Genomic DNA, 259,656 nt, shown 5'->3' with positions numbered 1-259,656 from the left:
AAAGCATGGTTTACTGTAAACAATTGTAGGAGAACATAGACGGTGGTGAAAGTGAAGACGACTATTAGGGCTTCCAAAATCGATTTTCACAGAGGCTGCAATCTTATATGCCTGGCTGTTACGCAATTTTAACTTTTTGGTGAGGGTAAATTGTCATTTTACATTCACTTTAATTGGGGATGCCAGATGAGATTATTTGAACCCACCACAACTACCAAGATGGCGAATCACGTGAATGAATGATATACACCCGAGCGGATGATCAATTCCGGGTTTATTACCTACGACCCAAACACGAGTACATAATTGATTATGAGACCAATCAGCAGTAATCATACGAACCAAACCAAACAGGGCCTAAATATATGAGAATGATTGGGAATAAGGGTTAAAAGCTCCGGACCATAATTCGTGGGAGAAAAATATAACTCTGTGATAACATGAAGGATGCGAACGCAATAAATAAAATAATCTGCTATCCGTTGGGAAAAGCCTTGTTCCTTGTTTGGGAATATTATTAGAAATAGAAAAAAGGAAACCCAACTCTGTTCTTCATGAATCAAATTGTTGGTGGAAATTTCCACAGAGGAATTCCCTTCTTCACAAATTCGAACCCTAATATTAACTCTCTCAAAATCCCATCCCAAAAATCATGTTTTTTTCGCCCAAATCGCACTGTATATAAAATAAAGAGACGCAGCAGGTCAATTTTGTTTTCACCTCCAGGTAATACTGTAATTTATGCCTTCTTCATCAATGGATATTACTGAAATCATATCTTGATTTTTGCTATTAGTTGATATTGATTATTTTGTACAGCTAATAATACGCCGGTTGGTCAATCTGAGCATTCACTTGTTGAAAAGGTAAATAAGTATGCATAGGTTTGGTTTTTGAGCGCGTTTTACATATCAAATTCAGTGTTATCTGATTTAAGGAGCTTATTTAATGCTAATTTTGAATGAATTGTATAATTAAATAAATAATAGTATATTGGCGTTTTACATATTTTTCGTCCAGGATCCTGTTTGTGATGGTGGGCAATTTACTGCATTTCCGCACATACAATCTCTTAGGAACTTCCCAAAGGAGGAGCTGTTCGGAAAAGTCGTCTTGGTCAGATTCGATGCGGTGATTTTGCTTCACGGAAATCTATCACCACCTGCAAATGCTTTTTCCACCATTAAGTATCTATACGAAGCAGGCGCAAAAGTAATTCTCGTGGGTAGTTGGAACGAGAATACCGGTTCGAATGAATCTGTTGCAGGTCGTACATTTTGTTCTACTAGTTAGAGATCATGTTCGTTTTTTCGCAATGCAATATTCTGCAGTTAGTTACATAGGATGTTTTTGTCCGTGTTTGTTTCAGGTTTTCTGTCATCGAATCTTGGAATACAAGTTGTTCCGGTGCATTCAGATGTTGAAAATCGCAAAAAGGCTAGTAGCATTCTTCTACTCGAGAATCTTTTCGGCTTTAAGGAGGAAAGGGCTAATTGTTCGAAATTTGCCAAAGAACTTGCGTATGGGGTTGATATAATTGTCAATGATGCATTTTCTGAATCTCATAAAGTTCTTGCTTCAACAGTTGGTATTGCTCGATTTTCGTATGCCTACATCGCCGGATTTTACTTCGAGGAGTGTCTGTATAAGCTCAAGAAAATCACGGGCACCACTGAAAAACCCTATTTTGCTATTGTAACTCATATATACCCCCCTACTCTAGATTTAAAAAAATATTTAAAAAAAATTACATTATTACTCATATGGCTTCAATTGTACATGCAGATAGGTGGAGGCAACTTTGCGGACAAAGCCGATGCCTTGCGGTTTTTAGTATCTAAATGTGATGGTGTAATCTTTGTTGGAAAAATGGCTTTTCAAATAATTCATGCACTTGGAGTACGTGTTCCGATGAAGTTATTGGAACTTGGAGCATTAAAAGAAGCTGTCAGTATAGTGGAATATGCAAAGTCGAGAAACATTCCACTTGTGTTTCCAAAAGATGTCTGGTGCATCGAAGATCACGTACCGAAGAAGATGGAGGTATTCTCTGTTAATTCTATTCTCGAAGGTAAATTCACGACTTACCAGTTATTATAATAGAATCCGAGAATTCCAATCACATTTTTTTTACCGGCTTCGAGTTTCTTTGATTAGTGCATATTTATATGTTTATTAATTTTTTTTTAATTTTTTTTTCTCATTTACCAAAATTTATCCTTCAGGTTGGCAACCTGTTGATATTGGACCAAGATCGTTAGAAGAAATGATCCTTTTGATTTCAGGATGCAAGGTACGTAACAAAAGTTTAACATTTCAGTTATTATTGATTCTTCTGTTTCATACAATGTACAAATTTTGTGAGCCAATCCATCGGAAAAGAGTATGCTTCTCCGAAATTTTTATCTAATTGTTTCTTAGTGAATCTGTAATTTTTTTTTTATTTTTTTTTTTAATGGCTCATCTTCCACTTTGAAGTTATGTTGTTTGAACTTCTACAAAACTCTTCGGGTTTTTCTTTTTTTTCTTGACTGAAGTTTTTTCAAGTTATCCAGAAAATAATGTGGATTGGGCCATTGAGATTCAGCTCCTCGAAACAGGATAAAGGTGCAACGTTTAAATTGGCAGAAGCGGTTGGTACACTAAGCAGTTGCACCACAACTTATGTTGGAAAAATGGAGTTTGAAAAATTACAGGGGAAGTCGACATTTTTTTCGAATGATAATGTTTTGACAAGTGCCTCAGTTGTTTGGGAGGTTCTTAAAGGAAGAAATCTTCCCGGACTCGTGGCATTAGATAGAGTATGTATCCATATCTTCATCTTCGAGTATATATATATATATATATACATAAATGATAATTCTGTTATTGCAAAAATACGAGTACCTTATAATTTCTTGAACTTTGCAGGCATATCCTTTTACGGTAGACTGGGGTGTCTCTTACAGTGATCCAATGAGACCTCTGGTTGTTGATATTGGAAGTGGTAATATCTCACGGCCATATATATATATATATATATATATATATATATATATATATATACACACACATATATTCATTGCTCAGAAAAAAGGATGTAAATGTGCTGAATATTTGGTTGGAAATGACAGGTAATGGCTTGTTCTTGTTTGGAATGGCAAGAACGCGAAAAGATATGAATTTTCTTGGCCTCGAAATGAATGCTAAGGTTTTCTTTTTATTTCTAGGCAATAAAATTGTTGTTTGAATTATGAATTTCTGAACCTAATTAATGATGATCCTATACATCTTCAGCTGGTGGATCGTTGTCTAGATGATGTTCGTCAACTCGGTATCTGCAATGTGTACGTATTTACCTTTTTGCCCCCCCCCCCCCCCCCCCCCCCCCCAAGGAGGAGGTGTTGAATTAGTCATTTAGCAACAAAGAAGTTTTGACATTTACGCTTATTCTAGTTTATTTTTCGTGTAGGCACTTTATAACGACAAATGCTACATCAACTTTTCGGTCTATAGTTTCCAGTTACCCGGGGGAGTTGGTTCTTGTATCCATACAGGTAAAACAGATATTGGCATCATAGTTGCATCAATTACATACTATATTATTATTATTAAAAAAAAATCACACGTCATTAAAATGAATGGCTCTCGATCTTTCTCACTTGCAATTTTATTTCCGATATCAGTGTCCGAATCCCGATTTCAACAAACCTGAAAATCGGTGGAGAATGCTGCAAAGGTCATTGGTTGAAGCTATCACTAATATGCTAATATTTGGTGGACAGGTACACTAATATTTGTTACCTATTTGATATTTTATATATATATGATACTATATTTGGTGATAATTTGTATTGCTAGATATAAATAATGTATATGTCTAATTATATATGTTCTCTTTTTTTTGGCAGGTGTTTCTCCAATCTGATATAAAAGCTGTTGCAGTGAGGATGAAAAACGAATTCATCGAATACGGCAAGGGTAAACTCGTAATTTCGGAACATTCGCATGATGTGGAAAATAATAATAATTATACAGAATGGCTGAATGAAAATCCCTTTGGAGTGCCATCGGATTGGGAAAATCACGTGTTAGACCGTGGTAACCCTATGTACAGACTCTTGCTTACTAAAGTGGAAAGCTGAAGCCATAAATTGGATTTTAATTTAAGCAAATACAAATGAAATATGTCACTAGTCACTGACAAATAATTTGTTCCTCAAATGCTTCGTAAATTGATCGAAATTTCGCTCCGAAGATCCAACGGCACCCAAATCATTCTCCAATATCCTGTTTACTTTCTTCACCTCATGCTTCAAATCTCCACTCATCAACTTCTTAATCTTCTTAGCAACTTCTTTTCGATCAACACTTATTCTATAATCACCAAAGACTAATCCCAATTTTCCAATCATCGATCACTAATTTCCGATTAGTCGGTTGATCGTACTCTTAACGGATAACAAATCATCGGTACCCCACACCACACACTCTTCGGTATCGAATTCCACCCACAGTGTGTGAAAAATCCCCCAATAGCCGGATCCGAAAGAACCCTAATTTGATCGCACCACGGAATTATAAGCCCCTTTTCTTTACTTTCAACCCTAAAATTATCCATAAAAGAATCGAAACTATCTCCTTGAACCACCCAAATAAAATCTATTTCACTAAGTAGAAGCCCATAAGCTATTTCTTCTACAAGCTGCTTACTGATTTCGACTAGGCTGCCGAACGAGATGTACAGAACCGAGCCGGGCGGCTTGTGTTCAAGCCAGTGGGTGCAGTCATGTTCGGACCATAAGCTGTTGCCGATTGCGTAATTTGGTTGATGTTTGTTGAGAGCTGAGAGTGTACTGGATTCGAATTCTTGAACTGTGTTGTGTAAGATAAAATCTGCTATCTTCACTTGTTGAAATGCTGTGGTTACAATCTTGTGAACTCTTGTTCCCATGGCAGATTCCTTCAGGTATGGCATTAAATCCTTTGTGCTTATTTAGTCAACTCCAGGCAGGTAGTTTATTTCCTCCTCCACATGTTCTGGTAATAATAATCATAATAGAACAAAAATCAATAAATTAAAAAAAGAATAGGGTAAATTACAACCACCCCTCAGTTATGGTTAAATTATAAAAAACCCCCTCCTGTTTAAGTAATTACAAAAACCCCCTATCAACTATAAATCTTCTTACACGTCCACCCTTGCGGTTTCAAATTTAGTGGAATCTTCGAGATTATATTGAATATTATCACTTTTGTACCCGTTTTATCCAATTCAAACTACACATTTTGAAGCAAGATGATCGTAATATGTGTTTTTTGGTTTGTATATATCAGATTGTGGTGCAGCAGAAACTGTATTTTTACACTAACGAGTACAAACTAGAGCACATTTCACGAAATCTAGATGATTATGTTGAATTTAACATCATAAGGGTGGAGATGTAAGAAAAAATCATAGTTGAGGGGTAGATGTAATTATCCAAACAAGAGGGGTTTTTTCGTAAATTAACTATACCTCAGGGGTGGTTGTAATTTACCCAAGAAAAATGTAATTTTTTTTTTCAAAAAGGAAGGGTAAATCACAGACACCCTCTTGAGGTAAGATCAAATTACGAAAAAACCCCTCATGTTTGAGTTATTACAACCACCCCTAAATTATGAATTTTCGTACATGTCCACTCTTATGTGTCAAATTCAACAAAATCTTTTACATTAAGTGAAATGTTCTCTTGTTTGTACTCGTTTTGTGCAAAAAAAAAGTAGTTGATGCACCACAATCTTATGATCATCTTGTTTCAAAATGTGGAGGGGAAATGAGGCAAAACAGGTACAAATTGTAGAATATTACAAAGAATCTAGAAGATTCCATTAATTTGGCACCATGACCCCATATCGATAAACGTGTAAGAAGATTCATAATTAAGGGGTGGTTTGCAATTACCCAAATATAAGGAGTTTTTTGTAATTTAATCTTACCTTAGGGGTAACCGTAATTTAAAAAAAAAAGAATATTAGTTACCTTTACATGGAAAATGTCCATTTTCTGTTAGAAGGCCAAAGTGGTAGCCAAGAAATGAGCCAAACTTGGATTAGCCTGGATTATTTTCTCACTCAGCATGAATTCCCAAAACTCATCCGTATGAAGAGCTCGATCGAATTCCAACGGAAATCCGCCGGAAATCGTTTTGTAACGTATATCGAGACCGGATTCTCGCACTCCGGAAAATAAACCGAAAAATTAACAATCATAATCCATTATCCCCCAGCTTTTGAACATCTAACATAACAAAATTATACTCAAAACCGAAAAATACATTGGATCGAAAAAAAGTTAAAAAAAACAAGACCATCAACATAACACCGAAAATATATTAGATCGACAAAAAGTTAAAAAAACAAGACCCACTCCGAACTCGATACAATTTTAGTTGCCAATCGTATTCGATAAACCAAGCTTAATTTCAACATCAACAACAACAAAGATTATACTCCGGGATCGGGATCGGAAAAAAGATAACCCTAGTCCTCCCTCCTCGTACGTAGCCTTATTATCAAATAGATCACAGACCCGCTAAGAACTCGATAAAAATTGAAATCCCTATGATCTGCGAGCACGTAGTCTTCGTAAATCAGAACCTGTTGTTCTCTCGGAAAATTCATCGCCACTTGAATACGAGACTTTAAATCACCGACTAACATCTCTCCGTTGAGTATCAATTCAACCCTCTCATTTGTCAGGGTTTTCAATGTGATAGACAGCATCGAGATATCAAGTACGAGCCATATATATTCGTTGATTGGGTATCTGTATAAGCAATACCTGTCCTCCATAACTACTCCATCGCATTGCAATATTTGAAGTTCTCGCCTAATATGTCGATTATTCTCTATCTTTTCCTTTACGCTCCTCACGGTTTCTGCCGTTTCAACTTGAAGATTTGTCATATGAATATCGCGGTTCTCTATGTGTACGTTGATTAGTAATCCGCTTCTGTAAAGAACGAGTACGGAACCCGCATCAATGCCGGAGTCTGCCAATGTTCCTTCTGCCACCACTTTACGGCCTTTATACGCGAAGCTTTGGGCGAAGGGCTGGATATGGAACTCGGGTTGCAAGCGCAACTTCAGATCGTCGAATGTCTCGTCACCGTCGACGTTGAGTGTGAGGTATATGCCGTACAAGTTTCTGACGATGATCTGCATGCCGCCGCGTAGACGGAGAACTAAGTGCAACGTTGACTCGTTACAGACTTCGGAATGGGAGAGCGTCCGTGCATCGTCGAGCTGCTTGCCGCCGAAGATGAGCCTCTGTTGGTCCGGGGCGATTCCTTCCTTGAGGTGGATTTTGGCCTTAATTAATCTCGCCGACGGTATCGAATATGCCGGCGTGGATGGTAATCGTCTTCCCGGTGAGGGTTTTAACGAAAATCTCCATCGATCGAGGGTTTACGCAAAGATTTGGAAATTAGCTGAGAAGGGCGGTTAATGAAAGATTTGCTGGTTATTTAAAATTGAAATAGATTAGTCTCTTTCTGGTTAATTAACGACGTCGTGTATTTATAACTTGCGGGGGAATTTGTTATAACCCACTTTAACGGTTGGGGAATTTGTTCCAAATTCCAAGATATTCCGTTGTTTTCATAAAATTTTCTTGTAGCTCAACTGGTTGAGTAATTCCTTCATTCCTTAATAGTGCATGGTTCGATTCCTAACTTAGAAGAAGATGCTTAGATTTATTTTTTGTTATATATATATATATATTATGACTTTCAAAATGCAAGGTTTTGTATTGAAAATTCAAAATTGCAAATTTCTACTACTCATTTAACACTTTCACTATTTTTTTTCTAAATATTTCCATAATTCTCTTTTTTTTTTTTTTTTACTAAGGGTAAATTACAATCACCTCAAACGTATGGTAAAATTATAAAAATCTCCCTTTTGTTTGGGTAATTACAACAATGCCTCTCTACTATTATTTTTCTTATACGTCTACCTTTGCGGTTCCAAATTTAGTAAAATCTTCTTAATTATATGGAATATTGTCATTTTTGTACCCGTTTTATTCTATTCGAGCTCCATATTTTGAAGCAAGATGATCATAAGATGTGTTTTTTAACTTTTATATATCAGATTGTGGTGCATCACAAACTGTATTTTTACACAAAACGAGTACAAACTAGAGCACATTCCACGGAATCTAGATGATTATGTTGAATTTCGACACCATAAGGATGAACGTGTAAGAAAGTTCATAATGAGGATAGATATAATTATTCGAACAAGAACGATTTTTTCGTAATTTGACCATACCTACTTCAGGGTGGTTGTAATTTATCCTTGGACTAAAATTTGCAAATACATATTTGTATTGCGCATGTGAAATGACAGAAAAGGGCACTCACGAAGAAAGATAAATTAGATAAGGGAAGACACGGCGAGGGCTGAAGAGAAGAGTGAAGAAGTAACAGAGAGAAGAAAATCGCGCAGAAATGGAGAAGTACTTTGGAAATGCATACCGGGGCGACCCGGGAGTACCTCACGCCGACCCGGACCGGTTCGTGAACATATGGGTCGGGTCGGCCGCCTTCTCCGCCCTCACCTGGATCAACCCTTACATGTGGACGCTCTCCAACCAATTCAAGTAATTCCCCTTCCTTATCTCTCATTCACACACACACAAAAGTGTGTAATCTGTGTTTTATTCTTATTTTCGAAGCGATTTCCTTGGACTCCAGATGCATTTATTGGCTAATTTATTCATTTCAATTTGTACTGTGCGTTGTAAACCCTAAGTGTTTTTTTGTTCTTGTGATATTGCCTGATTTGGTAATGTGATTAGCAAACATAATATTTTAGACTACAATTAGTGTTCAGTATTAGTGAATCAAAACCTCGTATTCAGCATCGGACTACAATTAGTTTCGATACCATTTTATTATCAGTATTGAGAATTTCCACCGGCACATTCTGCAGATTTTAGTAATAGACGCATTTATGGAACAATGTGAGTTATGTACAATCTTTTGTTATGCAGCAGAGATATCAAACATTTAATATCGAGCATCTAAAATATGTTATTACTGTAAAATAGCAATGTATTTCTGAAATCATGTAGACAGTACAAACTTGCACCAACACAGTTTGAGCGCTGTTAAAATTCGAACTATTGATCGATACGTTTTTCTTGTTGGCACAAGTAGTTTATCCGACATATAAAAGAAAAAAAAAAGTCTACGTGGACCTTTATCCATTTAGGACAGTATTTGGCTAGCTTTACATCCTATACTCGATACCAGGACACATAGTTATATATACCTATTGATTCGTGTTGTGACTCGTGATCAAATCCCACAAGCTGTTTCCATGAATATGCAACGATTAATATCTGAAATTTCGAATTTGTCCTCGCCATCGAACGATATCAGATGTCACTGCTTGTTGACTAATATTTGCTTGGAAATAATGCACTCGCGTAACGAACTAGAAATTTATTCAGTTCTGCCAAAATTAGCACTAATATTACTTATTTCCTTTATATCTTCGAGAAGATGTTTGCTTTGAGTTGGATTGAGGACTATTTGACAGTTTCACGTATCTCCCTTTTTGGCCGTCGTTTTATGCATGTTCGGTTTTATGATGCAGTTGGCACGACAAAGCAATGCTGTTTGAACAGTATCACTGGAAGAAAGCACAGGAGAAGAAGCAACCATATGAATTTCAGGTATTTTACTTATTTTGAGATTCATGTTATTATGTACTCGAATTATTTTTTATTTATTTTTTCGGCAAATCGTTTCGGAATTTGATTTTAACGCTCGTGTTTTATTTTCATTTTGTGACAGTGGAATAAGATGCCCAAAAAAGTTCGAGACTCGTACTACTTCAACTGGCCAGTCTACTTCCCTTAAGTTTTCTTCCTTCATATGTGTTCTTATGTTCTAGACTTCTCGTATTATGATTCCATAGCATGTTAATCTGCATTTTTCGTATTTTGTCTATTGAAAAATGATTGCTTTCGATTCGATAAATATATGCAAGATATTCCAGAAACGAAGATAAAATCGCAAGAAGCAAGAGTAGGTGTACACATGTCAATATCTGTCTATTTCAGGCCACAGTTTCTTGAATCTATCCTCTATACATATAAATTATCTCAAAAAAAAAAAAAAAAAGAATCGACGATTTTTGTTATTTCAGCAAGCCAAGATCTTGGCCTGCAAAATCATTTCCAACTCTTCCGGCTGACATGGCACGGCAAGGGCACCCGTCTGTTGAAACCCGTATTCCTCTTCAGCCATTTTCAACAACCTCAAAAATCCGGGATGTTTCAATACACAAAGCTCCAGCACAAACCTAATCGGCTTGTCTTCATCGTTCTTTGTCACTATAGCAAAATGCCCTTCCTTAACATCAAACGGCACCGCTTCTTCTTCTTCCTGTTCTTCGCATTCGAACCCTCTAAGCAGTATATCTAGCTTTCTCGAGAGATGAAGGTGATTTTGCAGTTTCTTGATTAACTGTTTGAGCACCGTGAAGCCCTTTCTCCTTTCTACCGCCATTTCTTTTTGTTTTTTCCTTTGTGTTTGTTTGTTTGTGTTTTGTGTGTAATAAAGAAAATGGTCCTAAATTGTTTTATTTATACTAGATTGAGGAGGGGGAGACAGAAGTTTCGTGGATGGTAAGTATATTATGAGTTAATTGGAGACTTGGCATAAGGATGAAACTGCTTAGTGCAGCATTAAATGGGGTATTCTCCGTTTTGTTTATTGGTCTGCTGTCACAGTTGAACGCGTATTATCTTAGAACATATCTTAAAATTAGTAACATATTTCAATAAATAAAAAAATAAAATTAAAAATCATCATACTAAAATTAAGTATTGTTTGAAGACAGTTGAGTATTTTATTTATTATTGTCTTAATCCACGTATTTGAATACTGTGTGATTTTGTGGAATTGTGCAGTTTTGCTTGACTTGTAGTAGTGCAGAAATAGTCTAGAATAAAATATTTAGGACCACAAGAGGTGGACTTATTACGTAGTCACTACTCACTATTCACTAGGATCTTTTCTTCTTTGTACTTAGTCTCCCCTAAAAAAATTCTTCTTGTTCGAGAATTTCAATTTTCTTCGATATACACGAGATATAGACGGTACACTGGGTGAATTTTACGACCAATGTAAATAATCAGGTGTAGCATCTAATTTCCCGAATTTAAATCCAAAACAGAGAACGGACATTGCAAAACCGTCGACACGTAGGCATGGCAATCCTAGCCACTTATAGATCTCAATTGGGCCGGAAAGTACGGAAGAAGAGTGAGGACTATTCAGACACCGACACGGTTGATACTGAGTGGTCAGTACTCAAATGGCCCGGAAAGTTGTGTATTTAGGTGACAAATAACTACTACTGTTTAATGTTAGCTAGGGACCATCCTCTTTTTTTTTTTTGAATGTTTTAATATAAATAAAAAGCCATAAAGACAATTTTTTTTTTAATCTATTTGAATGTTCATCACCGACGTGTATCAAGGTTGTAAAAAGCGGGGATCGGTCGAAGGTGGTTAGACACCACATCACAATTAATCGGCGTTAAATCGGGTTTTCTGATCACAAAAGTTTTGTAATAATATATTTAAATATGGTTTTATCCTCATCATTTAAACACGGTTCTATCCTTGTCGATTCATAGAGCACCGCAGCCGGTTTTGGTTTTTTTGGGTTAGCGGGGCCTTGCTCTCTTTCATACGGGAAGAATGGAGTCGAGAGAGGGAAGAATAGAGCCGCCCGACGGTTTGAGCTAAAAGCCCTGATTTCTTCTTGATTATAAAGAAAATGGCAAATTACGACTACCCCTGAGGTATGACCAAATTACGAAACAAAATCCCTCTTATTTGGGTAATTACAACTACCCTCTCCTTTTAAATATTTTTACATAAAATTTATGTAATTTTGTTATTTCCCAAACAAAATCGTATATTCAATTCAGTAAATGGTATGAAATGTTGGCGTACCGACATTTCGGTTCAGTTTTACTGATTTAACATCCCTAAATTCACCTCTATAGGGGTATTTTCGTAAGATAATACATAGTGAAGGGGTGACTGTAATCACCCAAACATGAGGGGGGTTTTCGTAATTTGACCATAACTCAGGGGTGGCCGTAATTTTTCCTAAAAAAATGGATTTTTTACTGATTTTTATCTCAACGGTTTGACCTGCCTCCAAAGTTTGACCGCTTCGCAGGTAAAAAACACCGGTTTTTCAAACCCTCGTTAAGGTTTAGGTCCTCGGCGATCGATTAATCGGCCACCTCAACCGATTTTTAGAACATTAACATTTATACACTGTATATAAATTAATAAAAATAAAAGAAAAGGAAAAATAACTATTAGCAGTAGTCGATGTGATTGTCAAACGGCCCAATTGGACTCAATACTTACTTAAATGGGCTAGATTAGCCCTCAAACCTATCTAGCGGGCCGTGCTGGATTTGATTAATATTTTAAATTGATATTTATTTATAGTTATAATTCATTTTACAAAAATACAGTACAGTTAGTTTGAATTTGTTTATGTGTTAATGTATAATATAGTAAGTCAGAAGTTTATTCAAATTTAACCGACGAAATGCCCCCACTCCACATCTTCTACAAGGGTATTTTCGTCATTTTAGATCTCGTGATACTTCACCGACGATGAGAGGAGTTTCCTAAGCAATTTATTTTTTCACACAAAAAAACACCAACTCATATGGGTGCGTATAGATCAACCGTAAAAATTCACCTAGTGTAAACTTCACCGTGTGTAGCATAGAAATAAGTCAATAACCATGTACATCATACTAACACATTATGTGCAATGAATTCGACCTAGTAAATGTCAACAAAAGAATATATACATTCAGGGCGTGTAATTATAAACCAACTACAAATTTACAATATTCCACCGTGCGAAAAGGGTTGAACCAATACCAAACCCTAGTATGGCCGTGTCCAGTGGCGTATCTAGTGTAGTCCAAGGGTGTGCTACTGCACACCCTTGATTTTAAAAAAAAATTATTTCCTATATATTTTGTAATATATAACTAAAAATGTAAAACCTGGCAAATGCGATGCTCTAGCTGAACTGGTTAAGTGCTTTGTAGAATTTTGCAGAGGTGCAGGGTTCGAGACCATTGAGAGTCTGAACCTCTGTATTATTTTTTCTTTTTTATTCCTAATTTTCTATTTTGCTATTTGCAACTTATAATTTATTTTACTCAATTTTTTTTATTTTTAAATTTATATTATATTAAATATAATATAAATTATTCCAAAATTCTAAATATTGTATATATATATATGTATAATTTCAATTTTTTTTCTAAATTAACAACTACGTGAGTTTTTTTTTTTCTTTTTGAGAATTCAAAATGTGTTAATGAAATGTACATTTTGTCACTTGCAACTTCAATATGTTTACCACTTCTTTAATATTTTCACCAATTTTATGTCTAAATATTTCCTAAATTTGCCCAAAAATGGTAAAATAATCCCTTTAAATTTAAAATTTTTAAAGATTTTTTATTATTTAATGTGTACAATATTCAAAAAAAAAAAAAAAAATCCGGGGGCGCTGCCCCCGAACCCCCGTAAACTATTAGCCAACCATTATACTTTTTACTATATTTAATTTCGAACACCCTTGGCAAAAATCCTGGATTCGCCACTGGCCGTGTCAAATATTCCAACGCCGCCGCCGCCAAAACTCAATGTCACCAAACCCTAGATCGAAACTGGGAACAAGCTTAACAACAACAATAATAAAGAAAACCATGTGGATTCCTATACTCAATTCCAAGAGGCCTAGATATATATATACCTATTGTTTGTTGTTGTGACAAAATCAATAAGTTGTTTCTATATATGGAATTTGCCTGTATATATGAATATGCAACAACAATTAACATCTGAAATTATTCCTTACCCTAGCTAGGAGTTTGACTTACAACTGACAAACCCTATATGCAGATTTCACTGCTTGTTGCACTAATATTTTTTTTTTCTTTTTTACTTAATTGTTTTTTTAGACTTTTTAATTAAAAGATGCTTAATTGCTTTGAGTTAATCGATTGAGGACAGTTCACAGATCTCCCTTTGGATTAAATTTCATACATGTTTGCTTTTATTATGTAGTTGGCATGACAAATCAATGCTTTTCGAACAATATCACTCGCAGAAATCGATATATATATATATATATATATATATATATATATATATATATATATGTATAGACAAGCACTAGTACTTTTTCTAATGTTGAATCTTAACGAGATCGATGTTTTCGAAATTATGACTGCTTTTTCTATGCGATCAAAATACGCAAGATATTCCAGAAAACAAAGACGAGAATCGAAGTACACACGTACATTGTTCTTGAATCTATAATATCGCGCCTCCACGCATATAATTTTTCATTAGAGAAATATAATTTCCCTAAATGAAAAAGAAGAAAAAAAAATTCGAAGATTTTTGCAATTTTAGCCTACAAAGATCTTGACCTGCAAAATCCTCAGCAACTCCTCGGGCAGACATGGCACGGCAAGAGCACCGCCTTGTTGGAACCCGTATTCTTCTTCGGCCATTTTCAACAACCTCAAAAACCCGGGATTTTTCAACACGCAAAGCTCCAGAACAAACCTAATCGGCTCGTCTTTATCGTTCTTCGTCACTATAGCAAAATGCCCTTCCTTCAGATTAAACGGCACCGTTCCTTCTACTTCTTCGCATTCGAACCCCATGTGCAGTATATCCATCTTTCTCGATAGATGAAGATGATTTTGCATCTTCTTGATTAGTTTTTTCAGCACCGTGAATCCGTTTCTCCTCTCTACTGCCATTCTTTTCTTCTTCTTTTTTTTTTTTTAATAATAAAAAAAAAATTTATTTTTGTGTTTTGTAAATGAGGGTTTGAATTTTTGTTTGTAGTGAAGAAAATGGTTCTGAGTTGTTCTATTTATAGTAGATGATTGGGGGTATAAGAGAGAAGTTTGGTGGAATGGTGAGTATATTTTGAGTTCTTGGAGAGTTGGCATAATCATTAAACAGCTTATAATTCCAGCATTAAATGGGCTTATTTTTTTCCATTTTGTTTCTTCATCCGTCGCATTTGAACGCGTATTATTATTGTCATTTTAGGGCTCGTTCGGTTACTTATATCAGATTATTTAGTTACTATGAGAGGTACTCGATCTTGTATTACATATGTTAAATTCCCGTATTGTATCATTGTATGTCATTTGTTTCTATTTAATAAAATTAACATGTAGTTTCAATGATAAAATAGTATTTTTTTTTTAGTTACCCTCTATTAAATTCATCTATGGGGAAGGGGTGCTACTAGTTTAATAAATAGTAGTATTTAATAGCAAACTTTGATTTTAGTAGTAAATTTGAAAAAATGTGAATTTTGCCAACCGAACATGTTACTAATCCATAATATTTAGTCAGTAAAAAAATGCCATGAAGTTGAATAAAATGTTGAAGTTAATTAGTTGTGTTAGTAAAAGTTACTGCTGGACATTGATTGTTAATGTTTTTTTTTCTTTTTGGTTCATGATCATTTTTTTTACAATGTTAACTTTTGTTTCTACTTTATTAAAATTTAAAAATAAGTAATTATAAGTCGTAATTATCGAAAAAATAACATTTCAAAATATTAATCCAATTTACAAGAATATCTATATATAGGCTAAATGAAAAAAATGCATTTAGTTTTCACCCTTATTATCTTTATAACAACTTTTACTTATCAAGACAATTTAGATATTTTATCAAAATGACCTAAAAATTTGGTTTGTTGAATAATTCGTTGTTTGGAAATATCTTAGACAATAACAGCTTTAATGTCGGCTTTCTATGTATGTTGTTTGGAAATATATATCTTTCAACTTATAGAAGTATTTCCTAATAACTTTCACTTCTACACGTTAACGAATAAACAAACATCCAATCATATAGATTTATCGAGTAAACATTTACTATCGCGCAATATCTCGAAAACATACAAGATAAGAGATTTAACACATTAAACACAAGTCATGCATTACAAAGTCGAGCTAAAAAAGCGGCAACAGGTTTTCGAACTTTGGTTATTCAAGCGTTTTCTCTTACTCCATCAATTAGTCGTGCAAATACTTATATGTTTTCTTACTAAATCAAAAAAAAAAACATACTAAAACTAAGCATTGTTAGATGACAGTTAAGGTATTTGTTTTCAATTTAATTTATCCACGTGTTTTTTAATGCTGTTTGAATATTTTTGTGAATAATAGAATATTAAGGTCCACAAGAGACTGACTTGACTTGGGCTGTCTATTATGTAGTCACTATTCACTACGATCTGTTTTTTTTCTGTCTTATGATATTTTTCTATTAAAATATCTTTCTTTCTTTTTTAATTTTTTTTTTTCTAATTAAAAAAGTTGTAAAATTGATGGGTTTTTTGTTTTTTTTAATATTCAATATATAAGTTAAAAATTGTCGGGTTCCCTTTTGAGAATGAAAAAGTTGATAAATATATATTGCATATATTTATACTAGCTTTTCTTATATTATATATATATAAGTTGATTTAGAAAAAAACAAAATAGAAAATAGATGCTATCTTGAACTTATTACAACGTTAGAAACATACTATACTCGGAGGTTTGCCAACCAATTGAACCTCTGTCGGCAACACAACTCCAGTGAATTATGTTTATGAATCCAATAAATTTAAAAAAAAAAAAAAAAAAAAAAAAAGTTACTGCTATTTATACTCATGTTTATATAATCCAATAAATGTATAAATATTTTATACATTTGATTATTTGAGAATTGGAATAGTGATCACAGCTTCATTCGTTGGATAAAAAATGTTTATATTTGGTCCAGATAACAATACAAAATTGTTTCCTAATATATTTTGACATATCAATATAATTTTCGTTAATACTGAAAATTCTGATAGAGCATTATATCGTTAACAATGTATTTAGTCTGTACCGAAAACGAAAACTTTGGTAACTATTTTATTTGCGACCAAAACTATACACCGGTTATTAGATGTTACACCCAGTAGTTATTTATATTTGATGAACTTCAATTGTAAACACATAATCTCACACACAACCATGTGTAGCGTCTAACTGCCAAACAATAATAATAATAATAAACTTGTCCCAAAACGAGGGTTTTTGTCCGGGACGTAGCATTTCATAGACCACACGAGAACGAATATCGTAAAAGCGGCCACGTATGCATGGGTATCCCAAAACCACTTAAATGCCTAAGTTGGCCCGGAAAGTACGGAAAAAACAGTACGGGACTGTTCAAACACCGACCCGGTTCATTCTGAGTGGTCGCTACTCCAGTTGGCCCCTCAAAGTGCCTACTCAGGTGACATCAACAAATATGTGAATTAATAACTACTAAATCTTTTAAATTTATATTTTATTATTTGATGAATACTATTTGCTAAATTGTCAAACGGCCCAATTCGACAAAACCATCTTTATAGAGGGCCCGTTCTGTATTGGGCTAATATGTTTAATCCCGGCCCAATGGCATTCATGTAAATAATTGGTATTTTAATTTTTTACTTTTAATTTCTAGGTTAAATTACAACCACCCCTGAGGTATGGTCAAATTACGAAAATTCCCCTCTTCTTACACCTCCGTCCTTATAGTGTCAAATTCAACATAATCATCTAGATTTCGTGGAATGTCTATAGTTTGTACTCGTTTTGTGTAAAAATACAGTTTCTAATGCACCACAATCTGATACATACAAATGATCATCTTGCTTCAAATTGTGGAGCTTGAATGAGATAAAACGGGTACAAATTAAAAGTGATAATATTTCATAAAATCTAGAAGTTTCCACTAAATTTGAAACCGCAAGGGTGAACGTCTAAGAAAATTTATAGTAGAGGGGTGGTCGTAATTACCCAAACATGAGCAGAATTTTCGTAGTTTGACTATCTACGTTAAGTCAATATGCACTACATTTATCACTCTACTCCACCCGCCTTGTGATACTCCAAATGTCTAGTGAGATTCTACGCGCTGGGCGAGCTTTCATGTGTCTGAGTGAGTTTCCATGCATCTTGTGGCCAGTAATCCTTGTGTCTAGTAAGAATCCACATGCCACCTACAAGAAAATGCAGAGACTAGGTCACTCATCAGGGCTTTGGGCCGACGATTGCCCTCTAATGCTCAAGTCAGCGACCGTCAATGGATAGTGAAAAACTCTCACAATGCACAAGAATCACTTGCCTCAAAATGAGAAATGAGCTCCATACTTTTAGGATTTTGTAGAACTATGGAGCAGGATCATCACCCGATGTTTTTCATCGGGTACAATATCTCTACGTACGGTAATTTTAGTGTTTGAAAAACCATGTGCATTCCTATATATACTCAATTCCAAGCTATATATATATATATATATATATATATATATATATATATATATATATATATATATATATATATATATATATGTGTGTGTGTGTGTATGTCTTGGAATATGCCTTACCCTAGCTATGAGTTTGACTTAGAGCTTAAAAACCCTAATTGCTTAAGAAATCCAAGGATCCATTCTAATTAGAACTACAAGCTCGATATCAGATTTCACTGCTTCTTGCACTAATATTTTTTTTTTACTTATTTCTTCTTTCAAACTTTTTAATTAGAAGATGCTTAATTGCTTTGAGTTAATGGATTGAGGTCACTAGTTTTCGGACACAGTTCTCCCTTTGGATTAATTTCACTGATGTTTGCTTTTCGAACAACATCACCCGAAGAAATCAACACACACACACACACACACACACATATATATATATATATATATATATATATATATATATATATATATATATATATAGACAAGCACTAGTACTTTTTTAATGTTGAATCTTAATGAGATCAATTATTTTGAAAGACGACGACTGCTTTTCTTGAATCTCTATATATATATATCCTCTAAGCATATAATCTTCATTAGAGAAATATAATTTCCTCAAATGAAAAAAAAAAGTCAAAAAAATTAATGTTATCTTAGCCTACAAAGATCTTGACCTGCAAAATCCTCAGCAACTCCTCGGGCAGACACGGCACGGCAAGAGCGCCGCCCTGTTGGAACCCGTATTCTTCTTCGGCCATTTTCAACAACCTCAAAAACCCGGGATTTTTCAACACGCAAAGCTCCAGAACAAACCTAATCGGCTCGTCTTTATCGTTCTTCGTCACTATAGCAAAATGCCCTTCCTTCAGATTAAACGGCATGATTCCTTCTACTTCTTCGCATTCGAGCCCCATGTGCAGTATATCCATCTTTCTCGATAGATGAAGATGATTTTGCATCTTCTTGATTAGTTGTTTCAGCATTGTGAAGCCATATCTCCTCTCTACTGCCATTCTTTTCTTTTTCTTTTTTTTTAATGGAAAAATAAAAGTTTCCTTTTGTGTTTTGTAAATGAGGGTTTGAATTTTTGTTTGTAGTTAAGAAAATGGATCTAAGTTGTTCTATTTATAGTAGATGGTTGGGGGTATAGAAGAGAGAAGTTTGGTGGAATGGTGAGTATATTTTGAGTTTTTGGAGAGTTGGCATAATCATGAAACAGCTTATAATTCCAGCATTAAATGGGGTTATTTTTTCCATTTTGTTTCTTGATCTGTCGTATAATATACTCTAACATGCCCCCACAGTCGAAACGTGACGAATGTGAAGACTGGACAATCACTTGCTAACACGCTCCTGCAGTCGGAACGAATAGACATCAGACGTGAAGACTGGACAATGACCTGCGAAATCCAGCAGTGGTGAAATCTTTGGTGAAAATATCTGCCAAATCAATAGAAAGAAGAAAATAACATGGACAGAAAATAATATTTTTTTTTTCTTTTTTCTATCTTTTCCATGAACACCACCCAATTTTCTCCCTCCCCGGTGGTGCATCTTCTACATCTTTTTTTTTTCTTCTTCTTCCTCTTTTCTTCTCCATGGCCTAAAACCTAGCCATATTTTCTTCTCCATGGCCTAAAACCTAGCCACCGCCTCTCTTCTTCTCCATGGCCGGCGAAACCCCCGTTATGTTATGGGTTGATTACATGGAATATGTATAGAGAAATAATACGAGGTAATAGAGTTTGACTAGATAACTAAATCATAACTAATCTAGGTAATCAAATCATAATAGAATCCTAATATTCTATAATAACTAATAATATAATATACTCTAACACGCCTCCGCAGTCGAAACGTGACGAACGTGAAGACTGGACTGGACAATCACTTGCTAACATGTCGTATTTGAACACGTATTTTATTATCATCTTAGGGCTCGTTCGGTTACTTATATCGGATTATTCAGTTACTAAAGGTTCGGTTCACTAGACTCGATCTTGTATTACATATGTTAAATTCCGGTATTGTATGTCATTTGTTTCTATTTAATGAAATTAACATGTAGTTTGAATGATAAAGTAGTTTTTTTTTTAGTTACCCTCTATTAAATTAAACTTTGAGGGGAAGGGTGCTACTAGCTAATTTAATGAAGTAATATTTAATAGCTGACTTCGATTTTAGTAACAAGTTTGAAAATGTAAATCTTAACTGAACGTATTACTAACCATAATATTTAGTGAATAGAACCTTATATCGGTAACTGAACGAAATTAGTAAAGTATGTACCCATCGGCTACAAAAACAAATTATATGGATTAATAAAAAAAATGCCATGAAGTTGAATAAAATGTTGAAGCTACTTAGCTGTGATAGTAAAAGTTTTTGGACATTGATTGTTAATGTATTTGTTTTTGGTTCATGATCATGTATATATATATATATATATGCAATGGTAACTTTTGTTTCCACTTCATTAAAATTTAAAAATAAGTAATTTTAAGTCGTAATTATCGAAAAAATAATATTTCGAAATATTAAAACAATTTACAAAAATATCTATAATTAAATAAAAAAATATGCATTTAATGTTTTCACCCTTATTTATGTCTTTATTAGAACTTCAATTTATCAAGACAATTTAGATATTTTATCAAAATGAGCTACAAAATTAAGTTTGTTGAATAATTCGTTGTTTGGAAGTATCTTAGATGTTAGACAATAACAGCTTTAATGTCTGTTTTCTATATATGTTGTTTGGAAATATCTTTCAACAACTTTTAGAAGTATTTCAAGTTTTACTCATAATCACTAATAACTTTCACTTCTATACGCGTAGTTAATAACGAATAAACGACAAACATCCAATCATATAGATTTATGTTTACCATCGTGCAATAGATTTATCGTTTACTATCGCGCAATAGCTTGAAACCACACAAGATCAGGTATATAACATATTAAACACAAGTGTTGCGCGACAAAATCGAGCTAAAAGATATCGCCAAACGATTCAAACTTTGGTTATTCAACTTTCCGATGATAAGATTAAGTCATGTAGATGCTTATATGTTTTCTTGTTAAATATAAAAAAAATAACATTTTTCAATGACAGTTAGGTATTTGTTTTTTATCCACGTGTTTTTAAAACTGTTTGAATATTTTTGTGAATAATAGAATATTAAGGTCCACAAGGAGACGGACTTGACTTGGGGTTGCCCATTATGTAGTCAGTTAGTCACTATTTCCTACGATCTGTTTTTCTTGTGTCTTTTTCTATTAAAATATCTTTCTTTCTTTTTTTCTAATTAAAAACGTTGTAAAATTGATGGGTTTTTTGTTTGTTCAATATTCAATAAATAAGTTAAAACATTGTCGGGTTCCTTTTGAGAATGAAAAAGTTGAATGAGAATGAAAAAGTTGATAAATTACAACCAACCCTGAAGTATAGGGTAAATTACAATCACCCCTGAAGTATAATCAAATTACGAAAAATTTCCTATTGTTTGGGTAATTACAACCACCCCTCAACTATAAAATTTAGTGGAATCTTCTAGATTATATGGAATATTATCACTTTTTTACCTGTTTTATCCCATTCGAACTCCACATTTTGAAGCACGATGATCATAATATGTATTTTTTGGCTTGTATATATCAGATTGTGATGCATCAGAAATTGTATTTTTACACAAAATGAATACAAACTAGAGCAAATTCCACGAAATCTAGATGATTGTGTTGAATTTGACACACCATAAGGGTGGAGGTGTAAGAAAAACTCATAGTTGAGAGGTAGATGTAATAATCCAAACAAGAGGGGGTTTTTCGTAAATTGACCATACCTCAAGGGTGGTTGTAATTTACCCTAAATATATATTACATATATATTATATAAGTTGATTTAGAAAAAAACTAAATAGAAAATAGTACGCAAATTAAATCAAAGATGCAATCTCCAACTATATTACCACGATAGAAACATACTATACCCGGAGGTTTGCCAACCAACTGAAATTATGTCGGCAAAACAATTGTAGCTGTGTCACGCTCGTCACACATGGTTAGCATGGTTAGCATAGTGTGTTTTACGTCTCACGTATAGTTTCAAGTTAGTATACGAGATTATATGTTTACCCAATGCACTTATATAGTTGGCTGCGAGTTTCATCATTAGAAAAAAAATACAACTCGAGTGAATTATGTTTAAATCTAACAAACATCAAAAAGTCACTAATCAATTGTCGTTTTTTCAACTTTGCACAAATATTAAGATTTTCAATAAACGAGTCTTGACTTTAAAAAAGAAGGCATATAATAACACGTAGATATGTGTATGTCTGCTGAATAGGTAGTAATTTGTATAAATTAAAAGCGCAGAATCACTCGACATTTTTTTTTACCGGACGTAGCATTTCATAGACCACACGAGAACGAATATTGCAAAAGAGGCCACGTAGACAAGGGTAACCTAAAACCACTTATATCCGTCAGTTGGCCCGGAAAGTACTGGAAAAAACAGTACGGGACTGTTCAAACACCGACCCGGTTCATTCTGGGTGGTCGTTACTCCAGTTGGCCCCTCAAAGTGCGTATTCAGGTGGCATCAACAAATATGTGAATTAACTACTAAATCTTTTAAATTTATATTTTATTATTTTTTATTATTTGATGAATACTATTTGCTAAATTGTCAAACGGCCCAATTCGACAAAACCATCTTTCTTAAGGGCCCGTTCTGTATTGGGCTACTATGTTAAATCCCGGCCCAATGGCATTCATGTAAATAATTGGTATTTATTTTTGGTTATAATTTCTATTCTCTTTATATAGTGTGTGTATTGTGTGTGAGCTGGCAGCTACAAGTCTACAACTAACTATCAACGTTAAGTAAATATGCACAACTTTTACCACTTTCTGTTAGAGCTCAACAAACAACGTGCATGTGATCATGTACGTGTTCGCTCGCCTTGCGATATTTTCACCCGCCTTTTGATACTCTAGATGTCAAGTGAGATTCTACGCGTCGAGAGAGTTTTTTCATGTGTCGAGTAAGTGTCCATGCATGTTGTGGTAATTCTCGTATCTAGTTATAAGAATCCACGCGCCGACCTACAATTAATGCAAGACAATGTTGCAGAGATCGACTAGATGACTCGTCAGGGTTTGCCCCGAGGATTATATTGCCCTCTAACGCTCAAGTCAACGATCGGCAGTGAATAGTGAAAAACTCTCACAAGGTAGAAGAATTACTTGAAAATCACTTACCATAAAACAAGGAATGAGCATTGAGCTCCATGCTTTTAGTGTTTTGTAGATGCTATATCGTATAAAATAATATGTTTGGAAGAATGAATTGTATTATATTTTCTACTATTACAAACCTCTATATATATGCAGAGGAGTTGACCAACTGTTACAACTAAAATAGGAAATTACAAGATTTAAGCCATAGACTTAATGGAGAATAATACACATTAATTACAAGATGATTTGTGGCCTTGCTGCTGATTCTTGGAGAGATTATCGGCTGATTGCAGCCTCATTTGGTGTAGATGTAACTGTAGGTTTATCATGCCCCCGCAAGATTGACTGTCCATTATGGACACCAATCTTGTTTCGATGATTGAGAAAGTGCGTATGAGCAAGAGGTTTTGTAAGAGAATCCGCAAGTTGATCAGATGTGTGTATATGAAAGACTCGAAGTCGGTTAGCAACAACTTGCTCTCTTACGAAATGGAAATCGATAGCAATGTGCTTCATGCGAGAATGGAAGATAGGATTCGTGCAAACATAAGTAGCACTCACATTGTCACAATAGATAACAGGTACATTAGGCACCGAAACTCTTAATTCTTGAAGCAAATTCATGATCCAATTTAGTTCGGCTGCAGAAGATGCAATGGCTCGATATTCAGCCTCCGTTGATGATCTAGCCACCGTTTTTTGCTTTTTAGAGCTCCAAGAAATGGGATTGGCACCAAGAAAAAGAACATATGCTGAAGTGGAAGTCCGGTCAGTCGGATCCCCTGCCCAATCTGCATCTGCATAAGCGTGAAGTGTTAGAGGCGAAATTTTCCGTAGGAGGAGCCCATGATCTATAGTGCCAGCAAGATAGCGAAGCAATCGTTTAACGGCCGCCCAATGAAGCAAGGAGGGACAATGCATCAACTGAGAGAGTTTATTGATTGCAAATGATAGGTCTGGACAAGTGAGAGTCAAGTATTGAAGAGACCCAAGAGTTTGCCGGTACAATGTTGCACCGGCAGATGCAGACCCATCATGAAGTTGAAGAGTATCCGTTGTAGCAAGAGGCGTGGCAACGGGTTTGGCTTGAGTCATATTGACACGTTGTAGAAGGTCGTTGATATATTTCCGTTGAGATAAGAATAATCCAGCAGGGACTTTTATGGCTTCTATGCCAAGAAAATAAGAGATTTGACCGAGATCTTTGAGAGAAAATCGTTGAGAAATCACTTGGATGAAAGCATTAACAGCGTCTAAGGAAGAGCCGGTGATAATGATATCATCCACATAAATCAAAAAATATAGATTATAGGTAGAGCCAAAAAACATGTAAAGACGTATCTGAGTGTGAGTTAGTGAAACCAGTGCTGAGCAAGAATGAACGCAACTCTTGATACCAAGCTCGTGGAGCTTGGCGAAGACCATATATCGCTTTCTTAAGCTTACAGACATGATGGGGAAATTCCGTGTTGACAAATCCCGGCGGTTGGTCCATGAATACCTCATCTGATAAAAATCCCTGTAAGAAAGCGTTATTTACATCGAGTTGGCGGAGAGGCCAACCATTGGTAACAGCAATTGTAAGCATTAACCGAACAGTAACATGCTTAATAACTGGACTATAAGTTTCAGAAAAATCAATTCCGGGACGTTGATTGAAACCCTTTGCAACAAGGCGTGCTTTGTGACGGGCTATTGAACCATCGGGATGCCTCTTAATCATATAAACCCACTTACAACCAATAATATTTTGTGTGGAAGTTCTAGGGACAAGATACCAAGTTTTATTTGAATGTAAGGCATTATATATTTGATATACCTAAATAGGCCGGCCCAATGGGCCCTCAAATTTATCAAGTGGGCCCATCACGCGAAAGCCCAAGCTCCTTCAAAATAAGGCTTGGGCCCAACAAAGTAAGCCCAACCCATTTAACGATATATAAATAGATGGTTTATTCATTGGAAAAGGTAGGTTCTCATTATTGATAATTCACCACGAGTTTATTCTCTCTACTCCCTTTACGATCCGTACATCTGACTTGAGCGTCGGAGGGGTTTCCGCCGGATCAACCCCCGGCTTAGTTCACGTGTGCTTATTTTGTAGGGACCTCAGGAGCATCGAATTGACTAGCTACTGATCAGCTTTGCTCTCCCAGCTCGTTTTCTACACTATCCTAGGTGAGCTAAATCTTAGCATCATCATTTTGGCGCCGTCTGTGGGAACGATGCAAACCAGATCACGTAGCCAACAAGATCCTCCTGAGGCGTCAGCTCGGAGAGAAAATGACACAGCAAATAACCTCCCAGCCCGTGGAGGATCTGGCATCCCACCTCCTCCACGCGCCGCGGAGCAACTTCCTCCACGTGCCACGGAGCCAGCTCCTCCACGTACGGCAGATCCACCTCGCGAGGTTCAGGTGATCCCCCCTCGGGACCCACCACTCGCCGATCCACCACTCCCTGCTCCTCGAACGGTTCAAATAACCGAGGACGCACTCCAGCGTATGATAGCGGACGCTTCTACTCGCGCCGCCACGGAGGCCGTAACTCAATATATCGCCACGATGGGAGCAAACGCTCCCAATGCGATACCGGCACAAGCTCCACCTATAGTACCACCTGTGGCTCCACCGCCAATCCAGAATCAAATAAGCGTCTCCTCCTCTACGTCGGACCCACGGTCCCGAGTGCAGTTATCTACTAATCACAGAGGAGCACAGCCCAGACAACAACGTCGGCGCTCACCCCTTCGGGGGAACGCATCACCACCGAGAGTCCCTCTCTTTAACGAGGGAGAAGGCGAGGTAAACAGTCGAATGTCTCGCCAAAACCCTTTCTCCCAACCAAATAATCAAATGGGTGAAAGAATGCCTCTCCCAACAAGACGCAGTCCCTTCACTGTAGACATTCTCAACGAGGTATTACCTCAAGGAGTAAAGATCTCGGGGTTACCTCAATTTGAAGGGACCACCGACCCACAGGAACATATAGAGAAATTTAGTGCCATGGCGGATTTATATGGCCCGACGGATGCTGCGATGTGCAAAATGTTCCGCACCACTCTCTCCAAGAGGGCAATGAATTGGTTCAACTCCCTACCCATAGGGTCCATTGACACCTTCTCTCGGTTGTCGACCCGATTCACCAACCAATTCGCCATCAACAAACAATATGCCAAGACCCCCGCTCATCTTTTCTCTGTAGTACAGAGAGATAACGAAACGCTCCGCAACTACATTAAGCGTTTCGTAGAGGCCGTCCATGAAGTCCCCAGTGTGGGGCAAGACATGCTTTCCGGGATTATGCAGCAGAACTTGAAACCTGGTAGATTCAAAGAATCTATCGCCGGAAGACCCCCAGGCAACTTAGAAGAGTTGCTGAATCGAGCCGAAAAATACGTCCGGATAGAAGAAGCCTCTACCCATGCTCCTCCTAAAAGAAAAAGGGAAGATGACCGTCAGGACAATAGGAGGCGCGATGATCGACGTCCGCCACTACCACCTCAAAGCCAACCCTCTTCCTCCTACAATAGGTTCACTCCGCTAAACGCTCGCCTCACGGAAATCCTTCACGTGATAGAGCTGAAAGGTTTAGCAGAACCTCCACGTCCTATGCAGCCAAACGCAAAGCGAGAAAAATCGGATCGTTATTGTCGATTCCATAAGGACAAAGGGCATACTACGGAAGAGTGTGCACAACTCAAAATAGCGATTGAGAGGCTAATCAAACAGGGCCATTTAGGCGAATACGTCGATAAGCCGCGAAATAAACGCCGTGATGATCCTCCACGTCGAGATAACAATCGAGATCAACAACAAAGACGAGAAGACGGGGGTCACCGACGTGACCTAGATAACAACGATAACCAGCCTACCCGGGGAATCATCTCCTTCATCTCCGGAGGACCGGCGGGGGGCGATTCACAAAATGCAAGACGCACACTCGCCAGATCAGCGCGCATGAATCAAGAACGCGCTTCTCCATCCGAACGCATATATCAAATACGAAGACCTGATCACAGCATAGTCTTCAACTCCTCCGACCTCGAGGGTCCAGATGAAGACCATGTCGATGCATTGGTAGTAACAACAACAGTGGCCAACTTCTTGGTCAAGAAGATATTAGTGGACGGTGGAAGCTCAGCTGACATCATGTACCTCCACGCTTTTAAGCAGCTAGGCATAGATAATGCCCGGTTTAAGTCCGTCTCCACACCCTTGAAAGGATTCACAGGAGAAGGCATTTTATCCATGGGAGAAGTGGAGCTACCAGTTTCTTTAGGGGAAGACCCCTGTCGAATCACTAAACTAATCAAGTTCCTTGTCGTCGACAAGCCATCGCCCTACAACATCATCCTAGGGAGGCCAGCGATCCATACCTTCAAATCAGTACCTTCCTCCTACCATCAGAAGTGGAAATTCCCCACTCCCTATGTTGGTCGAAAACCTACACGCAAGTGCACGTATCGTACAAGTAATATAGTGGACAATTAAGTCCGGATATCGAACCCACAGGGAATATTTAATTACTTAATCCTAGACGCTAAATTCTAGCAATTATTATCAAGCCCACCCTACACAGTCGAATTTAGAGATAATTAATTAAAATAAATTAAAAAGCAAATTAAAAAGACAAGAACACGAAAGCAATTTAAAAACGAAGATTAATCAAAGTAGACAAGCCTAGGATTTTATTCTTCCCCCTATGTGATTATTATTTCCCCAATTCCTTCAATTATACAAGCAATTAACCCGGATTATTAACCTGAGATGCTAAAATAATCATAACCCGCTTCCGCGTGTATTACAATTCTAATACTCTAGATTCAATTACTATATTCCTATGCAATTAATTCTAGAACACAGCATTAAGCACAAATCTCAATAATGGCTACCTAAGAGATTAACTATATTCCTATGTTAATACCACAAAGGCTCTTCTACCACAGTTCTAATTATTAACCCGATCTTCCGATTCATGCGATTAACAATAACATAAAAGCACATAAGTTGATCAAGTTCATGCACTTAATAAAACAAGTAGAAGAAATAATCCGGAATTAAAACTTGCATAAAATCATAGAAAAGGGTTCATAAATCCCACATAGGGTTCCAAATAAAATCCTAGAAATAAGTAGTTTAGCTACTCATAATTAAATCAAAAACGCAAGGAAAATAAATCATAGACGATAAATCTATGCTTGGAGTCTTCGTTATTGCTTTGTTGCTCTTGAAATTGCGTAAAAAGATGGATCCCTAATTGTGTGCTTGGCTTGGTCTTATATAGGGTGAAAAACTTGGGGAAGAAGGCAGTTTCCTTGTACAATTAAGATTCCCTCACTGCGCCAACTCGCCCATCCGGACGGCCGTGTGAGATTTATGCCTAAAATCCGCACGGCCGCGCGGTCTATTCTCCAGAATTCTGCTTTTTTCACTTTTGGCCCATATTTTCTCCAAAATTGCAGTTTTGACCCCATACTTTTCCAATTCTTCAATTTGTACCTAAAATACAATAAATCAACTTTTTAAGCACCAATTATCGTTAAAACACACCAAAAGCTCAAATAAAAAGATACGATAAAGTGTAAAAATATACACTTAACACACCCCCAAACTTGAACTTTTGCTTGTCCTCAAGCAAAAATCTACCAATAAGCAAATAACTCAACGATAACATCTCATCACATAGATCAATGATCAACTTCACGTTTTCAGAACTTGTAATTATAATGACAATTCCTTAGACATTCGCAAGCTCAAAATTCAACAACACTTAGTCACTCACCATTACAAAAAACCACAAATCATACAATTGCTTCAAGTATCCCATATTTGCAAGTTAAAAATAGAGAAAATTTATACTTACATGCATATGCTTGACTCCAAATACTCACCAAATTATTCTACTCTACTAATATCGAACATTAAGCTATTGGGATCATTGGGGCTTTGTGGCTTTCAATTGTTAGGCTCTTTGGTTCGAGGTAGGAAATATGGGTATGTGTGGCTATTCTTCTTGAATTTAGGTGATTACGCCAAAATTTGAAAGACAGGCGTTTGAAACAATGAATTCACCTATACGGACTTTAATAAACTCGAGTCTCAAAAGTTCAAAAGTCTCCACTTTTGCTTTTGAGGCAATGGATCGAGTTTTCAAAAATAATTCAACAACTAGTCCTTATTTCTCCCTTCTAGTCTCTTCTTCTTCTTCTTCTTTTTTTTTTTTTTTTTTTTTTTTTTATATATATATATATAGAAGCATAGATATTTGTCTTCTTTTTTTTTTTTTTTTTTTTAATTTTTTTTTTTCTTTTTTTTTTTTTTTTTTATTTTATTTTATTTTTTTTTTTCGAAGAAGAAGAAGGACCTTAAGAAAAATTTCGACTGAACTTCCAAGGGGTAATTTTCAAGAATCTCCACCTATTCTACCTTACACATTGGCTAAAAGAAAGAACACCTTTTCTCCGAGGCTCAAATCAAGGTTCTAAGGATAATTTCGATAAAAAGGTCGGCTTGAAAGGCTCAAACGGTTCAAAGAAGGCCCAAATCATATCCCAAATCACTCACTACTCAATACTTCGTATCATAAATTTCCTAGGGTGAGTTCTAAAACCGAACATAGCATGATATAGCACAAATTAATTCCAAATTTAAAATACAAAACATTCAACCAAAGCAATGCACAAAATGTGATTCCTAGCAATCATTCGCTTCTAAGTCCCATTGAATCGAAAGCTAAACAAACATCAAATCCTTATCACACAAAACAAGCAATCTCATCATCAAACATTGATCATCTCTCATCATCATAAATCATCGATGCATTCGACTCAAGCAATTTTTTTTTTTTTTTTTTTTTTTATATTCCGGAAAAACGAGAAAAACAATAAAAACGAATAAAACCTAATGCATGCAAACTAAAACAATTAAGCACAAAAATAACATGTTTTTCACCCCCAAACTTATAATTTTCGTTGCCCTCAACGAAATTAGCACAAAGTTTAAGGATAGAAAACACCTGATTTAGTCGGGGTCGATGTGATCGGGGTGCTCCTCCCTCGCTCTCTCACGCTCATCTTCATCGGCGGCTCGGACACGGGCTCAAGAATGGGTGCCGGCGGATGCCGGCTCGATGCACTCGGGCGTGCCTTGAAAGATGAGATTTTGAAGAAGTTGGCTCGATGCTCTAGCCTCCATTCGAAAATTGTGTGTGGGAGGTTGTGAGGATGAAAGAGAAGGGTTTAGGAAGAAATGGGGGCAAAATCGAATTTTTAGAATTTAAAACGACCAGTAATAGCCTCGGACGGCCGTCCCGCGTTTTGCCCTCTTTCTCGGACGGCCGTCCGAGCGTTCTGCTTCACTGCTGCCCATGGGACGGCCGTCCCGTGTTTTGGCCTAGTTCTGGGACGGCCGCACCGTTTCTCGAAATTGGGCAGATGCTGCTCCAAAATTCGGACGGCCGTGTGAAATTCCAGGTCTTTTTCGCACGGCCGTGCCATTTCACGATTTTATACAGTAGCTTCCCGAAATCTCACACGGCCGTGTGAGTTTTACGCCCTTTTTTTTGCACGGCCGTGTGAATAATTGCAATTGGGCCCCTGAAAATTACAAACTTCTGATTAGTGCCCCTGAAACTTCTTATTTATCACTTTTTCGACCCTGAAAAATAAAATTCAAATAATAAATTAGAATGCATGCTTATGATATTAAAAACGAAACGAAAAATTAAATAAAAATACGAAAAACAATAAAGCTCGGGTTGCCTCCCGAGAAGCGCTAAGTTTAAAGTCTTCAGCCGGACGTAGCTTCTTTCTCGTTAAGCAAAGGTGATCAAGGCCACTTGACGTTCGCCACCATCTCCCCAATAGTGTTTGAGTCGATTTCCATTTACTTTGAATACTCGTTCCGATTCACGGTCCTTGATTTCTATAGCTCCATGTGGAAAGACTTGTTGAACGATGAACGGCCCCGACCATCTTGATTTAAGCTTTCCCGGGAATAACCGGAGCCGTGAATTGAACAAGAGAACTTCTTGCCCTTTTTGAAATTGGCGGTGCAAGATGTTGTTGTCGTGCCACCTTTTGACTTTTCCTTTGTATAACCAATTGCTCTCGTACGCTTGCTCTCGTAATTCGTCCAACTCGTTGAGTTGCAATAACCTTCTTTCCTTGCATTCTTTGTAATCGAAATTCATCTTTTTTAGCGCCCAATAAGAACAATGCTCCAACTCCAACGGTAAGTGGCATGCTTTACCGAACACCGCACGGTAAGGGGTCATTCCCAATGGCGTTTTAAAAGCTGTACGATATGCCCATAGTGCATCATCGAGTTTTTTCGACCAATCCTTTCTTGTTGGGCCTACCACTTTTTCCAAGATATTCTTGATTTCACGGTTCGTAACTTCGGCTTGCCCATTCGTTTGTGGATGATACGCGAGTGCAACCTTGTGCTTTACACCATATATGCCCATCAAGTTGTCAAATTGCTTATTCACGAAATGCGATCCACCATCACTGATAATTGCCCGTGGTGCCCCAAACCTAGTGAAAATCTGTTTCTTCAAGAAAGCACACAGTGCTGTTCTTTCGCCTCCATAATGTCCTCCATAATCCGAACCATGGCAGTGAAAGAGTATGTCTTGCTGCTCATGTTCCGGGACACATCTTCGCACCAACAAATCACTGCATTGTCTAAAAAGAAAAGGCTTTTCCCAAAAATAAAATTTAACATCATGCAAAAATTTCCTCTTTTGATGATAATTGAGATTCGGTGGAAGCACTTGACTAACCAAATAATTTACATAATCAGCAAACCAAGGAACCTTATTATCAAAAGCAAGCAACTGTTCATCAGGAAAATTTTCATTAATGCAAATTCTATCGCTTTCGTCTACATCTATCTCAAGTCGAGATAGATGATCGGCGATTTGATTTTCACTACCCTTTCGATCACGAATTTCAATATCAAATTCTTGCAACATTAAAACCCACCTAATGAGTCTAGGTTTTGCATCCTTTTTAGTAAACAAATATTTGAGGGCAGCGTGATCAGTAAAAACAACAACTTTGGGTCCTAACAAGTAAGATCGAAATTTTTCAAAAGCAAAAACAACAGCTAATAACTCTTTTTCCGTAGTGGTGTAATTTAATTGTGCATCATTAAGAGTTTTACTAGCATAATAGATTGATCGAAAAATTTTCTCTTTCCTTTGACCTAAAACGGCGCCAACCGCAAAATCACTAGCATCGCACATAAGCTCAAACGGTTCATCCCAATTTGGTACACAAATAATAGGAGCGGATACTAACCTTTGCTTAAGCTCGTTGAAAGCTTGAAGACACTCACCATCAAAATTGAATTTTGTCTCCTTCTCGAGTAGGTTACAAAGGGGCTTGGCAACTTTTGAAAAATCTTTGATAAAACGCCGATAAAAACCCGCATGTCCAAGAAAACTCCTAATGCCTTTGACCGAAATAGGTGGCGGAAGATTTTCAATTGTGGAGATTTTTGCTTTGTCCACTTCCAAGCCTTCTCGCGAGATTTTATGCCCAAGCACAATTCCTTCGTGCACCATGAAGTGGCACTTCTCCCAATTTAGCACCAAGTTGGTTTCTTCACACCTGCGCAAAACCTTAGCCAACATGCAAAGACAAGTGTCAAAGGTATCACCGAAAATAGAGAAGTCATCCATAAATACTTCTAAACCGTTCTCTACCATATCGGTGAAAATAGCCATCATGCACCGCTGAAAAGTAGCGGGTGCATTACATAAACCAAAAGGCATGCGTCTAAATGCAAAAGTACCATAAGGGCATGTAAATGTGGTTTTGTGTTGATCATCCGGTGCAATGGCTATTTGATTATATCCCGAATATCCATCTAAAAAACAATAAAATTCTTTACCTGCCAATCTATCAAGCATTTGATCAATAAAAGGTAAAGGAAAGTGATCCTTTTTAGTGGCTTTATTTAATTTCCTATAGTCCATGCAAATTCGCCAACCCGTTGTGGTTCTAGATGGAATTAATTCATTATTTGCATTACGGATAACTGTCATACCTCCTTTCTTAGGAACACATTGAACGGGGCTTACCCATGCGCTATAAGAAATCGGATAAATAATACCTGCGTCGAGCCACTTGAGAATTTCCTTCTTGACTACCTCTTTCATGATGGGGTTGAGACGCCTTTGGTGTTCGACTGACGGATGTTGTTGATCATCTAAGATGATTTTGTGCATACATAATGAAGGGCTAATTCCCTTGATATCCGCAATTTTCCATCCAAGCGCCGTCTTGTGTTCCCGCAGTACTTCCAATAACCTTTGTTCCTGCAAAGTAGATAGAGATTGTGAGATAATTACCGGCAAAGTGTCATTCTTACCGAGGTAGGCATATTTGAGGTGTCCGGGTAATTCTTTCATCTCAAGCTGCGGTGGTTCCTCCAATGATGTTTTGAATGCCTTGGGGGTGGTAAGGGTGGCCAAATCCAAACTTTCAAACTTTTGCCGGGTGAGAAAATCACCGGAATCTAACCAAAAAATTTGCTCCTCCACTCTTTCATCTCCACAGTCGTTACCTACAACCAAAGATGCCTCCAAAGAATCCAAGTGTAACGAATCAAAATTTTCAAAAGAACAAGACTCCACTAAATCGATAGAGAAACACTCATTAGAATTGTGCGGCCGCTTAATTGCATTAAAAACATTAAATTTAATAGTTTGGTCATGCACCGTCATGGTGAGATCCCCACTAGCACAATCAATAACAGTACGTGAAGTAGCTAAAAACGGCCTTCCCAAAATAATTGGAATTTCTCTATCTTCATCCATATCAAGAATCACAAAATCAGCAGGAAGAATAAATTCGTCAACCTTCACTAAGACATCTTCTAAAACCCCCTTTGGGTAGACTAGAGACCTATCGGCTAATTGGAGTGTTATAGCCGTTGGTTCAATTTCACCCAACCCAAGACTCTTATATGTAGAAAAAGGCATAAGGTTGATGCTAGCCCCTAAATCAATGAGTGATCGAAAAAATTTATCTCCTATTGTACAAGGGATAGTAAACTTACCTGGGTCGCCTAGTTTTTGAGGGAGAGGTCTCGTAAGGATTGCACTACACTGTTCGGTGAGTTGAATCATCTCGTTTCCTTGCAATTTTCGTCCCTTTGTTACGAGTTCTTTGACAAACTTCACCCACTTTGGCATTTGTTGGAGTGCTTCGATGAGAGGGATGTTGATACGGATTTCCTTCATCTTGTCAACAAAGCTTTGGTATTCGGCATTCAACTTTGGCGGTTGGAACCTTTGCGGGTATGGAATGGGTGGAGCCGGTGTGACCGTTGCCTTCAAAGTTTCGCTCGGAACGTTTGTGCCCTCTTCCGCTGCGTCGGTTGCCTTTGTTTTTCCACTATTTGTCTCTTTTCTAGGGGCTTCTTCCAATTGTCGTCCGTTACGTAAACTCACCGCTTGTACTTGCTCGTTTTGTCTTTTTCTTGGGTCCTCCGTGTTTGATGGCAATGCTCCTTGCGGGCGGTTCTCTCGATTCAAAGCTAATTGAGCGACTTGGTTCTCCAAATTTCGCAACGAGGCTTGGGTAGCGGTCATGAATTGGGCCAATATCTCATCCGTGCTTGATTTTTGGGCCGGTGGATTGTTGCCTTGATAGCTTTGTTGAGGAGGGGCTTGATTTTGGAATTGGCCTTGAGGTCTTTGATATCCTTGGCCTTGTTGATTTCCTCCATATTGCCCTTGTGATCTCCACCCTTGATTTTGGAATTGGCGAGGTGCGTTGTTGACGTAGTTGAGCGACTCCACATCTTGTTGGCATTGGAGTGTGTAATGATTTCCCCCGCAAATTTCGCAACATGGAGACTCAACGGCTTGGACTTGTTGTGGTGGATTTGCTTTGATGTGTTGTAGAAGGAGTTGATTTTGTTGAGCAATTTGGGTCACTTGAGCTTGAAGGGCCGTAATTGCATCTAACTCCAACACTCCGGGAACTTTCTTGGCTCCACTCACCGTTCTTTCGCTTGACTTGGCAAACCGATTTTGAGCTATTTGATCCAACATGATAAACGCATCGGGTATTGATTGACTCATAAAATTACCTCCGGTTGATGCATCTAAGACGGTTCGTGCATTCTCGTTAATCCCTTGGTAAAAGATGTGGATTTGCCGCCATTGTTCGACTCCATGTGTTGGACACTGCCGCAAAAGAGTTTTAAATCTCTCCCATGCCTCGTATAATTGCTCGCCTTGCTCTTGGACAAAATTGTGAATTTCTCGCCGGATTCTCTCGTCCTTCTCGGGTGAGCTATAGACTTTCATGAAAAGGTTGAGGAGTTGAGGCCACGACGAGATAGAGTGGGGTGCTTGGGACATCAACCACTGGCGAGCTCTTCCTTGTAACGAGTGCTTGAAGAGAATTAATTGAAGCGCCTCTTGGGAAACGCCGTTTTGACGGTGAGAGTTACAGGTATCTAGAAAATTAACAATGTGAAGATGGGGATCTTCACCTGCCAATCCACTAAATAACCCGTTATTTTGGAGCATCGTCAAGAGGCCTTGCTTGATCTCAAAATTGTGCGCCTCAATGGGTGGATATTGGATGCTCGGGCGGAATCCGTCATGAGTCGGGATTATGTAGTCTTGAAGTGCCCGTGGCCTATCTGCTGGCTGTAATGGAAGTTGAAGGGGTGGGTCGTGGACTTGGTTTCCGTTGGCATTGAGTAAATTACCCTTTGCGCGTCTGCGTTCTTCGTCCTCCATTCTATTATTTTCGCGTTGAAGTCTCCTAGCGGCTCGAAAAGTGCGTTCGATTTCGGGATCAAACGGTTCTCTAGCAAGATCGAGTCTCCTAGGCATACACCGTACCTAAAACAAAAATAAAATAAAATAAAAATTAAATGGGTGAATCGTGAAAATTGTTCAAATCTAGAGCTAGAATAAAATAAATAATTAAAATATTCCCCGGCAACGGCGCCAAAAACTTGTTGGTCGAAAACCTACACGCAAGTGCACGTATCGTACAAGTAATATAGTGGACAATTAAGTCCGGATATCGAACCCACAGGGAATATTTAATTACTTAATCCTAGACGCTAAATTCTAGCAATTATTATCAAGCCCACCCTACACAGTCGAATTTAGAGATAATTAATTAAAATAAATTAAAAAGCAAATTAAAAAGACAAGAACACGAAAGCAATTTAAAAACGAAGATTAATCAAAGTAGACAAGCCTAGGATTTTATTCTTCCCCCTATGTGATTATTATTTCCCCAATTCCTTCAATTATACAAGCAATTAACCCGGATTATTAACCTGAGATGCTAAAATAATCATAACCCGCTTCCGCGTGTATTACAATTCTAATACTCTAGATTCAATTACTATATTCCTATGCAATTAATTCTAGAACACAGCATTAAGCACAAATCTCAATAATGGCTACCTAAGAGATTAACTATATTCCTATGTTAATACCACAAAGGCTCTTCTACCACAGTTCTAATTATTAACCCGATCTTCCGATTCATGCGATTAACAATAACATAAAAGCACATAAGTTGATCAAGTTCATGCACTTAATAAAACAAGTAGAAGAAATAATCCGGAATTAAAACTTGCATAAAATCATAGAAAAGGGTTCATAAATCCCACATAGGGTTCCAAATAAAATCCTAGAAATAAGTAGTTTAGCTACTCATAATTAAATCAAAAACGCAAGGAAAATAAATCATAGACGATAAATCTATGCTTGGAGTCTTCGTTATTGCTTTGTTGCTCTTGAAATTGCGTAAAAAGATGGATCCCTAATTGTGTGCTTGGCTTGGTCTTATATAGGGTGAAAAACTTGGGGAAGAAGGCAGTTTCCTTGTACAATTAAGATTCCCTCACTGCGCCAACTCGCCCATCCGGACGGCCGTGTGAGATTTATGCCTAAAATCCGCACGGCCGCGCGGTCTATTCTCCAGAATTCTGCTTTTTTCACTTTTGGCCCATATTTTCTCCAAAATTGCAGTTTTGACCCCATACTTTTCCAATTCTTCAATTTGTACCTAAAATACAATAAATCAACTTTTTAAGCACCAATTATCGTTAAAACACACCAAAAGCTCAAATAAAAAGATACGATAAAGTGTAAAAATATACACTTAACACCCTACGGAATGGGGGAAGTACTTGGAGATAGACGTCTCGCTCGAGAGTGCTATGCGAGGGCCCTACGAGAACCCTCCAAGAAGCCTAAACCACCTGGAAGGGGAGACGATACCCAAAAATCCGACAAACGGAAATGGGTCAATGCGATCATTGAGGACAATAAGGAAATCCTCATCAGTGTACCAGACGATAGCATCAAGCTGGCAGCTGTCGAAGAGCTTAAGTCCATAGAGATCACCCCTGGAGATGGCTCCAAACTCCTACGCATCAGGTCCGATTTAGATCCTGAAATGGAGAAGCAATTAATCAAATTCTTGCGACACAATGGAGATGTGTTCGCCAGGAAAGCTCAAGATTTGTCGGGCATCCCCCCTCATGTAGCTCTACATCGGCTTAACGTCGTCAAAAGGTTAAAGCCGATCAAACAAAGAAAACGAACATTTGGACCCGAACGCAACAAGCACATCAAGGCAGAAGTGGCGAAACTTCTAGATGCGGGTCGACCAGTTCAGTACCCTGAATGGTTGTCAAACGTGGTACTCGTTCCTAAGCCAGGCGGTAAGTGGAGACTATGCGTAGACTTCACCGACCTCAACAAAGCTTGTCCTAAGGACCCTTTTCCTCTACCTAGAATCGATCAACTCATCGATTCGACCTCGGGATGCGAGCTCCTCAGCTTCCTCGACGCATACCAAGGGTACAACCAGATCTTACTTGCGCCAGAAGATCAAGAGAGGGCTAGTTTCATCACTGATCAAGGCATCTACTGCTATCAAGTCATGCCCTTCGGGTTAAAAAACGCAGGAGCCACCTACCAGCGTCTAGTGAACAAAATGTTCGCAGATCAGATTGGTAAAAGTATGGAAGTATACATCGACGACATGCTCGTCAAAAGCGTTAAGGTCTCGGACCACCTAACTGATCTGGATCAGTGTTTTGCCACCTTGCGAAAATATAAGATGAAGCTGAACCCCCTCAAATGTTCATTCGGAGTTCGGGGAGGCAAATTTTTGGGTTATATGATTTCGCAGCGGGGAATTGAAGCTAATCCCGCAAAAATCGAAGCAATCACCTCCATGGCTCCACCAACCTCGATCAAGAAAGTTCAACAGCTCAACGGCTGCTTGGCATCCATGAACAGATTCATTTCAAGATCAGCGGACAAGGCGCTCCCCTTTTTCAAGATTTTAAGGGAAGGAAAAAAGTTCGAATGGGATGAGACATGTCAAAAGGCGTTCGTTGAGCTGAAGTCATACTTAGCATCCCCACCCCTGCTCACAAAACCTCGGCCCGGAGACACCCTCCTACTATACTTAGCTACGTCAGCTAATGCCGTCAGCGCAGTCCTCATCCGAGATGGAGAAAAGGGTCACCAACCCATATACTACATAAGTCGCGCCCTCCAAGGAGCCGAACAACGTTACACCAACATGGAGAAACTCGCTCTCGCCCTCATCAACGCAGCTCGGAAGCTCCGACCTTACTTCCAGTCACATCAGGTGGTGGTTCTCACCAATTACCCTCTGAAGCAAATACTAAGAAGTCCTGAAACATCCGGACGATTAGCAAAATGGGCAATAGAGTTAAGTGAATATGGAGTGGAATTTAAACCCCGCCCAGCTATCAAGGCACAAGTGTTGGCAGATTTTCTAGTCGAAATGACTTCCATAGAAGGGAGCACTTCTCTACCTACCTGGTCTATCAACGTCGACGGATCTTCCACTACCACAGGAGGGGGAGCAGGTATCGTACTAACGAATCCTGATGGAGATGAGTTTGAATACGCTCAACGTTTCGAATTCACTGCCTCAAACAACGTCGCTGAATACGAAGCACTGATAGCGGGAATCCGCCTCGCCTTAGCAGCAGGAGCGCGCAAGCTCCTAATCCAAAGCGACTCTCAACTCGTCGTTAACCAAGTACTCGGAGTGTACGAGGCCAAGGAAGACACCATGGCCAAATATTTAGCTCTCGCCCATACTCTCTTGTCTAAATTCGAGAGCTATGAGATAAGACAAGTACCTCGCGCCAATAACGTCCATGCAGACAAATTAGCTAGGCTTGGAAGTTCCATGGCTAGCATCGGAAGTCGGAAGGTGACACTCCTCACCTCACCTCAACCAGAGATAACTTCACCCACCGAAGTACAGTACAACGAGGAGGATGAATCATGCTGGTTCACTCCAATCCTGAAGTACCTCAAGAAGGGAGAACTTCCAACGAATCCCACCGAAGCACGAAAATTAAAGACAAGAGCCGCTCGCTTCGTCATAGTGGGAGAAGAACTGTACAAACGAGGGTTCTCATTCCCCTATCTCAAATGCCTCGACCCGACCACAGCGGATTATGTACTTAGAGAAGTACACGAAGGCATCTGCGGCAATCACTTGAGCGGGAGAACCTTAGCTCTAAAGCTACTGAGGCAAGGCTATTATTGGCCAATGATGCATGAAGATGCGAAAAGACTAGTCCGGAGGTGTAAGCCCTGCCAAGAACATGCTAATATCAATCACATGCCAGCGGCGTTAATGCAACCAATTGACAGCCCCATCCCTTTCGCCCAATGGGGGATGGATCTGGTTGGACCATTCCCGCCCGCCACAGGAGGACGCAAATATCTAATTGTAGCAGTGGACTGTTTCACCAAATGGGTGGAAGCTGAACCCTTAGCACGCATCCGCGAAGAAGAAGTTATCCAATTTCTGTGGAAAAACATCGTGTGCCGCTTCGGAATCCCACGTTCCATCATCTCGGATAATGGGACCCAATTCTGCGGTGATAAAGTAAAAAATTGGTGCCTCGGTTTAGACATCAAGCAGTTCTTCACATCCATAGCAAATCCACAAGCTAATGGCCAGACGGAGGTCACGAATCGCACCATACTCCAACACCTTAAGACAAGGCTTGGAAGTGCCAAAGGGAAGTGGGTGGACGAATTGCCTAACGCGCTATGGGCATATCGTACAACCCCACGAGCAGCAACTGGGGAGTCGCCCTTCAATCTAGCTTTCGGAACAGAGGCAATCGCACCCGTCGAAATCGGAGAAACATCTTGGCGAGTCACCAACTACGACCCAACAGCTAATGAAGAGGCTATGCGGGGAAGCCTAGACCTCGTAGATGAGTTACGTGAGATCGCATACATCCGACAACAGATGTATAAATCACGCATGGCCAAGGCATATAACTCCAAGGTTCGCCCTCGCTCCTTTCAAGTCGGAGATCTAGTCCTCCGAAAAGCTGAAGCCTCCCACCCCATTGGTAAGCTTGACCCAAAGTGGGAAGGACCATACAAAATCACAAAAGTGGTCAACACTGGAGCATATCGCCTCGAGAACATTGACGGACACCCTATACCCAGAACATGGAATATAGGGAACCTCAAACGGTTCTACGCCTAAGGTATACATATACCTTACCTCAGATCAGTTGAGATCATCATCCATATTTCTTCTATACGAAAGTTACTTACGAATTGTCACCCATGCAGGCTCCACGACCTTCCACGTCACTCGTCTTGTAAAGCTACTTCTACATGGTTGGAAATTTGACACCACATAAAAAGGTGCGTTAACGTCCCACCTAAGCTGGGGGGCTAGTAATTGTTACTTACATCATAAATTTATAATCACATCCCATCATCTCCTTACAGGTCGAGAACCTACTACGTGAAGATGTATATGAATCAATCAATGCGCTGCTTGATCGAAAACACTCCATACCACATCACCAAGGGTAACTATACTTCTACTAGAATTCAACACACAGATAATCTTATTTACGATTACTAACGTGACAAATAATCCCACCAGCAGGCAGGATTGCATAGCAACTCGCAGTAACTCACGAATTCATTTCATATCCGGGAGCGCGAGAAAGAAATATCAATCCCCGTAGTAGGGTACGTGAAAGAACAATACACATCACCATAGCTTCAATTACTACATCATCAATACAAGTGATTAAATAGATTCTCTTTTTCTCAATTGTACTTGACAGGCACAGAGACACCAAAAGAAGTCAATCTACCATCCGCACAGTGAAATGACCAAGTACAAGGAAGACGTGGAAGAAGAACAAGTGTAGCACAATCACTCAGAATTTTTTATCAAGACAATTTATCGCTTTAGCAGTAGTTAGTTACCTCCGCCTCATGTAGGCCCATCGCATTAGCGATTTATTTAAATTCGCCTCACATAGGCTTGTAACAATTCTCCTTTGCTATCATCGAATATATCACAATTTTCGTTTTACTACCTGTCCCTTTACATCGATATAAACTACTTCTCATCGTGAGTCTAATTCAATACCACCCTATAAACACTTAGAGAGATTTAGATAATCCATATAGCCTGGCCAGCTGGATTATCTAAGTCCCCTCACTTGTTTAACGAGGTGTTCATTTTAAAACGTGGCCACGGACAAATATATTTAAGACCCAAGCGGTCCGAACAAAGGGCACGACCCTTAACAAAAACCTTGGGAGACTGATCCCCTCCTCAAGTACATCGCGTACAATGCTAAGTGTAAATACATATAAGCAACGCAATAATTCTTGACAATGTCAAAATAAATAAATCGAAATATTAAATTTCAAAGTGAAACAAGGCAGAAGTCAAATGAAAGAGTAGTGGACATACCCATCTACATCAGCGATAAAAACAAACTAAGAAATCCAAAAAAAAAAAAAAAAAAAAAAAAAAAAACATAATAGGGATAAAAATAAAAGGGAAAAGTTAGCTATCCTAACAGATAAGTCTAAGCTCCCCTACCACGAGCGGAAGACGTACCCGCAGTAGAGTCACCCGCAACCATGTCATTCACGAGCTCTGTGCCCGTCCCATTGACATCTACCTCATCCTCCTCTTCATCAGATATGCCAGCTTCCATCCCACGAATCACTTCCTCGCTGATCCCACCCGCATCGCGCAGATATTTGCGACAAGCACGCACTAATGGCTTATAAACCACAGCCAAGGCATGCTCCTCAATCATAGCAGCACACTCATCACTACCTCGGAAACTAGCTTTAGTTTCCTCCACAATGGACTCCTTATAAGCAGCACCACCAGATGACGTGAGGAACCTCTTCCCCGTCGCCTTCTCAGCTTCATATTTCTCTTTGAGCTGATCGTAGCATTCGTTCAACTTATGAACATCGTCCTTATACGCCTTCGCATCACCCCGGATAAACTCGAGCTCCTCTGTCCTCCCAGCAAGCTCCTCTGTCCTCCAAGCAAGCTCTTCAGAGCGTAGAGCGAGATCGGACCGCGCTTCCTCCAACTGACTTAGAAGCTCATCCTCACGTGCTTGACTTCGAGCACGATCCTCTTCCTTACTAGCTTCCACATTCCTACCGTGCTCCATGAGATATCTCCAAGTCGCTACCAACTAAAAAAAAAAAAAAAATTAATTAAAAAAAAAAAAATAAATAAAAAAAAATAAATAAAATAATTTTACACAAGGAAGAGAGGGAGTAACATCTAATCTTGTTTTAAGTAAACAAGGACTCACCCGACATATATCTCCACCAGCTAACTCTAGCATATGAGAAGGACCCTTACCAGACATCCGAGCACGATCATACTCTCGAACGAAACCCTCGGTACTCAACATCGGCAAATCATAGTCCGACACATCCCAGTACGACTCCTTACCATCGCGGTTCACACCATAGGTAAACAATTGTTTCCCTCCCCCACCATGGAAAGCATAAGCCTCCTCTGTGTCTACCCGTGGACGCTTAGGCACAGCCACATACTCAGTATCCACCCTCTTTCCCTTGCCATGATCCCTCTTCGCTGGACGCTCTTCCACTACGCCAGCACTGCTACGATCATCTGCGACTACTCGAGGGCTTTCTACATGAACCTCCTCGCGAATCAAACCATTCGAAGAACCGCCCAACTTAGAGGGAACCTTCTTCGACGTCCCATTCGCCTTCGCTCGAAGTGCCGCAAAGGTGATACCACCATCTACAAAAGATAACAAACACATAAGAGACATGAGGTATACATTACCAAAGAACTACCAAAAAAAAAAAAAAAAAAAAAAAAAACAAACAAACACAAGTCAAAACAACAAAAGGATATACGATGCTGACCCTCCACCGTCGGTATCAAACTCCTCGGATCAAATTCCACATCACACAACCCAGATTCCTCAATCCTCTTCGCCATATTTGCAGTTATCACGAAACTCTCACACGTAGGATTCCAAACTACGGGAACGTCAAAAGTGGGAGCCCTCACGTAAAAAAAATAGGTCTTCCATTTTCCCAAAGATAGCTTCACACTCTTCACGAATCGGTAATGAACGCGAGGATGAAAGCAAAAGAAAGGCCCCTTGGTGGGCCGATGTAACGTAAATAACGCCTTGAATAAAGTCACATTCGCAGGCAAACCCACTAGAGACACTCTGTGATGAAACGCCTCGAACATAAGAAGTGCAGTCGGAGTTAACTGACTGTACCCTATCTTGAATTCCTCGCAAACCTTCAACAACGTCGGATGCGGGGTAATATGAGAAGTACATGTCAAGTACCCCAAAAATACCGTATGAAACCCATCGGGTGGCGAATACAAGCGATCTCCCTTTCGAGGCAGCAGCAACTCCACATTACTCGGCGCTCCGGATAAACGACGAATAGCACGTAAATGCTCTTCCGTCAATACACTATCAAAATTAACCAAGTCCAAATTAATTGGCTTATTTTTCTTTTGCCTCCTCTTATCGACCTCAACATCACCCGGCGGAATATCATCTTCCTCTTCCTCTTCATCCGTCGACTCAACTTCACTACTAAGCACAGTACGATCACTCGCCATAGGGGCTTGATTAGAATTGTCACTATCGCTCCCAAAATCCACGAGTTGGCGTCGAGAATAACGCCTACTAGCCACAACTCCATCTACTTGCTCACTAACATGAACACTCGCTTCTACATCGTCACTCCAAGATTCAATGATTTCTCGCCTTACGGAACCTCTAACGTTCACATCATCAACTACGTCTAAAACCCCATCCGCTCGACCATCACTACCGCGCGACGAACGCTGAAAAACAGCACCGGACGCGCCGCCACGCGCCGAAAAAAGGACGCCCGACGCGCCCCCACGCGCGGACTGGAGCACTTCAGACGCGCTCACACGCGGCCCAACCCTGCCACCCACGGACGCGCGCGCGTCGCCAATAGGAAGCGCGCTTGACGCGCGCGCGCGTCCACCAGATCCCCCCCCGCCTCCATCAGCGCTTGCACCACACCGCCCAATCGCGCGCGCGCGTCCCACCACGCCCGACGCGCGCGCGCGTTCTTCACCCTCTCTCACAGACGCGCGCGCGCGTACCTCGGCCACCGTGCCCCACGCGCGCGCGTCTCCATCACCCATTGGGCCACGTACGCCGCTGCAACTCTCTCTCCTCTCCTCGATTCCGACGCAAGCCAACGGCTCCATGGCTTCAACCGGCTCCAAGCCGCCTACGTGGAACTCACCACCACTGGAAATTTGGCGGCTCGCTGTGTGGCTCGAGCCTACGCCCGCAGCCGAGCTTTCTAAACTGTTTTTTTTTTTCTTCTTCTCAATTCGTACTACCTTCTCGCGTTCCATACCAACGGTACCAAAAGAATTCTCCCTACCTTCAACCGGATCTCGAAGTTTAATACGCAAAGATTTCGACTTACCCGGGTTCGACATGAAAAATGATTTTCCCCGACGAAGCAATCAAGAAACAAAAAATTTCTACTCTACCGCAAAAAAGTTTTCAAGAAAAACAGAGCACAGAAAAATATCTAGAGTTAAAAATACATACCCATATTTATTACGAAGGAGATGAAGTTTAATTTTTTCCACCGCAAAAGGAGACTATTTATCTGGCCCTGGTATAATATTTAAAACCCTTAAATATATACCGCGCTGCCAAATAAATACAATTATTCCTTACTTAAAATTAAGGAATTAATTCACCGGCAACGAAAACAATTCAATCAACGCCGCAATTAACTCTCGACACGACCCGGATCCCTCTACACACTTCCCCGTCTCATATCGAGAGTTGGGGGGCTTAATGATATACCTAAATAGGCCGGCCCAATGGGCCCTCAAATTTATCTACCAAGTGGGCCCATCACGCGAAAGCCCAAGCTCCTTCAAAATAAGGCTTGGGCCCAACAAAGTAAGCCCAACCCATTTAACGATATATAAATAGATGGTTTATTCATTGGAAAAGGTAGGTTCTCATTATTGATAATTCACCACGAGTTTATTCTCTCTACTCCCTTTACGATCCGTACATCTGACTTGAGCGTCGGAGGGGTTTCCGCCGGATCAACCCCCGGCTTAGTTCACGTGTGCTTATTTTGTAGGGACCTCAGGAGCATCGAATTGACTAGCTACTGATCAGCTTTGCTCTCCCAGCTCGTTTTCTACACTATCCTAGGTGAGCTAAATCTTAGCATCATCAATATTCATCACACATGGCTTGACGCCATTTAGGTTTTTGTTGGGCTTGTTTGGAAGTTGAGGGTTCACGGTCCGTGTTTATGGTAGTATGGAGATTAAGAATTTCTCTAGGTTTAGTAATGTTGTGTTTGATTCTGGTATTGTAATGGTGAGAAATAGAGGTTGAAGGTTTCGTTACCTGTGAAGAAGTAGTAGCACCCTGGGATTGAAGCTGAGTTGCGAGCATATTGGTTTGCAGAGTGGCCGTCCTCAAAGCACTTGATTCATTAAAAATAGTTTGTGGAGTAGATGCACATGTATGTGTTGGAAGAAACAGAGTATGAGAGAGTGGTAAATCTGAAGGCACATGAGGAATAATTGATTGTGGTTTTTATTTTCGTGAGAAAGCCAGGAGGTAAGAGTGTAGTTTGTGTCGGTCGATTTTTGTAGAGTGGAGAATGGGAATTTTGTTTCAATAAATATGACGTGACGAGAGATAAAGATTTTGTTAGACGTAGGATCAAGACACATATAAGCATGGTGTTGGATAGAATAACCGATAAAGACACAAGGTCGAGAGCGTGGTGCAAGTTTGTGACTATTATATGGGCGTAACCAGGGGTAGCAAAGGCAACCAAATACCTTTAGTGTGAGGTAATTTGGTGATTTTTGAAAAAGATGATAAAATGGAGATTTTTTTTTTGTGACAACAGAAGGCATCCGATTTATTAAATATGTAGCTGCTTGAAATGCTACTGGCCAATATTTTAGAGGAAGTGAAGAATGAAAAAGAAGAGTTAGAGCCGTTTCGACAATATATCGATGTTTACGTTCAGTTGTGCCAACATGCTCGGGAGTGTGAGGTGGGGATTTTAGATGTTGGATGCCTTGTTTTGAAAGTAGATGACCGAGATTTATGGCTTCTCCACTGCCATCAGTGTATACGGTTAGAATTTTTTGAGAAAAGTATCTTTCAACTAAAGTTTTAAAACGAATAAAAGCTGAAGTGACATCCGATTTGTGTTTGAGAGGGTAAAGCCAAGTATACTTTGTGAAATAGTCGACAAAGATCACATAATAGCGAAAATTATCAAAAGAAGTAATTGGTGAAGGGCCCCAAACATCCATAAATAGAGTTTCTAAAGGACGTGAGCATTGTAATGTAGAAGAGCCAAACGGAAGTTTGTGACTTATATTGCATAAGCAAGCATTACAAGAAGATGAAATATTATTCTTAGACATAGGCAAGGCATTAGAAGAAATAATTTGGTGGAGAACCTTGGAAGATGGGTGACCGAGACGATTATGCCAAAGGTAGATTGATGGTGAAAGGGAGTTAGATTTTTGTGCTATGCATGCTAATGATGAGGATGGTCGAGAGAAATCAGTGGTAGAGGTAGGCCACTCGTAAACATTGCCCTTACTCCGGCCTCGCACCAAGGATGCCCTCGTAGCTAGATCCTTCACAAGAAAAAAATGAGGAAAAAATTCAATGGATGTTTTATTTTGAGAACCAAAATTGGGAAACGGAAAGTAAGTTTTTCTTGATACGGGGTGCACACAAAACATTATTAAGTTTGAAAGTGTTATTATGAGAATTAAGGGCAGTAGAGCCAATGTGAGTGATAGGAATGTTATTACCATCACCGACAATTATATCTTCATTACCACCATAATCGGAGTGAATAGCAAGATTTTGTAAATCGGAGGTAATATGATGAGAGGCTCCAGAGTCGACTAGCCAACCAGAATTGTTGCTCGTGGAATTGCGGGCTGCAAGATTTGCTTGTGGCCAATTGGATGGTGGAGGTCGTGACCGGCAATATTTTGCGACATGGCCTACTTTGTCACATAATTGACAAACAGGTCGAGATTGCATTTGAATGCCAGAGTTGCGCCACGGCTGAATAGTGCGATTATAGAAATTACGAGTTCCATTTTGAGAAACTGAGTTGCCTGGAGTACCACGATAGTCATTGTTGTTACCTGCATAGGAGGATTGCCTAGAAGAAAATTGGTTAAATTTGCCCCTTCTCAACGGCTGTTTTTGAGAAAATTGAGCAGTAATTGAGAGCTCTTCTTTAGTGGCATTTGAGTGTTTGAGAGTTGTCTCATAGTCGACCAATTTTTCCGTCAATTCGTCGAAAGAAATAGCCGTCTCTCGAGCCCTTAACGCAACCTTGATTTCTTTGAAGGAATTGGGAAGTCCGTTGAGTGTGTGAACAACGACTTCTCCATCACTCATTTTGTGTCCGATGGCATTGAGATCATCAATAATTGTTTTGACAGATTGTAAGTATTCAGACATACTTTTCCCTTCTTGATTGAGTTTAGTGAGAGCTTCAATGAGACTTACAATTCGAGTGTTCCACGTGTTCGCATAAGTCGTTGCTAGTGTCTTCCATGCTTCTTGAGCAGTTGCACATCGAGTGATTAGAGGTCCTGCTGGTCCTTGAACAGCGCGCGGTTTGAATAGCAAGAAGTAGTAAGCGATCTTGGCGCACCCAAACTTTGAATTCTGGGGCAGTCTCTTGTGGACACGGAAAAGAGCCATCTATATAACCCATGAGATCGTAGCCAAGGAGGAGATTTGTCATTTGAGAGCTCCACAAGGAATAATTTTGTCCGTTCAGTTTTTGGGGTATGAGTGTGGCTGTGTTGAGCGAGATAACTTGGGGAAGAGAAGACAAGGAAGGGTCAGAAGCATTTGTCGTAACCGTGACCGGTGTAGCCATGATTGGACTAGAAGAGAGTGGTAGAAGGAAACAAGAAAGAGGGAGAAAAAAATTCTAGTTTTGCTTAAAGGCTCTGTACCATATAAAATAATATGTTTGGAAGAATGAATTGTATTATATTTTCTACTATTACAAACCTCTATATATATGCAGAGGAGTTGACCAACCGTTACAACTAAAATAGGAAATTACAAGATTTAAGCCATTAGACTTAATGGAGAATAATACACATTAATTACAAGATGATTTGTGGCCTTGCTGCTGATTCTTGGAGAGATTATCGGCTGATTGCAGCCTCATTTGGTGTAGATGTAACTGTAAGTTTATCATATCGGGCTGGTGAAATACATCAGGTGATCCTACACCATATGTATATGTGCTTAATGTGTATTGAGTTATGGTGCATGATAACCCGATGTTATTCATTGGATATATGGCATCTCACACCCCATACTTTAGTGTTGGGAATGGGTTGCCTATTAGTGGGTTTTGCAATGAAGCTTTAGCCTTTGATTGGGCTTTTAGCAAATAAGTTAAAATTAAGCTTTTAAGGCCTAATTTTATTATAAACACACGTCACATTAATTGGAAGCCCGATTAATGTGTCTTCCGACAGAAAAAACCTATGATATATCACTTTCACCATCTAGTTCATCAAACTGTACATGCATCAAATGATAGAGACAATAACCTTATTTATCTTAAAAATATATAAATATATAAAAAACGAATAAGTATATATATACATATATTCTGTATAGCTAGCTAGCTAGCTGTACATATTTGGAGGGAATCCATGGAAGTGACGAACACCAAATCTTCAAGATATTTCGTGGACAAATTTTGAACGGAGACTATATTATTGAAGACAAGAAAATATCTTTATAATTGGGTAATAAGTCAATCACACAAAGATTTTATAATTAAACCGCAGTCGACAAGTCATGTACGACGAACTTGACCTGAAAAAGGATGGCATATATATATATATATATATATATATATATATATATATATATATATATATATATATATATATATATATATATATATATATATATATATATATAAATATATATATATATATATATATATATATATATATATATATATATATATATAAATATATATATATATATATAAATATATATATATATATATATATAAATATATATATATATATTGGTGAGCCAAGAAAAACGGAATTAAACCGTTGCTAAAGAAAACGAAAGCTCATGAAAAACCTAACCGGTTACAGAAAAACCGAAATGAATATAATTGAACTTGAAAACCCGATATAAATCCGAAATCAGAACGAGTATCAATTTGAATTTTTTTTTTTAAAGGAAAAATTAAAATAGTGCCGACTATTAGAACATCTACACGGTTCGAACTCGGCAGTGATCACTAGTCAGTATACAAATGGCCCATAAAGTACGTATTTGGGTGACAAATAGCTACTCTTCATCAGTTTTAGGGACCATGCTCTTTTTTTTTTAATTTAAAAGTTTGCATCAAAATGTAATATTAAAAATATAGTGAAAAATAATTTGATAAATCAATCGAGTTGTGTGTTTGAATGAACTTTAACAAGACGGACAAGAATCAAGATCGAATAGCTTAAATTTATGTGTTTATAATTTTTTTTAATAGCCAAGCTCGGACTTGAACCAAGCTTTATAGCTTATCGGAAAAATATGTGTTTAAATTTTTATTTTATTTTCAATTTTGTTAACAAACCGAGCCCAGACGAATTTTAACGCAGGACGTAGCTTGATTCGATTTTTAATCCTATCACCAAATTTTAAGGTCCGTAGATTGATTAACTGGTTTTCATTTATTGGAGATATTAATATTAAATAATCCGTTCGAATTTGAGATAATCTATAATAGAATGCAAAAACACACTCCCAAAAGTGGCCAAACAAAGCATAACTTTCTTGTATAGCGGACATAATTAAATTCATAATCCTTAAATTGAATCCAAAAGAGAAACTTACATATAAGATACTCAACCACTTGCTAATCAATTTTCTTAAGCAACTGCAAGGGCGTGTAAACAAGTCGAGCTCTCGACTAATTATTACATAGCTCGACTTAGTACAAACATGCTTCCCAAATAAATATATATATATAATGACATTTGACATATTATTATCAAGCCATATAAATATAAATATATTATCCAACTATAGATTGAAGGTCACTATAAGTGCATGGTATAGCAAGAACACCAATTTGCGCAAAACCGAACTCTTCCTCCGCTTGCTCCAAAAGCTTCAGAAATTTCGGATGACCTAAATAACTTATTTCTATTACAAACCTCTTCAACACACCACCATCAACCGTATGGACCGCGAAATACCCCTCCTTCACATCTTCCGGAAGGGTATTTTCATCATCTTCTATTTCCCGGTTATCGAAATCGAATGGAACTGGTGGGGTCACTATTTTTCCCAGAATTTTCCACACGAGCTTAACGATCTGTATCCTTCCTTTCATCACATAAATAAACTCTGATTTTTTTTTTTTTTTTTCTTGTTGGCTATGTAATAGAAACTATATGATGATTAATGGAACTTATATACACGAGTTTGTGAGGAACAAGAGATTTGGTTACGAAAGATATGTGGAAGCGGAGTTCATGCATGTGTAGCCCGACAAGAAAACCTATGATGTATCGCTTTCGAGCTCTTGTTCATTAACTGCACAAGGCATTAAGCTAACGGATTAAAGATAAACAGATGAGCATATATTAAAAAAAAAAAAAATGTTGAAGCTATATAATTAATAATTAATGAGTGTGTGTATACATAATACATGTAGGGGAGGGGGGCCATGAATGAATAATGATGCATATCTTCTCTATAGCTGTACAACCCAATGTACTCTCATGGAGATCACTTATACCTAATCTTGTAATAAGATATTTAATTAGAAACAAAGTGAAATAACGAATAAATTAATTTATTAGTATATATATATCAAGAAATATTTGAGTTTAACTTATTTTGAAGGTTGAAGTAGCTAGAAAGTAGAAGACAAACTACAACCTAAGAGCCTGTGGAATGTTTTCTTGAAATTATGATCTCTGGGAAATATATCCATATAAATATATAATGTGTGTGTGTGTGTGTGTGTGTGTGAGAGAGAGAGAGAGAGAGAGAGAGAGAGAGAGAGAGAGAGAGAGAGAGAGAGAGAGAGCTTGCCATATATTCGGGCCGGGCCCTTGAAAGATTATTTGTTAGACAACTATATAATATAATGTTGGCTTGTTTGCGATTTATAAAAAAGAACACAACTAATTAAACGGTTAAATCTTTATAAATTAATATACAGTTGAGACTAGCAAAATTCTGTGAATTTAGCAGAATAGCAGCTAACAAATTAATTGATACTTAGTAGTTTACGCATGAATTAATATTAAAAGACCTGTCAGAAACCGATTGATTTTCTTCCTGTTAAAACCGGTCACACATGTGTCCGTAATTCGGCAACTCATTTCAACCAATACTAAAGCCCCGTTTTTTGGTAGTCGAGCCATGGCCAGCCAATAAAATTATTTAAATGATGTTATTAACTAATCGAGTATTAAATTATATCGAGAATCTATGTCGTCATTATATAGTGTGTCTTGATGGAACGACACCGTAGTACTATTGGCATGCTCACAAGTTTAATTCTAACCTAAATAAGGAAATTTCTAATGAGGAACGAAACAAACACTATGGCCACCGACATTAAAATGATAATAAAACATTTGATAATTTAATTTAATAATAAAAGAAAGTAATTAAAAGGAAGATAAAGGGAAAGAGCAAAAAAAAAAGAACCAAGCCTAACACGATTAGGTTAGGTACTATTAAGTATTAAGTACGAATTAAGGGATTCAATTATTTGATTTAGAGTTAGATAGGGTATTCTACAATTAAGGAAAACTCAAGGCCTAACACGTAAATTGTAAAGTTTAATAACATAGTCACCATCATGTTCATGTATTAGATTTTTAATTAGGTATATCTAATATTATTTGTAGAGTTGTAATAATATCTTATATATACATTATTGTAAAAAGAGTAATTCTTTGCATTTTCTGAAAATATCTATGTATTTTGGCTGCCAAATTTATTGCAGTGCAACTGAAATGATGGTCTCCGTGACATCCTCACTGGCGGAAGATAATGAACGCAAGGGGGGCCATGGCCCCCCCAAGAAATACTCTCTCTCTCTCTCTCTCTCTCTCTCTCTCTCTCTCTCTCTGTATATATAGTGTATTTTATTTTTATTTAAAATGCTTATGTAGTGGCCTACTGGCCTCAATAAGAAAACAATTATTATATCTATACCTTTTAAAATTAACTTTGATAAATGATAATTAATCCTCCAAAATATTTTTCAAAAACCTATGATAAAAAAACAATTTAACATAAATATGAAAATATTTGTTAAATCTCTTATTTTATGGATTGCTAGTATTGTATTAATTATTTTGGACATACTATATTATAAATATTTTACTTAATTGTGGTTCGATTTATCGATTAATTTCCCTAAAAAAAATTGGGATTAATGTTGCCTCTGAACCCCCAATAAATTTAATTCACCGGATGAGGACGGCCCCGAAAGGTTTACTAAACACATCCATACACACACTTGTCGTCGGAGACACCTGTCACCAAGGATGTTCGATACAAGTTCAAGCCCTCTGAAAATGCATCGTCCACGTTAATTTTAATTAAAGATACACACCCCCACGGAGGTGCACGGTTCCCAAACCTCTTGGTAAGTCCGTTTCGTGAGTTGAAACAATTCCTCCCCATGCAGCACTCGGCCGTTACGACGATCCAACAAAACGCCAACAGACCACCACAGCCAAGATGAGGGATTCTTTATTATTCAAATCCCGGTGAACCAACTCCATACTATCAACTCGCCGAACGAGAACCGGAGGTCGATTCCAAATATTGTACACCCCTGTGTGCCTGTGGCCCAGGCTAGCCAACCAACCCTCCGCCAGATGATCTTCCAATGTCGATTACCTGGCCCAAATTAATTTAGAGCCTACGTTAAAAGAAAAAAAAAAGAAAAAAAATTCAATTATTTGATAATGGCTTTGGGCTATGTTGAAAGAAAGAAAAAAGAAATCTATATTACCAAATTGGGCTTTATTTGTCTCCCAAATTTTCTTATAATTGGGATCCAATTATAACATGGGCCCAAAGCCCATAGGTTTAATTCTATTATAATGGATGCAATTGTCTAATTTCCCATATATTTGGAAATTGGGTCCCACTCCCACCAGTTGTTCAAACTCAACTGTTGTACAAAATACACCCCATGTATTTGACTTTGAATATTCAGACACACGAGTATTTGACTACGCCTTCATCTTATCCAAAACTGAACCCAAAGTCAAATAAGGACCATGAATTTTCACTTCATTAATTTAATTAATAAAAAAAGAAAATTCAATTCTGATGTTAAAAATAAATCACCTGGGACATAAGAGCTGCGTGAGCAAAGTAGGTCACGTGCTCACGAGTTAAATGGTCCTGAATACTAATTAACAAAATAATCATGTGAACAGAAAACACGTAATCTAAGCCGGGGTTCATTTGGCGGAAACTCCTCCGACGCTCAAATCAGACGTGCGGATAGTCGGTAATTGTAGAATAATTCAAATATAAAAATTGATTGAATAATAATAATAACGTACCTTGATTAAATGAACTTAAGTTCTATTTATACTTTATTGATTGGGCCGAGGTCATTTTATCGGGCCCAACCTTATTTGGATGTGATTGGGCCTCCGTATAAATAGCTATTAAATTGAGCCTGTGGCCCAGTAAATATGAATTTATTGGGCTAGGCCAATAGGCATATCAAATTTGAACCCATGAATATATAAGGGCATAAATGTCATAATAAACTAAAAAAATATAGTTATTCAGCAGTCTATACTCTTTAGTCGTGAATCTACACATAATCACATATATATATATAGGGGCTCTTTGAGAAAACCCCCTCACTATTTTTTTTAATTGAGGGAGGCCCAAAATATTTTAGTCCATTTGAGAAAAGTCCACACCCATTTTGAGCCATTATGCTTTCCAGCTTTGCCCCCGCCCACCACATCAGCACTGGGTCACGCTCAGCAGTTTTTTTTTTTTTTTTTTTTTTTCCGTTTTTTCTTAATCGACTATGAAGCATAGTCGATTAAGCCTTAATCGACTATGCTTCATAGTCGATTAAGGAAATTATTTAATTATTTAATTTTTTTTTTGTTTTTTTAATTCTTTTTTTCTATATCACGTGTATTAATCGACTATGATGAAGCATAGTCGATTAAGAATCTGCTACTAAACATAACAAATTACAACTGCGAAAAAATGCAAAATCAACTATATTTTAGTTAGAAAAAAAAAAGATATAAACGTTATAAATGATTTATACAATTGAAACAATAAACAAGAAATCCAAAAAAAATAAAAAAAAATGGAGTCGATCAACCTTAATCGAATACCAGAACATAGTCGATTAGCTTAATCGACTATGAACATGTACATAGTCGATTAAGGTTGATGGATGATGGGATTAACAGCTAAGGGTTGAGTTGACTCGGTCCTGTGATTGGTTGACTCGGTCGGGTCAACTCCGGGTAGAGACAGGCTGAGACTGGTCGTCGGGTCAACGACGGAGGAAGAAGCGGTTTCAACCAAAACGACGCCGGATCTCGCCACCGGTTTATAGACATGGGAAGGCAGACTCGAATCGCTGGCGTCCGACCCGGACGGGCTGCCCGGGTTGAAGTACATACCCGAAACGGGTATACCCGACCCGTCGCTGACGGATCTCTTCAACGGCCGCTCCGGCTGACCACCACCACCGTAATCTCCGCCACCGCCGTCGTTGTTATCGAAGTTACCGCCTTCGTCGGAGCTCAAGGAGGAGCACTTGCGCTTGAGGGTTGAGTTCCAGTGGTTTTTGATGGCGTTGTCGGTTCGACCCGATAGATTCATCGCAACACCGGCGACGGCGATGGATTCCTCACTCCAGCAGCTGACGCGTGCGCGGAGACGATGGCGGCGGCGGCGGCGGCGGCGGAATCCTCCTTACTCTCCTGTTGAGCTTTCTCCTGTTGAGATTTCTCACTAATTTGTGTGTGTGTGTGTGTTTTTATGTGTGCGAGAGAAAGAGGAGAGAGAGAGAGAGAGAGAGAGAAAGAGAGAGAGAAGAGATAAGAGTGAGAAAGGGTGGTTTGGGAATTATTAAATAATATTTGGGTAGAATATTAGGTAAGGGGGTTTTCTCTAATTATTTTTGGGAGGGGGGTTTTTCTTAACTCATTTACCTAGATGAGGGGGGTATTGCTAATTATCCCATATATATATATATATTTAATTAGATCAACGGTTCGAATGTAGCCATAAATTGGCCCCCCTATATATTAAATCACATATTATCCGGCCCCCTACCAAGAATTATTAGTAATTTTCATTTTTGTTTTTGAGTTGAATATTCTAGTTGATACTAGAACCTAGACCCATTTCGCACTCTCCAATCCCAAGTCTCACATATTTAATTAATAATTTAATAATATCATACATGCATGTATGTGGCATGATTCACCATACACGACAAACATATATATGGATAGATAGATACATGGCAATGTATGTATGTATGTATGTAGATGAAAGCCAAAAAAGGTAGGCGCGTCATAGTCAGAGCTGAGTCAGAGGCACTCCGACAAGTCAATCTCATGACCTTTCCTCTTGTCTATGTATGGTATGAGTGGGTCGATTGTAATTTTTTTTTTTTTTATGATGATCATGATGTATACATTCCCCATTTTTTATTTTTATTTTATTTATTTAATCCCTATTTATTTTTTTAATAAATATTAGGTTTAATATTCCATTAACCTCAATTAATTTAGCGAAATATTCTGTTAAATGTCAAATTATCGAGTTGGTAACTTAGCACGTTCTCAACTAATTGTGACCGAAAAAATTATCGAGATCATTAATTTATCGAATATTAATTTATGGAGTTTCTGCTATATTTTTATAAAATAACATCGCAATTAAGCACTTTAGTGGATAAAATGGAAGTCACTATTAAACATGGAAAATGAAGTAAGCAAATACGTAACAAGTTTCTTAACAATGGCCAAATAATATTATTGGCTGATTTATTTTTGTCTTCTTCTTTTAACCAAAGAATTTCAAACTAAAACGTAAACTTAAATCATCAATGCTTTTCTTTCCCCCCATTTAATTAATTAATAGATATTTGATTAATCGTTTTCTACATTTTTAAAATCGCATGATTCATGATGAAACAAACATGTATGTTGCTTTTGTTGTTATAGAAAATATCATTTATATAGTTTACAAACTAAATGCCCATGAATATTTTCTTTTATAAAAAATTAGTTGAGTTAAATCATTTTTTTTTATTTTTTTTAATAATATTATCCATTAAGATAAGTAAAATTAATTAAACATTAGTTACGATCCTTGGACTATCTAATGTGAAGAGAATAAAAATGCATGCTTCTAGTATGGAGCTGCAGCAAGTTGTTCGAATTTAAGCTCTGCACGCAAATTAATTTTTTCAATCAACAACTGAATCTTGTCAAAAAAATAATACAAATTATATATATATATATATATATATATATATATATATATATATATATATATATATATATATATATATATATATATATGTGCAACATGTCAAATACTAAAGTTTTAAATTTTGACTTTTTCAATCACTCCATCCACACTGATGTTTTAGTGATGAACACGAAAAATATCAACTGGATCGGATCCGATTTATTTCAACTAAACTTAATATAAACCGGATCCTTATGAACCGAACCGGATTTAATCGGATCCATAGAACCGGATCCAAATTGCCACCCCTAATATATATATATATATATATATATATATATATATATATGTGTGTGCAACATGTCAAATACTAAAGTTTTAAATTTTGACTTTTTCAATCACTCCATCCACACTGATGTTTTAGTGATGAACACGAAAATGTAATTTTGTTTTTTATATCTTGTAAACAAGGATTAAATTACCAAAAAATTCCTCGTGTTTGGGTACTTACAATTAGCCTCTCAACTATGAATCTTCTTATATGTCAATCTTTATAGTGTCACATTCGACAGAATTTTCTAGATTTCGGAGAATGTTCTTTAGTTTGTGCTCGTTTTGTGAAAAAAATACAGTTTCTGATGTTCCACAATCTGATATTTACAAACCAAACAGACACATCTTATGATCATCTTGTTTCAAAATGTGGAGTAAAAATGGTAGAAACTAGAGAATATTCCACATAATCTAGAAGATTCCATTAAAGGAAGAAGATTTATAGTTGATGAATGTGATTGTAGTTACCCAAACATAAAGGACTTTTTTATAATTTCACCTCATCTCAGGGAGGTGCGGCATAATTTACTCTATATTATATATTACACACACCAATTTATTCGAAATTTTGTTACGGTCCTCAAATTGCGATATCACATCAATATTTTTTTTGTAACAGCTTACCTAAACACATTATTTTCTTCATATATTCCTAATCCCATTATCCAAAAGTAAATAATTTCTCGCAAGATGATGACAATATATATTTATTTATTTATATAAATATTTATTTTTTGGGTTTCCTCTCTTAATCTCTATTGATTCTTCGTGCAATCGAAAAGGTAACAAACGTCATTTTTTAATATATATATCAATAAAGCTTGTCCACAAACATGACATTTTGAAAGTGATAGCACTAAAATTATTATTACTAATTGTGTATAATATATAAGAGATCATATATATTATGTATTCATAATGAATCGTCACTTAATATTCTATTAATTATTCGAGTAAATTACGCTTGAAAATGAAAAACATCCCCATCTCCATCTTCATCTCCATGCGTTACAAACAAATTAAAAAAGAAAAAAAAAATCGAAGTGGCTTATCGATCATTTTCCAATGAAAGTCACCATTATTCGAAAACAATCCCTTTGTACATACGAAAGATCTATAATTCACGTAGCTATTTAAGCTTCTTAAAGGTTATAAACTAACTCGTATAATTCAAAGGATTACGTCCGTCCATTTTTTGACAACGAAAGTGAGCATACATTAAATCGGATTTCCGCGTAACGATCTTTTTCCGAAATTTATTAATTACTATTAGGGGCAACTAATTTTGCAAGAAAAAGAAGCTTCTGGAAGCCTCTTTCATGACCTAAATCTTCATGCAAACTATTGGTTGGCGTTGCATGCACGATTTGAAGAATTATGTTAATTTTTTTCAAAAAGAAAATTAAAAAATATATATATCGATGTCCATGCATGAATAAATCAAAATAAAAAAAATATATAAAAGTTATGAATTAATGAAAGTGGGCTTAGCCTTGATCGGGAAGAAACGTCACCGTATTAAAAAAAAAAAAAAAAAAAAAAAAAAAAAAAAAAAAAAAACTTTTAGTACACACGAAGAGCTTTAATTCACGTAGCTATTAAAGGTTCTTAAAGGTCATAAATCATAAATTTTCAATTTTGAAAGGATTGGTCCATTTCTTGACAACGAAAGTAATTAAACAAAAATAATTAGTTCAGATTTCAGCGTGTGGTTGCAGTGTTAAACTCTTTTACCTAACTCTATTAATTACAATTAGGAGCACTAATCAAGAAGAAGCTGCTGGAAGCCGCTTTTATGACTTGATCGATAACCTGTCTTCCACGCTCACGCCGTACAAATTATATATATTAAAAGACATGAAAAAAAGGAAAAGAAAAAACAGAGTAATATCAATTTAGGATTTATAAACTATTTCATTTGCTACAAAGGGTAGTTTACAGAATTCGTTCTATCTCAAAAGTATTATTTTTATAATTTACCCTATTAATAAATAATAGGATAAATTACGGCCACCACGTCAAATTATGTAAAAAAAACTCATCATCGTGTTTGGGTTATTAAAACTATGCATCAACTATGAATCTTCTTTCACGACTATCCTTATGGTGTCAACTTTAACAGAATATTTTGATTACATGGAATGTTCTCTATTTTGTTTTCGTTTGTGCAAAAATGCAGTTTCTGATACACCACAATCTGATATTTACAAGCCAAGAGACATATCTTATGATAGTTGAATATTTTACATAAAAATTCAACTAAATTTGATACCGTAAAGATGAACGTGTATGAAGATTCATAATTAAGGAGATGGTTGTAATTTTTCAAACATGAGGAATTATTTTATAATTAGACATTAGTTCAAGGGCGCCCGTGATTTACCCTAAATAATAATCGTCCTAAATTGACTAGACTATAACTATGTGACCGTCGCCTTTAATTATTGTAAAAATTGTTCCGGTGAACCAACAACCAGGCCGTACAAATTTAAAGGGCTCATTTGATATACACCCCTCATATGGAACTTATATAGGGCTAGTTCCACCCCTAAAATTCTTTCTTTGATATAACCCCTGGAGAGGTAAAAGTACTATTGTGCCCTTATGTTCAATTTCCACCCAACTGCATTCAGCATTTTCGCCCCTACATTCAGCATAATGCTGAACTGCATTTAGCATTTTAGGCCTGCATTTATCATTTTTATAGATTATTTTAATAAAAATATAAATTCTTATTTTATTATTATTTTTTATATATATCGTATTTTGTATTTTTTTAATTTTTTTTTAATTTTTAATTTTTTTTAAGTTTTTTAATTTTTTTAATTTTTTTTTATTTTTTAATTTTTTTAATTTTTTTTGGAATAATTTACTGTACGAATTGACTATATATGACTACAGTATACCACAGTCATGTATAGTTATATGTAATCATGTACTGTCTTTTTACCCCAAAATTAATCTACACCAACAACAAAATTCACAATTTAATCTTGATATTATAAATCAACTAACCCAAAAAAATTGAAAAAAACACAATCACATGCATATAATCTTTAAAACATGAACACGCATTACTATACATTAAAAAACACATAACATACATATAAATATATGTTACTACACGTGACTATAGTTATATACAATTATCTATACTTATATAAGTGGCATAAGTCCGGAGTACTGTAGCATGAATCCAACTTCACAAAGGCACTTCATCGAATTTTATTCTCTGCATGTCATAAAATTATAATAAAAGCAAAACCTGCGACAAAAAAATACGAGTTAAATAGTAAAATGGAACATGCGAGTTAGGTTACATGAAAAATACAAAAAAAACATGATTTTTTTGTTGATAAATTTACTGAACTTAAATCGACTACAAATGACTATAGTATACTACAAGTCCTATATATAGCCATGTATAGTTTACAAGTAGTCATGACTATACATGACTGCATGTGACTGACTATATGTGACTGTATATGACTAAATATAACTGTATATTCACCCGACTCAAATCACCCATGTAAGTAACCATTACTGGTTAAATTTCTATTACAGACAAACAAAGCTCTCACACATTAGGTATTTCAAATCATCTTCAAATAAATACAAAAAAAAATTACATATATATGATTTATAATAAAAAATCAAATTACATGAAAAATACAAAAAAAAATATCATTTTTTTTGTTGATAAATTTACTGAACTAAAATCGACTACAAATAACTATATTATACTACAAGTCCTATATATAGTCATGTATAGTTACATGTAGTCATGACTATACATGACTACATGTGACTAACTATACATGACTGTATATGACTAAATATAATTGTATATTCACCTGACTCAAATCACTCATGTAAGTAACCACTACTGGTTAAATTTCCATTACAGACAAACAAAACTCTCACACTTTAGGCATTTCGAATCATCTTCAAATAAATTATAATATGATTTATAATAAAAAATCAAAATAATCCAAAGAAAAATATTTTAATATTAATTGTTCACAGATCTTAAAAAACATAGTAGATCAGTGTTTTTTTTATATATAAATGCAGTAAATATATACAAATCGAACACCACCAATTCCAGATCTGAAATTTTAGATCTGACTACACATCGTCGGATCACAATTTAAATTTTTTGAATTTAGTTGATTTTCATAAAAAAAAAACAATAAAATAAGGTGAAATAGTTAAGAGAATTCAGATCTTAAAAAATAAATTAAAAATGGATGGACATTCATAAATTAAAAAAATAACATAAAAAAGTGAAGTGAATGGTTTAGTACCGTGTTCAAGGCGGTGGGAGGAGTAACAACGGCCGGCACAAGGCGGTGGCGGAGCAGCGACGCACGGCGGTGGCGGAGCAGCGACGGCGGCAGCGCAAGGAGGCGAGGGGAGCGACGGCGGCGGCGGCGCAAGGAGGTGGGGGAGCAGCGGCGACGGCGCAAGGAGGTGAGGGGAGCAACGGCGGCGGAGAGCTGTGGATAGAGAGAGAGTTAGAGAGAAAGAGATGAAGAGAGAGAAAGAAAGAAAGAAAGAGAAGAGAGAGAGAGTTAGAGAGAGAAAGAAAGAGAGAGAGTGGGGGAGTGGAGAGGGGACGGCTGATAGAAGTTGTTGGGGGGGGGGGGGGGGGGGGGGCGGGGGGAAGAAAAAAAAGCTAGGGTTTAGGGTTTTGAATTGTATTTAAAAGGGCAAAATGAGTATTTCGATTTGTCAAGGGGGGTCTATCAAATTAAGATTAAAATTTGGGTTTTTGACTAGAAAAGAAAAATCCATAGGATCTATCCCTATATATTTTCAAAACTAGGGAGTTATCCCACATTTCCCCAAATTTAAATTATAATAAATGTGCTAATTTTCTTTGGGCCACGTGGCATCATGATAACCATGGGCTAACACGAGTAAACATCATTAGCCCGCATAAAGATAAGGTAAGCAAACACAATTAGCGAAGCAAAATTGAATATTTTATTAATAATTAACTAACAAATAAAACAACCGGGACAAACTACAAGTCAAACAATAAAACAAACTAACAAACACCGGCCAAGCAGGTTTGAACATTTCTACTATATTCTCATATATATCTTGTCAATTGTATTTCGAAGTATTATATTCTATATTTCTATATTTTTTTAATTATTTATTATATAAGTGTAAAACTCTTTTTTTAAAAATTGTATACACATTTCGAAAATTTTCAAAACTCTCCCACTTGACGACGTCATGCTCACATCACATAGCATCCGTTCGGGTTTTCGTCGCTGAACATTTGGTCGTTGATGTTCATGTACGTAGGTGGCGGCGGAGGAGGTCCTTGTGAGTACTGTGCCACGTAGCCCGTATTATGACCATAACCTTGATTAGGAAGGTAACCATGATTAGGAGGAGGGTGATTAAACATTTGCACACCATAGTCTTGATTGGCATAACTTTGGTTGTACATTGGCATTGCATAATGTGTCTGTGGGTTGAAACTATGGTGCTCCAACTTGTTCACTTCTACCTTCGCCGCACCATCTCCGCCCTTGCTTCCTTCTCCACCACCAGCCGCCACCGCTTTTGGTTTTGATTCCACTTCTTTCTTTTCGCCGCCGCCCTCTTTTTTCTCTCCACCACCACCACCGCCGCTTTCTTTTTCCTTTTTGTCACCACCACCGCCACCGTCTTTCTTCGGAGGAACGATTTCGACGCTTCGTTTAAGCTTTTCTTTCAAGTAAGCTGTGAGTTCCTTCACATCCATTGTACCGGTCGCCGTGACTAAATCCTTTTCTAGATCACTTGTTACCGAATTAACCCCTAATTAATGTCAAATAAGATAATTAGGTAATAATTAATGACATAAAATTGGTTAATTAGTGAAAATTAATTAAGGGCTAACTCACCATGAATATTCTTGAATATAGTCCGCTTTATCTTATGTGCGCATCCGTCACAGTGCAGCCTGATTTTCATCACCACCGTGCTAACCGCCGGCTGAACAATCAAAACCACAAAATAATTTAATAAAAGAAATAAATTCAATAATCTCTAATTAAGTAAGTAATTAAGCTAATTAATTTACCTCTTTGGGTTTCTTCTCTTCTGCCTTCTTCTCATCTGCTTTCTTCTCGGGTTTCCTATCGTCGGCCTTTTTATCACCGCCACCTGCGGCGGCGGGGGCGGCGGCGCCGGCGTCCTTTTTGGGCTGAGGGGAGATGAGATCGACTTTCTTCTTGGTCTTGTATTCAACTCTCTCCCGCAGCCAGGCGGGGTCCACAGTGCCGGTCACAGTCAGCTTGTTTGCGTCACAGTCTGCTTTCACTTTCTCAACACCTTCACAAATTGGAAACACACGCAAAACTTTTTTCAGGCCCCCACGGCTAATTTATGCTTTAAATATTATTTTTAAATAAAAAATCCCCAAATTGAAATTCACGTTTTTCTTTTAACAATTGAATTGTGCTGGAAATTAAAAAGTAACGGTAAAATTTGTTGACGGAAAAAAACAACTTTGGACCGTTAATTGTGGATCCGTCGGAGAATTTGTTACTTCAGATCTCCGGCAAGTCCTTGTTAGGTAGCGACCAAACCAAATCAATTTGCTTTATTTTAATCCAATTTTAATTTTTGAATTTGTGAACCGAATTGATACAACCCTAGCAAAAGGTAACCCAAAAAAAATTAAAATTAAAAATTAAAATTATTAGTACCTTCGAAATGGCTAACGGACCGTCTGACTTTTTTAGCACAACCCTCGCAATGCAAGTCCAGCTTCAACACGACGGTGACGGTTTCCTGGTTTTTGTTTCCTCCGCCGTCAGCGGCCTTTTTCTCTCCGCCCTCCGCTGCCTTCTTCTCTCCCTCTTTCTGAAAAAACACACACACACAAACACCGTCAGTTACAGATAATTTCAAAAATCTCACGAGGATTAGATTCTCAATTAGATGAAGATTAGAAGAGTAAAGCAAATCAATTACCTCACCCATTGCAACTTTTTTTGATTATTTTTATTTTCTCCTGAAAATTTTAATTAGGGTATTATAGATTTACAGTGTGGAAATTGAAAAAGGAAAGTTTGGTTTGAAGAGAGTGGAAAAGGGGGCAACTGCTGTATATATAGAGAATGAGAAATTACTAAATTAGCTGAGTTTTCTATGAATTCAGTGGGGCCCACGCCCAAGCCCAAGCCCAAGCCCATCAAATAAAATCAACAAATAGAGACAGATTTTTTGTATGTATATGTTGATGATGTATGTGTATGGATGGGTATGGTTGATATGCATATGGCATGACATGATGCCTGCCGAATTGGACCGAGTTTGAAATACGGTGTCGTGTTAAATCAGCTATCGTAGTGGAATTCCTATTCTGCCCCCACACTAAATTTACCGCGTTCCGAATTTAATTTAGGTCATCTTATGCCAACTCCAATTTACAAACCTCCAAAAAACAAATAAAAATAAATAGTAATATATAATTGATGTAAGGATAATCAGAATAATACAATGATTAGGATGATTATATTATTATTATTTTTTTTTGGGGTGGCCGTGTGCATTTAACTTTTCTCCTTACAAATATTGAAAATGGAATAAATTACTTTTTTTGTCGATTTGCTTTGTAGCAAAGGAACACACTATTGTCTATTCACTAATCTTCAAGTGAAAGAATTTTGATTGAGAAAGACATGTAATGCTTGATTTATGGTCCAAAAGATGTCAATACCTACCCGAATGATAAAACCGGGGTTAATTTTTGTTACATTTTATCGAGTATATGGTGTTTAATGACTTGTTCAATGTATTTTAGCTGCGAGTTTAGAAATCAGACGTTTGGAGGACAAAACAGTAAAAAAAGAATAAAAACGAGCAAGAATTAAAAAATCGGTTGAAGTAGACTGCAAAGGGCTTTGGACGATCGTCCGAAAATTGACCTGAAAGCTCAGACAGCCGTCCGGATTTAGAAGAATAGGAGATGACGGCACGGAGTTTGAAACAACCGTCTCAATAATGACTTAATAAACATATTTCGTCCGAATAGCTAATTAACTTATTTTATCTTAACTTTTTCTATTTTGAAGTCAATAAACATATTTTATCTTATTATCACTTTTTTCTGCTAATAAAAGGTAAAGGAAAACTTGCTCCCACTAGAAGGCAAAAAAGAAAGACACATTTCTCCTTTTTCTTCATTTTTTTTATTTTTTGGTCAATATATTGAAAATATTCCAACGAATGTGTTTGGTAAACTTTTATTGAATAGTTTTCAATAATCATGTTCAATATTGAAAATCATATTTAATCGAAGTAATAATGTATGCACTGATATTTTCAAGCTGAATAATGTCGAGTTCAATTATTTTGCCACTACATGCATTAACTTGAATGCATTTACAGAACCCAAATAATTATTTCATAATTTAATTGATTATATTATATTTATCAATATGTTATCAATTAAAAGTCAAAATAATACATATAATTATGATTTCAACTTACTTATTTTTCGACTATCTTACCATTGAAAGAATTGATATTTGATTTTTGATTTTTATTTTTTGTAATAAGTGTTTTGGTATTTGATTTTGTCAGTAGCCAATAGAAACTTGTGTCAAAAAAAAAAAAAAAAAAAAGGAGAGAGAGAGAGAGTCAATAGTCAAAATTAATAGTCAATAGTCAATGTATGTGCACTGGGACAGAGGTGTGGGCCTAAACATCTAACTCCTTTTTGGGCCTCTACACATAAGAGTAAAAGATACAAAAATAAATAACTTTATGTAAATGACACTTTTATAAAAACTTCAATTTCATAAAATAATTCATACAAGGCCTTAATATTTTAATTTTACATATAATTCATAAAATCGTTGTATAGACTATAGAATTCAAATTTTATATATAAAAAAAATAATTGTAAAGGATCCAAATTTTTTGTTTTGCCAAGAACCATAAATCTAAGGTTGGTCCTGCTTTGCCTTTATTGCCGGTGCCCAATCCTGTGTATAGAAATTAGGGCATGGGTCGGTTTTATCGGCCTACTTATTATCTATGTTTTTTCGTTGACAATTTTCTTGGATGGTAGTTTATTTGCCAGGCTGGTAATTTTAACCGACACATGTATAAATGAGTCGGTCCGTAGTTTTCAGTTTACTTAAAAGTCGGTTGATCGAGTAATATCAGTCAACTAGTTTTTTTAATAATAAAACTTTAATTGTAATTCCTATTTTCTTAACGTTGAAATAATATATAAAAGAAGTCAACCTCGAAACACAAATTTATAAACATCTACGTACAATTTTTTTTAAAACATCTTACTATTGTAAAAAAAATTAAAAAAAAAATGATTAAATAGAATAGATGGTCAATAATACCATCAGTCGACTCATTGTTTACCTGACAAAGTTGGTTGTCAACCATTATTCGACTCATAATGACAGCTGGTAATTGGTTTCAATATTCAGTAAAATGAGATGGTAGGATCGAATAGGTAATTGGTCGATAATTGTCCGACCCGACCCATGTCAACCGTAATATAAATAAGATATCTAAGGCAATATTTGCTAAGTGGCCATTATTCATTTTAATATTTTATCAACCCTTCTTATGTAATTAGAATATAGAGACATATCTTCCTATATCTATATGAATATATAATTAACAAAACACGTGGTTATTGTTGGCAACAAATCTAGTTCACAAGTTCACAGCTTAGACAATGGATTAAGATTGATGCTTTGTTCATTAAGGCAATATATGTATCACCGTGTACTGTGTGTGATTTTAAATTAGCCACAAGTGCAAAGGAATTAAATCCAATATCTACCTAATTAATGTTTCCATTTATACAGATCTTTTTTTTTTTTTTTTTTTTTTTTGTGGCGTAGGTTTATTGAACTATATATTAGTCAAAAAACTGCTTTTATGGCGATTTAATTGTCTTAGGCACTAGGTTGATTTATTCGATATAGATTTAGGTGATAGCCAGCAACAATTATTAATTGTCGCACATTATTTAGTAGTATTATTGCATATTTCAAGGAGCGACAATCAATTGCCACGTGGAAATAAATTGAAGCAATATTTCCCGACAATAATGTCTGTGGTGAAAGATTAATAATATATCCTTAGTTTATTTTTTTAATAATCTCTTAATAATAATTTATATTATTATTATTATATTCTTATCTTATTTTTAATTTACCCAATCCAAATTCGATCCAACAATTTCGGGCCATTTTGTGATTTTTCGGTGGGCTGAACGAACCCAAAAAATGAGGATCAACGACTATTTTCACACTCCTTTTCGTTTAATCTCTGAATTTGCATTCTAAATGCCATTTATGCACAAATCAATAACCCTAATTTTAATCAGGGATTGTAATAGCTATTTACAATGTTTCTATAATCGAATCGAATTTGGAGACGCTCAGAGGCGATTAGCTGGGTAAAATTAACCGGAGTCTTCTGCATTTGTTGGTGAGTGTCTTCGCACTGTTCTTCATATTTTAGTGCTGTATGTTTATGCGTAAAAATTCATGTTTTTGCATTTTGTGTATAGTTAATATTGGTAAAATGAATTGAGAGGGTGTTTTTTATGGGAGTTGGAGTGGTGTCAATTCCTTTGGTATTATGAATCCAGAAATAACCAGTTATTGTATATCTGATAGTGTTTGAAATTTCAAAATTTTGTGCTTTTATTTGAATTAGGGATGAGTAGATATGCGATCGAGAGAATCGTTGAGATTAGTATACAGAGAATTGGATGTGGTATGAAGAAATATACCATACAAATTATTCAATTATTTGTAGACTTCTCTTAGGGCAGATTTAATCCGCATGATAAACGAGCTTCTACAATGTAGAAATACATAGTAAATGGTATTAATAGATGAATCAAGATGTGAAATATGTAATAGGTTGTTAACCTATTGGTTTTGGGACTTCTCCCACTGTGGGGTGTGGCGAGAGAGTTCGGGAATTCGAATCCCTTTGTGTACGTGTGTTGTAATGACTGATATTTTTTTATTAAAAAGGAAAAACTTTTATTTAATAAAGTAGCATGGCTTTAGTTTACACTTATATAATGCATTCTGAAAAACAGGAAACATAAATACAACAACAACCAAATACAGTCTATCAGGTAATCACCATCGCTCGTAGTTCTCCCAAGGCGTACTGCGTTCTTTCTGTTGTCATCTTTAGTTGGGTACAAATGTTCCAACATAGCCAACTCCGACAATAAAGAAAGCCCCTGCCTGTAGCAACAAATACACGAAAAAATGGTTGTGTCCAAACAGTATGTTGTAGATGGCGCAGTGCAGTAGGTACATGCCAACCAAGATCTCCAATATTTGAACCCTATAGAAGCATAAATGTTATATTAAGTTAGTATAGAACAATGGTGAAACTGTAATAGATTTTAAATATTTTTATGCCCCACGAAAATTAAAGATTTGTTCTTGTGCATTTGGTCGTATTGGTGGTTACCTTGATGATTTGTTTTACTTATGGGATAAATATGTTTTTCTATACCATGTTTTGGCACAATTTGAAGTAGTGCTTATCGGACGAGTTACCTTTCTCCAAAGCGAAATCTTGACCTCTTTGGTGCTTTATTGTTCTTTGGCTGCTTCATTGTGTTCCCTAGCTTTTCAGTCACGACCCATTCATTAACTCGGTTAGCTTCAAGGAGTCCTATGATTGCTGCCTTTGATCTATGAAGAGACATGACATTCTCAAACAATATCCAGAACACAAGAAGATGGATAGACCTGCAACAAAGTAAGTGGAAACACCAACAATTAACTCGATGATGAGATTTTTTCAGAAAATAAAATGGTAAGAATTTCTTTCATTTTGCTTATCAGGAACTTCATGCCTTATAGTGGAAATTGCGTTAAGAATTGTAATGGCGGCTGGAAGATAGATGGCTAGCGGTTTTGGGAGGTTGACTTCAGGAACCAAGATCGTCGCTGGGATTACAATGCAGTAGAAGAAAAAGGTAACCCAATGCGCTATAATCTTTCTTACAAAGAAGAATGCATAGATTACATGCCATTTCTTCCAGATTGACACACGCTGCATATTAGATGAAAAGAAAATGTGTAAGTTGCATAAGATTCATAATCATAGTACTATACATTTTGCTGTCAATTAAAAGAAGAAAAGGATGACCTCACAAAGGATGATTTCCTTCAACATCTTCCTGAACAGATTAGCAGGTCCGCATGACCAACGATGCTGTTGGTATCTGTACGCCTTAAATGTACTCGGAAGTTCATTTTTGACCTGGTAAAGTTAATTCGGCAAGTTATTGTAGTTTTGTGGTGTAAAAGGTAAGATAGTGTAACAACATTTTCAAGTTTTCAACACTCACCGATAGGTCGCCCACAAAGAGGAATTTCCAGCCTCTGAGACTTGCCCTGACTGCAAGGTCCATGTCTTCTACTGTTGTTCTATCTTTCCATCCACCTGCGTCTTTCAGTGCTTTAATGCGCCAAACTCCAGCAGTACCTAAAATTCAAGCCAAAAATATCTTAAAATTCCACTCATAGTTTCTTTCATAGAAATTAAGTTTCTTTTTAAATTTTCAGTCTGGGATAACCATTGAATCCAAAAAACGAGCACGTTGAGGATCCCACTTCTTGCTCGACAGTAAAGTGATAGTCCAGTGACATCTCTTGGAGTCGAGTCATCAGACATTCATCTGCGTTAACTGCAAAATGAAATTGATCTTTAGGTGTTTAGTTATCAATTAATTTGATATTCAGAGACCCTTTTTTGACTATGATATACATTTACGATATGAATATATATATCCTTACCAAATTTCCACCTGGCCTGAACCAGGGCTAGCTCTGGGTTTTCAATTAGGTATGGGATAGTCCTCCAGAGATAATCTTCATCTGGCTGAAAATCTGCATCAAAGATGATGACGTATTCACATTCATCAGCATAACGCTTCTTAAGACCTTCTCGAAGGGCGCCTGCCTTGTAGCCATTCCTGTTGTTCCTCGTCTCGTACTTGACATTTACACCTTTCTCTATCCATTTTCGGCACTCTAATTCGACCATTACCTGCATATATTCATTCTTGATAGTCATTCTATAGGCACACATTTGTCACGGAGTCTAATTAAGTTAATAAGGGGTAGGAAAGTTATACCCTTAAGGTTTCGTTTGTGGAGTCATCCAAAACCTGCACGATGAGTTTATCTGATGGCCATGAAAGCCCGGATACTGCTCCAATAGATAGCTTATAAACCTGAGGCAAAGTGAACATTTTGGATTAGTTTTTCCTCTGTGACTCAAATTTAAACATGTTTCAAACAATCCGAGTACTGTCTTTAAGTTTGATGTGTCTGGTTCTTCTTTGATTTCTCGATAGTTAGAATTGGACAAAAATGCGGTGCTGAAATGCTTATCTTTTCACACATTTATTACTCGTTTCATGTTTTTCGTATATTTACAGCATAGATGGACATATTGGGATTAAATTTCTGCAGATTGAAAACTTAGTATATTAGATTGTCTTCAAAGGATTTATCATATCTTTAAAATGCTGATCATTTGATGAATAACCTTGTGAAAACGCTATTTGCTAACAGAAGATTAATGAAAAAGCGGAAAAGACAAATTTTGTCTCTAGGATAAGAAACTTCATCTTCAAAAAAAGAAAAGAAAAAAATGAAATTAGAAATACATGTATGTAGCTATAATTGAAATGCATGCACATATAGACGACTAGACGCAATACTTCTAAATTCTAATAATTGCTTCTGACTGTTCTAAAACTCTCTCTGTTCATTAATTAAGATAATTTACTGTTGAACTGTAATAATTAAAAGTTTTTATATGCCAATGATATTCATTTAGGAAAATTTGTTAGTGCATTCAATGCATACGAGATTAGACAAAGCATACTTAAATAAATTTTACCTCTTTCTCATTGAACATTGGGATCTGAACCAACACCTTGGGATGGTTTTTGTTTCTCTCCAGATCTTGTTTGATGGCGTCTAGCTGATACTTGGTGTATCGTTTCTTCCCCAGGCATTTGACGCACACAATCACGGCAGCCATGTAAATGCGTTCAACAAATAGCATTACAGACATGCATATGCATACATAAACTGCAACTCGCAAAACAGGGACAATAATTGGAACACGAATACTGTCCCAAGTATTGATTAGGCTCATCGTTGGATCATTGGTGTCGTTCAGCTCCCGCAAGTTGAGAACTAAGTCTCTCATGGTGAAAAACTGGTTTTTGTGGTGTAAAAAAAAAGAAAGAAAATGGATCTAGTGTAAAGAAAAGTAAGGGAAACGAAGGAAAGGCTTATATGCAGATGAACAGAAGGAGTAAAACGAGTAGAATGATTTTTGAAGTCAAGTATTTCCTTTAAATAGGAGTAGGGGAAAACAGAGGAGTATGTATGGACACACCGCTAGTGCTTGCTTAGGTGGAAGAGCTCGAAGGAAGAAGTAATCTACTCAAAGTGAAACTCTTCTTTGCGAGAGACACACGGTGCACATGCAAGTGGAGGTGCTGCTACGTAGCACTTGCTAGCTGGAATTCTGGCCTTTTTTCGCCGACATGGCAGTTGAGGTAATAAATACGAATAAATTCAATTAAATGTTTTATTTATTAACAGGCCACGTCATTAACCAATACATCCTTAATGTGCATTTTCTTGCATTGTAGAAATTGCATTTTCTTTTGAGTCCCGTTATATTGTGATTTTCTATTGAAAATTTTCATGTATGGGACTTTCTAGTACTTCAATTTTATGACTAGGATCATCTAATATTTTAGTTGTAGTAACAAGGTAAAGGATCTTTTTATTAACAGCTGGTGAAACTGTCAATTGCATAAAATAAATCATGACTTGAATAGAAATTTACGTAGTTTTGGAATCTTATGAACGTGGCAAAACATGTTTAGCATGCATCCAAATAGAATGTCGTCATGATCACCAGATCGAGTTATATGTTTTGTCAACTTCTTCATGGTCATCGACACGTAAGAAGATTCATGTCGTGACCTGCATGTATACACCTATTTTTTGGTTTGTTTTCTATATTTAGGTGATGAAATATTCGAGTTTAGTAATTTTAGACCTTTTTTTTTACGGTTATAGGTAACTTTGATGAGTGAGAGTTGAATCTTGGTTTGCTTGTAAGAGTATGTAACTTTTTTCATTATGGACTTGGAACAAATAAACAATTTAGTTAAGGAAACAACTTACGATATAGTTTGCATATTGCAAGTATAATAAACACTGCTGTTTAAGCATAATTAATCTTGAAATGGTAATGTTCCTTAGCAAAATGACTTGCCAGATCTCAAATTTCGATATTTTTTGGTGAGCGGCAGGTTTCTTATCCTCCTATGCTTTATAAGAATGACCCGTTTTACCCTGTAGTTTAGCAAAATGACCCGTTTTTTGCCTGCTTCTTATTTAATCCTACATACTTAGGCCTTGTTTAATAGGTTTAATTAGCCTTGATATATTACTAATCAATGCTAAATTTTCATTCGATAGCATGGTTGGGGATCATTATTTTTATTGTTGGCCTGCAATATAAGCAAAAAATTTGCTTGATGGATCAAACCGGTTATTTCTATGCTACACCTGGGGAAGACTACACCGCGTGAATTTTTACCGTTGATCTACACACACCAATGTGCGTGTGTGTGTGTGTGTGTGTGTGTGTGTGTGTGTGTGTGTGAATGGTCATGATCTACCTGGTGTAGCATAGAATAGACCGATCAAGCCATTTTTGGCTTGATCTTCTTGTATATGTTATAATAATGCTTCTTACATTAGAAATGGAATGACATATATAGAGCCCTCTATTTAACATTAATTACGATGCATCCGCAAATTTGGTAAATAGGAAATAATCACAATTTCTACAAACATAAATATAGATAGCAAATCAGCTGTACTACATGACTATATATCGAATGAATAATCGCAAACTTCCTATCGATAGTTGTAAACATAAACCTGATTACTGTAAATGCTTCTACGTTTTTTCCTGTTTCTATGCACTATGAGAACTTTATACATGTTTGCAGTACTATGTTGCATTCAGATTGCATTTAGGAGCTGAGTGTATTCTTTCTATCCTATGTGCCTTTTAATTGTAGAAAGTTTTCATCCACAAGTTTGGGGTAATGAATTTATGCCAAAATTGAGTTTAATTGTAGGAAATTGTTCATTTTGGCATGTCTTTAAAGAGTCGGGTTAATTACGTCTGATTTTTTTCACACCAAGTATATAATATACGGCAAATTACGTCCACCTTGATGTAAGATCAAATTACAAAAAAAATCATTTTGTTTGGGTAATTACAACCACCCCATTGACTATGTATTGTCTTACGAAAACCCCCCTCCTTCAAGAGATAAATTTGACATTGTAAGAGTGGGCGTGTAAGAGATAAATATGATTGGGATTTTCGTAATATGTGGTATGATTCTTTTAATTTCAATCCTATTCAAAATTCATTTGACCGCGTTGATTGGTCAAAATCAGGTTTAAAAAAAATCGAATTGTCAAGTTTATCTGTTTTAAGATTCTTTTAATTTATTTTTTTGAAGTTTGTGACGCAGGTCTGACTGTTAATGAGTAAAGAAATGGGGGTGCCGATTTTAGGTTAGTGCAATCACAAATTCCAATATAGCATGGAATCGTCAGTTGGAATTGACTGAAACTTTTACATCAATGTGAAAACTCCCTTTTTCCTGCAGAGAAGAGCATCATGTGTTGATAAGGATTCGAGCAATTCACTGTTTTAATTTTAATCTATATATAATATAAAAAGAGGATCTATGCCCTCAATGATTGACATGTGACAAATGATGATGTCATTTATCAAAATTGCTTAGTTGGAGTTCAATTGATGAAGTGGATTCTTCAATTGATTATGTGACATTTTTATTTAGGTATGTTTTTAAGTTCTTTCCTATTTCACATTTACACAATCATTTATTAATTACCACATATTTATATATAATATTTCAGGAATTTAATATCCTATCATTTTTAAAAATATTTTATTGTTTTATAATTTTAATTTCTGAACTATATTTTTCGCCTGTTCTTTTTTAAAAATTCAGAACACTCAATTTTTTAACGAGTATTCGATTGTTTATATCATATTTTACACACTATTTTTTAATTGCAAAATAATCACAATTATATTTAATTACTTATACACGGTTAATTAATTGTTTGTATGGCACATTTTAATTTAATTTTCTGAAATATATTTGTCGAATGTCTTTTTTATAAAAAAAAAAACAGAGCACTCATTTTTTTATGATATATATTTTCGAATTTAGTTTTTTTCATAATAATATTCAAAAATAATATAATACTAATAATTATTATTTTTACAAATCATTAATAATTCAAATAAATATACCAATAAATTAATTAATCATCATACATGGATTTTTTTTGTTTAAATATTTTGCCAACATAATTTATATGTATTGATTTAATTTTATAAATATTAATAACTAAACAACATTTAAATTTTGAAATTTATATTTTTGGATTCCAAATTTTGAATTCAAATGTTTTTTTACTAGAAATTATCAATCAATTCCCCAATTTTATGTCATATAATTTGATTTCTTACCTATTTAAGTTGATTGGTTTTGATTCATATGGTTAATTAATTCATGGAAAATATCTAATCAACAATAATTGGTTAAGATTATAACATTAAATGTGTATTTCCATAATAACTTACTATTTACTTTTTTATTTTATAAAACCCAAGTATAAATACTCCTCATTCCAATCCATTTTATTCACTCATACTCTCTACCCGAATTTTACACTCACATAAAAATAAAAAAAATAGGTCATTCCCGAAATGGCTGCAAAGAGGAAATGTTGTATTTTTTTGTTGTTCATATATTCATAGTTTTACATGTTTTTATTTCATTATTTTGATAAATGTGTGTAATGGTTATTTACACATATACATGTATTTAGTCTAACATGTTATTTGTTGTTTGTTCATGTTATTTTTGTAGATATTATGGATAACATCGACCTATGTGTTATGTGTGACGACATCGGTTGCGTCAAAGGAATAGAAAGAATTTCGTGAATCTCATATGAATTGTGCGAGAAAAAATACTCATTTTTTTCATTCCTTAAAAGACCGTCATCGAAGTGATAAATGTAAAACATGATATGTACGTAACTAACAATTTTCTATTATTTATATATGTCTGTAATTATTTTTAATATTGTTTCATCAAGCTCATTTATTATATGGTTATATATGCAATTTCGCTATTTAAAAATTTCTATATTTCATTTTTTAATTTGTGTAAAGTTGGATCACCTGTTCGTTTTTTGTTTTGGAAATTTATTGTTTTCGTCTTTTTTTCTTGATTTGTTTCATTTAACTACATTGAAATGTTGAGTATTAATATATTTCAATATTATTCCATTAAGTATTTAATGAATTATTTAGTTAATAAAATGCATTATTAACTAGATTTTTATTTTTTATTACATTTATTTACGAATTAATTATTTTAATTAATTATATAAATTACTTTATTTATTTAATTTTCCTCGCATCTTTCATTATGATTTTTTTTTCGGACAATGTTGTAACATAAGTATTTGTAATGATTATTTTGCATATCAACTTATACTTTAGAAGAAAAAAAATAATGTCTTACATTAATATAAAATAATAATTTGATTTGATTTGTTTAATATTCTTATGAAAAGTATTGATTTTAAGGATATGATTAATGACTTGAATTGATTTGTTTGATATTCTTATTAAAAGTATTAATTTTAAGGATATGACTGATCACTTGATTTTATTTGTTTATTTATTTTTTGTTATGTTTGCCTTTGTTATATACAAATTGATATTATTTAGGTTTCTATTTATTACTGTATCAAATCAATGTGTGTATTATGCTAAATAAATTATGAGCATAATATTTTGTACCTAATAAACACGTAAAAATGGTAATATTTTAAAAGCCATACTTTCATATCTTTAATTTGACTTTGTTATATCCATTAGCCAATTTTTACGAGATAGATTAATTGATTTGATTGTTTGGTTATTTTTGTTATGTTTCCTTGATTATGTTAATTATTTCTGATTCTGTTTAATAAATTACTGTTTAATGTTATTATCAAATCAATACATGTGATTTGAATAATTTTTTAGTAACCCCTAACAATCGCATTTATTTATTATGCATCTTAATAATTTCAGATTCTTATTAATTCTAATTGTTTGAATTTGTTTGATTTGTTCTAACCGAGTAACACAAAAAATAATAAAATATATTGTTTGCTTAAAGTTATTTTATTAACTTATTTATTATGTGAAAATTAAGTATAAATACCATCAACACAAACTCATTTATCTCATTCTTTATCAACACATTTTGTTATGATCATGCTAAACCAAGGTCCTCCCTCACCTTAAAAACTTTTTTTTGTCATATTTATGTTTTGTAATTTCATAATGCGATCAATATGTTTTGTAATTTCATAATGCGATCAGTATTGTGCGATGTGCATGCTCGCTTTGAAGCATTTTATTTATCGTCAAATGTTTATTACGTTATACGTTTATTATGTATGCATATGCATAATAATCTAACGAATCATTGTTTTGCTTTTCTTTTAATTTTCAGATCCATGGATAACATCGTGTGTGTTATATGCGGCGACGTCCGCAAGAGAGAAGCATTGTGGCGTTGTGTAGAATGCAAAGATATGATTTAGATATATTATATGGATGAATTTTAAAAACTTTTACTTCTGTTTTTCCATCTTTGATTATACATTCAACAATTGTAAGTTTAGTTTCGATGAAGAAGAAGTTGAGTTAAATGAATGTGATAATGTAATAAAAAAATACTAAAGTAACTCATGTATGTATTTCGTTATTTGTAATAGATATTCTTATATGATTTGTTGAATATATTTAAATAAATCTTCTTTAGTTTTTATATTTTCATGTTACAATATTAATTTGTACGTATCGTAATAATTCTTTTATTTTTATCATTTTTTTAATATTTACGTAAAATATTATTAGTTTGTACGTTCATAATAATTTTTTGCTATTAATTTTTTGAATCTTTATGTACATGACACTAGATTCACTCTTCTTCATTCACATTAATTCCAATATTATGATATATTAGCAACATTGTGCCTAGATGTATTTGTGACAATGTTTGATTTTGTATGTTTTGAAATAGGAATAATTGTTTGTGCAAGCATATTAGAATTTAGAAGTACTGCTCTTGCAGAAAAATCTATACTAACTAGAGAAATTTATAAATTATATAGCAAAAATTCTACATTGATCAGGGAAGGAAAAAACACATTAAAAATAATGTGCAAAATAGATAGTAAAATATACATATGTGAAAATGGATGTTGTCAATCCAGCGAGGACATTATGCGTGTGTATTCTTTGGATCATTAAAAAATATTTTAGAGAAATTATCTCTTTCCCTAAAACAAAATGGTTTGATATTCCAATGAAAAGAAATCGACGTACAATATTACGAGATTGATTTTTATGAAGTGGGTCTCGATTACGGATTTGTTGAGATTGCAAACTGAAATTTGAGGAAGATCTCTATGAGTATTAGTATTAGTATTAGTATTAGTATTAGTATTAGTATCAATATTAATTACAATATCAATATCACTATGAGTATGAGTATGAGTATGAGTATGGGTATAAATATCAGTATCAGTATTCGTATCAGTATCAGTATCACTATAAGTATCAGTATAATATCAGTATCATAATAATATCAATATCAGTATCCATATCATTATCAATATCAATATCAATATCAATATCAACATCAATATCAATATCAGTATCAATATCAGTATTAGTATTAGTATTAGGATTAGTATTAGTATTAGTATTAGTATTAGTATTAGTATTAGTATTAGTATTAGTATTAGTATTAGTATTAGTATTAGTATTAGTATTAGTATTAGTATTAGTATTAGTATTAGTATCAATATTGATATCAATATTAGTATTAGTATGAGCATCAATATTAGTATCACCATCAGCATCAATATTAATATTAATATTAGTATTAGTATTAGTATTAGTATTAGTATTAATATGAGTATCAATAGTATCAGTATCAGTATGAGTATGAGTATCAATATTTGTATCAATATCTATATCTATATGAGTATTGGTATGACTATTTGTATGAATATTAGTATTAGTATTAGTACTGATATTAATATTGGTATTAGTACGTATTAATAATAGTATTAGTATCAGTATCGGTATCGGTATCGGCATCAATATGTGTATGTGTATCAGTATGTGTATTAAAATTCGTATCAATATTAATATCAGTATCAGTATCAATACCAATATCAGTATTATTATCATTATTATTATTATTATTATTATTATTATTATTATTATTATTATTATTATTATTATTATTATTATTATTATTATTATTATTATCATTATTAGTATTCAAATTCATAATAGTCTTGGCGTATTAGCATTAACCAATATCAGTATTATTATTATCATTATTATTATTATTATTATTATTATTATTATTATTATTATTATTATTATTATTATTATTATTATTATTATTATTATTATTATTATTATTATTATCATTATTATTATTATCATTATTATTATTATTATTATTATTATTATTATTATTATTATTATTATTATTATTATTATCATTATTATTATTATCATTATTAGTATTCAAATTCATAATAGTCTTGGCGTATTAGCATTAACATTAGCATTAGTATTAGTATTAGTATTAGTATTAGTATTAGTATTAGTATTAGTATTAGTATTAGTATTAGTATTAGTATTAGTATTAGTATTAGTATCAGTATTAGTATTAGTATTAGACTATTAGTATTAGTATTAGTTTTCTTATTAGTATTGGCGTATTAGTTTAAACATTAAATATTCGTATTAGAAGTGGCGTATTATTATTATTAATATTAGTGTTGATATTAATATTAGTATTAGACTATTAGTATTAATTATCGTATTAATATTAGGATTAGTAATAATATTAGTATTATTAGTGTCGGTTTTAGTATTAATGTTAGTATAGGTATTAATATTATCAATGTTGGTTTTAGTATTAGTAGTAGTAGTTGTTGTTAGTGTAATATTAGTGTTAATATTAGGGTGGATAGGCAATTGTACGCCGCAATGTCCAGTGTTAAAAGTAGAGTTGAGATAAAGGTATTTATCAACTCAGAATCGGGCGATATAACTAAAATTACGAGCAATGTTGTGTGCACAAAAGATTTTCAGGGAATATAAAGGTAAATCACAAACAAATGAATATTTTGATTCAATAAACCTTTTTTTTTTGGGTATCATTAACGTGTATGGCAACTATTCAAAGTTTTCGTTCGTTTTATTTTATCCAAAATGTTTTTTTTTTAAATTGATCCCGTGCATCGCCCCCGTGCATCGCACGGGTGAATTACTAGTTTAATATATAAATAAATAATGTCTAATAATAATAATAACAATAAACCAATATAACAAATTAGAAATAATATATTTCTTATTTTCTAGTTTTATAATATAAATAATTAAATTAATATGATAAAACATTAATAATATTAACATAAAAAAAAAGTTAGTAGAAATCAAAATATTGATTACAAAATCTATTTTGTGTTCGATTTTTGCTTCATATTTTACAATCTAATGCATAATTTATTCTTCTTTGTTTTTTTTTTTTTTTTGGTGTGATTTGATCAACCTACCTATACATCGGATCTTGTGTTATTCCTGGTGTATGTAATTGTACACCCTACGTGACTTTGATTGCTACTTGTCACACTCCCATGCACCATTATCTTCACCACTAATTTATTATTTATTTATATATATATATATATTTGTATAATATAAATATTTATCCTCCTCTATGCCCTATGGCTCTTCAAGCTCTTCAGATATAGGCATGGGGCTTAACTATCGATATTTCGTGTTTCTATTGGTTGAAACCATTGGCTTCCACGCGCTTCTTTCTTTGATCACGTGCCATCCATGTTTTTTCCCTATGGCTCTCTTCAATCTTTTTTTTTTTATTATTTTTTTTTTAAATAAGTATGATAAACTTAAATCATACTTGTATAAACAAATATTTCAGCTCTTAATTTGAATCTCTAAAGTCTAAACCATTGTGAAAAATGCTAGTCAATCCCTATATAATTTTCAAAATCGTTTGAAAACTATATCGGGATTGACTAGCCTGTTTAACTATGGTTTAGGAGTTTACATTTTACATTTAATTACTTAATTATTGCCGCATGATAAATAAAGAAAAAAGGACCCCCCTCTCTCTCTCTCTCTCTCTCTCTCTCTCTCTCTATATATATATATATATATATATATCACATGTTACACTTAATGTACTATCAACCATTTTGACTGTACACAGTACAAATAGAGAGAAAGAAACATTCTACACACACACACACACACACACAAATGTTATATATGTACACAGTACAGTTTTGTAGATATATTGGCAATTCTTTATCAAATGAAAGAGAGATGCCTTGATATTTTTTCTGCATTTGCACCTGCACCTCACCATCTATATAAATCTCTCTCTCTCTCTCTCTCTCTCTCTCTCTCTGTGTATGTATCATTAATTTTTCATGAGAGAGATTAAGAGAGAGGTGCAGGTGCATTTGCAGACGAATTATGGTATCTTATATATTAATCTGCTCCGATCCGGTTTCTATATTAATTGTGCTTCTATTTTTCTCTGTCATCATCAGTTTCATAAATTCATCTTAATTTTTTTCCCTTCATATTTTACACACATTCATATGTATATGCGTGCAATTATATATGTACTGAATCGAAGAGTGAATAATTATCAGGTATTATAGCGTGAGCAAGAAGAGCTTTTATATCTGCGGTGAACGAGAAGCAACGGGGTCGGGATTAATAGAATCTCGTGATTTCGTCGATCACCTGTTTCGAAACATCCTAATTAATTAACCCTATTCTTTGTTTTTTTTTTTTCTTGATCATAGCTCATTAATATGATGGAGTAAAATACTATAGGAATTGATTGGTTCTGTTTCTAACCGTGTGATCAAGACATTATTCTTGCCATTATTATTGTTTGGTTACTTGTACGCAACACCTATCAAGGTATGTGAATAATTAATCGGAATTAAATTAATTAATTAATTAATTAATATGGTTTTTTTTCAATTAATTATGATCATTAATATGAATGAGTTTAATACATCTGAAAGAAAAGCAGGAGCTACACTCCATGAACAAGATTTCATGAGCTCCTATAGAAATAAGAAAAAGGAAAGGAGAAAATAAAACATAAATATAAGCTTTGTGTATGTATTTAGTAATATGTATCTAGTTAGTGTATTTTTATAGAACTCTATTTATCGATGTGATGATGTCATCCTAGTCTCGCTTACACTATTAGTCTTGAGCTTCCACCGCAATCTTGGTCGGACATCGTTCTTGCAAGAGTTTTGAGTGGTCGAGATCGTTACATATAGTCATGATACGAGACCTATGTATGCGACATAGTCCATATCAATCCTTTAAAAAAAATCCTTACGGCAAGAATGATGCTTGAACATTGTAAGACATTGAACCCGTCATCTTCATGGTAAAATTTTAAAATGTTAAGGCCTCGTTTGGTTGCCAATATAAGATTAACAAAGCTAAGATTAAATATTTAATAAAGCTCAATTATATTATTGGACATTCGATGATCCAATAAAAAATATGGCTAAAAGTCAAGATAAGGCACAATAAAATAATATTTGCGGGTCGACCTGGCAAGTTATTGAAGATATCAAACATCAAACAAAGTTCAATTATTTAGTTAATCATCAGTCATCACTAATCCCAACAAAATGAGGCCTAAATATATAAAATAATACTGTAGGTATTGTATAATTTTGTAATTAAGTAATTGATTAAGGGTACATGTTGATGATGTTCGTGTTACTAAATTAAAGTAATGTGTTTAAAACCTGCCCAACAAATTTTCAGAAAAAGCAAAATTCCTGTCCCAATAACTATATGGGCTTGTAATATTTGGACTAAATAATATAAACGCCCAGAAATAAATTAAAGTTAAAATGTTTAAAACCTGCCCATATACAAAAATGTGGGCCCAAATTTTGAGAAAAACAAAAATTCGGGCCCAATAACTATACGGGCTTTTAATATTTGGACCGAATAAATATATACGACGTCGTACAGGTCTGGAATAAATAGCAAAACCTTCGTCAACCACAATCTAGGGTTTCCAGTTTACAGTTTCCCAATCCAATCAAAGCAAATCTAATGGGTGGAAAGTGCCCCCACCGGAAAGTGAAGAAGCGCCGCTACTCTCATAAATCCGCTAGACGGACCAAATTCGAGCTCATGGATATCCTTTTCTATTTTTCTGTATATAAATATCTCTTAATTTTTTTTATTTTTTTTTACTCGAATGATTGTTTTTTCTTGACTGCCGATTGTTCACGCGACGACGCCGTTTACGATGAGCTTAAGAAATTGGATGGGGAGAGTAAATCATTGCCCGTAGATGAAGATCTTCCAGGAATGGGCCAGTTCTATTGTCTTCACTGCGAGTAATTTCCCACCGATTGATTCTTCAATTTTTTTTTATTTAATATTGATTTTTTTGGTTGCAAATTAATTTTATCTTTTTTCAGTCGCTATTTTGCTAATGTGGAGGTGATGGATGAGCATTTCAAAACCAAAAAGCACAGGAGACGGTACGTATACATTTGTATTTACTTCGTGTTCTTTTGAAGCATTTATCCATGGTGTATTCATTCTTATGAATTAACTGTGTTTCGATTCGATCGTTCTAATTTATGTGCTTCTTTCGATTTTGATTTTTAGCTTACTGGATGAATATTGAAAATTTTGAGTCTTGAATTTATACTAGCTTATTCGGGACTAATTTACATACAATTTCGTCCTTTGTTAATTGGATTTGTGTATCGCCTAATGTCAGGAATTACTAGTAAATTAAGCCTCGTTTCATCTTATAAAAATGATAAAGAATAAAGAAATCGTGTACTCACTTTGTGATATTTTGGGCGTTTGATTGTACTCCGCTGTGAAAAAATCGTGTCTGTTTTGTTTTCGGAATTTTCGGGTGTTTTAAATGTTACACTAATCAATTCTTCGGAAATTCTTAATTCTTATACTATTGATGATTCATTCTTGAGTAACTTTTGGTTAAATATTTTCGGGTGTTTAATATATTACACTAGTCAAGCTCTATCTCAAACGATTCAAATATTTATGTTTCAAATCCATGAGATACGAAAGGGTAATTTTGTCCAAATTGAGCTCTTATTATTATTATTATTATTACATAATATTCCCAATTTTGTTTTTTCAGATATCTTGAAATGATAGCATATTAATATTAATGAATACTGTAATCATGTTCGATCTAATCAATCTCATTGTTGAAACAAAATCAATTTACTGATGTTCATTTGAATGACATAGAAGTATGCATTTAAATATTAAATTTTTATTTATTTTTCGTATTAGAAGAACTAACTTGTATCTTACACACAGTGTGAAGATAATGCTGGGACCTGCTCCGCACACACAATTAGATGCAGATTTAGCTGCTGGGATGGGGATGCCAGACAATGGCCCAAAGTTAATGTCCATGTAAAAAATTACGTTTATCGGTTTTTTTTTTTATAAAGTCGAATGACCGGCATAAATTCTCATCTTTACTCTTAGAAGGTTCTAGGAGTTCAATTTTTGTGGAGATGCTGAACAAGTTCGAGGGGTAAAATCATGCGACAGTTTTGCTATGGCTATATGTACTTTTTTATGTTTCGTAGAATTAGTTTCTTTAGTCAGTTGTACCCTTTTATATGAAGGCTTTGTTTCGTTCGTTTATTTCTGTTACATGTTACACATTGTCATCGATTATTGCTAATTCAGTTCTAATTTCTGTTGTATTACATATCACAAATGAGTGACTTGCGGAATGGTGTATATGTTGTGTGGAACCATCATAGGGTTATCGTGGATGATTTACCACTTCTTAGAAATTTGTTATATTTTTTACGTAGAAATTGTTGCTTTTCGATTAGTGTAACATAGTAAGCTCGTTCGTCCACTATCTCTACTACTGATGCCAAAATGCATTTCCTCTTCTGCATTTTTTTTTGGGTCAAAATTATGGCTACTCTGGTTTAGTAGATCCGGTATTTTTTTTCCTCACACGCACACTAAAATCATGGGTCCTATGATCCTGTCATATACATGTAGGACGAACACGAAATGCAATAATAATAATAATAATAATAATAATAATAATAATAATAATAATAATAATAATAATAATAATAATAATAATAATAAATGCATGTATAGGCCATGATAATGTGTCTGTCAATTCCAAAAATCAAATCCACTTTAATCCTACCCGCATGCAAATGCAAACCACTAACCAACCATTCTTTATTACATCCTTTGTATGATTACTTCTATTGTCCCTTTGTCCTCTGTCCTATTTTTTCTTTTTTTCTTTTTTTCTTTTTATTTTCTTTTTGGGCGTTAGTAAGTCTTTTTCTACTTTGTGAATCTTGTTTTCCATTTGTGCAAACCAGCACGTGGAGTTGGCCAATAATGGTGTCCCCTTTCTCTCTCTACATGTACCTCTCACTCTTTTAATCATCATCTTCAATCCAAAGATGCTCAGACAACATCTCAATCAAAACCCCTCCTCCCATTATTTCGAATTTCTCCGATTATTTCACAGTTTCGTTAGTGTTTACGTGCGCGGTTCGCCATTGAATGAATTCGTTATCGGTGTTTGTTGTTATGCATAACCTCCGTGAATGTTTATAACCTCCAGATTTATAAAGAAAATTTTGATGATATGATTAGATAATCCACATGCCTATACTATATCAATAATATAAACAAAGACGAAAAAACGAAATAACGAAAAAAAAAATCATTCGAGAATCTATCAATGTGCGGAAGAACTTGATCCCGGTGTATTCACACCTTGTTGCGCATTACCGAATCTCTGCAACTGCGTCATCCGTGCGTATATTCCATCTGGATAATTCTTCACTAGATGGGAATGCGAGCCCTGTTCCGCTACTTTCCCGTCATCAAGAACCGCAATCACGTGCGCGTTTCTGATTGTCGATAATCTATGCGCGATCACGATTGTCGTTTTTCCCGCACAAGCCCGCTCGAGGGCCTCCTGTATGCACCTCTCCGATTCCGCATCGAGGGCGCTCGTGGCTTCGTCTAGCAACATTATCTCCGGTTTTCTCAAGAAAGCACGTGCTATTGCCACCCGTTGCTTTTGCCCTCCGGACAATTGTACCCCTCTTTCCCCGACGAACGTTTTGTACCCGTCCGGCAAGGAGGATATGAACTTATGGGCGTTTGCTAGTGTCGCCGCCTCGATAATCTCTGCCTCGGTGGCAGATTCGTGGCCGTAGGATATGTTGTCGTAGATCGTGGTGGCGAATAGGCATGGCTCCTGTGGGACCACCGCCATGTGGCGCCTCAGCGACTTCAAATTGTACTTTCGAATGTCCTTCCCGTCAATCATCACACGTCCGGACGAGGGCTCGTAGAATCTCTGTATAAGAGAGACGACCGAGCTCTTGCCAGACCCGCTGGGCCCCACGAGGGCCAGCGTCTTCCCAGCCCGGGCCCGAAGGCTCAAGTCACGGAAGATCAGTACGTCGGGCCGGGCCGGGTACGAGAAGTCGACGTGCTTGAATTCCACCTCGCCGCGTAGGCGGTCGGGGAGAGGGGCAGAGTCTTGATCATCCGGCTCGATTTCGGTTTTCCGGTCGATTAGGTCGAAAACGGAGCGCATTGCACGGCCACCCTTGATGAAATCGGGGGCGAGGGTTAAAGTTTCGGCGGCACCGTTGGCAGAAACCATGAGGACCATGAAGACGCGGATCGTGCTCGAGAAATCGGAGATTCCGTGCTTCACGAGCCAGGAGGCGTACCACAACCCTAATGCGTATGAGGCGTAGAGCAAGAATTGCGCGATCCCGTAACCGCTTCCGGCTATTTGCCCCTTCCAAAAGCAACGGCGGAGCGGAGTTTGCAGGCTCGACGTGAAAAGTCCGACGATTTTCGCCTCCGAATTGAAGGCAGCGACAGTCCGCATATTGGCCACCGCTTCCCCCGCCAGCTGTGTCGCCTTAGCGTGCGCCGCCTCTAGGTCGCCGGAAAATCCGGTCATGAACATCTTCTGTTTTTTTTTTCCCAAAAAGTCAAAGATTTTCAATCAATAATTAAAAAGAGGTAACCCGTAACGTAACTCAAAAAATAATTATAAAAAAAAACCTGCAGAACGGTAGCAGCGACAACGACGGGAAAAACGGCGACAAGAACTAGAGCGAGGCGCCATTGAAGAACAAAACCAGCTGTGCATGCAACCAACATAAGAGCGGAGTTCTGCATTATAACGGAAATTCTATCTCCGATTGCCGATCGCACATTATTGGCATCGAGCGCCAGCCTGGCGGAAACCCTAGAGCTCTCATTCTCCTCTTGATCGAACCATGCCATCTCGTTTTTCAGCACAGCCTCGAGCATCTTCTCTCTCACGCGCTTCGTCAGATTCTCTCCGACGGTATCCCAAAAATAGTGCTGCAACGTGTTGAATATAAGTGCCGCCGAAGAAACTCCGATGAGTAAATAGCAATATTTCGCGATTTCTTTAATCATGAACTTGTGGTCTGGATTGTAGTACACGCTGAGAACTGCACTTAGTACGTACGCGAAGAACGCGCTTAGAGAGCCGCAAATAACGGAGCCTATGGAGCCGATTAGAGCGTGGACCCACTCGGGAGAATTCATTTTCGCGAGACGTAAAAACGAGCTCGCCTGCTCTTTGAAGGCGAGCTTCTCGTGGCGGTAATTAGGGTATGCTGTGTCTAGTGAGAGGCTGAAATCGGACGTGGAGAAATCAGATAATCTTCTTGAGTACGGCGATCGGCCGTACGATGAGTTCCGTGTGATTATCGGTGAACTCACTGAGTTTCTTGCACTTGAAGGCCTGCATTGGATTATAAAATTTACGCATATCAATGTAATAAAGTTATCGGGTTTAGGGCTCGTTTGGTTGGATTATAAAACGAGCCCTTATCTTCCTAGTCCAATCATACAATCTTATCTCGACTAATTCTATTCCAGCAACCAAACGAGGACTTACCGAATTCAAATTCAAGTGTCGAAATAAAATAAGATTCAAATTATATTAATATTATTACCTTGCGCTGCTCTTTCGAGAATTAGTAATAGAAGCTTCGTGAGCTGCTTCTTGCATTCGTATTAGCTTAGCGTAGACGCTATTTTCGCCTCGAGCGATGAGGTCATCGTGGGTCCCGATTTCCGACACGCTGCCTTGCTGGAGTACAGCGACGAGGTCAGCTTTTCGAATTGTGGACAGTCGATGAGCAATCACTAGTGTAGTTCTTCCGATCATGAAACGGTCAAGTGCTTCTTGCACGAGCTTTTCCGATTCGGAATCCAATGCACTAGTCGCTTCGTCCAATAGCAGAATGGCTGGATTCTTCAGCATTGCTCTGGCAATAGCAATTCTCTGTTTTTGCCCGCCCGATAGCTGCAGCCCTCGGTCACCTACCTGTCGTTTTATCAAATGTAATCCGAGGTTAATTTTTTTATTTATTAAATAATTATTTGTATCTATAAATTTTTTACTGAATTTTTTTCTTGTTTTCTACATTATGATATTAATAGGAACATGACCAAACACCTGCATTGCACATGCATTGTTTTGACTGAAACCATGTTACCTATTTTTTATTTATTAATTCATTTTTTTATTTATTTAAATGCATGAACAAACACTTCCCACAATTTTGACTTGAATAAAAAAAATTAAAATGTTGGTATTGTTTTGTTTGACCAAATCTCCACAAAACCCCAAATGAAATAATATATCTGGACAACTTGTGGCTAAGTACATTGCATAGTTAATGATTTATTAATGGTAATTAATGTTTTATTTTAATTATTCAAAAAAGAAAAAAAGGAAGTAAGCTAACCTGAGTATCATATCCATCTGGGAGTTTAACAATGAATGAATGAGCATTAGCAACTCTTGCGGCTTCTTCGACTTCGATCGAACTCGCGTCGGGCCTACCTAATAATATATTTTCTTTAATCGTCGTCGCGAAAAGTGCCGGTTCTTGGCTCACAAGCCCGATTTGCTGCCTCAGCCATTTCAATTTAAATGTTTTTATATCATGCCCATCCAGCATTACTTGTCCTGTGAAATTTCAAGATTAATAATTAAAAAAAATAAAAAAAATTCAATGTCAAGATTGAGAAATTACTATAATACCTGAAGCAGGATCATAGAATCTCTCGATGAGGGACACAACCGTACTTTTACCAGAGCCGCTGCTTCCGACTAAAGCTATCGTTTTTCCGGCCGGAACAGAGAGCGAAAAGTTGTTGAGGATTTGAATATCCGGTCTCGAAGGGTACGAAAAGTCGATGTTTTGGAGATTTAATTGTCCGGTTATGGTTTCTAACTCCAAACCCGATTCGTTATTTCTGTCTACGGTCGGTTTGTGGTCGATAATTTGGTAGATTTTTGCCGCTGCAACTTTTGCCTTTGCAAATGCAGCCATACTTGGAGCTGATTGCCCCAAAGCCCTATTACACAATTAACAAAGATCATTTTCTTAATTCAAGAAACAATTTTTATTTTTTTTAAAAAATATAATCACTTGAGGATCAAAGGTTGTAATAAAAACTTACAGCCCACCGATCATGACGGCGAACATTGTCGAAATTGCGAGACCGCCATTAGTGAAATGGTGCCGAACTAAGTAACCGCCGTACCAGAGGAGAAGTGCATAGCAGCAAAAGACTGTGAAATAAGTTGCTCCTAATCCCAATCCTTTGGCTAATCCGATTTTGTAACCGATTTTCTGGGCTACTCTTAGCGATGAAGAATACGATTGTAACGCTCTAGATTCGCCGACGTATGCTAATACGGTTCGAATTTGAGCTATTGTCTGTAATAAGTAATAACACATTGTTTAACTCAGACAAAAAAACAGTGGAAAAACAGAAAAGAGTGTGTAATAAGTTCGATTTTTTATCGGGCACCTGTTCGGCTATATTTCCAGCTTGAGAAAGAGCATCTTGGCTCTTGCCGGAAAGTTTGGCTAATGTGGTGGTGTGGATGCCTCCGATTATCGCTATGAGCGGCACCACCGCAAGAGTGACCAGAGCTAACTGCCACACCGCCGTAAAACCGACAACAAATCCGGACACAAATGTCGCCATGTAGTGCAAGAAGTTTCCCAACTGAAAAATCAATTCAACAACAACAACAACAACAAAAATATATATCAAGAAACATTCAATCTGAATTTTTATTTTTCAAGAAAACCGAGGTTCTGCGTTCTTGATCACCTTTTCGCTAATGGCGTCTTGGACCATAACGGCATCGGTGTTAATGGCGAAAACAACGTCGGATGTACGAACATCGGTGTCGAAGTACTGAATATCTTGATTCAAAGCAGCTTCTAAATATTTGATCCTCATCTTCGTCGATTGTCTCTCTCCGGTCCACATCCAGCACGATATCTCTGCATAACCCCAAATCCAAAAAAATCAAAACCTCGTACCAATCGAAAAAAAAAATCAAAAATCAAGATTCAGAGTAAAGATCGAATTTTTTTTTTCCCCACCTGCCCATGAAGAAGCCCATATCGCAGCTCCCACAACAAGAAAGTAAAACGCATACTGCAAATATGAAAAATCATCAACCATCAAAACACAGATAAAGAAAACCGGAAAACCCGAAAACCGGAAAACCCGAAAGAGTAGTTACCTTCAAAACTTCTTGAGTCATCTTATCGAGATTATCAGCATTGGAGCCAAAAGAATTAACAAGATCAGCAAAGAATCTAAGGAACAGAGGCAACGAGCTCCCATGAACAACCGCTCCAACTGTACCAACCGTCATCAGAAAATAGTCCAGCCCATCTGCAAACCTGAACAGCTCCCCAATCCCGACTGACGGCGGCGATACCGGCTTCTCCGGCTCTCCACCGCCGTCTTTCTTCCCATCAGAGGTAGAAACCTCCATCTCCGGCGACGGAAAATCTAATTGTGTTGGTTTGACCTCTGCAGTTGCGGTTCCTGCAGTACGTGCAGTTGAAGTGTGGATGTTAATGTGGTTGGGAGCTTTAATAGAAGAAGAAGAATGGTGGTTGTTGTCAGATGGGGTAATATCTGACTGAGCTGACACAGCGAGTTCGAGGTCTTCGATTTCAGACCATCTCCACTGCTGCTCTATCTTCTTTATCTCCTCTAAATCTTCTTGTCTCATTTTTTTATTATTATTTTTTTTATATTTTCTTTTTCTTTTTTTTGGCAATTTACAGCAAAAACAAATTCAACCCCCCACTACTTTTGTTTTCCCACACTCTGTAAATACTTTAATTCTTTTTTTTAATAATTTATAATTTTTTATTTACATAATTACATTGTGTTTTTACAGTACCGTAGGGGGTAGGGGGCCGGGTGGTGGTTGCTTTTAGCTGCATAAGTAAAAAACACACACACACACGCACAAGTGACACAAAATTGACAGTGATGGGCATCGCCATGAGTGTGTGAGAGAGAGAGAGAGAGAGCTTTTCTTTTCTTTTCTTGTCTTTTTTTTTTCTTTTTCTTTTTTCTAAATTGATCAGTAGAGAGAGAAAGAAGAGAGAGAGAGAGGGGTAGGTTTGGCATCCGATCGAATACTAGTGTGTGTAAACTTGAGATTGGGTTTTTGACCAAAGACAGATTCCCATGATTATACTGTGCATGTATGGGCTTCGATATCCGACGGCTCAGATTCAAATTGGCAGACTTACGTAAAAAAAAAAAAAAAAAAAAAAGAATTTTTTTTTTAAGAAATTGAAAAACTATTGATAATTTTGATCGGAAATGTTATGGTAACAAAAATGGACGTTCTAAAAATTGGAATTTGAAAACTTGTTCAAACAAAAAAAATTGAAATCCAGTCAAAATTAGTATTAATTTTTAATTTAAAATTGGATCAGATACATTCCAAAAATCTATCAATTTTGTTCCAAAAAAATTTAGAAACATCAGAAATCAGAATTAAAAGATTTTGGAATAAATAAATATATAATATGTTTTTGAACAAATAAATGTGAAATACAGACATTTATTGTATAAGGAATGAAATAAATAAATAAAATATGTATTTTACAATTATGAATTTATGACAACTATAAACATTTATGTCGGAGTATAATTTAGTTGGACCAATAAATTTGTGCTCAAATCTTTACTTTGAGGGTTCTCCAACAATAAATTTAGCAGTGATTTTCAATTTTTATTTAAAATACCTTTATTTTTATTTATTTATTATTAATAATAATAATAATTGTTACTACCTTGACCAAAGTTAAATATTTGAGATGAAAAATGGTACGAAAGTCAATGTTCAAACTTCAAACTATTCCTCGTTGTCCGTCTCCTATAAATACGGCGGTATTTCTTGTACTTCAACCATATACTTCTTTCAATTTTCCTTTTTATTTCACCCTTGTTATAAGGTCAAATTACGAAAACTCCCCTAATGTTTTGAAAATTACAATCAGCCCTTTAACTATTAATCTTCTTACAAAATAAAGCATTATTCGCTGTCTTTTATTAATGAATGACCATAATAATTTAGTTTTCTGACAAAATAATTGATTACATATATCCAGGTGGTGTAATGAACTTGCTTGATCCCTTTAATGGTGGAAGTCTGTGGTGTATTACCTGACAAATTAGAGCTTAAATATTAAATCGTTTCAGGACAAAAATTTAGTGGAAAAAAATGAATTGGATTCAATTATATATTTACTTTCTGATGTGTTCTTATTATTTTTTATTTTTTTTTTAATATATATTAATTGCAGAAAAATAATGTTGGAGCACCTCACTAAATATAATCAGCTTAACGACAATTGAGGCTTAAGCATACATGTTGTCATTTTTTATTTAATTAATTATTCGAGTAAGTAAATGTTGATTAAATTAATGATGATAGTAAATTTATTAGTACTTATTATTTTCAGCTATGGACTGGTCAAGTAAACTTGGATCTGATTTGGTATCTGAAAAATCTAGCATTGTTTTGGTAAAGGGCAAATTACAAAGACCCCCTGAGTTAAAGTCTAATTACGAGAAAAAACCCTCATTGTTTGTATAATTATGAATACACCTTTGAAACTTAATAATTGTCTAAACTACCCATGTGTTAAAATAATTAAAGGGAAAATTGCAGTTTTCACTCCTCAAGTTTGCATGAATTTCACATTTGATCTCCTATGTTCACAAAAAATACATTTACTCCCTCATGTTTCAATAATTTAACATTTTTTGTCATTTTCGTCAATTTATCGTTAGTCTGTCAGTTAAGTCATTGATGGGTATAGTCTTGATTCCGTTAGTTTTAACGGGAATAACTAAAAAGTATTGAATTTTTAAAACATGAAGAACCAAATATGTTTTTTGTGAACATGAATGACCAAATGTGAAATCGATGCTGATGTGAGGGACTAAAACTGTATTTTCCCTAATAATAAAACAAAAGAGAAAAAAACCATCATAAGTTCTTACATTTGGCCATTCATAAAACCTTTTTTTACTAAATTTTCCCACTTATTCAGCCATTTTTTCACTCTTTTCGACATGTTTTTTTCACTACCCATTTTTTCTTCTGTTCTTGAATTCTTCATTTGTCTTAGATCCACATATTTGTAAACCAACTAACTATGTTTCATATTGATTGTAACCAAACAACTTAATTTTAGATTCTTCAAAAACAACTGAGCATGTTTCTTATTCTTTCCAGCAAAAACAAATGTATCCAAAAAATTGGCCAATCAAACAAAACCTATATAGAGATTATTGGGGGTAATTTCGTCAAAAAAAAAAAAGCCAACGGGTCTTTATAACGGCCAGTCAAAGGGTTTGACTAACGGATTCAAGAAAAAAGTTAACGGCAGGGGGGTATTTGATGTTTTTCATACATCAGGGGGGTAAACGATACCTTTCTCATAGTACAGGGGTGCAAAATGAATTTTACCCAAATAAAAAACCTAATTTGTAAATTAAATTGAAATCCATTGTTTTTCAATAATGTAATATTTTGGATTAATTCTCAAAAAAAAAAATGTAATATTTTGGATTAATTCTTTTTTCAATAATGTTAATTGAAGCAACAAAAATTGAAGCAGATATTGTACCCTGAAGTGACATACTAGACCAGACTGTAGTTTCGTGTAAGTTAGTGTCTAATTTTGGAAATATAGAAATACTCAGGGTGAAAGTAATTTCTGACTCATCAATTTATGTGTTGCCTTTTCATCTGCCATTTAATAGTAAGAATTTAACAAGTGGGTCCCCACAATTTTGATTTATTAATGTATAACGTCTAAAATGAGATAATTAGATTAAAGTTTTATTTAACGCTTTCTAATAATATATATTTGTTTCCACTTTTACCCTTTACATGAATAAAGTTCAAACTATGAAAAAAGTGTCGATTCTCCTTTTCGTGAATTGGGACTGGGAATAAAATAGTGTTACAAATCATGAGGGTAGGGCTGTCAACATATATAGAAGCATAAAAAAATGTCAGCAAAATGGATGTGGTAGCGATTTGAGCAACTGAGTCTGTGTCAATTGACCAAAATTTGAATCCTCCTATCAACGTTTGTTAGGTCGAACTTGTCACATATGGTTGGTTAGCATAGTGTAGTTTATGTCTCTCGTATGGTTAGCAAGCTTTTAATACGAAAGTGTAGGTTTAACAAAATTAGCTGCGGGTTCCTTCATTTAAAAAAAACCGTAAAAGTTGATAAAATAATGTTAAACATAATTTAGTTTGATGCCTTATCTTACTTTAATATTAGGCCCATTTTCTTCTTTTCACCGTTTTAATCAATTTGGCAATTTCTTTTTTATTTGTTTTGATAATGCTAGTATTTTAGAAATTTAATTAACATTGTAGTGGGACATAGTAATATTGAATATATATTATTTATTGATAAATATATTCAGTATTATGATTCGAGTTTATTCAATTGGGCTTGAATCGAACTTTGGTTACCTATTATATTTTGTAGATTATATTGGGCCCATGTCACATTAGTTATTAGTTTAAGGGTAAATTACAACCACCCCTGAGGTGTGGTCAAATTACGAAAACCCCCCTCTTGTTTGGATAATTACAATCACTCTCTCAACTCATTAAATTTAGTGGAATCTTGGAGAATATATGGAATATTAGTACTTTTCTACCCGTTTTATCTTATTCGTACTCTACATTTTGAAGCAAGATGATCGTAATATGTGTTTTTTGGCTGGTATATATCAGATCGTGGTGCATTAGAAACTGTATTTTACATAAAATGAGTACAAACTAGAGCGCATTTCACAGAATCTAGATGATTATGTTGAATTTGACACCATAAGGGTGGAGGTGTAAGAAAAAATCATAGTTGAGGGGTAGATGTAATTATCCAAACAAGAGGATTTTTTTCGTAAATTGACCATACCTCAGGGAGTGTTTGTAATTTACCCTTAGTTTAAATAAAATAATGTAGTATTACGTGAAGTTAGGTGTAAATAAAAGAAAAGTGGGAGCCGGTGGTTTAATACTCATATCAGGAGAATTGATTAGCACTTAGTCATCATTAATAACAAATTAGAGACTAATCACCATAATTTGGGGGGGATTTGTGTGTGTTTTGGGGGTGGGGTAGTTAGTATAAGTCAAAAAAGGTGTTCTCTCTCTCTCTAAACATGATTAGTGTTAATGTAGAGGGAAATTAGTTTAAAAACAAAACACAATAATTAAAAAGCAAAAAATAAAAAAATAAAAAAATGAAGATCACTTATGAAAAGCTAAGCATGTGAATGTTCATTATGGTATTCCGTTGTCTTGCTTGTGATGAAGTGTTACTTTTCCTATTTAATTTTGCTTATGAAATTACTAAATGCCCTTAATAGTAATAATAAAATGGTGGGCCTTCGGAACGAAGAGAAGCCCAAGGTGAAAGAAAATTCGTCAAAGAAGAAGCCCAACTGTTTTAAGAGACTTGGAAAAGGAGTTACGGGAAGAGTTTTTCTAGTGTTAGCATTTAAACGGCCAAGCTAGTCGGGTTAAGTGGAAAATGATATATCTAGCCTCCTTAAATTTGTAAATTTATAGAAAAACTACTTATGTTTGAAAAATTACATCCAGCTCCTTGAGATATGTAATTTTGTTACATTCATCCCTACAAAAGGGTATAATGTACAGGAGCAATCTACAAATTACAGGAGTTATAATTATAGAAAATGAGGGGTTTTTTTAGTAAATAAACCTTACCTCTGGGAGTTGGTTGTAGTTACCCTTTTATGTTTAATCGAAAACCGTGAAAAAAAAAATAAAAAAAAAAAAAAAAAAACCTATTCCAATTTCTACCTCTACTATAATGAGTTTATCCTATTGGTAGGAAAAAAAAAACATCATGAGTTCATTGCAAGAATATTTAGTCTACATTGATAGCATAAATAGGTGCAAATACAATGTGATGTTTTTTTTTTTCTTTTTTCTTTTTCTAATCATTACATATATTTCTTTATAGCTAAACCATATAATATCCCATAGTTTTTAAATGTTTGTCTGCCAATTAGGGCTTTTATCCAATCCAATTACAAGAAAATGGAGAATCGCATGGCCTCAACATAATAGCATGCCCTTCCCTATACCTAATATATTCTTAGAAAAAATATATATTTTAATATATATATATACTACCTAGGAAAACATTTATTTGAGAATCAACTCAAATTTCCAGTATGATTTTGTCCCCCTATGATTATGAAATAAAGCCATAGCCCATATATAGTAGGTTAATTTGAATTTCTTAGGATTTGCGAAATTAATTTCAAATAATTTGATAGGTAGCAATTAATTGTGTCAAAAAAATAGGTTTTATTAGCTAATACACCTAAATAGGTGGCAAATCTTTAACAAGATCCCAAAATTTGACTAAACACCAACTATTAATTCTTTTAACTCAATGAGAAAAAACAAAAGTCAAAACATAAATTAAATCCCACTAAGAGGTGTTTGGCTACGAGCTTATAAGCTGTTAAAAAAGAGCTTAAAAGACATTGTTCATGTACAATATGGTAGCAGGTCAACAATCTCCATAAATTCTACCTGCTCTTTCCAGAAAGAATATATATTGCTCGTGTACAATATTATTTTCTCCTTTTGAAATCCAGTGCTGTATTCCCACTATATATTCAATAATTGTTCTATATATATATATATATATATATATATATATATATATATATATATATACTACCATCATAGGCACATTATTACCAACTAATTAATGCCAATTATAAAGGTTAACTACATAATTTGTGAAGCATCTTCTAGCATATAAGATCAAAAAGTTACACCTAAAAAGATAATTTCCAGCTCACTGAAATAATTATTATTTGGAAATTTAAGAAAAAAGATGAAATAAAGTGGCAATTAATTAGTTTAAAGAATTGATCTACAGTTATTGATTGATTCTCTTGTTGCTAGTGCTAGGAAGAATCAAATTGAGGAATCCTTAACGGGAGCAAATTAACCTGCAATTAATTAGGTGTGCAATTAATGAAAAACTAATCCTTTTTAATTAATTAAGTGAATTTTTTAATTGTTTAGTTGTGTATTAGCCTCAGTGTCTTTGAGCATTCATGCTCGATCTCCTAGTTGGAGCACTTAAGGATTAATTAGTGTCCTAACCACATGTTTATTGTTTAAGCATCTTCTTGGACAAGCCACATGGAATTAAAATACTCACATTTATATATATATATATATATATATATATATATATATATATATATATATATATATATATATATATATATATATATATATATATATATATATATCCCATTAGTATGGGCCAAAGGGGGAAATAATTACTTTGAAATTAAACCTAATCTTGCACAATTTATATATGTATTATGCTATTGTGCCTTTATAAAATTTTGTTAAAAGTTGACCATAAGAAGCAAGTGACAAAAAAGTAGGCCATTTGTTTGTGATATAGTAGATAATTAATTAATCAAATAAATAAACATATATATATATTTTTCAGCTGATAAATAGGAAACTCGTAGACATATGTGTGCACTGGATAAACTTCGTTTTACACCCGAGAGATGTAAATGATGCGCTCATTCTATACTACCAACTACATCAATCTGCGAGCAAAATATTTGTTTATTATATATATATATATATATATATATATATATATATATATATAATAGAGAATTAGAAAGAATAATTTTTAAATTATATATATTTTATTTATTTTTAATTTTCATTAGTGGGGGTGTAGGTATATATCCAAGCGTGAAAATGTGTTGCATGTTCATTGATTAAATAAATATATATGCCCACTTTCTCACATCTTCCATGAGAGGTTGGCCCATCCCCTTTTTGTCATTTTTTATTTTAAATATTTTATTTATTTAAATTCTTTCAATAATTACTTTGATCTAAAAAGCTTGAATGTTTATTTTATTTTATATTTTTCAATTTTCAAAATAATAATGGCCCACATTTTGTTTTTGTCAAAGCATCACACGTAACTCAACTTTGATTGTACGGACAAAGATAATAGTCCTAACATTGACATATTGTCCAATTCCAGACACACTGATTGGAGGTGGCAAGAGAAAGAAGGATTATAGATGACAATCGAACGGTGGGGAGTGGACCAATATTTATTTATTTAATTAATTATTTTTCTTTCAATCTTTTTTTATTTATCTCCTTGGATAAATGGACGATTATTTTTTTATTTTTGAATTACTATACCAATAAATACAAAGTAGGATTTGAAGTAGAGTGAAATTAAATTAGTCGCTCAAAATCATTCCATGTGCCTAAATGTCAAAGAGTGATTTCGAATAAATGATAATGAGACAAGCCATGTACAAATCTACACTTTTATTGATTTATTTAATTTTAAATTTATGAAAAATTGAGTTAGGCATTTGTTACATCGGAGGTTTGAAAAGTTGCAGATGTGTCTAATTGAGTGATGGATTTATTAGCAAAGTTTTGGGTCCAATTTACTATTTGGACTAAATTCAGTAACTGTAGCCCATTGGGCCATAAAGATTAGGCCTCTTTCTCTCTCTTCTCTCTCTCTCTAACAGTTTTAGTGTTTACAATTAATTGGGCATATTATTTCAATGGGGGCAACTATTTTGAATACTAACTTTTGCTTAGTTGAATACTACCTAGTTGAAAACCACAATTGAGTACATATTTTTAAGTTTTTTCTTACTTTAATACCAAAATAAAAATAAAAGTACAAAAATACCCTTTCATACAAAATACTAATTACATTAATTTTTCTTTGAAATTACCTATTTGAAAACCAAATAAAAAAAAAAAAAAGAAAAAAAAAATCAAACACAAAAAACTCCCTCCGTCAACCTCCCTCCGTCCACGCCGCCCGACGCCGCCGCCGCCGCTCCAACCATCGCCGCCGCCGGACGCCGACGCCAAACACCGCCTAACGCCGCCCACGCCGCCCAACGTCGCCCAAAGCCGCCGCCGTCGTCGTCTTCGAATAGTAAGTTATAGTTGTTTCGATTTTTTTTTTCTTTAATATTTATTTAAGATTTGAATGTTTGATATGGGTAATTAGGATTTGGTTGTTTTAGGTTAGAATGATCGTTAATTAGTAATGGGTGCATCTGATTTCAGTCGATTTGAGCATTGATTTGAGATTCGTGGGTCGGTTCTTCGTTCTCCATTTTCGACCTGTACATGTCGAATTTCGATGAATTTTCGACAGGTTGTTGTCGAAAATTCATCCAAAATCGACATGTAGATGTCGAAAATGGTGAAAATGTTGAGTTTGGATTTTGTAATTTTCGACAGTTAACTGTCGAAAATGGGTTGCATTTTCGACAGCAACCTGTCGAAAATGCAATCCATTTTCGACACCCCATATTTCGACAGGTTTCTGTCGAATTTGAGCTGTGATTTTTTTTTTTTTTTTTTTTTTTTTTTTTTTTTTTTTTTTTTCTTCCTATTTTTATTTGCTTGTGTTTATATTATGTATATTAATTTTTATTTGTGTGTTATTTTGCAGTGGAAGAACCACGTCAACCTCGTATACCTCCGACTGTCTCGAACCGTAAAAAGAGGAAGGAATTATCCGATAAAGGCAAGGGCATAGCAGTCACGACCAAGAAAAAGACCACGACCAAGAAGAAGTCTGGAGAGGGTTCTTCGTCAACGAATCCGGTGCCGGCTCTACATTCGACTGTACAAGTTGGTGATTCGAGCAATGAACCGGTCCTAGGTCCCGAGATACCGGAATTGTACACAAAATTTGATAAGCACATTGCTTATCATATTGTGAACGGAGGGCCAGATCGTTCGGAGCGCGGCTCAGAATTTCGAATACGAAATCACACAACAACTTTGAAAGGTTGGGAGCCGGCGCCGTTTATTAAAGAGGTAGTACAAAGATGTGGTTTAATGTCAGTTGTACAGGCATCGTACAACACTGTGGACGGCCATCTACTTAGAGCCTTCGTAGAGAGATGGCAGCCAGCTACCAACACATTTCACTTACCTGTTGGAGAGATTCTGGTATACAGCCACATTCAAAGAGCTTCTGGTATTCCGATAATTCTTCGTCGATGGTTGGTAGGATGACTTGGCCTGTGGTCGCGACGGGCTCCATACTCATGTGTTTCCAATACGAGCCTATTAACTCAAGTGGGATAGGACATTTGTTCACAACAACATACTCATGAAGTTCATGGCGACATGGTAGACTGTGGGTTGTTCGAATGGCGCAACTACAACCCATATCGCTCGGTTGCAATAGTTTCGCATTGTCCACCTCAACTTTGAGTAGTTGTAGAGCGTATTTTGAGATACTTCCACGAAGCTCATTGTATATCAACGTTTTGAAAGTGTGCTCGTAAGTATTTTTACTTACTTCAAAGGAAGCCTTGATGTCATTGTGTTGTTCGACAATTTGATTGTGGACTTTCGTATACAAATCCACAAATGTGCCAGTTGAATTACGCACATCCCTTTTCATTCGTCCGTGTGCCCCCTCCACCCTATTAGAAGTGTACGTTCCAAAATGAGTATACTTATTTGTCCACACCGATACAAGTCTCTCCTTGTACGGATCCAACCATGAATTAGCTACATACTCTATAGCCGGGAGATAACCAATAAATGTTCTTTTCAAATCCTCCCAATCCTCATTGAACTCCTCTATGGTATTTCTTTCAATAAGAGCCGAAAAACTCGACTGAAATTGCTTCCATTTGGTGATGTCCTTTGGGAACAATTTCTTACAATTGGCCACTATATTCTTGTTCACATGCCACCGACACAGCAAGTGATGACTCGATGGATACACATTGGCCACTGCTTTCATTAAACCCAAATCTCGATCTGTTACAATGCAATTAGGCCGAGGACAACTGGTCATGGCCTCCTTCAAACAACGCAACGCCCATTCAAAATTTTCCGTCTTTTCGTGGTCCAAGTAAGCAAAGGCAATTGAGAACGTCTTGTTGGTACAAGTAAAACCCACAATCTCAAGAAATGGGAGTCCGTAACGATTGGTCTTGTACGTGCAATCGATGACGAATACGTACGGATACGACTGTGCCAACTTAATGCATTTCGGGTGGATCCAAAACAAGTCGGTAATCGCATTCAACTCGTTCGATCTATGGTACGAGAGGTATTCATCTTCTTTCAACTTGACAAACAATGATTGCAATTGAGATCTCCCATCCAATTCACTGAAATTTAACTTAGAGATAGTATTGTAAACTGTCTTCATACCAGTTACATTAGACGGGTCCTTTTGCTTCAATGCTCTTAGAATTGCCCTTGGTTTCACCATTGCTTTCTTCATAGTGTGAACAAAGGAAACATCCTCCTTTGATAATCTTCCGGCATAAGAGTGTCCGTGCAAGTTTTCGAATAAGTTGTGGTTGTGAATACCACAACTAACATCCAATTTCCACTCAGCCTTTTCATCATCCTTGTGTTCCCTTGTCCCCTTCAATTTAAACGGACAATTGCATTTCTTTGAACCGGTGCTCCTTTTTCCCGGTCTTTGATCATCTTCACCTGGTACCTTCTTGCCAACATAATGGCCCCCACGCTCACAACGAACAATCACATACGGTGTCCTACGTCCTCTATCCCCGTCACTCGAACCCCCAATCATTAACACCATTCCAATTCTTTTACATACTTCACGAACCCATGCCATTAAAGCTTCTTTTGTTGGGAATTTTTCTGACGTGGTAAATGAATGGGTGCAATCGATCTACACAAAAGTGTCGAAAATATAAGACAAGTAAATTTGCAACAGGAACCAAATCGACACTTAAGTGTCGAATTATGATGCAATTTTCGACACTTAAGCGTCGAAATTTTGGGTAATTTTCGACGCCCAAGTGTCGAATTATGATGCAATTTTCGACACTTAAGTGTCGAAATTTTGGGTAATTTTCGACACTTAAGTGTCGAAAATTGCATCATAATTCGACACTTGGGCGTCGAAATCTAAGGGTATTTTCGACACATACATGTCGAAAAATAGGTGTATTTTCGACCTGTATGTGTCGAAAATACATGGCGAGCTTTAAAAAAAAAAAAATTTCAAAATCGATGTTTTAGCTCAAAAAATACATGAATACATACCTGAATGGGTTCTCCTTGCTCGTAAACTACCATTCTATTGTCATTTGAGGCCATTTTGCAAGTTGTGTAAGGTTTTGATTTCTTTTGTTTTGGGGTTTTTTAGGAGGGTTTTTGGGGAGGGAGAAGAAGGAGGTGGAGGAGGTGAGGGGTTTGGGAGTGAGGAGGGAAATGTTTTTTTTAGGTTTTTGATTATTTGGTTTTTAAGAAAGAAAAATAGTATTTGTAATATTATTTGGTTTTAATTTTCATTAAGGGTATTAAAGTAATTTACAATTAATTATTTAATTTCTATTTTTTTGGTATTCAACTAAGCAAAAGTTAGTATTCAAAATAGTTGTCCCCTATTTCAATTCATATATCTCATGTGTCTAAATCTAACTTAGGTATTCGTTACATCAAAATTAGAAATTAAATAAATAATCCTCTGAAAGTGGTAGATTAATTAAAGATTGGGAAAGTTATTTTCGAAAATGATGTGCTGACATGACAGCAAACCTAAGATAAATACATAATAATGGGAGTTAATTCAGCTTATTAGTCAACTAATCGTACTTTTGATGCTTCCACTTCCAATTGGTGACCACAACTATTTATGTAAGTCTATGGGACCTTGTGTGATTTGACCTACGTAGCACGGAAACGATAAAACGGGAAAATGGACACGCGAAACTTTATTTTCCAAAAAAATGGGTATGGAAACGTGGGAAACGTGATAATACTAAAACACCACTGAAAGTGAATAAAATCATAAGATTTAAGATTTTTTCAAGCACAAATAATTCTGAGTCTTTATTTAAAATGAGTTTTGGATTTTTTTTTTGCGTATAAATGCGTTTCTATTTTTTCATTATTATCAGAACATCCCCAAAACATGAATGAAAACTGCTTCGAAATGTTTCCAATATGTGTCATAGTGTTTCGGTTTACGAAATATTTCCAAAATGTGAAAACGCGTGTGTACAGAAGTTTACGTGCATCATAGGATTTGACGAAACACATAATTCACTCGAAATCGTAGATTATTATTTTTTTCTTCACAAATATGAAATGTGCAGTGTCCGAATTTTTGCTCGAGTACAATAATTGCAGATCACATAAGAGGTGTAAATAGTTAGCGAAGCGAATCAAAACCAAATTGTTAGACTTCGCACTCTTCTATGACACTAACTAGATCACTCCTGCATATATACTATTTAATGTTAACTATAGATTATGTATATGCTTATTTAAATCTCATATTTATAAAACTAGGATGTAAAAAAAAAAAAAAAAATTAATCTTGGTTTATTTGATTACACAAATTTGGCCCATACTATTATTTTCCAGAAGTTAAGCTAAATTGGGCCGGGCCCATAACGGGCCTCCGATTACAGTTCAAATACCCAATTTCGGAGTTTCTCAAAGTCAAAATTGACGCAGAGATTGGATTAAACCGGTCAACCGTTTCGAACCCGGTTCACCCATTGTCCGGTGTCCACGTGGTCACCCCTAAATGTGTGGTCATCAACTCTGTTCTTCTTCTCCATTTACTTTCCCAAATTACATTTCAGATTCTCCTTCGTCTCAGATTCTTCTCCATCCCCACAAAATTCCTCTCTTTATCATTCCTTTTTTTTTTTTTTTTTTTTTTTTTTTTGATTGATTTCATCTGCCGATAATTTGCAGAAAAAAAATCAATGGCTGAAGCCACCTCCGCCCTCTGCTTCTCCACCTTTTCTGCCTCGATTCCCTTTTCCAAGGAATCAATTTCCCTTCCTTCGTCTTCGTTTACTCCCCGGAGATTCTCTTCCCAGTTCCGGCGACGCCGATCGCCGTGCCGCGATTTCTCCCTAAAAGCATCCGGATCACCTCATTTCCTCGGCGATGATGCTTTCGGATTTTACCCCTGGGAAAATTCCGACTCCGCTGAATCGTGTATTTCCGCTATTTCATTTGTTTTTTAGATCACTAAATCTGAAATACTTCAATTTTTTAATAATTTTTATTTAACATTATTATTGATTGAATTGCACTCAGGTGGGACTGTTATTCAAGGTTAATCTCTGTGTTTTGATCATGTTTTTTTTCTTCTTTATTTATCTTCCACACCTCTTTGTAGCTATAAAGTGGGTAGCAGAGGATAAAGTGACATTGTTTACATCTGATGGGTTGATCCAAATTGGTGGGAATCTTGTTCCCCGCCGTGTTTCTTCCGATGATGTATGTTTCCCTCGTCTCGATTTTATACGATTTCAATTCTAAATGTAGTAGAAAATGTTACTGGTTGTGTCGAATATTTAGAATATACAATGTGCTTAATTCCGAACCATGTCTCAAATAAGTAGTTCCATTGATCCTTTTTCGTTCATTTAGTAATTTCTACATTTTACGTATTTATCCTATTCTAGAACGTATGCGAAACTTTTAGACTTAATTTCAAATGGTATCTTCGTCTTTTATGATGTATCTGAGTCGAGAAAGTACCTATTCTTCGATGTTTTGTTACGATTTGTACTTGACCATGCAGAAGAAACAAGGGAAGGCGAAAATCTCACAAAGATCTAAACGGTTTCAAGAAAGCAATTACATGGACTCAAACCAGAGCCTGTGTCTTGGTGCACTTTTTGATATTGCGGCAACAAACGTAAAACTTTTACCCTATTAAACATATTTTCCATTTCCGGGAGCATCTTATAAAATCTCGTGGATTTTTTTTTCAATGATAGGGTCTTGATACGAGCAGACGTCTTTGTATCTTTGGTTTCTGTCGCTCCATTGAGATGCTTTGTGATGTTGTAGAAGACACTGTCTTGGAGCATGGTGGAGAGGTACAAATAATCATACTTGGCCTTTTTTTTTTCATTATATTTTTTTTAGTGATTCTGTTTTAGCGCATTGGTATACGAAATTCAGTTGTTTGGATTATATTTTCGGAAAACTACTATTCTTTGGGATTGGTGAAATTTATGAATCTTGAGTGAGCACATTTACGTTGTCTGAGTACCTATATCAGAAATGGCCTCGACGTTATTTTTGTTGTTCTATTATCTTCTGAAATATTTTGTTTAACAACTCGATATTTGTGACTTGGCTGCATTTATACCATATTATTTTTGAAGAGACGAATTAGATAAAAACACTAGAGTAGATATTCCCTTTCTAAATGGAAACATCTGTAATATGAATATCAAATGATGTTTAAAGACTGCTCGAATTTAAATATTGATACTCAATGGTTAGCTATAGCTATAAATGTTGAATTTCTTTCTAATTACCTTTTTTCGTCATTCAAATTCTTCAATTTTACTTATTAGAGCCTTTATTTAAAATCCAGGTTGTGGCGGCAGAAAAGGGGAGCAAGGGGGGTTTGCACGAAAAGCTGACTATGACAGTTGCAGTGCCGTTGCTTTGGGGGGTCCCACCAGCATCCGAGACTCTTCGCTTTGCAGTTAAGAATGGAGGTGGAATTGTCGACAAGGTCTATTGGCAATGGCATTTCCTGTAAATAAAACCTTTCTGACCATCTTCGGTTCGTTTGGTTCTTTCTCGTAAATATTGTTGACTGATTTTTTATGTATAAAATGTGAAAATGTAATCAACTCTATGCTCCTTGTTTGTTAATATAATTCTATCACCATTCTTGCTTTCCTGTTGCTTCCTTTTGTATGAAAAAACATGTTCCAAAATAGGAAAATTTTGGATTCGAATCGGCAGATTTTGCCGATTTCGAAATTTCATTTCTTCAGTCACCTACAATATGAAATACATAATATTTTTTCTTGGAAGTGCAATTTTCAAAAAGTAACTTGAATTTTAGAAAATATTTTCCGAAATTAAAATCAGACCGGAAAACCAAATCTAGTATGTATTCCAATTGGGTTTAAAAACAAAACCGGAAATCGAAATTTTAGAATTAATTTTTTTTTAATTCAAATAAAAAGTTTTTGGATCAAAAATTTCGTTCCAATATTCCACCCTACTATTGATATTATCTGAAGCCCATATCAAATTTAGCCCAACATTTGATAGACGCATTGGTCCAACTACACTGGACATTCTGATGAAGAAGAAGAAACAGGAATTCGATTACTCAAAGCATATAAATTTGTGGTGAAGAGAGAGAGAGAGAAGAGAGAGAGAGAGAGAGAGATATTCCATTTTCATCTGGAATTCGGAATAAAATCCCTCAATGCTGCAAAACCCATCTCCCCAATCTACATTCTCATGGCCACCCTCTGTAATTTCCGGAGTTTCCCCTCTCTCTCCTCCAATAAACTCTCATTTTCGTCCAATTTTCCATCACCACCAAACTCGCGTTTTATCCACTACCAGAAATGCCGTTGCACTACAGTTTTCGCTTCTTCATTCAAGAAATCCCCCAGGTTCTCCTCTATTTTTGCCTCTTTTGTGTTGATTTTCTTTTCTCGCAGAGAGATTAATTTCGCATTAACATTTTTTTTTTTTTTTTTAGTATTTTTTATGGCTATTTCGCTGTGAAGATACCTGGGGTGGCTTGTGGTTTTTGAAATTACATTTTCTTGTCGAATTGTTTCAATCTTTTCCGAGTGTTGCTATGGATATTTTTGCTGTAAAGATTTCTGGGGTAGCTTGTGTTTTATTATCGAATTGTTTTAACTTTTTCTTTTTTGAGTGTTGCTATCGCTATTTTGCTGTAATAGATATCTGGGGTGGCTTGTATTTTCTGACATTACATTCTTCTTCGTTTTGTTACGGAATTCTTTAAAGAGCTAGTAGGAAGGTGAAGAGCGATGCGGATCTTCGAAACGATATTTACGAATTCTTATCCACTGTTGGACTTCCCCAAACTCATGTGCCTACAATGAAAGAGCTTTCAGATAACGGAAGGTTTGTATTTTCCGGCCTTTTCAAATTCAAATCGGAAATAATTTTCGTTCTAATTACGAGAGCATGATCTGATTATGCAAGATTCTACTTACAGGCAAGATCTTGCGAATATAGTCAGGCGTAGAGGGTATAAATTCATCGGACAGCTACTTACAACCTCATCTGCACGAGACAATATTGGTTCAGATATAGACACAGGTCAGACTGGGAATCTTGAGGTCAACCCTCGATAACTAAGATACGTAAATACCATGCAATTTGTTTAAGTCTTTTCTTGATAGTTTTTTGCTGTCTGAAAAGGTCAGTATGAGAAAGTGAAAGCGTTGTCTGTTGATGTATTATCAAATGATGTTTGCGTAGAAACGGGAGAAGAGCTCGAGCCGAAAGATCAAATTTCTGTTTCTGCAGAGTTGAATACTTTGTCCTTGAAAGAAAAGGCGGCTAAATTTGTTCAGCATGGGGAATTAGATGCAATTGACGGTTAGTTGTAGAGGCACAAACGAGGGATTTCATTTATTTATACACGTCATTTTTTCTTAATATTTTTTGTGTTGTAATCGGTTATGTATTGGTTCATGATTTCTGAGATGGATCGTTTCTTGATTGTCAGATATTGGATTTGGAAATACCGATGAATCTGCATTGAGTACTCAAACGATCAACGGCAATGTCTCTTCACCAGTCGATCCAGGGTTGGAATTTTTTTTATTTTTTTTTAATAATTTTTTTTAAATTCTTAAGTTCGGAAATCAGACTTGATTTTATATAAAAACTGAAATTTATCTGATTGGACCACCAGAGTTTTATCTGGTTGCTAGCATTTTCAAAGAACTTCCGACTCCATTATCTCTATTCACTGCATATCGAGAAGCTGTTTTATTCATTTCTTTTTAAACTTTGTTTCTTATTATCTGTATTATTGCATTTGGGTTATTTTGCAGGAACAGTTATATCTCGGCTGAAGATTTAATTGACGAGGTCAGTTTATAATAAAGATTTCTAAGGCTTATGTGCGCTTTTACAAACTTTTCCTTAAATATATCCGGTTTCCCATGATTGACGTTCACACTTGCTCTGCGTGAAAGAAACAGAGAATCGAGGATCAAGCTGAAGTTAAGCGTCTCAAATTCTTGCTGGTACTAGAAGCCCTTCATGCTTTTCGGCTTAGCCCTCGTTCGTATATATAAATTTATTTTATTTTTAACGTTTTTTTTCGTTGAATTAATAACTGAGTTGTTGTTTTTCGTCCCTAGCATCAGAAGGAATCAGAACTAACCCGATTGAAGCAACAGATTGAAAGGGAAAAGGTACTCGAATTAAAGGTTTTTTATTCCATATTCGAAACACTCGTATATAAAAAATGAAGTTTATGAATAAGTTTGAATTTAGTTTATGTTTCTTTACCTTTCAGCTTGCTTTATCTCTTCTGCAATCTAAAGCTGAAACGGAGATAAGCAAAGCACATAAACTCATTTCCGAGAAAGAGACCGAGTTAAATGCTGCCGAAGAAACCCTATCTGGATTAAAAGAGGTACTTTCCACGTTTTCTGCGACTTTTCGTCGCTGATTCGCACAATCGTTTTGTCGCTAAAAAACAGTTCAGTTAAAACGTTGCAATTATTTCTGTTAGAATCCAAGACGAAAGCATTTCCTGACTGAAGTGAAGTAGCTTTCCTTGTTAGGTCGAGATCGAATATACCGGAGATGGCGACACTGTGGAGCTAGCTGGCAGTTTCAACGGCTGGCATAATAAGATTAAGATGGTTCTAGAACATTCTTCGACTATCGCTCACCCTACTGAATTATCCAGGTTTTGTAACCATATCTTATGTGTGAATTGACGTTTCTAACCTTTTAGTGTCACAAATTAACTGTTGTAGCAACAATTTGATAGGTCATCTCGACTTTGGCGAGCGGTGTTATGGCTGTACCCTGGTGTTTATGAGGTTCGAAAGCTACGATTATAAACATTGAGTTTTCTTAAATCATTACATTATATATTATATATTATGTAACCTGGGATAAATTAATTTGGTTGCAGATGAAGTTTGTTATTGATGGTCATTGGAGAATCGATCCTCAACGGGAGTCGGTTACTCGGAGCGGTGTACATAACAACATTCTTCGAGTGGATAGGTAGATAGATAGGTGATTGTGTTTCTCTTTCGACTCTTGTCTGAATCTTGTGTACAGTCGATTAATGTTTGTATCGATGTCGAAATATGATGTTTTTGCCGGTTCTACCCTTTTGGAGCAATTTTAGTTTGTTTGGTTATGGAAGATCAATGATGCTTTAGTATGATTCTATAAATTGTTGAATAAATAAGCCATTATGAATATATATAAATTTTTAGGGTAAATTAATTACGGCCACCCACGTGGTCAGGTCAAATTACAAAAAAACTTCTCATGTTTAGGTAATTACAATCACTCCCCTCAACTATGAATCTTCTTATACATTCACCCTTGCAGTGTTAAATTTAGTAGAATCTTTTAGATTATGTGGAATGTTCTCTAGTTTGTAACTGTTTTATGCTATTCGAGCTCCACATTTTGTAACAAAATGATCATAAGATACGTCTATTGGCTTGTATTATCAGATTATGGTGCATCAGAAAACTGCATTTTTTTACAAAATAAGTACACTATTAAAACGTTCCGAAGATATTTGTTGAGTTTAACACCACAAGGATGTATGTGTAAGAAGATTCATAGTTGATGTGGGTGATTGTAATTATCAAAACACGAAAGGTTTTCTTTTTGTAATTTGATCCTAAATAGGGGCCGGGTGACTTTAATTTACCCTAATAATATAGTGTACTACTATAAATCCAAAATATAAAAGTAACAAATTAAATATAGAAGAAATATAAATGTTGGTAGGTGAAGAAAATAAAAATAATAAATGTAGGGGGTGGGGGTGGGGGTGGGGGCGTGTTGAGAGCACGCGTACAGGTTGATTTAAAGTGAAGAAGATAGAATCGTGTCTCTTTCCCATCCCTTGTCGCTCTATCTATCTATCGATCTCCAAATTTCTCACACACACACACACACACACACACACACACACACACACACACACACACACACACTGTATATCTACTAGCATACACACTCACACTGTCACACACACACACACACACACACTAACAACACGCAGAAAGTAGGAAAGTTGAAAAATGGCTGTCGTAAATGCATCATCTCTCGTTGCTTTCAGACAGCTATCTTCTTCTTCTTCTTCTCCTTCTCTTATGCCTCCCACTTCCAAACAAATGCCCTTTGCATCAGCAAAAAATAGGGTTTTTTGTACTTCCACATTTGCCCTCAAGAACATCAATACTTCCGAAACTGTGGATTTAATCGAAGAGGAAAATGAAATAGAATCATCCGAGACTGTATTGTATTCCTTCTCTCCTTTACCGTTGCTGCTTTTCGCTGCTCTTCCTGGAGGTATTTAATAAATAATAAAAATAATCCCCCACTTTTTACATTTATTTATTTATTTATTTATTTTACGATGTTGAAATGAATTGCATTGATGTTTAATCTGTTTGGTTGTAGTTATGTAGTAGATGTATGCATTATGCAATGCTGTCTTGTCATAAAAATAAAATCGAATTTCGAATGCAATGTAGGAATTAGGAACCCTAAATGTTGAAAATGCAATTTTGTTTTGGGGGAGAATTTCTTTCCACGGTCGGTATTGAATCTGTTATATTTATGCCTAAAATCGTAATATTCATATACTTAATGTCGAATATATTCCGGAAGCTACTAGATTATTACTACCATATTGACTTGATCGTAAATTTTAAATCAGCTACAACGGTGACTTCTCTGTTTAGCCCTTTTGTCGAGATCGTAAAGTCGTTGAATCTCCCTGGTTGGCTAGTGCACTGGGGTCACCCTGGGAACATGGTACACTTACTTTTCATCATTGTTCCTTTAATCCATTCTTGTTCAGACAACCTCGACAAAAAAAAAAAAAAATAGCTGATTTCTCGAATGACTCTCTCTATAATAAACTTGTCATAACTTTTTGTAGGCTGTTGTGCTTTTCGCTATGGGTGGTTACGGGACTTATTTGGGCTTCCGTATTCGCTTCTCAGATGATGTTGTAAGGAATCAGATCACAAATATATTATGTATACTTTTACGATGGATAACTTGTTACGAAATATTTCAATCTAAAGATGCTTAAACTTATTTATTAAACTTATTTGCAGGAGGAGAAGGCGAAGGCGAAAGATTTGCATCCTAAGCTTCTTGCAGGAATGTTCTTCTTCTTTGCTCTTGGAGCTACTGGTGGAGTTACGTCTCTTCTCACTTCAGACAAGCCCATCTTAGAAAGGTATATATATATATATACACACACACACAAATATATCTATAGATCTTGAGAAAACCAGACGATTTTCCATTTCACAACAAATTTTTTTTTTCCGTTTTTCTCTTGCAGTCCTCATGCTGTAACAGGTTTGATCGGGCTTGCACTTTTAACACTTCAGACAGTATTGCCAACACTATTTGAGGTAATAACCTTAATCGAAACAAAATAATTTTTTTTCTCGTGTTATTCTTTCTCTGTATTCTAATTCTTGATTTTTTTATTTTTTTATTTTTGTATAGGGAAATTCGGGATTGCGCAATGTACATGCAATATTGGGCAGTGGCATTATGACATTGTTCCTCGTTCATGCGGCTTTAGGGCTTCAACTAGGGTTGAGTTACTAATCCCATTTGACAAAAGGCGAAAGCCATAAGAGATATATTTGATGGCATCAAATCTAATGGTGCTCATTCTTTATAGACTATAGTGTACTAAAAAATAAAATTATATCTACTGTTACTTAAATTGAAATTAGCTTGATGCTAAAAAGAAAAGTTGGACCCTCGGCTCCTACTTAAAGCGCATCTCGTACATTTTTTTCCATGAAAATGCGTTCGATTTTCCGACTATTGAACTGTGATCCTGTGCTATTTCAATTGCTGCAGTTTTTACAATATCTCAATGTTGTGCTTACTAATTAATACTCAAGTGATGTATAAGCTATGCCTGGTAATTTCAATTAAGTGAAGATTTAATAGAGACAGCAATCAAAATTAAGGGTGAAAATCGAATCGGAATTAGCACTTGGAACGGAAAAATCTGTTCAAAATCGGCGAACTTCAAAAACACAACAATATTTGTATCATATATGTATATTTTGGAGAAAAAAAAAAGATTAATAAAAATTGGAAGCATTTTCAAAAATTAAAATCGGATAAAAAAGATTCCCTTGTAATTGATTTTTTTAGAATTTACAGTGAAAAATAATTAAATATTGTTCTAAAATTGTAAATTTTCAGAACTAATTCATAAAAAAATGGAAAATTTGTTTCAATGATTAATTTTGGGCCCAAGTCAAAATACATTGACTAATAATTCCACTAATCCACTACTATTGAGATCCACAAACCTAATGTATATATATTAATTACATATTTTCACATGCAACCAACGAATATGATTCAAATAAGAATCTCCATCAATTTATTATTATTGTTATGGGTATGGCCAATAATAGGATATTAATCTAATCCACCACGTCTAAGTTACACATATGGTCGCATACTAATTGGACGCACGTCCACACAATTATTTACATGCAATATTCGTTTCCCTTCCCTATTATTCTTAGGTGTTGTTTGCAAAACATTTAAAAGAAATCAGAAGTCGGAGATTATGATTTAAGTTAATGATAAGTATTTATTTTTAAAAGTTAGGGGTGTTTGCAAAAGTTATAAAAGTTGGTCTAGTGGTATTTTTCTTATTTCAGCTCAAATCAACTTATTCTAAAAGGAATAGAAGCAAAAGTTAACATTGCAAACACTAATCCATAAAAGCTCATAATCACTTTCCATAAGCTTTCACAAATACCACCTTAACATGTAACTCAAATGACCATTTTGACTGGAAAATTGCCCGAGAATGCGGAGAGTTGTAAAGATGTGCAAACAGATCTAAATTATCGAGCTTAATTCGAGCTCAATCGAATAAAATAATTGTTTGAAACTTTATTAACTATTTAACTAATTAAAAGTTAAAATTAGTACAAAAACAATAGTTCAATTTAACCTTCTCTAGATAGAAGGGGTATATTATTATTATTATTATTATTATTATTATTATTATTATTATTATTATTATTATTATTATTATTATTATTATTATTATTATTATTATTATTATATCAAAAAAGAAAAGAAAAAAAGGGGTATATTATTACCATAAAAATATTAAAACCATAAAATGACACTATCATGATCAATGTAAATTAATATTATTTTCCTTGGCAACGAAAGTGCAGATATCGACCAAATTCATTGAATCTCTTTGGGTTAGTATTCCTTTTTTTTCATTTAATTTTATTTTGGAAAAGAAATAAATTTGAGGATTTTATTAAAAAATAAAAGCTTCTTTAACATTCAAATCAGATCTAAAAATATTTATGAGATACATTATTTTTTAGTAAATACATTATGACTGCTTAAAATAACAGTATTTTCAAATACTTCCCTAATATGAGTCCCAATTAAAAAAATCCAAATTAAATACAAAATTTATTATGGGAAAAAGGGGCAAGTTATACAAAAAATGGGCCAAACATGGAATAAGACATTCACCAACTCACGTACACCTTCTAATGCACAGTGTACAACTCTTCAACTGCCAAAACTTCCTCCACCATTCCCACCTACCGGCTACCAACACAAACCAAAAAAAAACCCAAAATAGCCAATAATATATCCACCGTTGATCAACCCTTCAATCGCCACTCTGCACCGTCGGATTAACCGGGGCCCACCCGAAGGCGTTTGATAGGCGGGTCCGGGTAGGGTAGTTGTTTTGTTGTGCTGGTTTTTCCAACGGAAACTTGGGAGAAAGAGTCCGAATTATTCGGATCCGTCTCTATATATACCCGCTTCTCCGTTCCGTAAAATCACACTGCATTTGCGCTTCATTTCTCTGGTCTGTAGATCTGCACTTCTCCATTTTCACCAAAGGTTTGCTTACGTCATCAGATCTGGTTATTTACCTCTGTTATTGTTTAGATCCATGTTTTCGTATTGCTTTTTTTTTTTTTAATTTTTTTTTATGTATTTGCGTATGAATTCATGTGTTCAAAACGAAAACGTCGGCAGATTTGGTGTTTTTCTCTGCAGACGAATAAGCAGTTTTTTGGTTGGTGTTTTTTTTTTTTTAATCGAACTCACCAAATCTAAGAGTTGCTTCTCAGAATTTGATGAATGAAGCGTTAATTTTCGTGTTGTTTAATCTGAGATTCAGATCTTGTTGCGTTTTTGTTTTTGACAGAGAGAATTTTATGATTTTGGGATAAGGATCTGTATCTTGCTGTACGTAATTCGTGATCCAATGATATATCTGATGCGTAAATTTAATGACATTAATTAGATTTATATTTATAGATCTGTATGGTCTGGAATTATATGTTTCTAGATTATTCCTTAACATGACGTAGAAATTGTGATTATTTGGATCATATTAGTTGGTGTAATTATTTTGCAAATTTCAATTTGGTTTTAGTTGGTGTAATTAGACACTGAAATTTTAATTAATTCTTCTGCAGTGTCTGATTTTAAGAAATATTATATTGAATCAGATGCTTGGGTGATGAGCCAATAATCTACATATTTAATTCAAGCAGAGATCTCTATTTTGTTCTGAAAATTAACATGAGTGTGATGTGCTTGATATGTTTTTACATTCAAATGTCTGGTTTTATTGCTAAATGCTACCTAAACTAACACATAACCTGTCAATTTTGTTTCAGAAAAAAACATGGACACCTTCCTATTCACCTCAGAGTCCGTCAACGAAGGACACCCCGACAAGCTCTGCGATCAAGTCTCGGACGCCATTCTCGATGCTTGCCTCGAACAGGACCCCGAGAGCAAAGTTGCCTGCGAGACATGCACCAAGACCAACATGGTCATGGTCTTTGGTGAGATCACAACCAAGGCTAACGTTGACTACGAGAAGATAGTCCGATCCACATGCAGAGGCATCGGCTTCATCTCGCCAGATGTTGGCCTTGATGCTGACAACTGCAAAGTCCTGGTCAACATCGAGCAACAGAGCCCCGACATTGCCCAGGGTGTCCACGGTCACCTCACCAAGAAACCCGAAGACATCGGAGCTGGTGACCAAGGCCACATGTTCGGCTATGCCACCGATGAAACACCTGAGCTCATGCCATTGACTCATGTCCTGGCTACAAAACTTGGTGCTAAGCTCACTGAAGTGAGAAAGAACAAAACTTGCGGTTGGTTGAGGCCCGATGGAAAAACCCAAGTCACTGTCGAGTACAAGAACGACAATGGTGCTATGGTTCCGATCAGAGTCCACACTGTCCTAATCTCCACTCAGCATGACGAAACCGTCACAAACGAGCAGATTGCGATCGACTTGAAAGAGCATGTGATCAAGCCAGTGATTCCAGCTCAGTATCTTGATGACAAAACCATCTTCCACCTTAACCCATCTGGCCGATTCGTGATCGGTGGCCCACATGGAGATGCTGGTCTCACCGGAAGGAAGATCATCATCGACACCTACGGTGGCTGGGGTGCCCACGGTGGTGGTGCTTTCTCCGGCAAAGATCCAACCAAGGTTGACAGGAGCGGTGCCTACATTGTGAGGCAGGCGGCAAAGAGTATCGTTGCCTCTGGGCTTGCTCGCAGGTGCATTGTGCAGGTTTCGTATGCTATCGGTGTGGCTGAGCCGCTCTCTGTGTTTGTTGATACTTACAAGACTGGAACGATTCCGGACAAGGATATTCTGGTTCTTATTAAGGAGAACTTTGACTTCAGGCCCGGAATGATTGCTATCAACCTTGACTTGAAGAGAGGAGGTAACTTTAGGTACCAGAAGACTGCTGCATACGGTCACTTTGGTCGTGATGATGCTGACTTCACCTGGGAGACTGTCAAGACACTCAAGCCTAAAGCTTGAGTCTTTTTTTAAGGGCTACATATATACAGACAACACTTCTGCAAATTGGTATTTTATTTTCTTTTGTTGTTGGAATTATATTAGTTGCAGATTGAATAAACAAAGTTGGCTGGCTGGATATATATCGAAGGTTGCGCGGATATGTTGAAGGACGCCGAGATCGAAGATTAGTACGGGTTTTAATTTTTTTTAAAATTTTTATTTTGAGGGATATGCATGGGAGAGTCTATTGTATTTGTTGAATGTGTTTGTTGTTATTTTGATGTTTGTTTTGCGGTTAGCAAAGTTGTTATCCTACTATTCTATTTTTCTGCAGCAGGCTCAGTAGTCTGGAATGAGTCTTTGCTTTGAATGTATTATGTCTTTTTTCATACTTTCTGAAATTACCAAACTGTTCTATGAAAATTGTTTTTTCATATTTTTTTAAATATTTTTCATTTATTTTTTAACCGTCAAGAAAAATCACAAAAAATCATATACTATATAGCACACATTTTTTGCTAAAAGTAGTTGAAATGTTCAAAAAAATGTTATTACACTCAAATATATAATAAAAAAATGTTATTAAGTAACTTGTTCATTTAAAAACTGGTTCACTAATTTTTGAATTATTAACAAAAATCACAAATTTTGTTAAAATGACTTAAATTTTGATTTTTTTAAATATATTTTGTTCAAAATCATTATATTGTTCAAATATTATAGTAGTTAAGAAATTGTTCGTCTAAATGTGTTTCACAATCTTCAAGAAAAATCACAAATCGCATATGCCGGAGATTCCGGCCTCAGGTGTAGATTTTTTCCAGCTTCTGTCGAAGACATCTTGATTTAATCGCTTTGGACCCCTCTGCAGTCCGCATTCATGCCCCATGACTTTTAGTTGGAGGCTTCCATAACCCCGGTGGAGATTTGCTCAGCCGGTTTGGGGATTTGACGTCTCACACCGGAGGCGACAAAATAACGTATAGCTAGTTCGAAATTTTATCCAGAAAGCCATACGAATGAGAATGACAATAAAAGAAGAAAATTGATAATACTTAACAATTGGAGCCCACAAATTATGCAGTGAACTCTGTAAATGAGGTAATCTTTCACAGTTCAGACTCCTCCAGAGAATTTTCATTATCATTTCTTGAAATTGTAGTCATATATGATAATACAGAAAAATCGATTGATGTTTTAAAATATAGTGAGTTGTTCATCAAATCAATTTTCTACTTCCATTTTCCCCTATTCTCCCCACTTTTATCTCGTCATCTCATCTGCGCGCAACACCTCTTTATTCCTTACAAGTTACGAATGGTGATGTCATTATCCAATTCTCGCAACTTAACCCCTTGTGAAGCTCTTTTACGGACATTAGAGCTTTTTTTACCACTTAAATAACATTTGATGCTCAGTCAATTTCAGAAAATGCACCGGGATGAAACTTGTTACATAATGCTTTTGCAGCAGCACTAATCCTTCCTTTGTCCTGCAATTAGTTTCCGTAAATTCAGCAAATTTATTGCAAGTATCACTTTGTCGTAACAAGTTGATATTCAACTTCTATATACCCATTTACCTTTCCTTTGAAGCTAATGATCAGAGGATCTCTTCTTGATTCCCGATAGCCCCCTTCATGTACCAAGGAAATGGGATAGTAAAATAGTAACACGGAATGGCGAAAAGGTAAATAAATGAAGAAATCCATTACAAAAGTGTTTTCTTACCGATGAATAAATCAGGAAATTCAAAACACATTTCTGAAAGAGGCTGAGCAGCTTCCACCTACATAATGGATGATTTTAAATTTGTAAAATTATACATGGTACAAAATGTATTTAGGGGAATTATCATGGTAGTCAAAATCGGGATTCTAGGTAGAATCGAAAAGCAAGTGTAGAATCGGAATCGTAAAATCGCATCGTATAATCGTAGGATTTTAAGTATCTTCTATATTAAATATATAAAATAACTCCTCAAACATATAAAAGATCCCAAAACATCTTAACATAGTTTAACCATAAATAAAATGTCTCAACTCTCAATTAAAGGACTAATAAACTAGCTTAAGTCATCAATATTTGCATTTGGATCTAATTCATCTTCACTCCCCTCATCATCACCATCATCATTATCACCTACCTGTTAGAACTTTAGCATAATACTTGCATTGAATCGTTTTTTAATCATTCACAGTTGGCAAATTTAGCTCAATTGCACAATTCAATTTTTGCCCATACTTAAAATCGGTAGAATCCCATAAAAATCGCGGATGTTAACGATTTTAAGGACTTAAATGCCGATCCTAAAGGATTTTAACACACTTGGATTTTAATAGCGATTTGACAAGGTGGAGGGGGTTAGAATCTTAGAATCCTAGGATTTTAGGATGCCAATCCCGATTTTAACTACCATGGGAATTATAAATGAATTACACTAGAAGGAATATTCTTACTTAACAAAGGGTCGTTAAAAATGCACGAAAGGCAGATATACATTTCATAAACATATATGATAGGTGAATTTATTTTTTCTATCGAACTCTGGCAAAAGCAGAAGAATAACAGATACTAACAATTGATTCACACAAGACTCACATCCGAAAGAGTTGTTGACAGTCTCTTCAACACAAATGGTTCCGTAATTGCTAAAAGCCCGTTGGATTTCATTAACTCAATCAAGCAATTCCACTCCTCGTCCAGCTCATCAATATTTGTCGCGGTAAGAATTATCACATTTTGGCACTTGATCTATGAAATACAAATCGGAAACAAAATTATTCAAGATTCCGCTTTCAGATAGTAATCAAGAAGAGAAAAAAAAAACAAAGAAACTCAGGACCAGGTGTTCGAAAATGAATCTCTTGTACTTGGATGATTGATAAATAAATCAACTAAAAACAGAAATAACTGTGTAAAATGCACACGCCGAAAAAACAGAGATTAAAGATAATGTTAACTTACCAAAGGAACACTCAATTTCTCATGATGCCACAACTCAGTGATGCCTTCAGGCAACTGCGCCATCTGAAATTGAAAGCAGACAAATCAATAGTCAATAGTAGCGAAAAAGAAGATAATATGTTGAAGATGTAATAGTATCATAATTCATAAGGATTGCCATTCAGTGGATTAATCAATCTTTTCTCGATTTTTTCGAATACGTCAAACTTAAAAACGGTATTTTGTACGTGGTTGGGCAACGGCGAAGAAATTAATCAATTTTTAATTTCATCAAGGGTATTATTTTCTTCTCTGTAATAATTGTGTTCCCATCCCTTCTTGACATCAAGGGTATAATAATAACATTAAATCATAAATTTCACATCTACGTTACCTCATTCCTATGCCCTGTGCACCTTTCTCCAATGAGATGCCTCAAATAATCTTCAAATTCTTCATCAGGCGCCTTCGAGAAAGAACGTTACTAAGTGAATGTAATGATAGTAAAAGTAATAATACTAGGAAGACTAAATTAATTAGGTTACTACATATTTCAGAAATATCAAGGTGTACCATGCGGACACCAAATGCCTTCGCAACACCAGCTACAGTGACATCTGATGGTAATGGACCAACCCCTCCGTATATGAAAACCTGCAGTAACAGCAGGCTCAAGTTTCACAGTGAACACATAACATGCACATGCACACAGAGCAAATGCAAAAGAAAAGTTTACCATATCATTTCTCGATTTTTGTCTCTCAACTTCCTCTGCAACAGAATCAATCTGGAAATATGACCTTAAGTGAAGTTAAATATATAGTGGAAGTCAACGCAAGGATATCTTAAGACTTTGTATTGTCAGAAACATTTTGACAAAGTCATACAAACACTACTTTGCTTCTTGAATCTTAGAATGAAGAAAATAGTAGACAGAATTAGAAAGCATAATGACGATTTTCCAGCATGATACAAGTATACGGAAGATCCGCAGTTCTGTTTTAAAGAATATTCGAAGTGAAAGACATCGCATTGGATGGAAGGTTCTATATGCATTAATAAAAAATCAAAAATTAGTATTAACAGATTTTCTTTGCCTTGTTTTATCAAAAAGCACATCCAAAATGAAAACACAAAGATGATGCAAAAGTCTATTAATTGCCATGTTCGATGCGATTTTGTGTCTACCCTACCTTCTAAGGTTTCTTATTAGGCTGCGGCTATATGCAATACTCATTCCACTTGTGCAAGACCAAATTAAAGAAAGATTCCAAAAGATTCTATTTTATTAAGATGGAATGACAAGTATGCCCATAAATTAAATTGGTTTTTTTTTTCTCATGTAAGACCAAATACAAATAATGAGAAAAAAAACAAAAATTCGACACCAAGGCGTCGAAAAACTATGCTACAAATCGACACTTAAGCGTCGAATTTCATAGGTAAAAATCGACATTGACATGTCGAATTTATAGCACAAATTCAAATGTCGAATTTTATACCTCAAAATCGACATCTAAATGTCGATTTTTAGCTGTAAAATTCGACCTGTACATGTCGACTTCGTTTGCGCGGGATTTTTTTTGGAAAATCGATATTCTAGCTAAAAAAAACCCATAAATGCATACATTCTTGGGTTCTTCCATCGTAAAATCTTCTATTTTGATGTCTCATTACTCCATATTTGCCATCTTTGTAAGATTTGTTGAGTTTTGATGATTTTGAATTTCTAGGTTTTGTGGGTTAATGGAGGAGGAAGGAGAAAGGTCTTGTGGGTTTTGGAAGATGGAGAAGATGATAGTTGATCTTGTGGTTTTGTGGTCTTGTGATAGGGTTTTTTGTGTTTTTGAATTTTTGGTCTTGCATATTTGGAATTTTTTAATTTTTTAATAAATAAGGGTATTATAGTATTTATACATTGAAAATTTTAATTTGGTCTTGCACAAGTGGAATTAGTCTTGCATATAGCCGCAGCCTTCTTATTATTACTATGCATGGTTCTTCCAAACCAGTACATCTTATTGTGCTGCGAGTAAATCAAACTTGAGAAAATATAGAGTTTACTGTAGAAAAAAATTAAGAGGTAAAAATCTTAAAACAACTTACGTCGTTTCTGGTAACAGCAATATGTGCAACAGCCCAGCCTATTAAATGGAGCTTTCTACACAATATGGATCCCATCCGATCCTCAACAGTGCCAAACCTGAGCTATGAAACCAACACAAGTATATCATTTACAAAATGACAGAAAACCGATATGCCACCCACGGTAAGATACAGCATCCAGTTAAAATAAATATTAAAAAAAAAAAAAAAAAAAAAAAAAAAAAAAAAAAGAGATCAAGATCAATTGAATCCCCCAGAAAGTAATCAAGATAACAGTCGGCTACAAAAACTTACAGGATTTCATCTCCCACAGCAATGACTGAGGCTGTAAACATGCTTTGCAGATTCACATCGTCACTTCTCAAGCCATTGCAAATAACAGACGATGACTGAGAAATGAGCTTTTTAGCTCTCCCTGCTCTTTCCAATCTTCCATCAGAAAGCAAATAGGCAGGTCTGAATTTATCTTCACTACTGCTGGATTCGCTACGGCACAACAGTGCATTAGGAACGGTGTCATGAATGTTACCAATTGAGGTGTAACTGCATGAAATTAGGTAAATAAAATGAATATCAAAATACGAACAAGGAAAGCACAGAAACTATCAAAATTTGCTGGATTAAAGGAATTTTAGGAAAGTTTACCCTCGATCATAAAGGCTGCAATAAGGAACCTTGCAAGCCAAGAGAAAAGCCCAAACATCTCTGCAACACAATTAGTGGAAGGTAAGACCAGGTGCTGATGCAGTAATAGAGGGACTAAATCTTGCAATCAATTAAACGTTATGTTTATTTATGAAATACGGAACACTTATAATATCTCTTTATATGTTATTTACTGTTTGTAGTTTGTATTTCCTTGATAATTTTATTAAATTCTAAACATAAACCCTCGGGAAAAATACTGGACTCGCCACTGGTTGAGGGTGAGTTCAAGTACACAAAATCCAATACATGCACACACACACACACACACACAAATACAATATAACTCCGGTAAAAAATGGCTAATCTGAAATATTCACGCATAAATGTTTCAGACATCAATTATAACAAATCACGAAAGTCCTATCATACAGCACGGAATAATAAAATAATCCATGAAAGGCATAAATACAATTTAAATATAGAGAACTGACCTGTATGACCAATCCAAGACGGGATTCACTCTCATGAAAGGCGGCCATCCAGGTGAACTAGGGGAGAACTGCTCCTGCCCTACCTGGAATAATAACCGGGAAAATAGTTCATTATCCTTTTTCTCACTCATTAGTTAGTTGTGCACAAGTTACAAATCTATGAGAAATCAAATAAATTATACGTACTGCAGTAGGATCACCAATTCGGACACCAAGAAAAATAGCTCTGATAGGATTAGATTTTAGAAGAGCCTCCAGGCCAGACTTGAAATCCAGGCGAATGATATCCATTTGTAATTTGTAACTGCCATTCGAAGAAAAAGGAATCGATCATTAGTTGAAGAATACACACACACACACACATTTATATATATATATATATATATATATATATATATATATATATATATATATATATATATATATATATATAGAGAGAGAGAGAGAGAGAGAGAGAGAGAGAGAGAGAGAGAGAGAGAGAGAGAATCACATACGTAGAAGCTGTTTCATAAGTGAATGAGTTGATTTCAGGGAAGACAGTAGGGTTCTCGAAATAAATTGTCCTTATTGGAAAAGGGATTTCAGCATCCTCGGAATCCCTAACGGATGGATTCTTACCAGCGACGTGCAAATAATAGCTCGCCCTGATAAGGTGCAACAAAACCTAGAAACATAGAAACTGATGCTGTTATACGTTTGTAACATTCACGAAGGAAGATACAGCTATTAAGGAGCATATAAAAAGTAACTTACAGTTGAATCCTTTCCTCCATTGAAGCTTAAGGCAACCTCTTCAACACTGTCGATGAAAATATTTAGTACTGAATCTAGTTTTCCGAGGTCAGTTAAAAGATAAAGCAAAACTAGCATAAAAAGGAAAACCTCATTCGGGACTCTTTCTTCAAGACATTTATGACCGTATTTTCTTTCGTACATCACCCGAGAGAGAATATTAGCCAATCAAAAAAAAATTATGGTTCTAGATGTATCTTAAGAGACAGAAACAGAAAGTTCCCATGAAAAACTTTATTGATATGACAAACGAACAAATGTAGGGACCACAAAATCGAATCTGCCGATTTCGGAAAACCTGAAAATATGCGGAATGTGCCACATTTCAGTTCATGGGTAAACCAGTATCCTAAATTCCTAATCTGGATAATTTCCAAAACTTGTTCATATACATATCGTATTTCCACTAGTCCACTTATACGAAAAGCTATCCGAATTTATTAATGTATGAAATACGGATAACAGCCAGTCCCATCCATAAATGAATAAAAAAGATCCGTTCAGAACTTCCCAGAGACAAACACGCAAAAGCATCGACAATAGCTTGAATCTAACAAGCCTTCAGCACAAACATCAATGCCACATGAATTATAATTATTAGATGCCATCATCTAAATTCAAATACATGCATTCCTCTTTGGTAAAACAGATACACACACACACAAGATATTCAGTGAACAGATTGCAATGTTATCGATGAAAGAGAAACGAGGCATACGAGTAGAGGGCGAGAGCCCGTTGGATAACGTAGACGGCGTTGTTGTATTTTGTCTTCAATCTTACATCATCACTTTCATTTATTGCTTTATCGATCTCCATATTTCGATTGTACCAACCTAACCCTGTGAATGCAAACACAAAAAAGGCGTCTGCAGTCAATTCAACAAACACGTAATGGGCGAAATTCAACAAATTGTCTGCGGGAAGAACATTGACATAAGATATGTTTTTTTCCTGAGAATTCAGAGAATGAATGTAAGAAAACTAATATACACCTACATTATCAACAAATTCGATTTTCATTCAAAAATAATAAATAAGAAGCAAAAAAATTAGGGCTTTTACAGTGGAATTGCAACTTCTGGTCAGAAAACCATCGAATGATGAATCTCCGAAAACAAGGTCGGAATCTGTAAAAATGGAAGTGTTAATGATCAGAATGTAAGGAAGATTTTACGCTTGAATTTTGAAGGGTTTACGAATGGAGTATTATGATTATTTTCCTGCCGTTTATTTCCTTGTATTTGGATAAAAATCTTTTTTGAATGCTCCAAAATAGATCTCCTATTAAATGCCAAATAAATTATTTTGATTTATCCATATTCCAAGAAATAAAATAAATAAAAATTATGTATTAAATAAACACCGTTAGAGCGATTTGTAAGATATCTCACTAGCCTCACGTGGGATATACATAGACGCAATGTGACGACATTCGGCGCAATGTTAGAAATTAAGTCGGAAAGCATGTAATGCGACATAGGCCGGGGAGGGGCCAATTTACGACATATCAAGAGTGCACAAGCGGGGCTCTTTCTAATGAACTGATCCAGATCGCACGGAACATTATAAGTTCGCCCTTAACAGACAAGTGCGACTCGTACTAGTCACACCAGAACCAGGGTCCCCAACCCCAGACGAGTGCCCACCATCCCATCCTTACGATAGGCATAAATACAAGATTGGAGCAAAGAGAAACACAACTCTCTCTCTCTCTCTCCCTATTGTGGTACTACTCGGGTTTTTCTCACTTCACGCCCAACCCACATCTCCAATTCGCGATAACGCCATTCAGGCTAAATCAGTATTCTATTATCTTATATATATAAGAAAGAAACGTTAAGGCAACCTAAGAAATCCTAATGACATATTTGTAAAAATAAATTAATTTATGTGTACATATAATTTTTGTTATCTCCTAATTAGCAACCATTTTTTTCTAATTACTTTAACATGAAATCTCATATAGCACAATCATAATCCACTACATCTATATATATATATATATATATATATATATATATATATATATATATATATATATATATATATATATATATATATATATATATATCCTATTTTCTAAAAAAATATTGCTTCATTTATTCAATAATCAATTTCATATTATGACAATGAAGTCTTTATAATTTTTTAGAATGAGTTTGTATTATTAAATTTGTATATACTAGCATTTTTTTCCGAAACGATATACATGATAGCATTTCAAATGAAAATAATTATTAATTTAATATATGATAATAATAATTATAATAAAATTAAGGGCAAATTACCAAAACCCCCCTGAGGTAACTCTGAATAACGAAAATTCCCCCCACGTTCTCGTAATTACGAAAACCCCCCTAAGGTATGCAGACATCTTACAAATCGCTCTAACGGTGTTAAACTCAATAGAATCTTTTTGATTCTCTCGAATATTCCTCCGATAATACCAATTTTGCCCTTGTACACGAATTTACCCTTAGGGGGGTAATTGTAAGCATTTTATTTAATGAGGGGTCATAAATATATACTCTTCATGAAATATATAAGTGTCTTCAAAATACTTATTTTTCTTAAATTAAACCCAAATATAATCAATCATTATGAATGTATAATGTATTTTTATTGGATTAAAAAAATCAATGGATGAGATTTCAAAATTTAATTATTTTTTATATATAAAATTAAATATTTTACAATTCGAGAAATACAACCATGCATCATTCAAGCTAAAAGCATAAATCCGTATGAATACTCCTCTGGATAAATAAAATCAATTAAAATATATAAATAAAAAAAATAAAAAAATTATAATATCAAATTATCAATACGAATTACAAAGTAATAAATAAATTTATAAAAGCAATAAATCATCAAGTGAAAGGGATGTCAGGGGGGATTTTCGTTATTTAGGCTTACCTCAGGGGGGTTTTGGTAATTTGTCATTTATTTATTACATATTTAACAGAAGGATATAATAGACAATTCACGTTTTCGGTTAAAAAAATTCGGTCAACCATTAGTCAAGGGGGTTTTTCGTAATTACGAGAACGTGAGGGGGATTTTCGTTATTTAGGCTTATCTCAGGGGGGTTTTGGTAATTTGCCCTAAAACTAATTAATGGTATCTGTAACACAAATTTTGGTTAAGGAATCAAAGTGATCAGAGTTGAAACTCATTCCTTCGGCCCAATTTCTAATATGGCCCAGTAAGAAAACCACACCAGCAAATATTAAAAAAAATAAAAAATAAATAAAAATAAAAAATTAAAGACACGTGTCAGCCAGGTAAAGAGTCCATGCAACGTGGGATTGCAAAGGCAATGAGGGCTTTGCGGGAAAGCTCTATGGTTTGGACTTTGGAGTGTATAAAAACTAAAAAGGTCTGTGATATTAGAAAAAACAATAATAAAAAAAAATGGCTTCTTCCATACTCCGTTGTTGGGCAGCGGCAAGTAGATCGGGTATTTTGGTTAGTCGGAAAGCTATATGTCGCAGTTATTAAGGTGCCGAACGAATATCCTCGGCGGCGGCGGCGGCGATGCTGATGTTACCACCGTCGTTTGAAGAGAGAAGCAGTATCGGAGAAGAAGAAATAAAATTAGAATCAGAAAGAGAGGCGGTGGTGGTCACGGTTGGGTAGCGTTGTATAAGGGCCGGGGGTGTTCAACTTGGATCTGTATCTATACAATCCAATCTCCCACCGTCGCATAAAACTTCAATGTGGTTCACTCCTTCCCCATCCCTGGATTAGCAACTTTAATTTATTTCTTTTTATATTTTGGGTAAACTTCATTTTACATACATGTACTTTACCCAACGTATAAAATGCTCCCCTGAACTTCAAATTGATTCAAAGAAGCCCCTCCTCTGTTTAATGGAAAAGGGATTTCAGCATCCTCGTACGGATGGATTCTTACTGCATGCAAATAATAGCTGGCCCTGATAAGGTGCAAGAAAACCTAGAAACGTGGAAACTGATGCTGTTATACATTTGTAACATTCACGAAGGAAGATACAGCTATATATTAAGGAGCTGAGCATATAAAAAGTAACTTACAGTTGAATCCTTTCCTCCATTGAAGCTTAAGACAACCTATTTAGTAGTGAATCTAGTTTGCCGAGGTTAAAGCAAAACTAGCCCAATAATAATAAAAATGTCGCAAAAGCCCAGCCCGTGAAAGCTAACTTCAAAGCTCAAACCCATTTATTTCGGCCCAATTTCTATTATGGCCCAGTTGAGAATAAAAGTGATAGAGAGCCATGGAAGAAAACCACCTGCAAATATCAAAAAGGACATGTAAGGAGTTCATGCAACGTGGGATTGCAAAGGCAATTTAGGACTTTGGTAGTAAAGAGTTCATGCAACGTGGGATTGCAAAGGCAATTTAGGACTTTGCAATATTACATTTTACCAAGTAAGTGGAATATAATACTTAATAAACTGCATTTCCATGACATCTTCTCCAAATTTGGTCAGGAAAAGTTGAACAGATGACAAAAGATTAATAATGGCTGCCGCTGTTGGATTTAAAAAGCAACGAGGGAGCACAATTTGGCCCAATAGTAGAGAATTCTAGAAGATCTTTAATATAGCACAATTTGTCACAAGACTATACGATTCTAGAATCCTCCATTCGTAGCCTTTAGATCAAGATGATCACCAACCATCTATTGAGGAGATGGAGTTGTACAAATAGGGCTTAGAGGATCTTCATTTGTATGTAGGAGATTGCATTTGTATGTAGGAGATTGCAGGTATCTCTCCGAACGATTCCCATTTACAATGATCAACTCCACTCTCTCCGTCGGGTGAAAAAAATGTTTTCAATTATTGATTTTTTTAACTAGGTGTGCTATTAATTAGGTCAAGCATGAAAAAAATGTTTTCAATTATTGATTTTTTTAACTAGTCGTTGCCATTTGGAAATTGTCAATTGTCACTTGGAAAGACTCAAGAGACCAAAGAATAGAGGCACGCACGGTTATCAAAAGTGAAGAACTGGTGGCATCTTCAAGGCTTAATTCATCAATTTTAACTAGAAAATGTTCATTTGAATTTTGGGTTGAAGGGTTTTTGGGTCCATGTCCCAAACCCAATTGTGGCCTAACCTTTTGTAGCCGACAAGCTTTATTCGACCACTACGTTCGTTCCCATTTCGAAACCGTGAGTTGGAGAGGTTCGATCAACTGCGGTTGTGGAGCCGTTTTCAAACAGAAGCCTGAGTACGTTGAATACATAAACACTACTAGAAATCCGCTGTTTAGCTACGGACCCAAACGTCGCTACATTAGACAAATCCGTCACTAAATGGCAATTTCCAACGGTTGGCGCTCGTTGCCACGACCGTCGCTAAACAGCGCATCGCTAATTTTTAGCAACACATGGCCAAAATCCGTTGCTACATGTAGTGACGGTTATTATCTGTTGCAAGGATTCGTCGCTACATTTGTGATGGAGATGATGTTGCTAAATCTGAATATTTACGTCGCGAATTTACATAACTAAATTTGTTGCTATGGTCGTTACAAATATGTCGTCACAGTCGCCGTCGCTAAGTACGTTGTTAATATACCATCTCAAAATACGTCGCTGTGTTCGTTACTAATGATCCATCGCCGCATCCGTCACGAAATCTGTTGTAACGATTCGTTACAAAATACATCTCCAATTCCGTTGTAAATAAGTTGTCGCAAAAAATATGACTAATTTCGTTGCTAGAAACTATCGCCAAATCAGTAACTGATACATATATCCATCACTAAATCCATCGCCAAAATTATGTTATTTATTAAAAAAAAAACTATTTTAATTATTCGATGCAATATTTTAATACCTGCTACACGATAATTTGCCAATAAAAATTCATAGATCAATAAAAATAAACCAGCATAATAATATTCATAAATTTGTCCCAAAGAATTTCGAAAGTATTCTAGTAGCCTGCAAAATTGTCGGATTTAAAATTAAAAAGCATATCCTACAAATGTGATGTTGAACCTCCTTCTCCTAATGATCCGTCAGGTTGACTTGATTGCATCCCTTTCATGTCAGCCTCAATGGTTCGAAGTTTATCCTCAAAAGAAGCTTGCATTTTGGCTAGTTTTTGCTCTACAGCACGGTCAACAGCTTCTTGAAAGGTAGCAGTGTCAAGTAAGTTCTCAAAAGGGACTGGTGGCACTGGAGAAGAACTTGTCGGAGCACAAGATGTAAAGCCAGTTCCTTGCATAAGAGTGGTGGATTCTGATCCAAGACCGTAAACTCTTCCTTTTATCAGCCCTCCAGTTGCTTCAACCCAAGCATTATCAAGAACTTCTTTAGAAAGAGTTGATGCCATTGAAATGAAGGCTTCGTCTTCGTCTACATTATTTTCTTCTTCCTCTTCATCTACATCCTCATGTCCTTCTCCATCAATGTTTGGCTCAGGAACATCATTTAAACGACGCCTTTTGACGATAACTTTAAACTTATCCTGAAATATTACAAAATAAATAATAAATTTACAAAACATAATTGCATACACATATAAGCAGCTACTGGGAATAGACAAAGTACTCTATTTTTAAGAATATATATATATATATATATATATATATATATATATATATATATATATATATATATATATATATGGCTGTCCTAACTATATTTATATATATTACTCATTACTCTCGTATGAACAGACTTGGTTATAAGCTTCCTCAAACTATATTTAAATCATCAAAACCAGATTAAACAAACTTATTTTGCATAAACCATGATTTAATTTTAATCAAAGACTGATCCAATAATTAGGACAGTAACACACATACACACATATATATATCATAACTACTCACAGTAATATATATAAATCTTTAAGAAACAATAAATATCAAAATGATAGGAAATGCTTACCCATGTAGATTTAGATTTAGTGTCAACCCAGTTCTTATTTTCTTTCGTCTTGTGAATCATCAAGAATAATTCTGAGGCACTAGGCTCGACCCCTTTCTCTTTCACCTAAAAGAAAGAAAAATTGATTAACTTTTAATTAATTGAGTTATAACAAGTATAGATTAACAAAACGATACATACATATCTTCTTTTATATTCTGATACAGGAATTGATCCTCCGGTATGCAAGGATGGACCTGCACCATCAATACTCGATTTTATGTTACTGGAATTAGTATCTGACTTGTTCTTAAACTTATCAGTATTCCAATAAGCCATCAATTCATTCCAATGATTTTGATTGATCCACCTAGGTATCACTTTTTTCTCGTCAAATATTTTTTTCGCCTTATTCATGGTATTACTCAAACTTGTACTTCCTTTGTGGTCAAAAAGTTTTCTAATAGCCATGTGATCCTCATTAGCCCAATAATACAACTTCTGCACACATTAAATAAATGTAACACATCAACAACAAACATATATGTATTTATAAATAATAAAATGCATAAATTAACTGATGATATTTGATCTAAATTTCATGCTACATAACATAAGAATAACACACTGAACCGATACCTGAAAATCATCAAACCAACGATCCCTAACATATATAGGGACATTTCTCCATGTAGCCCATGCACCACTAAATGATTTTTTGTATATCTCAACCAATCGTCTTGAAGCATCGAAATGATCAAAACTGTTAACAAAGGAAAATTATTTTCTTACACACTATTATATATTGTTAATTAAAATACACAAAAAATATTTTACCTATCTCCATCAACTTTCAACAAGATTCGTCTCGTAGCAAAACCATATTTATATAGGTGAGTCTTTACATCCTCAATTTCTAGAAATTTCAGATTACCACACCTGGAACATGGGCACCGTATGTTGCCGTTAGATACAAAATTGTCTTGCAATAGTGCAAAAGTTATAAACTCTTCAACGCCTCTAATAAACTCTTCCGTCAAGCCTTTTCGACTTTGTACAAGTCTATTGTACATCCAAATACGATCAGCTCTTAATGAACTCATGCTAGCTAGATCAAAAATCTGAAGTAAATTAATTTTAAAAAAATAGGACATATATAGTTATCCATATATATTGAACGTATTATTAGTATAACACATAAACAAATAATGATCATTTGTTAATTTAATTGCATAGTAGTAACAAAATTCAGTTTGTTAATAAAACAGAGCACCAATATAAGTAAGCAATAGCAATACAAGAATTATGAAATCCTACACTACATACAATTATGTTTATAAAATTGACTGAGATTCTTCAAAAAAATAATCGAAGGGGAATAACTATACTAAATCACTTACAGATTATGGATTACTCAAAACGTGAAAAGTTTACTAGTTCTGACTTCCAAGCACAGAGTCTATGAATTGTGATTATCAAATCAAATATAAATTGGAAATAATTGACCAAAAAAAAATAGAGAAGCGATAAAATATTCAATCACGGGTTTTTTACTGAACAAACTCCCAAAAATCAATAGCATAATATTGTATTCCATGGAGGGAGAAAGAAAACGAAATTTTGCAATTACCTGGTGGCCGAACTGGTGGTGGTGATGGACTGATGGTGAGATGACGAAGAGAGAAATCAAACCTAGATAACGCGGTTGTGGACTTGTACCCGAACTGCTGATCAACTCCTCGTCTCTTTTCGTCTCTCTGAATTCTCTGAATTGATACAATTGTATTAGGGTAGGTCTTTTTCTTTAGTTGGCATTGAAAGTCCAAATTGCCTTTCTTACGGCCAATGAAATCTTCACAAATTTTTTAACTTATTCAACTAATTACTTAATTATGCTTTAAGAATAAAAAAGAATAATAGAAACGTATTAATCCATTAATAAGGATTCAATAACCAAAATATTATTTTGTAGAATAATTTAAACCCAATTTATAATTTAAATCTCTATTACTTTTAACAAAAAATAATCTAAAATAATTACCAAAATATATATATATATATATATATATAATGATGATGATTATGAAAACTTAAATTAAAAAGTAGTATCCATAATTCAATTGAAGTGGGGAACAAAGTGATTGCAAATTTCGTTTTCTTTTTCACCAATAATGGGTTCATTTTTTCGTTTTCTGTCATGTGTTTATTTTAGAATCGGGAGTTACCACTCGTACCTAAATATTTTCCCTAAGTATATATTTCAGTCACAGCTCTATTTTCCGTGACTATACTTGTCGCTAACTTTTAATATTAGAAATAGATTTATCAATCGTCGCAAAGGTCAGTCGCTAAATATTTATTATGGCAACGAGTATATTGTCCGTCGCTATATATGTTGATAAATATTTATTTTAGAAATACAATTATTATCCATTGTAACATTCCGTCGCTAACAATTTATGTTTGCAATGACTATTATGAGCGTCGCTAAGGTTGTTTCTAACTTCTTATTATAGAAACGGATTTCTTATTCGTTACTAATTGACGTCACTATAATTGAAATCTAAAAGCCGAGGAGACAAATTTAATATATGTCGCTAATGTCATCGCTAAATACTTATTATAGCAACGCATCGGGTATACGTCGTTAATTTCCGTTGCTAAACAGCGGATTTCTAGTAGTGAAAGTCGGGTTCATGTCCCCATGGTGGTGTTTATTGCTCGTGTGGACAATAGTTTAATGGCCTTGATGCATATGCACTCCACAAGGACAGTGGCTTTGGTGGTGGATCCAGCCCCCAAACGAGAGACCAAGGTAGATAGGCAGACTCGATTGATTCAAATATGGCGAAACAGGAAGACACATATCCTATGTGTTTCTTTCTCGGTTTTCACTATTTGGAACATAATTTGTATTTCAGGTTTCAGAAAATAATTAGGTGATAGACACCAAACCTCTAACCACGAATGAATATGTAATCCAATTCTAGAAAATCTAATAGAAGTACAAATATCGTCTCTAACTTTGTCCATTCCACCATCACCGACGCCCAAATCTGATCCATGAATATTGAAATTAGATCGAGGAGTGCTTCTACCCTTTGGGCAAATAGTTTGGGTTATTGTCAATTGTCATATTGTAAGAAATCTTCATCTAATGCATCGACTTTACGAATAAAATTGTGGATTGCCATTGTAGCCGAGACAAGCGCCACTTGGTCTTTCCAAGGAACATTGACGAGCACATCTTTTATTGTATAAAATCTTCATTTCCAGCACCCAAATGTTCGTTCGATAGTACTTCTTAATGAAGAGTGCAAATGATTGAACACTTCAAACTGATTACTATATGCAATAGCTCGATGAAAATCTAGAAGATGATACTTCTCACATTTATATGGTGCAAGAAATCCTGATATATTTGAATTAAGAAGAGTACTTGAACACTTTATACTGATTAGTAAATGTAATAGCCTGTTGAAAATCTAGAAGATGATACTTCTCACATTTGTATGATGTTAGAAATCCTGATATATTTGGATAACCGGTATGTAATGAATGGACTAAACTTGAAAGTTAAAACCCATTTATTTCGGCCCATTAATTATATTCACGCATTTGTTATTTTAGATGTCATTCCTTTTTTGGGCCATTACAAATAAACACCTATGTTCATGGAATGTTATAATGAATAAATAAATAAATACTTTCATTTAATGTGAAAAAAAATATTTATCATAACAAATATATAATCCACCGTCTTATTTAACTAATATATATATATATATATAAAATCACCGAAACTAAATAATGAGATGAGGATGCAAGGACCAAACGACAATGACATTGCGGGGCTTTGCAAAATAGTTTCTCTTTATGTCATTAACTTGGTATTTACGTCAAATGTACGGATTGTCTCCTTCAATTTTTTGTCATTTATTTTTATTTTTTTAATCCCTTATTAACTTTTTAACGTAAATATTATTGGATGAATATTTCGCTCTCATCACTAGTTTTTAATTTCGAACTCGAATTATTAGATTTCGCAATTTTCTTACCTCACTAAATAATTACTCCATAAAGTCAAATTATCAGAGCAATTAATGACATCATCCTCATGTAAGCTGAACTACTAATAAAGTTGTAAGCAGTTCCATAAAATGTCGGTAGAAATGTATTTACTATTTAAATTTGTCCTTTCATCTCAAATTCTCAATAGACACTATTAATCATAGTTATTGCCATACTGATAAGCAACAACTTTTTACATTTTTAATACACTAATGAAATATTTTTACTGAGAGAATTAATATATATACTTTATTACGATTAATTGATTTTTTTTTCATAATTATGGGCTAGCCTCAAAATTTATTGGACTAATGTAAAACAAAAATTGAATACCTAATGGATTTATATATAGTACTTGTAATTTGCAAAACTTTAGTTGATTTATGTAATAAATAAATCAAACCTCGAGAAATGAATTTATGCAAATATTATAAATAATTTCACTTTAATTTCTTCAGAACTTTAATTAATGCAATGGTTTTGAATGTGAATATTTGTCAAAATCACAAAGAAAAGTCAAAATTATATGTATTTGGCAAATCCTGGAAAGTCACAGATCTAAGTGGTCCCTCGGACGATTCGATTATTACAAATGTCAAATGAGGAAAAAAAAAATAGAATTTATTGCTCAGTAGTAAGTTAGGTTTAAGTTTTAACTATTGTTTTCTCATACTTCACCAAATGGAGATGTTATTATTATTTTATTTTATTTATTATTTTTTATTTTTTCTGGAAATATGATAGTGGTCAAGAACAAAAGTTTAATATCACAAACATAAATCATTAATAACATGTTCGGTTCGTCAAATTCAAACCCGCAATACAAATCAAACGGCTCTTAGGCAACCTAAGCAATAATATATATGAACGAAGTTTATTTATTAAATCCACATCATTATAAAGAAAAGGAGTCTAAATCCACGAGTCCATCAAATTATCGATCGATTTTGCATGTCGATATATTACACATAGAGCTATCGAAATCAAAGTCGTATATTCGAGCTAAATGTGTTAATTAGGGCCTACTCAATTAAATAAAAAGCCTGCTCAAAGAATTCACAGACAGCACCATTACTCTGAATTCTTGATTTTTCAGACCCCACTAAAGTTAATGTTGTTAGAAACAACAAGAAGAAAGAAGAAGAAAAAGAGGTAAAATATACACAAACTAGAGTGTGTAATGTGAGAGAAATCTTAGCTTTAAAGAATATACATTGAACCACATATATATACATGCATATTTGTATGTATACGTTGCTTTCAGCAAAGGATATATATATATAGGTAAAAGAAAATTCCAGCACCAAACAAACACTCAAACACATGTATAGAAATCTACATATTTTTTTGGCTATCTGCCAATTAATTTATTTATTATATTCACACACTAAATTAAGTCATAATATTAACTAATCTGAAAAAAAAAAATACATGATCCTAATTTAACACATCAAATTAAAATATGGACCTACCAATATTATATAATTTTATATTCCTATTATTATTATTATTTATAGCACAATGTAGTGCCATACTTCCCTCCCCCATCTACACATTCACATTCATCACTCTCTCTCTCTTGTACGTACTCTCAACCTGCATTTATTTTATTTTTCCAGAGAGATCTCTCTCTCTAGAGAGAGTGAGAGAGAAACAACTATATATATATATATATATCTTGAATTTGATCTTATTAATTCAAATATTAATATTACATATTAGTTATTAATGGGTTTTCGATTTGTTCCACTTGCGATCACTACTAATATTGTATTGATCCTCGTTATCGTGACATTAGTCAATGCTGGTCAATGGCCACCTTCACCCGGTTACTACCCGAGTTCCCGATTCAGGTCCATGAGCTTTTATCAGGGTTACAAAAATCTCTGGGGTCCAGGTCATCAAAGTGTTGATAACAATGGCATCACTATTTGGCTTGATCGAAACTCGGGTTTGTTATTTTTATTTTTTTCTATATATTATTTATTAATTAATATTACAATTATGTTTTCTTTGTGCACGTGTTAATAACTTAATTATTTATCGAACAACGATTAGGAAGCGGGTTCAAGTCGGTGAAACCGTTTCGATCCGGCTACTTTGGAGCCTCGATTAAGCTCCAGTCTGGTTATACTGCTGGAGTTATTACAGCTTTCTATGTAAGAAATTTCATTTTTTTTTATCTTATTAATGATGAACACTTTATATATGTGACATGCAATTATTAGTAAAAAGAAAACATCGTACATTAATAATAATAATTAATGATGAAATATTATTTATTTTACAGCTTTCAAACAATGAAGCGCATCCAGGGTACCACGATGAGGTGGACATCGAATTTCTGGGTACAACGATCGGAAAACCTTACACGCTTCAAACAAATGTGTACGTGCGAGGAAGTGGTGATGGCAAAATTATTGGTCGAGAAATGAAATTTCATTTATGGTTCGATCCCACGCAGAATTTTCACCATTACGCCATATTATGGACTCCCATGGAAATCATGTAAGATCATTTATTTTTATTTATTTATTTATTTATTTTACCTTTATTATATTCCTTTGTTTTTTTTCAATAATTAGCCATAAAACGTGTCCAACTTTTATTTTAATAAAAAAATAATAATTTTTCGGTACGGTAATATTTGTCGTTTTGTAAATTTTCTTGTGATCGTTAATTATAGAAAGAAGAATAGACCCGAAGAGTAAGATGGATATCAATTACTTCGTACATTCCATATTATCTGATCTTTTAAATTTTCAGCATTAAATACATTTTTTCTTGTTTTAACATTATTAATTCAACTATAAGTAGTAATTCTCTCTTATTACATCAATAAACGATTAAGGTTATTTTAGTTCTTTTAATGTCTTTTTCCTAAAATCAAGACACATTTATTGAGATTTTTAATACTTGTGCAAAGTTGAAAAACGACAATTGATTAGGAACCGGTGGAGTAATTAATACTTACATAATTTTGTTAAAAGAGTAATTTGGGTTTTTTTTATCAAAATAATTTGATAAATTATTTACTCTGCATGCATAAAAATTAATTAAAAAGCTAATAAAATGTCACGTAGGGTAAAGATCATTTATGTATTATCATTACCCTAAGAAAATGTCAATATTTACTTATTTACCAATATTTATAGGTGACACCACCTAAAACTTCCATTCATCAATAAATGCTACTAGCCCACAACCATTGATTGAGAATGTATAAAATGTATTTTACTATTATTACAAATCTTGATTAATATAATATTTAATAATTGAGATGTAATTATCAAGACACTATTATATATGATGTGATTTAATTTGTTCTTTTCTAATTTGTATTTATATTTTTTCAAGATTCTTTGTGGATGATGTGCCAATAAGAAGGTATCCAAGAAAGAGTGTATCGACTTTTCCCTTACGACCGATGTGGGTTTACGGTTCGATATGGGACGCTTCTTCGTGGGCAACCGAAAACGGTAAATACAAGGCGGATTATCGATACCAGCCATTCGTAGGAAAATTCTCCAACTTCAAGGCGAGTGGTTGCTCGGCTTTTGCTCCGGCGAGGTGCCGCCACGTCTCGGCCTCGCCGTACCGCTCAAACGGGCTTACCGGGCAGCAATCTAGTGCTATGCAGTGGGTGCAAAGTCATTACTTGGCGTATGATTACTGTAGGGACGGTAATAGGGACCATTCTCTTACACCAGAATGCTGGCATTAATTCGAGAAATTGGTTCTTTTTTTTATTTTGTTCTTTTTTTAAATCAAGAATTGAATATTAATATTTGTTTAAATTAGTGTGTGTTTTGTTGTGATTTGTGATTTGTCACTCTTGTCAAAAAACAGAGTACAAGAGTGGCAGTTGAGCATCCAGTCCCACCAAAAATAAACAAGTTGTATTTTATTTCTTGTTTGGATTGTCTATATATTTTAGTTTGAGATTGCCTATATATTTTAGTAATATTATTAATATATATATTATATAATTTTTATTTTACAAAAAGAAAAAAGTGCAGCCATAATAATTTGTGTCGGTTTATGTTTGGTAGTACACGAATGGTGTTCAATGATGAAATGTCAATTTTTCACATTCAGTTGGGCCATTTGATTTAGTTTATTAATTATCTAATTTTGCATTATATATCATAAATATATATAAATATATATTAGTAATAAAAAAACTATATAGATACACTCTCGTTCTCGTATAATATTTTTACGGGAATGGAAACAGAGAAAATTTGCAGAAACAAATTAGGTATGGTCAACTGGGCCTGCACAAGTCCAAATCTCTTGCATTATTACATATTAGCCCATATTCTTGTTTTAACATGCTGATGTCTCATTATTTACTTTGTTTTCTTACACTTTATTTTTTTTCTTTTTCTATTTGATTATATACTGAATAAATCTCTCTCTGTCACATGAAGATATCCCATCACATTTTTTTAATTTCTTTTTTGAAAATAAAATAAGCTAGAAATAAATTGATGCCATGTTGTAAGAATGAAATTGAATTGTTAAGTCCATTTGTCGTTTAACTAAAATGGTTACCCCATTTAGTGCAGAGATATATGTTGCGTCTTGTAGATTTGATGTTTCTATATATATATATATATATATATATATATATATATATATATATATATATATATATATATATATATATACATATATATATATATACATATATATATATATATATATATTATGGAGTAAACTGCAAATACTACCCCTGTGTTATCTCGAAATAGCAAAAACCCCCCTGTGATAAAAAAACTAGCAAAAACCTCCCCTGTAAAATTATTTAAATAGCAAAAACCCCCCTATGGAACTATTTGAGGGTTGACTTGATATAAAAAGACACAAATACCCCCGGAGTCTTGCAATTAATAAATTCTTATATTTTATAAATATTTTAATTATTTTATTTAAAAAATAATCAATTTAGTTGTTTACTATTTTTTTTTAATTTCTAAACAAATAAATTAAAAAGAATAAATATACATATAATATGTATATATATAAATACATTTTGAGGGACAATTTTGTCATTTCAAGTCTAAAAAATCAGCTAGGGGGGATTTTGCCTTTGACTAAATTTCACAGGGGGGTTTTTGCTAGTTTATTTATCACAGGGGGGTTTTTGCTATTTCGAGATAACACAGGGGTAGTATTTGCAGTTTACTCATATATTATGTGAAGAAAAGTTAGAACAAAATTATTGTGCTGGGAATTATTTATCTAGAATTAGTACGAAGAATAGGGTCTACACGCTTTGTACTATTTTGATTAATTAAATACAAAGAAAATCCAATTCAATATCATTACATCTTTTGTCATTTATGCATGTGGATGTAACCCACCCATAAATTTTCAAAATTTATTTTCAAAAAAAATAATGAAATATAGACCTAATCTCTTAGACTACGACATAATGTCTTTATTAGATCAAATAAACCAAATAATCTCTACTATTTTGATCGTCAGAGAGCTCGCCGAACGTCAGACCTAGGAGCGTCGATGATGAAACAACGAACGGAAAAATATTAATGATAGAAAGAGTTTGAGAAGAGAGTATTATTACCAAAATGCCACAGGGACCTTAAAGTTCTTGCAACATACCCTTAGGGATGTGGGTGTAATTTACCCTAAACATTTATTAATTATTATTCCGGATAAAAACGATAGGATCAGTAATACAAAAATTTATGTTCAACGATGCAAATTTTGAGGTCTATTGCACAATGCTTATAAATGGAATGCCGTTAAACTTACGAGGAAATGTTAAACACTATGGTACGGATATTTTCCAAGATCATCTTTAGTATGGAAGCAAGGTATAAAAAACTGCCATTTTCAGAAGCAGAAGAGCAAAGAAATCATAAACATACTACAGACTGTACATAGTGCATGATCGATATATATATATATATATATATATATATATATATATATATATATATATATATATATATATATATATATATATATATATATATATATATAAACAGCTACGACCTTTAGCTACGAAGGTTGATTTGCAGAGGTCCGTGTACCTTCAATGACATAAATTACGCTTTTTACTCGATCGATCATCTCATGATGCCACCTGCAATAAAAATCATGTTAAAGACAGTGCACTAAGAAGCCAAGGCTTCAACTTAATAGGTAGCAATTCAATAATCTACACTAAGGAAACCATCAACTGTATTACATTTAGCATTCATATTCAACTCCAATGGCTACATTTACCTTCACGATACCTTGGCGCGCTGAATAACTGCATGGAATCCTCACTCAAACAGCCAAGCAATCCTGAATTCAAGAGACGTGTGTACTTGACGTCACGAATAGGGTATTTTTTAGGTCTAAGATGATCGACAACCATCATTGATGGTAAGTCTTGCAACACCATTTCACCCGTCAATTCATCTCCAGAAGCAAACACAGGGTTTTGATGTACCCCATATATGATTGCGGATTTTGGCAGTCGGATATCGCTCACATTAGCACCGGTAACTCCTAACTTTTGGTATGCGCAGCCCTTTTTTTTGTATATTACATGACTGCCCCGTGTACCTTGCCCAGGAGCCGTAAGTGTGGGTTGTGACATTTCCAGGTCGCCAGATATCTCAACTTTAGGACGATATGAAGCAACTATATCGTCACTGTATCTACTGTAAGCAAGTGATATACAAACTCCTTGCTTATCTGATTCAGGTATCAAATACGGCCTGCAATAATAAAGTGTAGTAAAATGTTATGGAGTTTAATGAAATAAGCTTTTACGCATGAATAACCAGGAAATAAAAAAAGGTAATAGAAGATACCTTTCTTCACTTCCACCAAAATTCCATTGACATAAGCCAAGTGAAGATGCAGTTAAAACACTTCTGACGCCGGAAGTGGAAGATGAATCAGAAGAAAGAGAATGTAATGTATGAATCGGGTTGCATGTCAATCCACTTAAGGATTCCACATGTGTCCTAGTCTGACGCATGTCAAACTGCAAAACTGTTCCATTCTGCATAAATTTAATCACATAATCAGATGAATGTGAAACAGCAGCCCAATGGTTTGAGATGGATGTAGAATTTCAGTACCTGCAAGCCCGAATAAATATAGTGTGGACTGCAAATATCCCATGAACATGACCAGCCAGCAGCCTGTAAATTCAAAATCGATTAGAGCTTCGACTTGCAAAAACTTCAGAACATGCAAGAAGCATCAGAATTTTTAGCTGAATAGTAAAAACAAGCATAACATTTAGAGTTATTACCGGTAAATCATAAGTGAGAATGGTATTGTTGCTGTCCGTGCTGAAACAACAGTGCAAAAAAAAAAAAAAAACAGTGTCAAAAACTGCTAAATCACTTCAATGACCATTTTACTTGGAGAGAGAGAGAGTCCTACCTAAGAACTGATAGTTTCTTTCCTAAGGAAGCCAACAGCACAAGTGTAGCATGGGGAGAAACTTCTAGATCCTTCAGAGCTTTTGTGTTCTCAGGGAGTCGAATATCCTCCCTTTCGTCATTAGATAGCATGCTCACCTATAAAAACCAGTCAATAAATTGTCATGACAAACTCCAAGTTCTTCTTTCAATAATGCTATATGGCAGAGTATGAAAAACATTTTTTATTCATTTATAAGATATTCGTTTTCCGGAAGTTTATGAAAACTTTACTTTGGTCAGCACATGTGCTCCCCCCATTCCAGAGAGCCTTCGAGCAAACACAAAATTTTTATTGATAGAATCAATGTCAAAGAGACGAGCTCCATCTATCTGAAAGTCCTTCTGTAGAAGTAATAGAGACATTGCCCAAAATTCAATGAGATTATTTGATGATTCTCTTGATACGTACTTTAAAATTTAAAATTGCAACAAAAAAAATCATGAAGAATTCAGACCTGCAATATAAATTTATTCGGACACCCTTCCACGTGGAAATTAGGATTAGCATCAAATCCTGCATATCAAGTACATTAATAAAGAAACAGAAAATCTAAAACAAACAGACGAATCCCACTCACTGAAAGTTCATCTGGTAGTAATTACCCAAAGTTGGTTCTCTTAAATGATTCCAACTCGATGCAGATGATCCTGAAGCTCTGTGTTCCGTTTCTTTTAGAAGATCCTCTAAGTCATGAGTTTTCTACAAGACAAAAATTTGAGATAAGAAGAAAAATGAGGGTTAATTGTTACCGGCCACACATATAACAAATGGAAAACAAAAGAAAAGGTTGAGATGCTATCACGGCCTGACACGTCAGGCCATTTGCGGTTGTTTGTTCAGCCACAGTTTTATAACTAATAGTACCAAAAAACAATGCAATGCATTTTATAATGAGTATACCATAACTCAAGATGAATTTTGTGAAACCACCGTTTACATTCAAAGATTTTCACATAAATTACAGGCTCAATTTTACAGATTACTTTACCAAGTAGGTAGCACTTCTAGGAAATGCACCATGTCGAAACGCGAAAAGGAAAAAAAATTCAAATACTCACATGATTGTACTAACCTTTATTAATTTTTTGAATAAAATAAAATAGTGATACGCGGGCTAATACTTCTATCTGAAGAATAGATGGAAAAGGTCCAAAGACATCCAAATAGAATGAATATCGAAACTTCTCACTATACAAGGGGAACAACAATCACGTGACAGAAGAATAGATAAAGCTATATGAACAACATAGATATGTATTTACCCCTTTCAGATATCGGACTTGCTTGCATAAATCAGCTTCTCTCTTCTTCCAGTCTACTTCCTTCTTAGACCAGTCAACACTCTGCAAATGTTAAGGAAAAGCAACATGCAGGATATAATCAATGATTAGGAGGAAAGCAACCGACTTTAAGCAAAACATTTCCATCTTGTTTAAATTCTTCCAACTTAACAATGATATTGAGGTCTTATCTATATTCTTCCACTTTTAAAATTTATAAATCTTAATATCACCTTTGCCACCACCCATTTTAGTACTGCATGAACTGAAAGCAACAATCGGAAAGAGTATCCATTAAAAAGTCAGAACACTGTAGTTTCCTGCACTTCACTCACCAGTTTCTCAAGAGACGCACATTTTGCTTCAAGTGATTTTACCGTCTGCAGCATTATAAACAAAGAAAGAACCACAATCGAAATCAATTTCAAAAAGAAAAAAACAAATGATAATAATAATAATAAGAGTTCTTTGCAATTTCGCAAAAGTACAACCTTTTGAACCTCTCCATCGACAGCAACAATTTGATTGGCATAAAGTAATCGAATGTCCTTTATCCTACATTTCTTCTTACATTGTGGGCACTAAGACATGGAGGACAGCACAAAAAATACTCAAAACATTGGATCAAAACATAAAAAAGGCTGAATTACGTAATTCAATATTTAAAATAAAAAAAAACGTAAATTAGAGCTGACGGAAACTAAATACCTTGCTTGAGCCTGGACGACACAACCATTTCTTGATACAAGATAATCCATATATATGCCCACAAGGCAAACAACTATACATCCCAAAAGGCTAATTAATAATTGCAAATTTAACAAAAACCGGAAAAGTTGAACCGAAATAAAGTGCATACCAGATATGATGGTCACCGCCAGAGGACCAAGCCTCGAAGCAGATTGGACAAAATAATCCGTCAATTTCACCCGTATTCAGCTCTCCATTTTCTCCATCACTGTCACCCTTCAACGACGCCGTTTCACCAGCTTTACCTCCATCGTTATCCCTTCTCTGGCTGCTGCTTCCAACTTCGCCGTCCACGGTGACGTCATCATTCTCCGAGGCCAGGGTTTCGACATCCACAACTTCCGCAGCCGTCACGGAGTTTGTACTGTTGCCGTGATTACCGTACAGCACCTGGCGTAACGTCGTACCGGAAGGTCCGACAACTCCGCCGCCACCATCGTCGCTCTCGTCCTCATCTTCGTCGTCATCCTCTTCTTCTTCTTCTTCTTCGTTGGGATCTGACAATGGCAGTTCTTCGATTCCATGCTCTTCCATATAATACAATAAATAAGCGGCGTAGTCAGGATTCCACACGCGATCCATAACGATGGGAATTTGGGAATTAGGGTTTGGGAAATTCAAAATATTGATAGGGTAGTTGTGTGGGTTTTGCCAATTTACGATTGGGGAATGAAGGAGCCATGGGGGCGGGGGGGGGGGGGGGGGGGGGAATTATTTTATTTTGCCAAAGCGGGAAACGTTTGATATTTTAGAAATTGGGAAAATTGCAGAAATCCCCAAAATACTTTGGTAAATGTGACAAATAACCCATTACCCTACCTTTCTTAAGGTACCCGTATTTCAGCTCGTGTCCGACACTCGAAAACACCTACCTGACAAATGTCGACCACTTTAAGGGTCATTTTGCAATTTCTGAAATGTTAGAACATGTTTGTTACAGATATTTTTGTTCATTTCCTAATTATTTACATGATTTAACGATCAATTATGAGTTAATAGTGGATAATAATATTTTTTTTTGAATATATTTGGATGAATCTTAATAAAAAGACTTAATGTACGAATAAAAATTTATGTATTTATAAATATATTCATATACTTTTAATATTTACACATTTCTTATTTTTCCGTGTCGTGCTACATAGGCAGTAGATAATTATGTAATTTGCATTAGTATTGGGCCGGGCCAGAGCTGGTTCATAAATTGCAAAAGGGATTTCGTATTTTCTTTTTGACACATCAAATGCAGGCCGAAATCCGGACAGTATGTTTTGTCAAGTTTTGAAAAAATCTAATTTCAATTATCTTCCAGAGTTACTAAAAAATCGGAAATCGGAATTTCAAATTTTATAATGAAAAAAAACTATTTAAAAATTCGAAATGAAAATAATTACCAATGTTAAATTTTTAGATTCATAATTGTCAAAATTCCATTGAATTCGACTTTGGCCAAATATTTGGCAGCAACTACCTTATCATAGATATATTCATTATTTAAATGATCAATGTAATAAAACTTGCATCATGTCATTGCACTTTGGCAATAATTTTTCTAAAGAAACATATCCCAACGGGTGGGGAAAATAAAAAAGGAAACTTTGAAAGCAACAATTTGATAGTAATATACTTATGAGTGGACAAAGAGTGGCAAGCTGACTTGGACACAATCTTTATGGTATTAGTCTCGTTTGGCTGACAAAATGAGATTAAATTCTCTAATAAAACTCAATATATTATTGAATATTTGATGATTCAATAAAAAAAACGTACATAAAAAACAAGATAAGATATGATAACATAATATATGCGGATCAACTCGATAAGTTATTTAAGATATCAAATATCGAACAAAGTCCAATTATTTAATTACTTTTGACTAATTAATCTATCATCGATAAGTTAAACATACATTGGCTTTGGTCCAATATTGAATATTCCCTTTATTTAATATATTGCAAACTTTATCCAAACATTGAGATTCCAACCCCATTTCATAAATAAAAAATAATAATTTTTTTATTGGTTGGAACAAATTGCATAGACTAATATCTTTTTGCGGTTTGAAAATTGCTATTTGGGGTTTATAACAAAACTCCAAAAAAAAATACTTTATTTCACTAAAACTCCAAAACTTTCCAAAAAAATCAAAAAACCCTCCCAAAACGCGTAAAAGCCCAACTTGGGCGTCCATTCATGCAGTGCACGCCCAAGTTGGGTGTGCAAGCTGCATTTGGACGCCCGAGTAGGGCGTCCAGTGTAATTTTTTTTTTTTTAAATGTTCGAACGCCCAAGATGGGCGCCCAAGGCGTGTACGAACGCCCGAACGGGCATTCGTACACGCCTTGGGCGTTCGAACATTTTAAAAAAAAAAAAAAAACCCTACAAATCAATTTGTAGGGTTTTTTAACATGAAATTGCTTCCGTAATTGACCTACCCAATGCATATTACACATAAAAGAGTCGAAATTACATCAAAAAATCGAAGCCCAACCCTTCTTCAAGCTTGATTTCGAATTTTCGATTTTGTTTTTTTTTTTTTTTTTTTTTTGCTATTTGCAGTTTTGGGGGATTTTTTGATATTTTAAAAAGTTTGGAGGGTTTTGTTATAAACCGCGAATAGCAATTTTGTGACCGCAAATAACATTTTCTATATCAAATCATAGAACTAGAAAATAGAAATTGGTTAAGGTTCAGTTTAAAATCTTGCTAAAACACCACCTAAACTTGTACATATACCGAAAAATTAGGTTATTTACTTAAATAGTTAATTAAACAAAATAAAATAAAATAAAAAAGGAATCCCCAAAAATCTATGAAAAGCATGACACTTATCAGAGGGGGGCAACTATTTCAAATACTAACTTTTGCTTACTTGAATACTACCAAGTTTAAAACCAAAATTGAGTACATATTTATCAGTTTTTTCTTACTTTAATACCAAAATAAAAAGAAAATTACAAAAACACCCTTTCATACAAAATATCAATTATATCAAATTTTATTAGAAATTACCTAATCAAAAACCAAATAAAAAAAAAAAGAAAAAAATCCCTTTGTTGTAGAAAAAAAACCTCCAACCCTCTCCAAACCTCGCCGCCGCCGCCGCCGCTTCTTCGTCCATTGTTATCAACCCGCCGCCGCTTCTTCGTTCCGGTTTCATTCATCCAAGTAATAATTTTTTTCGAATTTTTTTTCTTTAATATTTACTTAGGATTTGATTGTTTGATATGGGTAATTAGGATTTGATTGTTTTAGGTAGAAATGATCGTTAATTAGTAATGGGTGCATCTAATTTCAGTCGATTTGAGCATTGATTTGAGATTCGTGGGTTGGTTCTTCGTTCACAATTTTCGACCTGTATATGTCGATTTTTGATGAATTTTCGACAGCTTGATGTCGAAAATTCATCAAAAATCGACATATACAGGTCGAAAATTGTGAAAGCTTGAAATGGGGATTTTTGATAATTCGACAGGTAGCTGTCGAAATTTGGATGAGTTTTCGACAGCTAGCTGTCGAATATTCAACCAATTTTCGACAGCTACCTGTCAAATTAGATATGTGTAATTTTTTTATTATTTTTTTTTTTTAATTTTCGACACTTAGGTGTCGAAAATTGTATCAAAATTCGACACTTAGGTGTCGAAACTTAATAAAATATGAATTGTTATGTTTTCGACACATACATGTCGAAAAATAAGGTTATTTTCGACCTGTATTTGTCGAAAATACATGGCGAGTTTAAAAAAAAAAAAAAATCAAAATCGATGTTTTAGCTCAAAAAATACATGAATACATACTTGAATGGGTTCTCCTTGCTCGTAAACTACCATTCTATTGTCATTTGACGCCATTTTGCAAGTTGTGTAAGGTTTTGATTTCTTTTGTTTTGAGGTTTTTTAGAAGGGTTTTTGGGGAGGAAGAAGAAGGAGGTGGAGGAGATGATGGGTTTGTGAGTGAGGAGGGAAATGTTTTTTTTAGGTTTTTGATTATTTGGTATTTAAGAAAGAAAAATAGTATTTGTAATATTTTTTTGGTTTTAATTTTCATTAAGGGCATTATAGTAATTTACAATTAATTATTTATTTTTTATTTTTTTGGTATTCAAGTAAGCAAAAGTTAGTATTTGAAATAGTGATCCCCTTATCAGAGTTCTGACGAGGTGGTCACACTTATCAGAAAATAGACAAATGAAACCTCACTTCGCCAGCTCAGCAAAACAATAGCATTAAAGAGTTGTACTATGTGGTACGACCCCATTTTTCTGGCCTTATTGCCACTGAAAGCCTGAGCACTAACCCTTTATTTGATGTAAACATATATAGCAAAGATAAATGCAAAAGAATCTGCCGAAAAGATTCTACTCCTTAAATAAAGATCCAATTTTTATTTTTTTTAAAGGGAGTAAATTTATTGCATCCTTAAAAAAGAACTGCTGCGCAGTTGGTTCTTTTGCTTTATTTTGTATCTGCATATGAAAAGATTGAATCTTTGCTTGTTCAGAAGGTGATTTGAAGATGGGTATACTGATCGACGATGCGGTGATAATTAGGCAGTCGGAGAAAGAAGAGGAGGCGAGTGTAGTTACTGTGAATTGTCCGGACAAGACTGGTTTGGGGTCTGATCTTTGCCGCATAATCCTATGTTTTGGGCTCACTGTTGTCAGAACTGGTATGTGTTTGTTTACTGCGCGTGAATTTAATTTCTGTGTTTTTAGGGTTTCTGTTACATTCAGATTGAATTTCATTTGTTTATTTACAGTATTTTCCCCCACTGGGTTCTGAAGGAATTTTGCTGCATGTTAGTTATTCTATGCTCTGTTTTCCTTGGGGGGTGGGTGGGTGGGGGTGGGGTGGTTGGATTAGGGTTTTGACTTTTGACTAGGGCGTTCTGTTGGTGGTTTTTTCAATTTTTGGAATTGAAGGATTTTAATCTGAAAGAGGGGCTTTGAACTAGGGTTTGTTCAAATTGAGGTATACGGCATTGAAATCGATTATAGAATGGATTTTGAATCGAAATTGAGACCTTAGAAGTTGTTTCTCTATATGACAAATGGTGGAATTTCTAATTATTATTTAATTGTTTTTTTGGTCCTTTTTTCGATCAAAATGGTGCGGTTGGAAAGATGTATCCACCGACGGAAAATGGTGCTACATAGTATTTTGGGTACTGGGTAAACCGAACACACGATGGTCTTTGCTGAAACATAGGTTGATGGGGGCTTGTCCATGTTCTACCTTAGCTTCCGGAATTTCTTATTACAGAGCCGAATTGCAAAACCCTAAGCCCTCCGATATCTTCCTCTTGAAGTTCTGTTGCCCCGATCGAGGAGGCCTTTTGCACGGTAAATTCTATAACAACTTTTTCTGTTAATTTAATTTCGAGAAAGCAAAGTCATTAAATTGGAATTTTGAGAATTTTTTTCTTTGGCAGATGTGACGGAGGTTCTTTGCGAGCTCGAGCTAACGATAAAGAGAGTCAAAGTATCGACAACTCCAGACGGGAAAGTCATGGATCTCTTCTTCGTAACTGACACAAGGTTTATTTATTTATTTAATTTTTAATTTCAAATGATGGTATTTATTGTGCTGCTCGATGGTGTTATTAGGGAACTTCTGCACACAAAGGAGAGAAAAGAGGAAACGTACGACAATTTAAGAGCTGTTCTCAGTGATGATGTCATCACCTGTGACATAGAGCTTGTGGGCCCAGAAATCACTGCATGTTCTCAAGTAGCTTCATTTCTTTCCGAAGCAATAGCCGAAGAAATGTTCAAGGCAGAGAAGCCCGACGAAAACCAAAACGACGAAATCGCCCTTAAATGCCCGTCCATCACAATGGACAACTCGTTGAGCCCTTCTCACACCCTTCTCCAAATTGCTTGCCAGAATCACAAAGGTCTGTTGTACGACGTAATGCGAACTCTGAAGGATTACAACATTCAGATTTCGTATGGGCGATTTACGACCAACGGGCAAACCGAGTGTGAGATGGACTTGTTCATAATGCAAGCAGACGGTAAGAAAATAGTGGACCCCACCAAACAGAGTGCACTCACCTCTCGTCTTCAGATTGAACTGAGTCGACCTGTCAGAGTATCTTTGATCAGCCGTGGCCCAGATACTGAATTACTAGTTGCAAACCCGATCGAGTTATCTGGCAATGGCCGCCCCTTGGTTTTTTACGATATTACCCTCGCTCTCAAATTGCTCAATACACCAATCTTTTCGGTACTTGTGGACTTCAATTATCTTCTTCTTTTTTTTCTTCCTTTTAATGCATAGGATTCTGATATTACTGGTTTTGACAGGCTGAAATCGGGCGGTACATGATTGGAGATCGCGAGTGGGAAGTTTACAGAGTTTTACTCGATGAATGGGAAGGTAATGGTAGCTCTGTTTCGAAGAGAAAGATCGAGGGAACTGTTTGGAAGATGCTGATGAATTGGAAGTAGTAGTTTTTTTTTTTATCGGATAATCAATGCGTAATGTATATATTTTGAATATGCGTGTATGTACATGATAGTAACTTAGTTTTCGTTGCATTTTTTTCAGCCTCGTATATTAGAATGACAGTGTAATGAGGTTGTAAAAAGTGTTAGTCTTGAAATTGCAGTGAAGCAAAAATACAGAGCCGTTGGCAAGAAAATTCGAGCATGTATATAATAATGGAATCTTTTTTTTGAGTTTGTGTTTGCGTAAAAGATGTAGTGGTTTATTACAGTTTCCAGTAGATTCGGAGTTTGTGTAAGATCCCAGAAACGACTGCCCAGAATGTGATTTCTGCGAATATTACGTATAGCAGGGTTCCCACTTTCTCGGATTTCCAGACGTCGAAGAAGACGTGCTGTTGAATCCAGTTCACCTGAAATGTATATTGTGAAGAAATTTGAGCATGCTAAGTGTGGGAGTAATCTGATTTCTTTTGTTGTGGATGTATATGTATATGTATGTATGTATGTATGTATATGCACCAGATTTTTGTCTGGATTCTTGAAATACCAGCCGTTAATGAATCCTGCGAATATTCCCTGAGCGGCCATTACGAAAACCAGCATCGCATTCATCCCTATCCATTCCAAGAACAAGAAGGGCTTCCTCATTCCCCATACATCAATCTGCACCATGTATGTATCTCAAGGTAAGTATCTCTGTGTGTGTGTGTGGGGAGAGAGAGAGAGAGAGAGAGAGAGAGAGAGAGAGAGAGAGAGAGAGAGAGAGAGAGAGAGAGAGAGAGAGAGAGAGAGAGAGAGAGAGAGAGAGAGAGAGAGAGAGAGAGAGAGAGAGAGAGAGAGAGAGAGAGAGAGAGAGAGAGAGAGAGAGAGAGAGAGAGAGAGAGAGAGAGAGAGAGAGAGAGAGAGAGAGAGAGAGAGAGAGAGAGAGAGAGAGAGAGAGATTTGTGTTTTTACCAATAGGTAGAAGAGAGAGAAGACAATGCCAGCTGCACCGGCAGTGAAACAAACATAGCTGAAACTGTAGAGCTGCTTGTTGATGGGAATAGCTGAAATAAATACAGTTAATAAATATGCTTATTATTAAGTGATTATTTCAATGGAAAAAAAAAAGGTTTAAAATAAAGAAACTCGACACCACACACCATCTGTAAAATGAAGAATTACGGCGACAATTAGCAAAACAAGTGCCATCGACACCCACTGCTTAAGCCTTTCTGCATGCCCCTGCATAAAAGCAAGCAGACATTTTTTCGTCGTAAAAACCATGCAGAATTCGATCTTTAATATGAACACTTCAAATTTATGATTGTGCCAAGGAATTTCACCTTGAAATGAATCAACACATGCCCATAGTGAATCCCGATCGTACCCGAAATAATCGCCGAAATTGAGCTGGAGTAGACAAAATCCCAAACCATGTTTAAGGTTGCTCAAAATCAAGATTTCAGAAAGAAAAATAAAATAACCTCAACAGCCCTTCTGGTTCGAACGGAGCGCGACACCATGTAGGTGCATCCTTGCGAAACGGACCAGAATCCGGAGAACTAAAAGTGCAAGCCTGCGAAATCGTCCGGAAAAAAAAAAAAAGAATATCATGAGAAAATGAAAAGATCCAACTTCCATTTTCACACACACACAAACATGGATGTGTGTTTTTTGATAGTAACATGTAAAAGAATTGACCTTTAATCTTGACCAAACAGGCTGATTGTAAAGATGATTAATACCCCAGGCCTGTCTATCCACATATCCAACGGCATTGCATGCCGGTCCTAAATGCCCTCTCATCCCACATATTACGGTAAATTTTTCGAGTTTGTCGCTGTCGTCCTTCGCCACAAAACTCCAGTCGGGAACATATAATGAAAATGTCGTCACCATGTATATTACAAACGCTACAAACCCGCCGACCCTGAAAAAAAAAATAGACACAATACAATTTTTAATACAAGACTAGTTATATGTAAATTGTAATAGGAAAAAAAAAAAGCTTGCAAAAGGGACTTACCATTGCCACTTATAGGCGGTGAAAATCGAGAAGTGTCCAGGATCGAGACTCGTTGGCCGGAGCTTGGTTGTCGCGATTTCGATTAAAGCCACAATAAAGTATACCAAAGCTATTCTCTGTAATGAAATACAAACAAGAAATTATAATTCACGCAGAAAAAAATACTTATTTCTCGTATTTTTGCAAAAATATTCGAAAAGCTGACCTGGAGAATGCCGCACCATCGGATTAGCTTCATGTCGACTCCGTAAGCTAAGTCGTACGGTGCATGAGAATACCCTCCTTGCAAAAGAATTCCCCAGAAAAGTAGCTTCAGTGTTCGCAAAATCACCTTTCTAACCGCATAACTAACCTTCGGAATCCGCTGCAAAAATAACGTTCGAATTCGATTTCAACACACTTTTTAATCCAACTTCAATTAGAAAAAAAAAAAATTAATACATATAATAATATTATAAATATAAACCTTAAGGGCAAGAGCAATGGCGACTCCAACGATGAATAGGAAAAACGGCATAACAAAATCGGCCAATGTGCATCCGTTCCACGGCGAATGATCGATTCGCGAATACGCCCCTCCAGCATCGTCCACAAGCACCATCAACTACCAAATTAAAAATAAATAAAAATTCAACTCGATATTATTACATTACTAGAAAAAAAATATAATGTAACATTCGAAAACGCAATAATTTATACTTATTTATTTTCCAAATTACCACTATTGTGAGTCCTCTAAAGGCATCCAAAGTCGCAACTCTCTTCGCCTTTTGCTTTACTAGCGGCGGCTCCTCCTCTCTCTTTTCCTCCGCCACCGGTTCCGATTTCGTCACGCTCTTATTATGCTCGTTATTCTCGTTGCTAATATCGTCGGCATTCTTCTTCGCCGCATGAAGACCTTCTTCCAATTTCCTTGGATCCTCCATTAAAATTATGATATGGATGTATTTTGTTGAAGTGATGATATATATGTATATATATAGTAGAGGGAAATAGGAAAATGACAATACTAAATTCAGAAGCCGGCCATAAGATAAGATGACGTACAAAAGGGGGAGACAGTTAAATTTGTATACGAGGACAAATGATTACAAGACTGATGACGTGTACAAGGTTTTGTGGGCCCTGTTTTTTATTTTTATTACATCATCATCAATTCTGTTATTTTACTGGTCATGAAAAAAAAAATTATAAATTATTTATATATAGGCTAATTAACACCTTGTTACATCTGTCTGCATTAGCACAGATTAAGGGTGTATTAGACAATTTTGATGTAATTTCGTGTACGGGCAGACATTAATTAGTTGTCATTATGAAATCTTAAGCTGCAGTTCTTGTCTAATTATTTCATTAATATTATTGGAATTTTAGATAGCCGGCAGCTTGTTGCAGAAATAGCAGCAGCTGTTTAGTAGTTGTGAATTCTACACATATTAATAAAAAAATAAATTGGACTGAATCTAAACGGCATACCCAATCCTTATTTTTGGATATGCCGTTTTCCTATGTCCGCTTCCCGTTTCCCGTATCACTGTTTCCGTGTGCGTGTGACATAGGTATCAAGTGAAAAAAGACTGTATATTCAGTTTGCTAATTCTTTTCGCATCATAAGTCAAAATTATGTGGGAATATGTGATGTTATAAGATTTCTACAGGAATAAGATTATAAGAATATTGAAGGTCAAAAACAAAAAGTTAGAAGCTGGAGTTTTATGCATGTTCTTGTCTCAATTCCTGGCAAAGATTCTGCATTTATAAAAATAAAATAATTAACATCTTTTCTTTTTTAATATAATTTAAAAATATGGATACTATAAAGTCAGATGCTAGGAGCCAAGTGCAAAATGTTTGAAGTATGTTATTCGGTTCTATTTATTTTATTTGGATTTTTTTTTAAGACTATATTTATTTAACACAGTCTGTGTTCTTTTTTTGAAACTAATATAGACAAAATAATATTGACAACATATTTTTTTGAAACTAATGTAGACGTTTTACTTTGTAATGATTACATAATAAAACAATAAGGATTTTTCTTTTAATTTTTATAATCATTAAATATAATATAATAATATTGACAAAATATATTCGTACTGTTGATTTATACGCCTATATAAATCAATCTTAATAGGATTTATGTTTTTCTGGCACATGCTTTCACCAGAAACATGTCGGTAGGGGCAAAGATATAAATGGAGGACTATACGGTACAATCGGTTATTTCTATGATACATCCGATAGAAAACTCGAAACATTTATTGAACTTGGTATTTATTTTGCAATTTATTTATATCTTCAACTTGCGTAGCTGAGAGGCATCAAATTCTAATCATTGTCAAAACCAATAAACTGCCAAATAAACATTTAATGTGATGGGGTGGGGGTGAGTGTTTCAAAAACGACCCCCAATTTTGACTTTGGAGGTTCCAACTAACATTAAATGCACTTCGCCCCCCTATAATGTTTTCAGATTCACACTTTCCCCCTTAGAAATTGAAAAAACACCACAAACCCCCTTTAAAATATTATTTCAGTTGTACCTTTTTGCCAAAATACATTTTACGGTGGACAAATTGCAAGAAAAGAACAATTTAAAAGAGCAAATAAAAAATTTCAGCGCGTTGTGATGTGTAACAAAAACGCTCACTTTCGATGAATAACCTATCAAAATGTGGATACCGGAGCAACTTGCAACCAAAATAACTTTTCGACCCACTTTTTTAAAATTTGAAGGGAGGAAAGTGCAAAAATTGAAAATTTTAAAGGGGTGGAATACAATTTATCATTTTAATAGTTCGATGAAGATCGAAAAGTGGGCCGGATATTGGTGAATGCGTTTGGACCACTAATCCCACTTAATCAATTACTAATCAAACGTGGGCCGAACGCGCCTTTTATTTTGTGGCTACAAAAAGAGTCCGTCTGTTTTAATTGTTTCAACTTTTAATTGCCTAATTGGAATTCATTTTCTGTCTTTTCAATTTCATAAAACTTTGAATTGCCTAATTGAAAATAATGGCTATTTTTGTAAAATTAAAATAATAATAAATTAATATTGCAATTTTAGAGAGTATTTTTGTAAATAAGTTCTATTAATTATTTTTTACTATTAATTATTTTGTTTATGAGAATCAATGTTTGAAATTAGTTGTAATTTAGAAAACTCCTTCAAAAGCCATGCATTATCTTATGAACTTTTAATTAAGTACTGAATAATTAGGAACTAATTGATTAAAAGAAATAGGATTTACGAAAAATAGGAAAAGATTATTATAAATATTCGATTATAAATAAATAGGAACAATTAAGTACATTTAATTTGCAGCTTGAAATTGTCTTCTTCCACTCAAGTAGTACTGCACTCTCACGATTCGTCACTCCCAAAAAAAATAAAAAAATCAAAACCCAACTTCTGGCGGACGATGGCCGCGGCGGAGCTCAGCCGCAGAGGCGGCGGAATAACAAGGCTCGGGCTGCAGGTAGTTACCGGCAGGTGGTTCATGGTGTTCGCCTGCCTACTAATAATGTCAATGTCCGGCGCCACCTACATATTCGGCATCTACTCCAACGACATCAAAACCTCGTTGGGCTACGACCAGACAACCCTAAACCTAATCGGATTCTTCAAGGACCTCGGCGGCAACATCGGAATCGTCTCCGGCGTAATCAACGAGGTCACGCCGCCGTGGGTCGTCCTCGCCATCGGCGTCGCCATGAACTTCACCGGCTACTTCCTCATCTGGCTCGCCGTCACCGGCCGCACCCCCAAGCCGCACGTGTGGCAGATGTGCCTCTACATTTGCGTCGGCGCCAACTCCCAGACCTTCTCCAACACCGGCGCGTTGGTCACGTGCGTCAAGAATTTCCCCGAGAGCAGGGGCATCGTCATCGGACTCCTAAAGGGCTTCACCGGATTAAGCGGCGCCATCATCACGCAGCTATTCCGCGCGTTTTACGGCCACAACTCGAAGGCGCTGATTTTCCTCATCGCCTGGCTGCCGGCGGCGGTCAACTCCGTCTTCCTCAGAACCGTTCGTCTGATGAAAGCTTCTTCCAATCAGCAAAAGAACGAGATCAGAATCTTCTACAACCTTCTCTACGCATCTCTCTTCTTAGCCGGGTTTCTAATGATTCTAATCATCCTCCAAAACGGCGTCGTTTTCAGCAGAGCAGAGTACGCCGGAAGTACCGCCGTCGTCCTCCTCCTCCTTTTCTCCCCACTAGCCATCGTCTTCAGAGAAGAATACAATACTTTGACGAACAATAAAGTAATAACTACCATAGAAAACCCAACACCGGAGACCGAAGCGCCGCCGCCTCCGCCGCCTGCGGCGGCGGCGGCGGTGCCGTGGTGGAAGGACGTGTTCACTCCGCCGGAAAGAGGGGAGGACTACAACATACTGCAGGCGGTTTTCAGCATAGATATGATCATACTTTTCACCGCGATAACGTTCGGGATCGGCGGAACCCTAACCGCGATTGACAACTTGGGGCAGATCGGAAAAGCTTTGGGGTACCCGGCAAAGAGCATCACCACCTTCGTGTCACTGGTCAGCATATGGAACTACCTCGGCCGAGTGACGTCGGGTTTCGCGTCGGAGATTTTCTTGGCCAAGTACAAGTTCCCCCGGCCATTGATGCTGAGTTTGGTGCTTCTTCTTTCTTGCTCCGGCCATCTTCTGATCGCGTTCGGGGTGAAGGACTCGCTGTACGTTGCTTCCGTGATTATGGGGTTCTGCTTCGGAGCGCAGTGGCCGTTGATTTTCGCGATTATTTCGGAAATTTTCGGGCTGAAATACTATTCCACTTTGTACACTTTGGGCGGCGGAGCAAGCCCGCTGGGTGCTTATATATTGAATGTTAGAATAGCTGGATATTTGTACGACAGAGAAGCGACGAAGCAGTTGGCGGCGAAAGGGCTAGTGAGAAGGAAAGGGGAGGATTTGAGTTGCTCCGGGGTGGAGTGCTACAAGGTGGCGTTTCTTATAATCACCGCCGCCACACTCGTCGGATGCGCTGTTTCTTCGGTTTTGGTGGTCAGAACGAGGAAGTTTTACAGAGGGGATATATATAAGAAGTTCAGAGAGGAAAGTGTTGCAGAGTAGGTTTTCTTGATAATATATATGCATGATTATTATGATTTGGTTTCTCTATTAGCTTATAGTAAATACTACTATAAATTGTGTATGTATCATGGATATATATAATAAATGCATGGTAAATTATGGAACCCCTCGTGTTTGGGTAATTATAAGGGTCTTTCTAGGGTGAGATCCCATGTTCTAAACTTTTATGAGATATCCCCTTTATATTGCGTCACGTGTCCCTGCCCAAAAATCCAATTTTTCCTCATTTACGTATTGTCGTAAATACCCTTCGTATAATTAATATTTTCAAAAAATCGGCCATTATATATTATTAATGTAATGTCAATTTTACCCTCTATATTTTTAATCAATTTTAAATATATATTTATTGCTGAATTAAAATTTATAACGTCAATTATATCATTATTCGTAAAAATCATTAAACCACCCATCCAAAATTGCATCAACCTGTATTCGAACCTGTGACCATCTGAAAACATACAAGAATACTTACTATTAAGACACAACACATAATTGACAATAAACTAACAATATGGATATATATCACAAAGCTACAGTTTATAATGGTTATAAAACTTATATAAATAATGTTAAATAAATTATTAATTCTCATATAATTATTATTATTATATATTAAAAATATCCCCTACTAACAAATCTTTATATAATATAATTTAAAAATCTAAGGAAATGTTATTCAACTCGTGTAATTTAAAAATTAATTTCGAAATAATTTGAAGTTTGAATTGAATCGTAAATTGTAAGATTTAATTAAATCGTAATATTTGAATCAATTAAACTCGTGTGTTTTCAATTAAAAAACAATATTCAAAGATTTGATCGATTAAGCTCAACTCATTTCAATTCGTAGACAACATTCAAATATTTGAATCGGTTAAACTCAATAATTTACAATAGCGTATTAATCAATATGTGTATAGTTAAAGTTTAGTAACCTTTTTTTTATTGAATTTTATCATAAAAAATAATAAAATTTAATTGGTAAAAATCGTAAGATTTAATCGGTTCATGGTTAGATTAAATCTTACGATTTTACGAATTAAATTATTATTTTGTTGTTAAAATTGAATTAAAAGGATAGTAGACTTTAATTATAAATAGTTAACTCGATTAATACGTTCTTGTCAATAGTTGAGCGCGCTAATGAATCGATTCAAATATTTGAATAATGTTTACGAATTGAAAGGACTTGAGCTTAATTGGTTCAAATATTACGCTTTGATAAAATATTATGATTTACGATTAGGTTCTTACATGTGTTAGGAATTAAATTTATTATTTTTATGACAAAATTAAATTAAAAAGATATTAGACATTACTTATAAATAGTTAAATCAATTTTGTAACATGTTATGTCAATAGTTAAGCAACCGATTCAAATATTTGAATAATGTTTACTAATTGAAATGGTTTGTACTTCATCGATTCAAATCTTACTAGTTGATTAAATTAAATATTAAAAGAAAATTCACAATATAGTATTTGTAGTATATAATTTTATTTTAAAGTAAGAAAACTACTAATTGGAATGAGTTATAATTTTTTCTTCTTCTAAATAAACATATTATTTTATTTTTTATTTGGATTTGCCACACTATCGATTAAATAACATAAGTGAGTTTGAATTAAGTTATGCATTTTTTTTATTTAATTGAGCATTCTTTACATTTTTAAATTGTGGATTTTATTAATACTTCTAATATTATATAATTAATGATAGATGTTTGGCGTATTGAACTGCAATTCTTTATATATTTCAAACTTTATTTCATTAAATTTGTTAATAATTTATTTAATACAATTTAATAATATTGAATGTTGCAATTAATATTTGCATTAACAGTATTTATACAATTATGGTTAAATATTTCATAATAAGTTAATGTGCTTGGATGGTTAGGAGTGATAAATTTATTAAGAGGTCACAAGTTCGATTTTCAATGAATGCGTTTTTTTCGATTATTCATCAAATAAAACTCAATCACAATGAATTTAAATTAATTATTTAATTAAAATATAATAGGGGGTAAATTAGACAATTCAATGTTAATCAATTTTATATTAATTTAATAAAAAAATAATCGAAGGATAATTTGGTAAAGTACTTCATTTTTTAGAACATAAGTCATGTTATTTTCCTAGGGTCCAGATTTAATCTTAGAAAATTAATGGTGATTAATGCATATCTCATAAAAGTTTAGAACATGGGGTATCTCACCCTAGACAAACCCTAATTATAATTATTCCAGTGTCAAATTTAGTGAAATCTTAGTAAATAATGTGGAATATTCTCCAGTTTATACTTGTTTTATCCCATTCGAGCTCCATATTTTGAAATAAGATGCGTCTTTCGGCTTGTAAACATCAGATTGTGGTGCATAAAAAACTACAATTTTGCACAGAACGAGTACAAAGTAGAGACCATTCCAGGGAATCTAGACAATTCTGTTGAATTTGACACCATAAAAATGAGTTAATTGCATATAACCCCCTGTGTAATTTCGAATGGCTAAAAAACCCCCTGTGTTAAAAAAATTAGCATAAACCCCCCTATGTTGTTTTATACGAAGCACACTGCCCCTTTCGTTAAAATTAGCTATTGACTTACATACAATGACTAATTTACCCTTACGAAAGAAACATGAAATTGTTAAAAAAAAAGTAAAAAAAGGAATTTCGAACAAAACCCAAAACAATCTTCCCCAACACACTGGAAAATCTAATTAAAAAAAAGGAAATCTTACAAAAAAAAAAACAGTATGAAAAAAAATGAGCTATTGTTTTTTTTTTTTTTTTTTTTTTTTTTTTTTTTTTTTTTCCTATTTTTGAATAATTCTTCACTCAAATCCTCCCCAAAACATTCATCTCCTTAGATTTTTAATAATTTTTCAGTAATCATTCCGCACAACTCGCCAGAATCGAAGTGTTACTGTTCAATTTGGCCGGAAAATGTTTGCCCACATCGAATCTACCTTTAACCAGGCCCCCACCCTTATTTCTCGCCGAAATAACTCCCGTAGTCGGATCCGGTTCTTCTCGCCGGAAAAATGTTGTTGAAGGACGCATGTGCTGAAAATCCTCCATTACCGATGAACGGCGGAGGGCTGGGGGATTCAAGCACTTGGCGTTGGTGAAGAAAAGTTGTCGGTGGAGGAGAAGATTGGAGAAGGCCAGTGGTGGGAGGAAAGGGGCGGCAGTAGGAAGAGGAAATTTGGGAAGAAGACAAGTTAAATTGAGATCTATTTTTTTTTTTTCTAATTGAGTCTATTTTTTTAAATTCGGCTGTAGAATTTTTGTTTGGGTAAGAAATTTTGAAAATTATAATTAGATCCAAAAGTTTCTATTATTTACATTTAAACCCAAATAGATTTATGTTTATTTATAAAAGAATTTAAGAGGGTATTTTTGACTTTTTACGTAAAAAATTACACTCACAGTTACACAAGCCGCGCGTACAACACACGACATGCTGTCAAGGACTTTTTCGCCTTTGACTAATTTTCATCGGGGGGTTCCTGCTAATTTTTTTAACACGAGGAGTTTTTCGGCAATTCGAAATTACAGAGGGGTGGTTCTTGCAAAAAAACCCCATAAAAATGGATGTGTAAGAAGATTAATAATTGAGGGCTGGTTATAATTACCCAAACATAATAAGTTTTTTTCGTAATTTGACATTACTTCAGATATAATCTTACTTTGCCCAATAATAAATTGTATACATTTGAAGTGTATTTAAAATTGTGGTCCACTTTCAAGAATATAATAAAATGGTAACACGTTTCTGATTAAAAAAAAGGAATTATATGTACTAAAGCATAAATAGTTTGATAAGCATACAATTATAAAATAATAAAAAACACATAAAGAAGTAAAACTAGGTGGAAGAGGATGGAGTGAACCACAATGGTGGCGGATCAATCCTCTGAATGCTTTGGATATCACAAGGATAGTAGCACGGGGAGAATTTCTTGTCTCGGTAATTAAAGATGCCGAGATCGTGGCCACCGTACGTTGTAATATCTCGATTCCAAGGCGTCGGACAGAGCGCATCCAGGTCGGTGAAATAGATCGAATCGGGCTCCACATTATGCTTGACCAATTCGTCGTCTCCTTCAATTACGAACCCATGCCCCGTTCCAATGAAGAACGCCATACCATCCAACGTACCGTCCATGTACCTCAGCTGATCTCTCTCTCCCTCTTTCTCAACAACCAACTCATGGACATCAAAATCAACGGTCTTGTACGGAAAACTGTCGTCGTATTCCTCAACAGAGGAACCGTCGGGCCTGATATGAATGACCGCATAGCGCCGAACGAGAAAAATCCGGTTCGACCGCTCTGCGAACACAATGTATTTCCACAAGTCGATCGGCTCCTTTTCGGCCACCTCGTACACCTTATCGCAGTCCATTTCACGGTCAACCTTGTCCCAGTTCATTTTAGGAGAGTGAGGGTCCACAAGATCCCAGCTCTCAAAGTGGCCCCACGTGGTCGCGCAAAGCAGTCGGTTACGTCTGGTTGAATACACAAAGTCCACGTAACCCCTTGCGATCCTTCGATCAATGGGATCGTCCTTGTGATAGAGGGAACCGATCGGAGTCCACTCTTCGTCGTCGCTGCGGCCCGGGCAGCAAAAGGCAAGCCTCAATTCCGGTCCGAAAGACATGATCGCGCGACCGGTTTCTCGGTTGTTGTCGGGAGAGAATGAAAGGATGATCTTCGTCGGCGTACCCCAACCTCGTCTCAGTTTGTCTTCTGTTAAAGGAAGTGTTTCAACAGGTGGAAGTTTCACCAAGGATTGTTCGTGATTAGAGAGGGGATTGGAGAGAAACAGGTCAAAGATGGGTGGGCCCGGGTTCATGTTCTCCTTGTAAAAAGCTAGCCAGCCATGGGAAGATCCAACCAGCACACCATCTTCTTCCTCTCTTTTTTTGCCGACACTTACAACTTGTTTGTCGGCCAGGTTGTAGAACTTGTACGAATCTTTCTTGCTGCCGTCAATCATCAGCCATGGCGGCGCAGCCGCAGATGATGATGATGATATTCGTCGAGCGCCGCTGCAAATACCAGCTGGGGAAATCCAATTACAACAAGATCTGACGGCTGCAGGATAAATCAAGCGGCGGAGGAGTATGAACGATGCCATTAGTTCCCTGTGCTGAATGACTTTGACCGCACGTTACCGGAAAATAAAAATAAGAAGAAAGAGAAACAGAAGAGTTAGGGTTTGATAATGTTTACATACAGTGAGGTAAAGGCCGGGTAAAATTTCATTTTAGTCCCTGAGCTTTGGAGTCAAAATCATATTCATCCTACAAGGATCATGTGCACAAAGTTCAGACCATAGGGGTTAAAGTGCTATTTATGCAAAAAAAAAAAAAAAAATTAAAATTAAAAGGGTAAATTACAACAACCTCCCTAAGGTATAGTCAAATTACGAAAATCCCCCTCCTGTTTGGGTAATTACAACCGCCCCTCAACTATAAAATTTAGTGGAATCTTCTAGATTATATGGAATATTATCACTTTTGTACCCGTTTTATCTCATTCGAACTGCACATTTTGAAGCAAGATAATCATAATATGTGTTTTTTGGCTTGTATATATCAGATTGTGATGCATTAAAAACTATATTTTTACACAAAATGAGTACAAACTAGAGCACAGCCCACGAAATCCAGATGCTATGTTGAATTTGACATCATAAGGGTGGAGGTGTAAGAAAAAAATCATAGTTGAAATACAAAAATATATATGGATTACAATGCTTCTGCAGAGAAGCAGAAGATAATAATATTAAACAAGCGCCGTGAAAAACTCGTGTGCGTGTTGTGTTGCATGAAACTGAATCACCACAAATCGTAGTTCTATGCCATCGTTTTCGATCCTCAAAGGTCGGTAAAGCTTCTTTTAGTTTGGTTACTTTGTGCAACTTTTTTAATCATTTTTTTTATTGTTTAATATCAAGTGCCTGTATTTTTCTTTCTCCGAGTAAACAATGGTGATAGACGAGGAGTTACTTAACGACCTTTGTACATTTTGCTGAGGATCGAGGACACTATTTTTCATTTTTTCTCGAAGAATGATTTGAGAACACTGGCAAAATTTATTGGATTCGTCTGTAAATCTTTTCAATCTGCAGGAGAGCAAACTTGTGGTCAACCTTGCCCGTGCTCTAGAACAGGAAGGAATCAGTGCGTTTCGCTTCGATTTTCCTGGAAACTGGTAAAGTCTTGAAACTAATTAATTACTTGTTTTTTTTTTTTTTTTAATTATTTGTTTCATGTTTTATGGTTGATTCTCAGGGAAAGCGAAGGGTCGTTTCGATATGGTAACTACTCTAGCGAGGTTGAAGACTTGAGAGCTGTGGTCGAATACTTCACCGGGATATGGTAGTTATGGTAACTACTCTAGTGATTATTTACGAGCAAAAATCTCTTGCTGTATTTTCACTCGACGGATTATGTTAATTGCACGAGAGCCTCCTTTTACTAAATAAAAAAATCGAGTGTTGGTCTGTTTTTCGTAGGTGGTGTTCATTATAGAGTCACAGAGGAGAGCATGATGGAGAGACTCAATACAAACATGCACGAGGCATGCCTTTCAGTTGACCCGAAATGCAGGTATGTTTGACCTCTAACAAAGTGAGATGAAAAAAGAGAGAAAAGAAAGGGGTCTCGTTAAGTTTTGAAGGCGTGTATATATACATACAGGGTATTGACAGTTCATGGATCGGACGATGAAGATATCTCAGTCGAAGACGCTGAGCTGGGGTGGAAATTATTCAAGGGGCCGATCGTCGTTTTTCTAAACATCAAGATGAATTACCTGCACCTGTTCTCAAATTCATTAAGGAATGTCTTTAATCTTTGTCGATAATGTCTGAAAATTTTACCTTCGATTATGAACAGAATGTAAGGGAATCAGCCTCAAGAAGATTTTCTTTTTCTTTTTCTTTTTTCGTTAGGATATGGTAGGTTTTCACCTTCGATAAAGGTAAATACAATATATATCTTTTCGATAAATTATTCTAAAATTAGAAATCACAAAAAAAATAACACGATGAGAACTGTTCACATGACGACTTCAGAAATTTCAATAATAACAGGAACAGAGAATTTCATATCTGTTAGTAACTATGATGCAGAATTAATCCGCGAACCCGAACTTTCCGCCCCGTTTTTATTTGCAGCCATCATATCTTCCTATAATTTATTCACAAAAATATACAAATCATTATATTTAATTATCGTAGGGGTCATGAAATTTAACTTTGCTGCTGTATAAAAACCAAATCATACCAGCTCTTGCTTCAGCTTCTCGAATTTTTCCTCTAGTTCCCAAACATGGTGCTTCAGCGCCTATAAATATATTATCCACGAATTTTGCATCAACGAATTATCCATACATATCTTTACGCCAATTTCCACAAAATAAATAAATAAATAATTTTTTTTTACCTCACGTCGCTGAAGTTCAATCGAACGAGCTAAAGCCTGTCTTTTAGTTAAAAGATTTCTCGGTCTAAATGCAAGAGGGCTTTGGTAATTCTTTCCACGATAAACTATTATAACATATCCTTTAAAAGTTTTATCGACCGAGACCAATACACCACCACTTTCTGCCTCGAGAGAAACCGCAATATGCTTCACTTGTGGAAATGTTTTTCTTTGTACCATAATTTTCACCAGCTCTCTGTACTTCCAGTGCAAGTGCATATTTTCGATAGTGCCGTCGAAAATCTCTCGTCTCCCTAAGAGAGAGAAAGAAGCAAGAAATGAGAACACATATAATTATAATGAGGCAGAAAAAAAAACATAGGATTGTGGAAATGTTTTTTTTTCCCCTTACCTAGAAGAAGATAAGGTTTCATGCTCAAACCAATCCGACGAAACAAAAATCTCTCCTCATCGGTTAATGTTTCGAGATCGGTAGGTAGATCTCCCGGTTCTTGATTTTCCAGAACTTTCTGCAAGGACTTCTCAGCCTTTCTCATCTTCTCCTTTGCCTGCACATATATGTAACAATAGTAATTAATGCCACCAAAACAAAAATCTAGAGTTTACTGCACTCAACACCTCTGTGTTAATATAATTGCTAAAAGAGACCCCGCTTTATTAATATTAGCAAAATCCCCTATAATGCAGTTTCTAGCAGTCTCCTAAATGGTGAGATTTAGAGGGGGGTTTCATTAATTTTAATATACGAGAACTTTTTTAGCAATTAGAGTACACACAGGGGTGGTGAATGCAATATAACCCAAAAAACATAATTAAACCAGCCAATTTTCTTAAATGTAACAACAAACATACAAGAGCAAGCTTCTTCTGCAGAGAGTTGACCAAAAACGCGTGTCGGTCAACGGCATTCTCTCTCATCATCTTCTCCATATCTGCACCGTTGGATTGGTTTCCCCATCGTGTGGTTGCTGCAATAGTTTCAGCAAGGGTACCTGCAACTAATAACGGCTTATGCTTCTTCGATAATGCTTTCAATTTTGGTTCGATTAGTGATGCAGCTCTTTGACGAGCTTTCTCTTCGTGATCTTGTTGGAGGGTTATGGAGTTTTCTTTTTCTGTTAGTGCGCTCGAAATACCGGGGGGTAAAAAGTCATTTCCCCTGTAGAAGACTATGAACTCCTTGTTCCTCGAAACTAGCGTTCCTCCGGTTAATCTCTGCATGAACTCGCTTGTCATTCTAAAATAATTTTATTTTATTTAACATTGGAAATATTATAAGTGTAATTTCGGAAAACAAAATGGAATTTTGGGAAATTAACATTGTACACGAAATCGGAATCTAATCCAATTGTGTTAGAAAAAAAAACGGAAATTGGAACTTTCGGAATTCGGAAGGAAAAATATTGTTCGAAAATCATGTATATTCAGATCGATTTTTTTTTTTTTTTTTTTTTGGAATTTACGGAAATATTTTCGGATATTTCACCTTGAGTTCTTCGGCCATTCTTTCGTTGGAAGTATTCAAAACACCACGCTTGATAGCTATTTTCGCAATCGAACTCTTCTCCCATAATTTCACCATAGCCAAAGCAAGACCTTGCAGCTCTCTGTTTCTTCCTATATTAAATAACCGATATAAATCCATTACTAAAAATAAATAAGTAAATAAAAATATTCGAACGAATTCCACAAGAATAAGATAACAAATACTCATTCGTACATACAAACTTACCAAGGACGAAATGGGGAGGCATGGTTCTTGCAGTCCTACGTATATAAGTCATTTGTTTGTCTCTCAAAGGTTGTCTAATACCGTGTGGCAGAAGCCTATACGGAGTCTTGTAACCAGGTACAACAGGCGGAAGCAAATCGGCATCAACGGGAAGCGGGTCCCGCCCTGACCAGTCAATGAACCTCGGACCAAGCTCGTCCAACAGAAGGTTCATCTCGCTCAAATCCATTTGTTCTTCTTCAGACAGGTTGTTGAAATAATCCGAATCGAATGTTCCGGATGATTCTCCGGGCCGTTTTTTAACTTTGATTCTTTGAGGAGAATCTTCTTTCGAAGATTCTAATTCTTCAGCATCATCTTCAACATGCTTGGTATATGATTTTACACAATCGAGATTGTATGTCATTCCTCTGTACAGCACTAACGAACTTCCCGATCTCCATATAACCAAACCACCAGTTCTACGCTGACATGTAACACCAAATTCAGTGAAACAATATAAAAAAAAACCTAGTAACTGAAAAACCCTTTGGCTGCGTTTGAATCGAAGATTTGAAACCAACCAAAATTGCTCTTAAAAGAACAAAAAATGACTCGAACCAAACAAAGCAACAAAGCTCAATCGATTTGTTATTGTGGATTTGAAATTCCTCCCTCAAATCCTTCCATCTAAACACACCCTTAAAAGATCATAAGCAAAAAGGTTTTTTTTTTTTTTTTCCTATCGACAAATGAAATGTACTAATCAACGATCAATTACGCCAAAAAAAAAACAAAAAACCGGATAACTTATAAACAATAGCGAAAACACTAACCTCAAGAATTTCGTGTGTTCTCTTCATGATAACTTATAAACAATAGCGAAAACACTAACCTCAAGAATTTCATGTGTTCTCTTCATGTTCTTGGAAGGGGGGCCCAAGAATTTCAATTTCACGACCTCTTCGTTTTTCCACTTGTCATGGATAGAATCAACCAATGCCTGTGTTACACCAGCTGCCCCGACTTTTATTCTTTCCACCATTCTTAAAGATACGTTCCTCAGCCTCTTTAGCTCATGCTCGGGTACTAATCCCTCCGCTAACGATGTACTCGTCTTCCTTAATTTATCCTTCTTCACAAACTCTTCATCGTTTTTTCTCTCCCATGGCAATCTGTTTAAACCATCTCCATTCACAGAAGGCTTTATACGGGTGGCGATTCGATCAGTAGTTGCCGAATTCTCCACTACAGCATTTTTCTCCGTCAACCGAATTGGGGTTTCATCAAATTCGATGAATTTTTCATCACTTTTGCCATATTCTGCCAATACACGAACAGGACTGACTAAAAATTCCTTTTCTGTACGAACATTTTCTTGATTCTTCGTCGAACCCTCGGAAACAGGCAATTCTCGTCTCGATTCATTTCCGTGAACCCATGGAGCTAAAATTGACTTGGGTTTTTTCACATGAGTAACAACAACCCGCTCGCTAACAGAAACACTTACTTCAATTTCCTTTGCAGAAGAAACATTCTGCGAAAACGGCGTCGTTTGAGCTCGAAATTCTTCTTGTTCTTCTTGCCAAGGGAAATTTTCCCTGAGAGAAGGGGTTTTGAGGGACCATTTGTTCTGAACTTGTTCGACGAAGCTTGGTCTGGGTTTTCTCTTCTTCTTTACCAGAGTAATCGTCTGTAGGGTTTCATTGTCGAGCTGAACGGTTTGCTGACAGCAGTTGATGATTTTTCGAGAATTTAAGGAACGGGTTCGCGGATTCAATTTAAGGAAGAAGAAAGATTTTGATGGGTAAGTGTTTGATGAAGAAGATAAGAAGTTTGAAGGTACTGATAACAGTACAACCATGGCGAATTGGGGTTTTAGAATTTTGATGATACCATGGCTCAAAAGATCAGAGAGGAATTACAGTGAAAAATAATCCACAGGGGATTTTGAAATTAAATACTTAGTCCTTTTACTTCTTGTTTTATTCAATTAAGCTATGAATATTTGTCTTATTACTAATATAGTCCTTTTACTTCTTGTTTTATTCAATTAAGCCACGAATATTTGTCTTATTATTCATATAGTCCTTTTACTTCTTGTTTTATTCACTTAAGCCACTAAATTTTGTCTTATTACTAATATAGTCCTTTTACGTCTTGTTTTATTCTAATAAGCCACAAAATGTTGTCTTATTACTAATATAATCCTTTTATTTATTGTTTGATTCAATTAAGCCACTACATTTTGCCTTATTACCAATATAGTCCTTTTACTTATTGTATTATTCTATTAAGCCACTAAATTTTGTCTATTACTACTATAGTCCTTATACTTCTTGTTTTATTCTATTAAGTCCCTTATAAATACTGAATTGCACAAGGCCCTCCAATGTTAAGTAAATAGATCATCTGCCCTCCTTTCTTTGAGTTGGTTTATTTTGAAAAATAATAATAACACATTAATACATTTATACTAGAAACCAATATTAATTTGCCATTATGAAACAAAAGAAAACAATTACTATAAAATAAAAAACAAAAATAAAATTGCAGAGAAATACAATTCAGACCGAATTGAAAATTCGTTGGCCAGGCGATAGTATCATTTTCGGATCAAACATTGCTTTCCTTTTTTGAATAATGTTCCATTTCGATCCATAATGTTTTATCCAATCTTGCTTGGATTGATAATTAGGAAGATACTGCTTCACTTCAATCCCGGCCTTTTCGCAAAATTCCAAAATCTGACCGTTAAATTTATCGATAGTCTGATATTCGTTGGCCCCGCTCGTGTGCAGAAGCGCAAGTGTGTAGAACACGTCTTCATCTGGTATTACTGCAGACATTCTATCATCCCATCTGCAATAGTATTTTAATGAATGTTGCAATATTAACACAAGAAAAATACAAAAAATAAAAAGATAAAAAAAATTGAAATATAGTACTTGTTTCGATTAAGTGGATAGAAAATGAATAGGCCAAAGGGCTCGTTAAACTCGGGAATAATGGTGGTGAAAACTCCGGAATTGAAATCGGATATTCGCGATCTCGGTATGAAGAGATTGAGCCATGGATGAGATTCCGTTAGCGGCAACTTCTCGTTGTCTAAATTCCCGACTCTATTAAGAAAATCGAAAAATGCGACATCTGTACTGAAAATGAATCCAGGAATGAAAGTCAATTCCTTTAGCAACTTCTCAAACTCCTGAAAATACCAAAAAAATTTAAGACATGAACATATTAAATATATATATAAATGTTAAATAAAATTAAAAATTCAAAGAATTATATAAATATTACTATTTTTATAAGTACCTGGTCAATAGTTTGAGCAGTTTGATTATCGTAATATTTGACCAATTCTATAGCGTAGAGGAGACCATTGTTCTTCTTGAACGATGAAACGACGTCGGATTGGTTCGATGGAGACGAGAAAGAAGATCTCCAATCATTTGTTGTGTTCTCATTGGTGACTAGGAATCCCTCCACATAGTTTGGAGCTTCGATTGAGATTAGGTGCTCTTGGTCTTTTGTCAACGTGCCAAAATCACTATACAACAATCTCACCCATTTTACCTATTTTTATTTATTTATACATATGGAAATCAAATTATTAATTAACCAAATCAATAGGTTATTTCACAAAATATGATTGATTTGATGCTATATTGGGTGAATTTCACGAATCTTGTTATATAATATTTATCGATAAGATTATTACATTTTTGGCACACACGTGTAGATCTATAATGCAAATTAATATTGATCGATTGATGTATTTAACCAGATATAGTATCTAAAAAAATCTGATGTATATATATCGACGAAATTAATCTTGATGAAAAAAATTGTTATATATGTATACTTACTCTTGTTGGGGCTTTATCAAGGACAATTCTTGCTCGTGTAATGATTCCGAATTGTCCTAAACCACCTAAAACTCCGAAAAATAGCTCCGGGTTTTCATTCTTGGAGCATGTCACAAATTCCCCTTTCCCTATTCAAAAGGAACCAAATATTAATTATTGAAAATTTTATATAATTTTCAAAGAAAAAAATAAATTAAAATGGTGTTAAATTATGTATACTACCTGTAATAACATCAAGTTCAAGAACATTGTTGATTTGAGGGCCATGTAGAAATGCTTGTCCACTAATCCCAGCATTAGACAAAGTCCCTCCGACACTCAAGTACAGATAATCAGTCCAAGAAACGGGCGCAAGCCCCTGTTCAAGAGTGGCCCGTAACACGTCGACCCACAACTGATCGCCCCCCACATCCGCATACCCCTGATCCGAACAAACACTAATGCCACTCCCGTTTTGGCTATTTCCCAAAGAAGTCATCTCCACCACCACGCCGCCACGTGTCATGGCCTGCCCCCTCACGGAATGGCCGCGGCCCTTGGCGGCAACGGTGAACGGAGGGGAACGGGCGTTCGATGATTTGACGAGATCGATGATGTCATTGACCGATGAAGGGTAGAGAACCGAAGAAGGGATTTCGTGTACGATGTTTCCGTAGTCGTTGGATGCTCTTACGATGGCTTCTGAATCGTTTCGAAGCGTCTTTTGTGACAGTGTTTGATTTGCTTCGATGCATATTATTACGAAGAAGACGAAGAAAAATAATAACACTGAGATTGTATGTGAAGAGATTGCCATTTTATGAAGAAGGTGTATATATAATATATATTTGATTGTATGTGTACATATATAGGGTTTATATATATATAGTGATGGATGAACATGAAAATGGAAGAAAGTCACACGTTTATGTGTGAACATGCGTACATATTATGTATATACATTACTCCTTGATTCAACGAATTAACCAAATCACTAATGTAATTAATTAGATCTTATCACCGATAATCAATGACCAAAATCTCTGGTTATTTTCACATGATATTTTTTTTAATAATTTTCTTGCAGATTTTAATTTAATTATTTCCTTATAATTTCGTATTGTTTGCTTTCATGATTTTACCGTAATTTTTTCTTCTACTTCTTTTCAGTTGAGATATATATAGAAATCAATGATAACGTAAAGTAATTTATTTTCTTCTTTAAGTGCTTTAAAACAAAATAGGTATTCATCAACTCTAGTACATTAATTGTTATTCAATTACCAGTTTCATTTTATCATTATTATCATATTTGCTTTTAATTACAAAACGACCCCCTGTGTACTATGTAGACTCCACTCTCGTAAAATTGGTGATTTAGATGCTACATCTGGTTATTTATATTAAGTGTATTTGTACTGTGTGATTATGTGTAGATCTACGGTTTAAATATATATATATATATATATATATATATATATATATATATATATATAGAGAGAGAGAGAGAGAGAGAGAGAGAGAGAGAGAGTGATGGATGAATATGAAAATGGAAGAAGTCACAAGTTTATGTGTGAACATGTGTATATATCTATTTATGTAATATATAAGAGTAAACCCTTATAGCTTAAGAAATCGACATGTGCTGAACGTTAAATAAACTTGTTATTATTTGCTGTGATGAAAATTCAGTTGTCGAATATCTTTTTTTTAAGAAATCAACAAATATATCACTTTCTCTGCACATATTATTGTAATTCAAAGTCCACAGCTGTACTTAGTTGAAAATTCGTTGCCCCGGCGATAGTATCATTTTAGGATCGAACGTTGCTTTCGTTTGTCGAATGATTTTCCATTTCGATCCGTAATGTTTTATCCAATCTTGCTTCGATTTGTACTGTGTCAAATACTGCTTTACGTTGACGCCCGCCTTTTTGCATAGTCCCAGAATCCGATTGTTGAATTTATCGTAAATATGATATTTATCGTGTCCGGTCGAATGCAAAAGTCCAAGCATGTAGAAGACCTCTTCATCTGGTATTACTGCTGATATTCTATTATCCCATCTGCATATATATAACATTTATATACTTTATTAATTAGCAAATAGCATTTTATAAGGGGGAAAAAATCATTAATTGTAATTAAAATTAGTACTTATTTCGGTTAAGTGGCTAGAAAAGAAAGTGGCCAAATGTCTCGTTGAGCCGGGGAATCATGGTTGCCAAAACTCGAGCGTTAAAATCGGAAATTCGCAACTTTGGTACGAAGAGATGTGAGTCCGTTAATTTTCCTTTCGGAACATTCGTGTCTAAATCTCCGACTCGATTAAGGAAGTCGAAAAACGAGGCGTCTTTAGTGAAAATGAATCCAGGAATGAAATTCAACTCTTTCAGCAACTTCTCAAACTCCTGAAGAAATGAAATCATATATTTAAGATATAGATAATAACATGTGTTATATTAGTTAATTATGAAAATTTATTGTATAAATAAATATAATTAATTAAATACATGGTCAATAGTTTGAGCAGTTTGATTGTGGTAGTATTTGACCAATTCAATGGAGTGGAGGATTGCTTTGTTCTTCTTGAACAATGAAACGACGTCGGATTGGTTGGAGGGAGATGAAAAGGAAGACCTCCATTGACTTGTTGTGTTCTCATTTGTGATTAGGAATCCCTCCACATAGTTTGAAGCTTTGCTTGGGATTAGATGCTCTTGGTCTTTTGTCAACGTGCCAAAATCACTATACAACAATCTCACCCATTATTTTACCTATATGGTAATATATATAACAAAATAATTATTATTAACTAATCAATAAGTTGGATATATTAATCCAAGATTGTTTTTTTTTATTTTTTATTTTGATTTTGATCGTAGTATATTTTAGGGTAAATTATGGTCAGACCCTTGAGATAAAGTCAAATTACGAAAAAACTCCTCATGTTTGGGTAATTACAATCACTCCATCTTGCGGTGTGGAATATAGTGGATATTCTAGATTATGAGGAATATTCTCGTGTTTGTACCCGTTTTGCCCAATTCGAGCACCACAATCTGAAACAAGATGATCATAAGATGTGTGTTTTGGCTTGTACATATCAAATTGTGGTGCATCAGAAATTGCATTTCTGCACAAAATGTACAAACTAGAGAACATTTCACAAATTTTTAGAAGATTCTGTTGAATTTGACACCATAAAAGTTAACGTGTAAGTATATTCATAGTTGTTGGATGCTTGTAATTACCCTAATGTGAGGGTTTTTTCGTAATTTAACATCACTTCAGCAGGAACCTATATTTGAGAACTTACTCTTGTAGGTGCTTTATGAAGTGCGATTCTTGCTCTTGTGATGATGCCAAATTGACCTAAACCACCTAAAACTCCGAAAAACAGCTCCTGTTTCCTATTCTATTCTTTGAGCAAGTTACGAATTCCCCTTTCCCTATTCAAAAGGAGCCAAATACTCATTTATTATTTAATTATTAGTTACATATTTACAAATACATTACACCTTAGGGTGAAAATTGGACGGGTCGGAAATCAAAATTTCGGTAATTGGTATGAAAACAACTGATCCAAATTCTGAAGTTTTCGAATCAGAATCGGTGGAATTCAGAAAATTCCAAATTCTAGTAAATAGAATATAAAATAAATAAAAATTTTGGTATTATAATTGTATTTGTGGGGGGGGGGGGGGGGGGGGGGGGGGGGGGGGGGATGGAAATTTCGCAAAGTAAAATTGGATCGAAAATCGGAATCTCATATCTATTTCAATTCCAATCCAAAAATATCCGGAAAAGTCAGAAACCGAAATTTTGAAATGAAAAGTATAGTTCAAAAATCAAAGAATGTGGGATCAAAATTTGTCGAAATCGGAATTTCTGCCCCGATCTAATTTAAAGCCCTAAATTTACACATAAACATCACAAAATCTATATATGTATGAAAAACACGAAAATAGTGTGAATTATACCTGTAACAACATCAAGTTCAAGAACATTGTTGATTTGAGGGCCATGCACAAAAGCTTGTCCACTAATCCCAGCACTAGACAGTGTTCCTCCCACAGACGACAAGTACAAGTAATCCGTCCAAGAAACGGGCGCAAGCCCGTGTTTAAGCGTGGCCCGCAAAACATCGATCCACAGCCGATCGCCCCCCACATCTGCATATGCACTAATGTTACTAGTGCCGTAATTAATTACGCTAACCCCACCTCTCAAAGAAGGCATATCCACCATCACCACACTGCCACCACGTGTCATGGCCTGACCCCTAACGGAATGGCCGCGCCCTCTGGCGGCAACTGATGAAGGGATTTCGTGTCCGATGTTTCCTTAGTCGTTGGATGCTCTTTGGGTGGCGATCGGATCGTTCCTGATCGTTGGATTTGCTGCATTAGTGCAGATAAAACAGCTGATGGTTATGATCAAGAAGAACAATAATGCAGAGATTTATTGTAGAGGGGTAGAACTAGGGTTTTCCATTTTACAATTTTTATTTTTATTTTTTTATGTTAGGGGTGAAATTAAGCTTAATTTCTATATTTGGTGATCAGAGGATTTATGTAATGCTGGAGAATAAATTGGATCCCTTAGATTTTAATATATTACTTACTAGAATAAATTATTCAAGCTAAACTGAAATTAATTTATTTTATTGTTAATTATGATGATCAGTCTAGCTAATTATATATGAATTTTAAAAAATAATTGCTTATATCCTATTATTAATTGGATTAATATTCCTTGGTCAAAAAACTATTAATTTACTTGGTAAACTATTATACATTACTAGTATATCATGAATAGTGTCCTCTTATACATGCAATATATTTATTGGTATATTTAAAATACATTTAGCTACCTATAATCGAAATTTAACTTCAGTCACATTTTAATTTTGGAAAATTATTTCTGAATTTCAGTAAAAATTTTTTGAAAAATTACACCTCTGGTATATCAATTTTTTGCATTATATTCTAGGTTAATAAAAGAAATTACGACATTCTATTTCCATCGGTTTTTTTAATTTTTGGAATTTCGGTTCTCGAGTTTTCGTATTTTTGCGGAACGTAACTGATATGCCTAATTGGGCCAACCCAATGGGCCTACAATTTCTTTATCTAATGGGCCACGAATCCAATATTTAAGACCACTATCACCGAGGCCCAATCACCTTCAAGTAAGGTTTGGGCCCGACAATCTCAACTAAGCTATAAATAAAGGTTTGAACTCAATCCTTAAGGTACGCCCTATTATCCAAATAATACTAGGGGTCATATTTTCCCAACTATTTCCACAATCCGCACGTCTGACTTGAGCGTCGGAGGGGTTTCCGCCGGATCAACCCCCGGCCTAGTTCACGTGTTCTTTGTTCGCAGGTATCTCAGGGCCATCTAGCACGTGAGCAGTGACCCACTTTGCTTTCCCAGCTCCCTCAATCTCAACTATCTAAGGTGATCTATTTTTAGCATCATCATTTTGGCGCCGTCTGTGGGAAGGCAGACATAATCACGTAGCGCGCATGATGGCCTTGAGACATTTGCTCAAGGGGAGTGTGACTGCTAACGACCTCCCACCTTGTGGAGGCTCTGGCTTGCAACTTCCTCCTCCTCGTGCTCGGGATTCACCACGAGACCTGCTTCGGAGGTCCCACTAGATATTCAACAGGATTCACTTCTTCCCGCCCCTCAATCGGTTCAGACAACCGATGAGGCCCTTCAACGCTCGCCAAGGGTTATCGACTGGGGGCCTACCTCTGCCCCCAAAATAGTTCGTTTGCCAAGGGTTATCGACTCCCTGGGAGTCATCCCAAGGGTACGTGATCGCCTCATCCTAAGTTGGGGGTTATCCCACCCCAAGGTTGGGCATCTCACCCCAAGGGTACGTGATCGCCTCTTCCTAAGTTGGGGGTTATCCCACCCCAAGGTTGGACATCTCACCCCAAGGGTACGTGATCGCCTCTTCCTAAGTTGGGGGTTATCCCACCCCAAGGTTGGGCATTTCACCCCAAGGGTACGTGATAGCCTCTTCTTAAGTTGGGGGTTATCCGAATCCAAGGTTGGTCATCTCATCCCAAGGGTACGTGATCGCCTTATCCTAAGTTGGAGGTTACCCACCTCAAGGTTAGGCATCTCATCCCAAGGGTACGTGATCGTCTCATCCTAAGTTGGGGGTTATCCTACCACAGATTGGGCATCTCATCCCAATGGTTGAACATCACCCTTACTGCGGGTTCACATCCCACATCTCCATCCGGATTTATATCACTTTCGGATCCCTCTGATTCTTCACTATCACTCCTAAAATCTACAAATTGGGATCTAAGACGTCTCCTACTAGTACCAACATCATCAATAATATTGGTAATTCCATTATTCGTTGCCAAATTATGATCCGGAGAAGAAACAAGTTGACGCTCCGCGAAAACGGGCGACAAAGGGCCAATAACGCGCAAATCAGCCCTACCCTACCCACCCCCCACCCGCGCAGGGTACCACCCCCACCCACCCGCGCGTCGCGCGGGGTACCCCCCACCCACCGCGCATCGCACGGGGTACCCACGCCCCACCCGCCTCCCCTACCTCTCCCCTCTCTCTCTCTGTCTTTCTCTCTTCTCTCACCCACCCCACCCCTCCCCCCACGTGGCCACCCCCCTCCCTCTCTCCTCTCACCACCCCCATGTGGCAGCAGCCCCACCTACCCCCCTCTCTCTCTCTCTCCTCTCACCACCCCCCATGTGGGCCACCTACCCTACCCCTCCCTTTTCTCTCTCATCATTAATCACCCTCCCATCACCTCTGTCCTCATTAATTATATATGCCATCACACTCTCTCTCTCTGCATTAAATGCACCTACAAAGCGCGCGCGACCCCATGCGCGCGTCCTCCAATGCGCGCGCGTGCACGTGCTTTCAAGCGCGCCGCCTTCTACTTTGGAGCGCGCGCAACTCTCGCTATTCTCTACCCAATTGCGCGCGGATTTCACCTCGTTTCACCAAATCGCGCGAGAATTTCAACGCGCTCCACCAAATTGTGCGACCTCTCCAGCGCATCTCACCATATCGCGCACGCTCTCACGCGGATAAATAAATAATTATTATTTCTCCACACCACGCCAGCAATTAGCGGTACACCACAACACCGATCTACTCTCGACACGATTCGGTACCATTCTCGAGTTATCTCCCACATCGAATCGAAAGTGGGGGCTTGCGAGACAACTCCCACGAGGAGCCAACTAGCTCGGTCCTACAACCCGTTGCGAGGCAACTCCCACGAAGAGCCAACTCCCTCGTCACTACAACCCGCAGCGAGACTACTCCCACGAGGAGCCAACTCCCTCGGCACTACAGATCCAACCTTAGAAAAACTTAGAGATATTATGAGAATCTATATAGCCTGGCCAGCTTGATTACTCAAATTTCTCTACTTGTTTTCGACAGGTCGTTTATTAAAACGTGGCCACGGTCCAAACATACGTACGACCCACGAGGTCTAACAAGGGGCACGATCCCCATATACAAAAAAAAATCTTGAGAGTCTGATCCACTCACCAAGTACATCACGCACAAGGCTATATGTAAACACATATAAGCAACGCGTCAAACCATTGACAACGTCAATACATAAACAACTCCCACGAGGAGATAACAACGCCGACGACTCAAGTAATTTACATCGCGACATTTTGGTCGTGCTACGCGCCAACGCGCCTTCACTCCCTTCCGTCACACGCTCCAACGCGTTTTCGCACACCATCATGCCTTACGCCAACGAGCGACTACTACAATTTTTACTCTCGACACGATCTGTCACCCATTTCGACATGGCCCCCACATCGACTCGAGAGTGGGGGGCTTAATGATATGCCTAATTGGGCCAACCCAATGGGCCTACAATTTCTTTATCTAATGGGCCACGAACCCAATATTTAAGACCACTATCACCGAGGCCCAATCACCTTCAAGTAAGGTTTGGGCCCGACAATCTCAGCTAAGCTATAAATAAAGGTTTGAACTCAATCCTTAAGGTACGCCTTATTATCCAAATAATACTAGGGGTCATATTCTCCCAACTATTTCTACTATTCGCACGTCTGACATGAGCGTCAGAGGGGTTTCCGCCGGATCAACCCCCGGCCTAGTTCACGTGTTCTTTGTTCGCAGGTATCTCAGGGCCATCTAGCACGTGAGCAGTGACCCACTTTGCTTTCCCAGCTCCCTCAATTTCAACTATTTAAGGTGATCTATTTTTAGCATCATCAGTAACTAATTGGATTTTTTTGGAAGTTCGTATTCTGATCCAATCAGTTTGATTTCCTATAATGGCAAATTCAATTTAATTCTGGGTAGATATTAAAATAATAATTAAAATAAAATAAAATGAAAATGGGCCAAAACTGAGTTAAAGTTAGTGCACCTACACCCTGCCCATTGGATCACTACAATCAAGCCCATAATTGTGGTTAAATTGGGCCTTTGACTTACATGTTATGTATTTAACGTTTTGTCCCAAGCTCCCGTATCCCAGTTTTCGAGATATGCTGTTTTCCTGTGTCCGTTTCCTAAGTTCTCCATGTGGAATTTTTTTTGCAATTTCAAGTAATATAAGTTCTACGTAATTGACGGTTTACTAATTAACTACCCCTTCAAAATCCCCAAATTTGTAAATTTATAAATTAAATATTTTATTTAAATCTTCAAACATAATGCAACTAACTAACTAACTAACTATATATATATATATATATATATATATATATATATATATATATATATATGCAGTTGGATATATGGCTCCTAATTTCATCCCAATTAAGGCTAAATTTTCAAAAGTAGTTAATTCATAAATCATCAACAAACCTATCAAAAGGTGGTAGGATAATCATGCTCCTAATCCACTTATCACGTGTGTAGCTAGAGCAATTAGTCATGTTAATCACAGGCAACGAATTATGATGTTTGCGATTAAATAATGAGTGGTTATACAAGCACGCATGTGCACAAAAATCATTATATTATACACTACAACCTTAAGAAATTAACAACCTCGCTTAAATAATAATTTATTCTGATCCCCGACTCAATGTAAACATACCAAGTTATAGGTTCGATCGATAATTTATATTAAGAAATTTAATTCATAATTAATCGATTAAAGTGTAGTTAATTAAGGTGTTCCCCTTTTGGCCAACTAGTGATGATTTGGCTTTCTGCTCTGTGTGACAATTTTTTTTAAAAATCTTTTTTAGCCGCCCAGCAAATAAATAGTACTACATTATTATAAATTAAACCTCGTGCACTAATACGACATAATCATAGTTATTGTAATAAAAAGAAATATTATTATAATAATCCAGCTGGCAGATTTATATTCGTGATAAGCAGCTTGAAAGAATCCCTTTTGGCTTGCATGGAAAAATGAGGTGAATATAACATAATAATGGCTGTCTCTTTTCCCCCGTGTGAACAATTTATCATGTCATCATTGTTCAATCTTCGTGTATATTTTGTATGCCTTGTTTGGTTGCCAAGATATAATTAATCAAAATAAAATAAAATAATTTCATGAAAATTCGATTAATTTATCAGATTTCTGAACATGATAATTATACAAAAGATAAGACATGATAATATAATATTTATCGATCGATATCCAGTAAATTAATCGTGGCTATCCCCAATCAAACGAGGCTTTAAAGTATACCAAATTAAATTCCTAAGTCATTGTGCATAGAAATATAACTATATCTCTTTTTTTTTTTTTTTTTTTTAATATACATATATGTTGGAATTTTACCTAATGTTATCATGAAATTTAAAAAGGTGCATATGTAACTCTTTAAGTTTTATTAATTTCTTACACCATGGATGGCTCATATAATATTTCAATAAAATAATTATTTGGGTACCTACCTCCTCCGTAGTTAGATTTAATTACATCTAGATCCCCTCAAGTTTGAAAAATTACACAAACTTCCATGATGTTTACTTTAGACAGTTGAAACTTGAAACCAAACTTTAATGTTCTCATTTGTGAAATTTCAAATTCAAGGGGTCTAACTATTATTATTATTATGCTAATATCTTCGATATAGATCCAAAATTTCGAGACTAATATACGCATTGTGTATTGTAAGGAGGGTAGGTAAATCTGGAATAAACAAAAAACAGGTTTACCACTAATAAGAAAAAAATAGCTGGCCGGACCCATCTTTATTAAAAAAAATTGACGGGATTTCCACTAATAGCCTCAAAAAGAAAAGGTGAAGACAATTTTAATTAGAGATAATAATATGTGCTTAAACCAAAATTAGAATCCCAATAATAATTATTTAGTCAATCCCATGCCAATGACATATAGTAAACATACATAAAACTAATTACCACATGATCACTAATGAACCCTAATTAATTATTCTACAAAACTTAAATCTCCTCTCCAATTAATTAATTAATTAATTAATTAAATATCTGATAAGTCTGCAGAAGTGAAAATTCTTTGGCCAGGAGACAAAATCAATCTGGGATCGAACTTCGTTTTCAATTCTTGAAAAGTGTTCCATTTCCGACCAAAATGTTTCATCCAATCTTCCTTGGATTTGTAGTGTGGAAGATACTGTTTAATATTAATTTCATTTTCCTCACAGAATCTTATTATTTCTTTATTTAATTCCTCATAAATCCCAGCCTCGTGGGCCCCACACGAATGCAGTAGTCCTAGTGTGTAGAATATCTCCTCATCTGGTATCACTGCAGACATTCGTTCATCCCATCTGCAATATTGTAATAATAATAATAATTTTTAATTCAATAAAAAAAATAAAAATTAAATAAAAAATGGATTTTTTTTTTTTAAATTTTTTTTACTTTATTCTGTGAAAAGGGTAGAAGAGGATGGGGCCGGAGGAGTGGTTATGCCTGGCAATGATGTCGACAAAAACACCAGCATTGAAATCTAGTATTCTTGATTTTGGTACGAACAAATTCAGCCATGGATGTACGGAAGCAGCTGCTTTTGCAGAGCTTTTTTGATGAATATTATTGTTGTCTGTATTTTCAACTCTACCAAGAAAATCAATCAGACCGACATCTTTCTTGAAAATGAAGCCGCGAGTGTAGCTCAACTCATTCATTAACACTTCAATTTCCTGCAGCAGGTTTTTTTTCATGCAAATTGTGTACAGTTAGTATAGGGAAAATTGCACTTTTTTCCTCTCCCCCCTCAAAATTAAAAAAAAAACGAGACTATTCCCCTTTGAGATACACAACTCGGTGCACTTTGACCCGAATTTGTATTTCCGGTTTAGTTCTTGTTTGATTTGAGTAAATTGGAAGGGTAATTTCGTCTTTTAATGCTTTAAATATTGTCATTTAACATTTAAATCGATTTGGGAAGAGAATTTTGTTAATATGGGAACCCTAAATAACTCCGAAAGGTAAAATGACATACACACCCTTACTTCAGTGAGAATGAGACCAGAAGTACACATTTGAGACAAAGTGCACCGAATTGTATATTTCGAAGAGGGACATCGTTTTTGTATTTTGAGGGGGGAAGTGCAAAAAAGGCATTTTTTAGGGGGTGAAGTGAAATTTATTAATTAAAATGCATACGTTGATTAGTGTTTTATTTTTACCTGGTCGACGGAATCGGCAGTTTGTTCGTCGTAATACTTGACGACTTCGATGGAGTAGAGGAGGCCTTGTTTGGTATTTAACAAAGAAATAATCTTGGAGTAATGTGAAGGGGAGTAAAATGAAGATCTCCAATTGTTTGGAGGGCTCTTGTCTGTAATTAGGGAACCCTCCACGTAATCCGGAACATTGCTCGAAATCAAATGCTCTTGGTCTCTTGTGAATATCGTAAAATCACTGTAAATCAACCTCAACCATTTCACCTTAAAAAAAAACGAAAAAAACATTATTAGTCAAGAAACTTAATATATAAACACGTGCATAAATATTGATGTAGATAGATATATAATATATGTATGTATATCCGATCCTCACTCTAGTTGGTGCTTTTTCTAGGACAATCCTTGCTCTAGTTATGATGCCGAACTGCCCGAGACCGCCAAGAACTGCGAAAAACAGCTCGGGATTTACGTCTTTCGAGCAAGTCACGAAATCCCCTTTGCCTAATATCAAACAAAATTATAAATAATGTTGTGCATTTTGGAATTGATTACTGAATTAATTAATTATCAAGATCCAATTTTTATTTTTTTTACTGTAGTGTGTAAGTAACCACGTGCAGTCATATATTCTTTGATGACAAATTTGGTCTGGAAAATCTTACCTAGAAGATGAACATATTTTACCACACTCAGATCCTACTAAAAGGCAATTCGTTCTACCATTTTTTTTCTTTTTGGTAAATGTAACATTTTCTACTTTAATTTTGTAACATTGTGAAGAACATGTGTAGGTCCACGTAAGATGCTCCTACAGTACCAAATCACAAAACGACAAACTTTTTTACATGTAATAATCATGTGCTGTGCATGATATTATACCTAGTACTCCCAAATATTTCTCTTTCACCACTGTCTTATTATTAATTAATTCTATATATATATATTCAAGAAAATATTATAATAAAAATATATAGATATTTAAACTTACCAGTAATAACATCTAATTCAAGAACATTGCTGATTTGAGGGCCATGTAAGAACGACTGCCCACTAATCCCGCCATTAGAGAGTGTCCCTCCGACGGTCAAGTACAGATAATCCGTCCAAGAAACGGGCGCAAGCCCGTATTCCAACCCGGCCCGTAAAACGTCGGCCCACATTTTCTCTCCACCAACATCTGCATAGTAACACCCTAACGAAGAATCCCAAGAAACCCTAATCCCATCATTACTTATATCTTGATCACCACTACTAAGAGAAGACATCTCCACCACCACCCCGCCGGCGGCGGTGGCCTGCCCTCTGACGGAGTGGCCACGGCCTCTGGCGGCGACGGTGAACGGAGCCGAAATGTTGTTCGAGAACTTAACGAGATTGATTACGTCGTCGACGGACGAAGGGTAAAGGACTAGTGAGGGAGGTTCTTGAACTAGGTTTCCGTAGTCGTTAGAAGCCGTTGTAATGGAAGCGGGATCTTTACGGAGTTTGCTACTCGATATGATTTCGTTCGGGATTGTAATATCGCCCGAAATGCAGATCGAATTGGTTATAATTAGAAAGATAAGGAGAAGTACGAAATTCGAAGACGAATTAGGACAAGGGATTAATGTTGCCATTTGAGAGAGGGGTTTGGATTGTAAATAATTAATATAATTAGGGTGTTTTTTGGATATATTGAGAAGTGAAAAATGAGATGGTATATATAGACAAAAGAATTGCGGTTTGAGTGTACGTGTGAATCTAAGTAAATCTTTGACATATGGTGCATGATCAATTATTAAGATACCTACAATATATACCTTCTCATGTTTTTTTCTTTTTTTTTTTAAATTATATATTTTTATTTATATTTATATATATGTGTATATATACACGTAGTACTGTCCTAATACTTAAAGATTAATAAAGTATATACTTACAAAAAATCACGTGTATTCACATTTTAATATTTCGGTTTGCAACATATACACACATAGAAAGCAAGTTAAACTCAATATATATTAAATACGTGCATAAAATAATAATAATATTAATAGGCCATACAGTGCACATGATATAAAGCAACAATATGTGTTTCATCTACTAGGGTTAGAGGGTATTTTAGTAATATTGCAGAAAAAAAATTTATTGTAATTGTCAACTTGTTGTTAAGTAAACAACAAAGAAATCTCAAAAGTCAAATTTTAACTATAATTACCAACCACATGTTGTCTGAAGTTTGAACTGAAAATGATCACTTAATATTAGAGCCTTCAACTTTAATTTAATTTCTCTTAAACTCTCTGAATATATACATATATATTTATATATAATATAATACATATATAAATAAATATATGTATACGGTCGAGCAAGTGTTCGAGTTTGATCCGATTAAATCACCGAAATGACAATTCTCCACGTAAATTCAATCGATATGAAATATATGTTATTGATGTATAATCAATTCATGAGATGCATGCTTTTGTTAAAAGAATCAATTATTTGGAGATAGATATTATTTTGAAGCCATAAAAATATATTTGCACTTGTATCATGTTTATGGCAAGTTGTGCAACTGCAATAATTAATAATAATAATGCAATAAAAATCAATTTGAGATGCTATATGTTTAACCAAAAATGAACAAGGCAAATATATATTCTCAGGCCCCAATAAAAGATTTGGGCTTGAAATGGATAACATGAATTATGTATATACATTGTCAAAATATTATTATTTTTCAAATAAAATCTTTCAGGATTTGACCCATGTACAGATCACTACGCCAAGAAATAAAACAGATATACATAAACGGTAAATAAAATAAAATAAAGTAATTAAATTAAATCAAATGGGTTAAACGTTAGCTAATATGAAATATAAAGAGAAGTATTCGTAGCTTTTAAATTAAAGAGGGTCTAGTTGCAATTAAACATAAAATCATAATTTACTCTAATATGAAATATGAAAATATTTCTAGCACCCGAAGAATTTCAATCCAATATAATGTTAATAATTTGTGCGTAGCGCAGCGCGCTCTTTGAAGAGCACAGTAGTCTGGTAGTAAGCATCTTGCACCTAAGATCTATTTGGTTATGTGTTCGAGTCGTCCACGTAAGAAAATAGAAACCGACACTAATAAATGAATTAGTAATGTTAGATTAATTACCCGGTGCAACATTGAATTTATCTACCGTTGGCGCACTAGTTTCGAAAACGACACGTCACACGTCCTTGTTTCGACGAAAATTCGCAGATTTTTCTCATTAATGGTTGTTGTTTTTCAACGACTGCACGGGTTATTAATTAGCTAGCAAGGCTGCAGCTGCAATTTTTTCTTCATTCATTTGTACGATCAATTGATATGAAGTATCGTTAAAATTTTCTCTACGTCATTTGTCTTTATTGCCAGATTTTCTTGACATATTCTTTGGCTACAAGGTTTTGTTGATCAATCAGCTTTATTATTAATTCCAAAGAAAATTAGAGAGAGAGAGAGTTCTAGAGAGAGAGAGAGAGGATATCTTTATGGGAGTGGTAGCCCACAAAACACAATGGTTTCTTATAACAACAGTCCCATCAAACAGTAGAGAAGCAGTAGCACCACCAAAATCTAGTCACAAGATTTTCACATTAATGCTTATACGATTCTCATATTTCCCATGTCCAATAAAAGAACACTAAAATTAAAGTACATCAATATCAAATAACACAATTAACCCTACTATACTTTGGGAAACTACTTGTGCTCTTTGTGCCCTTTACACATGCATTGTTTGTCTAATTTTTATTTACACTTTAGAGAGAGAGAGATAGAGAGAGAGGTGCACACTTTTTGAGAAGGATTGTTCATCGATTCTGTAATTAAATTTAACTCATCAAACAATGACGAATCGAAATTCCAGCATGTGATCAGATCGGTAATTTAGTTTGGTAATCGATATTTAGTGAGTTTATAAGCTTTTGTATGCCTACGGTTCTTTGAAGAGCTTATAAGTTCGATGCGACGTACGTGCGTTAAATTGAGAATATGCGTAAATTGGAGGAGAGGAAGAAGAGGTAGTACCAACTAGTTCATCAACTTGGACCTTTCACTTCATCAACTTGTTGGGGTCATATGATTCCTAAAGTACTACAATTTACATAGTGCTTTACACACAATGATGCATTCTTGGAATTTTTTAGATATAGCATTGTTGACTTTCTTCATTAGTGGATAAATGTACTTGAAATATATCCAAATTATTGTGCCATTTAAATAAAAAGGCAAAACTTATTTGAGTTATAGAAAAATGTAATATGATGTTTATATATATAGATATATTATATTGTATTGACACATATAGTACTATGTGCTGTGTCCAACTTGGATGTTGCTTTTCAAATTAAAGAATATTTTTTAATTGACACAAATTCTTGTAAATATTTTTTAAAATGATTGTGGTACTGGAGATCGAGCAAGTTGGGTTTGTAACATCACATTCGCTATACTTTTTCCTTGTCCCATTACTTTATTTTCCAACAATTTTTATTTTTCTATTTTTCTGTTTCAAGAAATATTTTTTTCTTCCCTCCCCATAGAAATTTATTGCAATTAGTACCCCTGTATTATTATATCAAATTGGCAAACTCCCCCCTATGATTTAATTTTTTTTAGTAATTAATACTCCAATTTAGGGGCGTGTGTACTAAAAAAATTGAATCATAGGGGGGTTTTCCCAATAAAATAACATGAGGTAGTTTATCAGCAATTTGATACAATAGAGAGGGTACTAATTGCAATAAACCATATATATATATATATATATATATATATATATATATATATATATATATTTTTTTTATGTTTTATTATTACTTATTTCTTACAAGAGAATCCACATTCAATCGAAGTGCGTAAACTCGTTGTCGTGGTACAATAGCTTACAAACTTTAAAAGAAATGTAAACCACTAAACTATAATTAATCATTTAATTTGTTGCAGGCGACAAACTTAAACACCGAGTAGATGACAAATAATCATGCCCCTAATCAAATTATCAAGTGATAGCTAGCCTTATTATTACTATTTTATACTAAAGTAATATTAAACATATAATTATCTAATTAATATGTTTAAAATCTACTTTTTTTAATTTCTGTTGTGTACGCACGCGTGCAAAACACACAAAAATCATGTTAATGATGTCGAATTAATATGTTCCTCTTTTGCACGAATGTCCAAGATTGAGATATCCTGCCTTAACTTTCTCCTGCATAACCCAATTATATCAATTTAAATCATGATTGTATTTTTTTCTCCCTTTATTATGTTTATATTTATTTAAAAAAAAAACTCATTTTATAATGCAATAATTCTTCCAAGATCGGGAAAATATCTATATATATAGGTCGTCGAAAATGATTTATCCCTCTTTCCGGAATTTCTAGGTTGATACTATTTCATAACGGCCAAGCCCTCGGTTTTCTTTCATTAATTCCGGCCTCCAAAATAAGGCTCTCAACAACTTCTACTTCAACCTATATGGGTGATAAAATTGTTGAGAGTCTTATTTAGTGGCCCGAATTCATAAAGAAATATTTTTCCATTAGCAATGGCAGAAGAACGCCCACAAATTATTTGGGATTCGTAACTAAACACACGATCAATATATATAATATTAAAATATATCAATGGAGGAAGAAGAACGAAATATGACTATTGAGAGCATTATTTTGGAGTCGAAATCCGGTACATGACCAATTTTAAAGTTCCGGGCTCATCGGGCTAGCCCAGAAAGAGCGGCCCGATCAAACCGGAATCGGAATTCATCCACCCAAAAAATGCGGTTACATGTGGATTTGCATTAGCTCTAGCTAGGTATTAGAGATAGACTGCAGAAACGTGTATTTATAGTAGATGATACAGTGCAATTTATTAATGGAGAATCTTCTGTCGTGATATTTACATTGAATATCGAATTATGTCACGTGTAAAATTGATATGATTTTCTATCCGTTAGTTTTTTCTGTTAATTTTCAATTAATGGACTTTGCTATAGAAGATTGGAATGGAAGATTTTCGATACTATATTTGTGTACATATTTTTATTAATAAATTGATTGTTATTAGTTATTAAAGAAAAATAATTAAAACAAAATCGATTGTTATAGCGTGTAGATTTTCTTGGATTCGTAAAGTGTGAGAATTTGAAGAGAGATCAAAATTTACCATTTTCAGCGGAAAAAATCGTTTTTTCTTTTTTAAAACGAAAAAAAAACTACCGATTCAATGTAAAAAAAATCCTGAATATTATGTAATCGAAATTTCAAAAATTGAAATGAAACTTTTATATTCTGAAATCAGAAATTTTTGATCTAAACCAGCATAATAAAATGCATGATGATATTGGTGTCATTAATGTAATTCGTGTACCAAAGAAGAATAGTAATAATTGAAATTTTTGAAAATTAAATTTGAATTGAAAAGAAATATATATATATATATATATATATATATATATATATATATATATGTACGCTAGAATTAAAAGTTTGTTTCATTATATTAGATCTAGTATTAAAATTTAGAACTGCCAAAATTTCGATGCTAAATGTCATGTTTAAATAACATGCATCTCTATTCTTTAATTTGACAATAAACATATACTAGTTTGTAGTATTTTAGGGATAATTAAGACCTTTTCTTTTTTGCTTTTTTATTAACTACCTAAAACATTATATTAATCTCCGTAAGCTACTAACTTTATTGGATAATAGCATTTGTTTGCGAGTTTGAGTTTTTAATTGTGCGTTTGGGTTATGTTGAATTTTGTAATCAAACAGACATTTGATTTGATGCTACATCCGGTGAAATATATCAGATAATTATTAACCGTTAATTTGCACATAATTATACACATCTATGTGTATACGTGTTTAGTGAGAAGTTATCTCACCACATCAATAATTAAAACTTACCCAGTGTATTCCATCGAGTGTAACGTCTCAATGACCCCGATTGAAAAGACTACTTATAACTTGTACTATATTTAGTCGATCAATTGATGGCTTAATAATAAAAATAATTAATCATCAAATAATTCTAACATTCGGAACTAGTAAACTAATAAGATACACAAATATAGTATAAAATTTAAGCATTACAATTTGGAAGCTTCTATTGCAATTTTGTTTATGGAAAAAGGTTAATAAATATTACATTTCAGTATCATTAGTTTTGTTAGCAATTATTTTAATGACCATTTCCCACTATGCACGAATTAAATCCAACAACAATTAAACTTATGCAGCTATTTTAAAAACAAAAAATCAAGAAAACCAAAACCAGGATTTTGTACATGATGACGTAATCAAACCACATCTTCACTATAAATTATTCAATCCTTCGTCTTCTTCTTCAATTCATCTCACATAAGCAACAAAGAAAATACAAGAAAACATTCATTTGGGCTTTAATATATTAATATTTATATTTATACATATAATGGCGAACGCAGGTCCATCAGTCTACAAAGCTTGCGCTGCATGCAAGCATCAGCGTAGAAAATGCAATCAAAACTGCTCGCTGGCGAAGTATTTCCCGGCAGAAAAATCCGACGACTATGAAAAAGTGTACAACCTTTTCGGGATGCAAAACATGCTGAAAATACTGAAATCTGTGGACGAAGACGAAAGAGATACAACCATTGAGAGCCTTATTATGGAGGCGAGAATGAGATTGGAATATCCGGTGCACGGCCACTTTTCGGTGGCGAGAAAGCTTAGTTTCGAGATTGAAAAGGCGGAGAAAGAGCTCGAAATTGTTCGCCAAAAAATTCACATATGTAAAGGAGCGGATAATCGGGCCGGCCCGTCGACTCGTGAAGAGCGGCCCGATCAACCGTGAATGTGTTTTAGAAAAATAAAACTTATATTAGATGTAGGATGCTCGAACGAGTATTTATAGTGCGTAGGGTGATTGTGAATTGATACGATTTTGTAATGGAAAATCCTCGGTCGAGATATTTACATTAAATCGACTTACGTCACGTGTATAATTAATTGAATGGGTTTTACCTTTTTAATTTAATCCGATCCGTCAATTTTTATGTTTTCGTGGTTGAAGTGTTCTAATTATCCGTTATTTTTCGATGGATGTTGCTATGTTTGTTTACGTTCTTTTATAACAATTATATATATAAATATTGTGATAAGGTTGCGAAATAAATTAAATGAAATGAATATATAATTTTACGTTTTGTACTTTTTATCCATTTTTTGGAAATTTAGCCATTTTTGGAAGAGAAAAGGAAAAAAAAATAGAGATTAGTTTGCATGTTTTAGGGTCGAACATGCTACCTACTCCATACATTTGTACATAGTTATATATATAATTTAGCTCCATTGGAAGCTCCGGGCGGGCTCGCTCGCCTTGGGCTTGGGCGGCCTTGCTTATAATAGCATACTGAATATTCTCTTAACATCCACACGAAACACACGTTCGTACTCAGTCCGACTCACCATAGCTACAATAAAGTAGTTTTTCCATTATAAAAAAAAGTTTGTTATATAAATATTACTTAACAATATATTTTCTTAAATCTGATTTTCAATTTTGTTTTATATATAAGACTAAAAGTTGAAGCCTGCAATTTTTTTTTAAACATTCTTGGTCATTTGGAATTTTCTTTTAAACTTGTAATATGAAATTTCGTTAAACTTTGTTAATCAAATTTAAAAAACGAATTAAGAAAATAAAAGATTGGAACCGTGTCATAATAAACAGTAAGACATTCCCCTACTTGACAGTTAATTAGTTAATTAGTTAGTACTTTAATTTGAAATTAGATGTGATGTTCAATAACGCCTCTAATTTAATAATAATCGGAAGCTCGTTTGAAATATTTTTAGCGATAATTCGGATTTTTCGTTTTATTAACTATGTGAAAATTTAATCTCCTATAGCTACAAATTTTATTGGATCTTAGCATTTGTTTACGAGGTTGAGTTTTTAATTGCTGGAGTCGAGCTATCTTGATTATATATTATGTCAACCGATTATAACTCCTATTATTTAGTCAATCGACGACTTTATAGTAACAATCAAACAATAATCTAATGACGAGCGTTTTCATTTAAACAATTCTAAAATTTCAAAAAATCAGTATAAAAAAAGGTACACGTACAAATATGGTAGAAAAATTCAAGCAATGCAATTTGCAATCTTTTATTACAAATTATGTTCATAAATTTTTGTGGATATTATTTTAATGAATGTTTCCTAGTTCCTACTATGCACAAATCAAATCCAACAACAATTAAACTTATGCTGCTATTTCCAAAAACAAAAATCAAGAAAAGAAAACACAGGATTCTTTCCATGATGACGTAATCACCGCGTCTTCACTATAAGTTATTCGCCCTTCGCCTTCGTCTTTTTCTTATCACACAAGCGAAAAGATAAATACAAGATATATACTTAATTTTTTCCATAATTAATATAAATGGCGAACGCAGTTCCGGTAGCCCAAAAACCTTGCGCTGCATGCAAGCACCAACGCAGAAAATGCGATCAAACTGCGTACTCGCCAAGTATTTTCCGGCAGAAAGATCCGACGATTTTGAAAACGTGTACCATCTTTTCGAGATGCAAAACACACTGAAAAATACTAAAATCGGTGGAGGAAGAAGAAAGGGACGCAACGATTGAGAGCCTTATTATGGAGGCGAACATGAGATTAGAACATCCCGTGCACGGCCACTTTTCAGTGGCGAGAAAGCTTAGCATCGAGATTGAAAAGACCGAGAAAGAGCTCGAAATTGTCCGCCAAAAAATTCACATATGTAAAGGAGCGGATAATCGGGCCGGCCCGTCGACTCGTGGAGGGCAGTCCGATCAACCGTGAATGTGTTTTTGGTAAACAAAATTTTGTATTAGACTTAGGCTGCTCGAACGTGTATTTATAGTGCATAGGACAATAATGTATTAATACATTTTTTGTAATGGAAAATCCTCTGCCGAGATATTTACATTAAATCGACTTACGTCACGCGTATGATTAATTGAAGATTTTTTTTCGTTTTTAATTTAATCCGATCCATTGATTTTTATTAATTGTTTCCGTGGTTGACGTGTTTGTTTATTCGTTATCCGTTAATTTTCGACGAAAGGAATTGCTATGTTTGTTTTTTGTTTACATTAATTTACAGCAATATAAAGAAAATTTTATTCGATGGAATAATATATAATGGTGAAGTTTTGTTTTTAAAACTTATTTGGATATTTTAATCCTTCATCCGGCTTAGTGAAAATACAGCTTCTTTTCTATTAATCTTATTTTTAATTTGATATTGCTTTTAAATATTGCTCGTACATAATTTATTTATCTATTGTTAATCTTCTCTACTATATTTGTGTACTTTTATTACTAATAAATCTATTGTTATTAATTAATTAAAAAGTAACAATAATTATAAAATAAAATTGATTGTTATAATAATTAATAGGCTTTATTTTTAGATGAAAAAACTACTACCGATTCAATTTAAAAAAAAAATCCCAAGAATTATGTAATCGAAATTTCAAAAATTGAAATGAAACTTTTATATTCTAAAATTAGAAATTTTGGATCGAAATCGGCATGATAAAATGCATGGTAATGTTGGTGTCGTAAATGTAATTCATGAACCGAAGAAAAAAAAATGAAAATTTGAAAATTAAAGTGGAATTGAAAATATGTATCTATATATAATATAAAAAGAGGATCTATGCCCTCAATAATTGACATGTGGCAAATGTTGATGTCATACCTCCAAATTGCTTAGCTAGAGTTCAATTGATTATGTGGCATCTCAAATTGATTAGTTGGCATTTCATTTTTGGTATGTGTTAAGTTTATTTTCTATTTAATATTTGCACAATCATCTAAACATTACCACACATACATTTATTTTTTAATGTATTTAATCTATATATAAATTCGAAAAATATTTATCTTATTTATACTTTTAATTTTTGTAATATATTTATTTGAATGCCCATTTTTATGAATATTCAAATAAATTTTAGGAATTTTTCATTGTAATAATCGATTAATTTTATTAATAAAATACATTTTTTTAATTTTTGTAGTTATAGAATATCGGAATATGCATTCAATAAATTATATACAACATATAAATACACGATTGAAGTTTTGACGTCTTCAATTTTGATCCTAGATTTTTCATTTATTTCATTTTTTGACTTCTTTGTTTAATTATTTTTTTCATTTAATTAAGAGAAATAAATAGAAACAAATCTTCTTTCAATGTTTATTAATTTACCTTATATCATATACGGATTGTGATAAAATATTAATGGTAATCAATTAATGATATTATTTTAATTATAATTTACCTTATAATTCTTGAATTTTATAATGAATTTCTTCAATTGAAATTTAGATATATATAAATAATCCGTTCATATTTTTTTTTCCATAATTAATATTGATTATAATAAATATATTATGGCAACATTCTTATTTTATGGATTAATATACAATAAATGCATCAAATCATTAATCAATAATATAATTTACTATTTTTGAAAAACCTAAAAAATCTTCTTTACATACACTAGAAAAACTAACCCTTATAAATACCGCATGTTTTCATCGATTTGTCATAATTCAGACGTGTAACTAAGGGAAACGGTTTGTTGTGTTTCTTTTCTTTCCCCCCTTTCTTTTTCATTTTAATTTTTTGTTATTCTATATAATATTCCACAAATTGTATTTTCAATGTATTATGTTCTTATATTTGTTTTTGCTAATATTCGTAACTGCTTTATACAATAAATAAGTGTATAAAATAAAATAACAATTGTTTTTTATTATTTGTTTTGTTAATATTATTTTTTCAGTACTACGTCTTTATGTTTTTCATTAATATTATTTTGTTTTTCATTTTCATGGCTTTATTTTTATTCCTTACCATTGGTTGTTTCATTACAATACTTCTATTTTTCATTCACGTCTTTATTTTTTTAATGTATTCAAACTTCCATTAATTTTTTCCAGTCCCTTTTTTTTAATCACTATATTTGTTCTCGTGCTATTCTTCATATTATTGTCGTTGTTATTTTTTCTTTTGTTATTTTTTATGTTTTTTTTCACTGTTATTTTTGTTGTTCATTCGATTTTCACTGTTTATTATTCTAAATCTCTGATTTTGAATTTTTATAAATTGATACCTATTTTTTTATCCCATTAATTCTTTTTTTCTGGCAAATTTGTTTTTTGGGGTGCAATTCTCGCATTAAAATTTACTAAATCACGAACATAAATTATGAAAATTCTCTCTCTAATCATATTCTCACTAACTTCTCTTTAGATTTTTTCAAGATTACTCAAAAGGCATTTTTTAATATTTATTTACACTTATTATTTACTTATTCTATTATTAAGCATGTTTAAATATTCGACATTTTTGTACATATTAATTAATACTTATTCGACAATTATTAATATTTAACAAACATTATTAATTAACAAATAATTGAATTAAAGAAAAAATCATAAACCCTAGCTTGCCCCACCGCACCCCAGCCGCAGTCGCAGCCGCCAACCCCCACCCCGTTTAGCTTTCTTGCGTCTGCCATGGCAGCGTACTTCCCTTCTGTTGCCAACCAATTATCTAGGATGGCGTTTCCACTCCACCGGCAACCACTATACAAAAAAGTTTTTCTTTTCTTCGAGAAAATCTTGAAATTGCAATCCAAATCCATCTCAATTCGTCCTAAAAATGAAACTAACATTTAAATATATGACATACGTAGCTTGAATATATAGACTTTTCTTAAATTCAAACTTGAAATGCAGAGACAAATTTTGTTTTGTGGAAAAATGAAGAAAGAAAAAGGAGATGATGGGAGGAAAAAAAAGATTTTAGAGAGATAAAGTTTTTTTGTTGTGTGCAGAACTTCATAAATTTAGTGCGGAATTTAGCATTTCAGATTTTTTTTAATTCATTTGATCAATTTATTTTAATTTTTCGATTCCATAAATAGTATTTATTGTGAATTACAAATATACCGCATATTTGTGGTTAAGATTATGATTAGAATTAGCATTAGTACTAGGGTTAGGGTTAGTATTCGTATTAACATTATTATTAGAATAAGGATCATGTTAGGATTACTATTAAAATTATCATTAGCATATTAGGATTAGTATTAAGATTACTGAAATGTTAAATGTCGTTTCACTTTTACTAATGTCGTTTTGACTTCAAACCTGATTTTGATATATTTCTATTTTGATTTTGGCAAAATTTGAAACAAAAAAACTGTAGTCCTTTGGGTTATCTTTCTAATCCAACTTAAATCCGCTAAATTGGATGTCGTGTGACAAAGTTATGCTTAAATGAGTCACATTTTGAATTTTAGATACCTTAATACATCAAAGTTGTGGGCAATATCCATTGATGCATGTATATCTTTCTCGGCCGACATCCAATTTTCTTGATTTAAGATGGATTAGAAACCTAACTCAGAATACTACAAGTTCTATTTTTTGGGTTTTGCAAAATTTGTAATTAAAAATGATCAAAACCACGTTCGAAGTCGTAACGGTATGATTAAAGTTCGAACGACATTTATCACATCCCCTAAGATTAATGTTTGCATTAGCATATTTTGATTTCTATTAGAATTAGAATTATGATTACTATTATTATTATAATTACCATTATGATTAAAATTAGGATTATGATTATGATTATGATTAGAATTAAGATTAGCATTGTTATTAGGATTATGATCATGATATGATTATGATTGTGATTATTATTAGGAGATTAGAATTATGATAATAATTAGTATTAGGATTATGATTAATATTACCATTAGTATTAGCATTAGGGTTGGGGTTATAATTAGCATTAATATTAGAATTATAATTAACATTAGCATACAAGGATTAACATTAATATTAACATATTATGATTGACATTAGCATTAGCGTATTAAGATTATCATTAATATTATCATTGACATTAGCATTAGGATTATGATTAACATTGACATTGACAATGGCATCGGCACCACTAACATTAACATATTAGGATTATCATTAGCATTTGTATTAGTAATAGTAATAGTAATAGTATTATTAGTAGATCAGTATTAAAATTTGTAATGGTAACGGTAACGGTAAGGTTAACATTTTGTTTAAAGAAGAGTCTTCATTTTTCTTCCTCTTCTTCTAAGAAAAACCCTCTTTTCTTTTAAGTATTTTTCCTCTTGGCCAACACCCCTTTTTTTTTGTATTAGGTAAGAAATCTCGAATTTCTTGGTGCAATTAAAGAATATCATAGTAATGGAAAAGATTTTTCAAAAATAATTATCTAAACGATTTCTTCACTTTTCGAAAATTAGGGCTTTTTGTGTAAGAACCGAAACACTGTGCTAATCTTGCAATTTATGTTCTTGCATGTCTAATCCATGTTATAATCTTTGGATCGAAGTATTTTATGGTTAAAGATTTAAATATTTCTGATTTTTGGAAATTTTGGTTAAAGAAAATAAGTTTCTGGGATTTTTTGGGGTTGTATGTGTAGATCTATGAATCTTAAGAGCTAATCTGCAATTTCTCAAAATTTCAGTTTTGGAAAAAAAATTGAACCTTCATATCTCAGGAGATAACAAGTGGAATTTTGTTTATTTGACACTTGGTCATGGTTTGGAATTAGTATTTTGTAGAAAATCACTTTTTTTTTGCTAAAACACTCACAAACACCTTAAACACACACCACACCACAAATTACCCATACATACTTAAGGAGGTCATCAAGTATGAGTATCCGTATGAGTATAAGTAAGCTTATCAACATTAATATCATTTTTAGTGGGTATATGTATTAGTATCAATATTAGTATTATCGGTATCAGTTTGAGTATTAATATCAATATAATTATTAGTATTAATATCAATATGGGTATCCGTATGAGTATAAGTATGGTTATCAGTATTAGTATTATTTTTAGTGGATATATGTATTAGTATTAATATCATTATCAGTTTGAGTATCCGTATAAGTATAAATATCAGTGTGAGTATCGGTATCAATATTATCGGTATCGGTTTGAGTATCAATGTAATAATCAGTATAAGTTTTAGTATTTAATATCAATATGAGTATCCGTATCAGTATTAGTATCATTTTTAGTAACAGTATTAGTCTTAGTGTCAATATAAATAGCAATTTTGGTGTACGTAATAGTATCATTATTAATATCAATATCAGTTTCAATATTAATTTGAGTATCAATATGAGTATGAACATGATTATCAGTATTAGTATCATAAATAGTATCAGTTGCAGTATCAATACTAACATCGGTATCAGTATGAGTATCAGTATAAGTATAAATATAAATATCAATATGAGTATGAGTATCAATGTATCAGTATAAATATCAATATTAGTATGAGTATTAGTATCAATGTATCAGTATGAGTATCAATATTAGTATCAATATAAATATATGTATGATGATTAGTTTTAATATCAGTATCAGTATTAGTATCAATATCAGTAGTAATATTAATATCAGTATCAATATTAGTTTCAATACCAATATTAGTATCATTATTAGTATCAATGTTTGTATCAGTATAAGTATTAATATGAGTGTGCGTATCAATATTAATATTAGTATTAGTATGAGTATCAATATTAGTATCAGTATTAGTATCAACATCAATATCATTATCAGTGTTAGTATGAGTATAAGTATCAGTTTTTGTATCACCATGATTATCAGTATTGGTATCATTATTAGTATCAGTAGTAGTATGAATATTAGTATGATTATCGATATTAGTATTAATGGTAGTATCAATAGTAATATCAGTGTGAATATCAGTATGAGTATTAGTATTAATATATCTTTTTTTTGTTATCAAGCTGGAATAGACGACTAATATTACTTGCAATGTTGTTTACAAGGAAGTTTTTCAGGAATATGAATGTACATCATATATATTGTATATTGTGATTCATATAGACATTTGTTGTTTGTATTATTTATATGTATAATTATTTTATCGTGTTAAGTTTATTTGCAGTTTATGCTAATTTTATTGTCGACTTCACTGAAATTCTTTTTTGGTTTAAATCAATGTACTTTAGTATAAATTGTATTTATTTCTTATACCTTTAGGTGATTTGTGTTTCATTAATGTGTATCACTTATTGCATTTGAACAATGAAAAATGTGCATGTTACTCGCAAGGTATGTTAGATGAGTTATGTGATGTCAATGCATGTTTTGTAAAATACTAATTTGATAATTAAGTTTCCTGTTAAGGATCCGAGTGTATGGAACGGGATAGTTGTACCATGGGTCAGATAATGTATCTTATTTTCACATCACAATTTTTCGTATTTTATATTTTAATTTATCATTTATTTTGTTTATCTCGGTACTTAATTAAATCAAATGAAATTGATATCGGTTTTAAAAAATTAGATTATACCGTGTTATATATCAACTATTCAAAGTTTTAGTTCGATTATTTTATCTTAACCCTACTTTTATTTTTTATATCACCCACATGCATTGCATTAGAATCTTATTTTCACTCGCAAAGGTGTTTGATTTACATCATCGACGTGTTTTAGTCATTAAAAAAATTAAACATAGAATTGCCCGTGCATCGCACGGGTGAGTTACTAGTATACTAGAATTAAAAGTTTGTTTCATTGTATTAGATCTAGTATTAAAACTGCCAAAATTTCGATGCTAAATGTCATGTTTCAATAGCATGCACATCTAATTTAATTTGACAATAAACATACACTAATATGTCATGTTTTATAACTCCTACTATTTAATCAATCAATTGATGGCTTAATAATAAAAAGGGGTAATCACAAAAAAGCCCATGACAAGGGCACTTAATTAAAATAGGGACATCCAACTTTTTTGTCTTCCAAATAAATCCACCCCATTCAAACTTATTTGCAAATAAGGAAAATCCTTCTACATATACCAAAATTACCCCTAATTCATTGAAACCCAATTCAACTCCAATTTCATGATTTACACCCCAATTTAGCCAAATTTCATCAATTAACCAATTTTAACCATAATTTCAATTTTGACCCCAATTTTAACCCTAATTCTTATCAATCCCACCGATTATGCTCTAACTTCCTTAATGTTACACATTGACCCGGATTTTAACAAATATATCACATTAACCCCCAAAACTTTTTTTTTCTGAAAATAATTTTTTTTCCGGCCAGATTCCGGCGTTGACCGCCGGAGACCGCCGGCCGGCCTTGACTTTTTTTTTTTTTTTTTTATTGAATTTTGTTTTCCTGAAAAATTTTTCCGGCCGGTCAACGGCCGTTGACCGCCGGGTCTCGGCGTTGACTTTTTTTTTTTTTTTTTTTTTTTCTTAAAAAAAATATTTAAATTAATTTTACTGTCTTGGCTGCTAAATTACTGTCTCCGGCAGCTATTTAATTGTCGGAGACAGTAATTTAACTGTTAATTGACTGTTTTTTTTTCTTCAAAAATATTTTAATTAATATTACTGTATTCGTTGCTAAATTATTGTCTCCAACCGTTATTTAACTGTCGGAGACAGTAATTTAACTGTTAATTGACTTTTTTATTCTTAAAAAAATATTTTTAATTAATATTACTGTATTCTTTGCTAAATTACTGTCTCCAGCAGTTATTTAACTGTCGGAGACAGTAATTTAACTGTTAATTGACTTTTTTTTTTTTATTTTTTTCCTTAAAAAAATTTATTTTAATTAATATTACTGTCTTGGATGTTAAATTACTGTCTCCAACAGTAATTTAACTGTCTTAGACAATAATATTAATAATATTACTGTTCGGAAAAATAATATTCATAATATTACTGTCCCAAACAGTAATATTACTGTCTGAGACAGTAATTTAGTAGTCAAAACAGTAATATTAATTATAATATTTTTTTTCTAAGAAAAAACAATTCAAAAAAAAAAAAAAAAAAAAAAGTCAACGCCGGAGACCGGCGGTCAACGGTGGTTGACCGGCCGGAAAAAAAATTCAGGAAAAAAAAAATTTCAAAAAAAAAAAAAAAAAAAAGAAAAAAAAAAGCCAACGCCGGAATCTGGCCCGAAAAAAAACATTTCAGAAAAAAAAATATTTTCTGAAAAAAAAAAGTTTTGGGGGTTAATGTGATATATTTGTTTAAATCCGGGGTCAATGTGTAATATTAAGGAAGTTAGATCATATTGGGTGGAATTGATAAGAATTATATTATTGAGGGTATTTTAGACTAAAGACATGGGGATGGACTTAATTGAGAGACTGTTTTTTTTGTGGACTAAAATGCATTTAAGTCCCATGTGATGGGCCTTTTTGCCATTTGCCCTAATAATAATAACAAATCATCAAATAATTCAATCATTCGGAACTAGTAAACTAATAATTCAATCATTCGGAACATTTTACCTACTGCACATATTTTATGGTTTTGCCAACTGAGCTAAAAATAATTCTTGAAAACTTTTGTACATAGTCATATATATAATTTATCACAGTTGGAGGCTCTACACTCACTCGCCTTGGACTTGGGCCAGCCCTGCTTATAGCATACTGAATATTTCCGTACTCAGCCCGACCCACCATAGCTACGGTAAAGTAGTTTTTCCATTATAAGAAAAAAACAAATTGTTATATAAATATTACTTAATAATATATTTTCTTAAATCTGATTTTCAATTTTTGTTTTATATATAGGGTAAATTCCACTTTACCCCCTCGTACTCTGCCTGAGAGTCACTTTACCCCCTCGTACTCTCAATTTTATCGATTTACCCCCTTGTACTTGTACAATTTCCCAATACACCCCTTTCCTTCATTTTTTGTCAATTTTGACTCTAACGCCATTTGGTCAACTCTGTAAATTACAAAATTGCCACTGCATATAACGCGTCGTTTCTCCTCCGTCAATATTGTCATTTATTCTTCTCCCACCACTTCCCCTTCCAAGATATCCCCAAATTGAACCCCTAACTTAGTAAAAATCAAGACCCAAAAATTGATCGATTCCACCCAGTGCAAAGAAAAAAATATATGAATGTGTGAAACTTTCTCTTTTCTAATCTCGAGAGTCAAAATCGAAAAAACTCAATATTTACGTCAATATTTTGACTCTTGACCAAATGGCGTCAGAGTCAAAATCGAAAAAAGTTGACGAAGAGGGTTGTATTGGAAAATTGTACAAGTACAAGGGGGTAAATCGACGAAATTAAGAGTACGAGGGGGTAAAGTGGTTCTTGGGCAGAGTACAAGGGGGTAAAGTGGAATTTACCCTTATATATAAGACTACAAGTTTAAGCCTGCAAATAATTTTTTTTAAACATTTGTTTTTATTTGGAATTTTTTTAAACTTATAATATGAAATTTTAGTTAAACTTTGTTAATCAAATTAAAAAAAATGAATTAAGGAAATAAAATATTGGAACCGTGTCATAATTAACTAGAATAACCATTTACACTCGAAGCTCGAAAAAATCCCGAATCAAGGCGTAGAGATCACAGTAAGACATTCCCCTACTTGATAATTAATTAGTTACTACTTTGATTTTAGATGTGATATTTCAATAACGCCTCTAATTTAACATTAATCAGAAGCTAGATTGTAATATTTTAGCGATACTTCGGATTTTTTGTTTTATTAACTATGTGAAAATTTAATCTTCTATAGCTACTAATTTTATTGGATATTATCATTTGTTTACGAGTTTGAGTTTTTAATTGTTGGAGTCGAGATGTCTTGAATATATATTATGTCAACCGATTATAACTCCTATTATTTAGTCAATCGACGACTTAATAGTAACAATCGAACAATACTCTAACGATGAACATTTTCATTTATAACGGTTCCAAAATCACCAAATAATTCTAAATTTCGAAAAAATTAGTATAAAAAAATGGTACACAAATATGGTAGAAAAATTCATGCAATGCAATTTGCAATCTTCTATTACAAATTATGTTCATAAGTTTTTTTGGATATTCTTTTAATGAATGTTTCCTAATTCCTACTATCAAATCAAATCCAACAGCAATTAAACTTATGCTGCTATTTCAAAAAACAAAAATCGATAAAAAAAAAACGCAGGATTCTTTCCATGATGACGTAATCACTGCGTCTTCACTACAAAATATTCGCCCTTCGCCTTCGTCTTCTTCATATCACACAAGCGAAAAGATTAAATACAAGATATACATTGAATTTTTTCTATAATTAATATAAATTGCCAACGCTGTCCCGGTAGCCCAACAAGCGTGCGCTGCATGCAAGCACCAGTGCAGAAAATGCGACCAAAACTGCGCGCTCGCCAAGTAGTTCCCGGCGGAAAGATCCAACGATTTTGAAAACGTGTATCATCTTTTTGGGATGCAAAACACGTTGAAAATACTGAAATCGGTGGAGGAAGAAGAAAGGGATGCAACGATTGAGAGCCTTATGATGGAGGCGAAAATGAGATTAGAACATTCCGTGCACGGCCACTTTTCAGTGGCGAGAAAGCTTAGTTTCGAGATTGAAAAGACCGAGAAAGAGCTCGAAATTGTCCGCAAAAAAATTCACATATGTAAAGGAACGAATAATCGGGCCGGCCCGTCGACCCGTGGAGGGCAGCCCGATCAACCGTGAATGTGTTTTGGTAAAATAAAATTTTGTACTAGGCCTAGGGTGGTCGAACGTGTATTTATACTGCGTAGGACGATAATGTATTATTACCTTTTTGTAATTGAAAATCATCGGCCGAGATATTTACATTAAATCGAGTTGCGTTCACGTGTATGATTAATTGAAGGGTTTTTTCCTTTTTAATGTAATCCGATCCATTGATTTTTATTTATTTTTTCCGTGGTTGACGTGTTCGTTTATCCGTTATCCGTTAATTTTCAACGAAAGGAATCGCTAAGTTTGTTTTTCGTTGACATTCTTTTACAACTAATGAACTAAATAAAGATTGTATTGTTACAATTATATAAATATGTATTTTTTTTAAAATTTTGATCTTGATTTTAAATATTGCTTGACATATTTTTGTTTGCTGTATATACTCATTTGAAAATGAATGGGCCCAACTCAGCAACTATATTCTGACAAGGTATTGGGGCATAAAAATATAATGTGATTGACGTCATATCTCTAAATTAAAATGCGACAAACATTAAATAAAGGATAAAAAAAATCCTAAATCGTGGACTAATTGCCGGGTAGTTATATGCTACACCTGGTTATTTACATCGGTTGGGTTTGAGTCGCTGATTTGATTAGGTAACCCACTAAACAGGTTTACACATGTATGTATTTGTGATTATACATAAATTTACGATTCAAATTCACTCAACATAAATAACTAAATATAGCACTCAATTTTCCCTAATTGCCTGATAGGTGAATGGATTTGTGTTATGGATACAACTTTTTTTTTTTTTTTTTTTCAAGAGAACGACACCCGATGAGGGTGGGGGGTTAGGCTTGACCCCCTACCTGTTTATAAAACAAATTTAAGAAGTACATAATGAGTTTCGCTCAAATTGCTACTGCCCAACATATGGCTAATAATAGCAATTGACAAACAAAAGACAATAGGTAACTAACAAAAGGTTAAGAAAACGGGCAAAACAGGTTGCCCAAATAATAAAAAGGACGGGGTGGGAATGATCATAGAAGGTCGGGGAAGACCAAGGTAGACCGTTCGCCTCACCACAACAGCCGAGGCCACTTACACTTTCGCCAAAAATGGGCGAAACAGGTATAACGACTGCGAAATGTGTGGCACCATTCGGCAAACAGTCTAGTCTTGATAGACCCAAACAATCCATAATCACCCCAACCCTTCCTAACATGTAAAGTTCACGAAAATTCCTAAATTGCCAATAATATAAAAACGTGGAATGCATGGCACCTATGTGCGAGACTGTCGTCGAAAGGATGGATATCCAAGCTGGTCCATCCGAATCATCTGCTGAATAGGTCGGGGAAGTTCCGTTGTTGTGAAGGTACGAGCCAACTCGGTCTGACACCCCAAGTTAGCTAATGCATCAGCTACTTTATTGCCCTCCCGGTAGATATGTGTAATCCTGTACTCCAAAGTAGAAAGAGAGTTCCGGATCGCCGTGAGAGAACTCTGAAGACTCCAATGACCTTGGTCCGTGTGCGAAAGAAGTCGAACAGCGACTTCTGCGTCAAGCTCGATCCAAACTCTAGTGAATTGCCTCTGAATAACAAATCGCAGCCCCGAGGCAAGGGCAGCAAGCTCGGCCGCAATACTGCTCGGGGCAGAGATCCTCTCGTGAAATGCAACTATGGCCTCAGCGTCCGAACCTCTGATAATCCCGCCAATAGCTGCAATCTGGGTGGATGCTCTACGTGCTCCGTCTGTGTTTAGCTTCACCCAACCCGGATACGGTGGAAGCCAAACAACTCGATGAGGTGTGAGAGTTGGTGTTCTGACTCGGTAATATAGGCCAAGAGACTCAGCCACGTGGGGAATGCCAGTCCAGCTGTCCGCCGAAAGTAAGTTGGTTTGGTGAAGAATCCTGATGTGCTGGATGACCCCTCTTAGCCGTCGGGCTCTCCACGAAGATATGATCAATCGACTCAACAGAAGGAGACTCGACAGACTGAGATACAAGACTCGACACAGGAATAGATGGATCTGGACAACAATAGCACCTCGAGGCAAGAGAGGTGCCTCGAGACTGAAGTTTGGTATCCACTGGAAGACGCTGAAGAAGGAGACGCCAAAGAAAGATAGAAATTGTAGGAGTAAGACAAGATCCCCAAAATATACGAAGAAGAGGGGTAGGGGTATGCTGCTGTCGTATCAAGGCCCAAGCCGAGGTCAAGGAAAACTTGCCATCCGAAGAAGCTCTCCAAATGGGCAAATCACCCGAAGCACCAGAGATTGGGACCGAGCAAATCCTATCGATCCACTCAAAAGGAATATCCTCAGCTAGCTTGTTTCGATCCCACTGACCGTTAACCAAATAATACTCCACACGAACTGACGTTAGCCGACCACCATCAATAATGCCCGAAAGGGGACCATCGCCAAACCAGTGGTCGTGCCAGAAATAAACATGACCTGGACCAATCCGCCAAAATATTTGAGCTTGAACACGCTCTCGGACACGGCACATGCGCTTCCACACCGTGCTATAGAGTGAAGACACAACGGATGAACCTGGGAACCGATTCCGACAATACTTGTTTCGGAGAAAACGGGCCCAAAGAGAATCCTGGGCACGGAATCGGAACCAGAGCTTGTAAGTGAAGGCGTCAATCACATCCGTCAAACGCCTCAACCCCAAGCCACCCTCACCAACTGGCCGACAAATCGTCTCCCAAGCAACCCAATGAGGCCGGCGCTGATTACCATAAGATCCCCAGAGAAATCGGGCCATGCACTGCTCAATCTGCTGAATAATGTACTGCGGAGGTTGAATAACCTGAACAAGATGCAAAGCCATAGTCGAAAGTGTACTCCGGATCAAGGCAAGACGGCCCCCGAAAGCCAAAGCGGTCCGAGCCCATCCCGAAATCCTCGCTTGCATGCGATCAAGCAAAGTGTGAAACAAACTGCCCCGGTCCCTCCCTTTGTATAGTGGTGCTCCAAGATAAATGATAGGAAGATCCTTTCTCGGATAACTGAGAATCCGAGAAATAGTGCGAAGATGACCATCAGAACATGCCCTATCAACTGTGAAAGTGCTCTTGTGCACACTAATCAACTGACCCGAAGTCCGACAGTAATGATCGAGAAAATCCCGCAACTTCTTCAGTCCAAAATTATGGCACGAGGTAAATATCATCACATCATCCGCATAGGCCAAATGGGATATAGGAATGCCTCCCCTTGTAGAATAAAACATGCTTGGGCAACGGCTGTATAGTGCATCGAGACCTCTCGAAAAATACTCAGCCGCAAGTACAAAAAGAGTCGGCGAGAGCGGATCTCCCTGCCTTAGACCACGAGACGAAGTGAAATACCCCGTCAGCTCCCCGTTGATTAGTAAAGAGAACTGGCACGACGAAACACATCGCCGAATAATATCAACCAAGTTCGCCGAGAAACCCATCAGCTCGAGTACACGAAATAAGAACCGCCACTGAACCCTATCATAAGCCTTTGCCATATCCAGCTTCAAAATAAGATTCGGATTTCGACAACGAACTGATATCGAGTGGACCATCTCTTGTGCTAATAAAATATTATCACTAATGAGGCGACCCTGAACAAACCCACTCTGAGAAGGAGAAATAATGTGGGGCAAGTGAGGTGCCAGTCTGTTCGTAAGTACCTTGGTGATAATTTTATTGGTCACGTTGCACAAGCTAATCGGGCGGAAATCTGTCCAAGCCGTCGGAAAGTCCACCTTTGGAATAAGAACCAAGGTGGTAGCGGTGAAGCTCGCAGGCATAGATCCACCCTCGAAGAAATCCCAAACCGCTTCACAAACATCACACTGAATCAAGTCCCAACAATGCTGATAAAATAGCGAAGAATACCCATCAGGACCCGAAGCACTATCTCGACAAATCCCAAACACCGCATCTTTGATCTCCTCAACTGACGGACGAGTAGAGACTGAAGAAAAGTCCCTTTGAGGAGCGGAAAATAGGGACTCATCAACCGGAAGCAAACTAGGCATATCATCGGTAAGAAGCTTGCTAAAGAAATCAACGCCCGAATCCTTGATCTCCTGAGCTGATGTGTGAACCAAATCACCATGAGAGATAGAGTGGATTCGATTGACACATCGCTTTTTCTTGACTAACGAGTGGAAAAACTTAGAGTTCCTCTCTCCATCAGTCGCCCATCTACAAGCTGCCTTCTGCTTCCAAAAGTCCTCCTCAATATTGAGCATGAGAGTAAGTTCAGCAGTGGCCTTTTTCAAATTTGCACGATTCTCGGGGGATCGATCCAAGTCATATATGTGCTCGGCCTCTAGAACAGCTGCCTCGGCCCTCTCTTTATTCTTGAACACGTCCCCGAAAACATTCCAATTCCACCACTGAAGCTTCTGTTTCAATCGTCTCAACTTCGTATGTAATCGATGCATCCCCGTCTGAGCACACGGAAAATCCCAAACCTGTTCCACAATCTGACGAAACGTAGCGTGGCGGATCCACATATGCTGAAACCGGAATGAAGCAGGAGGCCTAGACGAAGAAGCAGCCGATGAAACCAAAAGAGGAGCATGATCCGACCAGGTCCGTGAGAGGTGGGTAACCTGCGTAATAGGCAATAAATCTAGCCAAGCAGAGTTATATAGAATCCTGTCCAAACGCTCCAAAAGACCTGAAGGGCTCTCCCAAGTATAGCAAGAACTAGCCCCAGAGAACCCGGCATCCGAAAGTTCACAATCCGAAACCATAGCACCAAACTCAGCCATATCTAGTCTTCTATCCGAAACCGATCTATTCCGTTCTGACTCAAGTAAGATTGAGTTGAAGTCACCCCCACAAATCCAAGGAGTGTCACCAATCGTCTCAAAAATGTCGCGGAACGAATTCCACAAAACACGGCGCTCGGAACGAGAGCATCTAGCATAGACCGCAGTAAATACAAAAGGAGCACCAAATAAACCAGATATGCATCTGACATGCAATAATTGTACCTCATCCCTAAGCAACTCGACTCGAAAATTGTGATCCCAAAAAATCCAGATCTTCCCCGCACAATTAGACAAACCAGCAACGAAACCCAAGCGACGGCAATAGTAATCATGCACAAACTCAGTCATAGGTTCAGAAATAACCAATAAATTAACTCTATGTTGGCGACAAATAAAGCGCAAGTGGGATTGGGTCGCCTTATTCTTTACCCCCCTTGCATTCCAAACCAAGAATTTACCCGACATCAAGAAGAGGGGGAATGCGACCCATCTGAAGATTTCCGAGATGTGACAAAGAATGAGTTACCAATAAGGTGGGCCTCCTCCGCATGCCAACGTTCGGCATTCTGCAAACGCCAACGCTCAGCATCAATTAGGCTCGATCGCCACGAGGCCGAAGGTTCATCAGTGATAGAGCCCGGAGTAGCGTGATCACATAGTGTTCGCAAAATAAGGCAGCCGACGTAGGTGTAATCGGATCCGTACCCGCCGAAAGTCCTGACCCCTCTCGTCCGTGTATCCCATGATTAAGGGGAAAATCCTTGGCCACCGAAGTGGCTGAAGGTGATAGAGAGGGGGTTGAGGGGGCTGCCCCCTTTGCGGTTCGGGAGCTAGAAGCTTGATTTCTGTTCTTTTTGGAGGGAGACACATGCTGATTTTTTTTGGACATGGATAAGGCCTCCATATCATCTAAATCAGCTGCTTGATCATCGGCAATAGTATCTATAGGGTCTGGACTCATCGGTTGTTTGGTGTTAGAAGTATTTTTTCGGCCCTTTTTCGAAGATTTTGGAACATGTTTGGAAGCAACATCCGGTTGAATATGAGCAGCCTCTATATCCTCTTGAACCCCACTCTCCAACAATTCAAAGGGGTTGTAATGCTCAAAATCTCCTTCACTAATATTATCGGCAGTAGTCCGCACAATAGCTTGAGAAAAACTAGGATTTTCAGTTGATTTTGTCCCCGATGTTTTAGGAATATCCATGTTTTCAACAACAACATTTTTCCTCTTTTCAACTCGTCGCCAAACTTGTTTTTCCTTTGGTGGGGCTGTGGGTTTGGGAATCCGTTGTGGCGGTGGTGGAAAATCCGGTTTTTTAGCATTTCCATTCATATAACAATTTTCAACCGAGTGACCCAGGTGAGAACAAAACGTGCAGAATTTTGGGACGTTCTCGTAGTTTACCGGCAAGGAAATCATCTCAATATCATCATAGCCAGTCATCACCGGAATTTGTTCAACCCTCGGTTTCAAGAGATCAATTTCGACGCAAAATCGAGCAACAGATAGCTTCTTTCGATCTGCTGTAAAATCATCAAACTCAAGTGGATTTCCAATAGAAGAAGCAAGGAAGAATATAGCTTCCCGGTTGTACATATAAGGAGGAACTCCCGGCACATTAACCCAGACCGGCGCTATAGAAGTTTCGTTTTTCAAATTAAAGCCCGGAGTATATTTAAAAACACGCATGGGCAGCCCATCAATATAGCATATCGATCTTCTCAAAAGCAAAGAATAATCATCTAATACCGAGAATTGAATCAACACATGCCGATAATTCAATTTATGCAACTCAAAGGAACCGCGGGGCTTTAAATCGTAAATAAACTTCTCCATAACTTTGTAGTGAGGTATCCCATGAGAAAACTTACCAATCAAGGTGTACTTTAACGGCTCAAGCATCTTATCAACCTCCTCTTTCGAGAAATAGAGCACATTCTTGCCATCTATCACATTTTTACAAACGAGTCCAATCAAATGTACGTGAATTCAGTAAATTTCACTCTTGTGTAATAACATGCAAATCATACGAAATATAAACATTGTATCGAGCAAGTTATGCACGACAAGTTAATTTGTTTTTTGTTCGGTCAAAATATCGAACTCAAATCGCTAAATATGACTGTGTTGTGCCGTCACTGACAGTAAATTAACGTAATTATACTGTTAATGATAGTTAATTAACGTAATTGTACTGTCGTTGACAATACATTTATGTAATTGTGCTGCCGTTGACAGTAAATTAATGTAATATTATTATTTTTTATTTTTTGTTATTTTTTTTATTTTGTTTGATTTGTTGACAGCAACGTAATTATATTACTGTCGTTGACAGTAAAATAAATGTAAACACAATAATATTACTATCAACAACATCAATATTATTATTTTTTTGGGTTTTTTGTTTTGTTTGAGTTATTCACGGAGTAACGTAATAGTATTACTGGCTATTATTGTAATATTACTGTGAACACAATAATATTATTGTGGTTGACGGTAATATTACTGTTGTTATAGTAATATTGATGTCAACCACATCAATATTATTATTTTGTTTAGATTTTTTTGTTTGTTTGAGTTATTCACAGAGTAACGTAATAATATTACTGTCTACTATTGTAATATTACTGTGATTGACGGTAATATTACTGTTGTTATAGTAATATTACTATCACTCACAGTAATGTTAATTATTTTGGCCTTTTATTTTGTTAACATTTGTTGAACGGTCAACATAGTAATATTACTCTATTACACAATAATAATGAGTTTTGTTGTGTTAATATTACTGTGCTAGAGATTAATATAGCAATATTACTGTGTTAAACTGTAATTTAATTAATTTTACTGTGTTTAACAGTAATATAGATAATATTACTGTCAATCACAGCAATATTGCTGTTTAAACGAAAAAAAAAATGTTACAGAAAAGAGAAAAAAAAATCGAAAAAGTCAACGCCATAGACCGGCGAAAAAATCCGGAAGAAAAGATTTTTTTTTTGAAAAGTCAACGCCGGAGACCGGCGTTGACCGCCGGAATCCAGCGGGAAATTGTTTTTTTTTTGATTTTCTTTCTTTTTTTTGAAAAAAAAATAATGGGTCAAAATTGAATAATTTGTGAAATTTGGGGTCAAATTGAAGTTAAATTAAGTTAAGGATGAAATTGGAGAATATTACAGTATGAGGGGCTATTTTAGTCATTTACGAAAATCTGGACCATGTGTGGACTTATTGGTAATGAGTTTTTTGTCTGGATCTCTTTATGAATAAGTACCCATTGATGGGCTTATTTGTAATAATCCCATTGTTTTATTGAAGTTTGGAATGTCCAACAAAAAATATGCTTAAAAGGCAAGATAATTCATGATAACATAATATTTGCGGGTCAACCCGATAAGTTATTTGGGATACCAAACATCAAACAAAATCCAACTATTTAGTTAATCATTGATACTATCCCAACCAAATGGGCCCTAGTATAACACTATATAAACTGATAAGTTATTTAACAAAACTTACGTATATTTCTAGGTTGATAATATTTCATAACAGACAGGACCTCGGTTTTCTTTCATTAATTCCGGCCTCCAAAATAAGGCTCTCAACAACTTCTACTTCAATTTATATGGGTGATAAAATTGTTGAGAGTCTTATTTAGTGGCCCGAATTCATAAAGAAATATTTTCCATTAGAAATGGCAGAAGAATGCCCACAAATTATTTTGTATTCGTAACTAAACACACTGTAACTAAACACACGATCAATATATATAATATTAAAATATATAAATGGATGAAGAAGAACGAAATATGACTATTGAGAGCATTATTTTGGAGTCGAAATCCGGTACATGGCCAATTTTGAAGTTCCGGGCTCATCGGGCTAGCCCGGAAAGAGCGGCCCGATCAAACCGGAATCGGAATTCATCCACCCAAAAAAAGCGGTTACATGTGGATTTGCATTAGCTCTAGCTAGGTATTAGAGATAGACTGCAGAAACGTGTATTTATAGTAGATGATGCAGTGCAATTTATTAATGGAGAATCTTCTGTCGTGATCTTTACATTGAATATCGAATTATGTCACGTGTAAAATTGATATGATTTTTTATCCGTTAGTTTTTTCTGTTAATTTTCAATTAATGGACTTTGCTATAGAAGATTGGAATGGAAGATTTTCGATACTATATTTGTGTACATATTTTTATTAATAAATTGATTGTTATTAGTTATTAAAGAAAAATAATTAAAACAAAATCGATTGTTATAGCGTGTAGATTTTCTTGGATTCGTAAAGTGTGAAAATTTGAAGAGAGATCAAAATTTACCATTTTCTGCGGAAACAATCGTTTTTTCTTCTTTAAAACGAAAAAAAACTACCGATTCAAAGTAAAAAAAATCCTGAATATTATGTAATCGAAATTTCAAAAATTGAAATGAAACTTTTATATTCTGAAATCAGAAATTTTTGATCTAAACCAGCATAATAAAATGCATGATAATATTGGTGTCATTAATGTAATTCGTGTACCAAAGAAGAATAATAATAATTGAAATTTTTGAAAATTAAATTTGAATTGAAAAGAAATATATATATATATATATATATATATATATATATATATATATATATATATATATATATATATATATATATATATATATATATATATATATATATGTACGCTAGAATTAAAAGTTTGTTTCATTATATTAGATCTAGTATTAAAATTTCGAACTGCCAAAATTTCGATGCTAAATGTCATGTTTAAATAACATGCATCTCTATTCTTATTTGTAGTATTTTAATTGTGCGTTTGGGTTATGTTGAATTTTGTAATCAAACAGACATTTGATTTGATGCTACATCCGGTGAAATATATCAGATAATTATTAACCGTTAATTTGCACATAATTATACACATTTATGTGTATACGTGTTTAGTGAGAAGTTATCTCACCACATCAATAATTAAAACTTACCCAGTGTATTCCATCGAGTAACGTCTCAATGACCCCGATTGAAAAGACTACTTATAACTTGTACTATATTTAGTCGATCAATTGATGGCTTAATAATAAAAATAATTAATCATCAAATAATTCTAACATTCGGAACTAGTAAACTAATAAGATACACAAATATAGTATAAAATTTAAGCATTACAATTTGGAAGCTTCTATTGCAATTTTGTTTATGGAAAAAGGTTAATAAATATTACATTTCAGTATCATTAGTTTTGTTAGCAATTATTTTAATGACCATTTCCCACTATGCACCAATTAAATCCAACAACAATTAAACTTATGCTGCTATTTTAAAAACAAAAAATCAAGAAAACCAAAACCAGGATTTTGTACATGATGACGTAATCAAACCACATCTTCACTATAAATTATTCAATCCTTCGTCTTCTTCTTCGATTCATCTCACATAAGCAACAAAGAAAATACAAGAAAACATTCATTTGGGCTTTAATATAATTAATATTTATATTTATACATATAATGGCGAACGCAGGTCCATCAGTCTACAAAGCTTGCGCTGCATGCAAGCACCAGCGTAGAAAATGCAATCAAAACTGCGCGCTGGCGAAGTATTTCCTGGCAGAAAAATCCGACGACTATGAAAAAGTGTACAACCTTTTCGGGATGCAAAACATGCTGAAAATACTGAAATCTGTGGACGAAGACGAAAGAGATACAGCCATTGAGAGCCTTATTATGGAGGCGAGAATGAGATTGGAATATCCGGTGCACGGCCACTTTTCGGTGGCGAGAAAGCTTAGTTTCGAGATTGAAAAGGCGGAGAAAGAGCTCGAAATTGTTCGCCAAAAAATTCACATATGTAAAGGAGCGGATAATCGGGCCGGCCCGTCGACTCGTGAAGAGCGGCCCGATCAACCGTGAATGTGTTTTAGAAAAATAAAACTTATATTAGATGTAGGATGCTCGAACGAGTATTTATAGTGCGTAGGGTGATTGTGAATTGATACGATTTTGTAATGGAAAATCCTCGGTCGAGATATTTACATTAAATCGACTTACGTCACGTGTATAATTAATTGAATGGGTTTTACCTTTTTAATTTAATCCGATCCGTCAATTTTTATGTTTTCGTGGTTGAAGTGTTCTAATTATCCGTTATTTTTCGATGGATGTTGCTATGTTTGTTTACGTTCTTTTATAACAATTATATATATAAATATTGTGATAAGGTTGCAAAATAAATTAAATTAAATGAATATATAAATTTACATTTTGTACTTTTTATCCATTTTTTGGAAGAGAAAAGGAAAAAAAAATAGAGATTAGTTTGCATGTTTCTAGGGTCGAACATGCTACCTACTCCATAAATTAAAATGCCTTTGCCAAAAGAGCTAAAAATAATTCTTGAAAACATTTGTACATAGTTATATATATAATTTAGCTCCATTGGAAGCTCCAGGCGGGCTCGCTCGCCTTGGGCTTGGGCGGCCTTGCTTATAATAGCATACTGAATATTCTCTTAACATCCACACGAAACACACGTTCGTACTCAGTCCGACTCACCATAGCTACAATAAAGTACTTTTTTTCCATTATAAAAAAAAGTTTGTTATATAAATATTACTTAACAATATATTTTCTTAAATCTGATTTTCAATTTTGTTTTATATATAAGACTAAAAGTTGAAGCCTGCAATTTTTTTTTAAACATTCTTGGTCATTTGGAATTTTCTTTTAAACTTGTAATATGAAATTTCGTTAAACTTTGTTAATCAAATTTAAAAAACGAATTGAGAAAATAAAAGATTGGAACCGTGTCATAATTAACAGTAAGACATTCCCCTACTTGACAGTTAATTAGTTAATTAGTTAGTACTTTAATTTGAAATTAGATGTGATGTTCAATAACGCCTCTAAATTAACAATAATCGGAAGCTCGTTTGTAATATTTTTAGCGATAATTCGTATTTTTCGTTTTATTAACTATGTGAAAATTTAATCTCCTATAGCTACAAATTTTATTGGATCTTAGCATTTGTTTAAGAGGTTGAGTTTTTAATTGCTGGAGTCGAGCTATCTTGATTATATATTATGTCAACCGATTATAACTCCTATTATTTAGTCAATCGACGACTTTATAGTAACAATCAAACAATTATCTAATGACGAACATTTTCATTTAAACAATTCTAAAATTTCAAAAAATCAGTATAAAAAAAGGTACACGTACAAATATGGTAGAAAAATTCAAGCAATGCAATTTGCAATCTTTTATTACAAATTTATGTTCATAAATTTTTTTGGATATTATTTTAATGAATGTTTCCTAGTTCCCACTATGCACAAATCAAATCCAACAACAATTAAACTTATGCTGCTATTTCCAAAAACAAAAATCAAGAAAAGAAAACACAGGATTCTTTCCATGATGACGTAATCACCGCGTCTTCACTATAAGTTATTCGCCATTCGCCTTCGTCTTTTTCTTATCACACAAGCGAAAAGATAAATACAAGATGTATACTTAATTTTTTCTATAATTAATATAAATGGCGAACGCAGTTCCGGTAGCCCAAAAACCTTGCGCTGCATGCAAGCACCAACGCAGAAAATGCGATCAAACTGCGTACTCGCCAAGTATTTTCCGGCCGAAAGATCCGACGATTTTGAAAACGTGTACCATCTTTTCGGGATGCAAAACACATTGAAAAATACTAAAATCGGTGGAGGAAGAAGAAAGGGACGCAACGATTGAGAGCCTTATTATGGAGGCGAAAATGAGATTAGAACATCCCGTGCACAGCCACTTTTCAGTGGCGAGAAAGCTTAGCATCGAGATTGAAAAGACCGAGAAAGAGCTCGAAATTGTCCGCCAAAAAATTCACATATGTAAAGGAGCGGATAATCGGGCCGGCCCGTCGACTCGTGGAGGGCAGTCCGATCAACCGTGAATCTGTTTTTGGTAAATCAAAATTTTGTATTAGACCTAGGCTGCTCGAACGTGTATTTATAGTGCATAGGACAATAATGTATTAATACATTTTTTATAATGGAAAATCCTCGGCCGATATATTTACATTAAATCGATTTACGTCACGCGTATGATTAATTGAAGATTTTTTTTCGTTTTTAATTTAATCCGATCCATTGATTTTTATTAATTGTTTCCGTGGTTGACGTGTTTGTTTATTCGTTATCCTTTAATTTTCGACGAAAGGAATTGCTATGTTTGTTTTTTGTTTACATTATTTTACAGCAGTATAAAGAAAATTTTATTCGATGGAATAATATATAATGGTAAAGTTTTGTTTTTAAAATTTATTTGGATATTGTAATCCTTCATCCGGCTTAGTGAAAATACAGCTTCTTTTCTATTAATCTTATTTTTAATTTGATATTGCTTTTAAATATTTCTCGTACATAATTTATTTATCTATTGTTAATCTTCTCTACTATATTTGTGTACTTTTATTACTAATAAATCTATTGTTATTAATTAATTAAAAAGTAACAATAATTATAAAATAAAATTGATTGTTATAATAATTAATAGGCTTTATTTTTAGATGAAAAAACTACTATCGATTCAATTTAAAAAAAAAATCCCGAGAATTATGTAATCGAAATTTCAAAAATTGAAATGAAACTTTTATATTCTAAAATTAGAAATTTTGGATCGAAATCGGCATGATAAAATGCATGGTAATGTTGGTGTCGTAAATGTAATTCATGAACGGAAGAAAAAAAATGAAAATTTGAAAATTAAAGTGGAATTGAAAATATGTATCTATATATAATATAAATAGATGATCTATGCCCTCAATAATTGATATGTGGCGAATGTTGATGTCAGAGCATCTCCTGTGGGACTCTCCAAACACATTTTTGTGTCAGAAAATTAGTAACCTCCAAAATTTGGAGACCATGAGTGCTGCAGTGGGAGGAATTGTGGATCCACGTGGCTCTCCAAATTGGAAGACTCTCTACTGTGCTCGCCACAGTTAACACACAACTTAACAAGCAAATGGTGGGACCATGTGTTCTCTTCCCATTTTTTTATTGTTTTCTTATTTCTTTACATTTCTATTCTTTCAAATAATAATAATAAAAAAAACAAGCTTTGTCAATCAATGTATTACATTTATGATAATTTCAATAATATTTTTAACATGATAATAAAATGACATAAAGTTAATTAATTCCCTAAAACTGCATTGTACATTTAATTAAAAACTAATTTTAAAATATGTTATGTGGTTAGTACTATTTATGCTAATTCATGTTGTTTATAATTAATTTAGAATATTTTCTTTTGATTATTATTATTTGAAAAGAAAAAAAAGGTTTCATTATTTTGTTTATTATGTATGTACATGTTTTAAAATATAATTAAATTTTAAAAAAACTTTGCAATGTTATAATAAAATTAATTTAAACATTATAAAAGATTAGATAAGATAAGATGAAAATGAATAGATAAAATGAATAGATCAAATGTCATAAATTAAGCTAATTATATATTGCAATTATACCAATTCGAGGATTACAAAATAAATTACAGATACAAACAGACAAAAGTAAAGAAATTACAACTCACGTATGAAAATAAGACAACATTGAAAAGTACATTATTTAAGCCTCATCATCTCCAAAGATATTCCACAAATGGTTTGTAAGATCAGATCTCAAGACTTCATTAGTTCGGCGATTGCGAATTCGACCAAGACGCGCCGAGATGTGAGACACAAGAATTGATGGATCTCGACCATATTCGGGAGGAAAAATATTTTCTTCTGGCAAAGGTTTCCATACGTCGTATTCAGTTTCTCGTTCATCTTCTATAATCATATTATGAAGGATAATACAAGTTTTCATTATGTCACACAGATCTGTTTTTGACCAATAGCGTACAGGCCCTTGTGTTATGCCCCATCTAATTTGTAACACACCAAATGCACGTTCTACATCTTTTCGGACAGCCTCTTGTTTTCGAGCAAATAATTTTTCTTTTGAAGTGGTAGGATGAGGAATCGTTTGAATGAGAGTTGCATACTTGGGGTAAATACCATCGGTTAAGTAATATCCCATTGTATATGAATGGTCATTCACTGTATAATTAATTGGAGGCGTTCTACCATGTATGAGTTGGTCGAATAGTGGAGAATGATCTAAGACATTAATATCATTATTACCACCTGCCATGCCAAAAAATGAATGCCAAATCCAAAGGTCTTGGGATGCAACTGCTTCTAGAATTAAAGTCGGTTTATGATGGCGGCCTCTATGTGTGCCATGCCAAGCAGTTGGACAATTTTTCCATTCCCAATGCATACAATCTAAAGAACCAAGCATACTTGGAAATCCTCGCGATTCACCTTCTTGAAGTAAACGAGCAATATCATATTCGTTTGGTGAGCGCATGTATTGTTCCTCGTACAATTCAATTATCGAGGAACAAAATATCTTTAATGTCGTTGATGCAGTCGTCTCCCCAATCTTGAAATATTCATCACAATGATCTGCAGAAAATCCATAAGCAAGTATACGAAGGGCAACAATTATTTTTTGAATAGAGGATAGACCAAGGCGGCCAATAACATCTCTCTTTCGGATGAAGTATGAGTTATGATTTTCAAGATCATTCGAGATACGAAGAAATAACTCTCTACGCATCCTAAAACGCCTGCGAAAAAAATCAGGTGGATAAGTGCAATTATCAGAAAAATAGTCATCCCATAATTGCTGATGATTTTTTTCACGATCACGATTAATATACCGTCGACGGGATGATTGGTCTGTATATGCTTGATGTATTCTTGGAACACAATTAAGCATATTTTGAGTCTCTCTCCTCATACGAATGGAAAAAAGCTCTTCATCCTCTGAGGATGTGGATGAAGAACTTGATGATTGAAACAATGTTGACTCATCTTCTGGAAACCATCCAGATGAAGAAGCCATTCTATTTTTTATTTAATAGAACTTTACACATGAAGAAACTATTTATAATGAGTTTAAACTGGTTTGGATGGGGAACAAGGCCATGTGGAAAATCATGGAGTGAATTAATTTCTTGGGAACAAGCCATGTTTTTTTTTGGCAGGGATAAGATGAAGTGCTATCATAGTGGGTGAATTATTTTGTTGCAGAGATATGGTTGATAGTGATTAAATTGATTTTTTGCAGCGATAAAATATTGATTAAATTCATTTTTCGGGAAAAGTGTTATCATATTGGCTGAATTATTTTGTTGCAGAGATAATGGTAGATAGTAATTTAATTTTTTGCAGGGATAAGATATTGATTGAATTGATTTTTCGAGAAGAGTGCCATGATTTTTGCAAGGATAAGATATTTATTAAATTGGTTTTTCGGGAAAAGTGTTATCATAGTGGATGAATTATTTTTTTGCAGAGATATGGTTGATAGTGATTAAATAGATTTTTTGCAGGGATAAGATATTGATTAAATTCATTTTTCGGGAAAAGTGTTATCATAGTGGCTGAATTATTTTGTTGCAGAGATAATGGCTGAATTATTTTTCGAGAAAAGTGCCATGATTTTTGCAGGAATAAGATATTTATTAAATTGGTTTATCGGGAAAGTGTTATCATAGTGGATGAATTATTTTGTTGCAGAGTTAATGGTAGATAGCAATTTAATTTTTTGCAGGGATAAGATATTGATTGGATTGATTTTTCCAGAGATAAGATATTGAGTGAATTGTTTTTCGAGAAAAGTGCCATGGTTTTTGCAGGGATAAGATAGTGTGTATATTATTTTTCGGGCTAAGTGTTATGATAATTGGTGGATTATTTTTCTCCACTATAAATAGTAGTCTTATATTGATGATGAAAACTCACAAATTCACCTTCATTTTACATCTAAATCATGGATCCATACAAATATTTCAATCCTAATATGCATCCACTATATAGTCAGCCACCAACACAAAATGAGTCTCAAACATTTAATCCTTATTCTACCAATTCACAATTTTCACAATTTCCATTTAATCCTTTTGTTTTTGCAGGTGCAACTCAAATTCCAACTCAAGAGCAAATGCAAACCCCACATACATCAAGCAAGAAGAGTTCTAGAGGACAAGGACAAAGAGAGCGACAACCAAACTGGACTATACAAGAGGATGAAGCACTGTGTAAATCTTGGTTACATATTTCTGAAGATGCAGTAGTCGGTACAGATCAACAGAGAGGGAGGTTATGGGACCGAATTAGAATGGAATTCATAAACAACTTAAAACAAGATGTTGGCAGAAATTCAAATGGGCTAATGAATCGGTGGTCGACCATTCAACAAAGCGTTAGCCAGCTTTAGGGATACCTCAGTGTGATTGAACGAGCTCGTATAAGTGGATACAACGCCGAAGATAATGTAAGTAAATGGAAAAAAAATTACGTTTCATTCACTTTTATATATATATGTATTTACAAAATTTTTTAAGTCAAGTATTTATATTTCAAGTTTTATCTGTAGATGGGAGCAGCAACAAAATTATATTTTGAGAAAGAAAATCATCATTTTAAGTGGGAGACTTGTTGGCTAATTCTGAAGGACACTTCAAAATAGTACCGTCATGTCAACGACCAACGAGAAAAACAGAAAAGAACTTCTCAAAGAAAAAGGACATAAATTAATTTGGATGATGATGATGACGTTGGAGAGTCCTCCAATGCACAAACTCCATCAACTGAGCAATCCACCCCTACTGGGACTCCAACCTCAGTTAGCCTTGATGATGAAGATGGATTATCTAATCACGACTCAACTGGACTAGTACGTCCTGATGGTCGCAAAATTGTAAAAGGTCCTACAAAAAAGAAGAAAAGTCTTCCTTCCATGGACTTATTTGCAAAGGAGTTCGCTAATATGAGCAAAGAAACATCAAGTCAGTTCGAAGAAGAAGCCATTAGAAGAACGGCAAGAGAACAACAAAAGTTACAAGCCAAAATGGAAGCAAAACAAATGAGGCTACAAGCTCAAAAAGAAACCGAGCAGATGAGAATTGCAGCAATGCAAGAACAAGAAAAGAAACGATTTGAGAAAGACATAATGATGATGGATCCCGAGTCAGCACCTACACTTGAGGGTAAAAAATGGATTATTGATCAACAAACTTGGATCCTTGAACAACAAAGAGAAAACATAAGTCGTGCACGAAAAAGTAAGTCAACATTCACAGATCTTAATAATTAATTTCCTAGTATTCTCGTATTTTTTTTTTTTTTGTTTATGCCTATAGTTGGAGGGATGTTCCAACATTTTTATGCTAATTATTTATAATATTTTGTGTTTTTATTATTTATGTTAATTTATGTTATTTGTAAATAACTCACAACATAATTAAAAATTATAAAATATTAGATAAGATGGCGTAAATGAAAAATTAAATTAAGCAAGAATTATATCAAATTTATCAATTAAATATATAAATTTTGAAAATTTATTTTTTTAAATTTTAGTTATATCAGAATTATTACCAAAAATCAAGAATTTTAATAATCAAGAATTAGATTTGATTATATCAAAATATATACTTATTTTTAATCATATCAGAATTATATAATATTTGTATTAATAATGAATATTTTATTATAATTTAATATTTGGAGAGCTATTTTAGAGAGGGCCAAAATGTACCCATTGGAGCAAAAATTAATTTGGACCTATTTTTAGAAGGAGGATGAATGTGGGTATGTGGCATGTGGACCCCATGATTTGGGGAGGGGATTTGGAGAGCTCCATTGTGGATGCTCTCATACCTCCAAATTGCTTAGTTGGAGTTCAATTGATTATGTGGCATCTCAAATTGATTAGTTGGCATTTCATTTTTGGTATGTGTTAAGTTTATTTCCTATTTAATATTTGCACAATCATCTAAACATTACCACATATACATTTATTTTTTAATGTATTTAATCTATATATAAATTCGAAAAATATTTATCTTATTTATACTTTTAATTTTCGTAATATATTTATTTGAATGCCCATTTTTATGAATATTCAAATAAATTTTAGGAATTTTTCATTGTAATAATCGACTAGTTTTATTAATAAAATACATTTTTTTTAATTTTTGTAGTTATAGAATATCGGAATATGCATTCAATAAATTATATTTGTTTAAAATACAACATATAAATACACGATTGAAGTTTTGACGTCTTCAATTTTGATCCTAGATTTTTCATTTATTTCATTTTTTGACTTGTTTGTTTAATTATTTTTTTCATTTAATTAAGAGAAATAAATAAAAACAAATCTTCTTTCAATGTTTATTAATTTACCTTATATCATATACGGATTGTGATAAAATATTAATTGTAATCAATTAATGATATTATTTTAATTATAATTTACCTTATAATTCTTGAATTTTATAATGAATTTCTTCAATTGAAATTTAGATATATATAAATAATCCGTTCATATTTTTTTTTTCCATAATTAATATTGATTATAATAAATATATTATGGCAACATTCTTATTTTATGGATTAATATACAATAAATGCCTCAAATCATTAATCAATAATATAATTTACTATTTTAGAAAAACCTAAAAAATCTTCTTTACATACACTAGAAAAACTAACCCTTATAAATACCGCATCTTTTCATCGATTTGTCATAATTCAGACGTGTAACTAAGGGAAACGGTTTGTTGTGTTTCTTTTCTTTCCCCCCCTTTCTTTTTCATTTTAATTTTTTGTTATTCTATATAATATTCCACAAATTGTATTTTCAATGTATTATGTTCTTATATTTGTTTTTGCTAATATTCGTAACTGCTTTATACAATAAATAAGTGTATAAAATAAAATAACAATTGTTTTTTATTATTTGTTTTGTTAATATTATTTTTTCAATACTACGTCTTTATGTTTTTCATTAATATTATTTTGTTTTTCATTTTCATGGCTTTATTTTTATTCCTTACCATTGGTTGTTTCATTACAATACTTTTATTTTTCATTCACGTCTTTATTTTTTTTAATGTATTCAAACTTCCATTAATTTTTTCTAGTCCCTTTTTATTTATTCATTATATTTGTTCTCGTGCTATTCTTCATATTATTGTCGTTGTTATTTTTTCTTTTGTTATTTCTTATGTTTTTTTTCACTGTTATTTTTGTTGTTCATTCGATTTTCACTGTTTATTATTCTAAATATTTTTAATGTTTTTTAATGGCATCCATTTGTTATCCCATTAAATCCTAACCCATTAAATACGTGCCCGGTAAATCCCTGATTTTGAATTTTTATAAATAGATACCTATTTTTTTATCCCATTAATTCTTTTTTTCTGGCAAATTTGTTTTTTGGGGTGCAATTCTCGCATTAAAATTTACTAAATCACGAACATAAATTATGAAAATTCTCTCTCTAATCATATTCTCACTAACTTATCTCTAGATTTTTTCAAGATTACTCAAAAGGCATTTTTTAATATTTATTTACACTTATTATTTACTTATTCTATTATTAAGCATGTTTAAATATTCAACATTTTTGTACACATTAATTAATACTTATTCGACAATTATTTATATTTAACAAACATAATTAATTAACAAATAATTGAATTAAATAAAAAATCATAAACCCTAGCTTGCCCCACCGCACCCCAGCCGCAGTCGCAGCCGCCAACCCCCACCCCGTTTAGCTTTCTTGCGTCTGCCATGGCAGCGTACTTCCCTTATGTTGCCAGCCAATTATCACGGGTCATTTCACCGAGACCATCTAGGATGGCGTTTCGACTCCACCGGCAACCACTATACAAAAAAGTTTTTCTTTTCTTCGACAAAATCTTGAAATTGCAATCCAAATCCATCTCAATTCGTCCTAAAAATGAAACTAACATTTAAATATATGACATACGTAGCTTGAATATATAGACTTTTCTTAAATTCAAGCTTGAAATGCAGAGACAAATTTTGTTTTGTGGAAAAATGAAGAAAGAAAAAGGAGATGATGGGAGGAAAAAAAAGATTTTAGAGAGACAAAGTTTTTTTGTTGTGTGCGGAACTTCATAAATTTAGTGCGGAATTTAGCATTTCAGATTTTTTTTAATTCATTTGATCAATTTATTTTAATTTTTCGATTCCATAAATAGTATTTATTGTGAATTACAAATATACCGCATATTTGTGGTTAAGATTATGATTAGAATTAGCATTAGTACTAGGGTTAGGGTTAGTATTCGTATTAACATTATTATTAGAATAAGGATCATGTTAGGATTACTATTAAAATTATCATTAGCATATTAGGATTAGTATTAAGATTACTGAAATGTTAAATGTCGTTTCACTTTTACTAATGTCGTTTTGACTTCAAACCTGATTTTGATATATTTCTATTTTGATTTTGGCAAAATTTGAAACAAAAAAACTGTAGTCCTTTGGGTTATCTTTCTAATCCAACTTAAATCCGCTAAATTGGATGTCGCGTGACAAAGTTATGCTTAAATGAGTCACATTTTGAATTTTAGATACCTTAATACATCAAAGTTGTGGGCAATATCCATTGATGCATGTATATCTTTCTCGCCCGACATCCAATTTTCTTGATTTAAGATGGATTAAAAACCTAACTCAGAATACTACAAGTTCTATTTTTTGGGTTTTGCAAAATTTGTAATTAAAAATGATCAAAACCACGTTCGAAGTCGTAACGGTATGATTAAAGTTCGAACGACATTTATCACATCCCCTAAGATTAATGTTTGCATTAGCATATTTTGATTTCTATTAGAATTAGAATTATGATTACTGTTATTATTATAATTACCATTATGATTAAAATTAGGATTATGATTATGATTATGATTAGAATTAAGATTAGCATTGTTATTAGGATTATGATCATGATATGATTATGATTGTGATTATTATTAGGAGATTAGAATTATGATAATGATTAGTATTAGGATTATGATTAATATTACCATTAGTATTAGCATTAGGGTTGGGGTTATAATTAGCATTAATATTAGGATTATAATTAACATTAGCATACAAGGATTAACATTAATATTAACATATTATGATTGACATTAGCATTAGCGTATTAAGATTATCATTAATATTATCATTGACATTAGCATTAGGATTATGATTAACATTGACATTGACAATGGCATCGGCACCACTAACATTAACATATTAGGATTAACATTAGCATTTGCATTAGTAATAGTAATAGTAATAGTATTATTCACTACACCAAAACAGGCATTTTCTAACAAACTATAACCGTTATAATAAATATTACTAACGGCGTAATTCCGGTAGAAAACGCATGTTAGAAATTCATAGGTTCAAATTACTAACGGAATTGGTCCGTTAGAATAAATAATCAGACCCGTTAGAAAAATAATTATATATCACCATTAATATATATAATCAGACCCGTTAGTATCAACATTAATATCATTATCAGTGTTAGTATGAGTATAAGTATCAGTTTTTGTATCACCATGATTATCAGTATTAGTATCATTATTAGTATCAGTACTAGTATGAATATTAGTATGATTATCGATATTAGTATTAATGGTAGTATCAATAGTAATATCAGTGTGAATATCAGTATGAGTATTAGTATTAGTATATATTTTTTTTTTTTGTTATCAAGCTGGAATAGACGACTAATATCACTTGCAATGTTGTTTACAATGAAGTTTTTCAGGAATATGAATGTACATCATATATATTGTATATTGTGATTCATATAGACATTTGTTGTTTGTATTATTTATATGTATAATTATTTTATCGTGTTAAGTTTATTTGCAGTTTATGCTAATTTTATTGTCGACTTCACTGAAATTCTTTTTTGGTTTAAATCAATGTACTTTAGTATAAATTGTATTTATTTCTTATACTTTTAGGTGATTTGTGTTTCACTAATGTGTATCACTTATTGCATTTGAACAATGAAAAATGTGCATGTTACTCGCAAGGTATGTAAGATGACACTACAACAAAATGTAGATATTAGGACACTTGTTTGGAGACATAATTTTGTAAATGCCTCAAACCTAATATATTGGGACACTTGATAAGAAAAAAATATTTTGAAAACCCTTAGAGCATCTCCAATGGAGAGGGGGGGTTTTCCCCTCCCCTCCCCCTCCCCTCCCCATCCCCCTCCCCCTCCCTCTACCTACGTCGTTTCCAACCGTTCGGTCTTATATTACTTTTTTTCCAATCCCCACTCTCACCACTATAATAATAATTAAATAATAATAACAACCACAACAACAATAATAATAATAATAATAATAATAATAATAATAATAATAATAATAATAATAATAATAATAATAATAATAATAATAATAATAATAATAATAATAATAATAATTATTATTATTATTATTACTAATAATAATTAATAATTAATAATAATAATAATAATAAAATAAAATAAAACCAAATAAAGAAACAAAATAAAATAATAATAAAATTACGAATAAAGATATAATTTAAAAGGAAATAATAAAATAAAAGAAAGAAATGAAAAAAAATAAAAGTATTTATTTACAAAGTGTTGATTTTATTGAAATTATGTGATATTAAATTATGTAATTAAATAAATGAAATAAAATAAAATAATGATATAATACTAAAATAAATACAAAAGAAAAAGAAATAAAAATAAACAAATTTGACATGTCAAAAAAAGAAAAGAAAAAAAGAAGGAAAAAAAAAAAGAAAAGAAAGAAACAATCGGTTAACAAAGAAAAAACAAAAAAAAAAACAAAAAAAAAAAAAAAAAAAAAAAAGTAAATTGGAGAGTAGGTACACGCCCCCTTCCAGCAAGTGAGCTGGAAGGGGGCAGCTCAAGCTAAACACCCCCTCCCCTCCTCCCCACCCATACCCAAGCCATACCCACCCCCCCATTACCCACCTCCATTGGAGGTGGTTTTGCCTCCCCACCCCTACCCACCGCCATGACCATTGGAGATGGTCTTAGGGGCATTTGATTTTTAGTGACATACACGTAAATGCCTCAAACATAGTTTAATTTTGCGGGTTTCTCTTATTTAATTATTTATTATTTCCCCCCAGCCCAATTCTCTTCCCAATTTTGCGGTGCGCTACTTCTACAGAGAAAACCTACTATTTTTTTTTTCTTCCAACAACGGCACAGTGAGAGATCTTTCTCTCGCCTTTTCCCTTCCAACATCAAAGGAGAAGAGGCTACATAGCATTAGAAGTAATCTGACCAATTGTTTTTTTCCTTCCAACATCAAAGGAGAAGTGGATACATCAATCCTTTTGAATGTTTTCATCCGAATAATTAAATTCCAATCCCTAAATCGCTGCTAAGGTATAATTTTGTATAACTTAATATGTATGTATATGTTTAAATTAAAATTAAGATCGGCATATGCTAGCAATTGATTCTTTTAATATCGTGATTGTTCGGATAGGGGTAAGGGTTTTGTGGGAGAAAAGATCTAGTTTGTCATGAAAATTTGGTAAATAAAAATCAATTTTATTATTTATCTCCTCTGCCACGAAGAATGACCGTGCCTCTGATGTGATCATTTTTTTTTCTAATTTAATTTTTGTATTGGTTTGACATTGCGTCTGATTTCTCTCGCGGGTTGTCCACCGACACCACCGATTCCGAGTTCTCCTTGTTGACGGTAAGTTTTCCAAAAGTAAATATTTGTTTCTTTTTTTCTTCTAATTGTTAGTAATTCTGACCTACATATTTTAATTTCAATGTTATTTTTTTGGCTCACCATTGTAATGAACTTGGTTTCATTTTTTTAATATTATCTTTTGGGCAGGCTACACGGCAAGCCTCTAATTGATTTGTTGAGTAGGATATCTTGATTATTAATTATCTAACAGGGAGTTATTAGCTTTCATTCCTCTATATTTTCGAGATTTTCATAAGTTTGTTTGTTTCTTATTTTTTTTTTACATATGAGTTAATGAAAATTACATGAATGAAGGAAGATAAAGACTGTCTAGTGCTATGAGTGGCCAAAAAACAAAAATCCAAGAATTGAATTTTATTGAAGAGAATAAGATGTTATCCGAAAGAGATTGTGTAGATAATTTTTGTATTATTTCTAGACAATTTCACTTCTTAAAAGGTTAGTCTTTTATGTTTATTGTTGCTCGGTTGTTTGTTGAACTTCCCATGTTTTATGTGCTATTTCTTATTTTGTTTGTGGTAAGCGTAAGCTATTCATATGGATGACTAGGGGATATTTGAGAACACATGCCTTTACTTGCATTTTTAACATTAATATTGTATTTGTAACTTGGTTTTCTGTTATTAAATAATGTATATATCATACGTGCAGATGTCGGTTACATTGGAATGATAAAACTCAAATATCTTGTTATTGGTATGTTCTATATCCCCCGTTCTTCTTCAACATTGTGTCATATGCAGAACCCCATTTTTATTTTTTGGCCAAAAACGAAAGCTTTTATTGCATGAAGGTACAGGGGCCTCACTAACCCATTTTTTATTTGTTAACTATCATATTTGATTATCTCATATACTTGAAGAAAAAATGATTTTTGGAGGAAATAAAAATGAAAAGATTGTACATAGAACCATTTGCTCTGTTTTTTTTTTCCTCACTTAATCTTTATTATAGTTTATTACTTGAAGTATTAAAAAATGATAGGTTGCTAAAGTTATAGTTTTAATTGTTAAGAATTCATACTCTTCTTTATACTTATCTATATTACTCGGTAGGTACATGAATGACTTTTTCTAATAATCTTCTTCTTCCATGCCTTGTTAATGTTCTTTGCTGTTAGTTTTAGTTTATCTTTGAAGGGTTTGTCCAGGACTTGTTGAAGTTCTATTTTTCGGGACTTAAGGAGAAAATATATTAGGGAGATCTTATATGTTATTTTGTATTTTTTTTTCGGATGTTACGAAATATTGGCTAGTGTTCTGTAATTTGATTTCTTATTACTAACTTAAGTACATTCTTTTACATGCAGGTTATTTTGGGTGACGAGTTTGATTGTTGACACGTAAAATACGATGTGAACTAAATTTAGGCCAACAAATTTTACTTGGGATATTCTCTCGTTTTCGTTTAGACAATCAAAGTAGTTTTGGATATTGTTATTTTATATTGTAAGACCTATGACTTGTACTAGTGTTTATCGACTATGATGATCAGTTGTAACTTGTATTATTGTAATACAGTGGAATTTTTAATTAGTTATAGTTGAAATGTTATTATGTTTGATTTTCTTTTCAGAATTTTATTTTGTATGTATTTATTAATATAGACTTTTATATTTATGTATATAAATTAATATTTATAAATAATATAATATTATATTTTGGGGACACATATAAAATGTCTCCAGAATGAACTAAATGTCCCAACAAATATTTTAGGTAGCAACAGCGATATGTTTATAGGACATATAATTGTGTCTCAAAATAATTATTTTAGGACACATATAATTGTCTTGAAAAGAAACTTTTATCGGGACATATAGGAAATGCCCCGTGAGCTATCGCGACACACAACTACGCGACATATATTTTATTTGCCTCTAAAGGTATAAGTGTCCCAAAATAGTACATTATGGGACATTTTCCAATGTCTCTAAAAGACATTTTTGTTGTAGTGTGAGTTATGTGATGTCAATGCATGTTTTATAAAATACTAATTTGATAATTAAGGTTCATGTTAAGGATCCGAGTGTATGGGACGGGATAGTTGTACCATGGGTCAGATAATGTATCTTATTTTCACATCACAATTTTTCGTATTTTATATTTTCATTTATCATTTATTTTGTTTATCTCGGTACTTAATTAAATCAAATGAAATTGATATCGGTTTTAAAAAAATAGATTATACCGTGTTATATATCAACTATTCAAAGTTTTAGTTCGATTATTTTATCTTAACCCTACTTTTATTCTTTATATTACCCACATGCATTGCATTAGAATCTTATTCTCACTCGCAAAGGTATTTGATTTACATCATCGACGTGTTTTAGTCATTAAAAAAATTAAACATAGAATTGCCCGTGCATCGCACGGGTGAGTTACTAGTATACTAGAATTAAAAGTTTGTTTCATTGTATTAGATCTAGTATTAAAAATGCCAAAATTTCGATGCTAAATGTCATGTTTCAATAGCATGCACATCTAATTTAATTTGACAATAAACATACACTAATATGTCATATTTTATAACTCCTACTATTTAATCAATCAATTGATGGCTTAATAATAAAAATAACAAATCATCAAATAATTCAATCATTCGGAACTAGTAAACTAATAAGCTAGGTACACAAATATAGTAGCAAATTTAAGCATTAATATTTGGAATCTTTTATTTACAATTTCGTTCATAGTCTACTGATTAAGGAAAAAGGTTAATATACATTATTACATTTCAGTATCATTATTTTCGTTAGTAATTATTTTAATGACCTTTTCCTACTATGCACAAATTAAATCAAACAACAATTAAACTTATGCAGCTATTTAAAAAAAAAATCAAGAAAATCAAAACCATGATTCTTTACATGATTACGTAATCCACATACATCTTCGATATAAATTATTCAACCCTTCGTCTTCCTCTTCTTCAATTCGTCTCACATAAGCAACAAAGAAAAGCTTGCGCTGCATGCAAGCACCAGCGCAGAAAATACGATCAAAACTACACGCTGGCGAAGTATTTCCCGGCGGAAAAATCTGACGATTACGAAAACGTGTATCACCTTTTCGGGATGCAGAACACCCTGAAAATACTTAAGTCGGTGGACGCAGACGAAAGAGATACGGCCATTGAGAGCATTATTATGGAGGCGAGAATGAGATTGGAATATCCGGTGCATGACCACTTTTCGGTGGCGAGAAAGCTTAGTTTCGAGATCCGGTGCATGGCCACTTTTCGGTGGCGATAAAGCTTAGTTTCGAGATTGAAAAGGCGGAGAAAGAGCATGAAATTGTCCGCCAGAAAATTCCCATATGTAAAGGACCGGATAATCGGGTCGGCCCGTCGACCCGTGGAGGGCAGCCTGATCAACCGTGAATGTGTTTTACAAAAATAAAAAACTTATATTAGACGTAGGATGCTCGAACGAGTATCCGATCCGTTAGTTTTTATGTTTTCGTGGTTGGCGTGTTCTGATTATCTGTTATCTGTTATTTTTCGATGGAAATTGCTATGTTTATTTACATTCTTTTATAACATTTATATATATAAATATTGCAATAAGGTTGCGAAATAAATTTTCAATTAATATATAAATTTACGTTTTGAACTTTTTATCCATTTTTGGAAATTTAGCCATTTTTGGACGAAAAAAGAAAAAAAGAAATTAAGATCAATTTGTATGTTTCCAGGGTCGAACATTTTACCTACTGCACATATTTTATGCTTTTGCCAACTGAGCTAAAAATAATTCTTGAAAACTTTTGTACATAGTCATATATATAATTTATCACAATTGGAGGCTCTACACTCACTCGCCTTGGACTTGGGCCAGCCCTGCTTATAGCATACTGAATATTTCCGAACTCAGCCAGACCCACCATAGCTACGGTAAAGTAGTTTTTCCATTATAAGAAAAAAAACAAATTGTTATATAAAGACTGAGAAAGAGCTCGAAATTGTCCGCAAAAAAATTCACATATGTAAAGGAGCGGATAATCGGGCCGGCCCGTCGACCCGTGGAGGGCAGCCCGATCAACCGTGAATGTGTTTTGGTAAAATAAAATTTTGTACTAGACCTAGGGTGGTCGAACGTGTATTTATAGTGCGTAGGACGATAATGTATTATTACATTTTTGTAATTGAAAATCCTCGGCCGAGATATTTACATTAAATCGAGTTGCGTTCACGTGTATGATTAATTGAAGGGTTTTTTCCTTTTTAATGTAATCCGATCCATTGATTTTTATTTATTTTTTCCGTGGTTGACGTTTTCGTTTATCCGTTATCCGTTAATTTTCAACGAAAGGAATCGCTAAGTTTGTTTTTCGTTTACATTCTTTTACAACTAATGAACTAAATAAAGATTGTATTGTTACAATTATATAAATATGTATATTTTTTTTAAATTTTGATCTTGCTTTTAAATATTGCTTGACATATTTTTGTTTGTTGTATATACTCATTTGAAAATGAATGGGCCCAACTGAGCAACTATATTCTGACAAGGTATTGGGCCATAAAAATATAATGTGATTGACGTCATATCTCTAAATTAAAATGCGACAAACATTGAATAAAGGATAAAAAAAATCCTAAATCGTGGACTCATTGCCGGGTAGTTATATGCTACACCTGGTTATTTACATCGGTTGGGTTTGAGTCGCTGATTTGATTAGGTAACTCACTAAACAGGTTTACACATGTATGTATTTGTGATTATACATAAATTTACGATTCAAATTCACTCAACATAAATAACTAGATGTAGCACTCAATTTTCCCTAATTGCCTGATAGGTGAATGGATTTGTGTTATGGATACAACTTAAGCGGTACAAGTGTGTACATATTAACCCCAAGTAGTTAACCCGGCCATGATAATTTTCATTTCTAGTTGATAATAGAATTAATATTGTTATAATTATTTTACAAATGAGTCCAATCAAATGTACGTGAATTCAGTAAATTTCACTCTTGTGTAATAACATGCAAATCATACGAAATATGAACATTGTATCGAGCAAGTTATGCACGACAAGTTAATTTGTTTTTTGTTCGGTCAAAATATCGAACTCAAATCGCTAAATATGACTGTGTTGTGCCGTCGCTGACAGTAAATTAACGTAATTATACTGTCAATGATAGTTAATTAACGTAATTGTACTGTCGTTGACAATACATTTATGTAATTGTGCTGCCGTTGACAGTAAATTAATGTAATATTATTACTTTTTATTTTTTGTTATTTTTTTTATTTTGTTTGATTTGTTGACAACAACGTAATTATATTACTCTCGTTGACAGTAAAATAAATGTAAACACAATAATATTACTGTCAACAACATCAATATTATTATTTTTTTGGGTTTTTTGTTTTGTTTGAGTTATTCACGGAGTAACGTAATAGTATTACTGGCTATTATTGTAATATTACTGTGAACACAATAATATTATTGTGGTTGACGGTAATATTAATGTTGTTATAGTAATATTGATGTCAACCACATCAATATTATTATTTTGTTTGGATTTTTTTGTTTGTTTGAGTTATTCACAGAGTAACGTAATAATATTACTGTCTACTATTGTAATATTACTGTGATTGACGGTAATATTACTGTTGTTATAGTAATATTACTATCACTCACAGTAATGTTAATTATTTTGGCCTTTTATTTTGTTTACATTTGTTGAACGGTCAACATAGTAATATTACTCTATTACACAATAATAATGAGTTTTGTTGTGTTAATATTACTGTGCTAGAGATTAATATAGCAATATTACTGTGTTAAACTGTAATTTAATTAATTTTACTGTGTTTAACAGTAATATATATAATATTACTGTCAATCACAGCAATATTGCTGTTTAAACGAAAAAAAAAAATGATACAGAAATGAGAAAAAAAAAATCGAAAAAGTCAACGCCATAGACCGGCGACGCCGGAATCCGGCGGGAAATTGTTTTTTTTGATTTTCTTTTTTTTTTTGAAAAAAAAAAGTTATGGGTCAAAATTGAATAATTTGTGAAATTTGGGGTCAAATTGAAGTTAAATTAAGTTAAGGATGAAATTGGAGAATATTACAGTATGAGGGGCTATTTTAGTCATTTACAAAAATCTGGACCATGTGTGGATTTATTGGTAATGAGTTTTTTGTCTGGATCTCTATATGAATAAGTACCCATTGATGGGCTTATTTGTAACGATCCCATTGTTTTATTGAAATTTGGAATGTCCAACAAAAAATATGCTTAAAAGGCAAGATAATCCATGATAACATAATATTTGCGGGTCAACCCGATAAGTTATTTGGGATACCAAACATCAAACAAAATCCAACTATTTAGTTAATCATTGATACTATCCCAACCAAATGGGCCCTAGTATAACACTATATAAACTGATAAGTTATTTAACAAAACTTACGTATATTTCTAGGTCGATAATATTTCATAACAGACAGGACCTCGGTTTTCTTTCATTAATTCCGGCCTCCAAAATAAGGCTCTCAACAACTTCTACTTCAATTTATATGGGTGATAAAATTGTTGAGAGTCTTATTTAGTGGCCCGAATTCATAAAGAAATATTTTCCATTAGAAATGGCAGAAGAATGCCCACAAATTATTTTGTATTCGTAACTAAACACACTGTAACTAAACACACGATCAATATATATAATATTAAAATATATAAATGGATGAAGAAGAACGAAATATGACTATTGAGAGCATTATTTTGGAGTCGAAATCCGGTACATGGCCAATTTTGAAGTTCCGGGCTCATCGGGCTAGCCCGGAAAGAGCGGCCCGATCAAACCGGAATCGGAATTCATCAACCCAAAAAAAGCGGTTACATGTGGATTTGCATTAGCTCTAGCTAGGTATTAGAGATAGACTGCAGAAACGTGTATTTATAGTAGATGATGTAGTGCAATTTATTAATGGAGAATCTTCTGTCGTGATCTTTACATTGAATATCGAATTATGTCACGTGTAAAATTGATATGGTTTTTTATCCGTTAGTTTTTTCTGTTAATTTTCAATGAATGGACTTTGCTATAGAAGATTGCCATGGAAGATTTTCTCTGCTATATTTGTGTATAAATTTTTACTAACAAATCGATTGATATTAATTATTAAAAAAAAATTAAAAAACCCTCTACCATATTTGCTTTGATTTTACAAAAAAAATTTGTTTTCGATATTGTTTAGATGTGAAAATTAGACGAGGGATCAAAGTTTACCATTTTCAGGGAGAAAAAAATCATTTTTTTTTCTTTAAATGAAAAAACTACTGCAGATTCATATATTTATTTAAAATCCTGAATATTATGTAATCGAAATTTCAAAAATTGAAATGAAACTTTTATATTTTGAAATCAGAATTTTTTTGTCGAAATCGGCACGATAAAATGCATGATAATGTTGGTGTCGTAAATGTCATTCATGTATACTAGAAAAAAATAAATTATATTTTGAAAATTAAAGTTGAATTGAAATATATATATACTAAAATTAAAGTTTGTTTCATTGTATTATATCTAGTATTAAAACTGCCAAAATTTCGATGCTATGCATCTCTAATTTGACAATAAACATATACTTTGTAGTATTGTAGGGATAAGTCCTTTTATTTTTCCTTTTTATTAACTACCTATAACATTAATCTCCGATAGCCACTAACTTTAATTTATAGGGTAATAGCATTTGTTTTCGAGTTTTGAATTTTTTTTAACTGAAAGAGACGGTTTTTCTAATGCGACATCCAATGATTATTAATCGTCGATCAGCATATAATCACATGCGCCCATGTAAATATGCGTGCTTAGTAAAAAATTATTTCACTATATCAATGGTTAAAAATCACCCGGTGTGTTCCATCGGGTATAACGTCTCGATGACTCCGATCGAACAAACTACTTATAACTCCTACTATTTAGTCAATCAATTGATGGCTTAATAATAAAAATAACAAATCATCAAATAAGATACACAAATATAGTAGAAAATTTAAGCATTGCAATTTGGAATCTTCTATTTACAATTTCGTTCATACTCTATTGATTAAGGAAGAAGGTTAATATATATTACATTCCAGTATCATTATTTTCGTTAGCAATTATTTTAATGACCATTTCTCACAATGCACAAATTAAAATCCAACTGCAATTAAACTTATGCAGCTATTTTAAAAACAAAAAATCAAGAAAATCAAAACCATGATTCTTTACATGATGACGTAATCCACCCACATCTTCACTATAAATTATTCACCTTTCGTCTTCTTCTTCAATTCATCTCACACAGCAACACAGAAAATAGAAGAAAACATCCAATTGGGATTTAATATAATTCATATATTTATATATAATATAATGGCTAACGCAGGTCCATCAGTCTACAAAGCTTGCGCTGCATGCAAGCACCACCGTAGAAAATGCGATCAAAATTGCGCGCTGGCGAAGTATTTCCCGGCGGAAAAATCCGACGATTACGAAAACGTGTACCACCTTTTCGGCATCCAGAACACGCAGAAAATACTGAAATCGGTGGACGAAAATGAAAGAGATGCCGCCATTGAGAGCCTTATTATGGAGGCGAGAATGAGATTGGAATATCCGGTGCACGGCCACTTTTCGGTGGCGAGAAAGCTTAGTATCGAGATTGAAAAGGCGGAGAAAGAGCTTGAAATTGTCCGCCAAAAGATTCACATATGTAAAGGAGCGGATAATCGGGCCGGCCCGTCGACCCGTGGAGGGCAGCCCGATCAACCGTGAATATGTTTTAGAAAAATAAAAAACTTATATTGGACGTAAGATGTTCGAACGAGTACTTATAGTGCGTAGGATGATTGTGTATTGATACATTTTCGTAATGAAAAATCCTCGGTCGAGATATTTACATTAAATCGACTTACGTCACGTTTATAATTAATTGAATGGCTTTTACCTTTTTAATTTAATCCGATCCGATCCATTATTTTTATGTTTTCGTGGTTGACGTGTTTTGATTATCCGTTATTTTTCGATGGATATTGTTATGTTTGTTCACATTCTTTTATAACATTTATATATATAAATATTGTGATAAGGTTGCGAAATAAAATTTGATTCAATGAATATATAATCTTACGTTTTAAACTTTTTATCCATTTTTGGAAATTTAGCCATTTTTGGACGAAAAAAGAAAAAAAAAATTGATATCAGATTGTATGTTTCCAGGGTCTAACATGTTACCTACTCCATATATTTTATGCTTTTGCCAACTATGCTAAAAATAGTTCTGGAAAACATTTGTACATATATAGTCATATATATAAGTTAGCACAATTGAATATTCTCTTAACACGCCTACCGTAGACACGTTCCGTACTCAGCTCGACCCACCATAGCTACGGTAAAGTAGTTTGTCCATTATAAAAAAAATTGTTATATAAATATTACTTAGTACTATGTTTTCTTAAATCTGATTTTCAATTTTTGTTTTATACATAAGACTACAAGTTTAAGCGTGCAAATAATTTTTTTTTTAAGTTTTTTAAACGTTTTTTGTTATTTGGAATTTTTTTAAACTTATAATATGAAATTTTAGTTAAACTTTGTTAGTCAAATTAAAAAAAAAATGAATTAAGGCAATAAAAGATTAGAACCGTGTCATAATTAACTAGAATAATCATTTAAACTCGAAGCTCGAAAAAATTCCGAATCTAGCCGTAGAAATCTCAGTAAGACATTCCCCTACTAGACAATTAATTAGTTCATTAGTTAGTACTTTAATTTGAAATTAGATGTGATGTTCAATAACGCCTCTAATTTAACAATAATCAGAAGCTCGTTCGTAATATTTTTAGCGATAATTCGTATTTTTCGTTTTATTAACTATGTGAAAATTTAATATCCTATAGCTACAAATTTTATTGGATCTTAGCATTTGTTTACGAGTTTGAGCTTTTAATTGCTGGAGTCGAGCTATCTTGATTATATATTATGTCAACCGTTTATAACTCCTATTATTTAGTAGTAGCAATCGAACAATAATCTAATGACGAACGTTTTCATTTAAACAATTCTAAAATTTCAAAAAATTAGTATAAATAAAAAGGTACACATACAAATATGGTAGAAAAATTCAAGCAATGCAATTTGCAATCTTCTACTACAAATTATGTTCATAAGTTTTTTTGGATATTCTTTTAATGAATATTTCCTAATTTCTACTATGCACAAATCAAATCCAACAGCAATTAAACTTATGCTGCTATTTCAAAAAACAAAAATCAAGAAAAGAAAATGCAGGATTCTTTTCATGATGACGTAATCACCGCGTCTCACTATAAATTATTCGCCCTTCGCCTTCGTCTTCTTCGTATCACACAAGCGAAAAGATAAATACAAGATATATACTTAATTTTTTTCTATAATTAATATAAATGGCGAACGCATTTCCGGTAGCCCAAAAGCCTTGCGCTGCATGCAAGCACCAACGCAGAAAATGCGATCAAAACTGCGTACTCGCCAAGTATTTCCCAGCAGAAAGATCCGACGATTTTGAAAACGTGTACCATCTTTTCGGGATGCAAAACACGTTGAAAATACTAAAATCGGTGGAGGAAGAAGAAAGGGACGCAACGATTGAGAGCCTTATTATGGAGGCGAAAATGAGATTAGAACATCCCGTGCACGGCCACTTTTCAGTAGCGAGAAAGCTTAGCATCGAGATTGAAAAGACCGAGAAAGAGCTCGAAATTGTCCGCCAAAAAATTCACATATGTAAAGGAGCGGATAATCGGGCCGGCCCGTCGACTCGTGGAGGGCAGTCCGATCAACAGTGAATGTGTTTTTGGTAAAATAAAATTTTGTATTAGACTTAGGCTGCTCGAACGTGTATTTATACTGCATAGGACGACAAAGTATTAATTCATTTTTTGTAATGGAAAATCCTCGGCCGAGATATTTACATTAAATCGACTTACGTCACCCGTATGATTAATTGAAGATTTTTTCACGTTTTTAATTTAATCCGATCCATTGATTTTTATTAATTGTTTCCGTGGTTCACGTGTTCGTTTATTCGTTATCCGTTAATTTTCGACGAACGGAATTGCTATGTTTGTTTTTTGTTTACATTATTTTACAGCATTATAAAGATCGTATTGTTACAATTATATAAAACATTGTGAAAGAAAATTTTATTCGATGGAATAATATATAATGGTAAAGTTTTGTTTTTAAAATTTATTTGGATATTTTAATCCTTCACCCGGCTTAGTGAAAATACAGCTTCTCTTTTCTATTAATCTTATTTTTAATTTGATATTGCTTTTAAATATTGCTCGTACATAATTTATTTATCTATTGTTAATCTTCTCTACTATATTTGTGTACATTTTTTACTAATAAATCTATATTTATTAATTAATTAAAAAGTAGCAATAATTATAAAATAAAATTGATTGTTATAATAATTAATAGGCTTTATTTTTAGATGAAAAAACTACTACCGATTCAATTTAAAAAAAAAAATCCTGAGAATTATGTAATCGAAATTTCAAAATTTGAAATGAAACTTTTATATTCTAAAATTAGAAATTTTGGATCGAAATCGGCATGATAAAATGCATGGTAATGTTGGTGTCGTAAATGTAATTCATGAACGGAAGAAAAAAAAATGAAAATTTGAAAATATGTATATACTAGAATCAAAAGTTTGTTTCATTGTATTAGATCTAGTACTAAAACTGCCAAAATTTCGATGCTAAATGTCATGTTTCAATAGCATGCACATCTAATTTAATTTGACAATAAACATACACTAATATGTAGTATATTTTTAGGGATAAGTTGTTTTATTGGTCAGTAGCATTTGTTCGCGAGTTTGAGTTTTTAATTGTGCGTTTGAGTTATCTTGAATTTTGTAATCGAACATACGGTTTAATTGATGCTACACTCGGTGAATTACATCAGATAATTAATTAATTATAATTTGCACATAATCACACAAGCTCATGTATATGCGTGCTTAGTGAGAAGTTATACCACCACATCAATGGTTAAAAACGATCCGGTGTATTCATGGCGTTTAATGTCTCAATAAACCCGATTGAACGGATTATTTCTAACTCCTACTATTTAGTCAATCAATTGATGGCTTAATAATAAAAATAACAAATCATCAAATAATTCCAACATTCGGAACTAGTAAACTAATAGGGATTATTTCACAAAACCCCCTCATCACAAAAGTCCAATTACAAGAAGCCCAAATTTATTTCTTATTTTTAAAATAAATCCAAAACATCTTTTATTAATAAAAATTAATTAATTATCACAATTATGCCCTTACCTTATCAAAATTAATTAATTATCACAATTATATATGTTTGGGTTGAATATAAATATACGTAATATCTGTTCCATTAATATCACATTCTCAATCTCACCCACAAATCTCGCCCTTTTTTTTCTCTCTATTTTTTTTTCTTTTCTTTTTTCTTTTCTATTCACGATCTACTTCTCACCTCTTCTTCTCTCCTCACCGGCGCTGCCCCAAACCCCACCCGGCAACGCCCCAGCCGACGCCCGAGTCACCTCCCAGCGCCGCCCTAGGCGCTGCCCGAGCCACCTCCCGGCGCCGCCCCAACCGCTGCCCGACGCCGCCCAGCCCCCGCCCGTCGCCGGCCCCAACCCCCACCTCTATTTTCTCTCTCTTCACCGTTGCCGAACGATTTATATGGGTGGTAGAAAAAGGTAAATATTTTTTTTTCGCTTCAATCATCTTTATTCAATGGTTTTAGACTTTGTGGGGAAGGTTCCTATTTGATAACGATATTGTGAAAAAGACCATTAATTCTTATAAATTAATTTTTTTCTTGATCAGATTGATACAGTGACCCTCGTCGGCCTTGTTGGTGGTGGTGTGCTGATCTTGCATTTTTTCCTGGATATAGTAGTGACTTACGTTTTAAATAGCTGATTTTTGAATAGTGAATATGTTTTTTTTTAGTTGTGTTAGTAATGGATTTACGTATGTTTTTAGTGTATTTTGACAACTTTGTTGTTGATTATGTTATTATTAAAGTGGATTACGTTAATTTTTCGTAATATAATTGGTCTTGCACTTTTTTCTTGGACATAGTAGTGGTTTACGTTTCTAATAGTGGTTTACGTTTCAAATAACGAGAAGCAGATGATTACACGGACTATGCTCTAGGGTTCATTGGAGAGAAGATGGGGTTCATTGGAGAGAAGATGGTGTCTTTTATAGTGGGTTTATAGCTTCTTTTTCACAGAATTTTGATGTTTTTTTGTTAGAATTCATAGTGGTTTTCGATATGTATAATATAATTGTGTATATATAGTGGTTTTCATGTTTATATAGCTATTTTATGCATAGTGGTTTTCATGTTTATAGATGTTTTCATAGAGTGGTTTTCAAAGTTATAGCGGATTTCGAAGTTTATAGTGGATTACACTTTGATAAATCGGTTGGATGTTTTTTTAAATATTAAAATAATAAAAATTAATCGAATTACAAAAATTAATGAAAAAATAATTAAAAAAAATATAATTTATTCAAGAAAAGTGGGAAAAAAATTAAAGAAAAATCATTTAAAAAAACCGAAATTAAGAAGAAAAAAAACTATTAAAAATGAAAATAAAAATAAAACTATTTTTTTAAAATTCAATAAAAAACATGAAATATAAACAAGAAAAAAATAATTTAAATTTAAAAAACCGAAAAAAATTTTACAAAATAAAAGAAAACCATTAAAAAGAAAAGAAAAGAAAAGAAAAAATAGAATTTGAAATGACGTAATGTGGGAGATATTAAAGGGGATTAGCATATTTAAAAAAGTTAATTAATTTTCCTTCATAGGAAATGGGGGTATTTTGAATAATTCATGTCAATTGGGTTTATAACAAATATCAATTAATAAAAATGGATTTATCATTAAGTACAAATTGAATGAGGGGTGTTTGTCATATAGCCCCAAACTAATAAGCTAGGTACACAAATATAGTAGCAAATTTAAGCATTAATATTTGGAATCTTCTATTTACAATTTCGTTCATAGTCTACTGATTAAGGAAAAAGGTTAATATACATTATTACATTTCAGTATCATTATTTTTGTTAGTAATTATTTTAATGACCATTTCCCACAATGCACAAATTAAAATCCAACAGCAATTAAACTCATGCAGCTATTTTTAAAACAAAAATACAAGAAAACCAAAACCAGGATTCCTCATATGATGACGTAATCCACCCACATCTTCACTATAAATTATTCAACCCTTCGTCTTCTTCTTCAGTTCGTCTCACATAAGCAACAAAGCAAATACAAGAAAACTATTAGAGGAATTAATTGTATATCTTTGTAGTTAATCATAATTAATATTATATTTCATAATTTAGGGTGATAGCTAGAAATTAGTCTTAGAATATTTGATTGACTAGCAATCACGTATATCTTGTAATTTACATTAATAGCAAATCTTGTAATTAGCTAAGATTGAGAAATCATCCAAGCCTGTATATAAACTTTCTACTGTGATGAATAAAAGGCAAGCCATTACACACATCTTTGTTATGGTATCAGAGCTTATGGTATCAAAGCCAATACGTTCCTGACCTCCTTTTCAATTTTTTTTTTTTCCTTTGTTCATCTTCTTGCACCACAATGGCTACCGATAGCACATCCGCAACCACTTTATCTACACCCGACTCAAACAACTCTCTTGTCTCCATAAACATCACAAATATCACAAAACTAACCTCTACCAACTACATTACGTGGAGCCTTCAAATCCAAAGTCTATTTGAAGGATATGATCTCTACGGATTTCTTGATGGTTCTCTTCAAATGCCCACAACAATACTTACCACGGGTGCCGCTTCCACTCCAAATCCAGCCTACAAAACATGGAAGCGTCAAGATCGTCTTCTCTTTAGTGCACTTCTTGGCTCAGTCTCTCTCCCTATTCAACCCCTCCTTGCTCGTACCGTCACCTCTCACGAGGCATGGACCACCTTGGCTAACACATATGCCAAACCATCACGTGGTCGTATCAAACAAATCAAAGATCAATTAAAGAATTGTGTCAAGGGTTCTAAGACGATCTCCGAATATATGCAATTTATCAAGAATCGGGCAGACGAACTTGCTCTTCTCGGAAAACCCATTGACGAAGAAGATCTCATTGATAAGATTCTTGATGGACTTGGCGAAGATTATAAAGGAATTGCCGATGCAGTCAATGCCCGTGAATCATCAATCACTTTTGATGAAATTCACGAGAAACTCATCAACAAAGAGGCGTCTCTGCAACATCTACACGCACCACAATCACTACTTCCGATGACCGCCAACCCTATCCATCAGCGTAAAAATCAGTCATGGCGTCCCCCTTCGACTGCATTTCACAATCAAGGACACCAATCCAATACCTCTCGCAATGATCGATCACCTCGTCCTTATCTTGGCCATTGTCAAGGATGTGGTACTCAAGGTCACACCGTCAAACGATGCTCTATGTACCGACTTGTCAATGCACAAGCCTCTCCGACTCAGTCTGCACCACGACCACAGGCTTCCCGTCCCAATTCTCCATGGCAACCACGGGCACACTTTGCCTCTGTCGAGACCACCAACACTCCCACATGGCTTCTTGACAGTGGAGCATCCCACCATGTAACCGCAGATCTGAATAATCTTTCGCTTCACACTCCTTATGCAGGCTCTGACGACGTTATGATCGGCGATGGCTCGGGTCTTCGTATTACCCATACCGGTTCCACCACTCTTCCTACCTCCACTCGTACCTTTAATTTACAAAATATCCTTTGTGTACCAAACATTAAAAAGAACCTTATCTCCATTTATCAATTTTGCAATACTAATCATGTATCTATTGAATTCTTACCCACTATTTTTCATGTGAAGGAACTGAATACGGGGGCAATTCTTTTGACGGGAAACACTAAAGATGGCGTTTATGAGTGGCCAAGTTCCTCCTTAAGATCATCTCCACCATTAGTTGCCTTTTCCAGTATCAAAATCAGTACCACCGAGTGGCATTCTAGATTAGGACATCCATCCTCATCTATTGTTCGACATATTCTGTCAACATCCTCATTACCTTATTCCATGTCTGAAAACACTCATTGCAATGCATGTTTAAGCAATAAAAGTCACAAACTTCCCTTTTCTACATCTACAATTACTTCTTCTCGCCCGTTACAAATAATATTTTCGGATGTTTGGACCTCCCCCACTTACTCGATTGATGATTTCAAGTATTATGTCATTTTTGTTGACCATTTTACACGTTACATATGGTTTTACCCCCTAAAGAAAAAATCTCAAGTATGTGATGTTTTTCTACATTTTAAACCACTTGTCGAAAATCATTTCAAACAATCCATTACGACTCTCTACTCAGACAATGGTGGGGAGTATAAGGCATTAGATCAATTTCTTTCACTTCATGGAATTTCTCATCTCACTTCTCCGCCGCGTACACCCGAGCATAATGGTATCTCTGAACGTCGCCACAGGCATATTGTTGAAACAGGTCTTTCTCTCCTTACTCACGCATCCCTCCCTCTCACATATTGGAACTATGCTTTTGCAACTGTTGTATACCTCATTAATCGAATGCCCACTCCAACCCTTTCTCTTTCATCTCCTTACGAATCTCTTTTTGGTTGCTCACCAAACTATACAAAACTCCGCATCTTTGGTTGTTTATGTTATCCATGGCTTCGTCCCTACACGAGCAACAAACTCGAGTCTCGGTCAATTCCATGTGTGTTTGTCGGGTATTCTATCACCCAAAGTGCCTATCTTTGTCTTGATCCGTCCACCTCCAAAATATATACATCCCGCCATGTCAAGTTTGTAGAGTCGGTCTTTCCTTTCAAATCCATGCACGTTAATCTCCCTCGTCCACAGCCAGAAACACTCTCAGATTGGGTACCACCGGCAACATTTCTCCCAATTACGACTGGGTCACTCAACACGCCATCTACAGTTCTGCCCTCCGTCTCAGTTCCAACACATGATCAACAAAATGCTTTCTTTGACATCACCAATCACCCACCCAATACATCCCATACTACCTTACCACAAAATCAACCCACCAACAACCACCCACCCCACCCATTGCATACTACCTTACCTCAAAATGAACCCACCAACAGTCACGCATCTAATCCACCACCTTATACCTTACCTCAAAACAAACTCACCAACAACCACACCATGGCCACCCGTGCTAAAAACCGCATCCATAAACCTACCCAAAAACTCAATCTAACTGCCACCGTCACCTCAACCCATCACCTTGAACCACAAACATTGACCCAAGCTCTCAAAGATCCAAAATGGCGTCAGGCTATGTCCGAGGAGTATGATGCTCTTGTGCGGAATGGAACATGGGAGCTTGTCCCACCTAACTCATCACAAAATCTTGTCGGTTGTAAATGGATTTTTAAAATTAAACGTTTACCTGATGGCTCAATTGACAGGTACAAAGCACGATTGGTTGCGAAAGGGTTCCATCAACGTCCTGGTATTGATTATCATGACACATTCAGTCCGGTTGTCAAACCTACAACTATTCGGTTGGTTCTAAGTCTTGCTGTTTCTCGAGGTTGGTCTCTTCGTCAACTTGATGTGAATAATGCCTTTTTACAAGGTCATCTATCTGAAAATGTCTTCATGGCCCAACCACCGGGATTTCATGATCGTGATCAACCCACACATGTTTGCAAGTTGAGGAAAGCTATATATGGTCTTAAACAAGCACCACGTGCATGGTACCATGAGCTACGACAATTTCTTGTCACCTCGGGGTTTACAAACTCTCATTCAGACACATCACTCTTTGTCTTCAACAATAATGGTAATCTCATCTATCTTCTTGTATATGTTGATGACATTATTATTACTGGATGCAATACTGTTGCAGTTCAACACTTTATTGATCTCCTTGGCCAAAGATTTTCCATAAAAGATCTTGGAGATTTGACGTACTTTCTTGGCGTAGAAGTAACCACGACTTCAACTGGATTGTTTCTCTCCCAGCGGAAGTATATCACAGATCTCCTAGCTCGAACAAATATGTTTGGGGCCAAATCTGTCACTACTCCAATTGCTACTGAGCCAACACTTACTGCTCTTTCTGGAACTGTTTTGCAAGACCCTTATGAATACAGAGCAGTAGTTGGAAGTCTTCAACACTTGTGCCTCACACGTCTTGATATTGCTTATGCTGTTAATAAGTTGTCTCAATTCATGCATCGGCCTACTACTGATCATTGGTCTGCAGTCAAACGTTTACTTCGTTATCTTTCTGGCACAATTGATCATGGTATTCAACTGTATCGTCATACAACTTTGTCTCTTCATGCCTTCTCGGATGCTGATTGGGCCGGAAACAAGGATGACTACACCTCCACTAGTGCTTACATTGTCTACCTCGGACGGAATCCAATATCTTGGTCTTCCAAGAAACAACGAACAGTTGCACGTTCCTCCACGGAAGCTGAGTACCGAGCTGTTGCCGCTACGTCTGCGGAGTTACTTTGGGTTTGCTCTCTTCTAACCGAACTTGGCATTCATATTCCTTCTGCACCCGTTATTTATTGTGACAATATTGGTGCAACTCATCTTTGTTCTAATCCTATCTTCCATTCACGGATGAAGCATGTGGCAATTGATTATCATTTTATTCGGGATCAAGTACAAAATGGAGCTTTACGTGTTACCCATGTGGCATCTGAAGATCAATTAGCCGACATTCATTTGGGCTCTAATATAATTAATATTTATATTTATATGTAATATAATGGCGAACGCAGGTCCAACAGTCTATAAAGCTTGCGTTGTACGCAAGCACCAGCGCAGAAAATGCGATCAAAACTGCGCGCTGGCGAAGTATTTCCCGGCGGGATGCAAAACATGATGAAAATACTGAAATCTGTGGACGAAGACGAAAGAGATACAACTATTGAGAGCCTTATTATGGAGGCGAGAATGAGATTGGAATATCCGGTGCACGGTCACTTTTCGGTGGCGAGAAAGCTTAGTTTCGAAATTGAAAAGGCGGAGAAAGAGCTTGAAATTGTCCGCCAAAAAAATCACATATGTAAAGGAGCGGATAATCGGGCCAGCCCGTCGACTCGTGAAGGGCGGCCCGATCAACCGTGAATGTGTTTTAGAAAAATAAAAACTTAGATTAGACGTAGGATGCTCGAACGAGTATTTATAGTGCGTAGGGTGATTGTGTATTGATACGATTTTGTAATGGAAAATCCTCGGTCGAGATATTTACATTAAATCGAGTTACGTCACGTGTATAATTAATTGAATGATTTTTACCTTTTTAATATAATCCGATTCGTTAGTTTTTATGTTTTCGTGGTTAACGTGTTCTAATTATCCGGTATCCGTTATTTTTCGATGGAAATTGCTAAGTTTGTTTACATTCTTTTATAACATTTATATATATAAATATTGTGATAAGGTTGCGAAATAAAATTTTATTCAATGAATATATAATTTTACGTTTTGTACTTTTTATCCATTTTTGGAAATTTAGCCATTTTTGGACGAAAAAAAAGGGTCCATTTGATATACATCCCTAGAATGCAAAATATATAGGGATAAGTCCACCCCTAAAATTCTTCCTTTGAGATAACCCCCTGGAGAGGCAAAAGTACTATTGTGCCCTTAAGTGCAATATTTGCCCAACTGCATTCAGATTTTTGCCTCTTCATTCAGTATAATGCCCAACTGTGTTTAGCATTTTTGGGCCTGTATTTAAAAATTTTATAGATTTTTTTTAAATAAAAAATATAAATGTTTTTTTTATTATTATTATTTTTTATACGTAACCTCTTTTGTATTTATTTTATATATTTTTAATTTTTTTTAATATTTTTAATATTTTTAATATTTTTAATATTTTTAATATTTTTTTATTTTTTTAATTTTTTAATTTTTTTAATTTTTTTTAATTTTTTTAATTTTTTGTTTTTTAATTTTTTAATATTTCATTTTTAATTTTTCTGGATAAATTTACTGTACTGAAATTGACTACTGAAATTGACTATACATGACTATAGTATACTACACCTAACTATAGTATACCACAGTCATGTATAGTTATATGTAATCATGTAATGTCTTTTATCCCAAAATTAAGCTACACCAACAACAAAATTCACAATTTTAATCTTGATATTATAAATCAACTAACCCAAAAAAAAAAACACAATTACGTGCATATAATCTTCAAAACATGAACATGCATTACTATACATTAAAAAGCGCATAGCATACATATACCTATATGTTACTACACGTGATTATAGTTATCTACAATTATCAATAGTTATATAAGTGACATAAGTCTGGAGTCTTGTAGCATGAATGCAACTTCACATGGCACTTCTCTGCGTCTTATTCTTTGCATCTCATAATGTTATACAAAGCAGACCCTGTGACAAAAAAATACAAGTTAAAGAGAAAAATGGAACATGCGAGTTATATTAAATGAAAAATACAAAAAAAACATGATTTTTTTTGATAAATTTACTGTACTGTAATCGACTACAAATGATTATACTACAAGTTCTATAGTCATGTATAGTTATATGTATCTATGACTATACATGACTACATATATGACTGTATATGACTATATATAACTGCATATTCACCTGACCAAAATCACCCGTCTAAGTAACCACTACCGATTAAGTTTCTACTACAGGCAAACAAAACTCTCACACTTGAGGCATTTCAGATCATCTTCAAATAAATACAAAAAATAAAAGACACAATTTATAACAAAAATGAATAACATAAGAATCAAACCAATTAAAAAATCAAATTAATCCAAAGAAAAATATTTTAATATTAACTGTTCACAGATCTTAAAAAGCATAGTAGATCTAATATTTTTTTGATAAAAAAACAGTAGATTTGATTTGAGCCCTCCTTCAACCAAAGAAAGAGAAGAAACGAAAACAATAACGTAGAAACCGTTTCACCTGTATATAACTGTATATTCCTGACCCAAGTTCTATAGTCATGTATAGTTATATGTATCCATGACTATACATGACTACATATATGACTCTATATGACTACATATAACTGTATATTCACCTGACTCAAATCACATATCTAAGTAATCGCTACTAATTAAGTTTCTATTACAGGCAAACAGAGTACTCACACTTGAGGCATTTCGGATCATCTTCAAATAAATACGAAAAGTAAAAGATATATGATTTATAACAAAAATGAACAACATAAAAATCAAAACAAAATAAAAAATCAAATTAATCCAAAGAAAAATATTTTAATATTACTTGTTCACAAATCTTAAAAAACATAGTAGATCTAATGTTTTTTTTTTTAATAAAAAATATGAGATTTGATTTGAGCACTCCCTCAACCAAAAAAAGAGAAGAAACTAAAACAATAACGTAACCGTTTCATCAAACGAAGAATGAGATTTAAAACGAATTTAAAACAAACAAACCTTAATTCATCCATCATGTTTTTGGCATCATCGAGTCTATACGATTTGGACGGGTGATTCAAGGCGGCGATTAGCATCGAACACGGGAAAAGGAACGGCGGCGCAAGGCTGTGGGAGGAGCAGCGACTGCGGTGCAAGAAGGGGGGGAGCGGCGGCGACGACGGCGCAAGGAGGTGAGAGGAGCGACGGCTGCGGCGCAAAGAGGTGAGGAGAGCGGCGGCGACGGCACAAGGAGGTGGGGGAGGCAAAGGCGGCGGCGCAAGGAGGTGAGGAGAGCGGCGGCGGCGCAATGAGGTAGGGGAGCAACGGTGGCGGCGCATGGAGGTAAGGGGAGCGGCGGCGTAGGGCTGATAGTTAGAGAGAGAGGGAGAAAAAGAGAGAGAGAGAGAGGGGAAATGGCTGTGGGCAAATAGTTAGAGAAAGAGAAAGGGGGAAAAAGAGAGAGGAGAGAAGAATGACGGCTGAGAGATGTGGGACTGGGGTGGGAGAAAAGATTAGGAGGGTTAGGGTTTGAATATTAATTAAAAGATTAAAACGGGTATTTCAATTTGTTCAGGGGGGTCTGTCAAATTAAGATTAGAATTTGAGTTTTTAACTAAGAAAGAAAAATCAATAGGACCTATACATATATATTTTCAAAACTAAGGGGTTATCCCTCATTTCCCAAAAAAAAAAGCTTCCACAAGGACAAGACCGGTACATGGTAGCAGCAATTGCTCGGGACAGCAGCGGCCAGTGCCTTGGATGGAGATTCCGTTCGTTCACAGGCAAGATCCTACCAGTGGAAGGTGAGGCCTGCGCGGCAAAGGAAGCAACTATCTTGGCCGGATGGCAATCGGTAATCTTTGAAGGGGACAACTTGCAAATAATTAAGACTCTCAACGATGGCGATCTCGAGATCAGTTTGTACGTTTCCAGGGACGAAAAAAGAAAAAAAAAATTGAGATCAGTTTGTATGTTTCCAGGGTCGAACATATATTTTATGCTTTTGCCAACTGAGCTAAAAATAATTCTTGAAAACATTTGTACATAGTCATATATATATTTTAGCACAATTGAAGGCTCTACACTCACTCGCCTTGGGCTTGGGCCAGCCCTGCTTATAGCATACTGAATATTCTTTTGACACCCCTATCGAAGACACGGTTCCGTACTCAGTCCGACCCACCATAGCTAATGTAAAGTAGTTTTTCCATTATAAACAAAAAATGGTTATATAAATATTACTTAATAATATATTTTCTTAAATCTGATTTTCAATTTTTATTTTATATATAAGGTAAAAGTTTAAGCTTGCAAATAATTTTTTTTAAGTTTGTAATTTTTTTTTTTTGTTATTTGGATATTTTTTTTAAACTTGTAATATGAAATTTTAGATAAACTTTGACAATTAATTTATAAAATGAATTAAGGAAATAAAAAGATTGCAACCGTTCCATAATTAACTAGAATAATGGTTTAAACTCGAAGCTCGAAAAATCCTGAATCTAGCCGTAGAATCAAAGTAAGACATTCCCCTACTTGACAATTAATTAGTTAGTACTTTAATTTAAAATTAGATGTGATTTTCAATAACGCCTCTAATTTAACAATAATCAGAAGCTTGTGCGTAATATTTTTAGCGATAATTCGTATTTTTCGTTTTATTAACTATGTGAAAATTTAATATCCTATAGCTACAAATTAAAAGATTGGAACCGTGTCATAATTAACTAGAAAATCTTTTAAACACGAAGCTCGAAAAATCCCGAATCTAGTCGTAGAAATCACAGCAAGACATTCCCCTACTTGATAATTAATTAGTTAGTACTTTGATTTTAGATGTGATATTTCAATAACGCCTCTAATTTAACAATAAGCTCATTTGTAATATTTTTAGCAATAATTCATATTTTTCGTTTTATTAACTACGTGAAAATTTAATTTCGTATAGCTACTAATTTTATTGGATATTAACATTAATTGTTTACTAGTTTGAGTTTTTAATTGCTGACTCGAGCTATCTTGATTATATATTATGTCAACCGATTATAACTCCTATTATTTAGTCATCGACAACTTAATAGCAACAATCGAACAATACTCTAACGATGAACATTTTCATTTATAATGGTTCCAAAATCACCAAATAATTCTAAATTTCGAAAAAATTAGTATAAAAAAAAAGTTACACAAATATGGTAGAAAAATTCAAACAATGCAATTTGCAATCTTCTATTACAAATTATATTCATAAATTTTTTTTTTGGATATTCTTCCTAATTCCTACTATGCACAAATCAAATTCAACAGCAATTAAACTTATGCTGCTATTTCAAAAAACAAAAATAAAGAAAAGAAAACGCAGGATTCATTCCATGATGACGTAGTCACCGCGTCTTCATTATAAATTATTCGCCCTTCGCCTTCGTCTTCTTCGTATCACACAAGCGAAAAGATAAATACAAAATATATACTTAATTGTTTTCTATAATTAATATAAATGACGAACGCAGTTCCGGTAGTCCAAAAAGCGTGCACTGCATGCAAGCACCAACGCAGAAAATGCGACCAAAACTGCACGCTCGCCAAGTATTTCGCGGCGGAAAGATCTAACGATTTTGAAAACGTGTACCATCTTTTCGGGATGCAAAACACGTTGAAAATACTAAAATCGGTAGAGGAAGAAGAAAGGAACACAACGATTGAGAGCCTTATTATGAAGGCGAGAATGAGATTAGAACATCCCATGCACGACCACTTTTCAGTGGCGAGAAAGCTTGGTTTCGAGGTTGAAAAGAATGAGAAAGAGCTCGAAATTGTCTGCCAAAAAATTCACATTTGTAAATGAGCGGATAATCGGGCCGGCCCGTCGACTCGTGGATGGCAACCCGATCAACCGTGAATGTGTTTTGGTAAAATAAAATTTTGTACTAGACCTAGGCTGGTCGAACATGTATTTATAGTGCGTAGGACGATAATGTATTAATACATATTTGTAATTGAAAATCCTCGGCCGAGATATTTATATTAAATCGAGTTGCGTTCGTTCACGTGTATAATTAAAAAGGGTAAATGGCAAATAGGCCAATAACAAGGGCACTTAATTAAAAGAGGAACATCCAATTTTTTTGTCTTTCAAATAAATCCTGCCTATTCAAACTTATTTGCAAATAAGAAAAATCCCTTTATACATACCAAAATTACCCCTAATTCTTTGAAACCCAATTCAAATCCAATTTCATGATTTACACCCCAATTTAGCCCAATTTCATCAATTAACCAATTTTAATACTAATTTCAATTTTGACACCAATTTTGAACCGCCACCAACGGAGACCGCCGGTCTCCGGCGTTGACCTTTTTTGTTTTTTTTTCTTTTGATAAACTTTTTTTCCCCAAATTTTTTTTTTCCAGCCGGTCAACTGCCGTTGACCACGGTCTCCGGCGTTGACTTTTTTTTTTTATAATTTTGTTTTTTCTTAAGAAAATATTTTAATTAATATAACTGTCTTGGCTGCGAAATTACTATCTCCGGCAGTTATTTAACTATTGGAGATAATAATTTAACAGTTAATTGACTTTTTTATTCTTAAAAAAAATATTTTTAATTAATATTACTGTATTCGTTGCTAAATTACTGTCTCCAACAGTTATTTAACTGTCGGAGACAATAATTTAACTGTTAATTGACTTTTTTTTTTAGTTTTTTTTCTTAAATTAATATTACTGTCTTGGCTCCTAAATTACCGTCTCCAACAGTAATTTAACTGTCTTAGACAATAATATTAATAATATTACTGTTCAGGAAAATAATATTTATAATATTACTGTCCCGGAAAAATATTAATGTCCCGGAAAAATATTACTGTCGTAGACAGTAATTTAGTAGCCAATATAGTAATATAAATTAAAATATTTTTTTCTAAGAAAAAAAAAATCAACGCCGGAGACCGGCGCTCAACGGTGGTTGACCGGCCAGAAAAAATTTCAGGAAAAAATAAGTTTTCTGAAAAAAAAAAAAGAAAAAAAAAATCAACGCCGGAATCTGGCTGGAAAAAAAAATTTCAGAAAAAAAATTATTTTCTGAAAAAAAAAATTGGGGGTTAAGGTGATATATTTGTTTAAATCCGGGTCAATGTGTAATATTAAGGAAGTTAGAACATAATTGATGGAATTGATAAGAATTATAATATGGAGGGTATTTTAGACTAAAGACATGGGGATGGGTTTAATTGAGAGACTTTTTTTTGTTGACCAAAATGCATTTCAGTCCCATGTGATGCGCCTTTTTGCCATTCGCCCTTAATGTAATCTGATCCGTTGATTTTTAATTTATTTTTTTCGTGGTTGACGTGTTCGTTTATCCGTTATCCGTTAATTCTAAAGGAATCGCTAAGTTTGTTTTGCGTTTACATTATTTTACAACTAATGAAACTAAATAAAGATTGTATTGTTACAATTATATAAATATATATTTTTTTAAAAATTTTGATATTGCTTTTAAATATGGCAGCGACTATATGCAATCGCAAAATTACTTAGTGGAAGACTAAATCTAATTTTTCACCAAATGAATTACTAAAACACTATTATACCCTTACTAAAATGCAAAATCTACTGTTACAAAATTCCACAACTTCCCTTGTGCAAGACCACACAAGCAAAACCCATTTCATCTTCCTCACAAACCCATTTCACACAAATTCTTAAAAAAAAATTCTTCTTCTTCTCCAAAAATCCTCAACACCCAAAACCATCAAATCTTACTAAAACATGCAAATGATAACATTATGGTGTCACAAGAAATCAATATGGAGAATTCTATGAAAAAAAATAGAAAACAAACTATGAATGAATCTATTTTTATAGTAAGGTGATCGATTTTTAAGTTTTCAAAACGAAAATTCGCACAGTCAAAATTCGACATTGACATGTCGAATTTTGTCACAAAATTCGACATTTAGATGTTGATTTTTTAATAAAAAATCGACATCAACTCTAGATGTCGATTTTTGTGACAAAAATCGACATCTACATGTCGATTTTTCGCCCAAAAATCAAAATCTAGATTTTTGCCAAAAAATCGACATTTAAATGTCGTTTTTTCACCAAAAAATCAACATGTACAGGTCGAATTTTCTTCTTCTTCTTCTTCTTCTTCTTCTTCTTCTTCTTCTTCTTCTTCTTCTTCTTCTTCTTCTTCTTCTTCTCCTTCTTCTTTCCTCCTTCCTTCATATTCTTCTTCTCTTCCTTTTCAAGCACCCACGGTTGGGCGGCGGCAATTCTTCGGCGGCGGATGGGCGGCGACAATTCTTCGGCAGCGGATGGGCGGCGACAATTCTTCTCGTCTTGTGTTCTTGTCTTCTTCCCCTACTGCATCCCTCTCTCTCCTTTTTCAATTCCTTCTTTATTTTTATTTTTATTTTATTTTCTTGTTATTTACTTTTTATTTTCTTTTTGGTCTTGCAATAGTAATTATGTCTACTTTGAATGAAAAGTATCAAAATCAATATTGAGGTTATATTTGTAATTTTCAGTCTTGCTCTTAGTAAGTTTATTTATATTTTGGTCTTGCATCAAGTAAGGACTTACACTTAATAATTTTAGTCTTGCATATATTCGTTGCCTTTAAATATTGCTTGACATATTTTCGTTTGCTGTATATACTAACTGAAATGCTATTCATAGGGCGGTTTTTACCGGCTTGCAGTGCGATTTATTTCATTTGTAACTTTCCTAAAAAAAAACCAAATTCGCCCGCTATTTCGTGTATTATTACACGAAATCCACTCAATAATTTCGTGTCTTTTCACACGAAATAGCGGTGTTTATTGTTATAGAACACGAAGGACGAAACTGTTCGATTAAAACAAAATCGTGTATTTCGTGTAAACGTACACGAAATGGAAGACCATATTTCGTGGCGTTTTATACGAAATTGAAGACCATATTTCGTGGAGTTTTCTACGAAATGGAAGACCATATTTCGTAGATTTTTCCACGAAATATGAAGTGACATTTCGGGAAATTCAGTACGAAATAACTAATTGATTTATTTTTTAACTAACCAATTTATTTCAGACACTCAAATTGACATAACAATTCAAATACAAATACAAATTGAACTAGAATTCAAATACAACTACAAATTGATCTAAATTTCAAATACAAAATTGACACAAAAATTCAAATACAACTACAAATTGAACTAGAATTCAAATACAACTACAAATTGATCTAAATTTCAAATACAAAATTGACCTAAAAATTCAAATACAAATACAAATTGAACTAGAATTCAAATGCAACTACAAATTGAACTAGAATTCAAATACAACTACAAATTGAACTAGAATTCAAATACAACTACAAATTGATCTAAATTTCAAATACGAATAAAATTTAACTAGATTTCAGATACAACTACAAATTGAACTACCGACCAGACTTTAATTGTTCGTACAAGAGTAGTCGGGGTTTGTACGTTTTGAGTAAGTGCCTCAAGTTTTTAGCTCTATGGTGTACCCATGCCGGATGGATTGGTGGTAGTGGACTATTTGCGACCAAATTAACAAACATGAAATGATTGTTGTGCAATGACACAACAATCATACATGATAAGTGACCACTGCCAAACATAGGAAGGTAAGTCATACTCCCTACTTGAGTCAAAAGTACCACTAATGCATTGTATCTGGTAGCAATGGCCAATCCCATTTCATTCATGTCCATCCAATAAGCTTGTGGACAAGGCCCTGAGGTCCAGTCACACTTGCGTATGACCTCAACGTATCCGGTACTGCCAAACATCGCCGTGTAGACACTAGCATGCTCGTATAACTCAATAAGCAACTCCCCTCTCACTTGCGGCCATCTTTCTTGATCCCCGTACACGGCTTGAGCAACGCACCGGTACCCACAGTTGCCATCCGCCATCATGTTAACATAATCTTGAATAAGACGGACCATAAATCTGGGCACGAAAGAATAAAAGTCGATTCCTTCATGTGCAGGTATTGTAGGGGCAGCAGATTCTTGTGTGGGAATACGAGAACCACGACCTTTCATCTTCGATTGAGGCGTTCCATCAGTGCTTCTCTCAACCTTTGTTTTAGGAATCTTTGCACCAGATGAGGTTTGGCGACCCTTGGAACCACAAGACGACTTAATTGTCTCATCATCAATATGATACTGCCATCCAGAAGGGTCTCTCTTTGTCGAGTTATTCTTTGGTCGTCCTTTGGTCTTAACAAATGATGGCTCGGACAGATGCGACGTAGACGGATAAACGATGCCACGCAATGAGGCCACGGCATTTATCTTACTCGTGTAATTCATCTTCTTCAAATTGCAATTCAGGTCATCAATCTGTCTATCCACAATCTCCTCGCGGTTTACTTGATACTCAGGTAGCTCCGAAGGCTCAACTGCCACGGTACTCCAGAATGGATGCAAGTCTGAAATAACGAACGTGTCATTATCTTCCATTTTCTGCACAATTTTGCACGCGCATGGGAGCCCATGAGTATTCCAAAGATAGTGTGTGCAAATACTCGGATCTTGCATCGCCGGGGACTCCATCTCTTCATCCAATTTCTCTAATGCCAGATGCGTAACATAACAAATCAAACCCTGAAAACACGGCCATGCTGCAGTATGCTTCCTTATCTTGGATGATAATGAAAAATCGCACTTCAGCTCACTAATTTGGATATAAACTTGGTCCCGAAGTTTGCCTTGCACGTTATCCAGACCTCCGGTCGAAGCATTTAACCAACCCTTCGCTGAAGAATGAGCGCTCTCCACCCTATCCAATTACAACAACAATCAGAGCATACAACGACAATCAAATTACAAAATAAATATTATTTTTATATAATATCTTTTATCATTTAAATAACTAAAACATGTAATACCTGTTGGTGCTCGTGTTGCCAAAATGATACACATTGCGAGTATAGGCACGAACAAACTTCTCCTTGTATATCAACCACGTATCATTCAAATACTGTATCAGCCGAGGATACCCTGCATACCGTCCAACAATTTCATTGTAATTGTAATGATACTCTTCTTCGGTTTCTGATTTCACCAGCTTAGCCCACAGCACACGTCGGAATATTAGACCTTGGTCCTTGTTGCCTCCCATAAATTTCGTCGCATTTGCCTCAACATTTCTGTTTATATGGAATATACACAACATATGATACGAAAATGGGAAGACATTTGGCAGTGCTTTCAAAAGACCCAACTCTCTGTCTGTCAAGATCGCATCAGGTTCGACACCATCTAGCAACTCTTTCAAACAATTCAAAGTCCACTCGTAGGTGTCTGCATCTTCATGCGACATAAATGCAACAGCAATTGTATAATTCCTCCCAACTGGAGTTATCCCAATTATTTCCAAAAGAGGCATTCCATACCTACAACAATGTTGTTTTTACATATTTAAACAATACAAGACATTAAAACACAATAATCATAATTTGAACAATCGTAATTTTTACTTACTTATTGGTTTTGTATGTGCAGTCCATCAATATAACATACGGGAACAACCGTAATAACTTAATAGATTCGGGACATGCAAACATAATATCTGTAATCGTGTTGCTCGTTTCACTATCGACGCGATGCCAATATCGATACTCTCCTTTTTGAAAGTTATGCATCATAAACTGAATAACAGTCATGCCCTCCATTTCCTCAGATTTAATCTTGGCCAACTCATTGTAAACATGCTTCATAGAGGTTTGTATCGTCGGATCATCTTTTCTCAGTCTATCCATGATCAGCATTGGCTTCACGTGAGAATTTCGCAATTCTTTAATTCTTGCTTTCTGTTGTGGAGTTATACGACTAGTCGTACCTTGTCCGTGAGGAAACAAAGTCGGACGATGACTATGCCTGCCATCGCTGACAGTCAACCGCCATAATTCATCAAACCTTGACCTTTTGCCAATCAATTTGAACGGACAACCACATTTTTTTGTTCCTGAGTTTCTAGGATCTTCCACATCGATATTCGTTTGTCGGCCATGTCCGTATTTGTCACACGTCATGTACTGTGCATTCTCCCTTCTAGACTGACAAATCAAACGGTGACAATGACTAACTGCAGTTTCTTTCGCCCAGTTGATTAATTCTTCCCTACTGCCGAACACAATATCAACTTGGAAGAAGTGAGAGAAATCTTCATATTCCTTTTTATCCAAAACCGAGGGATCAAAATACAAATTGTCGTCATATGGCTGCGTAAATACAAAAAAAAGGTTAGATACTTGCACAAAAAAAATTAATAACAATACTAGGTATTTCGTGTAAAATTACACGAAGTATATGCATACATTTCGTATAGTACTGCACGAAATAAATAACAAAATAGTTTTACTGATATTTCGTGTGACTTTACACGAAATAATAGGTATCATTTCGTAGTATTGTACACGAAATGACTGGAAAACACGAATAAAGTGTTCATTTCGTGCAAAACACCACGAAATGACTTGAATAATTTCGTGATATTCTACACGAAACGACTGAAAATCGAAAAAAATCACACTAAAACGTATTTTTTTACCTCATTTACGGGATCGATGTTGGCCATCTTGATAATCGTTGGGTTTTAACTCATTTCTACGAAAACAAATCACGATCTACGAAAGTCGAAATATTTGGAGGTTGAGAGGATTTTGTAAAAGGTTAAAGTGTTTTTTGACAAATGAATTATTTTGCACTGTAGCTGAAAAAAACCGCACTGATAATAGCAAGCCCCATATACTAATTTGAAAATGAACGGGCCCAACTGAGCAACTATTTTCTCACAAGGTATTGGGCCAAAAAAATGGCATTGGCCCAATAATGTGATTGATGTCATATCTCTAAATTAAAATGCGACAAACATTGAATAAAGGATAAAAAAAGGCGAATGGCAGAAAGGCCTATTACATTGGACTTAAATGCATTTTGGTCCACAAAAAAAATAGTCTCTCAATTAAACCCATCCCTATGTCTTTAGTCTAAAATACCCTCCATAATATAATTCTTATCAATTCCACCCATTATGCTCTAACTTCCTTAATATTACACATTGACCCCGGATTTAAACAAATATATCACATCAACCCCCAAAATTTTTTTTCAGAAAATAATTTTTTTTTTTGAATTTTTTTTTCTGGCTAGATATCGGCGTTGACTTTTTTTTTTTTTTTTTGAAAACTTTTTTTTTCCTGAAATTTTTTTCGGCCGGTCAACCACCGTTGACCGCCGTCTCCGGCGTTGACTTTTTTGTTTTTTTTTTGAATTTCTTTTTCTTAGAAAAAAATTATAATTAATATTACTATCTTGACTGCTAAATTACTGTCTCAGACATGACAATAATATTATGAATATTATTTTCCCGAACAGTAATATTATTAATATCATTGTCTAAGACAGTTAAATTAATGTTGGAGACAGTAATTTAGCAGCCAATGCAGTAATATTAATTAAAATAATTTTTTTTAAGAAA

General features: G+C 34.6%; 32 protein-coding genes, 2 long non-coding RNA genes and 3 pseudogenes across 55 annotated transcripts; 16 read left to right on the top strand and 21 right to left on the bottom strand.

Annotated features, from left to right (window-relative positions):
- Positions 1-407: 407 nt before the first annotated feature.
- On the top strand, positions 408-4,144 carry LOC105961265 (uncharacterized). Its single transcript, XM_012985503.2, has 13 exons — positions 408-726; positions 820-866; positions 1,021-1,267; positions 1,370-1,695; positions 1,786-2,071; positions 2,226-2,293; positions 2,556-2,801; positions 2,911-2,986; positions 3,114-3,190; positions 3,277-3,326; positions 3,452-3,536; positions 3,666-3,764; positions 3,891-4,144. Exons 1-13 carry the CDS (start codon positions 555-557, stop codon positions 4,122-4,124), a joined length of 2,013 nt encoding a protein of 670 aa, XP_012840957.2. The 5' UTR covers positions 408-554; the 3' UTR covers positions 4,125-4,144.
- Positions 4,145-4,157: 13 nt separating this feature from the next.
- LOC105961205 (UDP-glycosyltransferase 86A1 pseudogene) lies at positions 4,158-4,997 on the bottom strand (annotated as a pseudogene).
- Positions 4,998-6,501: 1,504 nt separating this feature from the next.
- LOC105961206 (polyubiquitin) lies at positions 6,502-7,547 on the bottom strand. Its single transcript, XM_088824588.1, is given in 2 exon segments — positions 6,502-7,341; positions 7,343-7,547. Coding segments are annotated over 2 exon segments (915 nt in total). The 5' UTR covers positions 7,418-7,547.
- Positions 7,548-8,381: 834 nt separating this feature from the next.
- Positions 8,382-10,046, top strand: LOC105961267 (actin T1-like protein). The gene is made up of 3 exons (XM_012985505.2): positions 8,382-8,626; positions 9,628-9,706; positions 9,828-10,046. Exons 1-3 carry the CDS (start codon positions 8,475-8,477, stop codon positions 9,891-9,893), a joined length of 297 nt encoding a protein of 98 aa, XP_012840959.1. The 5' UTR covers positions 8,382-8,474; the 3' UTR covers positions 9,894-10,046.
- Positions 10,047-10,178: 132 nt separating this feature from the next.
- On the bottom strand, positions 10,179-10,544 carry LOC105961266 (protein SMALL AUXIN UP-REGULATED RNA 16). Its single transcript, XM_012985504.2, has one exon. It carries the CDS (start codon positions 10,542-10,544, stop codon positions 10,179-10,181), a length of 366 nt encoding a protein of 121 aa, XP_012840958.2.
- Positions 10,545-14,511: 3,967 nt separating this feature from the next.
- On the bottom strand, positions 14,512-14,871 carry LOC105966302 (protein SMALL AUXIN UP-REGULATED RNA 16). Its single transcript, XM_012990868.2, has one exon. The coding sequence runs from the start codon at positions 14,869-14,871 to the stop codon at positions 14,512-14,514; it is 360 nt and encodes a 119-aa protein (XP_012846322.2).
- Positions 14,872-19,075: 4,204 nt separating this feature from the next.
- LOC105966303 (protein SMALL AUXIN UP-REGULATED RNA 16) lies at positions 19,076-19,435 on the bottom strand. The gene has a single exon (XM_012990869.1). The coding sequence runs from the start codon at positions 19,433-19,435 to the stop codon at positions 19,076-19,078; it is 360 nt and encodes a 119-aa protein (XP_012846323.1).
- Positions 19,436-55,320: 35,885 nt separating this feature from the next.
- On the bottom strand, positions 55,321-56,378 carry LOC148767371 (transcription factor MYB44 pseudogene; annotated as a pseudogene).
- Positions 56,379-60,943: 4,565 nt separating this feature from the next.
- Positions 60,944-62,595, bottom strand: LOC148767370 (uncharacterized). Its single transcript, XR_016033827.1, has 2 exons — positions 62,272-62,595; positions 60,944-61,229 (listed from the first exon to the last, which is right to left on the bottom strand). It is a non-coding gene; the product is annotated as an uncharacterized LOC148767370 (long non-coding RNA).
- Positions 62,596-62,930: 335 nt separating this feature from the next.
- Positions 62,931-65,084, bottom strand: LOC105966334 (uncharacterized). Its single transcript, XM_012990896.2, has 5 exons — positions 64,946-65,084; positions 64,678-64,834; positions 64,050-64,300; positions 63,871-63,961; positions 62,931-63,784 (listed from the first exon to the last, which is right to left on the bottom strand). The coding sequence occupies exons 1-5, from the start codon at positions 64,952-64,954 to the stop codon at positions 63,216-63,218; spliced, it is 1,077 nt and encodes a 358-aa protein (XP_012846350.2). The 5' UTR covers positions 64,955-65,084; the 3' UTR covers positions 62,931-63,215.
- Positions 65,085-68,170: 3,086 nt separating this feature from the next.
- Positions 68,171-82,103, top strand: LOC105966331 (uncharacterized). Of its 7 annotated transcripts, none has more exons than XR_016033783.1 (5): positions 68,190-68,443; positions 69,069-69,748; positions 69,835-69,968; positions 71,969-73,279; positions 73,344-74,370. It is a non-coding gene; the product is annotated as an uncharacterized LOC105966331 (long non-coding RNA). The 7 variants fall into 7 exon arrangements; XR_016033785.1 differs by lacking the exon at positions 73,344-74,370 and adding an exon at positions 81,940-82,103 and having other exon boundaries at positions 68,195-68,443; positions 71,969-72,575; XR_001173539.2 differs by lacking the exon at positions 73,344-74,370 and adding an exon at positions 74,589-74,778 and having other exon boundaries at positions 68,195-68,443; positions 71,969-72,575.
- LOC148767369 (glucomannan 4-beta-mannosyltransferase 1-like) lies at positions 68,985-72,220 on the bottom strand. Its single transcript, XM_088823844.1, has 9 exons — positions 71,906-72,220; positions 71,133-71,231; positions 70,792-71,044; positions 70,572-70,682; positions 70,344-70,480; positions 70,142-70,255; positions 69,846-70,045; positions 69,544-69,738; positions 68,985-69,325 (listed from the first exon to the last, which is right to left on the bottom strand). Exons 1-9 carry the CDS (start codon positions 72,218-72,220, stop codon positions 69,166-69,168), a joined length of 1,584 nt encoding a protein of 527 aa, XP_088679970.1. The 3' UTR covers positions 68,985-69,165.
- Positions 82,104-83,296: 1,193 nt separating the features above from the next.
- Positions 83,297-85,036, top strand: LOC148767368 (zinc finger (C2H2 type) family protein). Its single transcript, XM_088823770.1, has 4 exons — positions 83,297-83,474; positions 83,571-83,679; positions 83,764-83,826; positions 84,650-85,036. The coding sequence occupies exons 1-4, from the start codon at positions 83,390-83,392 to the stop codon at positions 84,750-84,752; spliced, it is 360 nt and encodes a 119-aa protein (XP_088679896.1). The 5' UTR covers positions 83,297-83,389; the 3' UTR covers positions 84,753-85,036.
- Positions 85,037-85,933: 897 nt separating this feature from the next.
- On the bottom strand, positions 85,934-91,895 carry ABCB1 (ATP binding cassette subfamily B1). The gene is made up of 10 exons (XM_012990880.2): positions 90,954-91,895; positions 90,811-90,865; positions 90,533-90,708; positions 90,224-90,424; positions 89,870-90,129; positions 89,448-89,764; positions 89,149-89,372; positions 88,351-88,724; positions 87,422-88,136; positions 85,934-87,326 (listed from the first exon to the last, which is right to left on the bottom strand). Exons 1-10 carry the CDS (start codon positions 91,452-91,454, stop codon positions 86,067-86,069), a joined length of 4,083 nt encoding a protein of 1,360 aa, XP_012846334.2. The 5' UTR covers positions 91,455-91,895; the 3' UTR covers positions 85,934-86,066.
- Positions 91,896-100,782: 8,887 nt separating this feature from the next.
- On the bottom strand, positions 100,783-103,302 carry LOC148767367 (protein FAR1-RELATED SEQUENCE 5-like). Its single transcript, XM_088824587.1, has 2 exons — positions 102,915-103,302; positions 100,783-102,537 (listed from the first exon to the last, which is right to left on the bottom strand). The coding sequence occupies exons 1-2, from the start codon at positions 102,966-102,968 to the stop codon at positions 100,783-100,785; spliced, it is 1,809 nt and encodes a 602-aa protein (XP_088680713.1). The 5' UTR covers positions 102,969-103,302.
- Positions 103,303-104,419: 1,117 nt separating this feature from the next.
- On the top strand, positions 104,420-106,540 carry LOC105966322 (D-tagatose-1,6-bisphosphate aldolase subunit). Its single transcript, XM_012990885.2, has 5 exons — positions 104,420-104,828; positions 105,013-105,113; positions 105,421-105,537; positions 105,620-105,721; positions 106,228-106,540. Exons 1-5 carry the CDS (start codon positions 104,591-104,593, stop codon positions 106,396-106,398), a joined length of 729 nt encoding a protein of 242 aa, XP_012846339.2. The 5' UTR covers positions 104,420-104,590; the 3' UTR covers positions 106,399-106,540.
- A 429-nt stretch (positions 106,541-106,969) lies between these two features.
- On the top strand, positions 106,970-110,039 carry LOC105966320 (5'-AMP-activated protein kinase-like protein). 13 transcript variants are annotated; one of them, XM_088823659.1, is made up of 12 exons: positions 106,970-107,275; positions 107,640-107,759; positions 107,854-107,977; positions 108,065-108,239; positions 108,370-108,451; positions 108,701-108,737; positions 108,845-108,895; positions 109,013-109,066; positions 109,171-109,290; positions 109,442-109,569; positions 109,654-109,705; positions 109,801-110,039. In XM_088823659.1, exons 1-12 carry the CDS (start codon positions 107,118-107,120, stop codon positions 109,897-109,899), a joined length of 1,200 nt encoding a protein of 399 aa, XP_088679785.1. In that variant the 5' UTR covers positions 106,970-107,117; the 3' UTR covers positions 109,900-110,039. The 13 variants fall into 13 exon arrangements, 7 of the variants coding, with proteins under 7 accessions (XP_088679785.1, XP_088679780.1, XP_088679784.1 ...); XM_088823654.1 differs by having other exon boundaries at positions 106,972-107,275; positions 107,854-107,957; positions 108,060-108,239; XR_016033725.1 differs by having other exon boundaries at positions 106,976-107,275; positions 109,429-109,569.
- Positions 110,040-110,835: 796 nt separating this feature from the next.
- On the top strand, positions 110,836-112,654 carry LOC105966321 (translation initiation factor). The gene is made up of 7 exons (XM_012990883.2): positions 110,836-110,854; positions 110,896-111,209; positions 111,580-111,677; positions 111,805-111,876; positions 111,986-112,110; positions 112,219-112,291; positions 112,389-112,654. Exons 2-7 carry the CDS (start codon positions 110,939-110,941, stop codon positions 112,491-112,493), a joined length of 744 nt encoding a protein of 247 aa, XP_012846337.2. The 5' UTR covers positions 110,836-110,854; positions 110,896-110,938; the 3' UTR covers positions 112,494-112,654.
- A 1,713-nt stretch (positions 112,655-114,367) lies between these two features.
- On the top strand, positions 114,368-117,203 carry MAT3 (methionine adenosyltransferase 3). The gene is made up of 2 exons (XM_012990881.2): positions 114,368-114,806; positions 115,595-117,203. The coding sequence occupies exon 2, from the start codon at positions 115,603-115,605 to the stop codon at positions 116,773-116,775; it is 1,173 nt and encodes a 390-aa protein (XP_012846335.2). The 5' UTR covers positions 114,368-114,806; positions 115,595-115,602; the 3' UTR covers positions 116,776-117,203.
- Positions 117,204-117,783: 580 nt separating this feature from the next.
- Positions 117,784-125,044, bottom strand: LOC105966332 (bifunctional cytosolic FAD synthase/FAD diphosphatase-like). Of its 2 annotated transcripts, none has more exons than XM_088823768.1 (17): positions 124,805-125,044; positions 124,458-124,581; positions 123,701-123,746; positions 123,442-123,611; positions 123,134-123,251; positions 122,948-123,030; positions 122,454-122,513; positions 122,103-122,351; positions 121,809-121,905; positions 120,439-120,489; positions 120,276-120,356; positions 120,097-120,168; positions 119,724-119,786; positions 119,358-119,510; positions 118,488-118,545; positions 118,340-118,392; positions 117,784-118,249 (listed from the first exon to the last, which is right to left on the bottom strand). In XM_088823768.1, the coding sequence occupies exons 2-17, from the start codon at positions 124,556-124,558 to the stop codon at positions 118,172-118,174; spliced, it is 1,533 nt and encodes a 510-aa protein (XP_088679894.1). In that variant the 5' UTR covers positions 124,559-124,581; positions 124,805-125,044; the 3' UTR covers positions 117,784-118,171. The 2 variants fall into 2 exon arrangements, with proteins under 2 accessions (XP_088679894.1, XP_088679895.1); XM_088823769.1 differs by having other exon boundaries at positions 124,819-125,025.
- Positions 125,045-129,589: 4,545 nt separating this feature from the next.
- Positions 129,590-131,486, bottom strand: LOC148767366 (uncharacterized). The gene is made up of 5 exons (XM_088824840.1): positions 131,453-131,486; positions 131,255-131,378; positions 130,817-131,116; positions 130,637-130,741; positions 129,590-130,211 (listed from the first exon to the last, which is right to left on the bottom strand). The coding sequence occupies exons 3-5, from the start codon at positions 131,084-131,086 to the stop codon at positions 129,720-129,722; spliced, it is 867 nt and encodes a 288-aa protein (XP_088680966.1). The 5' UTR covers positions 131,087-131,116; positions 131,255-131,378; positions 131,453-131,486; the 3' UTR covers positions 129,590-129,719.
- Positions 131,487-136,232: 4,746 nt separating this feature from the next.
- Positions 136,233-138,596, top strand: XTH32 (xyloglucan endotransglucosylase/hydrolase 32). The gene is made up of 4 exons (XM_088824286.1): positions 136,233-136,637; positions 136,745-136,845; positions 136,977-137,194; positions 138,044-138,596. Exons 1-4 carry the CDS (start codon positions 136,415-136,417, stop codon positions 138,408-138,410), a joined length of 909 nt encoding a protein of 302 aa, XP_088680412.1. The 5' UTR covers positions 136,233-136,414; the 3' UTR covers positions 138,411-138,596.
- Positions 138,597-140,661: 2,065 nt separating this feature from the next.
- On the bottom strand, positions 140,662-144,943 carry LOC105966313 (Transducin/WD40 repeat-like superfamily protein). Its single transcript, XM_088824239.1, has 14 exons — positions 144,287-144,943; positions 144,136-144,208; positions 143,919-144,008; positions 143,763-143,807; positions 143,410-143,490; positions 142,750-142,846; positions 142,602-142,660; positions 142,378-142,488; positions 142,106-142,242; positions 141,972-142,011; positions 141,796-141,858; positions 141,523-141,716; positions 140,945-141,426; positions 140,662-140,801 (listed from the first exon to the last, which is right to left on the bottom strand). The coding sequence occupies exons 1-14, from the start codon at positions 144,757-144,759 to the stop codon at positions 140,785-140,787; spliced, it is 1,962 nt and encodes a 653-aa protein (XP_088680365.1). The 5' UTR covers positions 144,760-144,943; the 3' UTR covers positions 140,662-140,784.
- A 3,393-nt stretch (positions 144,944-148,336) lies between these two features.
- Positions 148,337-150,865, top strand: LOC105966329 (ACT domain-containing protein ACR10). The gene is made up of 5 exons (XM_012990892.2): positions 148,337-148,848; positions 149,303-149,521; positions 149,611-149,716; positions 149,786-150,407; positions 150,488-150,865. Exons 1-5 carry the CDS (start codon positions 148,695-148,697, stop codon positions 150,629-150,631), a joined length of 1,245 nt encoding a protein of 414 aa, XP_012846346.2. The 5' UTR covers positions 148,337-148,694; the 3' UTR covers positions 150,632-150,865.
- Positions 150,449-153,867, bottom strand: LOC105966330 (heparan-alpha-glucosaminide N-acetyltransferase-like protein (DUF1624)). Its single transcript, XM_012990893.2, has 11 exons — positions 153,359-153,867; positions 153,106-153,243; positions 152,845-153,003; positions 152,640-152,755; positions 152,315-152,543; positions 152,098-152,189; positions 151,957-152,023; positions 151,774-151,855; positions 151,586-151,677; positions 151,151-151,294; positions 150,449-151,041 (listed from the first exon to the last, which is right to left on the bottom strand). Exons 1-11 carry the CDS (start codon positions 153,563-153,565, stop codon positions 150,895-150,897), a joined length of 1,473 nt encoding a protein of 490 aa, XP_012846347.2. The 5' UTR covers positions 153,566-153,867; the 3' UTR covers positions 150,449-150,894.
- Positions 153,868-155,566: 1,699 nt separating this feature from the next.
- LOC105966327 (protein NUCLEAR FUSION DEFECTIVE 4) lies at positions 155,567-173,763 on the top strand. Its single transcript, XM_088824804.1, has 2 exons — positions 155,567-157,859; positions 173,692-173,763. The coding sequence occupies exon 1, from the start codon at positions 156,065-156,067 to the stop codon at positions 157,745-157,747; it is 1,683 nt and encodes a 560-aa protein (XP_088680930.1). The 5' UTR covers positions 155,567-156,064; the 3' UTR covers positions 157,748-157,859; positions 173,692-173,763.
- On the bottom strand, positions 161,521-163,052 carry LOC105966314 (uncharacterized). Its single transcript, XM_012990879.2, has one exon. It carries the CDS (start codon positions 162,918-162,920, stop codon positions 161,646-161,648), a length of 1,275 nt encoding a protein of 424 aa, XP_012846333.2. The 5' UTR covers positions 162,921-163,052; the 3' UTR covers positions 161,521-161,645.
- Positions 163,529-164,653, top strand: LOC105966315 (uncharacterized). The gene is made up of 5 exons (XM_088824586.1): positions 163,529-163,594; positions 163,917-163,999; positions 164,080-164,105; positions 164,304-164,397; positions 164,488-164,653. Exons 1-5 carry the CDS (start codon positions 163,529-163,531, stop codon positions 164,651-164,653), a joined length of 435 nt encoding a protein of 144 aa, XP_088680712.1.
- Positions 164,690-168,911, bottom strand: LOC105966326 (CRS1 / YhbY (CRM) domain-containing protein). Its single transcript, XM_012990887.2, has 8 exons — positions 167,841-168,911; positions 166,967-167,432; positions 166,721-166,851; positions 166,087-166,449; positions 165,626-165,782; positions 165,235-165,527; positions 165,076-165,135; positions 164,690-164,979 (listed from the first exon to the last, which is right to left on the bottom strand). Exons 1-8 carry the CDS (start codon positions 168,807-168,809, stop codon positions 164,911-164,913), a joined length of 2,508 nt encoding a protein of 835 aa, XP_012846341.2. The 5' UTR covers positions 168,810-168,911; the 3' UTR covers positions 164,690-164,910.
- Positions 169,416-171,646, bottom strand: LOC105966324 (cytokinin dehydrogenase 4). Its single transcript, XM_012990886.2, has 5 exons — positions 171,040-171,646; positions 170,818-170,945; positions 170,264-170,524; positions 169,894-170,153; positions 169,416-169,807 (listed from the first exon to the last, which is right to left on the bottom strand). Exons 1-5 carry the CDS (start codon positions 171,611-171,613, stop codon positions 169,513-169,515), a joined length of 1,518 nt encoding a protein of 505 aa, XP_012846340.2. The 5' UTR covers positions 171,614-171,646; the 3' UTR covers positions 169,416-169,512.
- On the bottom strand, positions 172,402-175,086 carry LOC105966316 (cytokinin dehydrogenase 5-like; annotated as a pseudogene). The gene is made up of 5 exons (XR_016034054.1): positions 174,780-175,086; positions 174,116-174,248; positions 173,310-173,573; positions 172,954-173,207; positions 172,402-172,862 (listed from the first exon to the last, which is right to left on the bottom strand). The product of XR_016034054.1 is annotated as a cytokinin dehydrogenase 5-like (transcript).
- Positions 175,087-181,122: 6,036 nt separating this feature from the next.
- LOC105958400 (cytokinin dehydrogenase 3) lies at positions 181,123-184,211 on the bottom strand. 2 transcript variants are annotated; one of them, XM_012982413.2, is made up of 5 exons: positions 183,438-184,211; positions 182,823-182,950; positions 182,450-182,710; positions 181,680-181,960; positions 181,123-181,585 (listed from the first exon to the last, which is right to left on the bottom strand). In XM_012982413.2, the coding sequence occupies exons 1-5, from the start codon at positions 184,063-184,065 to the stop codon at positions 181,276-181,278; spliced, it is 1,608 nt and encodes a 535-aa protein (XP_012837867.2). In that variant the 5' UTR covers positions 184,066-184,211; the 3' UTR covers positions 181,123-181,275. The 2 variants fall into 2 exon arrangements, with proteins under 2 accessions (XP_012837867.2, XP_088680400.1); XM_088824274.1 differs by having other exon boundaries at positions 182,823-182,893; positions 183,438-184,198.
- A 5,706-nt stretch (positions 184,212-189,917) lies between these two features.
- LOC105966466 (LOB domain-containing protein 7) lies at positions 189,918-190,319 on the top strand. Its single transcript, XM_012991024.2, has one exon. The coding sequence runs from the start codon at positions 189,918-189,920 to the stop codon at positions 190,317-190,319; it is 402 nt and encodes a 133-aa protein (XP_012846478.2).
- Positions 190,320-213,403: 23,084 nt separating this feature from the next.
- On the top strand, positions 213,404-213,805 carry LOC105958363 (LOB domain-containing protein 7). Its single transcript, XM_012982371.2, has one exon. It carries the CDS (start codon positions 213,404-213,406, stop codon positions 213,803-213,805), a length of 402 nt encoding a protein of 133 aa, XP_012837825.2.
- A 22,174-nt stretch (positions 213,806-235,979) lies between these two features.
- LOC105958357 (LOB domain-containing protein 7) lies at positions 235,980-236,381 on the top strand. Its single transcript, XM_012982365.2, has one exon. The coding sequence runs from the start codon at positions 235,980-235,982 to the stop codon at positions 236,379-236,381; it is 402 nt and encodes a 133-aa protein (XP_012837819.2).
- Positions 236,382-238,033: 1,652 nt separating this feature from the next.
- LOC105966475 (LOB domain-containing protein 7) lies at positions 238,034-238,435 on the top strand. Its single transcript, XM_012991034.2, has one exon. It carries the CDS (start codon positions 238,034-238,036, stop codon positions 238,433-238,435), a length of 402 nt encoding a protein of 133 aa, XP_012846488.2.
- Positions 238,436-257,173: 18,738 nt separating this feature from the next.
- Positions 257,174-258,857, bottom strand: LOC148767365 (uncharacterized). The gene is made up of 2 exons (XM_088824809.1): positions 258,727-258,857; positions 257,174-258,397 (listed from the first exon to the last, which is right to left on the bottom strand). Exons 1-2 carry the CDS (start codon positions 258,751-258,753, stop codon positions 257,654-257,656), a joined length of 771 nt encoding a protein of 256 aa, XP_088680935.1. The 5' UTR covers positions 258,754-258,857; the 3' UTR covers positions 257,174-257,653.
- Positions 258,858-259,656: the final 799 nt, after the last annotated feature.

The sequence above is a fragment of the Erythranthe guttata genome, chromosome 10 (genome assembly GCF_056151865.1).
Source record: "Erythranthe guttata isolate IM_541 chromosome 10, IM_541, whole genome shotgun sequence".
Lineage (NCBI taxonomy): Eukaryota > Viridiplantae > Streptophyta > Magnoliopsida > Lamiales > Phrymaceae > Erythranthe > Erythranthe guttata.
This window is presented reverse-complemented; position numbering and strand designations above follow the sequence as displayed.

What these genes read in the sequence shown, in the direction of transcription:
- LOC105966324 (XM_012990886.2), bottom strand. Translation starts at nt 171,613, where the DNA reads ATGGCAATCTCTTCACATACAATCTCAGTGTTATTATTTTTCTTCGTC. An exon ending in TGAACTTGATGTTATTACAG is followed by an intron (nt 170,946 to 171,039) that starts GTAGTATACATA and finishes CCTTTTGAATAG; the next exon opens with GGAAAGGGGAATTTGTGACA. An exon ending in TTGATAAAGCCCCAACAAGA is followed by an intron (nt 170,525 to 170,817) that starts GTAAGTATACAT and finishes AAATAAAAATAG; the next exon opens with GTAAAATGGGTGAGATTGTT.
- LOC105961267 (XM_012985505.2), top strand. Translation starts at nt 8,475, where the DNA reads ATGGAGAAGTACTTTGGAAATGCATACCGGGGCGACCCGGGAGTACCT. An exon ending in ACGCTCTCCAACCAATTCAA is followed by an intron (nt 8,627 to 9,627) that starts GTAATTCCCCTT and finishes TTTATGATGCAG; the next exon opens with TTGGCACGACAAAGCAATGC. An exon ending in AGCAACCATATGAATTTCAG is followed by an intron (nt 9,707 to 9,827) that starts GTATTTTACTTA and finishes ATTTTGTGACAG; the next exon opens with TGGAATAAGATGCCCAAAAA.
- LOC105966326 (XM_012990887.2), bottom strand. Translation starts at nt 168,809, where the DNA reads ATGGTTGTACTGTTATCAGTACCTTCAAACTTCTTATCTTCTTCATCA. An exon ending in GAACACATGAAATTCTTGAG is followed by an intron (nt 167,433 to 167,840) that starts GTTAGTGTTTTC and finishes GTTACATGTCAG; the next exon opens with CGTAGAACTGGTGGTTTGGT. An exon ending in GAAACCTTATCTTCTTCTAG is followed by an intron (nt 165,528 to 165,625) that starts GTAAGGGGAAAA and finishes TCTCTCTCTTAG; the next exon opens with GGAGACGAGAGATTTTCGAC.
- LOC105966322 (XM_012990885.2), top strand. Translation starts at nt 104,591, where the DNA reads ATGGCTGAAGCCACCTCCGCCCTCTGCTTCTCCACCTTTTCTGCCTCG. An exon ending in GCCGTGTTTCTTCCGATGAT is followed by an intron (nt 105,114 to 105,420) that starts GTATGTTTCCCT and finishes TTGACCATGCAG; the next exon opens with AAGAAACAAGGGAAGGCGAA. An exon ending in TTGATATTGCGGCAACAAAC is followed by an intron (nt 105,538 to 105,619) that starts GTAAAACTTTTA and finishes TTTCAATGATAG; the next exon opens with GGTCTTGATACGAGCAGACG.
- LOC148767365 (XM_088824809.1), bottom strand. Translation starts at nt 258,753, where the DNA reads ATGGCCAACATCGATCCCGTAAATGAG. An exon ending in ACATCGATCCCGTAAATGAG is followed by an intron (nt 258,398 to 258,726) that starts GTAAAAAAATAC and finishes GTATTTACGCAG; the next exon opens with CCATATGACGACAATTTGTA.
- LOC105966302 (XM_012990868.2), bottom strand. Translation starts at nt 14,871, where the DNA reads ATGGCAGTAGAGAGGAGAAACGGATTCACGGTGCTGAAAAAACTAATC.
- LOC105966329 (XM_012990892.2), top strand. Translation starts at nt 148,695, where the DNA reads ATGGGTATACTGATCGACGATGCGGTGATAATTAGGCAGTCGGAGAAA. An exon ending in TCGAGGAGGCCTTTTGCACG is followed by an intron (nt 149,522 to 149,610) that starts GTAAATTCTATA and finishes TTTCTTTGGCAG; the next exon opens with ATGTGACGGAGGTTCTTTGC. An exon ending in TTCTTCGTAACTGACACAAG is followed by an intron (nt 149,717 to 149,785) that starts GTTTATTTATTT and finishes TGGTGTTATTAG; the next exon opens with GGAACTTCTGCACACAAAGG.
- LOC105966475 (XM_012991034.2), top strand. Translation starts at nt 238,034, where the DNA reads ATGGCGAACGCATTTCCGGTAGCCCAAAAGCCTTGCGCTGCATGCAAG.
- LOC105966321 (XM_012990883.2), top strand. Translation starts at nt 110,939, where the DNA reads ATGGCTGTCGTAAATGCATCATCTCTCGTTGCTTTCAGACAGCTATCT. An exon ending in GACAAGCCCATCTTAGAAAG is followed by an intron (nt 112,111 to 112,218) that starts GTATATATATAT and finishes TTTCTCTTGCAG; the next exon opens with TCCTCATGCTGTAACAGGTT. An exon ending in TATTGCCAACACTATTTGAG is followed by an intron (nt 112,292 to 112,388) that starts GTAATAACCTTA and finishes ATTTTTGTATAG; the next exon opens with GGAAATTCGGGATTGCGCAA.
- LOC105966313 (XM_088824239.1), bottom strand. Translation starts at nt 144,759, where the DNA reads ATGGATCGCGTGTGGAATCCTGACTACGCCGCTTATTTATTGTATTAT. An exon ending in GAGCACATGTGCTGACCAAA is followed by an intron (nt 142,243 to 142,377) that starts GTAAAGTTTTCA and finishes TGGTTTTTATAG; the next exon opens with GTGAGCATGCTATCTAATGA. An exon ending in TTTGGTGGAAGTGAAGAAAG is followed by an intron (nt 141,427 to 141,522) that starts GTATCTTCTATT and finishes TTATTATTGCAG; the next exon opens with GCCGTATTTGATACCTGAAT.
- LOC105961266 (XM_012985504.2), bottom strand. Translation starts at nt 10,544, where the DNA reads ATGGCGGTAGAAAGGAGAAAGGGCTTCACGGTGCTCAAACAGTTAATC.
- LOC105966332 (XM_088823768.1), bottom strand. Translation starts at nt 124,558, where the DNA reads ATGGAGATCGATAAAGCAATAAATGAAAGTGATGATGTAAGATTGAAG. An exon ending in GAATTGGTGATCCTACTGCA is followed by an intron (nt 123,031 to 123,133) that starts GTACGTATAATT and finishes TTATTATTCCAG; the next exon opens with GTAGGGCAGGAGCAGTTCTC. An exon ending in TCATTAGCTTCAAAGGAAAG is followed by an intron (nt 118,250 to 118,339) that starts GTAAATGGGTAT and finishes AACTAATTGCAG; the next exon opens with GACAAAGGAAGGATTAGTGC.
- LOC105966334 (XM_012990896.2), bottom strand. An exon ending in AAGAGAAGAAACCCAAAGAG is followed by an intron (nt 63,962 to 64,049) that starts GTAAATTAATTA and finishes TTGATTGTTCAG; the next exon opens with CCGGCGGTTAGCACGGTGGT. An exon ending in TATATTCAAGAATATTCATG is followed by an intron (nt 63,785 to 63,870) that starts GTGAGTTAGCCC and finishes GACATTAATTAG; the next exon opens with GGGTTAATTCGGTAACAAGT.
- LOC148767367 (XM_088824587.1), bottom strand. Translation starts at nt 102,968, where the DNA reads ATGGCCTCAAATGACAATAGAATGGTAGTTTACGAGCAAGGAGAACCC. An exon ending in AGCAAGGAGAACCCATTCAG is followed by an intron (nt 102,538 to 102,914) that starts GTATGTATTCAT and finishes ACTTTTGTGTAG; the next exon opens with ATCGATTGCACCCATTCATT.
- LOC148767369 (XM_088823844.1), bottom strand. Translation starts at nt 72,220, where the DNA reads ATGAGAGACTTAGTTCTCAACTTGCGGGAGCTGAACGACACCAATGAT. An exon ending in TCTTTGTGGGCGACCTATCG is followed by an intron (nt 70,256 to 70,343) that starts GTGAGTGTTGAA and finishes TAACTTTACCAG; the next exon opens with GTCAAAAATGAACTTCCGAG. An exon ending in AACGCAATTTCCACTATAAG is followed by an intron (nt 69,739 to 69,845) that starts GCATGAAGTTCC and finishes ACTTTGTTGCAG; the next exon opens with GTCTATCCATCTTCTTGTGT.
- LOC105958363 (XM_012982371.2), top strand. Translation starts at nt 213,404, where the DNA reads ATGGCGAACGCAGGTCCATCAGTCTACAAAGCTTGCGCTGCATGCAAG.
- LOC105966466 (XM_012991024.2), top strand. Translation starts at nt 189,918, where the DNA reads ATGGCGAACGCAGGTCCATCAGTCTACAAAGCTTGCGCTGCATGCAAG.
- LOC105966330 (XM_012990893.2), bottom strand. Translation starts at nt 153,565, where the DNA reads ATGGAGGATCCAAGGAAATTGGAAGAAGGTCTTCATGCGGCGAAGAAG. An exon ending in AATTCTTCATTTTACAGATG is followed by an intron (nt 151,678 to 151,773) that starts GTGTGTGGTGTC and finishes TATTTATTTCAG; the next exon opens with CTATTCCCATCAACAAGCAG. An exon ending in TCTCTCTCTTCTACCTATTG is followed by an intron (nt 151,295 to 151,585) that starts GTAAAAACACAA and finishes TACATGGTGCAG; the next exon opens with ATTGATGTATGGGGAATGAG.
- LOC105966314 (XM_012990879.2), bottom strand. Translation starts at nt 162,920, where the DNA reads ATGGCATCGTTCATACTCCTCCGCCGCTTGATTTATCCTGCAGCCGTC.
- LOC105958357 (XM_012982365.2), top strand. Translation starts at nt 235,980, where the DNA reads ATGGCTAACGCAGGTCCATCAGTCTACAAAGCTTGCGCTGCATGCAAG.
- ABCB1 (XM_012990880.2), bottom strand. Translation starts at nt 91,454, where the DNA reads ATGAGACAAGAAGATTTAGAGGAGATAAAGAAGATAGAGCAGCAGTGG. An exon ending in CTGGAAATATAGCCGAACAG is followed by an intron (nt 90,130 to 90,223) that starts GTGCCCGATAAA and finishes TACTTATTACAG; the next exon opens with ACAATAGCTCAAATTCGAAC. An exon ending in GCCGTCATGATCGGTGGGCT is followed by an intron (nt 89,765 to 89,869) that starts GTAAGTTTTTAT and finishes ATTGTGTAATAG; the next exon opens with GGCTTTGGGGCAATCAGCTC.
- LOC105966303 (XM_012990869.1), bottom strand. Translation starts at nt 19,435, where the DNA reads ATGGCAGTAGAGAGGAGATATGGCTTCACAATGCTGAAACAACTAATC.
- XTH32 (XM_088824286.1), top strand. Translation starts at nt 136,415, where the DNA reads ATGGGTTTTCGATTTGTTCCACTTGCGATCACTACTAATATTGTATTG. An exon ending in GAGTTATTACAGCTTTCTAT is followed by an intron (nt 136,846 to 136,976) that starts GTAAGAAATTTC and finishes TTTATTTTACAG; the next exon opens with CTTTCAAACAATGAAGCGCA. An exon ending in TGGACTCCCATGGAAATCAT is followed by an intron (nt 137,195 to 138,043) that starts GTAAGATCATTT and finishes TATTTTTTCAAG; the next exon opens with ATTCTTTGTGGATGATGTGC.
- LOC148767366 (XM_088824840.1), bottom strand. Translation starts at nt 131,086, where the DNA reads ATGGCTATTAGAAAACTTTTTGACCACAAAGGAAGTACAAGTTTGAGT. An exon ending in CAGAATATAAAAGAAGATAT is followed by an intron (nt 130,742 to 130,816) that starts GTATGTATCGTT and finishes TCTTTCTTTTAG; the next exon opens with GTGAAAGAGAAAGGGGTCGA. An exon ending in CTAAATCTAAATCTACATGG is followed by an intron (nt 130,212 to 130,636) that starts GTAAGCATTTCC and finishes GTAATATTTCAG; the next exon opens with GATAAGTTTAAAGTTATCGT.
- LOC105966315 (XM_088824586.1), top strand. Translation starts at nt 163,529, where the DNA reads ATGGATTACAATGCTTCTGCAGAGAAGCAGAAGATAATAATATTAAAC. An exon ending in ACAAGCGCCGTGAAAAACTC is followed by an intron (nt 163,595 to 163,916) that starts GTGTGCGTGTTG and finishes TTCAATCTGCAG; the next exon opens with GAGAGCAAACTTGTGGTCAA. An exon ending in TTCGATTTTCCTGGAAACTG is followed by an intron (nt 164,000 to 164,079) that starts GTAAAGTCTTGA and finishes GTTGATTCTCAG; the next exon opens with GGAAAGCGAAGGGTCGTTTC.
- MAT3 (XM_012990881.2), top strand. Translation starts at nt 115,603, where the DNA reads ATGGACACCTTCCTATTCACCTCAGAGTCCGTCAACGAAGGACACCCC.
- LOC105966320 (XM_088823659.1), top strand. Translation starts at nt 107,118, where the DNA reads ATGGCCACCCTCTGTAATTTCCGGAGTTTCCCCTCTCTCTCCTCCAAT. An exon ending in AACAGATTGAAAGGGAAAAG is followed by an intron (nt 109,067 to 109,170) that starts GTACTCGAATTA and finishes TTTACCTTTCAG; the next exon opens with CTTGCTTTATCTCTTCTGCA. An exon ending in CCCTATCTGGATTAAAAGAG is followed by an intron (nt 109,291 to 109,441) that starts GTACTTTCCACG and finishes TTTCCTTGTTAG; the next exon opens with GTCGAGATCGAATATACCGG.
- LOC148767368 (XM_088823770.1), top strand. Translation starts at nt 83,390, where the DNA reads ATGGGTGGAAAGTGCCCCCACCGGAAAGTGAAGAAGCGCCGCTACTCT. An exon ending in GACCAAATTCGAGCTCATGG is followed by an intron (nt 83,475 to 83,570) that starts ATATCCTTTTCT and finishes CCGATTGTTCAC; the next exon opens with GCGACGACGCCGTTTACGAT. An exon ending in ACCAAAAAGCACAGGAGACG is followed by an intron (nt 83,827 to 84,649) that starts GTACGTATACAT and finishes TCTTACACACAG; the next exon opens with TGTGAAGATAATGCTGGGAC.
- LOC105958400 (XM_012982413.2), bottom strand. Translation starts at nt 184,065, where the DNA reads ATGGCAACATTAATCCCTTGTCCTAATTCGTCTTCGAATTTCGTACTT. An exon ending in TGAATTAGATGTTATTACTG is followed by an intron (nt 182,951 to 183,437) that starts GTAAGTTTAAAT and finishes GTTTGATATTAG; the next exon opens with GCAAAGGGGATTTCGTGACT. An exon ending in CTGCCGATTCCGTCGACCAG is followed by an intron (nt 181,961 to 182,449) that starts GTAAAAATAAAA and finishes AACCTGCTGCAG; the next exon opens with GAAATTGAAGTGTTAATGAA.
- LOC105966327 (XM_088824804.1), top strand. Translation starts at nt 156,065, where the DNA reads ATGGCCGCGGCGGAGCTCAGCCGCAGAGGCGGCGGAATAACAAGGCTC.
- LOC105961265 (XM_012985503.2), top strand. Translation starts at nt 555, where the DNA reads ATGAATCAAATTGTTGGTGGAAATTTCCACAGAGGAATTCCCTTCTTC. An exon ending in TTCGAATGAATCTGTTGCAG is followed by an intron (nt 1,268 to 1,369) that starts GTCGTACATTTT and finishes TGTTTGTTTCAG; the next exon opens with GTTTTCTGTCATCGAATCTT. An exon ending in TTTTGATTTCAGGATGCAAG is followed by an intron (nt 2,294 to 2,555) that starts GTACGTAACAAA and finishes CAAGTTATCCAG; the next exon opens with AAAATAATGTGGATTGGGCC.